The sequence below is a fragment of the Molossus molossus genome, unplaced genomic scaffold (genome assembly GCF_014108415.1).
Source record: "Molossus molossus isolate mMolMol1 unplaced genomic scaffold, mMolMol1.p scaffold_m16_p_13, whole genome shotgun sequence".
Lineage (NCBI taxonomy): Eukaryota > Metazoa > Chordata > Mammalia > Chiroptera > Molossidae > Molossus > Molossus molossus.
In genome coordinates this window covers 55,184,101-55,429,635 of record NW_023425348.1, presented here as the reverse complement: position 1 = coordinate 55,429,635, position 245,535 = coordinate 55,184,101, and the positions used below count along the sequence as shown (strand labels likewise).

General features: G+C 50.1%; 1 protein-coding gene across 5 annotated transcripts; it reads right to left on the bottom strand.

Moving 5' to 3' along the window:
- Nucleotides 1-13,363: 13,363 nt before the first annotated feature.
- On the bottom strand, nt 13,364-212,433 carry MICAL2 (microtubule associated monooxygenase, calponin and LIM domain containing 2). Of its 5 annotated transcripts, XM_036258877.1 has the most exons (36): nt 212,300-212,433; nt 190,081-190,151; nt 168,827-169,158; nt 128,998-129,205; nt 125,633-125,749; nt 124,204-124,305; nt 120,958-121,113; nt 118,406-118,506; nt 113,977-114,234; nt 112,734-112,849; nt 111,860-111,986; nt 111,213-111,303; nt 110,014-110,161; nt 108,821-109,020; nt 108,365-108,471; nt 100,367-100,438; nt 96,755-96,904; nt 94,986-95,108; nt 93,330-93,542; nt 93,009-93,110; nt 91,704-91,829; nt 82,930-83,037; nt 81,758-81,944; nt 79,843-79,931; nt 78,426-78,528; nt 67,487-67,667; nt 65,894-66,075; nt 61,063-61,137; nt 56,433-56,587; nt 53,968-55,219; nt 41,164-41,270; nt 36,615-36,707; nt 33,386-33,479; nt 21,093-21,192; nt 17,540-17,613; nt 13,364-13,854 (listed from the first exon to the last, which is right to left on the bottom strand). In XM_036258877.1, the coding sequence occupies exons 3-36, from the start codon at nt 169,088-169,090 to the stop codon at nt 13,670-13,672; spliced, it is 5,766 nt and encodes a 1,921-aa protein (XP_036114770.1). In that variant the 5' UTR covers nt 169,091-169,158; nt 190,081-190,151; nt 212,300-212,433; the 3' UTR covers nt 13,364-13,669. The 5 variants fall into 5 exon arrangements, with proteins under 5 accessions (XP_036114770.1, XP_036114766.1, XP_036114767.1 ...); XM_036258873.1 differs by lacking the exons at nt 13,364-13,854; nt 17,540-17,613; nt 21,093-21,192; ... (9 more) ...; nt 93,009-93,110; nt 93,330-93,542 and having other exon boundaries at nt 77,372-78,528; nt 212,300-212,426; XM_036258874.1 differs by lacking the exons at nt 13,364-13,854; nt 17,540-17,613; nt 21,093-21,192; ... (10 more) ...; nt 93,009-93,110; nt 93,330-93,542 and having other exon boundaries at nt 77,373-78,528; nt 212,300-212,426.
- Between the last annotated feature and the right edge of the window lie 33,102 nt (nt 212,434-245,535).

The window sequence follows — 245,535 nt, the reverse complement described above, 5'->3', positions numbered from 1 at the left end:
TACCTGTACAGTTAATAGGCCCGTGTCATGTGCCCCAAAGGGAGTGTGCAAAGAAATAGAGGGAACCAAAATGTGTTCAGGCCCTACCAACTGGGCACCTCCGACTGTTTCCACATTTATCCAAAGCTGTGGCGTAAGTGGGCACATCAAACCTCCTCTTCATTTCCATACCCAAAACCGAGAGGTTTGACGTTCATGAGCACAGGGCCCAGGCTTCTTATTCTTAGAGACATCTCTGCTTCTAGCAGTTCAGTGGCTTGTGCAAAGGAAGATCCCAAATGTTGGTGTGGACATGAATGAAGGTACGACCATGGGATCCTGTGAAACTGCCCCCTCCCTCAACTTATCCCACCTAAGTAAAAGCAACAGAGTGACAACCAAACTCATTTGGGTTAACAGGTGTCCTGGACACAATGTTTCAAGGACTGAGGCTGGAAATGATTAAAAGGCACGTTTCAATGTGCTTACCCATTGTAAGTTCTCACTTGAATTCTTCTGTCTGTCGCTCCGACACACACACTCACACAGCCCCTTAGCAAGTGTGTTTCCTCCAAGTAGCTACAGCTGATTGACCTCACCCAAAGAACTGCTAATGCTTGACTGGAGAGCAGCCAATAAGATAGTCTCAATCAAGAATTAAGCTCAGCTAGAGAGACTTGTCAGAAGTTGAGAACTTAGTGATGATCATGCAGACTTAAGACTGAGTGTCCATTTTTAGCCATACTATGTTGATGAGCAAAGAACCAAAAGAATGGAGCCAAGTAGTGGTCTCAAGGAGCCATGTGGTCTGATTAAAGAAAAACCACAGGGAATAGCTGCCTGGACCTTGAATGGCTTCCCAGTGCCTACTTGCCCTCAGAAGGCAGCTGTGTGTCCCTCTGAGGGTATGTTCCCAGAGCTTTTTAATAACCCATCCACCTTTACTACAACTAATGAGAAAACTAACAAGCAGCAATTTCTGAAAACAAAAATGTAACAAACAAGATGATCAATAGATTCAGCAGAGTATGTGTTCATTTTATCTTTGCTGAAAAGTCCTAATTTTACCTGTTTTGAAAATTATACTTTAGCTGCTGCCTCTTACCTAATAGAAGCAGAGAAGTCATGATGACTGCTAGAACTTTTCACCCGGGAGCAGGGGGACATTATGACAAACACTACCCAACCCCCTATTACCACCCTGATAAATCTTAAAGAGATGGGAAGCAAAATAGAATTGTGTTTTGATTGCATCACTAACATAATTATTCAGGATATTGAATGCATAAGGGACATCTCCAAAATCTGATCTCCTGGGAATCATGAGAAACAGCTCAATAGCTATGTCATCTTGGGCACGTTTACTCTTGTTTCTGAGTCTCTAGTTCTTCATCTACAAAATTAAGCGGTGGGAAGGAATAGTGGATCATAAACCTGACTGTGCATCACAATCCCCGAGGGAGTTTGTTATACCCATTCACAGGTCCCATCTCTAGAAATTCTGGTTGAGCACATCTGAGATAAAACCAAGAGTTATTTTCTAGCGGAAATGACATCAGGTGATTTTGATCCACGCACTGATGTTTGGGCACCTAAAACTACTTCCAGCTCTAACACTCCGTGATTCTCAATTCTTTACCAATTGCTGATATCTATGTGCAGGGCTTAGGTTCTAAATACAGCATGCTCAAAATTATACATGGAGATTTCGTAAATCGCTCATGCATGGTTTTGCATATACAACCCTCTTCGGTAATTTCTATGCATACTAAAGTTTGGAAGCAACTGGGGCAAGATTAAAAGGAGGAATAAACAAAGGAAAGTCCTGATTGTTGAATGCTGGCTCCCAGAAAATACCAGCAAAATGAGCTATGGAGAAGGCAAAGCTGAGGTTATTGTTCCCCATGGTAAGGAGATCCCTGCCTTCACAGTGTTAGTATCATCTTGGACTAGGGAAGAGCAGGGGCAAAGCAGGGATATTTGTAAGGTTTTGGAATGTGGTTTAAGGCAGGTCTTTCATGAGGCTGTGCTAGATCATTTTGGCTAAGGATTGTGATAACATAGTTTAGGATTAGTGGACACAAGCCAAGGCTTTCAAAGAGTCTTAGAGATTAAATAGTCTTTTTAAAGCTGCCTATTGAAAAGTTTAAGGGTTTTCTGTTCATTTCCATGACATTGAAAGGGAAGTTCTTGAAAAGAACAATAAAGTTATTTGTAACTTTTATCTTTTATCTATTCTGTCGAATAAAGTCCCGTTAATGTAGACAGTGAACGGTTTCCAGGATCTCAATATTATGCAGATGTCTTTTTATTCAAAACTTTCTGCCTCAAAGATAATTATTAATCTCTTGAAAGGCCAAGGGGGAATGGGTAATAAATTATGAATCAGTGCTACTCAAAGTGTAGTCTGAAAACCAGTATTGATCTGCGAACTATGATTGGTCCTCAATGATATAAATGTAGAAACGGAGAGTGTTTAGGAACTTTTGTTGCAATTTAACAATGCAATTTTATATCGGTTTAATTTAATAATAAAAATGGGAAGCTTATATTTTGCATGCTATATTTTATTTTCTTAATAATTCATTTTTTAAATTATATTTTACAAAAAGAGTGGTCTATGATGGATTGGTCCTTCACCACAGATTGTTTGAAAAGCATTGTTCTAAATCGCTCTGGTTTGCTTACGGAGTTTATATACACTCTTTTAATATTATGCTTTTAGAGTTCTTATGGATATGAAATGATCTGGTTTTTATTCAGAAGATTAAATGAGATAATATATGGTGAAGCGCCTTGCACAAGGCCTGGCCCTGTGTAGACTGAATTGAAATCTGGTGTAATCAGGGACACACTGCACACTGTTCTGTGATAAGATGCAGAGAGGAACCTTCACCGGCTTCTCTGATCGAAATTGGTGGTGACCAAGCCCCTCTCGTGCTTGGTCATTGGTCTCATCTAACCCAAGGTTTAAATGACAAGAACAGCTCATAAGTTAAATGTGTATTGTGTGAGACTCTGCCGAATGTCTAGGTCATTCTGTCCTTGAAATCTAGGCCCAGACAAACTGCACCAGGAGAGCATAACCCCCTGTTCCAGTCCTGGCTCAGGAGCTGGGTGACCTTGGACAAATCTCTGCCCTTGCTGTGCTTTCATTTCCATCATCAGTAAAGCGAGCCCAGGCAGTACCATACGATCAACAATTACAACCTAGGTTACGCCCAACAAAAATGAGTACATTTGTGTACCCAGATATGCAGTCTAGAAAGTTCCTAGCAGCACCATTCAGATGCCTATTTATAGTTCATTCAACAATTAAATGTGATAGTCACACAGTGGAATATTACACGGTGATGAGAATGAACAGTTGGCAACTACACGCACCAATAGGAATGTATCTCTCAAAATAATGTTGAATGAAAAAAAAGCAGACACAAAGAACATATACTCTAGCATTCTATTCGCAGAAAATTCAGACAGGCAAAACTCATCTCTGATGCTAGAAGTCAGGATAATGATTAGCCCTGGGCGCGGTAAGGACGAGAATGGGCGGACAGTGGGAGGCAGGAGGGAGGCTACTGGAGCTGCTCATGTTCTGTTTCTTGGTCTGGGTACTGGGTCCCTGGGTGTATTCACTTTGAAAATCCATGGAGTGTGCACATAATAATTTGAGCCATTTTCTGTATGTATATTGTACTTCAATAAAAATGTATAAATATATCACAAAACAGATTAATTTGGAAAAATAAAGCCATGAGACTACATGCTCTGTAGAGTCCCCTTTACCTCCACATTCTCCTTCTCTAACTCCCTGGGTGACCCGCATCACTCAAAAATTGATAGGTCCCGAACTAGGCCAATTCTGTCCCCAGACCTTCCCTTAAGCGACCATTTTTCTTCTTTTTCCATTGTCCTATCAATAAAACATGTGCTGCCCTCAGCCCCCCGGCATTGTTCCTGCCCCTTGCACCTCCCTCAGCCATTCCAACAGGCGGGGCATTGTGATTACCAGTCAGCAGCATGCAGCGGTGAAGGTTTGGGGTTCAAATCACCATCCTGCAGCCAGATAGCTGTATAATCTTGTGCCAGTTAACCCCTCTGTGCTGTTTTCTCATCATCACGAGAACACAGGAGTACTTACCACACAATATTGTTGGGAGAACCAAGAGAGTTGGTGTGAATAAACTATTCAGCCCAGTGCCCAGCAGATAACAAGCCTTAGCTCAATGAATGTTCATTATTAGTTTCTCATTTGAGATGCATAAGTGATATTATCTCCATTCTATAGATGAGTAACTGGAAACTCAGAGTTTAACTTGCTTTAGATCATGTGACTAGCCAATAACTGAGAGACGAATACTAGAGCCCCTAGCCTCTGTTCTCCCAAATAGCCATAGGACCCGCACTGGTCAGCTAGGATTACGGTCCTCAGAACAAAGACAATGTTTTCCAGGTAGGTGCAGTCACCTGATTAAGCTTTGACCAATAGGATGCAAACAAAGTGTAATGTGACAGCTTCCAGGGTCTTCCTAACAAAGAGATGGAAAGTGGCTGTTTGGTTTCTTGTACCACCAGACTATGGAATGCAGGCCAGCCCTTCCACTGAAAACATTTAGGAAAGCTGGACACAGTGCAAAATAAATCTGCTTGAGAGCACAGGAAAGCTAATGAACTTGGAGAAGGAGGAACCCCAGAGTGGTGAGCCTGTCACTTGGGGCTACTTTCCCCGTAGGGCATCTACCACTTTCAGAAGAGGCAGTTGCAAAGCTGAGAGACTGAGCAGAGCAATTGCCAACCCCACAAGGATAAGCAGACAAAAGTTGAGGTGCCTGCAAACTGGGGGTATCTGGTAAAGACCCCCTTGCTTTGGTTTGGGACTCCACTCTAGTAGACCAAGAGATAATAAAGGTAAGGCATTTTCGGTAAATAAAATAAAACAAAACACAACTGATAAAAATAGTCAATAGCAGACTCAAACTAAAGAAAATACTAAAGTGCATTGCAGAAAGAAAATCCTTCCAGATGGAAGACTGGGGACACAGGGAGGCATACAACACAAATAAAAGGGCACATAGATGGGTGCATCTAAAAAAATATATAAACTGCATAAAATAACTATAATAAAAAATGTTGTATAAGGTTTAAAAATATATAAATCAAACTAAAGTACACAAAAGCAAAGGCATTCAAATTGGGAAGTAAGTGGAGGTAAGTGTCTATGGCATTGTCTAGGAAGAAGTAAAAGCAACAGTTGCTATTGGACTTGGATAAATCAGGGAATCGTGCTGTAACTCTAGGGTAACCATTAAAACAATAGTGAAAGAGTAACTGTAACTACTAAGGTAGTGGAGAAAAATTGGAGGCTGTGTGCTCCATTGAGAGAGATTTTATAAATTGTATCTAATTCCTATCTGTCCTATTTATTCATTTGTATTCAGCTTTCTTTTTATTTTGCTGTGTTACTTTTTTCTTTAGAACCGAGGATGGAGGGAAATGAAGCATTTCAAATCAAATTAAGGTACAACTCCAACTGGAGGAGGAATTCACTGGGGAAAGTCACATTTCCCAAATGTGAATACAACTGTTAGGAGTTGAACTGTGCCCCCTAAAAAGAGATACGTTGAAGGCCTAACCCCCAGAACCTCCGGACGTGACCTTATTTAGAAATGGGGTCATTGCAGATATAATGAGTTATGTTAAAATAGCACGTTAGGTCGCACTGGAGTAGGATGGGCGCCGAATCCAGTAAGACCAGTGTCTTTAGGAGAGGAGGGAAATTTGCCCTCAGACTTGCACAGAGAAAGCTGGTGGCAGGAACGCCTGGGCTACCAGCAGCTGGAGGAGGTGAGCCACCACCCTCCCCTAGAGGCCGGGAAAGCAGCAGCACCTGGCACACACCTTTGTTTTGGACTCCTAGCCTCCCAAACTGTGAGATAATAAAGTTCTGTTGTTTTAAGCCACTTTGCTTGTGATACTATGTGGCAGCGTCCCTGGACCTGAATTCACCATCTAAGAAACAAAACAGGAGCTCCTGCAGATCATGAAGAGGGTTTTACAGAGGGTCTGGATCCCAATCAATAATCGGAGGTTGTTAAACCACATCAAAGCAGTGGGGGGTGGGGGGGAGTGGAGAGAAGCCAGCCAGAGCCTCTTGGGGACCTCTTTGATCACCGAGAGCAAGGTGTGTTTCTCGGGATGAAAAGAATGTGAGCGATGAAATGGCTCTGAGTGAGTCTTAAGTGAGAATTCTCCCTGCACGTCCCCCTTGGGAACTCTGCGATACTAGCGGTGGTTTTTGAACGCCAAGCTGCCAGGGAGCGTGTCCTTCAGGGGTCTTACTTGCCTGGGCCCAGAAGGCAGGGGTGGGTGGGGGAGCAAAGGCTTCTCTCGGTGGGCAGAGAAGGCTTCAGGGCAGGGGAAGTTGAACAACCTCAGCCTCTGACGTGGTGGATTGAGGATGAGGGTGATTTTGAAGATCAAACAGGATCATGCCATTCAAATGGTCTCTGAATCAGCCACGTGTCTCAAGTTCTTTGAGACCGGTGACCTGCTTACTTGTCCTCAGAAGTCCAGTAATGAGCTGCAGACATTAACAGGAGGGTTTCCTTCCCTGTGCATGAGAGCGGAGTGCCTGCTACACGCAGAGGTGACAGTAGTTTCTACTCGAGTGGCCCAGCGGAGGAATGAAGACTACGCCAGGGAAGGGGCAAAGCTTTGAAGGACAGAAAGGAGTTGTCGGCCCCTTCAGGCCCAGCCTGGCAAGAGTACCTGGGGTCCCACTGATTCTTTTGGTGTGCGGGCCGTGTCTCAGGCCGCTGAGATTACTTCCAAGCTCCCCCTTCCCCCTTTCTATGGGCTGTGGTTGTGGTCCACCTTCCACCCACACCCGCCTCCACACATGGGTGCCCTGGAGAGGCAAGAGTCTCGCTTCCATCTTTGCTGGGGAAGGTATTAAGGTGATTCCTACCTCCAATGTTTTCTTTTAGGGAGGAAGGTCAGAAGTACTACATCTAAATGAGATGCAACCAGATCACCAGGGCCAGATGGTGTCTCCAAGGAGAACCCGAAGAATCACTGGCCAAAGGGGTCTGCAAAAGACTGGGCATTTGGTTGGCTGAGGCTGGTTCGGAGAGAGTCCCAAAAGGGAGGTGACAATGCTCTGAGAAGTGTGTCTCCTGGCTCACTTTACTGCTTATATCTCCTCTCATGGAAACCGCCCATTCTCACCCATTCTGCTGAGATTTGAAAGTTTTGTGTGTGTTTTTTTTTCCTGTTTCTGCTGTTGGAATTTGAACAGTATGAGATTCACCATAGTCATCCCAATTACAAAGTTATGTCCTAGCATTTCCATTGTAAAACTGCGACCTATGTACAGCAGACTGACTCCTTCAAGACCCCGGTGAGGGAGGAAGGGCGGAGGGAAGATGAACCCGCTTCGCAGACGAAGACACCGGGCACAGCCAGGTTGTTCGGTATCACCAGCGAGTGCAGGCAGAGCTGGAGTTAAACCCTGAGCCAGCGACTCAGCCCAGTGTACTGTGTTTAGAATGATGAACTAGTTGATTTTTTTCCTTGAGCTATTGATTTGTTTTCAGATCACGTACTTACACATTTGGGACTACTCCACACACATGCACATTTCCCCCAAATTCTTGTGGAAACACTCCATCGTCCCGGGGGTGGGGCGGGAGCGGAGCTCAGGCGCCCTGGTGCATCTGGAGCTGGGCCCTGGATCGGGGTGTCTGTGACAGTTCACATAGGACCAGTGATCGCTGTTCTGCTCCTCACCCTCCCTGCTCCTCCTCCCCCACCTCTAAGGGTCTGCAGAAGCTACCCCACTCCCAGCTGGTCCTACACACTCCCTCGGTCCGTCCTCTCCCATCCCCTTGGCCCTGTGCTCTGGGGACTTGATTATGTAATGCTATGCTTCTCAATTTGGGGAAAAAGAGTGCCCTGGGGGAGAGGGGTCCACAGCAGTGTGTCAGGGGTACCTGGTCTTTCTGGATAAACAGGATGCACCTTCCTAAAGGATCATTTTTTTGTTTGTGTTTTAATTTTTCTTTATTGATTTTAGAGAGAGAGGAAGGGAGAGGGAGAGAGATAGAAACATCAATGAGAGAGAACATCGATTGGCCGCCTCCTGCATGTCCCCCACTGGGGATCAGGCCCACAACATGGGCATGTGCCCTGACTGGGAATCGAACCAGTGTCCTCTTGGTGCCTGGGTCGACTCTCAACCACTGAGCCACACCGGCTGGGCAGGATCATGTTTACTGAAAGATCTGTGTGAAGGGAGGTGGAGGTAGGCCATTTGCCTGTTCTGAACCATCATTCTCGTGTTAGCATATGTAAGAAGCAGTACAGAGGGTAACACAAAGACTGCAAAGCAGCAGCTTTGGCTTCTACTCTCGGGTTCCTCTGAGTAGGGCTTTGCATGGGGTGCTGGGGAGGGTGGCCAGGGGACCGGGTCTAGGGTAGGAGGAGAAGAAGCAGGTCAGCACGAGGCACAAGTCCAGGTGGGGACCCAGAGCAAGGCCGTGCAGCCTGATGTCTAGAAGCCAACATCTGCGTCCTACCTCCATTTCACCTCTGTGTACCTGGATGACCAGGTAAGCTCCTAAGCCTCTGTGACTCAGTCCTGTCATCTCAAAATGGGGTCATGTTGATCTTCAGGATTTCGCTCTCAGGATTGAAAGGAATAATGCACGTCCAGAGTTTAGGCCAGCGCCTGGCAGAGGGGGAGCTGAATTCCCAGGCTCATCACCATTGCCGGGGCAGAGGGCTCCTGAGAGCCAAGACAGCCTTGGTTTTCGTTTTAGCATTTCTGGAGATGAGCTGGGAGAGGGAGTGAGCATGGAATTACCAAGCGCGCCCCGCAGGCTGAGGGATGGGGAGTTGCAGCGCATGGGTCAGCTAAAGGCCAGGGCCTGTGGCTCGCCGGCAGGAGGAGGGCACACCAGCCCAGCAGGGGCGGGAGGAAGACTCACCAGGCGCCATCCAAGGGGGCAGGCCGTTCCTTGGCGCTCTTCCCTCGGCATGTTAGCGCTTGCAAAACAGGCACTGTCATCTGCAGTTCTGTTTACTTTCGGTGGGTGATCAGCAGACCAAAGCTTTCACACAATGGGAAAACAGTGTGTGAAATGACGGGGACCGACCGCCTCATGACGCTGGTGTGGCCATTCAGGTGTGCTACCCACTCACAGTTCATGAATTTGCAGGCACGGGGGTTACAAACAGCAACAAACACTCGGCCCTGAAAGAGTGAGTGGAAGGTAGAGGCCCTTCTGTGCAGGAGGGGGCGTTCCTGCTGAGCGACTGAAATACAAAACCACGCCACCCCGGTGCGAAGGTAAGAGAAACGGGAGGTGGACCGAGACTAGGCCCCCCTCCAGCTCTGAGAATAGCCTTCTTTGTTGAGAGAACACCCGAGGTGAGCCTTCTCGGCTCCTCCTCCATTCGAATCCAGTCTGCTGGGCAGGTAAGTCCTTCCAGGTGCCCCAGTGGGAATCAGGCGTCCATCGCTGACTCAGACTCCTACACGAAATCAACACTCTGTCCGGGTCCTTTCACTGAGAAGAAAGAAATGAAACGCACACCGCCCTCGGAGGTGCCAGACCAAGCCCGCGTGGAAATGTTTCGATGCCTTGGACACAAAACCATTTATTTTTGGTTCATTTCAGGATTTACAGCAGAGCACATGTAACACATTTGAATCCACATGAGCAGTTCCCAATTGTGGGAACAAATTAATCTTTTACAAGCTACTCGGCAGTGAGGTTAGAAGGTAAACAGTAGGTGAAATAGTACACGCTCCCCTGTACGTGACCCTTCTTATTACAATCAACTCCTACACTGGAGCTCACCACATCCAATCGCTGCCACTCCCTGGGTTCATGCGGCAGCCCGAGCGGCCACCTGGGCCATATGCTGAGGGAGTTCTCTGATCGGCTTCCTGGGTGGGACAGGCTGCCATTTCCAGTTTGGAAGGAAAAGCTTGTAAATCTGCTTCCTGGGAAGACAGAGATTGCGGAATTGTCATCCAGAACGCAGAAAACATCAATTTCAATGCAGCTCATCAGGGCTGGAAACACCTGCCACTTCCTGTCTCCCTTGCAATTAACATGCTGCATCTCAGCATCGATTGCTTCCAGGCGGCCTAACAGCCAAATCAAGGTTTCAATGGAACAGTACTACCTGATATTATTTCTCACAGTTTTTAGAAACACGAATTTGTGTTTTGAGTGCCAAGGGAGCCCTACAATAGTTGGGGCTGTACATTGTTATGCTTAAGATAAATGTGAGTAAAATAGGTTGATGCATATAACAAAAACAGTTCTTTATCTTTGCACTTATTGGGGAGTGGTGCTTGTTTATGTTTTTGTTTCTTTGGTGGGCAGAGTGGAGGAATACTATTCTTTCTGTATCCCAGCACCTCACCCAAGGCTACAGAACTCCGTGGGTATTTGGAGAATGTTTCTTAAACAAATAAATAAATGAATGGTTTGGGAGAGCAAGCTTAAGAACTGTCCTCTTGGTCCAACTTACGTAAGATCCTGAACTTAAGACTATCATGAGTCCGTTGGTTTAACTTAGCTGTGTGAGACTCTGAAATACGACCTGAGGCTGGGGCTTCATGTCTCGTTCAGAGTCCTGAATGGTTCAGCCTGGATCGCAAGTGTTTTTTTAGGGGACCGTGAAAGCTGTGTCTGTTTTTATCATACTCTTACTCAGATTGCATACAGAGAAGCTGTCTTCAAAATGTGCAATGTTATACATCGCGAGGGTCTAAGAACATTCTCTATTGTGAATAAGGAATGGAATCCTGTTACAAACTTTAACAGCCACAGTATTTGTGTCTTTTGGAAATGGTCACTGAAACAGTTTTTATGTACTGGTAAAGCTGAAAGCCAGTGTACGTAGAAGGCTGCTAAGCATGAGATTTATGTTTTAACTCGGCCAGATAAGACAGTCTTAAACTACAGAACATAGTCTTTGGAAGAAAAAGGGAACAAATTGCTTCTCTCATCTATTAACAGAATGCTAGGGCCAACCACCACCGTCTTTCTTGGCCTTCTTAAGAGAATCTTTCTTTTAGATGAAAATAGAACAAATGAAAATAAGTGGCAATTAATTCTTTTGCACAATAACAAATCAGATACTACACATTTGAGCATCATCTGTTAAATGTATGCAAGCATCCAATAATGAACTTTTATATAACTGAGAGGAAAGACTGGGCCTGAATATTTCTACATATTCTAGAATGAAAACTGAAGCTATATCGCCTTCTTAAAATAATTAATATCCGTGCACATCCATAATCTTACCTCCAAATGCCTGGTGGCTGAAAATATTAGTTTGACTATCTCAGTAAATCTTTAATACTATATAACTCTCTGCCCCAAACATCTGAGTTATTTGTATATTAATATACCAATATTATATACCAACATCTTAGTAATAATAGGTCTTCTCCAAATTATAACACAGAAAAAGCAGAATTCTGAAAAAATCACATTAGCAGTTTCCACCAAATAAATAAAGTAGGTAAATAGCCACAAGAGATACAGTCTTCATAGATAGATAGATAGATAGATAGATAGATAGATAGATATACATATTTCTTAATAATAGAATCCAGGCACTAATATTTGATTCTTTAGAGAAAGAAATTTGATTCTTTAAAGAAAGAGAGGGAAGGAAGGAAGGAAGGAAGGAAGGAGGGAGGGAGGGAGGGAGGGAGGGAGGGAGGGAGGGAGGGAGGGAGGGAGGAAGGAAGGAAGGAAGGAAGGAAGGAAGGAAGGAAGGAAGGAAGGAAGGAGAGGGAAGGAAAGGAAAGGAAAAGGAAGTGAAAAACCCTGCAACCTCAGGAACTTGCTGTACCGTGGAAGGGTTGCAGCTGCCTTTTCATATGACCCGAGGCATTGGCCGATCAGGGAAAACCAGTTACACTTCTTATTTCTGGCTTGTCAGCTGGCCAGGTCAGTGTACACAGACAGCATCTCAGACAGAAGTGGTCCACGGGTCAAGTCATATTGAGGAAAGTTAGGTCTTCATTCAGAGCCAACTGTTGCAAAGCACCTTTTGTCCAATGACACATTTAAACACTTGCAGAAAGGAGAGAGGCCAAACATACAACAAAGGGTCCTTCAGTCTGTCTTTTGTCAAAGATAGACTGAATCTTCAAAGAATCCCATTGAAGGAAAACACTAAAATACTTTATGACAACAGATCACCATTTGAAATCTTTCTTTGGTTCCACATGAACCATCAAAACATCCCAGGAATTCCACATCAGTGCACAAAATCCACCTCCCAGGTTTCCTTGTACATTGAAAATGTCATAAAAAAAAAATCCATGACCCAATTTGGGATTTGGTAAATGGGGTCACCGTACTCAGCTTCAGCTTGAAGTCAGAAGTGGTTTTGACCTCGTCCCGTGGGGTTCCTGGGCAATCCCTGCAATGTCTCAGCCTCACTTATCTGCTTTGGACCTAAGAAGACCACCGCTGGGACGTGTTCCCTGCCTTGGATCACTAGTGTTTGTTTTTATAGCAGCACCAACCTCACCCATATTTTTAACAACAAATGGAAGAGTTTCTCTGTTTGCCATTTCCAATAGTTTTTTTTTAAAGACATTAATTTTCTGCTCTGGCTGGTTTGGCTCAGCAGTTAGAGCATCTGCCCACAGACCAAAGAGCTGTGGGTTCAGTTCCAGTCAAGGGCCTGTAACTCAGTTGTGGTTCAATCCCCAGCCCTGGCCTTGGGCAGGGTCATGTGGGAAACGGTCAGCCGATGTCTTTCTCTCACATCGATATTTTTCTCTCTCTCTCTCTCCCCAAAAATCAATGAAAAAATATTCCCTCAGGTGAGGATTAAAATATATAAAATATATAAAAACACTTTCCAGTATATTACAGGGGCCATAAGGACAGTACTCTGAGAATAAAAAGCTTTTCTAAGCCAACAGTACTTGGTGAAAACTAATGATCCTGCTGGTAGAAAGTTTTATTTCCTTTCTTTCTTTTTTAATAAAATTAAGGCTCAAATGTTCCATTAAACTCTCATTGCTTATGTATATTATATTAAGGCTTATAAATACACCTGGTAAATTAAATTCACCCTGGATTGAATTAACACCTGCTATGTGAGTTATTTGCTTTATGTAATCAGTAATCTCAAGGTTTCTCCTCGTTCTCTGGAAATACAATTTAAATATTAACCTAATCTTTAAACTGCTGCAGCTTCCTTCTGACATTTGGAAAGCAGTCATCCATGCAAAAAAGGGCAAATATGGATATATTAATGAAAAAGCAGCGTCTTAAAAATCTTAAGATGTGTAACTCAATGCACGGGGCAGATAAATGATAAAAAGCAGAAGGAAAGTCCATCTCGGGGTCACCTTCTAGGGAAAACAATGGCTGGACATCTGCCAAGGTCACCTCCAATCGGAGAGACCTGTGAGGTTGACTGCCAATTCCAAACACGTCTTTGTGTTTTCTTCATGATCATCTCTGGGAGGATCTGGGGCAGCTGCAGCACATATGAGAGAATCTGAATTTTTACAAACATACTGCAATCTGGTATAACTTAAGCTGCAGGGATGACAAAGACTGCAAAAGGAAGCAGGAGCGTGTGAGGTGTGCGTGGCGGGCTCCGTCCTTGGTGGGCTCCGGAGGAGAGGCCCCGCTCACGTCCTGCTCAGCTGACAGCCCCTGGAGAATATGAAGCTTTCAAAGCGCTGGTCTTCAGCTTTTTCTCGTATGCGCTGCTCCTCTAAGGAATCCACGAGCCTGTTCCTCTGCTCAATCACTTGCATCATCTCGGTGAATATTTCTCGCTCCTCACTGAGGTCGTTCTCATCTTTCTGGCTCTCTACAGAAAGAGAAAAAGAAAAACATCGAACCTCAGCTAAGATGTGGCCCCAGGAGAGCTCTGGGCCTGTTCATTCTTGATTGTTCTGGACTTGTTCTGCCCTTTGATTTCCGGGGAGAGAACAAGGAAATGAATCGAACACCGGGGAACTGGCCCCAAAGCCACAGAGCGGAACGGTGGGTGCTTTGTGCTGCAGTCGGACTGAGAATATACACACAGTGACGGGGGAGGGCCTCTCTCTGAGAAGACGAAGTTAATACCAGCCAAGCCCCACCAAGGTCTCCACACTCCCCTTTTCTGCAAAAAGAGAAACCTACGAACAGCAAAAGGCTGTTCTCCCTGAACATGTCTGAGCTACAGCAAAACGAGTTTCTAAGCAAACTGTCTGCACCCGTGGCTGGTATTTCAGTGACGAGAACCCTTTTCAGTTTGTAGTTAATGGCGAATCCTAGCCCTTTGGGTAGAGGCCAAGGGAAGCAGAGGACCACAGCCGGCCAATAGGAGGGTGTTTCCAGACTGACTGCTCTTCCCTTTAGCTTTCCGGAGTACGTGACCTTCTTCCTAAATGGCCCGAGACAGCCAATTGCCTAGGGGAGACAAGATTGTTACGAAAGCAAGGGTAAGAGGAAGAAACGTACCGCAGGGATGACTTTCTGACGCTCAACACAGGATCTTAGAGCCAAATTAAGTCTTGTCAGGACTTGATAAGCCCCCTTAGCCCCTTCCGTTAACACATGGGGACGAGGCGGTGAGCCCCCTCCCAGGGCAGAAAAGTGCCACTGTCCCTCACATCAGTGGGCAGGGTCAGGATGACATATGTCACAACAGGGAAATAAAGAGGCCCACTCCCTTAGCAGCTCATGTTTTTTATCCTCACCTGAGGATATTTTTCCATTGACTTTTAGATAGAGTGGAAGGGAGGGGGAGAGAGAGAGAGAGGGAAACATCGATGTGAGAGAAAACACATTGATTGGTTGCCTCCCTTACGATCCCAAGCAGGCCAAGGGATTGAATCTGCAACCAGGTACATGCCTCTGACTGGAATCGAACCCGAGGCCCTTTGGTGTGCTGGCCGCTGCTCTCGCTGCTGAGCCAAACTGGCCAGTGCAGCAGCTCATGTTTTATGGGATGGTGAGAGTCCTGTCTGTGTTCCAGTCTCTCCATTCTGGACCTTCGAACCCCCCAGGGGGCAGGAAAGGTCACACCATTCGGTGGGAACACTGGGGAACCAAGGACTCTCACCTTGCCTCTTGTTGGAAACTCTGGGCAGAAGCCAGCCGGAATGGCGCCCTGCTATAAACCAGGCTGGGCAGGGAAGGAGGGAGTGACTCCCTGATCTTATCTTCTGTGTGTGGCAAGGGTGGAGCCCAGAAGTGTTCACTTGCCCCAGAGCTGCTAAGGGAGCTGGCCGGGGGCCCCTGGGGCTCCTGCATGGCGAGGAGTGAAGGAGCCCCACAGGGGAGGCTGGAGAGTGGACTGTCTGGCCACGCTGAACGGAGGATGCGCTGAGCTGGTGAGCCGGGGACGCCACGAGCTCCCGTGGGAGGATGGCGGGCTGGACTGCGCTAGCCGCAGCTACTAACGCCCGCAGAGTGGCAGCCCAAGGACAGGAGACAGCTGTGAGGGGACTTAACGACTCAGCACCGCCCAGGCAGATTCCTAATGCCCCAAACTCACACACACCTGCCTCTCCCGTTACCTGGCAGTCACCTTAGGGAGAAGAGCAGAAGGAAGGGGTGGCCGTGTGCAACATCAAACATTTCCGTCCCAAAGAGATTGAGCATTTCCTGCAGGGACTGTTTAAAATGTTGCATCAGACTGAGTTTACCAGAGAAGGGTATGTAAAGTTCTTTTTTTTTTTTTTTTTCTTGCTAATTAATGGGATGAAGCTTTTGTGGAAGCTCAGGTACAGACAAAATAAAGCAGCTTTTTTTTTTTTTGTACACCTGAGAGGAGAGAGAAAATGTATGCCCATTACACCTAGTAAGAATTGAAAAAAAAATTTGAGGTTGGCTAATAGAGTTTTTGGTGGTATTTATTTTATCACCCTGAAACAGCGAATTAAACTTTGTATCAGATTTATAAATCAGATCTTAGTTATGTATGATGATTTGTTAATTAAGTATATTCCAGTTTTGATGCTCCTTATTTGATAATTAACTCAGAAAACATTTTTAAATTCCTCTCTTAATTTGGCTTGTCATCGATGGACCCAATTGAGCCCCTTGCAACAAATAGAAGATGCTGTGCACCACTTTCTTTTTTTTTATCCTCACCTGAGGACATTTTTCGATTTTTTGTTCAGATAGAGTGAGAGGGAGAGAGAGGAAGAGAGAGAGAGAGAGAAACATCGACGTGAAAGGGACACATCTAGTGGCTGCCACCCGCACAACCAATCAGGGCCGGGGACAAACTGCAACCGAGGTACATGCCCTTAGCAGGAACCGAACCCGGGTCTCTCTGGACCGCAGGCCGACGCTCTAACCGCTGAGCCACACTGGCCAGGGCTGAGCCCCACTTCCATCCATCCTGTACAGCGCAGCTCTGTAAGGGTTTTGTCAGAAACAGAACTCTGTTGCTATAAAGAAACAGTCTACAAGTCATACTAACAGGAGACCCTGAGTCTGTGGTGATCTGTTCTTTAATCTTAGCCCTATCATTTACCTCAAGCTTGCTTATTAAATTCTCAGACTCAGTTTTCTAATCTGTAAAATGGGGATGAAAGACTGAAATAAAAATATTAATGATGATGATGTCTAATAGTTACTGAGTGCTTGCCCTGTACCAGGCAACCCCATCGGTAGGTGCAGTGTTCTGTCCTTAAGGTGTAAAGAAATTACTTGACTTGTTCTTTAAGACCTAGGTCTTTTTTTTTAGCTTTATTGATTTGAGAGAGAGAGAGAGAGAAACATTGGTAAGAGAGGACATGCCCCCCACTGGGGATCAGGCCCATAACCTGGGCATGTGCCATGACTGGGAATTGAACCAGCGACCTCTTGGTGCATGGGTTGACGCTCAAACACTGAGCCACACCAGCCAGACAAGACTTCGGTCTTACTGTAAGAAAGTCATGTATGGATCTGGCCCCACAAACACACTGGTGCAAAATAGAGTGAATGTGCCCAGCTGGCCAGAGCCATTGGATGTATATGCCAGTATATGGCGTCAATTGAGTTTACAACAATTCTCTGTGTGGTGAAAATAGTTTTCTCACATGCAAAGCCCTGGAAGGATGCTGGGAAGGGTGTTTTTTTGACCAGCTCCTCTGTGGTCCCGAAGCACCTGCGTGTGCCCCTCATCTCACTGCACCATAATTATGGTCCCGGGTGTTGGTCCCCACAGTGATACCACAGGGCACAGTGGGTCTTCTCCATATGCCAGGCACACGCTGGATTCTCCACAGATACGTGTTAAGGGAATGCACAGGTGAGCGCACGAATGCATGGATAAAGGACTGTGTTCCCATTCGCACTTGGGATGGAGCCGCGTTAGTGCTGCTCTCACGGGCCCCGTGAGCAGCCACCCGGGGTGTGCTGTGCTGCGGGGGTGAGCAGGGAAGGCTGGCTTTGCCTGCCGACTCCGGGCGGGCAGGCGCTCCGCTCCGCGCTTCGCAGCGTGTTCTGCTCACATGTCTTTCTGGGGGAAATGTCTTCGACAAGGACCCAAAACATATCACCGTACTCACCCTCCTTGAGCATTTTCTCTCTTAATTTCTGCTCCAGTCTGCTTTGATGATCTTCTAATTCTAGCTCTTGGGCCCTAGGGAGGAGAAAGCATGCACACCTTATAAATACTAGAAATTTGTGTAGACACAGTGGCAAATAAGCCCACTGACAACAGCTACGGCATTCTTTTTTTCTTATTAAAACTGGAATATCTCCAGCCTGGCTGGTGTGGCTCGGTGGATCAAGCGTCGTCCCATGGACTGAGAGGTCCTGGTTCGATTCCTGGTCAGGGCACATGCTCGGGTTGTGGGCTCGATCCCCAGTAGGGGGCGTGCAGGGGGCAGCAATGGATGTATCTCCCTCACATTGATGTTTCTATTTCTCTCTGGAATACAGTCGTCCCTCGCCACTTCCCGCTTCGACTTTCGCGGCTTCACTCTATCACTGTTTTCTCAAATATATTCATTAAAAAGTTGATCGAGACAGTGAAAATGATACAGCACGCGCTCGGTTGTCTGAGTCAATTATACACCCCTGTATTACAATTACAATTAAAATTACTATACATATGGACTGTAGGCCTATGTATTCGAGCACCCCAGGAATCCTTCAACGCCAGCTGCAACCGCTAGAGTCTGGAACGGATTAACCGCGATAAACAAGGGACAACTGTGTCTCTAAACTGAAAGTTTTGCCTTGAAGGTGCCGAGAAGGATTGCTAAGATGTGCTGAACTCAAGAAGCCGTGGGGAGCAGCTGAAGGTGGAGGTGTGACCTCGGTAGGCTTTTGGAAGGCCGTTCAAGCCACCTGCTACTGAAGGACCTTGAAGAAGTAACTAGAGTAGTCTGGGGGAAGCCACGACAATCCAAAACTCTTCTCTCTTTTGGGGGGCGCCATGGCTTCAAGTATCACCTCTAACCACTCCCAAATCTCTGACTGTGGTGGACAAGAAAGTGAGAAAGCAGAAGCATGAGTGAGACATTTTGTCCAGGTGGAGGCAATAAAACTCGGACAACATCTGCTTGTAGGAGCGGGGGAAAGAAGAGTCAGTTGGTTAGAGCTTGTCCTGATATGCCGAGTTTGTGGGGGCAATTCCTGTTCAGGACACACATAAGAATCAACCAATGAATGCATAAATAAGTGGAACAACCAATTGATTTCTCTCTCTCTTTCAAAGAGTGCCCCCTGCAGAGTGCTAACGGGAAGCCACCAGCACCGACTCTCCCAGGTAGACCCTGTGCAGACTGAGCCTCCTACACACCTCCGTGAATTCTTGCCATGTCTTACTACTGCTGTGCTGTGTGTTTGCATGTCGGCCTCCCCCGAAACCATGAAAGCCTAGAAGATAGGGACTGCGCCCTCTTTCATTTTTATTTCCACGTACCCAGCACAGTTCCTGGCACCTAGAATATAATATGCTTGATATGTTTTTGTTGAATGAATTTCATAATTCAACCTGACCCAAAAGCAGACGGTATGATTATGTTAAAAAGACTTTGTAGCCCTGGCCGGTTTGGCTCAGCGGTTGGAGCGTCAGCCTGCGGTACAGAGAGACCCGGGTTCGGTTCCCGCTAAGGGCGCGTACCTCAGTTGCAGTTTGTCCCCGGCCCTGGTTGGTCGTGCGGGTGGCAGCCACTCAATGTGTCCCTTCACATCGATGTTTCTCTCTCTCTCTCTCTCTTCCTCTCTCTCCCTCCCGCTCTATCTGAACAAAAAATGGAAAAATGTCCTCGGGTGAGGATAAAAAAAATAAAAAAAAAGACTTTGTAGCCAGGTGGACATGAACAAATTACTCAGTAGGTGAGTAGCAGTGCATGCATCAACTTAAAAATAGTGATGGAAATAACAATGACTGCAAATGACCCCTTCTCCATTCCCAGAATTTCCATCCGTGGAGCTTGATGAGCGTAATTCTTGGCCTCCTCCCCTAGCCCCCATTCGCCCCCCTCACCCCAGGGGAGGTAAATCTGGGAAGAAGAGACGATGAACTCAGCGCACATCCTTTCCCCTGAGGTTAGCCTGCCTGCAGCAGATATGTGTTCTTGATTACACTGAGCCTTGCTGTAGGGACAAGATTCCTCCATCTTGATACCATTGACATTTTAGGCTGGATAATTCTTAGCTGCTGGGGGAGAGGGGTGTCCTGTGCATTGTCGAATGTTTAGTAGCACCCTTGGCCCCTCGTCACCAAGTACCAGTAGCACCTCCTAGTTGTGACGACCAAAAATGTCTCCGGACATTGCCAAATATTCTCTGGGGAGGCAAGATAATAGTCCGTTGAGTCCCACTGGTGGAGTGTAAAAGCTTTGCCCTTAAAAAGTAAGTGGGTCCGTTACATTTTGTGACTATGTCGATAAGTATGTCTTGTTCAGGAGTTCGGTTAGTGGCATGGGTTGAATGATGGCCCCAAAGCTATGTGCACATCCTGACCCCTGGAACCTGTGAATGTGACCTATGTGAACAAAGGTCTTTGCAGGTGTAATGGGTGTAGAGAAGGACCTAGAGATGACACTCTAGATGATCCCAGTGGACCGTAAGTCCAGTGACAAGTCTCCTTATAGAGGAAGAGGAGAAGACAGACACGGAGAAGGCCGTGTGAAGACAGAGGCAGAGACTGGAGTGAAGCAGCCACCAGGCCAAGGGATGCTTGGAGCCACCAGAGGCGGGAGAGGCGGGGGGAGCATGGCCCTCCTGCCCTCGTGATTCGGACTTCCCTCTTCCAGAACAGCGAGAGAATCCTCTTCTGCTGTTGTAAGGCACGCGGTTTGTGGTAGTTTGTTACTCCAGCCCTGGCACAGTGACACAGATAACAAGCTTACCCGGGCTCTCTTATTTAGCCCAGACATCTATTGCCTCGGTAGTTTTATTTCTCACCGGGTTCAGAACCTAGCCAAGGGAAAGGAATAGACTTTATAAGACCTCCCGGGATTGGGGTGAAAGTGAGGTAAGACGGCATACGTAAAAGCACCCAGTACAACTTGTGGCACTTAATTGCTTTGCATTAAATGTTACGTTCTTTCTCTCCAGAGTGGTGACAGGTGACCTTCAACTTTGTCAGAGTGTGTGGAGATCCATCTCACTTTCTGATCCCCAAGCCAGGCTGGTACCCCTCATTCAGGGAGGACGGCCAGACAGATCTCAGTCCCTCGCTCCACTAAAGCCACAAGGAAGTGCCCAGGCAGCTCTCGCCAACATTTCCTGTGGTTCATGCTAAGGCCCGGGACATGCTTCCCCATGGCAGGTGTGTGACTGCAGGCGGGTGACTGCAGGCGGGTCCCGTTGGTCTGGGAGACAGGGATGAGTTGAAAGTACTTTTCCCAAATGCCCTCCAGCTCCAGCCCCATTACCTGAAATCTATTTTAGCTATAGGACTTCACGGGAAGAGTAGACAACAGAAGATCCTCTGCACTAATGCCAGCATGATATGCAAGACACCAAATATCAATCTGCCTCAATCACAATTCTGTATGCACAAGAAGAGCAGACCCTGGGGCTGCACCGTGGAGGGCGAGCCACCCCACGCCCGCCTGCTTTGCGTTTAGGGCTCACCATTATCTGTGTTGCCTTACTTACATGATCAGTAGCTCCGACTCATATCGCATTAATTTATTCTTCTCCAGAACCAGCTTAAACCACTCCTGCAAAAGCTGTGCTTCGTCCTGTGTGCCTGAATCTGCTTAAGAAATCAACGACAAATGGGTTAGATTGGCGCTTTTTTCCACATGATCAAACTGCTTTGGAGCTACTTTATCGGACCATGTTTGTAGCAAAAAGGGCTCAGCAGGCTGCAGCCCCCTGATGGCCTGTTGATGCCTCCAGGTCAGGGACTTGACAAATAAAACCCACCCGTGCATGCGCCAGGGGCAGCCCTCTTCCGCCTTTAGGGCATGAATACTTACGTGTAAGGTCTATACCTTTGATAATGTTCTGCTTACTTGTATGTTCTCGGTAAAACTTCTAAGTCTGTGCATCACATCCTTCTCCAAAGGAAACCCTAATAACCCTGCTGATTACTATCTCCTCCTCCTCCTCCTTTTCTCCTTCCAAATCAAATGCCTACTGAGTGCCCTGGTGGGGTGTGGCTTCCTTCACGGGGCAGAGACGCTCATACCACATTTGGTCATAAAGGAGTAGTGATTGGCATTTAGATCTTTTTGCAAAAAGAAAAGGCAAATAATAGGGGGAAGTGTTATTAGCTTCAAGACTCATAGGGAGAAAGTTATATCCATATACTCTTATAACTCAGATTATGACCTTTATTAAACAGAAGAATAACCATGAGAAAATAGACACTACTTTTAGACACTCAATATTAAATGTTAAATGTCCAGATATGAAAATGTTAAAATCTGGGCATATTTGAGAAGTAGCAACGTGGAGATGACTTCCTAGAATTTCACAGTGAAATGAGAACACAGGCTCATGGCCATTCCAGAAGGATTTGTGCTGGAGGGTCCAGTGGGCAGAGGGAGACGCAATGCCTGCAGAAAATACGTGTGACTTTGGGCAAGGTGTTTAACCTTTTGGAGTCTCTTCACTGGTTAAACTGAACAATAAGACACACAGGTGATAGAACAATAATAATAATCATGAGCTACTGTTTATTATGCAACTATTAGATGCCAGTCAATGGCCATGTGCCTTATATGCAGCATCTCATTTAGTCCTCTCAACAAACTCACTAGTAGGTTCCCTTATTATCACCACTTAACAGCTGACGAAATAGAGGTTTAAGAGATTAATTTGCCCAACCTCACAGCTAGCAGTGGCAGAGCCAGGGCTTGAACTCAAGTGAGCCTTATCCTAAACCCATGCTTTTCACTGCTTGTACAGTACCCCGCCCCCCATCGTTGGCATGTAAGGTAAATAACGCCTCTAGCACATCGTCTTACACACAGCATGGCAAGTCATTCATAAAATGAGTTCCCTTTTCTTCCTTCTCCTTGACCACCTTTTTTTTGATAAAGAAAATGGGGTCTGGAGAGATTTAGATTTAATACCCCAAATCACATATTTAGTTAAAGTGCAAACTGGTGATGCAATGCAGCTCTTCTGGTGAATTCATTCATTCATTCATTCATTCATTCATTCATTCATTCCACATCACTTATTTATGAAATAGGTGTTGAGTAGTGCCTTGGGAACTTGGGCTACAGTGACAGACAACGCTATATATCACAAGAAATTTGGAGATAATAAGGTAGAGTACCTGTTAGACAATCTTTTGGATCAGATGGACCCAAAGACTAGAATGAAACAGAACATTAGAAAATTGTCGCCAAAACAAAGCCGTAGAAAAGACTCAGGGAATATAGAGAAGGGAGGATTTTCCTGGTCAGGGAATGAGTTTGGGCTTCCCAAGGAAGGTAGTGTTTGAACTGGGATGTTAAAAAATGAGTAGTATTTTGAGAGAAAATAATGAGGATGGGAGAGAAGTTTTTCAAGAAAAGAGAGTAATATGAGCAAAGATGAGGGGATTGCAGAAGGCAGTGAAGACAGAGATTGGGAAGGGCTAAGAAGGCATGGGGGGGTGGATGACAAGCCTGGGGGGTGTGTGACGATCGTATTGTGGAGGCCCCTGAACATCATGCTAAGGCTCGTGTACTTTGTTCTGTAGAATACAAAGGGACACTAAAGGTGGTTGAGTAGGAGAATGATATGTGAAGTTTTATGCAGGAAGAACTAAAGAATTAAAGGGGGAAGAGAGAAGAGGGAGAAAAATAAGTAAGATGTTATTCTTTTTTGTTTCTTGACTGAGTAAATGAATGGAGTGAAAAAACATAAACGCGCTGAGTACCAACATCTCCGAAGTGTCGTTTGTGGTGCTGAGGGACAGGGATGAATACACAGTGGTTCCGGCTCGTTGGGAAACTGGGGCTTGCAGTCCAAAGAGTGAAACCAACACTTCAGGGCCAGGTAGAATACGACATGCATCCCTTGCTATGCAACACAGAAGAGAAGCAACCAGTCTTGTGTGGAGGAAGTTGGGAACAACCTCAGAGAGGAGACAGAAGGTGAACTCAGTCTAAACGGATGAATAAGAGTTTTCCAGGGAGAGAAGATGTAAAGAACAAGATATTCCAGGACATCAGTTAATGAGCGAAGGAATGAAGTATATAGACTAGGGATCATATATAACATAGATGTTAAGAGCATATCCTTTAAACTCAGACCTGGGATCAACTTCCGTTCTTCTACCTACCACTGTGCGGGCTTGAGCACCTATTGTAGCCTCCCTGAACCTCGGTCTCCTCATCTGGTATGAAGATGCAATGGGACTGTCTACACAAAGACCTTAACCCCGCTCTGGCACATAGTATCAGCTCAATAAACAACAATGGTCGTAATTAAAATCCTATAACATATGTGATGAAAGAACCCATAGGAGTCACCTGTTCCAGCTGAGATGTGCAGGAGTCCCCTGCACCTTCCTCCCTTCCAGCTCCCACTCTTTCCCCTGATGGTGGAATTCCCTGTTTCGCAGAAGCTCACTGCAGGGCCCTGTGCTCTAGGTATTGAAAACTTCTTTCTGTTAGAATTTGATGGGTGGGCTGCTAGCCACTGAATTCAGTTTTGCCCTCTCGAGGGAAACAGAGGATACATACTGTATACTTTACATGAAAGACATTCGGACATTTGAAGACAGGTCTCATGATCCACTGAAGTGTTCTTTTTTCAGCCAGCACCTCCACATCATTTATCATTTTGTCATAAAAGGGCTGCCCGCCTCTGCTCGCCCTCGAATTTCCCAGGAGACGTCTCAAGGAAAATGCAGATTCAAAAGATATAGACCAGAGTGGAGAGACGCCCTCACACCTTCTCCTGTGCCCTGGGATTGCAGGTGTCTTTTCAGCAGGCTTGTCTTCACTGGCTTCCAACTGACTTGCAAACGAACGTGGTCTTTCCACGCCAGTGGTGGCGAAGCGTGACGAACGGCCGCGTGTTCTGTGGACGCAACCGGCCTTTTCCGTAACCTAGGACTTTCTATGCATCTTGTTCAATATCCTGTTTATTTTGTTCCATCAAGGAGAAATCTTTTGAATATTTTATCTATCGGACAGGTTTGGGGTTTCTGAGGAATGGGTCAATGGCCAGCCTGTACCTTTATGTGATGTTGAAAAGCAAAATGTCAGATGGGACTGGGCCAAGGACAGAGCCATGGACCCGTGGAGGGTGAAACTGTTCCACAGACTCCAAAAGCATCTAACTGGTACCACCCAGCCCACATTCCTGTAACTTGTCTGTTAGGTTGTTACAGGAAACTTTGGTAATGAAATAATTTTCTGAAATCACAGTGTCTGCCATGTCCGTGGGCGCTACAAGCCTTGTAACTCCACTCAGAAACGGACATGACATTTGTTTTCCACGGCTTCTCAGTAAACACCAGTGGTTCCTTAGTAATCTCGAAATGTCCTGAATATTCACATTTTTGAAAATAATCCCATCTAGAATTTTGACAAGGATCAGAATTCATGTGTTGTTTTTTTTTTCCCCACGTGAAGAGTAGAAAACGGACTCATCACTAGCCTTTTGGCTCTGCGATGCTTCATGAGTTTCAAAGACTGAGGTCACACCTGCAAGTCTGTTCAACACCAGGGGGTTCATTCGGTCCAGTCAACAAATTCTGATGGAATGATGCCACGTCCCAGACTCCACTCTGTGCATGCGTCATCTTTCACCGGTGCTTAGAAACCTGAATTCATGGCTCCCGTTTTTCTCACCTACCCAGATTCAGTTTCCTCTTCGAAGTGGCTTTTGAACATTTCTAACCAAGGACCATTTGCCTCAATAAAGAAAACAGAAAAGCTGAGAGCCGAGAATCCTGCTTTTCCCCATCGTGTGACATGATACCATCTGCCTCAGCACGGGGCCTCTCTGCTCCTTGTTTCCGATCCAAAAGAAACAGCACTGTTTTGCCATCCTTAGAGTGTTTTTTGTTGTTGTTTTTCAGATTCAGCCTCTTTGCTGCATCATAGCCTCAGGCTCTCGGCAGACTTCTGCCCTGGATCACATGTCCCTCTTCCAATTTTTCTTCTGTGTCCTTCTAATACCTGGTCCATTCGAGAGTTCCCTGTGCAGCCACACTGATTTATTTCCGCTGATGCTGTTCTTACCAAGCACAGGGTGGATTGAATCGATCAATTTAATTTTTCTTTTTTCAATGCAGTAAGGTGTAATTTTATAGCCTACAGTTCCTCTTTTTAGAGTCATCCTCCCCTCGGTCGTCAAAGTCCCTTTTGGGGATCTTTGAACGTGGACTCGCGTGCGGGTTCCTAGGAAATCTGCCCACCTGGGCACAGGTGACGTGTGGAGCCCAGACGAGCCTTGCTCTCAGCCCAACAAGGCACTGAGCTGCTCCACCCATCACACGGCCCCGTGCAGGTGCTGCTGGGGCCTGGACCAGGTTGCCCTCACTGCCGTGCAGGGCGTGGGGTGGCAGAGGGCCTGGGCTTTGAGGTCAGCAGGCCTGGCTCAGCCACTTGTGAGTGTGTGACCTTGGGCAAGTAACCTCACCTCTCTCCACCTCGGTCCCTTCCTGTGGAACACAGGGAGGATGACGGTATCCGCCTCATGGTTGGTTATGGGGATTAAATGAGACGGTGCATGTAAAATGCTTGCCATAGTGGTCGGCACATAGTGAACCTTCCGTAAACTGTACCATTGCTATTAGTCCCTCATGTTTTTTCCAGCGTCTACTTCCATCTAGTTCCATGCGGGTTCCTTTTCTGTTCACCTTTAAAACTCAGCTAGAGTGTAATCCCTGATTCGATTATACATGCCTCAATTTGACCGTGTAACTGCATTTGAGGTTAATAAAAACTCTTAATTCCTTTTTGGCCCCATGCAAATGAAAAGGTCCCGTGGCTGCCTGGAACGCCAGCACCTGCTTGGGAAGACGGGAGCACTCTGCCTACCCAATTGTTGGCTCCACCACATCTCCATCTGGTCCTGCGGCTGCTGCTGAGCTGAAAGGCTTCCCAGGGCAGGGATGTGGTCCTACATCTGGGAACCGGGTCGCAGCTAGAACGGCGCTCCCAGCGGGCGGACCGCCCTGGTGATGACCAGAAGAGCCAGCTCAGTTGCCTAACCTGCGGCCATCCTGCTGGGTTCACCATCGGCTGGTGCTTCCTTAGCTCCTGGGCGCCCACATCACGCTTCTCCCAGACAGAATGCCAGGTTTCCACTTGCTCGGGTGAAGCGAAGTCATCAAAACTCAATGCAAGCCATGTTTTTATTGATGGAGTTATTTAAATTGACCCACTTTTCCCCAAGTGAATTCTCACAAATACTAAGCAAAATTTGGTTACTCCCTGCTGAAATTCTCTGATGACACTCCGCAGTCAAGTTCAAACCACCCGACAACACCCAGTCCCGGCTTACGTTACAGGGACTGGCACTTAGCGGTCGGTAACTTGTTTGAATAATAACAATACATGAACAATCTGCTCTTTAAAGTCATGGCTCTTTAAGCACTTTCTTTTGTTGGGAATGCTGAATACTTCTCTGGCCGTGTATTGGTGTGCGGTTTTTCCAAGCTGGGTCTTGTTTAAATGTTGTCTGGTTTTCAACTAGTTCTTTAGTTGTGAGTTCCTGCCTCCGTGGCATCCGTGAGAAGCCCTAATCTGGCGTTCGCTGCAGTTCTGTCAACGTCTTCCACAACCTCACCGATGATCTGGGGCATAAAAGGGCATTAGAGAAACTGCCGCCAGAGCTCGGGGCACTGTGCAGGGCATCTCCCCGGGAGGGCTGGGCTCCAGCCTCTGTCCCCTATTCTCTGGCCTCTGGTCAGCTCTTAGCTCCTGTGCTCACCCACAGGCCTATTTCATTTACATCTCCAGCCAGGCCTTCTGCACCCAGCGCTCTGGGGACACTCACCTCCCACAGGTGCCTTACATATGCTGGGGATAAACCAGAAAGCTGCCCGGGATTATCACAAAGCCAGAATGCTGTAAGATAAAATGTTCTCTTCTGCCGCTGTCGTGGTCAATCTGCGTGTGTAAAGCAATGCTCTAAAGCGAATGGCTCTGAGGCCTCAGTGACACCGGAATCCACGCAGTGAAAAGAACCCAAGTCTCCTTCAGGAAGAGAATCCGAGTTTTGTCTGCACTGGGTCCATCTGCTATAAGGCCACTGAGTTTCTAGCCAGTGGACGCTGAAGCTAGAAACACAGAGGTGAATATCTCATAAACAGATTAGCGATATTTAGGTAAGAAAAGCTGCCATAAACGTCAAGCATCCCTGTGTGTTTGCTGAATGTGCCAAATGGAAAGACCTAAGAGCCATTCTCTGACCCTGAGCCATTCCTACACCAGGATGGCAGGCAATTCCAAGAACAGGTCAGGATGCTGCAGCAGGACTGCTGTGAGACATCTGCTTCCTGAGGGAGGGGGACCGGCTCGTCTGCTGCTTGCTCTCAAAGCTGCGGAGATCTTCGTCGAGTTCCTCCGTTGTGGCACAATCCACTGTGTGCACCAGCTGAGCCTACTCGGTCACACCACAGGACGTGGGCACAGGGCAGCGTGCACCACACGGCACACCTGCCGTGTGCTGTGCTGTGTGTAACAAACCCCCTGCTGTGATGTGCTGCCCCTCAGCCTCCACTCAGCACCCCAAGGAGGGCAAACCATCCAAACACCTTGCCTGCTGCACCATCAGCACTGAAGTCTTGTATTCCTGGCTATTCTCTATGAGGTTGGAGTCCTGTCCTGACCCTATCCCATTGTATTATGTGATGAAATAATGTTACCTGAGCTTCCAACGCGATGGCCTCCTTGTATCCATACAATCAGGACCACGGAAGGATCTCAGCCCTCCCTCTGCTCTGCTGACCTTTGAGGGCACAGCAGCCAGCCACTTGTGATGGCTGACAAACCAGGTAGGGAACACATCACTGTGGAAGGTCACCTAAAGGATGTTCGTCCCCCGAAATCTAGCCCCAAATTATGGCATGCTGTCAGAGAGGCATGCCTCAGGACCACAGTGTTTGCTTCTCTGTGTTAACCTGCTCTTATTGCATTGTTTTGGCGGTAACAGCATGAGTCTACATTGAGACCCTAATGGGGACCAGGCAGGTGAAATTCATGTCTTATATACATTTATAGAAACTAGTTTAAATGTCTTCTAGGGAGTGTAGTTTTGAAGGAATGTGAACTATTGAACAAATAAATAAATAAATATAATGTGAAAAATTGTTGACCCTCTAATGATAGGAATATGAAAGAAAAGAGGTATGTTCATTGCAATGTTACTGACAACAGCCAAGATCTGGAAGCAGGCTGAGTGTCTATCAGTAGACGAGTGGGTAAACAAGCCATGGTACATTCACACAATGGAATCCTACTCAGCCATGAAAAAGGACATCTTACTATTTGCAACAGCATGGAGGGACCTGGAGAGTATTATGTTTCGTGAAATAAGCCAGTCAGGGAAAGACAAGTATTACATGACCTCACTTACATGTGGAATCTAATGAACAACAAAATAGAAACAGACTCATAGATACAGAGAACAGACTGTTAGAGGGGAAGAGGGTTGGATGAAAAAGGTGAAGGAATTAAGCAACAACAACAACAACAACAACAAAAAAAAAAAAAAGGAGGAGGAGGAGGAAAGAAAGAAAAGAGGAGAAATTAATATTTTTGAACACCTCTTATATGCCAGGCAGGTTTTTTAGTTGCTTTACTAACATCATTGCATTTAGTATTTCCTTCAAACCATGCCTATAAGGTTGGTATCAGTCTGTTTTACAATAAGAAAGTTTTGAAAAGAGGTAATTGTTATACAATGACCACCTTGGGATTCGAATGCAGGCATGCCCAACTTTAATTGCGTCAGAGTTGTGGCAAACCAACCCGAATTCCTTACCTGCAGAGCCATCTCTTTGGGGGTCTCTTTACTCCTTGCCATTCTCTATGAAGGGCATCGAGATTCAAACTCAGGAGTGTCTGACTCTAATATCTCTGTTCTTTTTTAGGACACCTCACCATTACATTATCCAGGAAATTATTATTCCTTCTGTTCCTCAGTCAAAATAAAAACCACAGAGTATAAGCCAAACTACTTCCCTCTTCCTGGCTAGGATTTCACGGCAGTTTCTCATCATAATATGTGCCCCTACCGCCACCTGCTGGCAGCCTCGTGTATCCTGCTATTCCTTTGTAAACCCCTCTATATGATGGAAAAGCCATCTGGCTTAAAAAAAAAAAAAATGTCAAGAAGCTCAATGCAGACAGCTAGCTGGTAAACCTTCCCAGGAGCTGGTAAATTTATAAGACAGGGATAATTCCCATACACCTCTCTTGGGGATAATTTCTTTCTCCTTCAAAGTCACAGTTTTCATCAGATTTCACCTTTCTCTAGGTATTGACAGAACAAATTCTGTCATCCAGGCCATCTAAATTTGAACGATGGTCTCTTGTTAAAATGGAGTATTCCATGACCCCAGCACATCACACTGACCACTGCATTGACAACCAACAAACCAGCAGGGAACAGGGCCTTAATTAAGAAGAATCTAAGTGGCTGGCAAAGCTCCGATTGGCCTCCTTACAGAAGGTGGAGCCCAGGGTGACAGGACACTGCGTGTCCTGGTCCTTTACTCTGGGCAGCCAGGACCACCAGGGGACTGCATTCCCTTTGTCAAGGACATCTATCTATAACACACACACACACACACACCCCTACAGAACATAATGACTTGTCTTCTGGGGGGAGTCTTGGATTTTTGTTTTCCTTTCCTTGACAAAATGGGGGGAAGCCCTTCCTGGGGGTGGGGAAGCTTATTTCTGACTGTTGGAAAAAAAAAAAAAAAAAAAAAGAAAGCAGGAATTGTTGTCACAACAATTAGGAGGCTCATCAAAGCCTCATTTTGCTCATCAGCCATCACTGCCCTGCGTCCTGCACCCCCGCATGTTCCTCTAATTCAATGCCCGCCTAATGAATAACTCCTAGGAACAAAAGACCCTTTCAGGCTGGCGCACATCATTATTAGAGGAGACTTGCATAACTGTCGCAGACTACTCGTGTTTTCAGGCCTGTCTCTAAATTTGGTTATTCACAACCTTTATAGCTCAATATTATTGCCTAACTGTGATCATTTTCTAATTATCCTAATAATACCTATTAAATAATTCCCATTAAATGACTTGAACCAGAGCAGCACAGGCCGGCTCAAATACAGCTTAACCTAATAAGCATTGGTCATTCATTAAGCACCAGGGCAATCTCTTAAAGGGGCTGAATAGAATATCAAACTGCAAAGGAACATTATTATTGCACAAATGTTATTACAAGTTACAGTGTATTAATTTTGACGCCTGGTTCGCAAATCTTCTATAAGGTCTCCTTTGGGGCTGCTCTCCAGGACCTGACTCATAGTCCTTAGCCCCTGGTCAATTCGCATCTGCCACCCACACAAGGACAATCGAGGGGGAAAAGGCCCATAAACTCAACAGGAGGATTAAATTACCAAGGATGTAAGGAGAATGAGTGGCATCCATCTTCCGACCAGGTTAGCACACCTTTAAAAACACCGCAAGCTGTGTTTCCTTAGCTAATAATTCAAAATAGCCTTTCTTTACATTGGGGTGAGGGAGGTTTTCAGAAGTGTTAAAAACTTGGTTTCTAGGATTTCAGTCTCAAACAGTGAAGATTAGAGAGTCAGTTCTCTGAAGTGTATGTATGTGGATGTCAGTGTTCCGAGAAATACTAGCAGGTAGCATTCATTGCCTATACTCTGGGAGACACTCTGCCCACCGACACCCTTCATTCTCAAAATGGCCTGGTAATGTGGAGAGTATGAGCTCCATTCTCCAGATAAGGAACGTGGGACCAGAGAGGTTAAGAGGTTTTCCTGGGAGCATGCACCCTAAATGCAAAGGAACGGAGTTTGCACGCAGGACTCCTACAGTCTGCTGGCCCCGTGATGCCACACTGCCTGCCCCCTTAGCAAACTGAAACAGCTTTGCTGGTTTCTCCTTTTTATTGCTAGTGCTCTCGCTGAAGTCAATGGATGCCCGGAGAAAAGTTCCAGAGCTTTCTTGATGGGCTGGTATGCCCAAACATCAAACAAGAGCAGCTGTAAAGACAGGCAGCAACGCTCACTCCGAGCAGCAAGAAACCGTTGTCGTTTTTGTAATGAAACCTACCTCTGGTGAGTGCATTTGGGTTTTCTTTGCAAGGAAATGCATAGTGTATTTTAGTAAGAAAAGGAACAAATATTTATTATCCATCCCATAATCAGGCACCATGCTAGGGCTTCAACATAAATTGTTTAAGCCAATCCTCACTATGAATCCAAGAAACATATAATTATCACTCTTACTTTACAAACAAGGAAACTGAGGCACAGAGGGGTAAAGTCAGGCTCCAACATTTCCCTGTTGTCCAGACAGCTGCTAAAGCTGAACCCACGGGGCCCCTCACTTGGACGGCCCCTTGCAAGGCTGGGAGCGGCTCTCTCAAGTTCGCAGGCGTGACTCTGTAGGACCGTCTGGCCTCACAAAATGTGCATCTGCCCCTGCTGGTACCATCAGTCTTGGATAACTGAACTTTTCAGGGAGTTGAAACCCTAAGCTTTCGCCATGTCGTTTAACCAGTAACACATTTTCATGGTTGCGCAGTGAGAGGTGTGTTTTCAGTGTGTGTGTTTTTCACACTTGATATCCAAAATAGAAAAGACTGAAGACATCCTGTCACAAAGCTAAAGGGACAATGCTTCCCACAAACTCTAAGGGCCCCTCCAATTCACGAGCCACACAGATGCTGGATGGTTTCCAAAACGGGGTGGAGTTCTTGGTCACCCCTCATCCCAGAGCCCTTGGCTGGCTCCTCGTTTGCGAGGGCATTTCCCGTCTTTCCACATCTGGCCTTTGCAGGTGCGGCTCCCTCTGCAGAGCAGCCCCCGCGCCGCACGGTCAACTCCTGTGCCCTCTGGTTCTCATCTGGATAGGTCACCCCATCCGGGACCCTGCCTGACCGCCCCTCTCCCGGGCTCAGTGAGGAGCCTCTGGATCCTGTTCCCCTGCACCCAGTGCGTGTCCCTATCACAGCACTTGTCCTCCTGTACTGTGGTTCATCTCTCTACATGTCTGTGTCCTTCGATGGACTATAACGTTCTCAAAGGCAGAAACTATCATAGTCATCATCCTGGACTCACTGCCTTCACGTCCAACACATGGTTGGTCTTCACCAGATGAATTTTCTTTGGATATGAGAATCTGAAGCTACCGGTAGAATAGTTACCATTTAGTGCATTACCTGTGCCAGGCAATGTGCTGACTTATATATGTGCATCTTTATGTGTATATGTATGTATGTATGTGTGTGTGTGTGTATGTGTGCATATACAGAGAAATGTCTATATAGATATATCCATATAAAATTTCTTCTTAATTATTACATCAGCTCTATAAGCTAGAAAACCACTATTATCTCCATTTTAGGGGAACAAACTTAGTCCATAAAGATTTAAAATGTGACTGGCCCAAGATCACACAGTGAGTAAAGTGAGAAACCAGGATTTTTACTTTAAATCTGGGCTTTGAATCACTATGAACATTGCCTGAATGCCCAAATATTCCTCCTGAATTGATCCTAACCCTGACTCGCAAAGAGCAGTTGCACTAGCAGATACCTGGGAGACCAGAAGCCCAGTGGCCGGGCCCACAGCCTCCCAGTGGCCCTGGGAATTCCAGATGGGACTGCGGGGTTGATGGTGGACGCGCGAAGCACTGCAGACTGCACACTGTCGACGCCGAGCGATCACGGCGCGGACGGGGTCTCTCCGCTTTGCCCAGCCGGTCAGAGCAGCACGGTTCTCCGACCACAGCCACGGCCGGGCGGCTGCGGACCTTCGGGAAGCCTACCTGCTTCTCCTCTCAGCGCCTTCTCCAGCCTCACGCCCTGGATCTCGGAAGCCCTCTGCCGCTCCTCCACCTCCTCCAGCTGCCTCTGGATGGCCTGCAATGCCAGGGTCTTCGGTCACATGGGGACGCTCGGTGAGCAGAGTCACATGAGGGGCCAGTTCTGAGACTTATTTCCAAGAGGAAGCAGCCCTTTCCCATGTGACATAACCTCCCTTATGAACTGGGTCAGGACCTCCGAATACCCAAACAGAACTTCACATTTCCCTTCTTTAGCACGAAGACATAAAGTAAGGAGTCCGTGGGTCAGCTCAGTTTGCCCCCAGTGGACGTTAAAATAGTCCCCTTTGACCGGGCCAGTCCCACAGGCGTGTCTCAGGCAGAGGCTGCCAGGCCCCTGGACTCCTCAGCCTCTGACCATGGTCATGGCCGGACTGGGGCTGCAGCCACTGCTCAGAAAAGGACAGGGGTTCGGGGGTGCACACAGAGCACGCTCACATTCTGTTTCCCCAGGAGAACACGCAGATCCCTCCCAGAAGCTGGTCTGGAGTAGACCTGGGCCGACTTGGAGCTGGGTGCTCCTTTCCTGGTTGTCTGGCTCCCGTCCTCGGCTACAGGTTGCACCTATTCCTTCACGGCACCACGGGGCTAATGCCCGGGGGCGGGGGCTTTACTACGGAACTGTATGTTAGCTTTGATACTAGCAGGTTATTAAGACACAAGATGTTTATCCTACTAAGTGATAACCTCTCATCCTCCTTAGACTCACCACGGGCACCTATTAAGGTTTGGAGTCATGAGTGGGTTTGCATTTTCATTTTACTTTCCCTACCAGCTATTTCTATCTAAGGAAGAAAAATGGGGGGGGGGGGGGGGGCTTTCCTGTGCAGATTCTGCTCATCCCGTCAATGTTCTCTGTTTTCAGACACCACGCTGCCAAAAGGCATTTCTCTGGGCAGAACAGGCTTTGCACCTGGCAGGCCAGGTATATGAAGGAGCGGGCAGCTGGGGCTGGTAGTATGTGTGCATTCTTCCTCCTCTACATCACTCCAGCTTCATCTCACTCCCCTTCCTCCTCACCTGCACACCTTTCTAAGTCTCCCCTGGATTCAGGGGCACAATAGCCAAAGCTTCTCCAGCCCCGTGAAGGGGCCCAAGCAGGGGTGCGGCCTGACCACCTGGCTGCTTTTGTGCCAACTAAGAGTGTTTAAGCCCAAACACAAAATCTAAAATAGATGGGAATTATATCTAAAACAACTTGTAATTTCATGCCCCCTTCCTCTCTTTCTTTTAAAGATAATTATATCTTTATAAATCGGTCTCTTGCTGGCATGGCGTAGAATTGCAAAAGGAAAGAAAACATTTAAATAACTTTATTACTGATTACTTTGTAATTATGGCTGTGGGGTTGTTATGGAGTAAGTAGAGTCCCTCCACCCCCATTCATATGCTGAAGTCCAAACTCCCAAAGTGACTGTATTTAGAGCCTTAAAGGAGGTTAAAAGGTTAAATGAGGTCATGAGGGTGGGACCTTAATCTGATAGGACTGACATCCTTAAAAGAGGACGAAGAGACACCAGAGATGGATCTCTCTTTCTCTGCATGTGCACAGAAAACAGGCCATGTGAGGACACAGCGGGTCTGCTGTCTATAAGCCAGGAAGAGAGTCCTCACCAGAAACCCACCCTGAAGGCACCTTGACCTTGGGCTTTGAGCCTCCAGAACTAGGAGGGGATTTTTGTTGTTTAAACCACCCACTCTGTGGTATGTTGTTATGGCAGCCCAAGCTAGCTAATATAGTGGTCATTCTTTAGAAACGAAGGCTGAAAGTCTCAGAGATTAAAAAGGAATGCAAATTAAGACTCAAAAGGCCATTGTAATTCTTCTCTTATTGCCACCTATGGTCTAGAGCGAAAATATAAGCAGGGGAAATTGCTGAGCTCCCCAACCCATATCATAAAGACTTTTCTCATTCTTTGGTCCTGGCCAAGTAGTTCAGTTGGTTAGTGTGTCGTCCTGCTACACCAAGGCTGTGGGTTCGATCCCCAGTCAGGGCACAGTGAATGCATGAATAAGTGCAATAACAAATCTCTCTCTCTCTCTCCTGTCCTGACCTCTCGCTCTCTAAAATCAAGTAAAAACAACAAAAAAGAGACTTATCTTGTTCTCAGAAGGGAAAGTTGAAATGTTTCAAAGAAACCTGTTTTAGAAGTTGAGAGCAGACAGAGGACGCTGATGGGAATTTTCCCTGTTCACCAGGTGAAAGGTCAGCTCCCAGGACAGTCACTGTGAAAGGTAAAGGAGGTTGGATAAAACGACCTCCTCCTTCTCAGAAACAACTCAGAGGACCGATGGCTGGATGAAGTGAATCACCAAAGGACGGAAGGGTACACTGGAATAATATGGTCATTCTAAGTCCTTCTGTCCTAAAACCTAACTGTTTTCCAAGGCCAGGATGGGGGTCCTCAGGGAGCGAGAGGATGCGCTCCATTCTGCCTCATGGTGCCCATCTGTGACGGAGGTGGCAGATCAACGTGGGCAGGAATGCCAGGAGCAGGCGGGAAATCTATATTGCGATGCTGGTCGCATGATTCTGAGACCGAGACAGCCCCTAAGAGTTGTCAGTCCGGAAAGACACTGGCAGGAAGCTGAGGGAAGGTGTGTCCTCAGACTGCTCTGTGGCAGTCCAGGCCGCTTCGAAGCCATGTGCTGGCTGTCATTTCAGCTCACTTTGCTGGAAACACATCTGCAGACGGAACGGTGTTTGGGAGTCGGCCTGGTCAACACCTGGGCTCTCCAGGCCCCAGAGACCCACCAGGGATTGAGCCAGCACCTTTATTATTTATTTTCTTAAATATGATGTTATTGATTTTTTTTTTTTTTTTTTGGAGAGAGGGCAAGGGAGAAAGAGATAGAAACATCAATGTGAAAGAGATACATCAATCGGCTGCCTCCTACACGCCCCCTCCTGGGAATGGAGCCGGCAACCTGGGCATGTGCCCTGACTGGGAATCGAACCGGGACCTCTCCGTCCATGGGACATGCTCAGTCCACTGAGCCACACCGGCAGGGCTGAGCCGGCACCTTTACAATGGCCACAAACCTGGTCACTCAGAGAAGATGACCTTTCTCCAGCCCACCTCCCCAGTGCAGTGCAGACTTCCAAAGGGCTTTCAGATCCAGCTTCCCAGAATCCCAGACCCACTCACTCATATCAGGTTTGTTTTCTGACCTGAGCTTTATGAAGTCTTTTTAACTCTTCTTGCTTAACCAATTGCTTTGTTGCTTTTTCCAGCTTCTTCCTTCTTCTAAGTGTCTTCCTCTCCTATAAAAACCCAACAGAGAAGAAAAAAATACATCTGAGAAAACAGGCTTGAAACTTACAAAATGCTGTCATAGGCTTCTGCCCTCTGCAACCAAACCACTGCTTAGCTTCTGGAACAATGACATCCAATAGAACCGTCTACAGTGACAGGAATGTTCCACGTGCTGTTGAAATATGGGAGCCCACATGGGGCTATTGGACACTGGCAATGATGCTAATGTGATTAAGAAATTTAATTTTAAATTTTGTTTCATTTTAATGAGTTTAAATGTAAATTTAAGTAGCCACATGTGGCTAGTAGGTGCTAGATTGGGAAACTGGTATTATGTATGTCATGTGTGTGTGTGTGTGTAGGTATGTGGTTGGGAGTGGTTTTTGGTTCATTTGAAGGAAGGAATAATATAAGAACTATGCTCTCTACAGGTGCTACCATAAGGCCCAGAGATAATGAGCCTGGGACACACACACACGTATACTACCTAAAAAGCAGTTAGCAACTTTAAATAGTACTTAGGTTAGGTCTACATTGCCTAATTAAACCTGGGAATAGAGGAGCAAATCTAATTCAAATAAAAAGGTTTCTTGGCTAGAGAGAGGTGTGAGATCATTTCTCTTCCCTACTTGACGTTGCTCTACAGATGGATCGGTAGTACCACCGGGCTCCCTGTGCCTGGCCTCATGAACACAGCACTTCTGAATGAATGCACTTAAAATACACGTCTGCATCTTGAGGGTGCTGTTTCCAGGCTTTAGACACCAGAGAAAGGGGCAGCAGCGGTGTGACCAGCTCCATGTCTTGGAAGGTTCAAGAGACACTTCTGATTAGAGAGACCGCAGAGGATAACGGTGGACATGGGCAGGAGGCCGTGTGAAGCTACATCGATGCCCCGCTGAGCTACGTGCGCTTCACACGTCACACACTTTCTGAACTTCAGCGTCCTCTTCAGGGTGATGAATGATTTAATGCCTACCCTGTAGGGCTGTGATAAGGATGAAATGAGATAAGGTGGGTCAAGCCCTTTGCAGAATACTTGATAAAGATGTAGGATAGAAATTCAGTACGTACTATGATTTTTATTATTATTAGCATCATTATCATATTATAAATTAGCATGATTATAATTCTTTACTAAAATCTATTATTATTTTATCTATTATGTGTGTATGTATGCAGGAGTACATATATTATATGTATGTATACATCCTGCATACACAAAATAAATGTTTAAACTGGGCTAGTTTTATTATGAGTTAGTTTATTAATTTTTTTATTATGGGCTAGTTTTATTAATCTGTATCTGAGCATACAGATTAATTTCCTATAGTAGCACGAAGATTAGAGCATGCTAGAGATTCCTTTTTAATGCTGGCAGGAATGAATACGGAATTAAAAAGTTATTAGGGCTCGGCTGGCGCCGGGGTATTCAACAACTGTGACTGAACTGAAAGTTTGTCCGTTAAAGTTAGTACATCCACAAGTGGGGAGAAGACCTAACAGGCCTGGCCCCAGATACTGCCGGAGGAATCCGGTCCATAACAGAGGTTAGCGGTTGAGCCTCAAAAGCACGACTCTTTCCAGGGCTTCAGGGATCCTTGTCCTTCTGACGCCCATTCTACCGAGAGACCATCACTCTCCTTGGGAAGGCACCCAGCTTCAGCGTTCTGGATGTCCACAGACCGTCAGTGAAAACATTTATCTCAATGATGAAACCTGGTTTTTACAGAATTCCCTTTAGGATCTAGAATCCTTAAGGTCTCATGCTCTCCCTCATTCTTGGAAGGAAATTTTGGCTCTCGGAACTGAAACCGATTCCCTATCATATCATTGCTATTTCTAGGGGAGGAATTCCAGACTGACTGGCCATCACTCTGAGCAGAGGTTCTGGGACGTTAGGGTGGGGGAACCTCTCTAGTAGGCAGCCAGGGCCTTTCTGGAAAGGCTAGGGTGGGGCGGGGTGGAGATCACTAGTAATTGTTATCCAGAGACTGTCTAACTCAATCTATAGAGAGTCAGTTCATTTATTTAACAACTACCTCTTGAGTTTACAGTCTACTAACCTACATAATAAATCCCAGCGTTTATTGAGTGTTATGTGCTAGACACTGTACTGATTCGTTCAGATGTATCATCTTAATTACCCCTCAAATTAGACTTTATTTTATAGATAAAGGAAATGAAAACTCAGAGATGTTACATAACTGGCCCAAGACGACACACAGTTAGTAACTAGTAGAGCCGGGAGGTAAGCCTGGGTCACCTGAGTCCAGCCTCCATGTTTTCGTCTAGTCCGTCCTACCTTTCCTGTGCCAGGTACTGTGTAGGCACAACAAGGACTCCTGCTTTATAGAAATGGCAACGTTTCCCCCTGAATTAAGACCATTGACTACAATTTTAAGGGAGGATGCATCAACAGCATCGCGCCGTCTCAGCCCACCCCAGCAGCAGGGCCGCCTGGCCCATGGCTTTACCAATCAGCAGAGCAGCACCTGCAGGAGGAAGAAAGTCCTTCACCTTTTTATGAAAAGATGCCGACACAGAAATGGAGGGTGCTTCCTGAACACGCGGGGAGCCTTACGGCGTGCCAGGCACCGTTCTTACACCCTCCGTGATGGTGATGACGGCACACAGAGGAAAAGAAAGAGGCTAAGGGCTCAAGAAGAAAAAGTCAAGGCCAGAGAGAGAAAGGAGGGCCCTGGCAGGACCAGGACCAGCTGCCGGCCCCAGTCTCTGGGATCCAGGCACCGTTTGGGAGCAGAGACATTGGGGAGGCGCAGAGCAAAGGGAAGAGGTAGAGTGTGCATATCCTGTCTCCTGTTTCTTACACAAAAACTTATTTGAGCTGACCTGGTCTCTGGGCACATGTCTGGGGACACACCTGTATGGGAAAGAAGAGATTAAAAAACAGAGGGGGGAAACTCCCCTGGTTCCTGCACTGTGAGCCCTTGGGAAGTCCTCAGGCGGCTCTGTTCCCTGTAGGAGCGGACACGTGGGGGCCTGGGGAGGCGGGCAGGCTTCCCTTGCTGCCCCTGGCGGAGGGCTGGTGCTCTCTGCAAGGACGAGGTGCTGCCTGCGGGGCTCACCCTACATCTCAGGGTCTTGCTATTTCGGTGTTTTGGGCCACTCCATTCTCTTTTCCATAAGTGTCAGGGTGGCTGGTGCTGGGGCCTCTGCCTCCTTTGAAGACAGAGGTAACTCAGGGTCACTCAAAAAGATGAAAGGGGCAGGAAGGAAATCCCAGAGATCAACACACACATAGAATTCATTTGTGTTGAGTAACAAACTAACCAGAGACGCCCACAGTTACGACGTTAGAAGTCCATACATGTTCTCTCATTCTCATTCTCTCTCGCTCCCTCCCTCCCTCACACACACACTCAGCCAGGCCCCAGCCCCCTCCTGACTTGCTCCAGGCTGGGTCACGGGGAGCTGGATCCCCTGAGTGACTGGAGATGATGCCAAAGCGCCGAGTGCCAGATATGGAAAAGTTGAGTCTAAATAAATTAATCTACTTCTCTCTGTTTCTTCTCATATCCTTACTGCCCGCCCCCCCAGTAAACACCGCCGGAGCAGGGAGCTGCGTCTCTATCCCCTGGGTCGCATTTTAAATCCATCCATTCAGCACCCCAGCCCCAGTGAAACCGCACTGGCCCCGGTGGATAAAAAACAACAAAACAATAGTGAGCTTTGGTCCAGAATGTGTGTCTCTGTGTCTGTGACATACAGGTACGTTTAAAGCATATAACACTGTTTGTGGGTTTTAGTCTGTGTGTATGGGAGTTGTTCCAAGTGTTCTCCAGAAATATTAACCTGTTACCCGGGGAATAACCAGGGAATTCCCTTTTTACGGTATGCAACGTTTGACGTATTTATACGTCCCGCTCGGTTAACAGGTTAATGTTCCTTCAGCCAGGAGAGGACTCTGCTGCGGCCCCAGCCGGGCGCAGCGGGTCCCCTCCACGGCAGGGCCCTCAGAGCATCCACACCTACAAGCAACTGCGTGGCTTCTTCCGCATTTCTGATTAGAATAAACGTAGCATTTCCTATGCAGTCTGCTTCCAGTGCTTCCTAAATGAAGCTGTGCTCCCCCCAGGGAACGATGCATCCGCTTGTCGTAATTTTTTCAATAGTTTGCTTGTTGGACCACAAATTAAACCCACTTTTAAGAGCTGTAGTCACCAAATGGTTTCAAGTAAATACGTCTATTTTTTTTCCCTCCCCAGTTTTACATCTCCGAGAAAGGCAAGCTCATAAAAGCTAATAACAACAATAAAAATAAAAAAAAAGATAATTCTTGGGGTATCCCAGGTAAGAAAAAAAAAAGCAGTTGCTGTCAGATGCACTGAAACGTGATCCTGCTAATGAAGCCACTGCAGCTGGAGTCCACACTGGTCTCGGGTCTGGAGGGTAAACAGCCCCACAAGCCAAGGCCCCCTTGGGTTTGCCAAGTGTCGTTACCTTTGACCGCAGGGAAAGCTGGGGATCAAACTCTTCATCTGCGGAGGAGGAGGTGGTGGAAGAGGCAGCCCCTGTCACCTGCGCCCTGATGGGGGTGTGCTTGAGACCTGCAAGGGGAACACAAGGACTCACTGAACTTCTAGCTTCTTTTCTTACTTAGTGACCCAAAGCTGCCCCCCTCCCCGTTCTCCTCCTCCCTGCCCCCCCTCACTGCACCTGCCATGAGCAGGAGGAGGCAGTACCTAAGGGCAACTAATTTGGCCCTCCACGTTAATTACATTTCTGGGTTCCTGCCAAGAGCTTTGCAGCTCTCTCTTCACATTAAAAATAAAGGTATTATGTAGAAATCAATTAATTCCTTAAACACCATTTATATGCTGTGTTGTTTGAATGCGTTCAGAGATGAAATCTATTATTAAAATGCTTGTCTGAAGTTAGCTGAGTTACCTAAATGCTTGTGTAAGGTTTGTTCTGCAGAGTAATTGAATGCAAAAAAGTCGGAGCCAGCTCTTAAACAAATCGCCTTTCTGCGGCTCACAGCATCTGGTACCCATTTTTACTACATGACATCTGCTCAGTGTAAAAGAGCTGGCGTCAGAATGTCTGGTCATAGAAAAAAAATCCCAAATGTAATCAGAAGCAAAAGGACTCTAAGCCTAAGGTTTTATCACATAGTCTCATGCAACATAAATATTTCATTAATTATGGCTAAACAAATGCCACTTTTATTTTCCCAACTTGCAGATATTATCACATCATCGAAGTGATGATTCAAATGCCAGGAAAGGCAGTTTGAGACAGGGAGGGCTCAACAATGCAGGGCCCACGGGAAAGCCAGCGTCCAGGGCATATGGCGACCTCTGAGCAAGAGGTACGTGGTTCGAGGCCGCAAAGGGCCCGTGTCCACGAGAATCTCTTGGGGACCTGGCTGGGGACCACGTGTGGTAAAGTCTTCCAGGGGCCGCAGGAGGCGTTTACTCTTTTCAGCAAGAACATCTGTCCCTGCACATCAACCTGATGCAGAGTTAATGATTAATATCTAGATGAACACATTCTGGACACTGAGTACCAGAGCCAGCCAGAACTCCGCGATAGAAATTTTCTAATTTTTACTCTGCCGTGGCAGCTTATATCTGAATAGAAATATAAGGTGGGTGGGGAGGAAAGGGGAGAAGCAATTCCAAGCCAGCTAACATTCCCTCCAATCGGCCTCTCCCTCCCCATAATTTTCAAATATTTACCCCAATGGGAGAGGCCAAGTTTTAAAAAATAAGAATAATCTTAACCTCCAGGAGCACACTGACATATGCTGTCATTCAAAGCAAAATAATGCAAAACATCTATATAATAACAGCCTCTCTGGGGAGGGAGTTGACTGTTTTCCACTTTAATTTGCCAGATGGGAAAGCTCAGGTGAAGATAGGATCAGGGAGCCGCGTAATAATGGAAGGAGGCGTTGTTAGTGCTGAGCTGAGATTGTTCCCCAGTTGCCGCCATAAATTACCACTGGGTAATTGAGTGCGAGTGAGGGGCCTTGAGGAATTAACTTTTACCTCCCTGAGGGTCCGGGGATCATGACTTTCTAACTTGCAGATTTGTATTATGAGGTTAAAAATGATCACTGTGAAGAGTCTAACACAGTGCCTGGCTCACTGGAGGTGCTTAAATATGCGTTGTTATCAGCATGGGCAACAGCCACTGTTTCACCATGGTCACTGATTGAAGTGACCCATCTGTACTACTAGGAACACCGCCTGATTCACCTTCAGGTATTGGAAAAAGTACAGAAACCTTAGGATAAAACTTTTTCTAACTCTCAGAAGCAAATTTTATATTCCCATTAAAGTCATTTTGAGATCAAGGAGACCATGTTTCCAAATATAATGCATTTCTTAAACTTCTGGCAAAGTTACAGACATTCTGCAGGTGCCTCTGGATCTCGTCCCCTGGACCCTCTTCCATCACAGAACCATCCATTCTAGGCATTCACTTTTCATTTACAGATTACAAAAACAACTTGGCAGCATTGTTTCACTCTGGCTACAATGGAGAGACTGATTCTGGGACTGATCTCCCACCATGAAGCCCTGGAAGTCAGGACAAAATATATGAAGCAGCTGTTGCCAGGCATTGGACAATGGGAAGTATAGAACTATGATAAAGGTGAGAACAGAAGCAAATGAGGTAAGTCCTACAATCACCATAGCTTCCTCTGCCTAGAGGCACTTTCTTCCAGAGCACAGTGCTGTTAGGAAGAACCTTAACAGAACATAGGCGATTAACTGGGTGAAAAGACAGAGATCAGAGTTTGAGAGGGCTGGGGCAGCTGGAAGGTGTGAGGGAGAACACTGGAGAGGACGGAGCTATGCAGAAAAACAACTTCAACAATAAGCATAGGGCCCCTTGAGTCGGCTGCTTAACAGTTAACTACAGAAGCAGAGAGAGACTGCATACGGCTGGGCAGAACACTGCTAGGGAGTTATAGGCTAGATAGTATCTAAAACTAGCAGGACAGGGAGAGGTTCACATGTCCCCCAAACCCCCAGCCAGGTTAGAACAACACAGGGGGCATTAGTAGAGGCCACAGAAGAGTCCCACCTTAGTAACAGGGATACATGAGCCCTACAGTAAAGGTTATTACATTCACCTGAATACATTTAAGAACAAGCCTTGGAAGGAATAAATTATCTGCAAGTATTTGACTGCCTTTCCATACATTCTTTACTGCCTACTTAATATTCTTTAAATAAAGAAACAACACCTAGACACTATGTAATAGACACAACATCCAGCAGCCTAATCCGAACCCGAACCCATCCTCAGGCTCGGAGGGTGTGGCACTTCAGCTCCATGGGGACAAAAGCTCTCGTACGTGGGACCCTTCCTGACTTCACCAGCTGTAACTCTTCATCAGGCTGTTCATCTGTAGCCTTTATTATGTACTTTGTAATAAACTGGTAAGTGAAAGTGTTTTTGAGTTCTATGCTATCCCAGCAAATTACTGAACCAAAGGAGGGGGTTGTGGGAAGCCCTATTTATAGCTGGTTGGTCAGAAATACAGATGACACCCTGTAAGGATACAGAAGATTTGAGCAAACACTACTAATACATTTGTACAAGACCCCCAAGGACTAGAGAATATACATTTTTCTTCTCTGAGCCCATGGGACATTGACTAAGTTGGTGCTATGCCAAGCAAGCCATAGAGTAAGTATCAACAAAATTCAAAGGACTGAAATCATACATATGTGTTCTGACAATAGTGAGATTAAGCTAAAAATCTGCAATAGAAAGTAACAGGAGATGGGAAAGCTCAGGTGAAGCAACACTTTCTAATAACCTATAGATTAAAGAACTAAAAATAAATTTAAACTGATGATTTAAAAAGGCATAACAAAATGACCAGGATGCAGCCAACATAGTGATTAGAGGGAAATTTAGAGCTTTAAGTATACACATTATACAAAAGAAAAGTTGAGAATTAATGCTCCAAGTTCTAATTCAAGAAGCTAGAAAAAGAACCACCAACTGAGTCTAAAGAAACTAAAAGGAAAAAATAAAAGGAAAAAATAATCAAGGAGAGATTATGAAAGACAATAAAGACAAAGCAGAAATAAAATAGAAAATTAACAAAGCAGAATTTTGGTTCTTTAAATAGACAAATACAATTAATAACCTCCTATGAAGAATGTCCAAGAAAAAAAATAAAAATAAAATAAATTGCTAATATTTGAAATAAAATAGTCCTGTAGTAAACTATTATATAAACTATTTTGTGACAATAAATTTGAAAATTAGGTTAAATGGACAAGTTTATTGAAAAACATGATTTATCAAAACTGTCATAAGAAAGACAATCTGAATAATGATATCTATTCAAGAAAGTGAGTCCATAATTAGAAACCACCCTTCAAAAAATTCTAGGCTAGATGACTTCACTTATGTCCAAATGTTTAAAAAAGAAATAACACGCCCTGGCCAGTTTGGCTCAGCAATTGGAGCATTGGCCTGAGGACCGGAGAGTCCCGGGTTCGGTTCCCGCTAGGGGTACGTACCATAAAAAAAAAAAAAAAAAAAGAAATAACACCAATGTTAAAAAAGAAAAAAAAGAAAGAAAAGAAAAACTCTTCCAGAGAATAGAGAAAAATGGAACACTTCGCAACCTGTGTTATGAAGCTAGCATACGTTTGATAATAGAACTTGACAAGGATATTGCAAGAAGGAAAAATTTCAGACCAATATCTCTCATGAACATACGTGTAAAACTACTAAAAACAATGAGCAAATCTGATACATGAAAAGATTATACATTATGACAAGGTTGGGTTTACACCAAGAACTCAGTAATGAAGTAACATTTCCAAATCTATATAAAAATGCAATCAACGTAATTCAGCACGTTATTGATTAAAGTAAAATAATACTATCTCAATAGAGGTAGAAAAAGCATTTGATTAAATTTATCATTATTCATAATAAAAGCTCATTGTAAGCTAGGTTAATGTGAAACATAATTCTATCAAAAGCAAAAAGTTGTGTTTAATACATTTAATAGAAAACATTTTACACTGCTTCAGTTTTAAAATTTAAATTCATTAGCCCTCACCGGATGGCTCAGTTGGTTGGAGCGTTGTCCCTGTACACCAAAAAAAGGTTGTGGGTTCGATTCCCTATCAGGGCACATACATAGGTTGTTGGTTCAATCCGTGGTCGATGTGCAAATGCAAGGCAACCAATCGATGTTTCTCTCTAACATCAATGTTTCTCTCTCTCTCTCAAATCAATAAATATATCCTTGTCCGGCCGGTGTGGCTCAGTGGCTGAGCGTTGACCCATGCACCAAAAGGTCACCGGTTCGATTCCTGGTCAGGGCACATGCCCAGGTTGTGGGCCTGATCCCCAGCGGGGGGCATGCAGGAGGCGGCCAATCAATGTTCTCTCTCATTGATGTTTCCATCTCTCTCTCCCTCTCACTTCCTCTTTCTCTAAAATCAATAAAGGCAAAAAAATTTTTTTAAATAAAATAAATATATCCTTGGGTGAGGATAAAAAAAAATCATTAACAGTAAATAAAATAAAAAATTCAGTTCCTCACTCATGCTAGCCATCTCTCAATTGTGAGATAGTGGCTGCCATTGTGTACAGCACAGTTCTAGAAGGTACTATAGAACAACACCTTTATAATTTCAGAGTTGGAAAAGATTTCATACCCAGGATACAAAATCAATAACAATGAAGAAAAATATTGATAAATTTGGCTTCATTAAAATGAGTACTTCTTTTTATCAAAAGATATTTTAGAGAACTGTGAGGGGTTGGGGGACGGGATCCAGAGGAGGTTGTCAATGGGGAAAGAAGGAGAAACATCTGTAACAAAAATTAATTTAAATTTTAAAAACCAAAAAAAAAGATACTTTAGACTTTAGAGAGTGAAAAAGTGAGCTGAAGACTGGGAGAAGATATTTACAGATTATTTATATCCAGAATCTACACAGATTACAAATTAATAAGGAAAGGGCTGTCTACACAATAAAAGTGTGGACAAAACACTTGGATAAAGACTTAATGCAAGAGAATATAAACAAGCATGTGAAAAGTAGTGCAACATCATTATCAGGTAAATGCAGGTTCAAACCAATAATGAGATACCACCACACCTCCATAAAAAGAGTCACATTGAAAAAAAGCAAAACAAGGCTCTGGCCGCGTGGCTCAGTTGGTTGGGTGTTGTCCTGTACACCAAATGGTTGTGGGTTCAATTCTGAATCAGAGCACATATCTGGGTTGTGGGTGCAATCCCCAGTCAGGGTGTGTGCAGGAGGCAACTAATCTGTTTCTCTCTCTCTCTCTCTCTCTCTCTCTCTCAAATCAATGAACATATCCTCTAGTGAGGATAAAAACAAACAGACAAAAAACAAAACAGACTTTCCAGTGACAAAGATGTGGGTCACTTGGAGCTCTGATGTCCTGTTGGAAAGTATATACACAGGTACGATCACTTTGGAAAGCGGTTTGACAGTCTCTCCTAAAGCAAACCATACCTGCCTACCCCATGACCTGTTAATTCACTCCCAGGTATACAAGGGGCGGGCAAGTAGGCTTACAGTTGTGAGTATGCGAAACACAGAGTTTATTCTTATTATTATTTTCCATGAGAACAACCGTAAACCTATTCTGTACTGACAAGCTTCTCTCTTTGAACAAACTTTAGCCAAGCTCCTCTGAGCCCTTCTCTTGACTAGGCCTTAACCTTGGCTTATAAAAATTATAGACCCTCCATATAAATGATTTAGCCCACTCACTCCTTCCTACATTCAAAGACTTAAACACTAATACAGTTTCTAACAGCTCAAGGCCACATCCCTGGGATGAGCTCAGCCCTGCTTCAAGTACTTGAGAAAACTCAAGGCTGGCAAAAGAATGTGCTGTTTTAGCCAACACCTCCAGACAGGCCCCTGGCGAGCCACCCTTCCTGAGAGTTTACTAAAAAGGGCTTACCACTGAGAATCCTTCCTCTGTCCCTTTGAGATATATATGTGTCTCCTACAACTCAGGAGTGTCTTTCTCGAGAACCCGAAAGCCATTCCTGTGGAATGCAGTCATCAGGAAGCACAGAGCCTCTGTCTCCCAGGCTCCGTGGGAGGATGGAATCCTAACTTCAACAGTAACCAGCTAACAGACACAGCTGGCACAGTCAGCATGTATCCGGACCAACCTCGAACTTTTTTCACTTCCCTGACTCTGCTGGGCCCCTACTTGGCCCCTCTCCCTACTCCCTCATCCTCCCTGTAAAACACCATGCCTCCTCTGTAAACATTAAAGCTGAGCTCGGTTCATGCTAGACTCTCTGCTACATTGCGATAATTACTAATTAAAATCGGTCTGTACGACTTTAACTAGTATCTGGCTCTGTATATTTTTGACAGTACTCCAAGGAAAGGGTATGTATGAGCGCTCGAAGCTGCATTCCTCAAAATAAAAAGAACCAAAAACAGCCTAAGTACCCACCGACAGAATGCACAAATAAATGTGGCATATTCGTACACGGAGATAAAAACGTGGCAATGGGGAAGAATGAACCACTGCTGCGTCTAACTATATGGATAAGTCACATCCCCACACGCATAATGTTTAATGAAAGGAGTCATGCACAAAAGAGTAGATACTTGTATTAGTTTCTAGTGTTGTGGAAGCAATGAGCACAAATTTAGCAGCTTGCAATAGCACCCATTTATTATCTCACAGTTGTGTAGGTCACAAGTGCACAGCTCAACTGGATCATTTGTTCACCGTCTCTGCCATCAAGGTGTCTGCTGTGCTGGATTCTGTCTGCAGCTTCGGGGTCTCCTCCAGCTCATTCAGGTTGTGGCAGAGCTCAGCTCCTGTGGGTGCAGTCCACAGGGCCCTGCTTTCTAGCTGGCTGTCAGCTGGAGGTCAGTCTTAGGTCCTAGCGGCCTCCAGGTCCTCTCACAATATGACAGCTTCCTTCTTTGAGGCCAACAGGATCATGTCTTTCTCACACTTTGAATATCTGACTTCAGGAGTGGTCCAGTCCTTGTTAACGGTTCGCTAGATTGGGTTAGGCCCGCCCAGGATAAGCTCCCTTTTGATAAACTCAAAGTCAATTGGTTTGAAACTCAATTACATGTGCAAAATCCCATAACCTACTCATGGGAATGAAATCCATCATATTTACATTCCCACCATACTCAAGAGGACAAGATTATACTGGGCAAGCACACCAGGGGTGGGGAGAAGTCAGCCTACCACAATACTGAAGGATTCCATTTTTGTCGAGTCAAAAAATGACAAAAGTGGTCTGTGATGATAAGTCAGATGGTAAGTATTTTTGTTTGGTGGCACCTGTATTTGGGAAGAGGCATGAGCTAAGCTGAGTGCTGGCAATATTCCATACCTTGATCTTCGAAGTGATTACACAAATGTGCACTTTGTAAGAATTCATCATTTGTGTACTTAATATTTGTGTTCTTAATTGTATGTATGTTATACTGCAATAAAAAAGTATATGCAAAAATAAAAAGAGGTTCTCAGGGTACCTTCTTTAATTACACACAAGAATAGTAATTAGCATTAACATTGTTCGTATAAAATAGGCCCTGGTAAGTACTTAATTTATATCCCTAAGTAATTTAAACACTGATGCTATATATAATACGAATAGAAAAGTTGTGTTGTAAAAAATAAGAAAAATTAAATTAAATTTCAGCTGGCTCTTATTCAAGTGATCATAATTCAAGGTACTTCAATTTGAATGATTTTTGAAAGTTTCTCACTTTCCATCTGAGTAGTATTTTTTCTCTCCATTGCATGGAAGTATACAAGTTAAGTGTGGAGAGAGCAGGGTCTGTGTGTTTGGTGGGTTGGTCAGGGGTAGAGAGATGGAAGGAAACTAAAGGGTTCAATCTGATAGGTTAGATAAAATCTTAACATTGTTATAATATCGACCTAAACGCATCTGAGAGAAACACAAAGATTTTTTATGAGATGGACCCAGGCACAATTTTCAGAGCTGGTCAGCCTTAATCCTAATTCTATTCTTTATATTCCCATTTTGTTCGAAGCCAAAGAACTCACACAATTTCCTAATGAATATAAACATATGCAGCTGTCCATACTAAATCAGGAAAACACATTTACCCCAACTTATTGTAATCAGCATATACAGAAGTCATATAGGTATGGTATAAACGAACTAAAGGCTAATCTGACCTATAAATTTGATGCAAAATCTTAAAATATTAGGAAACAGAACAAAAAAGTATATTAAGATAATAAAACACTGTGACCAAGTGGTATTTATTTCAGCAATTGAAGGATGGTTCAACATTAGTAAAATGTATTACATAATTCACATTAATCAAACCAAGAAGAACATATTTACACAATCATCTCAAAAGTTATTAAATTAATATTTGATAAAATTTAATATACATTTGTGATGAAAAATAGAGTTGAAACTGTTAGCCCCCACCACCACCACCTACCTACACAGTGAAAATTTGGCTTGTAACTTAAGTAGACCCTTCAAATACTCAGATTCCCATTCACCAGGTGACCCTTGAACAACATGGATTTGAACTGCTTGGGTCAATTGGTCCAAAATCTGCATATAAGTGAACCTGTGCAGTTCAAACCCATGATGTTCAAAGGTCAACTGCACTTTTAATAAAATATGACTAGATGGCTATTTCCTTAAAATGATTAAATATGTCTGGCTCAACCCAGGAGCCAGAATCATGCTTAAATGGAGAAACATTATTTTCATTAATGAGGTGCATCCTCATTAAAGTTAGGAATGTAATAAGAATAACATTATGACTATTTTTATTTAATATTGTTCCTGGAGATTCTGGAAACCAAAGAAACCAAGGAAAGGAAACAAAATAAATTAGAGGTACAGAACTTCAAAACAAGAGGTAAAATTATCATTATTTTCACATTATGATTGTAGATTTTGGGGAGAATACACTGAAACATTTTTGCAAGCAAAGCAAATTCAGTAAAATGGATGGGTACAAAATGACTACACAGAAATCAATAACTTTCATGTACACAACTAATAGTAGTAAGATAAAATAAAAATATCTTATTTACAATAGCAACAAAAAATAAACATATCTAATAATAAATTTAACAATAAGTATACAAAAACTATTTGATATAAAGTTTAGACTATTCCCGAGGATCACAATAACAGATATGAACAAATAAAAAGTCAGTTCATAGCATAAGGTTGTAAATTCTTTCAAGTTAGTTTGTAAAAAAACACTTGTAGGATTTTTAAAAATATAGACAAAGCTGATGCTAAATTCATACAGACTATCAAACAAGCAAGAAGAGTCAGGGAATTTTTAAAAGAAAAGATCAGTAATAGAATACTTTTTCTTCCTGATAGTATAATACACAAATTTAAAAAATATATATATGAAAATAATTAAAACAGTGTGGTACTGATATATAACAGATAACTCAATAGAATATAATAAATGGTGTGGAAATCAGTCCAAGTATAGGAATTTGTTATATGATAAAGATGTCATCTCACAGAAGAGAGGAAAAAGATGAATTATTCACTGAATTATTTTAAGATAACCAGGGTGACGTCTAAAAAAAATAAGTTTGGATCCATATCTCAACTTTTATACTAGGAAAAAAAAGTTAATATTTAAATGTACAATAATTAAAAACAAACAAAAGACTAAAAGAAACTGCAAGAAAATTCTTCTATAAACTTGGATGAAGCACTTTCTGAACTATATCTAAAGCCCAGAAGCCATAAAATGAGAAATTGCTTATGACTACTATATAAAAATAAAAATTTTATATGACAAAACAACCATAAACAAAGTTAAACACTAACAAGAAACTGAGGAAAGTATTTGTAGTTCAAAGGGCTAAATTTTCCCTTTAACAGAGTCCCCACATATCCTTGATAAAAATACCAACAACCCAACGGGAAACTAAAGAACAGAAACAATAGTTCACAGAGAAAAGAAATATAAATGACTAATGAAAGATGCCCAATCACTTATCAGAAAGGTAAAGACTAAAAAAAAAAAAAAAGGTTGGGTAACAACCCAGTTAGCACCGTCTAGAAACCGCACCCTCGTGCTCTGCTGGGAGTGTGAGCCGGCACCCCTTTGATGGAGGACAATTTGGCAATATCTATCAATATTCTCAATTCACATGTCCTTTGTTCCAGCACTTCCATTTCTAGGAATTTATCCTGCAGATCAATTCACCCATATGCCTTGTGGCCCAGGTTCTTAATTATTGTGCACGTCTACAATAGCAAAAGATTTGAAATGACTTAAACTTTCCATCATAGAGGACTGGCTACATACATAATGGCACATGTGCACAATGGAATACCATGTAGCTGTAAAACAAAGGAGAAAGCTCTTTATGTACTAATACAGAATGATCTCCGAAATAAAAGTACAAAAAAGTCTGTACAAGGTGCTAGCATGCTACCATTTGTAAAAAAAAAAAAAAAAAAAAGAATATAACACATAAATTTGCTTGTGTATTCATAAATTCTGTCTGAAAGAAAGCCCAAGAACCTGATAATAACATCTGTCACTGGGGTAGGACCTGGAAGGCTCAAGGACAAGGAAGGGAGACAGGACATTCTGTGCCTTTTGTACCCCTTTATTTTGAACCACGAGAATGTATTATCAAAAAATGCGCAACACAGAAAGTGTACAATGTGATATAAAGGGTGTAGTTACATTTCAGCCTGTCCATGCTTATCCTGAACTTGGCTGAAAGTAAGCTCTCTTGTTAAATCTGTACAGCTTTTTGACTAAGGCACCAAACAAGAGAAGTAATTTTTTTGCTTGAAAACCTATGTTCCAAAATAAAAGTTAAATAATAAAATAAAACATCAAAAAAGTAAAGAAAAACAAAGTTGCTCAACAATAAGAATAGTAGAATCAGTTTGTTTAAAAGCAGCCAAACAAATATCAACAACAAAAAATTAATTGTGTGAGTGTCTCTCTTAAGATACACACCAAAATTTTGGCGAGGAGGAAGAAGTGAGAGAACACGATTCTCTCTTTTTTTAGATATTTCCATATTGTTGAGTTATTCAGATTTTTTAATGTATTAATTTTATAATTTGAAAAATTAGAAACAGATTTATTTTTAATCCTCACCCAAAGATATTTTTCCATTTATCGTCAAACAGAGTGGGAGGGAGAGAGAGAGAGAAACACTGATGTGAGAGAGACATGCTGGGGGCCAAACCACAACTGAGGTACGTGTCTTTGCCTGGCATCGAACTCATGACTCTTTGGTCCACAGGCCAATGCTCCAACCGCTGAGCCAAACCGGCCAGGGCTAGAAGCAGATTTAAATATAAAAGCCTAAAGTTCAATAGGTAACTAAATATACATAAACATGTTTAAGTTAGTAATAAAAAAATATAAGTTTAAAAGAGACACCATTAAGAGAATTTTTTTCAATTACATTTTACATTCAATAGTATTTCGAGGCTCCATTTTTTCACTAGTAAAATAACAATATTTAAAAAAATATAATATTCAGTGCAGAGTGTGGTGAAAAAGGTACTTTCATACATTAGTGGTAGAATATAAATTGGTACTTTTCCCATGTTTTAATTGAAATTTACAACCTAGTTATACGAAATAGCACAGAGAAATCCCATGTATCCTTTACCCATAGTGTTCTCTTTTAAAGAGTAATTTGTCAGTGTAAGTTGAAAATCTTAAAAGTATTCACATTTTCATCCAGAAATCCCATTTCTTGGAACCTATCCTAAAAAAATAATTCAAAGGAGAGAAAAAGCTACACGCATAAAAATGTCCACCCAAGACCATATGTAAAATATAAATATATTCATATATATAATTTATATATATATATCTCTATATATGTGAAGCCATAAAAATCAGTTCATTAAATAACATAGCCACTAGATAGTATATTAAATCACATTTATGTAGGCTATGAGGTAATAGGCTTAATACCTATAATATAATGTTGATTTTAAAAGATACAGAATTCTGTGTACAACCTAGTAAAAAATATTCATATGTGGACAATGAGGGGAAAGTGGTGAAATTATGTTTACTTGTCTGTTCCCAAGCTTTCTATAATATAATCTCAAATTTAACTTTTTCATATTTTTCAAGTTTTCCTACTTCTGTCAGAATTTAATTTGAGAAGGAAAACAGAGGAAAAGATGCCTGTTTATGAACAGCGACGGCAACTAACTGCCCAGCACGAACGGCGGACTTGGGTTCGGAAAGGGCCACTTACCTGCGTCCCGCTGCGGAGAAGGCGGAGGGGCCCTCTGTCCCGGGGCACCGACAGGCGGCGCCCGCTTCTCCAGGGGCGTGCTGTCCACCGGCTGCACCTTCCCCTTGGGGATGCTAAAGAGGTCCCGGAGGTCCTTTCTTTGTCTGGATTCTTGGAGGGAACTCTCAAAAGATTTGTCTTTCAGTCTGAGGGAGGAAAAGAGTGAAGTTTTTCTCTTTGGACTCCTAGAAGCATCTGGCAAGGTCTCTTGCAAACTCACTTTCTCAAGGAGCGTGGGGACATCTTCCATCTTGTTGCAGGGCGGGGACGCGAACCCGGGAAGCATCTTGGACGGGCGGTTGGGCAGACTGTGGGCGCGGAGGGCAGGGCCAGGGAGGCCAGGGGTGGAGGGCAGGGCGGCCCTGCCGGGCGGGGTGCCCAGGGAGAAGAAGGCGGAGGCCCTGCTCGCCATGTCTCTCCCCGCGGGCTGCTGGCTCCAGTCTCTACTGGAGCTGGGTTTCCGAAGGCTGAAGGAGCGCGCGCAAGCTTGGGGCTGGCTGGTGGGCAGAGGCGCTGACTCTGGCTTGATGCAGGCCTTCCTCCCACCTTCGGAGCTGGGGAGGAGGGGCTCCAGCGACCTCCGGATGGCATTGGCAATGAGCCTCAGCGGGGACTTGGGTGGAGCCCTTTCAGCTGGGGGCCCCCTCTTCTCCTGAGCGTCTGCCTGGGCCCTGGGGAGCAGCAAGGGGCAGACTGGTTTCAGCACTCGGCCTCCTCTGCCATTCTCGCCGCTCCTCTGGGCAAGTTGTGGCCCGGCCTCTGGGGGCAAACTCTTGGTGTTGAAGTCGTTCCAATCCAGCAGCCGGGTCTTCTGCTCCGGACTGAGGGCCAGCTTCTTCAGGCCCGACTTCTTCCCCTCCGCCAGCTCCGAGCCACCCTCCCCTCCCCTCCGGGAATCAGGGCTCCCTTCTCCGGAGTCTTCTCTAGCCCCAGGAGACAACTCTTGGTCTGGCAAGTGCCTGTCCTTCTCCCCGATGGGGGGTGGGCCTCTGTGGGGGCCTCCAGAGCCCTGACAGTCATCAGAAGCCATGTGTGCAGGGCTGGGTGGCCTGGGGCTTTGGAGGCCGTCTCCACCAGGCCTCACCAGGCAGTACCCCGCGCGCTCCAGCACCTGGCCATGAGGCAGATAGAGAGGGATTTCTTTGGGTGCTCCTTGGGCTCTGGCTCGCCTCAGAAAGATTGGGGTGGAAGGACTGAAATGACCTCTTGAGACCTGCAGGGCAAAAGAGAGCAGTGACTTAGAAATGTCCAGCATTTGTTTATACGAGAGAGGCACATCTCTCCAGAGCTCATTCCCAAAGTCAAAAGGAAGCCTGCCTCGGGTGATTTCAGGGGCAGCTCTGTTCAAATGGCTACCTTGGGACCTGCCGGGACCTGCCTGGAGCCCCTGGATCAGCACCGATCAAAGGCTTTTCTGGGTCTTGGTTTAGGTGGGTAGGAAGCCACAGGTAAGGCAAAGACATGGACAAGCTCCCAGCGATGGTGGGGCTGGCCTGGCCCCTTTGGGTGATCAGGCACACAGGGGAGGACAGGTCCCTCATGGCTCGCTCAGCCGTGGTCCCTACTATCAGACACGTTCCACCCACAGGTATGTTCCTTCGACTACCAAGAAACCAAGCTTGTTCCTCAGAGCCTACTGAAGTAAGGAGAGTGCTACTCTTCTGGGCTGGGCTGTGGTGGCCACGGGGACCTTCCAACGACTTTGCTAACCTGACTCATGCCTGGTACCACCAAGAGAGTTGTCGTTTCTAGCATGCAGGGACTTGGCCTTTGGGAAAGGAAGACCACAGGTGGACTCTAGAAGGAGGGCTGTGCCTGCGAGAGCTCTGGCCAAGGGCAGGTCACGGGACAGCAGCTCTATAAGTACACGTGCTTGTCCGTCGTGTGCCCTGTCCTTCCAGAGCGCAGAGCAGGGCCTGGCAGGCCACAGAGACCTGATGAACTCAAGTTGCAGGAAAGAGTCCAGCCCTGCATTTCCCAGTGATACCATTTTCTATTCAAGGAAAATGTTGCTTTCAAGGTTCTCAGCGTCTTCCAGAGGCACCCTTGGGTCTGTGCCTGCCCTCCTGCAGCTGCCAATTGCTCAACGCCCTCAGGGAGGACCTCCAGGTCACAGCCATGTCCTCGGGGAGGACCTCCAGGTCACAGCCAGGTCCACCCCTCAGCATCCCGCAGCCCCGTCCAGACCCAGGCCCCGCCCAGTGTGCTGAGTGAGTGAGCCAGAGGCTGCGCCCTGGGGGTGGCTGAGAAGGAGCAGGTGAGCTGTGAAGGAGGAGCTGGGTAGATCCTTGACAGACCTTCTCTCCGGCCCTGGCTTTGCACATGGGGCGGCCTGTCAGTGCTAAGAAACCAGAGTTGAGTGTTGAAGTGGGGGCAGGAGAGGCAGCTTACTTTCCACCGCTGTGCAGGTGCTGAGACGGACTTACCTGCGGTGGGGAGGACCTGCCCGGAACACTGCCTGGGATGCTCCCTGGAGAAGGTGCTGGGGAAGGCGAAGCAGAAGACAAGGAGGAAGCAGAATCAGAAGGGGAAGCTGCCTTGGGAGATGACACGGTTATTTCGTTGTTCACTGGCGTCACACCTACCAAGGAAAGGACACTCTACATTACGGAGAGGTTCCTACCTTATTTCATCATGGAAAAAGGAGGTTTTAAGTGAAGCATCAACTCGATAAATGCAGAGGGAGGAAGATGTCAGAGATGGGTCTGTGGCCCCTGTGCCCAGGACTGGGACTTGGAGGGACAGGGGGAAGAGTGGCAGCTCCTATAGGGGAAGGGGTCCCAGGAAGAGAGGTCTAAGAGCCGTTGCGCCTCTCCCTCCTGCGAGAAGACTCCGGAGCTACCACGAAACAGGAAGCCCCGGGTGTTTCTTAGAAATGGACATCTACCGCTGCAGCTCCCTGAAGCCACGTGGCGGGAGGCTGGGGCCCCCCAAGGCCACTTCTCACAGCTACAGGACCATTAGCTGTGGGCACGGACAGGCAGCCACTGCTGGTGCAACAGCCCTTCTTTCCCACGTGTGTGCTCAGGAGCTCTAGCTGAGATGGTTAGCTCGAAATTTTAAGAGAACACAAAGGAGGGAGGTTATCATGAGCATCAGATCATCTGAAGCATATGGAGCGAGGTCCGTGCCAAGCTCCTGTTGGTCAGGACAGAAACAAGATGCAGTGGATGTGCTCAGAGCAACATGAGAAAGGAGTGTGCAACCAGGCTGAGAGGACGAGCCTGATCACGACTCTGGGAGCTGAAATCAATTAGAATAGTGACAGCAGAATCCTGACAGTTGTAGCCGATGAGATCAATCTTGTCGTCTCTCTCTCACCATCTCCCATGAGTGCACACACTCACACACATGCATGCACGTGCACACATATGCACACACCCCCTCCCAGGAACCTTAAACCTAACATTGCAAGCATTTTGTTTCCATATTGAACCATTTCAGTAATCTGCCCTCAAAGGGATTCAGAAAATGCCATGCTCCGCCTCCATGTGCCTGCTCCGTGTCTGTCAGCCGAGCCAGCTCTTCCGAGAACCTCCCAGCACAGAAAGGCTGCCCAGCACCACTGTCTCCAACTACCCACTCCCGTCAGACTCCCTGCTGACCCGTTCCAATTTTCCCCCAAGGTGTTCAGCCTTCTGATTTCGGCTCACTTCCCAACTCAACACAATCCCCTGGCCTCAGTTTCCCTAAAGCTGTGGGGAAGAAGCTATTCCTCTGAGACCCACCAGGCCAGGCTAAACCCAAGCATTGACCCAAGAAGCATTCCTTTAAGTTCATTTCCCAGCAGACCACACGGGATGATCACTATTCCCTCCCGCTTTCCCCACACACGCAAGCCCGTCAGAGCAGGGGTCCCGGGCCTGGCTGAAGAGATGGCCGCCACACACATACAGTCGCAAGGGAAGCCCTCCAGCATGCTTCGGGGGGAGAGATAACTCAGGGGAACAGATCCGAGGGGCCAGGAAGGACCTGCTGGGGAGCATGACCACCAGCTGCCAGGAGCTAGCACGGGGGAGGCAGCTGGCCTGCCACCCAGAGCCCCAGCTCAGCCATGGACCTCCATCTCAGCCCACAGTTAGACGGTTCGAACCTAAAAAGGCAAAAGTTGTGAGTCATTTGTTGCCTTGTTTCCTGGGCTCAGCTTGCCAAATTCCTGCCGAATTCCTTCTCCTCCTCTTCCTCGCCCCCTCATTCTCCTCTCTGCCACCTCCCAACTCCGACTCCTGAGCTTGTCTGCGTCCCTTCAGCTCAACATACTGTGTTTTTGTTCCCTCAACTCTCCAGGGACCTTCTGACAGAGCCAGGGACACCTTGGCAATCCTGCCGGGAAAGTTTGGGGTTCACAAGGTCATGACCTAGGAGCTGCTCCATCTCTTCTCCTTCCCAGTCCCCACCTCAGCCCAGCCAGTGGGGTGTCTGGCCACACGCGTTCCTGCCGCACTGTCTCCAGGAGAGCGTGGGAGGGCTCGAGGAGTTGGGGCTAACGGGACACCTGCCATTTGAGCCGCTGCTTGGGAGGGGTGCTGCCCGGGAGAGGAGGGTGAGGCCAGAGCAGAGCGGAAGGTGACAGGGAATCTCACCTGCCGGGGGGGCTAATGTCTTTGGGCTCCCTCAGAAAATGGTAAAGGGAAGCCTGGAACCCCATCTCCTTTACATCCACATCAGCTGCCTGACACTGAGCAAATTTCTTCACCCCCCCATTTCCCCGACCAGAAAACCAGTCTGCTGCTGCTTCAGAGGAGTTAAAGAAGTAACATGAGATAAAGAGACTGCCCAGTGTAGGAGGCAAAAGCTACATGCAGGCCAAATAGTCATTCTGTCTCCTCTCCCCTCCCCATGCGCACAAATGGTGTCGAATACAGACATCGCTGAACTGCTGACCCGTTCCAGAGGGGGCTGCACACCCGTGTGGACTCGGTGAGTCTCCATTCACCAACTCAGACCCTTCTCTGCTGGCCCTTCCTTTTCATTAAAACCTGGCATGGCCCAGCAGGGCTGCCCTGCCCTGTGCTGCTGGCCCTTCAGCTTCCTTTGTGCAAAGGGGGCGATGAGCCTGGATTACAGCCCCACATCCCGTCTGGACCCTCTGGCAACGGTGACCTTTCCCCTTGATCCTAGAGATCATTCTGGTGAACATGGCCAGCTGTGGGAGGGTGCCGAGGGCAACCACACAGAACCAGCTCTTTGGGGGCAGGGAATGGACAGGGGAGAAAGCACAGGACCAGTCTTGCTCATTGGGGTTTCCTTTTGGGTAAAATGAAAGTGACCAAGAAGATGACTCTAGTGGTTTTCAGCTCTGAGGAATTTTAAAAAGACTGGGACTGCAGGGCGCAGCTTCCCAGAATTTTGAGCTCAGGCAATGACTCAAATCCTCCCAAAGTCTTGGAGCGCCCTCTAGGGGTCATAGCCTAAATAGTCCTGAACCCTTGTGTTTCATTTGTTTCTGCTCTCAGTCCAGTCGCTTTCTTCCCTGGTGTGTCCATTCATTTGTACACTCTTCATTTATAAGTTCATTCATTTATTCAGCAAGGAAGGACTTCATGCCTCTTTTGGGATAGGCCCATGCTAAGCACTAGCCCCAAAGAAATAGTATGAACTCAAGGCCTGCCCTCAAATCAGCTTTTACCAATACCAGATACTCCTGGGATCACTAAAGGCAGGGCTGAGATCTCAGGCTCATCACAGAACCATGCTGCTGGGTACCAGTTCCCCTGTCTGTGCCTCCGTCAGCAGCCTGGCCCCGCGGTGACGGCCCCCACCAGACTCCCTGCTCTCAGGCCAGAGGGGAACTTCGTGAGGGCGAGGACAGGCTCCCCAGCACTGGTGGCCTCAGTACAGTTGACTACAAGCCCTGGGGTAGAATCTGCACCCAAACGGACCCACCCATGGAAGCAGAGGTCCCATGGTGGGGGAGGGGCTGCGGTGAGTTGGCTGGTGCAAAGTAAACATTGATGTTGAGTAAACATTAATTGGCTCCTTCTCCTCACCCTCATCGCCTGGGGCTGTAAGTTGATTCAAGACTTATTTTAGGTTGTCTCAGGTGAAGTGCCCTGCCCAGATGGGCAGCCCTGATCCAGCTCCGGAGGCACCCATGTCCCAGCCTGACCCGGGTGAGAGAGGCTGCGGTCCAGGGGTTGCCGGGAGAATGACTCACGGGCCAGGAGTCATCGCTGACTCAGAAGGAAGGAGTCAACCAGATTAGCGCTATGTTCCAACTACAACAACACTTCTTTTTTAGAAACCCGTGTCTAACCCAGAGCTTTCCAGGCTTCATCTCTCCTAGAGCAAGGCCTGGAGAGGCTGTGTAGGGGCAGGAAGCGGTGGAAGGCAGCGATGGATTGAGACTTGGAAGAGTCGCTGCCCCTCTGTCAGGCTCAGAGAGGGACTCCCTGCTCTGTAATAGCTGCACCTGGAATGTGGGCAGACCTGGGATGCGGGGCAACTGTGTGTGGTCACTGCGCCCCCTGGTGGGAGCATGCTGCCTTGGTATCCACAGAAGGACCTGGTCCTCACCTACCCCCGCTTTTCCATGGGATTCAAGGATCACAGCCTGCTCAGAAAAAGGAGCAGGGCAGTGTGTATTTGTGTATTTGTGCATCTGTGCACACTTGCTTGCAAACATGCATGTGTGTATGTGTGTGGCTCCCTTCATTGCTTTGCCCATAACCGCATTAAGTTAAGCTGATGCTCCCAGCCCAACCCCAGGGTACGGAATCAAAACGTACAGTGACCCTGGGCCTCAGTTTCCTCATTGGTATTTCAAAGAGCTTGGAGCTGATGCGATAAGTCCCCCTCCAAATGTAACTGAGTCCTAAGGCGCTATGATTCTGGAGTGGGGAGCTGAGGGGGGAGGGAAGGTCCCAAATCCCCCAGGAAATGCTTCCTCTCGTCAGCAGCGGAAATAAGGTCAACCTAATATTTCTTTCCCTGCCCCTCACGTCCAGAAGGCAGGTCGGGAGGCCATGTCAGGAATGAGAACAGCTGCCCTGAGAATTAACCAGGGAAGCGTGCCGCCCGAAAGCCCACCCCCGCCCCCCGGAGTTCATGACTCACTCGGCTGGAATTTTCTTCTCCAGCTCTGGTATTTGCTGGGAGTCGGGGACTGGAAGCTGTTGGCCCGTTGCAGAGCTGTAGTGAGAAACAGAAAGGGGCAGGGAAGGTGGGGAGGGAGAAAGAGTCTGTTAAACATGTAGAAAAAACAGGGAGTTTTCTCCTATGGTCCATCTACCAAAAGTTAGTTGGCTAATGATCATAACTGACTGAACCCCTTCCTTCCCTCGGACGGCACCTTCCTGTCCCACAGCACACACCCCCAGTTCCCACTCAGTCATTCATCAAACACTCACTGAGACCCTGCTATGGGACAGGACTGCCACCTTTCAGAAAGTGCCTCAAATTATGAGCCAGCATTCTAAACTGTCCATCACTAATAAGTATATTTAATATGTGTACACGGTTATATGCCTACATGTATACACATATACATACACGCCCCCCCCCCACACACACACACACTGGTTTTTAGCAGAGCAGTTCTTCAAAGCTGAAGTCTCACATCAGTGTCCATATCGGTACTAAAGACGGAGCCGCTGTCATTGAAACCTGGGAGCTGCAGGAAGCTCTAGTCTCTCCCCCCTCCCCTCAGAGCCCCGAAATCCGTGGGGACCAGTTTTAACCGAACCTCTGGACAGTCCATTGCCATGAACATCCTCTTGGCCTTGGCTGCAATGGAGACGTTTGCAGGAGGCTGTGAGTGGGCACGGGGGACCTTCTGCCCAGCAGGGCCTTGAGGAATAGCCGAGAAAAGGAACATCACAGGCAGAAGAAGATTCCCACACTGGGCACAGATGTGGCCTCAGGCTTCAGGTCCCTGTGGCGGTTCCATCACAGTCTTGACAGAAAGAATGGGGGTGATTCATGTCTGAATGCTCACCCAGGTGGGACCAGCGGCGTGGAAGGAAGAAAGGCCACGGGAGTGACTGGGTGTGGGGAGAGTGCAGGGACGGCCTGAAGCAGGCCTCTCGGAATCCGAGGCCCAGCTGGCACTGCCCTCTCTCTCTGTCGCGAGTCCTGGATTCCACCCAGCTCCCTGCCGGCTCAGAGCTGGGTGTCAGCTTGCCAGCCAGGATGTGCAGCACAGGTGTCAGCCACAGCCCGGGGGCTTCCTTCCCTCGGGACAAGATCCTTCGGCCCTTCAGCTTCTCGGCACCCCTCCCTCCCTTACTGCATCTGGAGAGGACTTGAGCCTGCTCTGGACGGCGGGTCACCACCCCACAGGCCTGTTTTCATAGTCACACCCATGGGTTTGAGGGGAGCCTGTGTGGACAGGCGCAGGGTGCAGTCTGCCCGTCTCCCCAACACAGGATGCACAGTCTGCCTTCGATCTTGGTCTACTTCCTCCCACCAAGTGCAGGTCAGGGCTTTCCAGACTGGCTTCCCCGCACAAGGAGCAAGGCAGCCTCAGGGCCGCCAGCCTGCCGGCCCAAGTCAACTCATCATAGCTCATGGAGAAACTACTCAGCATGGAAGAGGGCTTAAGGCTCTTGCTGCTTCTCCTTAGCTTCAACTCTGTGGAATGGAGCTTATGAGAAATGGCTCAAGTTCACGAGAGATTTTCCCACCGCCTGTGTGTACAGGGCACACACGTACACATTTTACCACAGTAGAGTGGGTCATGTTGAGCAGAGTACAGCAGGGCTGTTCCCTTCTTTTTACCTTATGTGTTATTCCTATTTATTTAACGTATTCATATATATTTTAAGGGAGTGCTTTTGTAGATCTTAGACCGTAGGCATTGTGCCATAGGACTGATGATGCCATTTTATTGATACAAACTAGCAGTGTCCTCCATGGGCCACTGGGCCATCCTATTATCAAATTACAGGATGAACGACAACAACAAAAAAAGGGTTAAGACCAAATTTTCTAAATCAGAGTGATTTGGGGGCAGAGTGTCCTCCTTACTGTAGGAGGGTTATGTCCAGGAGCTCAGTGTACAGCTCGATCATGGCATGGCTTAGACGGGCATCTGTGCAACTTCTCCAGCCCGCAGGCCTGGGGAAGCCGCTCTTCTGCGCTTCCCACAGGGCTGGACTCGCCCACCCCCCGGCACAGAGGCATCTGGGGGCTGCGTGAAATGCAAAGCATTGGCCCCACCCTAGACCCACCAATTCCCAACCTCTGGGGGTGGGAGGGCAGAAATGTGCCTTTCAAACAAGGTCGGTGAGGATCACGAAACTAGGTGTTTCAGGGGAGCAGTACTGAGCGTTTTCTGTGGCCGCGATAACGCAGGGCTTGAGGTCTGTTTCACACCTTCATCTCGGGTGTGGTCTATGCTAAAGACCTTTGAGGAGGTGATAGGTTCCTTGATGAGCTGAGGTGGTCCCAGATTGTGGTGAAATGCACAAAACGTAAAAATGGCCATTGTTGTCATGGTAAGTGTCCCGTTCAGTAGTGCTGTGCAATCATCCCCACCACCCACCTCCAGAACGTTTCCCTCATCCCAAACTGAAGCTCTACCCCTTGAACAGCTCCCCACCCACCTCTTCCCCTGGCCTCTGGTAAGCGACATTCTACTTTCTGTCTCCATGAACTTGACTATTCTTGACACCTCACAGAGGTGGAAATCACACAATACTTGTCTTTTTGTGCCTGGCTTATTTCACTTAGCATAATGACTTCAAGACTCATTCACACTGTAGCATGTTCTTCGGGCTGAATGACATTTCACTGTGTGGCTACAGCACAGTTTGCTTATCCGATCACCTGCTGATGGACAGTCGGGTCGGCTCTCCCTTTTGGCGGCTGTGAATGCTGCTGCTATGAGCAGCACTGCACACACACCAGGATTCTTTTGAAAGCAATAGCTCGGTCTTGTCCAGCATTTTCTTGGCTTGTCTCTGAACCGCCCATCCAGGTGATTCACAAAGCTTCCAACACCCACAGCATGATGTCAACCCTACATTATCTGCTAACGTGACGGACACCAACCAGCCACAGTGTGTGGACCATGCCAGAGACTATCCGTATGGAGTGGTTTGCCTTCCAACGATCCCAACCAGGGTGGGTGAAGTTAAAAGGGACAGATGATTGCTCGAAAGTCATGCGGTCTGTCCACTTCGGTCTACTCTGTGTGGTGTTCTGGAATGAAACTGGACCGTCAGAAGCAAAATGCGTTGGCCACAGTGCCTTGTTCTCTCAACCCAACTCTGGGAGAACGGCTCCTGTCAGGTCCTGTTTTGGGGTCACGCCCTCGCCTGCTGGCAAGGGACGCCGCCGAGGGCTACAGCCTCGGGAGAGCCGCGGCTGCGTACTTCCCAGAGCCCCTGCTCGAGACGCGATCGGATGCCTCTCTCAGCATCGTCCATTTGTCAGGAGCTGAAACATTTCTCACGAGTGAAGCGTTGGAGGCAGAGGGTCCTGCCACTGCAAACCAACACACATTTCCCCTCACGGACAAGGAGGATAAAAACGGTCTGTTTCCCTTTTAATTCAGGCTGCCAGGAAATTCAGAATTGAATTTAGGATTCCCTGAGAGCACCTGTCCAGGCTACGACCATCCTCTCCGGGGGCTCTACCTCCTCAGCTGGTTTGTTGACCCTGATCATGAGGCTGTCTTCCACGTATGCAGACAGACAGCTTTGTTTTACGTCTTTCTCATAAATTGCCCCAACCCCCTAGCAACTGAGGAGGGAGGAGAAAAGGAGGCAAAGAAGGAAAGGCAGGCCAGCTTCGTGTTCTGAGTGAGGAGGCTGGAGCCGCCAGTCCCTTTGCTCACCTGTAAACCGAGACGGAGGGCCCACCTAGGCCTGGCAGCCCCTGGAGAGAGGCAGGCTGCGCCCAGCACCGCACTGTCCCTCCGCAGGTGCTAACCCTTCCTGGATAGCACCACACATGGCACTTAGCAAAGGTGTCCTTTGTAGAAGCAGGCTCACAGGGGAGGGTCAATTTAGAACTCCCAAGATTTTGGCCTCAGCCTTGGTCTTCCTGGTCCACCACTTTCATGGTGGTTCCTGGGAAACCACCCCCCAGGAGAACTTTCTAGGTTCCAGTGTCAATTCCGCTCTGGCCCACCAGAGGGCAGTGCAGGACAAGCTGAGCTTCCGCTCTCAGGGACGGCCTGGCCATTGGTCCTGCTGGAGGCATTTCTATTCACCTGTTCCTCCCACGCTCATTGCTGCTGACAAGTCAAAACACCCGTTCAAGGCCACCTGTATTAAACAAGCTGCTTCTAAGGGCAGCTTCCTCTGGTAGAGAGGCACCCAGCATCGGGCCAGGTACTAACTGGGAGACCTCAGAAAAACAGTCCGTTTGCTCACCTGTAAATTGGGCTTCACAGGACTTACCTTGAGGGTCCTGGGAGGATGAATGGGCATGTGTGGGAAAAGCCCGGCCCATTCCAGGTACTCCGTGAAAGTGTGTTTTTATTAGATCAGTGGTTTTACTGCATCCCACAAGCCCTGAGCCCTGGCAATGGCCCCGGGCGCTGTCTGGGGCACATGAGGTCCAGTAGCAGCTGAGCCCACCTCTCCCGTGTGGTGGGCTATGGAATGCCAGAGGGGCCCCAAGGAGATACAAAGGAGCAGACTACTCCAGGCAGGAGGGTCCTGGGCCACCTTATCTCTGCCTGCCTGTGACACACAATGACAGGCAGGCCCCTGCCAGCTTCCTATTTGAGATTCCAATGCTTCCCATGAAGGCAGTGGTGGGCCTGGGTCACCCCCAATTGCACCCCAGCCACCTAGTCCCAGCCTCACTGCCTCTGAGCCTGCAGGTCATATCTCCTGTCACCTGGTCCTCCATGAGTCAAAACTGGGGCTCTGTGCTCCTTCCCCACACCCCAGGACCAAGCAAGCCTGTCCCTGCAGGCAGGCTCTCTGCTCACCATGCAGAGCTCGGGGCCCCTCAGGGCACTGTCCGGAGGCTGCCCTGGTCAGGGGCTCCCTCAGGGAGCTGTGGCGGGTGAGGGGCTTCGGTAGGGGTGCGGGTTCCGGCCGCTGGGGTCTCTCCTCACAGGGCTCCGCACCGGAGGCCTCGCTGCTGCCGCAGTTCAGCTCAGCTTCAGAGCTGGAAGGAGGAAGAGAATGTGGGTGACCAAGGAGCCCTGCCAGTCACCCCCAAACCCACACTGTCCTACCTACCACTGCCTCCAGAAGACTGGGTTCTCGGCTGCATAACTGTGACCCCCCAAATTCATATGAAGTCCTAACCCCTAGTACCTCAGATTGTGACTGCATTTAGAGATAGGGTCTTTAAAAGGGTAATTACATTAGAATGAGGTCATTAGGGTGGGTCTTAGTTCAATATGACTGGTGTCCTTGTAAGAGGAGGAAACTAGGACAGACAGCCATTGTAGGAAAATGTCACGTGGCCACGAAGCTCACCTTCGACATACAACCTAAGGACAGGAGCCTGGAACAGATCCCCTTACACCCGCAGAGCCGCCCTGCCAGCACCCTGACCTCGGACCCAGCCTCCGGACCGAGGCAGCTCATCTCTGCCCGTTAAGCCTCCAGTGGTGCTCCCAGCAGCCTTAGCGAGCGCGCCCCGGCGTGGATCAGCGCAGGAGGCAGACGCCCAGCCCTGGGCAGTGGAGCACTGGTGTGGAGGCTGGTCCTCTGCCTGCACCCACCCCTGCGCATGACCTGTGAGCTCTCTGGGCAATGAGCTCCTCACAGGAGCCTGGTCCTAAACCTTCAAGCATTAATTCTGCTTGCCCCGCTTGCGGGCGGTGGGGGAGTGGCAGTATTTACGCGGGTCTGAAATGACCAGCAGGAATGCAAAAGGCAGAGACGGGGAAGCAGGTGTCCTGAGGCTCCAGGACAGGCGAGAAAGCGCAAAGCCGGCCAGACCGTGCGTCTCAGTCAGTGTGTGCACTCTCTCTGCATACATACCTCCAGTGTGCTGCTGTTTGGTCCCTGCCCCGTGTCCATTTGGTGGACTGTCCATCAGACTGGCCAAGCCCATCAACCCTGGCACCCCAGTCCTGTTCACCAGTTAGCCCCAGAGGGGGGCATGTGACATTGGAGGCCTACCTCGAAGTCTTGGCACAGGGGACGTGCATTTATGCGTATGGGCTGTGGCCCTCAGTGGCCGCGCATGGAGACCCCTCTCTGAGCACTGCTGTGACCCAGCGTGCAGGCAGCAGGAGCCCGCGCGTGGGGACCCCTCTCTGAGCACTGCTATGACCCAGCGCGCAGGCAGGCAGGAGGGCAGCTGTTTGAGTCTCTGCTCCAACCTCGCCCATCAGAGGAACCAGTCTGTTACTTAAGCCAGTCTGAGTTCTACACAGTTTACACGTGAATTCTTTGATCTTCCAACTCCCTAGGACACGGGAGCTACGATGGCCCCGTTTCACAGATGAGGAAATGGAGGCACAGAGAGGTCATACTGCAAGTAAGCAGAGAGAAGACCAGCTTCTGAATACTGTCCCCCTTCCCAACCCACGCTGTCCCCCCCTACAGTGGCCTGGGCATACCTGCTGTCGTCGCTGGTGACCAGCACACACACAGCCAGCACGTCCTGCCCAGCTGCGTCCTCCCCGGGGCTGATCCTCACGGAGGTCCACTCAGAGGGCAGGGGAGAGGTGGCTCTACCTTCCACAGCACCAGGCTCTGGCTCCGGGACACTCTTGGGCTTCTTGGGGGAGGTCGGCTCATCTGCTGAGAAGAGAAGAGGGTCTAGAGAGACGGTGGGCACGGGCAGCCCTGCAGGCACCTGCTCTGCCCACAGAGGCCTGGGCAGGCTGCTGGCAGGGGCTGGAGTGCGCCCTGGTTCCTCACTCCCTCCCTGGCAGCCCACAGCACTGGAGTAGGTGGGGTCTGCCGCCCTGCCCAGCTGACATGAGACTCAACCAGGAGGCCTGCTTTGACCAGGGGAAACCAGTGGATGCAGTGTGACAGGTGGCTGTTGGAATGCTGCTCGCCTCCACTCAGGCCTGCTGGTTTTCCGTAAGAGCTTGTCCCAGGTAACCACTGCCTCTTCCGCCTTGGTCCCTGGTTGCAGGCACACGGAACAGATCTGGAGCCAACCTACAGCCCGGAGCCTGGCCAATTCCATGAGAGCCCAGGCCACCCTTGTACCTGCACCCTGAGCAGGGCCACCCAGCCAACCCACAGACCTACGGACAAGAAAAAGATGCTACAAGCCACTCAGGGTTTGGAGGCTTGTTGCACAGAATGACTGTAGCAGAGACCTGACTCTTTGCTAGGCTTATAGCTGAGTACAGGTACGTGTACTTGTGAGCTGCATGTACAAATACGTATTTAGTCAGCAGATGCTACTGATTCAGGCCAGTGTTGGAGGGCCGGAGAGGAGTCAGCCACGGTCTCTGCATTCAAGGCTCTCTTCACGGGGGAGAAGAGGCATATTCACGAATATCTACGTTATAAGGTAGACCATCTAACAGTGAAGCCGACACAAGGAGGAAGGGGAGGGAGATCTGACTTCCAGGAAGTTAGTGCTTTGTTGAAGGCACCATTTGAGCCAGGCTGGAGGACAGTAGGAGCTGAACCCGGAGGAGAGGTGGGTGCTGCAGGGGGCGGACTTCTGTGAGCAGAAGCAAGGGGAAGCACTTCCTGCAGGGAACAGGTGTGGCTGGAGGGCAGGGAGTAAAAGGAACCGGTGGGAAGGGATGGCACTGACGTCCACCCCGAGGGCCTCAGAGGGCAAGGCAGAGCCCCCTTGACTGTGAGCAGCCCCTGCAGGCCTGGAAGAGAGGGACGCACCGAGCCAGCTCTGCATCACAGACAGACTGCCCTGGCTGCAGGACCCAGGAGAGGGGACCAGTGAGCAGCCCTACAGGTCGAGAACGTGCAGCTGGAGAAGAGGAGAGTGTGTGTGTGGGGTGGGGTCCGCGAGCAGCCTGGCAGGACAGGGCAGCTGCAGGCAGAGGTGACCTGCACCAGGCGGCGGTGGCACCAGGCCTTCGGCCCCCACACCCCAGGAGCCAGCCAACCGTGCACGGGACATCCCACGGGTCTGCTTCTCCCCTCCTCCTCCCGGACAGTTCTGACTTTGCCAGCAGGGCTGAGGCGTGGGACAGGGTGAGGGCTCAGGGTGGCATCCTGGGCCTTTGGAGGGGTGGGGACAGGCCTGACTGATGATCCCTCAGCACCACAGGGTCGGCCGGCCCGCATCTGTCACAGTGGAGCCCAGACATCAGTGGAGGGGTGGGAGAAGGTGGCACTAGAAGACTGAGGGGAAGAAGCTGATGCTCCCTCTGATCACCACGTTTCCCAGGCAAAAGGCCCCCAAGGGGGGCATGCTCTTCCTCTCCTGCCCCAAGGCCCAGCCCACAGCGTGTCTCTGGGGTTCAGTGCCGCTCCTCAAGCGTGCACTTCTAGGCACCCCTTTTGTTCCCGGTGGACCCGTCCACATGCACACCCCGGGAGTGCAGGGCACTAGTGCCGGGGACGGAGGTCATCAGATGGCAATGGGCAGCCACACTGGCGCACTGTCCGGTGCCCACGGGCCTCCCGCATCCTGGCAGCCTGAAGGGACAGGGTGCTCATCTCCATCTCGTGAGTGGAGGAACACAGGAGTGGGAGTCCAGAGAGTAACCTAGCCAGGGCCACCCAGGGAGCCAGCTGGACCGCCCCTGCGGGGACGCGGAGCAGCCCCAGGTGAGGGACCAGGGTGTGCGCCTCTGTGCCGCCGCCCCAGGCCCGGCTGCTCTTTGTCACGGACTGTGCCTTAAGTTGTCTGTGGTCATAGGGGAATCGGTGCTCCCGTGGGGCTGGGAGCGGCCCGGGTAGGGGTACCTGGGGGTGGGCTAGAACAGTCCCACACCTCTGGGCCAGCTGCCCCGGCCCCCCAGAGGGAAGCGAGGCTCAGGGCTGAGCACCGCCCCTCTCGGAGCTCGCCAGCCGCCTGCTCCCTGGGGAAAGGTGAGACCCAGAGGCAGAGCCAGGCAGTGTCCGATGTCTGTCCTGGCTCTCCACTCCCAGCTGCCATGTCCTGAGTCCCTTCCCCGCACGGCCGCTGCTGCAGAGTCAGGGTGACGACCCTTGTCCTGGTTCTGCTGGTGAAATTGTTTCTACCCAGCTCAGGGACCCTCCCACTCTCCCCCAGAGCCCAAGGAGACAACCTGTTCTCCTGTGTAGTAACCCCATTTTACAGATTAGGAAACTGAAGATCATGCCCCTTGGAAGGCAAAATAGAAGCAAAATCCAAGCTCCTTTCTCCCAATCAGCCAGAGGGCTCTGCGGAGGTAGCAGACAGACAGTGTCATCGTTCTGTTCAGGTTCCCCCTCCTGAGCCACGAGCCAACGCCAGCAGGACCTCCCCCAGCCCAAGTCGACTGCAGGTGCCTCGGTCTGAGGTCCAGGCCAGAAGGCAGAGCCGGCCATTCCTTTATGAATTCTACAAATATGTACTGAGGGCCTACTGTGTGCCAAGCACTGTACCACCTGTTGGGGTGATGAGTGGTCAAAAGAACCAAAGACCCCTGCCCTGGGGGAGTGTATGTTCTAGCAAGGGGAAACTATGAGCACACAATACACACAATCCGTACGTGAATTACGTAATAGGCTGGAGGGGATAAATGCTATGAAAAAAATCATCTCGTCAGGAAAAGGGGATCAGGAGAGCTGGGGCTGCAGGCTGCAGTGTTGAAGGAGCTCCCGCTGGGAGGGAGAGGTGGGAACAGGGGTTTGACTGAAGGGCAGGGTCAGCCGTCTGGATGCTGGGGAAGGGCATTCCGGGCACAGGGAACAGGCTGTGCAAAGGCCGTCAGATAGAGAGGAGCCCGGTGTGGCGGGGACGCAGAGACAGGAGGAGAGCAGGTCCGAGTCCCAGGAGCCAGACCATATTGGGCTAAGGCCATCGCAAAACGAAGTCCTGCTGGCAGGTGTCAGGAGGGACGGGGGCTCCAGTGCTGAGGCTGGGTGTCTGAAGGGAGGTTGGGAGATCAGAAAACTAGAGACAAATAGATGTTGTCTCCCAGACTGTACTGAGACCCCCATTTAGCTCCCAACCTGAAGACGCCCTGTCCGGTGCTCTGAGCCCCTGCTGACCTAGAAAGCCTGCCTCAGGACACTGCCCACTGCACGGAGCCAGGAAAGCACTGCCCAGATCTCCGAGAGCCCCCGCTGCCCCGCGTGCCCCTCAGGCATGCTCACCCACGCTGCCGGCACAGAGCCTGGATTGCTGAGTCAGCACGAAGGGCTGCAGTCAAAGTCCAGGGCTCTTCCCAAGCGCCAAGCCCGTCCCAGGAGCACCTGCCTCCTGGCCTGGGCCCACGGGACGCTCTGTTCCCTTACAGTTGAAAATCCGGCTCTAGACCAGCTCCCTGCTCTCAGTGAGCTTCTTCAACGTCAGCACCAGCTTCAAGGTTGCCATGAAGAGGCGAAGAGTTTACGAGATGCCCCACAGGAAGTGCTCGCCCCGTGCCTGGTGCGAGGAAGCGCTCGTCAACCACAGCTGTCCCCAGGGCCGGAGGAGCAGCAGTTGCTTCTTTTACTTATTTCAGGGATTAAAGAAAAAGCTGTGTGCCCTGGCCAGTTTGGCTCAGTGGTTAGAGCGTCGGCCTGTGGTCCGGAGAGACCCGGGTTCGGTTCCCGCTAAGGGCATGTACTTCGGTTGCAGTTTGTCCCCGGCCCTGGTTGGTCGTGCGGGTGGCAGCCACTCGATGTGTCCCTTTCACATCGATGTTTCTCACTCTCTCTCCCTTCCTCTCTCTCCCTCCCACTCTATCTGTACAAAAAATGGAAAAATATCCTCGGGTGAGGATAAAAAAAAAAAAAAGAAAAAGCTGTGAACATGAGTGAGTTCGCAGCAATAAAGGAGAACAGCCCACCCACTCTGCTCGACCCCCTCACGCCACTTACTATTCTGGCTGCACGGAGATCTGCTTCTTCTGCGGATTCTTTCCTGAGGCCCAGTCCCCTGGGCGGGGTTCCGGGCCAAGGTCAGAGGCCTCTGATGGATCGCATAATTGTTGCCATATTGCTTTCCAGAAGGGACTGTCCTCATGTACTTGTCCTCAATCTAGTTGCTAAGTTCATACATTTTTTTTCTTTTAAAATCTATTTTTTTTCTTTACCAGTTCAACGGGTAAAGCATAATCTGTTCACATTCTTCTTGTAAATACTTGCTTTTTCTTTTTAGCATTTACTTTTTAATTTGCTTGAGCATGAGCTGTCAATGCATGGTCTTTGCCCATTTATCACTGTTTTTTGTTTTTTTTTAATCCTTACCTGAGGACATTTTTCCACTTTTTGTTCAGACAGAGTGGGAGGGGGAGAGAGAGAGAGAAACATCGAAGTGAAAGGGACACATCAAATGGCTGCCACCCGCATGATCCAACCAGGGCCGGGGACAAACTGCAACAGAGGTGCGTGCCCTTAGTGGGAACCGAACCCGGGTCTCTCCGGACCACAGGCCGACACTCTAACCGCTGAGCCAAACCGGCCAGGGCTATCACTGGGTTTTTAATCAGCAAATATTAACTGATCAATGACAACTGTGCCAGGTGCTTTGCACGAACGTTTTAAATGCTGTGCCAGTGCACTTCTGTAATCACATCTAATTCAGACTCTCTTCTCCTTCTGACGGCCCTATTAAACATTTTTATTTTTATTGTTATATCCTGAGTTTTAAAAATGGACATTCCGATTTATGTCATGTTTTTCCTATGTCACTTTTTCTGCCCGAGGTTTCAAAGTTTAGAGAGTTACCACCCCGAGATCTAATCAACATTCAGATCTATTATTTTACAGTTTTAATTTTAAGTCTTTAATGTTTCAGGGATAAAGAATACTCTACTAAGCACTTATGTAAAATGTAACATGCAAAACAAAAACTCCCCCAAGCAAAAACACTACTTAGATAGGTGTGCCCACCTGAACTACGCTACATAAGCTGCTCTCCTGGGGAACCCTCGGAGACTTGGACGTGCTAATAAATCTGCGGGTGAGGGAGGACTGGCGTGACCAATCAACATTTCTCTAACTTTGTGCCCATGGAGCCCTTTATTCACAAAGCACTTCTTGGAGCTAGTGTTGCACTGCCCACTTTGGAAAATGGTGCTTTAACCCAACATCAAATAACAATATCAAAGCCAAGCCCTGGATGGTTTGGCTCAGCAATTTGAGTGTCAGCCCATGGACCAAAGTGTTGTGGGTTTGATTCCCGGTCAGGGGCATGTACCTCGGTTGCAGGTTAGATCCGCAGCCCAGGTCAGGGTCATTGGGGAGGCAACCAATTGATGTGTGTATCTCTCTCTCCCTCTCTTCCTCCCTCTCTTGCACTCTATCTAAAAATCAACAGAAAAATATCCTCAGGTGAAGATTAATAATAATATATATATATATATGCCAAACTATGTGCTCCGAGAGTGAGGACCTGGTCAGCTGCATTTCCTGCTACATTCCCAGCTCACCGCAGATGCTCAGTATTAGCTGAGTAAACGAAGGAGTGCATGTAAAAATGCACGAAACAAACCAAGTCTAGTATACAGTACCAGACACATACGTTCCGAGATGCGGGGGAGGTTGGGACTCTGTGTGGTTCGCTGCTACGTTGCTAGGGCCTAGAGGACGCCTGGAGCATGCTAGGCAGTCAACAAATACTTGACCAGATAAATGAATAAAGGACTGAGTGACTTGCCCAACCCAGCTCCTGACTTCAGTCCCTAACACCTTTCTTTCATGGGAGGAAAGGGGATCTCACGTTGGTCATAACCCCAGGCAGCTCTGAAGGCAGGTGTCTGCAGCTGGGCTGAGAGGCCCAGGGCCCCCAGAAACCCCCCTTTGGAGGTCAAAGGGCCCTCGTGAAGTTCACAGATGAGTTTTTAACGCCAGTGTCAGCAGCTCAGCTACACTCAGCCTGGCAAGGGAGGCATCCCCGCCCAGGGGGCGCTGAGGACCAGACTTCCAAAGGCAAGTGGGACTCCAAACCCTCCCTTTAAGGACAGCCTAGATGGTACCAGGGCCTGTCACGGAGCTGTCCTCGGAATTTCCCTGTGAGCAGAGCCTCGCAGCCTAAGACCCCGAGTCACTGAGTCTTTGGGGGCAGGACAGGTCTCCTAGGGTCACAGAAGGCTCTTCGTCTGGATGAGCACACCTGCCTTGTTCACTGCTGTCCGGAAACCGATGCCCGGTGCTTCCTCCTGGCCTTTCACCCATCACTCCGCTGAACCAGCATAACACTTCCAAGAGCAACCTCTGCTATGTAGGAACCTAGATGAGTATACAGCTCCTCAGTAAAGCGCTCCTGCAGGTCCATGGCCTGGCGTCTGCGGCAATGTGCCAGCAGCTGTGAAGACAGCCTGCCCCTCCTGGCTGAGGGGACACGGACCCTACCGGCTACGCCCAGCATTGAGAGCAGAAAGTACCATGAGTTTTCAAGAGAGAGATCCCAAAGCCTGGCCCAGGAGCATTGGGGACTTTTTCCAAATATTACCCTCGGGTAATATTTACGTTCAGAGTGCCCAGCGCAGCCCCAGAGAATCCCACGTCACCACGAGTGCAGGTCCCGCCAGCAGTTTAGGGAAGACTGGCCCCTAAACTAACGCCTGGGTTTCAGGTCTGAGCAGCTTCCAATGCAAAGAAGAGAGGAAACAATGAGCTTTATAAAGAACCATATTTATTTTCATTTACAGCATCAAATACCATAAATAAAGCTAAACATTGTTTGCTGTGTGCAAAATACAGGGTTCCATGTGGCACTGTAAATGATTGCTAAAGGTCACAAACATGCATTGCGATGAGATGGGGGGGGGGCTAGCTAAAGAGGAGACTGAGGGGGAGGAGGGCACTCTTTGGTTGACATTCTATAAAGGAAGGGAGACTCTGTAAGAGAAGATAAGACAAGAGCAATGACTTCGCCCTGGCTAGGATCTGCACCGATGCGGTGAGTGATGCAGCATGCGGGGCCGTGCAGCCAGGCCCAGAGGTCAGCGGGGCTCTGGGCCGCATGCAGGACAGACCCACTGCAGCCTGAACTGTGAGGCCTGGCCTACGGTAGTGCCGCTGTTCTTGGCGAGGTGTTTCTCTTTAAAAGCCCTTTGAATATCCTGCTGCTCCAGGTAATGAGTCAGCAGGGAAGGTGTGCTTGGAGCAGAGCCATGGGGGTATTGAAATTGGCCGCTCCAGGAGTGGGGATGAACTGACTCATTCCCAAAGCCATTGCTGGCCTGTGACATGACTGCTCTAGTTGAGGCTGCTGCCTCACCCGAGGCTTCGTGAGCCAAGAGAACACTAAGAAGAGCCTCGGCGAAACCTGTGGGTCTATGGCATAGGCTGCAGCAGGGGAAGGAGTTGCTAGGAAAATTGTGATGACATGTTCACAGTTCAGAGCATGGACCGAGCTGGTGATGCAGCCTGGGGGGTATTTTTTTTAATCCCTCCAAAGAGTCGCCTCTGGTTTTGATCAATGACATTAATAATCTTTATAGTAGAGCCAATGTACGAAGACACTCGTATGCATAGGCTTTTTCAGAGGCTCCTAGAAAAAGGCTTTCTTTTCAAAGGGGACAGAGCCCCCTGTGGTACTGCCTCACAGTCCGGTAACCCTCCCAGAAGGTAAGCGGCTTCAAGTGCAACTGGAAAAGCATGCGCGCAGGCCACGGGAGCGGGGGCAGGGGGCATGCACCTGCTGTGGGCTGGCTGCCGGCCCAGAGGTACGTGGAATCGGAAACAGCTTTCCGGCTGAGCACCACCCCACGCTGGTCCCCCACCCCGCCACCAAAGGAGTCTGTTAGTACGCAAGACACTCACAGTTAGCACAACCAATACCACGGCGGGGAGGGGGGTGCGGAAAGCGGCTCGGGGGTTAGTCCCATCTCTGAAAATCGGCAAGAAAACCAGTCACCTCAGAGCAGAGTGTGTCAGCCAAGAAGTGGGTGTAGCACTGGAAGGCTGAAATGAACTGATGGCCACAGTGTAAGGTTGGAAAGAGAGAGACAGAAAAGAGAATTTAGTTTGGGGGAGGAAAAAGGACCTCGGCCAACAACAAGAGAAGACATGGGAATTGAAAACAAGGCAATCATTAAAAGGGGGTAAACGTCCCCAAACAAGTCACTGCTTGCTTAAGACCGATGAACCTTTCTGGTCGTGAGCAGCCCCTTAGCTACCAGAGTGGGCGTGTGTGGTTTGCATCTGCCACACTCCACGGCCCTCCACTCAGCTCCATGCGCCCTCGGGACCCCGCCCCCAGTGTCCGCTCGACTCGAGTGTCTCACAGTCACTCTTGAATCCAACGTGGAGGCTGAGCAGTGCCCCACCCCTGCTCCCCGGGATCCTCTGTGTGTTTGGTGCTGCCCACCAGGAAGGTTCAAAGTCTCAGAACATACAAACATCTCAGGCTTCTGACAGGCACACCCTGTCTCCCCAGAGTAATTCACACCAATCTCTTTATGTCCATAAACGACATTGTCCGAGATGCTAACTGTGGCTCCGTGGAACATTCCACAGAGCATCTCAGCCTGCCCTGAGCGGAGGATAACAGGGACACGGCCTGTGTTCACATCATGACCTGGGGCATTTACTTTCTGGGATCAAACATGAAATGAATCAAGGGCTCCTCCCACCAGGCCGAACATGGAAACCCCAACACAATTTTGAGAAAACACAATGCAAGTTATCAGACTGAGGCCAGTTCCCACAAGGACAGAGGTACCCATCCCTCTGTTTTGCCCGAGGACTTCAGGGAAGTGTCTGCAGAAATGCCTTCCCCTTCTTCTCACCCTATAGAAACTTGTCATCTCAAGAGCTCTGGCTCCAAACCCACGCCAGACTGCAGCCTTGCTGGGGCAGAGGAGATCTCTATCTAGGGCAGTAAGTGCGTAGTGCCGTCTCCGGCCAAGCAACTCTAGGTACACTGACCTTTCTGTCAGCCTCTCATTGTTCAGCCAGCGCAGCAGCTGTGCGTGTCTGGGCAGAGTGGAGTGGGGGGAACTCAGGCCTCCTCCAGATTCCCAGAAGGAAGGATGCAGGTAGGCCAATGCTTGTTTTTGCCCCTAACAGGACATATTTCTTTGTATTGGTCAATAAATAGCTTCCACTCCCAGCCTTCCCTGCCAATCAAGACACAGGTGACCTTCCCCCTGGAGGTCTTGAACATTTGTTTGCTAGGACAGTGTGAAAATAAATGATTTCTGACTGTCCTGACCAAATATGCACAGCGACTGAGTGGCTAAGCGGCCAGCATGTCCGCAAGTAGTGCTCACCGGTAGGCCTTGCTTCCCCAAAATAACACCCTGAGGTGCTAACAAATGCCCTCAGTCTCAAAGGACATGATATGAGGGAGCACAGACTTCCCTCAGCCTGACTGTTAAGGACCCTGAGTGGCCTTGGCCCTGACTGCAGCCTGGGCTGGGGACCCGAGCCCCTGGCCCTTGCCGCTGGCTGACACAGCTCCCCCTCAGCAGCGGCATCAGCCCGACGGAGCTCTGCATGGCTGGGTGCCAACGGGCTCCGGCCGCGGTGCTCGTCAGCGGGGCGGAAAAATGCTTGTTTGTAGCAATCTGCTCGAATGCCCCCCGTTCTGTGTCATTTGCCTATCATTTGGTATGGGGAGTGGGGAAACTTGAAGTCACTACTTTACATCAAAACAAGGGAGCAAAACAGTCCCCGAGAGAGGACATTTAATAGCTAACTACACACTGCCATGTGCTTTGAATGCTTAATTCTACTCTGTTCTTCTAAAATGATTATGCTCCCACATTGCCAACAATCGCCCCCTCGACAAGTGGCACCCAGGCATGTAAAGAAAGGCACTGGCCAGGAGATGGCGCACTCACTTCTGTCACGTGAGCGCCCGTCCTCAACGTGGAAGGCAGGGACGCAGACAAGGGGTTTGTCATGCGGGGTATAAACGGCAAACCCGTGTTTAGGAAACTCGACACACATGGTAAAAAAAATGCTTTCTTAGATTATTAAAAGTTAAATATTGAAATGTAAACCTAGAAATACAGCTCGCTTTGGCATAAAAGAAATACAAACTATAAAAAACATCCTTCATGTCGTGCTGGCGCCAGCACTAGGAGCAGACGGCCACCCTGACAAGGCAGGTGCAGGGGGCCAACTCTTTGGTTTGAGCTAATGAGTTAAAGACCGCTGGGCCGCTGCCAACGCGTGCCATCTACACTGAACGTGCGGAGGCCCTGGGCAGCACCCGTCAGTAGAGCTTGCCTGGGAAGTACCTGAGCACCCAGTCTCGGATGCTCTCCAGGGACTCCTCGGACTCCCGGTACATGGAAGCCAGGACCTCGGAGAGCACCCACAGGAGGGGCAGCCCGAGGCTCAGGAGCTCATACGTGTAGCAGTAGTTGTAAGCATTGTCCCTGAGATGCAGGCCGAGGGCGCGCAGGAGTCCCCGAATCCAGTTAAGCAGGCTCCGGGGAATGTGAAGCAGGCCCCAGGGCAGCCTGAGAGGCCAGCTTAGCGCCGTCCTAAAGGAGGAAGTGGGGATACCTGGGGGGCTGCCTGCCGGAGAGCCGAGGGCGGCGGCTGCACAGGAGCTTTCCGCGGGAGGGTCTCGCCGAGGGGCTTCCTGCGCCTTCCACATCCCCTCCTCCTGAGAAAGATCGCAGGGAGGGGAGTTAGTCCACGATTCTCACAGAGGACCCCTCCGACAAAGCAGACGCACAGAGCCAGTGAAAACTGAACTTGGCAGAACCAGCCCCCAAGTATCTCAGTGCCCGTGCAGGCTGAACGGGGGCTGAGCGCGGGCATGGCTGTCCCGGCGGCAGGTTGAACACAGGGCTCCCAATCCTTTAGAACACACGTCCTGTGACTTCAATCCCATCTCTAATGATCTACCCTAAGTGGAGAACGTGAAATATGGATACATTTGCACACACAAAAATGTTCACTGTAAAACTATTTATAAGGTAAAGATAGTAAACAACATCAACGTTCAGCAATATGGGACTTGTTAAATAACTTACTGTACCGACCCTTTTTGGACACTAGGAGGTGGGGTGAGAGCAGGAAGAGGGGGTCAATGGGGGGAAAAAGGGGGACATCTGTAATATTTTCAACAACAAATAAACAAATAAATGACCATTTTTTACAGGCACCAAAAATTACACTCCTAAAGAATTTTTAATGTCGTGGGAAACTGTTCTTGATAGAGTGTTGTAAAAATAGAAAGATAAAACTAGCACTAGGCGTCTGGCTAGGTGAAAACACATTCACACAGGAAGAAGTCTGGAAGAAAATGTTTGCTACAAAATTATGGTTTTCTCGGGATAGAGTGATGACAGGTAATTTAACTTTCCTTCTTTATATATTTAATCTATTTATCCATATCTCTACATTGAGCCTATATTAACTGTGTAATCAGAAAAAAGCTGTAAGTTGTGGGTCTTGGCTGGCGGTGGTGATTGATCAAGCCATGGAGGTATTTGCTAAGGGCTGCCAGAGGGGGCGCTATGACAAGCCCGCTGCTCATCACTGCTGACATCCAAGGGCCTGGGGAAAGGACTTGGAAATCTCAGCAAAGGTTGGCCCCACACCAGGCATCCTTACAAATAGCGCCCTGTGGTCATTTGGGGGAGTCGGGTGCAGCAGACAGGACACAGGGGACCACAGGGAGACAACCGGTAACTTTTGCATGGCTGAGCATCTCGGCCCATCCCTGGCACCTGGGAAAGCTCTTCTGAGCTTCTCATGAGGGGCCAGCCCGGCCTCGCCCCTGGGAGTTGGCCCCTGCTGGGACACCACAGAGGCCGGCCGAACAGACTGAGGCAGAAGGACCCCGGGCAGGGAGTTGAGTCCGCTTCTGCATCTGTGACCCTCAGTCCTTCCAGGGCCAGACGTGCTGTCCTAATGTGGAGGCCTGCCCAGAGCCCTTCCCCGCTTCCCCAGACTTTCCCGCTCGACGCACCTCTCTCTGTTGTTTCAAGTCTGCCCGTCGCTTTCGCTGCTGGCTGTTGCTTTTACAGTGAATGAAATGAGGCTTGCAGAAAAACTTGCCTGTAAAAAGACACACACACACACACACACAGGTTTTTCTCCTGGAAGCCAGAGCCACAGGAGACCTGAGACAAGCTCCCGCCACTATCTAGGTCAGAAAACACCAGTAGTGAAACCAAACCCAGGTCAGCTCGCACTCGGGACAGGGTTTCGGTCACCTGTCTTCCAGCGGCACCGAGATGAGCCAAGGACCCTGAGCTGCCTCCGAGGCTGCAGAAGGGGGCTCCTGGGGAGGGGCTGAGACCCCAGCAAATCCCCAAACTAAACGGAGGCCAAGTCTCTTCCCAAGACCAGTTGTCAAGCAGCAAAATGAGCAGCAACACCCTTTCTAGCTGCTCCTCCTTTCTGGGACCCCTGCGGGGGGAAGGCCAGAAACAGAGGGGAACAGAGATCGGGAGGAAAAGCCCAGGCCAAACACACATGGGGCCACTGGCCACTGCCCAGGGCCTTGGGCGCTTTGCAGAAAAGCCTATTTGCTCACTGTTACTTCACTGACAATAGTGACAGGAATAACGATAACATAGGAAAAACTCTTGCAGGACTCACAATATACCAGACACTGACTCTTCTAACCGCTCTGGTGAACTAACTCATCAGCCCTCACAACAGCCTCACGCTAAGTACTGTTATCACCCTGATTTTACAGGTGAGGAGACGGAGGGGCCAGGAGGTTACGGCACAAGCCCAAGGTTACACACCCAGTAAGGGCGACAGCCTAGATTTGAACCTGGCACCGGAGTTTGAAGGCCCGGAACCTCGGGCACTGTGCTTATTGCCTCTCGCTATATCTGACAGGGCCAGTACCAAGGGCTGAACATCAGAAAATAATCCCTCGTTCCGCCCTGGCCGGTTTGGCTCAGTGGTTAGAGCGTCGGCCTGCGGTCCAGAGAGACCCGGGTTCGGTTCCCTCTAAGGGCACGTACCTCGGTTGCAGTTTGTCCCCGGCCCTGGTCGGTCGTGCGGGTGGCAGTCACTCGATGTGTCCCTTTCACGTCGATGTTTCTCTCTCTCTCTGTTCCTCTCTCTCCCTCCCACTCTACCTGAACAAAAAATGGAAAAATGTCCTCGGGTGAGGATAAAAAAAAAAAAAAAAAATAATCCCTCGTTCCAATGAGTGCAATTCCTTCATCAATGACCTTGGATGAGCCACGTATCAGAATGGATGCTGCTATTCCGGTTATTTTTCTAATACGTACTTTATAAATAACAACATTCAGGTGCCGCCACCTACAGAATCCTTACTGCACAAGTAGTGTGGTGCTGAGCACATGTTTCTTTTTTTTTTTATCCTCACCCGAGGACATTTTTCCATTTTTCACTCAGATAGAGCGGGAAGGAGAGAGAAGAAGAGAGAGAAACATCGATGTGAAAGGAACACATCGAGTGGCCGCCACCCACATGACCCAACCAGGGCCGGGGACAAAGTGCAGCCAAGGTACATGCCCTTAGCGGGAACCGAACCTGGGTCTCTGTGGACCGCAGGCTGATGCTCTAACCGCTGAGCCAAACCAGCCAGGGCGAGCACATGTTTCTTGACCACACAGGGAGATGGCAGGTGGTGAGACTGACCGAGAAAACACACACAAAGCATGTGGCACTCAGTAGGTGCCCCTCAGGGCCAGTGCCCACCAGGGGCTGGCAGCTTCCTCTTCCCTCAGGAGCCCCTGCCCACCACAGGGTCCTCCCTCTGTCCAGAGGAGCGCCAGGCTCCCTGACCGGCTTCCCTGATGACACTGTACTGCCTGGAATTGTTGGGTGTTCCAGAGCCTCCAGAGGGACAGGAGCCAGGGCAGAGACCTGTGCTATCCCCGGGGGAAGGCAGTCACCTTCGTCGCCATCGAAGGCGTAGGCGGCCAGGCGCAGGGTGGTGGCACAGACGCTGCAGCGGAAACACTCCCGATGGAAGAAGTGGCCCTCGGCGCTCAGCCGCTCCATCACGTACACACGCTTCCTGCAGAAGTAGCAGGTGTCGCTGCCGCCGAGGCTCAGGGGGTACACCTTTCGCATCGTCTCCTGGAGGCACAGGCATCGGGAGAGAAGAGCAGGCGGTGAGGACTTACACTGAGTCTTTGGGTGAGAGGCCCGGGCTTTCAGAAACTCCCGCCTGACCGTGGGGACGTCATGGCTCCTGACACCACAGGTGCTGCAGCCGAGTGGGAGTGGGAAGAGATGCTCCCAACACAGCCCCCAAACTGCCCAGGCAGGTGGCCACCGGGCGGGCCTGGAGGGGCTGGCTGTCCCCGAGCCTGGCTGCCCTGGTTCGGGGTGGGGTGATGTCTCCTGGCCTAACGGAGTGGGCATCTCTCACGGACATGCCGGTCCAGTGACACCATCTCCAGGAACCGGTCCAGGGGTTAAGTGCTGTCAGGTGTACACATCCTGTGTACATCCTGCTCCCCTGCAGTCATTATGTCAGGCAGGGAAGCCTACGGCATCGGAACTATTCAAGAGAACTTGAAAGGGGAGCGGTGTGTCCCACAGCCCACCTGTCAGGCAAACTCCTGCATGGAAGGGGGAGGTGGGCGAGGGCAGGGGTGCACCTGGGCGACTCTCGGGGAATGTGCCAAAAGGAAACCACAGGAATTGTCCACTCAAATCGCTGGTGATGGCAGTGAGTATCCGCGACTGGAGAAATGGAGAATCCAAAGAAAAGGGGTGTTTCTCCATTACTGAATTCTCAGTCTAATGCAAAAGGACTACTTAGTTTGGACACTAAACATTGACGGTAAGGGAGGGCCTGGCCTCTCACCGAGTTCCCAGACTCAGGGACGATGCTCTCCCTTGTGAAACAACCCCCAAGGTCATTGGTGAGGTCGGTCTCCAAGGAAATGCAGCTTCCTTCTAACTCGGCTCCGATCCAGCCCATTCTTGGCCCCTCTTGTCCAGGAGAAGGGGCACCATGGGAGAGGGCCAGGCCACTCCCTCTGCGTCCTGTGTGCTCTCCCGGGAAGGCTGGGGCCGGAGTCTGAGGGGCAAAGCTCAGGGGGTGCATTCTTACCAGGTCTGGAGAGGAAGCCTGGGCCTTGGGTCTGTGATCATTCATGTACAGATTGACCAGGACTTCGGCTGCAGCCCCTATTCCGCTGGACACTTTCCCTACCGTCAGCTACCCAAGAGCAGAGGTAGAGAAGACAGACAAAGATAAGGCCAGTTAGAGCGAGAAGGACAACGAGGACAGGCTGGATGTGGGAGAGGGCTCCACACCCCATGCAAACAGCACCCGACATCCTGCGACAGGCAAAACCAGCCAGGAGCAGGCAGCAGGCACTCTAGAGATGGGGAGAAGGACAGAAATGGATCCCTGTGACCCTTGTTGAGCCTGGTGACTCACATAACTAACCCACCGGGGGTGCAGAGCCTTCAGAAGTCATGGAGTTCCTCAGTGCTCGGATGGGGTGAATGAAGCCAGAGAGAGGACGGATCCATTCAAGGCCACTTAGCAATACACGTGAGATCCAGGACTCTACTCCGGTCTCTTTACCCCACCCCCACCCAGGGGCTCCCCACGACCTCTCATCATCATCGGCTGGGACTACTTGGGCTGCTTGGCCTGGTCACCACCAAAAGGCATGTTTGCACCTGTGTTACCAGAGCCTCCAAAAGCCGGTGAGGCACAGAAGCCCAGCCAGGGAGACACAGAGCTGAGGAACAAAACCTCACAGACAAGCTGGACTGCAGCCACCTCCCTTCAGAGACCCTCCCCCTTGGAGGGCTGTCAGCTGCTGCTTAGTGGGCGAGGTGAAGACCCCGCATCTCTGCTGCTGAGCTGTTTTCAAGTTTAATAAAATGGGGATAACTGTGCCTGCCTCCCGGACGTGTGGTGGGAACTGTGGTTCCAGGAATAGAGAATGTGGCTGCGGGCGCTTGATCCCATGTCTCAGACAGATGGGACCTCCTCGGACTTTTTTACACAGCCTGCCTCTCCCCAGGGGCGGCAGCTGTCCGGCCGGTACTCCCCCTCCCTCAGCTCCCTGCACCCTAGCTGGCCCAGCCTGGGAGAGACTAGGACTCTGCTTTCAAGCACACCGTCTGTAATTTTCAAGATTTCACAAATGCCAAGAAACTTGGCTCCTGCTTCAAGAAGTGCTCAGGTGCACTAGCTGAGACAGCGTGCCGCTGTTCGCCCAGGCTCCGTCCCCCAGTGGCCCTCAGACGGGCTGTAACATTCTAAGAACTTTCTGGGTTTACATCAACATAGAGAGGAGAGGTCAGGTTGACCTCCCTGGCCACATGGCTCGCGTGGCCACCTCCACTGGCCCCGTGTGTGGATGGCTCCGTGGTGCTTCTCCAGACGCACGACAGTGATGCTGTGATGCCCATGTACACCGATGGCCTCCCCGAGTTAGCAGACACTGAGACTGTACTTTCCGGAGCTTTAGCTACAAGTCCCTAATGAGATCCCATCAATCACTTAGCTAATCAGCACTTTGAATGGCCAAGCTTCCACACAACCATGACTTAGGGAGCGAACGTGGAAGCAGGCGGAGGGCTGTGAGGTTGCTGGGGTGTCGCCAACACAGGTCTGTGCAGCCATGAGCCTGCTCGGCTGTTCTACCCGCACTGTCCAGTCACCTGGCCGGGGGTGCAGACCACACCTGGCCTGTGGTACAGGCCCCAAAGGCTCCATTCTCCCAGGTGCATGCACAGCCCACTCCGTGACAGCGGCTTTCTCAAGAAGGATGCATTGAAAGCATCCTAAGGAAAACGGCAGTGGGTCTCTGCATGCCCTTCCCAGCCTCATGGAAACCATCCCAGAATCTCTGCCAGTCCATACCAAGAGGTGGGCGGGGACTTCCTGGCGAGGTCCCAAGGAGGCCAGGTGATGGAGAACTTGTCTGACAGGGTGAGAGGGGGCCCATGAAGCCCACCCCCAAGACCAGTGTGAAAGAGGATGCTCCCGTTACTGTTTCCTGACAGCAGGACACCTTCCTGACTCCACGAGAGGACGGACGTGACCAGCCGGACCTGTGCTAGCCGAGGCTCCTCCAACTTTCGGTGTGAAGGGCCAGGTTTTGCTTTTCCTTTTAAATCTCTAATCCCTTGTGGCCTGATACATTTGGATACAATAAAAATGAATTAGGAGGAATAGGGATCACACACTTGGATGTGTGGCGATGTCACACTGCTGTGCGGGTGACGAGTGCTCCCTGGGTCCCCCACCAGGACCTGCCCGCCGGCCAGTTCAGCAGCACTGGTCTAGTGACTGGGAAGTCACCGGGCTCTCGGGGTCCAGAGAGAGAAAGAGATGCTCCACTCATGGGGAAGCTTCCAGAAAACTCAGCCTGGTACTGACCTCAGAGTCAGAGCTGGAGGTTCTCAGAAAGGAGGTTCACACATAGAAGAGCGAGTCACGCGTGTACCTCGGGAGGGCTCACGGTTTGGCTGGGAAAGTCTGTCAGGTACAAACTCGGGCAGTCTGATGATCTGACCAAAAAGGATCATGTCCCTGTCACCAGTTTTTTAAGAACTGGTAATTTTGGAGGACATGGGACTGGCTTCCATTACCCTTCATGTATCTTTCCTTTTTTTTCCTTTTTTATTTTTAAATTTTCACCAGAGGACATTTTTGCATTTATCTTCAGATAGAGCGGGAGGGAGAGAGGGAGGAAGAGAGAGAAACATCGATGTGAGAGAGACACATCGACCAGTTGCCACCCACACAAACCCCAACCAGGGCTGGGGACAAACTGCAACCGAGGTACGTGCCCTTAGCGGGAACTGAACCCAGGACTCTCTGGTCCACAGGCTGACGCTCTAACCGCTGAGCCAAACTGGCCAGGGCACAGCATGTATCTTTCAATATTCTTGTAAAATTAAGGAACTGGGCTATTTCTCATCCTTTATTCCATTGTAAATTCTAATGAGTTTTTCAGCGGATGAGAGCATGCTGGCATGGTTAAACAAGTCCGGTCCATCACCTCACGTTCTATTAGATGACCCTCACACGCCAGTTCCCTCCGGGCCTCAGCCTCCTCCTCTATACACCGGGCGACCGCCACCTCCTGCAGGGCTGCAAGAGGGTAACAACGAATGTGGGCTGTGCCGCGCGGCTCGGGCTCCCGGGAGCGCGTGGCGCAGAGCTAAGGAGTCCGGGGCACCGCGCTGAGGCAGCTTCACGGGTCCACGTTCTGGGACGTTTCCCTCCTTGGACGGCCTTCGCCGGGAGAAGGCCTGGTTGCTTGGGTTTCCTCCTCTGCACAGGTAAGAACAGGGGGGCCCACCGAGGGTGAGGTGCTGGCTTTTCTCGACCCACCTTCTAACTCGGTGATATAACTCCTGTCCCGAGCACCGCCGCCAGAGGCGGTAGAAGGTGGCTGGACCCCCACAGAAAGACTTTCCCACGGCAACCCTATCACTGCCAGCTCGGAATGTGACGGTCTCTGTCGGAGCCTTTCTTCCCCTGCTCTGAGCCAGCCCCTCTCCCCTCTGGTTTGTGTTTCCTGATGTCACGACCCTGTCTTATTCACCTCTACCCCCGGCACAGGGCAGATGCTCACCTCTACCCCCGGCGCAGGGCAGATGCTCACCTCTACCCCCGGCACAGGGCAGATGCTCTGAGGAAGGAGGACGCAGGATCCTGGGCCCTTTGGGGTCTAGTCAATGCCAACATCCCCCCTTGAACCTGGAACTCAGCCAAGAGTACGAGGTGGCCAGGCTGTGCTTCTCTGCAGAGCTGGGCTACCTGGGGCCACCTGGGGCCACCCGGCCTGCGGTGAGCATCATAAAGCCCACACGGTCAGGCGGCGTGAGAGTTAAGCATCTGGGCCTCAGAGCTGGGGGCTCACAAGAAGGGGGTTTCCACAGGCAGGGCCAGAGGCCATCTCCTGAGCCTGCTGGGGCAAGGACACTCGTCACCAAGGGGTCCTGCCTGAGAAACATCAGAGAACAGGCTGGTAGACCTGAGTCCTCAGCCAAATGCCCAGGCTCAGGGAAAGGGAGGGTGAGGATTGAAGCCCCCTTGTTTGAAGGGGTCTGGACATTACTGCTCAGAGCTGGGGCACGGGCAGGCCTTTGGGGCTGTGGCACCGCCCCCTCCGTGGGAGCCCGTATCTGTGCCTGTGTCCCCTGCTGCAGGCACCGTGCTGTTCCTCATCTGCATCCCACCCTCTGGCCTGTGAGGCGGGTCTCATAACCTCCCTTCACAGCGGGCGTGGCTGGGGTTCCTGGAGTCCCTAGCTCCCCGTGGCCACACTGTTCCCAGGTGACTAGGACAGGAATGGAGAGTTGAAGGTGACTTCTTTGCCCTGAGAAAGAGAGACTCAAGCTAGGTAAACAAGCTTTCTTCTAGAAGTCTCCTCCACTGGGGAAAGAGCACATTTACTGGGCACATCAGGCATTTTCGACACAGGCTCGGTCACTGGGTTATTCCAGTCACACTCAGGAGCAGCCGCTGTCGTCTCCACACTACAGGTTAGGCAACGAAGGTGCTGAGAGGACCACCCACTCGCCCAAGGTCACACGGTAACTGGTGCTCTGACTCCAAGTGTGAGTCCAGCTCCCTGCCTCCCTGAGACACACCGGCACTCAGCACACGAGCATCCGCGGGCTAGAATGCTCAGAGGACTCGTCCAAAGAGCCGCTGACCTTCCTCCCTGGGCAGAGAGGACGATAAGGTTGGAGGCAGCCAGCCTGTATCAGATGGAACAAAGGCAGACGCCCACTAAGACTGCCCACTTCCCGCTAACATGCAAATCCCTACAGCAAACCCTGCGAATCTAGTTTTAAAACAAACACCGGCAAGGACAGAGCAAGCTCCTTCTGCAGTGCACACTGCTCCCTGACCGGGAGGGCTGAGCCGGCCCCAGGCCCCAGCCATGAGGCCATCCTCCCGCTCAGCTGTGCAGACCCCCAGCCAGCATCTTGCTCCCACAGAGCTCACCAGCCCTGGCGCAGCTCACAGCCATGGCAGAGGCCACGTGACAGCGGCCTCCCTTCTTCCTTGTAAGAACAGTTTATAGATGTTTAGGAAGAGAGAAAGGGAGAGAGTGAAACATCAATGTGAGAGTTCAACGTTGATCAGCTGCCTCCTGCATGCCCCCCTACGGGGACGGAGCCCGCAACCCGGGCACATGCCCTGACCGGGGATCGCGCTGGCCCGGGACGACGCCCCACCAACTGGGTCACACTGGCCTGGACAGTGGCCTTCCTTCTTAAATAAGGAAGTTACCTAATGGATGAGAGGGGGCTGATACCACTGCAGGTGGCTGGTTTGATGGGATAAATGAGTCCAGTGGTGCTGAGGACATAAGACTGGACATGATCCCATAGTCTAAGGTCTTGAAAGACGACTCTGGGGTAAGAATCTGGGCCCTCAATGAGAAGACCTCAAGATTCTCTGTAACTGTTCAGGCCAAAAACAAAAACAAACAAACAAACAAACAACATCAGGATCACCCTGAAATTTAAGGCAGAGCTTCAGTCTGAGAGGAGGCAAGTGTAGTCTGAAGGTAGAGTCGGTGGCCCAGGTTTTTGTCCCCATAAGTAACATGTGCTCCTCCTGGCAGGTCTGCTAAGCCTGTTCCCACGAGGAGGTGATTGTCCCTGGGTCCTCAGAATAGCAGCGTGGGTCTCTAGCGCAGAAGCAGCGACACGCTACCTGCCAAGGACGTAGCCTCAGTTCAAGTGCACCCTCTCAGGCTCCCGAGTGGAGGCAAACGTGGGTCACGGGCAATGGGAGCAGCCCCTAATCTGCTGGAAGAAGCATCAGGCCCCCGGCTCCCTCCAGGAAGGAGGCTTCCTGAGCTCCACCAACTGAATGAGGTTGTTTGTCCCCAGGTTGTCACCTACTTCAAGGGGCAGCCGATTCTCCTCTCGAGGAGACCACTCTGCCAGATTCTGCAGGTGCACAGCCCAGGCTGAGTGAAAGCTGAGGGGTGGTCAGGGAGGGGGGAGGGGTGGCAGTGCTGTTGGCGATATCCCCTCAGAAACTCGCTACTCCGTCCCTGAGCGCCTGCAGTGGCTTCCCGGGGGGCTCTGGAGGGGCCTGTGGGTGTCAGGCCCGACCTGGGCCCTCTTCACAAATGGGGGAACTAAAGCACAGAGAGGGTAAGTGACTTGCCCAGGGTCCCAGGCGGCCCTTTCTAAGAGCCCCCGGATCATTCCCAGCCGCACGGTGAAAGGCACAGCAGGTGGAAGCTATTGAAGTGGTCCTATCACACCATCGTTTGATGGCCAAGGTTGGCTTAGGAGATGGGATAAGAAAAAACAGGGGCCACTGTTCAAGCGCACCTGGGAGAAATAAGAAACAAAGCTGTAGAGGAGGTGGCCAGGGCACCTGGGGTTGGCCATCCCGAAGTCCACCCTCGGTGCAGCCTTCCCTGCGGGGCTCCGTGGACACAGCCTCTGGCTGCTCCTTCGGAGGAGGCCTCCATCCACGCCTGGCCTCCGTGGCCCAGAGGAGAGAACAGCGGGCTAGGGTCGGAGCCCCGCCCCCAGTCTCCTGCCTGGGTCTTCGCTTCCTCCTTGGAGGCTCCTGCTCACTTAGCACTTTCCCAGGAAGAACCTCCCGTCACCCACTGAAACGGCTTCCGGCTCACTTTCCACAGGAAGTATCATCGTGTCTTCTGACATACCACATAACTGGCTTCTATATCATATTATTGTTGGCTATTTCCCCCTGCGAGGAGGCCTCATCAGGGCAGAACATAACTCCTGCTCACTGATGCCCAAAATGCCTGACACCAAGCTGTCATTCAACTGATGTGCCAAATGAATGAACCTTCACTCGTTGGCTTACTGCGTGCCAGTGGTTTAGAGCTGCTGGAAGAGCCCATTGGAGAAGCAGCAGCCTGGACCTCCTGGGGTGACGCCACGAGGCTGTGACAAGAGGTACGCCACTCACAGGAAGTGTGCCCCCCCCCACCCCCCCCGCCGGGGCCCACGTGCACGTAGGCAGGCTGCCTTTGGCTGCCTCCTAGAGGAAGAACACCTACTGGAAACCACGTCAGGGAGTGTTGGGAAGTGTGGCTGGTAGACGTGTGTGACGGCTCTGCCCTCGACCCTGACAGGGCCCTGACCAGGGCATCCTGAGGTCAGAAGAAAAGCAGGTGCAAGAGGGGCTGGGCCAGAGACAAGCAAGGTGTGGGCAGACTGCCCAGCTAGGGCATGAGCCACTGCCTGTCTGTACCCAAGTGCCCTCACCTTTATCACTCTGTCCAGGGTGACAATAGCCTTTTTCCTCAGCAGGAAGTCCTCCCCAGGGAAGGGCAAGAAGGCTACTCGGAAGCCTTCCAGTGAAGGTGACGGCAGAAACGCCAGTCTCCACCTGTACAGCTCACGATCATGTGGGCCAGGGATCCTTCTCGTGTTGAGGACAGAATGGAGGCCCAGACAGGTCAGGGGGCTGAGGTCAAACCGCTGACTGAAGGCTGTTCTCCACGCTAGCTCCTGCTGCCCTTCCAGGATGCGTCACACCACATTGAAGAACTTGGAGGAGGCAGGGCTGATAGGAGTCCTTGCTCCTTTCTTGGAGACCCTACCTTCACCCCTCTTCCCAGAGTGGTGGGGGTCAAAGGGGTTGGAACCCTCAATTCCACACAAGGTAGCAACTCCCCCTTTCCCACGAGTGCGGCAGCAGGGAGCTGGTTTGTGCACCAGCTTAGCAGCTTGGAAGCCGATGAGCAGTAACTCTGCCGGGGAGCCCTCAGCACTGCCCACCGAGCTGCCCAGCTGGCAGCTAGACAGACTGCGAGGAGCACAGTCTGTGGGGAGGAGACTCCCCTGTGCCACAGCTGGAGAAGTGGGCTTCACGTCCATTTCCAGGCTCCTCCACTCCAGGGGCCAAGCTTCTTCAGAGGCTGCCCCTCCCTCCCAGCCTGGCAGTGTTCTCCAAATATCAGGTAACAGGAGGGCAAGAAAAAACATGAAAAGTGCCCCAGAACGCAAATGGAATCGTTGCTCATGGTGCATTTCATTATCAACATAAACAGAGTTAGGTGCCCACCTCTTCCCTGCCTCCCTCCAAGCCAACCTCCGCACTGCTACCGAAGTCATCCTTCTAGAACACAGAGAAGAGCCTTCCGTGACTCTCCGTGAGAGGATACGATGACAATCCTTGACATGAAAGGAATGGGCTCACTTCTTTGCACCCCCAAGAATACTTCTATCCCCAAGTCCCAGTCACACCAGAATTCTGACCTTCCGTGCATGCACGTCCTGTGTGCCTTCCTGTGCACACGCCGGGTGCTTTCTAAAGTACCTTCACCCTCCACCTGTCTCCCGTAAATCCTCCCGCATGACCTTCCTCTCTCAGCCCCCACGTTCCCGCCTCTGTGACTCCTTCCAGGCTTCTCCCCTCTGGGTTCCTACAGCCTTGCCTTTTACACCTCTCATAGAATGAATGGACAGTATTGCATTAGGTTCACCATGTGAAACTGCTGGGGTTTTTTTAGGTCAAAAACAGCCCAGTATCGGAGATGTCACATGGTAGAAAGTTATTTCTATTCTAATGTTCCATTTGCCATCTACACGGTAGTAAGAGAACCCTACCACCCTCCTCCTTCGTTCCTCAGCACCTGGCACAGTGGTTGGCATATGGTGGGTGTCCAGCTAATGCTTGCTGGACGGATAAGTGTCAGATGATGTCTTTGCTGCCTGTTCTGCTACATTGCTGGGTCCACACAGAACCAAAACCTGATCTGGGACTGTTGTGACGTATCTTAGGGTTTTCATCTCGGCCCACCCGGCTCCAGCTGTCCGCCTGTGCAGTCAGGCGGGGCAGGGGGACGTCTCGGAGCATAAAGGGTGTCGGGGGCTAACGTTCAGGACAACTACCTTTCTGGCAGGAGAAACAGAGTCAGCAGTCGATGGAGAGGAAGCAGCAGCTGGATCAGGAGATGGAAGGCAGGAGGAAGAGGACGGAGGATGAGTAGGAGACAGGCCTTTAGAGAGTAGTTTGTTCTGCACAGAACAGAAACAGAGAACACTGTGAGTACCCCGGGAAAGGCACAGTGGTGCTCGCCTGGGTGCAGCCCACGCCTACATAGCCGAGGAGGGGGAAAGGCTTCCAGGCCTGCAGCTCAGGACAAAGCAGAGGCCTCTGTCTTTGCAGCAGGACTGCCTGGCTCCTGGCTCCATGTTCTGCTACTATTCCAACTCCCTTGCCACACTGTAACAGTTGGAGCAGGTCTATCCTGTTTCTGCCTATGTCTGCCACAGACACCAGTGCCCAATCCTGAAGCCCTCACGCTGGAGCTTGGTATAAAGTGGCAGGTGCAAGCTTAGGAAAGGAGAATCCTGGGTGACTGTGGGGTCTCTGCAGCTGCAGACAACTGTGCTAGCCTCCCTGCACCTACAAATGATCTAAATAAATGCAAAGCTTCCTTCCCATGTCAGTGACTCTGCTGAGTAGCAGAGGACTCAGGTCTGGAGGAGACTGAGTGAAAGCATCAGGGGAGGAATGTTCTAGAGATCAGGTTTGCTGCAAGAGACCACCTTACACATACACACACTGTGGGACCTCATATCAGTTCTTTCATCTCCTTGCCAGCACACGCTCTTCTTTTCAGCAAGTTTCTAAATAAGCACCTGGCTAGCAGGGGGCTGTGCTTTGTATTCTAAGGCAAAGCCATGCTTCTTGGCTCCATGAAGCCTTTTGGGAAAGCATCACATGGTTGACATTGTCAGTGTCTCCCTGATCAAGGCCATGAGGAGATTTCTCCATACTGCCCCAAAACATCATGAGCACCTGGTTTGCTTTCACCTTAAAGGCACTGTGATGTAATTCTTGCAACCTGCCAGCTTTCCCTCATTGTGTTGGCCCTTAGGAAGCTCAGAGCCTATTCAGCAGCTGTCTGGGATCTAACAGCCCACGTTTCTGTTCAGTCAAGTCTGCCTCTGATCTGAGCTCACTTTTCTGCCTTGGTTTTCCCTTTGTCCTGACTTATCTACTTATTTTGAATAGTCTCATTTGCATCTTTTTTGGATAGCACCTTGAATTCTTTAGCAGCTTGAACAATGAACCGTGCCTCATGCTATAAAAGCAGGAGGAGGGAGGAAATGGAGCTCCAGAGACGGACTCACAGCCACCTCCCTGGATGTTCAATGCCTGGGCTCCTGGGGCTCTGAAAGCCCGTTTACCTGCGGGAAATCCCCGTGTCCAAACATGGAGGCAAGGTGAGCCGCCTTCTCCTTAATGTTCTTTTTGTGAAATTCCCTGTTGGCCAAGTTCTGAGCCCTCTTCTGCAGCAGAGGCGAGAAAGGAGACAGAAAGGAGACAGTGAGCGAGGCCGGGATGGTGGGTGTGGACGGCCGTCAGCCAGGCTCGCCTCACTCACCACACACAGGACAGGGCACCAGGCAGGAACAGCGAGAGAAGAAACCCGCCCTGGGCAGGTGGGGGAAGAGGGGACGGAAGGCACCCAGACCCGGGCAGAGGCAGGGCAGAGGGCAGGCTTTCACCTGGAGAATCTTCTCCTCCACTAGCTGCAGCCGCCGCAGCACCCCGGACAGGGCCAGCGCCCCCTGGCAGGCGGGAGGCAGGGCAGCACGGTTCTCGGGCCTGCCCAGGTCGGACTTGGCCCTGGCTCTCCAGGGCCGGCTCGGGCCCTCTCCACCAGCAGACACTTGGTTTATCTCTCGGAGCACATGCCCCGTCACAACGACCGAGGAGAACTGGAGAGAAGGGAAATCAAGCTTCCTTCCCTACTGTGGCCCTTTCATAGCCCCCAACAACGAGGACTCCCCACACGCCCAGGGACCAAGGACACACCAGGTGCACCTTGAGAGATTCCAAACTAACCTCAGGTGTTGATATTCTACCACCTGCATCAGAATCTCCTGGTATCTCCTTTTATTGAATTATTTTTACATTTTCTTTTTTTGTTAAGTCTATTACAGTCACATTGGTTAATAACATTATATAAATCTCACACCCTCCTTAACATCGGTGTTGGGCTTCCCTCCACACCCACTGAATCAAAACCTGTACAACCTTGGTTCTCAATCCTGGACACACACACACTGAAATCACCTAGGGCACTTGAATATGCAACCCAAGACTGGGCCTCACTTCCAGAGACACTCACTTAAGTGGTCTTGAGATGGGCTCTAGATATTGGTGTATTTTTTTTTTTTTAATGTACCCATTTTTTTAAATCCTCCCCTGAGGACATATTTACATTCCAGATAGAGCCGGAGGGAGGGAGGGGGGGAGAGAGAAAGAAACATCGATGTGAGAGAGACACATCGATTGGTTGCCACCCACATGACCCCAACCAGGGCCGGGGACAAATTGCAACCGAGGTACGTGCCCTTAGCGGGAACTGAACCCGGGTCTCTCTGGTCTGTGGGCTGACGCTCTAACTGCTGAGCCAAACCAGCCAGGGCTGTACCCATTTTTTAATGGAAAAAATAAATTGCCCTTCAGGTAACTCATATACACTCAGACAAAATCCCTGCTTTATGCCCACATTGACCCCTCAGCCTCCACTGCCCGGAAGCGACAGCACATTTCTCACGCTGCCCAGACATCTTTGAAGGCTGTGGTCAGCAGCAGTGATTCCGTTCAAATCCCGAACCCAGAGACGCCAGCAGGAGAGGCCACAGTCCACGGCTGCCTGCCGCCGCCCTGGGCTCCCAGCAGGTCCCTGTCTGCTCCGGCACTGGGGAGCCTGCACCCAGCCCAGCCCAGTCCCTTCAATGTGCGCCGCCAGCCGGCCACCTAAGCCCATTGCACCTCACTGCCACCTTTTCACCAACTTCCAGATCAGACCATGTAAGTGGACTGCAGCTACAGCTGCGTGTGCCGGGCATCCGACAAGACAGCCCTCAGACCATGGGGTGGGTCAGCTTTCCCCGAGCAAACAGAGCACCAAGAGCACAACGTCAGTCAGCTGAGGCCTCTGGCTGGCTGAAGGCCCAGTGACATGTATTTCAAGAGGCTGCATATTAGGTTATTCTTACCTATTAGGGTGGGGACCGCATGTTGTATCTGCCTTCCCAAAGAACCTAAAATCAGCCCCACTTGGGGGGTGCAGAGGGCCAACTGAGCCCACCCCTCTAAATCAAAGTGCCCTCTGGCTTCACCGAGACCCCATCCACTGGAAGGAGCCCTACCTGCCTTTTCAGAGGAGGCGATGGGCTGGCTGTGGGCTCTTCCGGCTTGAGAGAGCGAGAGTTAACAGGAGGGTCAGAGGACGAGCGCAGGACAGGCTCACCTATGCCTGAGACACGGTGTTCCTGGGAGGAGGAAGGTGAGTCGCAGGAAACATGAAGGAAAAGGTTGAGTCAGACTGAGACACTTGGAGGAGGAGAGGCAGGGAGGGAGAGTTTTCAGGAAGAGAGAGAGCACTGGGCTGAGCTCAGGCTGGGCTCCACCAAGAAGCCTGGACCCTGGCTCTCTGCCTAGGTGAACAGCAAGTCCAGGAGTCCCCTCCTTGGGGACAGCGTGTGAGTTCAGGGAGGCCTTGCTGTTGGCTCAGACCCGGGCACTGAACAGGCACTGCCGGAGCCCCTGCCAGGCCAGGTGGCTGGCCCGGAGTCCTCCTGGACAGGGAAAAGCTTCCTGCCTACCAGAGGACGGGGTGCTCCTGTCCTGATGGAAGACCGTTTCAGCAACACTTGGGGGCCGCAAGGACCAAGCCTCCAGAAGGGGCAATTGAGAATAACATTCAGAGTAACAAGTCTCAGGAAAACGGCCCCCTTGGAATAAAACCTGGCTTCCTGGGAAAGGTCAAGTTCATCCGGAAGGGGCGTGGTTCACATGCAGACCAGGGAGACTTCTATGATCACCTGTAAAAACCTAATCAACCTGGAGTCTGCCACCCCCTGAGAGGAGCCTAACTCCTTTTTTAAAATATATATATATTTTTTTGTTGATTTTTTAGAGAGAGAGGGGAAGGGAGAGAGAGATAGAAATGTTGACGTGAGAAAGAAACATCGATTGGCTGCCTCCTGCACGCTCCCTACTGGGGATCGAGACCGCAACCCAGGCACATGCCCTGACCTGGAATCAAACCGGGACCTCTCAGTCCATCTGACAATGCTCGATACACTGAGCCACACTGTCCGGGCAAGGGGAGCCTAATTCTGTCATGTGAAAAGCACTCTCCAAAAAACCCAAGCCCCTTACCCCAAGCTTTGGTAGTGTGGCAGTGGCATCCCAGAGGAATTTGGGGAGCAGACTGAACCAAGCAGCTCAGACCTTACGCTACAGTCCAAGCTTTGACTGCCTTCAGCCACACTCTGACCCTGGTCAGACACACAGCCCTGCCAACCTGACCTGGGGGAATAGGGAGAGGAGGCACTACAACACTAGGGAGGTTGGTCCCCATTCCCGTAGGCCCACATGGAGCTAAGACCTGTGACTCAGTTTCCCCTTGTTTGGATGGGTCTTCTCACCATGGACTTGGTGCTCTCCCAGGAGCCAGCACCTCTAAAGCTTCTTCCAGCTGCACCATCTTACTGAGGACCGCAAACCAAGTCATGGTTGCAAAGTAAAACCAAATTAGGTAAAGGATTTCTTCTCTAATGCAGAATAGGCATGGCACACTACGGTCCTCGGGCCAAATCTGGCCTGCTGCCTGTTTTTGTAAATAAAGTTTTATTGAAACACAGCCATGCACATTTATTTAGGTCTACGCTGCTTTCAGGCTACAATGGCAGAGTTGAGTGGTTGCAAAAGAGATCAGGTGGCCCCCAGAGCCTAAAGTACTGGCTATCCGGTCCCTTTTAGAGGATTCTGCTGACTCCTGGTTGAGAAGAAGGCTCACTTGAGCCTGGCCTGGCTGACATACCTGAAATCCATCACTAGCCTGAACATCTGTGCTGCATTCTCAGTTCTGGTCACCAAGAAAGCAGGTCCAGCGAGCAGGTCCAGGACTCACCTGCTTCAGGAGTGAAGGGTTCCGAGAGTTCTCCTCAAACTTGGCCAGCAGCTGACTTGCCATGGACTTGACTTTGTTCTGATTTCCACCTTCCTTACTGCCGCTGCCCTCTTGACTGGAGCCCAAACTTCGGCTGGAAAAGGTTGGAGGCTGCAAAGTCCAAGCCGGTGCATTAATTGTTGGGTCCCGGAACCGAGGTATCAGGGAGAGGGTCTGGGCGCTGAGGACAGGGGACTAATTTCCCAAAGAAGGGGACCCTCCATGGTGTCAGGAAGTGAGGCCCAAGCAGCAGTTGATGCCCAAATGGAGACAATGCTCCTGGGGGGGAGGTGTCTTCCCCAAGACGGGCACACCCAGGCTCAGGAGCCAGGACTTAGGGTTTGAATCCTGAGTCTTTTACATCCCAGCCCAGTGACCTCGGCAATTAACTTCCCTGAAGTTTCCTCATCCGTAAAATGGGAGCATAACCCATTTCACATGGTTGTTGCAAAAAAATCAGATATAATAATGAAGCAGTAAGTAAAATCATTTTCAAAATACTTCCGTTGGTTTCCAAGAGATGAACAGTTGGGGGAATAAAAGGAGCAAGAGGGTGTCAATCAGGGACAAGCTTTGGGCTTCTTTCTCCTTCCTCCTCTGCAACCCACTCCCATCTTCTACCTGCCCCGCTCTGCTGTTGCTATCTTTTAAATTTCTTCTTTTTTATCCTCGCCCGAGGACATTTATGCATTCATATTTAGGTAGAGAGGGAGGGAGAGAGAGAGAGAAACATCAATGTGAGAGAGACACATCGACTGGCTGTCACCCACACAACCCCAACCAGGGCTGGGGACAAACCGCAACCGAGGTCCGTGCCCTTAGCGGGAACCGAACCTGGGACTCTCTGGTCTGCAGGCCGATGCTCTAACCGCTGAGCAAAACTGCCCAGGGCTGTTGTTGCTATCTTTTAAAAACAACCTTTAATTGTGAAATAATTTCAGATATACAGAAACGTTACAAAGATAGCACAGACGATTCCTGCATACCTTTCACCCAGCTGCACATAAAGTTAATGTCTGGAATAATATGCTACTGTTATCACAACTAAGAAATTAACACTGCCACGACACGATAAACCTTAGACTTGGTTTGGATCATGCCGGTTTTTCCACACTTGTCCTTGTTGGGTTCCAGGACACAATCCAGGATCCTACATCCTACATGGAATTAAGCCATTACTTCTCCTTAGTCTCCTTCCATCTGTAACAGTTCCTCCATCTTTCGTTGTCTTCTATGACTTTGACAGTTTTGGAGCGGGCTGGTCAGCCATTGTGTACAAAGTCCCTTGACTTGGGCTGCTCTGACGTTTCTCATGAGTAGGCGGGGTTAGGGGTTTGGAAGAAGGGTGCCACAAAGTGGGGTGCTCTTCTCCTTGCTTCATACCAGGGCACATGACACCAGCGTGACTAATGCCTGGTGAGATGTTGGCTGTGACCACTTGATTATGCTCTTTTCTAAGATGGAGTTCCACATAAGGTTTCTTTAGCTCATCTGCTAAAAATAAACCTTGGAAAATTACCAGAGTTCACGGAATGTCTGTTCCCTTTCCCATAGGACCTGCTCCCACAGGCCTCGAAGGGTCAACGGCACTGTCAGGTCAAGTGGTCAGTCTGCTTTCCCAAGGAGACCATGAGTCTCCCTCACAGAAACAGCTGTTCTGAAGACAACAAGGAAACTCATGGAAGCAGCAGGCCACCAGCCATGTTTTACGAAGATCCCTAAGAGCAGCGGCCCCCTGGGACGCCGTGTATGCAGGGCCACTCTGAAGTGTTGGGCAAACACGAACTGGAGACACTCCCCATTTCAAAGTGGGAAATGTAACTCTGCATAGCAATGCAGCCTGGAGTCAGAGAGGGCGAGGGCACTGGGTGGTCACTGCTTGTACAAGGCCAAAGCCAGCCGGGACAGTGGGTCATGCAGAGACAGCACTGCCCAGACACGAATCACCAGGGGCTCCTTCGAAAACAGATTCATGTTCGGTGGCCTGGAGTGGGCCCTGAGACTCAGCATTTTTAACCAGCTGCCTGGTGACGATGATGCTTCTGTTCCTTGGCACACGCTTTGAACAGCGAGAATTGAGAAAAAATTATTGCTTGGTTCAATCTGACTTGGAAGCAAAAAAGCTGGCGCAGAAAACTGCCCAGAGCCATCGCAGAAGGGGCAGGTGCAGGCAGATGTCTCCCCACACTCACTCCCGTGCTGTCAACAGAAAGAGCACAAACGCCCCTCAGAGAGGCCCGGGATGAAAGGCAGGAGAAGACATCCACCCGAGACAAAGTGCACCCAGGGAAGCTGCCTAGGCGGAGGCCAGAGCAAGTCACCAGCATGTGAAGTGAGAGCCAGCACCCATCACGGGGAAATGAACATCTCTCCTGCCCCGCCAATAAGCCTCTGCTTCCTCCTCTCAATTATCGCCCTATGCCCTGGTTTCTGGCTCACACCAGGGCCAAGAGACAGAAGCAGCAGTTCTTGAAGTGATCAGCCAAAGTAGTTCGAGAAAAGGTTTGAACAAGGGTGATCTGAACTCACTGAATAAAATGAGTCCATGCACATTTTAAGACATAAACTGAACTCCAGGCTTTCTTTGCCAGCGTTTCCCTCTGAGCATCCCAGAACACAGGCTGGCCCACAGGCAGCTTCCCTCTCTCCCACGGCAGCCCTCATGGCTCTAATTGTTACAAAGTTCAGCTGTGAGAACCAGGGTCCTGATCCCGGTCAGAGCTTCCCCATGAAGCAAATCCCAGACATGAACAACGTCATGACAAGATACAGCAACAAAACCTCTTCAGCCATAGAAGACGAAGTCTTTTCTAAGTCCTGTAACTCAGGTAGCAGTGCATTATACAAACTATCCACGTGCCTCTATGTCATAATCGTGACATCAGCTGTTAGGCTCCCTGGAGCTGGCATCCTGGGGTTCATTGACAACATCTGGGCTTGCTTTTGTGGGACTGACGGCCTTTTCAAATGAAGGGATATCTCAGGCCTCTTTAAAGAGCCGCCTGGGGAAGTGGAACTGATACTTTCTTTTTCTGCTGATCAATTTTTCAGTAGTAGAGAGATTCGTGCCTGGTTTTGACAAAGTAGCTTGTCATTTTCTTGTATCACCAGAAGGTGGCACTTGTGGGCACTGGGACATTGGCCTTAAAGTTCAGAAAACATGAAAGGTGGAAACAATGGCTGGGAGAAGGGACAGCTGGTGCCCCTTTACTGCCCACTATTAATAGTGATTATATATTGATTAACATAGGTGCCATATATCATGCCCAGCATGTTACATCAATAACATCTCCTTACATAATCTTCAAAAATCCTGCCAAGTTTCATACATTTCAAACGTATCATTTGTATTTTACAGACATGAGCCCCCCCCTGGGAGGTTCTTCTCCCCAAGGTCACCTAGCCAGTAAGCAGTGGAGCGAGGACCAGAACCCGACTGTTTTCCACCAAGTCAAGCTTGGAACCGAGTGGTTCCCGAGAGCAGAGAGCAAGGAGGACAGGGCACTGGGGCTGCCTGTGGCCACTGGCGTCGGGCAACGGGCCCTTGTGTAAACCGACACTGTGCTCACGAACCTCACGCAGGCTGTTGAAGCCTTTCCGCCGCCGCTTGTTCATGTCGTTATTCTCCTCGGTTTGGCTGTCCACCTGCAATGGCCAAGAAAGCACGGTGATCTCAGGGCCACACGAGCCCACAGTTCCGCCAGCAGCCCTCCCCACCCCGAGACAGACAGACAAACTGCCCTGGCCATGACTACAGCCGCACAGAGCTCTGTGTGGGTGCAGCGGTCGGATCCTCACCCCACCTGTCAGAAGGGGTGGGAATCACATCCCCACATCGTGTTGAGACACCCCAAAGCACAGACTCCCTGTGACGTGACGGGGAGTTTCCCCGCTGTGAACGCGACCTTGGGCTCAGGCAGTAACAGCCAGCCTGCTGGAGCCCCTCAGGGACTGCTATGGGGACCTCCTACGACAAGGTGACGGGCTCACTGCGCAGGCGGGATTCTAGGGACTCAGAGAGCTGCCCAGGGATTTGATGGTAAATTACATCCGCATTCAGTCACCACCCCAGCCACCAGTGCTCGGTATTTTCATTTCAAAGGAGCACCAGATTTTGTCCGAGCACTGTGATGAGTATGCAGCCCCATTTGTCCAGGGCACGTTTGACTCACTGCTTTTTGTCCCTGGCATAATTAGTGATAATGCTTCTCTCCACTCCCCAAAGCGGGCTGGTTTGGACAATACATTACATGGTGGCCCTACCAATACCCTTTACCGCCTGCTCCCTGCTGCCCGGATCTGGACATGTAAACGCAGAGAAACTCGCACTTCCCAAGCCTATCACATCACCCCTGCAAGGACCACCAGAGGCCACCCGTCGTCGGGCTTGGTTGCCAAAGGAACGAGTGCAATGTCCAGGTTGCGCTGGGCTGGGTCCGAGGGATGACTTAGCACCTCCTCTGCACACTGCGGGTGAGTCCATTCTTGACACTGAGGTTAGGCCTCTCTACCACCAGTCTCCAGCTGGGGCCTTCTCCAAATGGCCAGCCCCCTGAGGACCATGAAATCATCCCCACGACTGTGTATCCCTCCAGCTGGGGCCTTCTCCCCCGCAGAGGGCCCTCCGCGGCAGGCCCAGATGAACTCCTGGCCGGGCCACTTTGGAGGCAGTCGCAAGGGCTGCTGGTTGCTCTCTCCCTCAGCCCAGGGTGCCACCCCCAGCCTCACACACCCCAAACCTGCCCAGGGTGCCACCCCCAGCCCCACACGTCCCAAACCTGCCCAGGGTACCACCCCCAGCCCCACACCCCCCAAACCTGCCCAGGGTACCACCCCCAGCCCCACACGTCCCAAACCTGCCTAGGGTGCCACCCCCAGCCCCACACACCCCAAACCTGTCCAGGGTGCCACCCCCAGCCCCACACGTCCCAAACCTGCCCAGCCACAAGCGGATTCTTTTACCTCCCAGTTGTTCCGGAACAACACTAATAATTTCAGATACTATGATAAGGGATGATCATGTACTATATAACAGTGACAGCACTAACAATAGCACAGAGTCCCTAGCACGGTCTGTTACGGACTCACCGGCTTCCACCAGAAAGCACCTGCTCCCCAGTCCTTACACTTCCCCTCACCCCATACTTACCAGAACCTTTAATGTTTTCAAAGTCAAGATCAACCAGAGTTTAGTCATTGATATTTGTTTAAAAAGTTGATCCTTCCCTTGCTCAGGCATCAAAAAAATAAAACCGGATTAAAGGGCCCTGTCTTCCCTCCCACATTTCCTCAGCTCCCAATAAATCATTATTCTGTGAATGGAAATTATTTCAGGCCCAACGGCTTGGGCAAACACCAAGAGAAACAGATGACCTTGTTTTCAACAATGCTGGGCCTTAGAGGCACAGGCCGTCTGGGCCCCCGCTCCAGAGCCGGAGACCCGGCCTGTGGAAGAACAGGCTGTCCTACCAGCGGGGGCACTTGGCGCCCATCGCAGGGTTTTCTGTTGTTCTTTTTGTTTGTTTGTTTCCACCTCAAGGGAGGCCTTGGCTTTTTCCTTAAAGAGCAACATGTCTTTATTCTCTCTTCTGCATTCAACAACCCCAGGTGTGACTATTCCAACAACCGGAGTCTGTCGAGATCCAAGCCCAGTGTTAGCCACAGGCGCACACAAAGCTCCTGGGGGAGCGTGTCCAGTAGCGGCACCTAAGACGACCCCAAATCCTTCGGGGGAATCCAGGAAGTGTGGGGGCAGCCACAGCGCCTTTGCTCCGGCCTGACCCGTGGGACAGTGCAATGTGGTCTATGCGGAGAGGTTAGCAGTCAGCTTGCCGAGACGAGACGGTCTCTGCTCTTCCCATGGGTTTAGCATGGAGCACTGATTCTCAGTGAAGAGTTTGGTTAAAACAAAAAGGTGGAGAAAATGCAAATCTAGAAATCTATCTATTTTTTTTCTTATCTGTCTGTATATCTCTATTTGGGAACTAAAGTTGCTCAGCACCCCCCTTTCCTGGCTCTATTTTGTTCTACAAAGAATTTAGGTGCAGGGAGAAAGAAAATATTTATGGTACCCTGTCAAACAGAGCGTGAGAATAAGCCAATACCTCACTTTCTTTTCCTATTAATTTTTTCCATCCTTTTCACCTGAAGTTTTTATCATGATTTCCTAATGATTTGTAAGATTCTACATATCAGAAATCATTTATTAAAGTAACCGGTATCTCCATTAAAAAAAAAAATAGATGGCCCAGCCGGTATGGCTCAGTGGATTGAGCTTCATCCTATGGACTGAGAGGTCCTGGTTCGATTCCAGGTCAGGGCATATGCCCTGGTTGGGGACACGCAGGAGGCAGCCGCTTGATGTATTTCTCTCACATTGATGTTTTTATCTCTCCCTTCCTCTCTCTCTCAAAGAATCAATAAAACCATATTTAAGAAGAATAGATGTATATCTACCAATCTGATAATTTATTTGATCAGCACACAATAACCATGTTCCCATACTGTCTGACTTAATGTGATGTCAGCCCAAAGCAAACAAAGTTGTCATTTAGTTAGCTACTATAACCTAATCCTGGAGAAATTCAGGTCTCGGTCACAGGGAGAGACTGGCCATTGCAGGCAACAACTTGGTTGAGTAGGGTGGCTGCCGTGAGATCTAGAAAGGTGGCCAGTGACACTAGCAAGAGAGCACTGTTCTTCTTCAAGGGCAAAGCAGTGGGAGCCATGGGTTCAAATCCTGACACTGATTACTTCCTGGCTGTATGACCTTAGGGAAATCACCGAACTCTGACTTCAGTTTCCTCACCTATAAGATGCTATACTCTCTAGCTCATAAAATGTTGTAAGGATTAATAAAATCGTGTGTGAAACATTTCTTACAATATATGGTGCTATATACATGTTAGACACCATCACTCAAGTTAATGCTCCTTAGCAGAAATGAGAACATCTGAGTTCTAGGTCTGACTTTGAGAGTCACCCCCTACATAACATTGCAATTTACTCTCCCCACTTCCAGGTTTCCCCCTCTCTAAAACTGGGATGAGAATGCATTCCCTGCCTTCCTCAGAAGGGGACACCAGGGGCAGGTAAGATCTATAGAGAAGTGTTTCATATGCTGTCAAGTGCTACATCGATCCAAGTGCAGTACTGATCCAAGTGTTCAGGCCAACTAGTTTCACTCATCTTTTCAGACAATGAGCATCTCTATGTAGTATTTATAAAGCAACTATCATTTATGGAGCCCCTTCCACATGCCAAAGAATGTGCTCAGACCTGCAGCACACATTTATTTATGGTGTCTTCACAGCAATGCAATATTTGTTATTGTAGTCATTTTGCAAACAACCAAAGGAACTCCCTGAGAGGTTTAAATACATGAGTCCCCGGCAGACCTAAATACGTATGCGTCTGCCATTCTGTAAATCAGCTCAGACCTCAGGCTGTGTTTGTATAGAGTACAGGAGAGATCAGCCTGCAAACCGCAGGTGCTGGAGGGCTGCCCATGGGTCCTGCACTCGCTGAGTGGGGCAGCATCAGGGCCAGGTCCTCTTGACTCTCCTAAACCTTCTTAAATCTCTGAGTTGAGAAGTACTAGAATGCCAGAAGGAGCTTTGGCTGCTGGCGGGTGGTTCTGTGAGAGTAGTGGGGGAAGGGAGTGAGAGGAACTTAAGGAGTCTCTCCAGAAGGTCAGCTGCCCTGGGCGGCGTCCTTGCTTGTCTGGTTCACTGCTCCACCTCTGGCTTCAAGAGGAGAACTCCCCATCAAACAGGCACTCAGTGAATGAGCCGCATGGATGGATGGAGGAAGCACTTCCATGCCTAGCAACCGCTGGCTCTTTGCGGAGTATTTGTGCAGAAGGGTCAAGGAGCAGAGAGCTGGGAGGGAGACCCAGATCACCCAGACCAGACACTGACATGAGTCATGGGCACTCCACTCTTCCGGGACCAGTGCTGGCGAAGGACCTGGGTCAGAATCGGTCAGCTGAGCAGGATAAATATCCTGGGATCACTAACCCGGCTTCTGGGATGGGCATTTCATGAACAAGTGATGACTTCTGTGCTGTGTTGTCCTGCAAACCATGGGCTCAGAATGCAGAAAAGATCAGGTACCCTGAGTACATATGTAACACAATGTGTGTAATGGCTGAAGTGGCCACAAATGCAGGCATTACCCACGCACGGCAGGCCTAGGAGAGCGAGGACAGAGCCATGTCCAGGTGTCACCTATGGTACATGGTGCCAAGAGCCCAGGAGTCCCCAGGAATCGTCACTTTTGATGCTGACCAGGACCAGAGGCCAATCTGCAGAAGCAGACTAAGGGCTTATTATTATTTTTTAAAATCCTCATCTGAGGATATTTTTTTCCCAATTATCTTCAGATAGAGTGGGAAGGAGGGGGAGAGGGAGAGAGAGAGAAAGAGAGGGAGAGAAACATCGATGTGTCTACCTGGTTGCCTCCTGCATGACTCCGACCAGGGCCGGGGACGAACTGCAACCGAGGTACGTGCCCTTGGCCCGTGTCTGTGGGCCGCCACTCTAACCACTGAGCCAAACCAGCCAGGGCAGAGCAAGGACTTAATAAGAGGGGAACAGAACCTCAAGCTCTTCTTTTCACAGGCCTGGACTATCCAGTCTTCAGAGCTAATCAACCTACTGTAACCACTCACTAGAGGGACAACCTTCTTGGCAGGTGGATGAGAGTTACTCTCTCTAAATGTAAGCAAAGCTCTTGGTGGAGGAAATGTCTCATTTTGCCTAATGTTGGTCAGTAGGGATTCTGACATTATCAGGATCAGGGACGAGAGAAAAATTTAACACCAACAGTGAAAATGAGGAGGGAGAGAGACTTTTAAGCCTGGCTCAGCAGAGAAACAAGGAACCCTCTTCAGATGAAGATGCCACCTCGTGAACAAACACGGGCTGGTCCATTCCCACATCATCACTCCTCTGGCAGTGGGTGGGGGGCTGGGAGGGGCAGGGTGGAGTGGAGAAGGGGCAGGGTTGAACAGAGAGGCACCTGTGTGGACAGACCGTGTGTGCACCTGTTGTGTAGAACATGCAGGTGCGGCCGGGCCTGCCTCCGGTCCACAGGGGCACACGAGCCGGGCAGCAAGGCTGTGTCTCTAATTGCACTGATGTGGTCTGGGTGTAACTAGTGGAGCCTCCGTGTGTGTGGTTTTCTGTGTCCCCAAGCAGACATCCTCCATGTCCATCCCAGGGCAAATGGGAGTGGACTGGGCACTCTTTGCTTGTGAGAAATGTTAAGACCAAAGAGCGTTGCAAAGCGGTTCTCCAAACCAAAAAAACATCCAGTTACAAATGGGGAGAAGGAACTGTCCACGTGGTCCGGTCACTGCACTGGCATTGAGCATGGACAATACGCTGGTATGTCAGTGACGACCAAGGGAGCAGGTGACCCACTGGCCTTGCTAACTTCCATCCCACCCAGAGGAGACATGCAGTCAGTTTTAAGAGAGGACCAGTAAGACACTTCAGCGACCTAACAATCTCTCTAGCTATCTGAAGAGCAGGGCAGGTTTGGGGCACTACATGGGGCCGTGGGAGGGTCAGATCTGCAGCTTTCTACTTCTCTCAAGGGGGACAGCCCACAGGCACGCCCTGGAGGAGAATGGACATGGTCAGGCAGGGCTGGCCAGACACACGCCGGCTCCCTAGCAGAGCCAGGGGAAGGTGGAGCGAGGCCCAGCAGCCGTCAGGACCTGGCTGGCCTGCGGACTGTGGACTTTCGACCCTTCCCACCTCCTGGCCAGGCCGTTTCCACTCCGTCACTGTAATTAGAGGTGTGGTAGTGAGAGGGTTAAACATTCCCTCCAGCTTCTCCTGCTGTTCCCAGCTGTGAGCCCTGTGGTGGGGGCCACCAGGGGGACTGCTCTGCCCAGGGGGCTTTTGGAAAGGCCATGGTGGCTGCCTGGATGGGGGTCCTTGGGCTTCAAGGGAACATGCTGGCCTGGGGAGGAACAAGCCTACGGCTGTTGTCCAGAGCACAGCTTCACTCGGGTCGTGTGGTGGGCGACCCAGCCCTTACACAGAGCCTCTGAATGGGACAGCCAGGGGCACAGAGGGGGACCGAACGGCCGGGTGCGGCTCAGCCATTTGGCTCTGCTGAAATCCGGAGCAGGCCTGCACAGCTTCCTTCCCGCCCTGGCGTGGTCGCCCACGCCTCCCTGCGGACAGGGTGGAGCACCAAGCACCCTCTCCCGCTGCTGGAGTTAGCATGACGCTTGCGGCTTGTGACATTATCGGGAGCGCAGGCCTCGGCGGAGAAAGTGACCACAGCTTACATAGCTGAGAGAAATGAGGGAGGCCCCACGGCCCTGGCCCCACCTGGGCAGAAGGATGGCAGGACATGGCAAGGCTGGCCAGGGATTGAGACACCCAGCAGCTCGGGGAGACGGAGACATGCAGGGGCCTGCGGCCCTCTGCCCAGCGAGCGAGGGGAGGGCTGCCCGCGCCGGAGACAAAGGCGAGCCCCGTGCGTACTTGCCCCCTAACGTTTCTGGTCTCCTTTTGTAGATCCGGACAATGAGCACCATAAGCAGGACAACGCGTATTATCCCTTCCACAGAGATGCCATGATTCAAATAAAATGATTTCTCCTTCAGTCCCTAGTTCCCAAATTGTGCCCCAAAGGAACCCATGGCACCACAGTAAAAGAGGAGCTGTAGGTTGTTTTAAATTTTCTAGGGAAACATGGTGAATGAAGTCTGTCGTATACTGTGTACAATACCCCTACTAAGTTATTTGAACTTAACTATTTAATAAGTGGAATTTCTAGGTATTTCTTTTTATCTTGGGCACTGAGCCAAAAAGTACTGGAACACGAAGGTTGCCAAAGGTAAGGGACGTTTGGGAGCCTCTTCATTAGTCTCTAAGCTCTTCAAAGTCAAGGACCACATATTATTCATCTCTGCATATTTTCTTCCCTCATCAAAACAAGCAAAAAGTTCAGCCCTAATTGTTGGCATACAGTAGGGCCCAATAAACAGTTGATGAGTGAATAAAACAGAATTAATAAACTTATATGCATGTGTGCATAACCATGGACGTGGACAACAATGCTAGGGACGGGTGCGGGGGTGGGATCGGGAGCAGGGGTCAATGGGGGATAAAAGGAGAAACGTTTGTAACAAAAATAAATTAATAAAAAAATAAATAAAAAAAAATCAGAAGGAAAAAAAAAGTTAATAGAACAGAATGTGCAAAGGTAGCGTCACCACACACCCCTGCCCCTCGATGGCCACTGTGCTCCTGATCTGAACGAACTGCTCAACAAAGTGAGAACCGGTCTCCTCCTCCCCACTCAGGGGGCCAAGCTGAGCTACCGTGACCTTCCTGCAACCGCTTTTCCGTCCCTGAGGCTAGCCTAGCTGCAAGGTGCCAGGGGGCCTTCCCATCACTCGGACTGAACAGAATTTCACGCACGTCTCTGCGAGTGCTTCATCTGTGAGAACAGCAGCAGAAACAGGTCAAGGGCAGGACGTTCTCCAATCCCCTCCCCCCATCCACGTGCAAAACTAAGTTAAATAAAGCCCAAGTCTGCACTCACTCGTGGAGTCCTCTTCCTTGGAAACGTGAGGTTGAGATAGTTATGAGCAAGGGATGATCTGGCCACGCCGAAGTCAGCATTTTCTCCGTAGTTTTTGCCCCAGGAGTCTGTTAGGAAGTGAAAGTAAGACGGATTTGAATCCTGTCACAGCTACCCAAGGGCTCAGGGTGTCAGTGCCACACGTTCCCTCCAAAATAACTCTCTCCCTCCAACTAAAGATGGACACGGCCCCGAAGCCGGGGGCAGACCCAGCGTCACCTGGCATCTGCAGTACACGGACCCACTTACGTGCACAGGTCTGGGTGGGTGGGGCTCACCCATCTGGAAGCAAAGTCGAAGGGAAGGCATGGGTCAGCCCCAGGACAGCAAACACCAGTGTGAAGGTCAGCCAGACACGGGCACGGGGCAAAATGGCCCAAGGGCAGAGAGAAGCCTGGTCCCAAAGCAGGTCCTTACCCACAGGCCTCAGCGGGGTACCCCGGAAGAGCTCGTAGAACTTGGAGAGGTACATGACCATGCTGAGCTTGTCGGGCTCCTGGGCTGACGCCATCTCTTTGCCCGTGGTCACTGGGGGGATGCCAAACTCACGCTCAGCCACGTCAAACGCTAGCTGGTTGTTCTCCACAGCGTCATCTTCATTCAAAGAGTCAAAGTTGCTAGAGAATCAAGACAAGGTGAAATTCAGGGAGAGGATGCAGAGGTGGGGGGTGAAGGAGCAGCAACCCCTGCCCGTGTCCCATCCGCCTCCCCCATCATTCCCCAGGAGGCTGAGTCACAAGAAGCTAACACTGTCCTTGTCACCCAGGGTGGGACCGAATCAGACTTGGGCCATGACAGTGCCATTGCTGTCTGGGGTGAAAACAATCAGAACATGACTTACGCCACTTTGGAAAATGTATGAGCTCCTTTACCTTTAAACGGTTCCCTTATGTTCTGTTTCTTTTAATTATGAAACTAACATGGTCTTCTTGTCAAAAGAGAATCAAGTTGTCTATAACACGTAAAGTGACAAGTGAGAGCCCCGCCCCTCCTCACGGCAACCTCACTTTCTAAAGGTACGAATTAATGATCCTTAGGGAGGTTTCCTTTCAGCCCCTTGGATGCATTTGCCCCTGGGTGTGTGGTCACACTGCACACATTGATCTACATACAGTTCAGTCTTCCTAATGAACCTGACATTATCCCCAGTAAACGAAGGAGCAAACTCAGAGAAGACAAGTGGCTTGCCCAGTGCACAGAGCTGGTCAGTCTGGGTCTCAACTCTAGTTATTTGGCCTGTAAACGGTCACATCTCCCCCCAGAATTAGGTCTTGCCCATGTTCCCCTCTCAGGGCAGAGCCCCAGGGTGCAAAGCTCGAGGCTCCCAGGAGTGGCAGTGGAGGGGCAGCAGGACGAGTATAACACCGAGCCCAGTCACTTTTGCTCCCACATATTAGGGACCTCCGTTCAGAATGAGCTGTGGGCAGATTAATTGGTGCAAAAGGAAAAAAAACAAACTTAAGAAAAAACCCAAATTGAAAATATGCACAGAGAAATTTTGAACCAAGTTCTGGAGATTCTGCATCTAGCAGAACAACCCTGGTTCCTCTTGCCTCCAGGGCCCCGTGGGCTATGAGGAACTTGGCAGGTCCAGCCGGGGCCCGACTCACATCAGCTCAGGCCGGAAGCGGTGGATGATGGCACACAGGGCCAGGCCACTCCGCCAGGATGTGGTCAGGTCGGTGACGTTGACGTGCTGGTAGCCCTCGGTCTGCTGCTGGCACCAGTTTAACAGTTTGCTGGGCCGGATGTCTGACTCTGCAGTAAGGGGAGAGATAGTGAGATGCTCTGGGGAAATCTCAGGGTCCCCTGGGGACCCTTCTCTACCTGCCACCAAGGCTGGGGACCAGGAGGAACAGCGCCAAGGCAAGGGGCCCTGTCAAGAGTATGGTAGGAGGGCAGGATGCTGGGATAGGAAGCATGGTCTCCTACAGCAGAGTCCCTAACATCCTCTGGAACACACAGGTGAGGACAGTGTGGACTCTGCCACATCCCATCCCATGGGGAAGACAGACACGGACGCGGGTGACGATGACACGACGCTGCAATGATGCAGAAGCAGGGTGCCAGGGGAGCATGGGAGCGAGTTTGCCCCGAGTCTGCCAGGGCCCGGGAACTTGCCAAAGAGAGTCACAAAAAAAGTACATTTGAGCTGCATCTTGAAACGCGTCTAGCAATTCATCAGACAGAAGAAGGCATCGCAAGAAAACAGAAAGGACCATGCCGTGGCAAAGACGCTAGGAAAACCTGCCACGTTTGTGCAGAACGGTTGATTACGGGGCGGCGGCAGCGGGGCATGGCTGTGGGAAGGGCTGGGAGGGTGGCTGCCAAGGCCGAGCCGGCCCAAAGGCAGGGAGGACGCGAGGTCTGGGCAGGTGGCGGAGGTCAGAGAGGTCTTTAAGCAGGACGGTGACCTAAGCAAAGCCTGGTGGATATGGGGAGTTATTGATTTAGTAATCCCTTCCCTCTACTACTGTGCCAGGCCCTGGAAGGTCAGGAAGAGTGGAGTGCATGGGGCTTGGAACCCAGCTGGGAGACACACCCTCACACTGGAAATCAAAGGAAAGAAAAGCGAGTCCCAGCCACCGTGGTTCTGCCGTTCACTCTAATGTGCCAAGTGCTCAACACATTAACTCCTTGGTGATGATTATACCGCCGGGGTGCCCTGTCCTGGTTTTACAGAACAGGAAACTGAAGCACAGAAGAGAGGAGCCTGGCCGAGGTCAACCAAGTCATTTGGGCCCCCATGGCCCCCAGCAGGCTTCCTCCCTGAAAAGCCTTCCCAGTGGGGTGCCAGAGGGTTGCTCACCCTGCCTGGAGAGGCCAACGGATCTTCTCACTGAGCCCTGCCTCTTGAGAGGGAATTGGTGCAGCTCCTTCGTGATGTACAGATGCTTCACCTACAAGCAAGGAACACCATGCAGCGCTCACCAGTTGGCCCCCAAATTCTCATCGCAGGGCCTCTGAACCTGACCTACTCTCTGCTTGGTGCCAGCCACCCTTCCCCTCTACCGCTGGGCGTGACACAGAGCAACGGGTCTCAATCATCCACCCGAGGCGGAGGCACTCAAGTGTGACTATGTCACTGGCTCACTTTAAAATTCACACCACTCGTGCTATGGGCCCAGGAGGTTGTACGGTCTGAGTCAATGGGAGAAAAAAGTGGACTCGAGGACGGTGGTGGAAAGGACTTAATATTCGGCCATGTAGACGCTTTGAGCGAGGCATGCTTAGCAACACACATGCTTGGTGACAAATAAACCTATGTAAATATATGTACAGAGGTGGACATACACTTACATAGGTTCTAGTTCTCTCCTGTGACTCTCCCAGAGAGAGGAGCTGGTTCCACTTTGGGCCAAGAGGCAGGGGTGGCCTTGGTCCCAGGGACATGCCAAGATTTCAGGTGACCCCTCCTTCCCTCCGCTCAGTGCAGGGTCCCAGGGAAGGCCTTACCTGGTGGGGCCGAACACAGTGGGAGTTGAGGTTTGGGTACCGTGTCCCCGGGTCCAGAGTATACTGCTCAAAGTTCTTGTTGATGTTCTCCGGGGTCGTCTGAGGTAACAGCCGGTAAAGACTCTCCCTGGGGGAGGCAGGGCACGGGGTCAGGGAATGCTCTTGAAGCCCGAGGCCTCTGTCCCCACCCCCACTCCTCTCCTGCTCTCAAGGGCTCCTTAGATGTGTTTGTATAACCCTTCCCTGCAGTGCCGGCCAGCCCCGTGGTTCTTGAGATCTGCAAAGTGGGGGAGGTTCAAAGGGTGCAGAAGAGGCAGGAAGGAGTCTGGGAGGTGGAGATGCTGGCCACCTGCCCCAGGCAGAGCCGGCAGCCCTGTGACCTGTGGTTTTGTTATAACCACCACCCAGCCACGTGGCCTCCTGTGGCCTGTCCCCCATGACTACAGGCCTCCACACCCAAGACCAGCAAAGGCCTGTGCCCACCCTGTCCACCAGCTGTCACAGCCACATGGCCAACGGCAGGGTCCGGGAGGAAGCCCAGATCTCAGCAGCAGAAGAGCGGGGCACTCAGCGCTCCGATGGAAGCTTCCCCTAAACCACTCCCAGCTCCCAGGCAACTGAGCAGTGCCGAACCCCAATTTCATGGCCGCCCCAGAGGATAATTTCACTTTGGCATCTAGGACCTAGGGCCTGGCCCCTAGAGAAAGTGACTGAAGGAGGTGGGTCATGATGGAGAAAGTTTCCTTGGGACCCAATGAACAAATCGAGCCACGTGTGGGAAGGCAGGCGAAGGGGACAGAGCTTCATCCAGGTGCCTCCTAGCAGCCAGCCATGCCCTTCCCCGCCTCGGTCGGGCGCCCGCTGCCACACTCACCTTTCAGCCAGCAGCTCCAGGGGAGGGGTGCCCTGGTCCCAGCTCTTCACCATCCATGCTGTGTCGAAGGCGGCCAGGAAGCCGCGGGCGCAGCCTGTGCCCATGGGCCAAAAGGGCTGCAAAAGAAAACATACAAGATGTGGGTCATTCTAATGGCTCCCAGCCTGCTGTCCACCCCGTCCAGCACTCTCCGACCGCCAGGCCCACGCGAGGCACCGCGGGGTAGACAGGCGACAGGCAGCCACTTGGATTCTCCGCAAACACCAATATCTGCAGCATAGCCACGTATGTGTAACGGGGCCTGTGACCCAGAAACAGCGAGACGGGGGCTCAAAGAAGGCAGCGACACACTCCTCCTGGGAGGGAAACGGGCCTGTTTCATCAAGGAGTTGCACTGTAAAGAAAGCGTAGGATTCTGATTTTAATCCAGTCAGGAATCGCGTAGGGGGAGGGGGAGCAGCGGGCAAAGTCTTGGTGGCTGGTAAAGGATGGAGCCTGATGGAAGAAGGGTTGGTCTGGTTGGCTAAGGGGAGATCATGGGGCCAAGTAGTGAGACGGAGCTGAGAAGTGGGGTGTGCGGTGAGGTGCTGAGTACTTAAGCAAGGAGCTTAGGTTACAGCTCACACACTGATGAGCAGGGACTGCTCACTTCTCACTAAACTGTCCCATGCGCGTCCCAAGCGTACGTTGGAATTCGATGCTCAACTTGGGATAAAAACATGCACACATTTTGGTTAGTGCTTACATTACAGATGAAAATGGATCCCTTCTGAAAGCATTGATTAAACCTAAGGATCCGAGCATTTGCCGATTTTCTGGGAAGACTTTTGAGCAGGGACGGAGACTGGACTTAGCCCACGTGCCTTTCTGCAGCCCACAGGATCTCAGGGCTGCAAGGCCACAGAGACCCCCCCACATGAGCAAGGGGTCCTGGCCCAGCTGAAGGTCCACGTGCTGTGAGAAGGATGGCCATGAAGTCCAGACCAGGCCACCTAAGTGTGTCCTTCAACAGAGGTCAGCCCACGACAACCCCGAGGTGGACGAGGAAGCTCTGTGACAGACCAACGGCTCCTCTGCTTCAGAGGAAGGGCACGCCCCGAGGCCGGCATGGGCCTGGCACAGTCCTGCCAACAGACTGAAGGCCCGGCCTTCCCCGGCTGCAGGACAGCGGTGCTGCCAGCCCGACAGAACCCCGGGGACCTGCCTTCTAGCAGGAGTGCGGGTCTCTCCGTGCAGCCCGTACCTCTAGCAGGCTGTCGCCCACCAGGGCCACGAGCAGCGGGTGTGACTGACGCTCCCGCACCAGGGCGGCGTTCTCCGAGGCATACATGGAGGTGAAGTCAAACATGGCCACGTCGGGCTGCCCGTAGTGGTTCATGGCAAAGTCTAACGAGGGCAGCTGGTAATTGGTGGCGAAGTCAGCAGCTTCGCGGGCGTAGGAGAGCAGGTTGTCCTGGTTCACGTTCTCCGCACACAGCAGCATCTCAGTGTCGATGTAGTCCTGCGGGGGAACAGGAGCGCAGTGTGGCAACCCGTCCCTCTGAGGGCAAGGGTCCACCCCCACCCCCTTGCAGAAGGACTTGGAGTGGCGTTGGTACAGGGCGGCTAATCAAACAGAAAGAGAACATCAGGGCCAAGGGAAGAAAGAACCAAACCAGCCAGCTGTGAGCGTTGGAATTGGCTTCGAGCTTCCTGGCCCTCAAGGCAAAAGGGAAATGGGATCACAGTTCTGTCACAGTTCTGTCCTTATCAGAAAGAAAGAAAGAAGCACAGAAATTCCTCGGGGGAGGAAACTTTTTCCTGGCGCTAAGTTCTAAAACAACCATCTCACTGAGGGGTTTCAACAGAGAACAGTGTACACAGCCAAGGTCTTGGGGCAGATGCAGAGGGATGCTTCACACGGCTGGTTCTCGCCGGGACTTCGGTGAAATTAACAGAGAAAAGAGTGCATGAAAGAGTGATTTCATAATGAACTAGGCTAAGCTGACGTGGTCCAGATACACTGTATTTAGTGATCAAAGAAGAACAGAAAAGAAAGGGGTGCTTCCCATAACTCAAACTTTCTCTCCAAAATCAGTTACTCCTTTTGTTGACAGGCTGAGGGCTACTCGGGGCCCTGCTTTGCTCTCATGGTATTATGTGCTGTACTTCCTGCTGTGGGGGGTGGGGGAGAACCTGAGCCCAGAGGACGGGGATGCCGGGCTGGGGGGGCCCTGGCAGCGAACTGTAGGACACCTGTCTCCCAGAGCCTAGTCTGCTCATCGTGTGGCCAAAGAAACTAAAAGATTATCTTTCCCAAAAGGTGACACAGAAGGTGCACATCTCGGGGACAGAGGTGGGGGGGAGGGTGACAGGGACCAACACAGGCCTTGGGGTTATTGGGGAAGACAAGTCGAATCCCACTTCTGCTATGTACTGACTGCATAAATTTGGGCACGTTATTAAACTCATCCGACTTCCCCTTTTCCTACTTGTAAATGAGAATAACAAGTTCACAGAGCCATGTGAGGAGCAAATGAGACCATGTCAACGCCCAGCCTGACACCTGGGCAATGAACGGGAATTCCTGTGCTCAACAACGATGACCCAAACGATGACCCCGAGGCCGCGCCAAGAGCAGTTACAAAGCCCTTGGAAGGCAGGTTCCATCTACAAACAGAGCAACGTACTGGGTCCATCTTCTCTGTAGCCATGACTCCAAATACCTTGTTCCGGGAATTCTAATCTCTCCGCACCCAAACCATGTCACCCACATTGCGTCAGCACTGGCCCAAGCGCCCCCTGTCAGGTCATGGTGCCTAGGCCGGAGCTCCTGCTCTTTGATTTCCTTTCTCGTACCTGTTCCTACAGTCATATGATCACTCCCTTCCCCTGAAGGTGTGGAGACGAGATAGGGAAACAGGAATAGAAAGATGTCAGAAAGCCTCCTCTTCAAAACACGCTGTGAGCAGCCCGGAGGTGGGCCGGAAATGGGTGAGTGTGGACACGGTATACTGTCTGGTGCTGGTGCCCCGAGCAGAAGTGTGGGGACCAGGCAGGGGGACAGACCCCCAGGGTGCACGGGGGCGACAGTCCACCTGGCCCAGGCTGCTGGGAGGAGCCATGGGGCCTGGCAGGGCGCGAGGTCCCAGGTGAGTGGGCGGGTGGCAGAAGCGGGTCCTCAGGGTGGGGGTGAAAACAAGGACCAGGAAGAAAAGAGTGGGACTGAGGCTCTCAGTGAAGTGGGCAGGCCTGGGACGTAGTTCAAATTCAGATAAAGGCCGGGGGATGGATTTTGACCCCTTTCCACAGGCCCAGAGCACTGACGAGAGCTGGATGCCAGGCAGGCAGGTGGGCAGCAGAGGGAGGCAGCAAGAATGCGCAAAGGTAGGCAACACAACAGATAGCGTGGTCTCCCTCGTGTTGGGCTGGAAAGAGGCTGTAGGCCGGAGGCGAAGGTCAGGCAGTGTCTGTCCGGTGCTTCAAACGAGGGTGCACTCAGGCTCGGGAGACCCGCTGTGACATGCGTCTACCTCACACGCCTGGAGACCAAGCTCCCGTCACGGCGAGACCGAGCCTGCTGCACCCGGATCCCAGCCTGCGTGTGCGTGGGCCGGATCCCAGCCTGCGTGTGCGTGGGCCGGATCCCAGCCTGCGTGTGTGTGGGCCGGATCCCAGCCTGCGTGTGCGTGGGCCGGCAGAGGCAGGTCCCGGGGAGCGGCCCGCCCCCTGTGGGGAGAGCGAGGCGGAGCAGCTGGGAGCGCAGGGGCTGGTGTCTTGAGGAGAAACGGTCCTCTCCTTCCAGTAGCCATAGGGAGAAGCCCAGAAATCAGCAGGATAGATGGGGAAGCTGGTCACTCGGTTATCCAGCAAACACCCTCTCAGCACCTCTGTGTGCCTCCAGGCAGATGCTGACGCGTGTAGGGAGAGGAAAGCAGAGAGGACTTGCCATTCTTGCAGGAGCGAGAGAGGAAGGCTAATTCGAGTGGCTTGGGACAGACGGTCGACTCCCAGCTTTTGCAACTACTATAGAGCTGGACACCTGGAGACAGGCCAGAGCTCCGGAACCAAACGGTGTCCAGTTCCGCCATGTCCAGCCAGTTTCTAGATAAGAGTTCATGTCTTGTACCTACAGGCCCCTCAGCACCAGCTCGAAGATGCTCGCAGAGTCTCCGAGGGGGAAGAAGGGCCCCGGTGAGGACAAGCACAGGGATCTGCTCCCAGCCCCCCCATAGTTGTGATATGTGGGACCAGAGTGAGTCCTTGTCACCCCCCTGTGCCACGAGGCAGAGCCTGAGATGGGAGTCGGAGGGGCTTTGACAGAGCCAAGGAATCGAGTCACACAAACAGCATGCTGTGGCCTGGACAAGTGCCCTGGGTGACCTCAGGGAAACCAGAAGGCTGCAGTGCTCAGCCAGTGAGACCGGAAACCCAAGTCACACTGTGCCCTGTGCCCCAGAGGAGGGCTGACAGAAGCACCCCCCCGGAAAGGTCCCCCTACACCCGTGGATCCCAAAGAGTCCTTCACTATCTGATACAGGCATCCTGACAGAGGCCACAACTTTGGGAGCAGTACTGTGGAGCAGAGGGAAGAAGGGGACACTGCCCTGCCTCCCCCAGACCGGGCAGCAGTGGGTACCAGAGGCCGAGCCCACGCTCGCACGTCTGCTGGTGGTGCTGTCGGCTTCATCCGGTGCCCCACCCCTACAACTCCCATCCAGCAACTTCGGTTCTCAACCAAGACCTGGCCAAGGTGCAGGAGGCCCAGGGGAGGGCTGGGTTACCAGTGCCATCCGGCCGCTGCCAGCACGAACTGGCGAGCAGATAGGCACATTCTTCTCTGACAAGCAGCAGTGAATGGTCACCATGCTGCTGGGGCTGTAGGCCGACACCGGAGAGCAGGCAGACCCTGGACTGCATGATCCTTATCTCGAGGCTGAATCATCAGCAGTGGCAGGATCAGGGGCTCTGGGAAGGCCCAGGGCCCGCCGCTCTGTGCTCCTTCCTGCAACCCTGCTCCCTGTCTCAGCAGGAAGATGCAGAGGCAGGAAGCAGAGCCAGGAAGCCGGCAGGACAAACAAGCAGGTGGAGAAGTTGCGGAGGGAATCCGCGGTCCACTGCGAGCTAGGCGCGTGCGAGGGGCTCTGCGTGCATTTTCAAAGGCACGCTTCCAAACCGCCCTTTCAGACAGAAGCTGTTATTCCTGCTCTGCAGACGAGAATTCTGAGGTTCGGAAAGGTTAAGCAGCTGAGTCTCGGTCCTGGGTTAATAGGTGGCAAAGTCAAGATTCAATGCAAGTCAACAAGGGTGACAGCGTGAATTTCACAAGTGAAAGTGTCTGAGTCCCAGTAGGACAAGAAGCCCCAATCTGCCTCCAAATGTCTGTGACAGAGGAGAGGGCAGGGCTGAAGGACATGTGGGGAAGAGAAAGACTGAGGTGATCTCTCGGGGCAAAGGCCCACACTAACACTCAGGTTAGCCGCCCCCTTTCCCCCGTCCTCTGCAGAGATGCCTCTGCCTGTATTATTGTGGGCTCAGGCACACAACACCAAGAAGGAAAGTGGCAGGTGGCGGCCCCTTCCGCTCCTCCCCTCGTTCAGGCTCTGGCAGGATGGCGTCGGCCCTGCACTTGCTGATGCTGCCAGCCCGCGTCCCACAGGGAAGCCAGGACATAACCGCCAAGCGGGACGTACGTTAATGATGACACCTTTGTCGAGCAGGCTCTGCTTCTTGGCGGTCATGACGAAGTAGTGGGTGCAGTCCTTGTAGTACACGATGTTCTCGAGATCGATCCCTGAAAGAGAAGGTGTTCGAGTACTCAGACGGCTTCCCCCGCGCCTGGTGTGCCTTAGCCTCTTTATTTACCTGCAGGGCATCTGTGCTGGATACAGTTTTGAGACATACAAGGCTGGGACAGATAAAACCGAGTGCCAGAATGTACCCAAGCGAACACAGCTAAGCGATGTGTCTACCTTGTCCTGGCCGTGTGTGAACACCCAGGAGCCCTGGGAGGAGCAACTCAGGTGAGAGGGCTGGGGGTATCTTTTCACTTCCCACCGATGGCAGGCGCTGTATCGACTAGGTTTCTGCATGTAAACAATGTCGTGAGATGACAGCTTAGTTCAGTGGTTCTCAAAGCAGGGACCCCAGCCAAAACTTACTGGAAATGTAAATGATCAGGCACAACCCAGACCTACTGAGTCAGAAGCTCAGGGGTGATTTGGAGTCACACTGGAGTTTGAGAAGCATTGGCCCAGCTTTTTCCAAGGCAGAGAGAGGAGCAGATGCATGGCAACTTATCAGCAGTGGGCACAGAGGCGTGCTGGGTAACCATAGGAACCCCTTTATTACTACTGAATAGGAAACAGCCCTCGATGCAGAGGGCCCCCCAGAGAATCAGAGGATATCCACTGTTGTCACAGTGTGAGGGGCGGTGCTGCGAAACAATGGCCAGAGGTGACAGCCACCGCAAAGTCTGCAGGAAGCTCATTCAAACGTGTGGAAAAACACACTCAATGTCCGGCCATAATTTATAGTTGGTGGTTTATTTAAGCATTTATTTTCTTGGCTTTTGAAGGGAAGGAAGGGTTGGAGAATTCTTAAATCCTTCCAAGGGCCTAATATGCTGGAAGGAAATACTTAAAAAAAATAATAATAATGTAACCGTGCTGAATTTCAGAGGGTCACTCAACGGGCACATGTCACGGGAATAGTGAGGGGCAGAGTCTGGCTCAGTAACGAGCCCCATTCCTAGAAAACTATCTTAACAAAATAATCCTCCACAGAAGCTGTAACAGTAAATAACCGAAAGGTCTAAATCAGAGGTCAGCCAGCTTTTCCTGTGAAGGGCCGCCATGGCCGCGAAGACTCCGGGCTCCGTGAGCCCACCGGCCAGTGTCGCGGCCGCTGCTGCTGGAGCGGCCACGGGCCACACCGTCCACACGTCAGCCCGGCTGTGCTCCCGCAGACCTGTGGCTTCAGACACCGAAACCTGGATTTCGTATAACTTCCAGTTTGCCACAAAATTTTCTTCTTTTGATATTTCTTCAGCCATTTGAAGAATTAAAATGACTCCTGGCTCAAAGGCAATACAAAACCATGTGGCCGGCCAGCTTGCGCTCCATGGTTTAAATGCTTCAGCAGTGATAACATATCCCCGTAGTGAGCTATCCTCCAAAGCTGGCCACCAGGAGGACTAGGCAGCAGTAGGGACAATATTTAAAAGGTGACGCTGACTGAGGAAAGCACTAACGAAGAGCCTTGGCGCTACCCCGAGAGCAGGGTCCCGGTAAAAAGTAGGAAGGCAGGTGAGACATTACTGAAAAGTGTGTGGAAATGAGGACTGTCTTGGGCCAGCCGGTGGTAGGTGTGGATGATATGTGTTTGTGTAAAGATTTAACACTGTTGTCACACTGTCCTTTCAAGAAGAAATATGTATTTTTACATTAGGTTAAACAGGAAAACAATCTGGAACTATCTTAACTGGGAGCGGGTGCTCCATGCCTCACTTCCCCCTCACCCTGCAGGTCTTCCCCCGCCGTCCTTGCCGACGACCGGCTGTTGTGAGCTGGTCTCCCTCTAGAGGGCACCGCTCCGACAGGGGGCTTGCTGGGCCAGGTGCTCCCTCTCACGCCCTTGAACAGCACCTGGCTCCTAGTAGGCATTCGGTACATATCGGTCAAGGAAGTAAAACGCATCCTTTCCTTGAGGCCCTGGCCTGGAGGACGATGATGCCCCTGGGTGAGTGTCAAGTGCCCTGGGCCTCCCTGGACATCCCTAGGAGGAAGGGTACCAGGCATACTACACAGAAGCACCTAGGTTTCTTCAGGGACCACCCACAGGTTCCTGGCTCCCCACTCAGAGCGCCCCCTGAATCACACGCCGATCTCGGTACAGCTCCACCAACCCACATTAGGATGGTTAATATGGGCGCCCCTCTCTGGACAGGGAGCCCTTTGGGTGGGGTCCAGGTCAGCCTCCACTTTATATCCCATGATATTCAGCACCAGCACGGAATGGGCATTCAGTAAATGCTTCCTGAGTCAACAAATGTGTACCTCTAGTCACGTACAACATCTAGAACTTTCCCTCAAGAATCCCTCTGTCCTCGAAGGATCCTGCCCATTATCATCTTAAAGAGAAATCTCTGCTTCTACTCAGAGTGAGGACCCCAGTCCAAAAGCTGCTCCTCGGGGCGCTTTAGGAAGTGACAATGGCCTGGTTTGGAGAAAGGCGACAGTCTCACCTGTTTCTTCTTTAAGGTCCTGGAAAAATTTCTGATTGAAGATGAAAGCCACGCCACTAATCTCTTCCACCTTGGCCTCGGCTGTGCTGTTTCTGTTTATGAAGTTGGCGGTGATGGCAATAGCCAGCTTCCCGCGGAATTCCTTCCTCCTGAACCCTGCGAAGGAAGGGGAACGAGTGGGTCTTTCTGCTGGACTTGGTACGGAAACCAGAAAAGATTCCTGAGAAAGCTGTTCCCCGACGGCCCACCGGTCAGCGGAGGCAGAGTTCCGATCCCTGGAGAACCCGGCAGGCAGTGACGCTGAGCTCTGCCCGGGGAGACACGCCAGAGGCCTCTCTAAGGCAGTGAGACTTTCTCCTTTTCTAAACCTTTCAGGACGCATTATCCTGGTTCGGCTTCGGCACACATAGGCTGATCTCCGCAGGCACTCACTGCCCACTCTGTTCAAGATGTATTAGACCTGCACGCGCTGTGAACTTTCCGATTAAAACCACTTTGTTAGCATGTTCATGGTGTGGTGTGTCCCCCCCACTTTTGAAAACAGGATTACGAAACTGAATTCTTGTGAATCAGGAATATTAACAAATGTTCCTTCTCAAGTCTGGTGGCTGGCACTTAGTACACACTCAATAAATGTATAATAAATAGGTGGCATTCTAAGTCACAATTAATGTAGAACAGTGATTCCTCAGGGTTTTCAATGATTTACACTGAAATTTCTCTTTAATGGCGGTAAGAAGTTAATGTGCGGTGTTTTTGTTTTGTTTTTCTCCCACACCAGCAAGCAATTCTGGGACACCAGCTGCAGGTTCCACGATTCACCTCAATTCTGACACTGGCTGCCCAGACAGAGCGTCAGACTGCCCCGGTGAAGGGCTCAGTCCCACGAGGCTGGCCTCCCCTTCAGGTGCCAGTTGCGAGCCCATGTTTCCGACCCACCAGCTATGGTTTGGAGGTTCCAAGGACCCCTTGCTTGGGTTAAATTCTCTAGAGCTCACAGAACTTAGAGAAACACTGTCCTTACTAGATAACGCAGGGACAGCCAGACGGAGAGAGGCACAGGGCGAGGTATGGGGGAAGGGTGGGGCTCTCCCACACTGCTCAGAGCACCCCCTCCCTGAATACCCACCTGTTCCCCAACCCCAGAGCCCTCCGCACCCTCTTCCTTTTGGGTTTTTTGAAGACTTCATTACTTAGGCATGACTGAGTGAATACTGGGCCCTGGGCACTCAATCTCCATCCCCTTACCCTTCCCAGGTCAGGGGGTGGGGCTGAAGGTTCCAGCCCTCTAATCATGTGACTGGCTCCCCTGGCAACCAGCCCCCCCCATCTTTAGGTGATGTCCAAAAGTCACCTCATTAACATAAACTCAGGTGTGGCTGAAAGGGGCCTGTTATGAATAAGAAGGCACCCACTTCACCTTTATGGCTCCAAAGGTATTTCAGGAACGAAGGACAAGAGACTAAATATTACGACAGAAGATGTTCCCCTTGCTCTTATCATCCCAAGGGTTTGGGGGGCTCTGTGCAAGAAAGGGATGAAGACCAGATGCACATTCCCTGTTACAGACCACAGTCCCACAGGTGGTCACACAGAAAACCGCAAGTGGATGGTCACATCTCAGACCACTTTCTAATCCCCTTTCTTTTTAGTATCTGACTATCCCTCCAATCCCGAGTGTCCCCTCTGCCCCAGGCACTGCTGGTGACTTTAACTCAGGCCCTCCCTGTCCTGGCCGACTCGCCGGACATGACCTTTGTCATCAGCCACCTTCGGGAATTGCCCTCACATTCCCTCACCGTATCATCAAGCCTCATGCTGATGCCCAGAGTTCTTTGTCAAAAATCCCTTTGACTGAAAATCATGGGTTTCTACTCTGTAACCACTCCTTTGAGTTCTTCTTCATTGGACCTTTGTCAAAAATGGTCAGAAGTGGCCATTATTCTCTAGTCTAGTGTTTCTTAACCGGGGGTGATTTTGCACCCCAGGGGGGATTTGGCAAAGTGTTGAGACATCTGTGGTTACTACAACTGGGGTTACTACTGCTGTCTAGTGGGTAGAGGCCAGGGATGTCACTAAGCATCCTACAAAGTCTTGGGGACAGCACCCATGACAAAGAACCATTTGGCCCCGAATGTCAGTCGTGCAGATTGAGACCCTGCTCTGTTCTGCCTTCTTGCTCTCAAGTTGCTCAAATGGTTCCTCCTTCCTACCCTGTCCCCGTGTTCCCCAAACACCAAACTACATTCGAGCTGAGCGTGGATCCTGAATTTTCAACTACTCAGACTCACAACTTCCTCACACCACCAGAATGGCCCACAGCCTCGAACAGCACTCCATCCAGGTTGGCAGCTTACAAATTCCTCGTCAGACATGGCCACTGATAGCAGGGGTAGGGAACAGGCATGAGGCCAGGAGAGAGGAAGAGCAGTCTGCGCAGCGGGTGGGAAGCCTCGGCGGGCCAGCCCTGTTCCAGGGGGTGTGCCCACCCCCAGAGGAGGTGCCTTCCCAACCAGGTACCTGCTCTGCAGCCCTCGAGCAGGGCAAGCTCGGAAAGCAGACCTGTGCCTCCTCAAAGAGATGCCACGTGGGACTACTTCGTCACAACCCCTGGTCTCAGACGACACAGCAGAGTTAGTGCAAGTGACTACCACCTGTGCGCAGTTCATGTCGGGGCTGGGGTGGACGTGCCTGAAGGCATTTCCTGGCAGCAAGGTTCCTCTCGCAACCGAACTAGATCCTAACCCAGGAAAATCGGTGCAACTTCCCAATGTACAACTCAGAGAGCGGTTTTGCACCCTGACAGCCTGGGCAGACCCATCTCACTGCCCAGGAGGGGATGTGCTCCACGGTTATGAAAGCCGATGGGCTCCTCCTTCCGGAGCACTGTGCTCAACAGTGAACTGATACCCTGGGAGCACCCCGGCTGGAATGTGTGTTGATTTTTTCTTTTAATTTCCATGGCACTTAACTTTCATAAAGCATGTTTACATAGAAACCCTTTCCCAGTCTTCAAAATGATTCTCTAACAAGGTTCTATTTTCCACCTTTCACGAAGTTCAGAGAGAATTAAACGGCTGCTCTCTAAACACTCACCGGAGGCACAGCAGGGCGGCCTGCCCTTCTATCAAGACCCCTCCAGCTTTGGCACCTGTCACCGTGCTCCCTCTTCCTCTCCCCCTTCCAGGCACACCCCTCCCACCCGTCTCCCAGCCGCAGCCCTGAGAAGAGAAGAGGAGTCTTCACCTTCCAGTGTGTTCCTGCGGCCATCAGCGCCGATGATGACATCGAACTCAAACTCCGACAGAGAGTGGTCTGCAGGGAGAAATTCTGCCCGCCAGCCGATTTCTGCCAGGACAGGAACATGAGATGGTTTGGCACAGAGGGTGGTGGGAGGAGAGCGTGATTATCCCCCCCCCCCCGTGTTGGCCATGAGCAAAGGGCACTGCCACGGGGTACAGGCACCCCAGACAGAGTCTCCAGAGGAAAGACCGGAGCCGTCTAGATTCACACTGGAATCTGGAGTCCTTCTGGCTTTCGCTGTAGTTCAATCCAAGACAGAGTAAACCAGCAGCACCAACCCCATGCCTGGTTTTACTGGTTTCTATAAAGGCTGGAAGTCTACCCTCAATGATTCTCACACCGGTCTCACTTGCACCTTATTTTTCTCAGCTGATTCTACCATGTTCTCTTCATATTCCCCATATTCCTCGGTGCCCTCTGGTGCTGATCAGACCACAAAGGATGTGCAGGGTGTAATAAAACCAGTTGGAATTCCCACTTCATTATGTTCCGTTGTGCAGCACAGTCTTTATGAAAGCTTGATGGTTCTCATAATTAGAATTTAACATGCACTGGAGGGCTGGGGAACACTTCGAGCACACAGGTCTCTGAGGGTTGAATGGATGCCCAGCTACAAAAGCCAGCTAACGCCTCCCCTAAATTCTCAATATTCTGGACTAAGACAGGGGGAACCAGAGTTGTAGCCTGAGTGTGAAACCACGAGGTCTCCAACACTCTCTGGCTCAAAACTGAAAGCCAGGCAGGGGAAGACTTCGATAGTAAGTAGGATGCAGAGGCGTCGTGAACAAACTCTCTGACCGTGGTGTGCATGCAATATCAGAATTTACATAAACATACTTAAGGGGGGTGGGTACGTAAGGCATAACTACAATGGGTGCATTTTATAATTTGGAAATTATACTTTAATCAAGCTTAAAAATATTATATACCAAATACTATTTTGAATACATTTATTTCATATTTGCTCTGGAAATGTCTTTACTAGACTTTAAAAATGCCATGCGGGTACAAGTGTGTCTGCATATCTGTGTGTGTACACAAACATCTTGAAGAGCATGTACATGAACTTTGTCCGACAGCCAAATCTGTCTTCCAGCCTACTTCCTGATTTGACTTCATTTGTCAAAGCCCCACCTCCTACTGGCAGGGTAATCCAATTACAGGGTTAATGGCTTAATCATATAACCCCTGGGAGCTGAAGAGCAAACCGAACTGACAGCAGTGGTCAAGAAAGGTGAATTATCCATGGATGGAATCATGCCACACAGCTCCAGATAAGAATAACCATCACCGAAACATCCCGAGAGCGGCTAATGTAATTTCCATTTTGCAATATCTGACTTCTAGACGGAAGAGGAAAGTTATACTGTACTGTGGTTTTCTTGATCTTCAGGAGGCTCTAGAACCTTCACAAACTCCACATTCACATGGATTTCAACTCCCAGTATCAGGGCCACCTTGAACAGGATGAGCTGTAACTGACGAATACCTGTTACAAAGGAAGGGGAGAGATGAGCGGTCAGCAGCCATGCCTGGGGGCCTCCTGGACATAGAATGTTGTATAATCGCTGCTCAGGGACCTCTGGGCATGGCGATCCATCAATAATGATCAATACTGGGCACTAATTATGTGTCAAGTACTCTGTCTTCTCACTTAACCCTCACAGTGCCCCTTTGGGATAATAATTATTCTCATTTTATAAATGAGAAACTGAGGGCTAATGAGGCTAAGTGACTTGCGCGGGGCCACCCGGCGGCAGAGCTAGAATGTGGACCCAGCGCAGTGTGATTCTAAGGCTGCGCCCTAGCTGTCAGACAGCGCTGTAACGATGGGGCTGTCTCCTGCCTCCGTCCTCAGCTGGGCTGCGGGTTTGGGAAGACAAAGATGGAACAAAGAGTAAAGAGAGAGAGAGAGAATAAAAGACCATAAGTAAAGACATTCATCAGTTGGCTTACTCTGTGGGGACCTAGACCTAAGCTCCCAGCCATGCAGGGTTAAGGGGTGATGTAGGAAACTCTCCCCACAGAGCTGGGCTTATGGTTCCCGACCTCCGACCCACTCTCTGAAACTCCCCCAATGTGTGGCCCTTCGTTTCTCTATTTTGTCCCCTGCTACTCAGCACCAACAGGGTTGCCTCCAAATAGATTTCTGTAGAATGCAGTTTCAGACTTTCTGTGGGTCCCTCTGTGTTCTGTGGGCTGTGCTCATTTAACATTTACTGAACGTCTACGATGTCCCGTCCTAGGTCCAGGAGATATGGAATACCCCCTCTACCGGAGGAAACACAGTACACAGAATGGGGTGGGGCAGGGCATGGTGTGGGGGGCAGAGGAGTAGCAGGGCAGGCCTGAGCTGCAGTCCTGAAGCAGAGAGGAAGGAGCAAGAATACCACATCCCACGGACAGATGAAGGGGTGTGAAGACTACAGGAGGCCAGGGCACTGGGGAGTTAGGAAGCTTCTGGAGACGTTGGTGAAATCTTGGAAGCTCAGTGGTCGTGGAGAAATCAGACTGCACTGGGAGGAAGCATGAGTGGAAAGTGAAGACAATGTCTACATCTCTTCTTTCTAGAATAAACACCCGGAAGTCAAGAACAGTCACGGGCAAAGGCAGAGGACTGGAGCGGCGGTGGGAGGTGAGAAGCAGGAAGACTGAGTGAAGGGGCAGGTGAAAAGGAGGGAGGAATCCTAGGGGCCTAGACGGGGGAGGACGTGGTCAGCTCTTGGGTGGAAAGGAAGGAATGCGTACTTGGGTGGAGGCGGAGGAGGGAAGGCGGGAGCGGGGAGCGCCTGCCAGTGGCTTCTGTTCCCCAGAGCACAGGAGGGAGGCCAGCTGCTAAGAATGAGGAGGCTTGGAACAGCCACGGTGGGAACTGGAGGAAGACGCTGACGCAGGACAAGCCGAGAACTGCTGAGCAATACTGAGGACCAGGACGCAGCTGGGGCTGGGGACCATGGTCAGTCTGAAAGGAAGCCGATCAGCTGGGGTCTAAAGACTCCAATCCACCTCCTACCTAGAAACAGACATTGGGGGAGGCCTGGCCTCTCCTTATAGTTTCAAAGGTCCTAGGCTGTATGTTTCCAGCACCCAGTAGGTGGTCAACAAATTCTCCCTGCCGCCCTTCTCACAGGGACTGGGCTGCCCTGGACAACGATCACTCAGAAAGCTGGAATCTCAGTGCCCCGGTCCTGCCCGAGTTTCTGCACTCCTGGGACCCAGGAGCAACCTGGGAGCGGAGAGAGGCTGCTGGCTGAGAAGGCAGCCCAGCAGCCTGGGGCCCTCGCGGGCCTCCCGGTGCCCAGCTCTGCCTCTCGGGAGGGTCTGGTGAGAAAGTCGTGCTCAATGTTGATGTTCTAAATTGGTAACCAACATACATTCTTCCGTAGGGTGGTAGGGAATATCCTGAAGCTGACAGCGCAACTTTCTGGGCAAATCCAAATTACTTTCCGATGGTCTCACGGAATGTTCTCATCTCAGAGCGGGACCAACTGGCGCTGCTTAGGGCTCGTTCTCCTGCGTCTAAGTTACACCCTATGTGGCTAATTGTCTCCAGTCATCCCCACTTGAATCCCATACCCATTTCCATCCGTTCTTGTCCTCATAGAAACGTAATCTCCAGGGTTCTCCTCCCTCCCGTGTTCCGAACTCTGGAGCTTGGGGCCTGGCTGCTCTGCTCACTGCAGGGCGCCAGGTGTCAAGCTTCTGACCACCTGCAGCGCACCAGGCACAGAGACAAGCACATCACAGGCTTGGCTTTGTTTAATCTTCTCAGCAATCCTGGTGGGCAGGCGTTAATCACATTTATGGGAGACAAAACTGAAAAATGGACAAGACAGATTTTGGACCTGACTCTGTTCAGACTTTGAACTCTGCCCATAGTATTAACCGCCTCAACTTTTATGAGTCACGGTTGTTACATCAAAATGGCTCAAGACCTCCTTCCTTGACGGGCAGAGGGAGGCTGCTCACTAACGCCCATCTGCACAGCTCTGGCCTCCGGGGACCCAGGTGTGAGTAACATCTGAGCGGAAGGGCCGCAGCCCTCACGGCATCCTACCTAAGCATTCAGGGGTGGCCCAGGAGCTGAAGTCCATGTCCTCTACTTCCCCTCCTTCTCTGCATGAACCCCCATTGTGATGTCCCCTCTCTTTTCAAAGCTCATGACAACTTGGTATGGGACCCGTCCGCTGGGTCACTCCTCTGTCCTAAAGCGGTCGTGCTTCCACGGAACCGGTAACCCTCCTTTGCCTGAGGCCCTCGATGTCCTGGCCCACTTAGTGGCCTCGTGTGGCTCCCTCTTCCGAACTCCTCTAGCAAGTCTGACTGCTCTATGAAAGACCCTTTCATTACTGACAAGACCTTGGGAATTCTCCAAGAGTTCAGACTCTGCCCCGGTTTTCCATATGTCACTCATTCACCCAACAGGAGTTTACTGAGCATCTACTCTGTGTCAAGCTCTCTTTTATGCTCTACAGAGACTCTGGTGAACAAGACATGCCACTGACCTTGACCTCACGGTGCTTACAGCCTACTAGGGCCTAGCACAGGGCACTGCACAGGGCACGGCACAGGCCTGGCGCAAGGCACACAGCAGCCTCTTCACTAATATCTGCCACTTGGATGTGTGGAGCCCTCAGGGACTTTCAAGATGGAACATTCCAGGGACTCCTCAAGGTAGGGAGATGAGTCCCAAGGTCAGCCCCTCCCCTCAGGGCTGCCACCATTGGCTCCACTCACTGATGTGGTCGATGGAGCCGGCACAGAACTTCCCGTAGAACTTCTTGGCTCCCAGGCCCCGCAGGTCGTGGATGGTGAAAGGCCACAGGTGCAGCACGTTGTTCCGGGAGAAGGTGTCCCTCTTCTCCACCACGACCACTTTGGCCCCTAGGTAGGCAAGTTCAATGGCAGTACGCAAACCACATGGTCCTCCTCCAACGATGAGACACTGCAGAGGTGAGGGAGGGAGACAGAGAGAGAGAGAGAGAGAGAGAGAGAGAGAGAGAGAGAGAGAGAGAGAGAGATTCAGTGATTCTAGCACTGTAGACAGAAACCCACATTAAGCAGCAAACTCCCATCCACCCAAATCAACCAGCAGGTGCAAATCGAGCACCTGTTAGGACGTGCCATTCATCCAGCCAGTGTTCATCACCTGTGGCATATTGTGCACCAGGCACTGTGCCAAGCCCTGTGAGGAATGCAGAGGGAAAGGGACTTGGGGGAGGCACAGACAGACAGATATACTTGAGGTTCAGAGCAGACTAAACCGGGCTTACATCCCAGCTCTGGCGTTTGATCTCTTAGTTTCCTCATCTGTGAAATGGGTCTGCTACCCTTTCCTTATAGGGTTATTAAAAATAAGATTGCTTTTAAAAAGCTTATGGTGCATCTTTGTGACCTCGATTAGGCAATCATTTCTTAGCTGTGATACCAAAAGCACAAGCAAAAAGAAGAAAGAGGTAAATAGGACTTAATCAAAATTAGAAACTTTTATGCTTTAAAGGGTACCATCAAGAAAGTGAAAAGACAACCCACAGATGGGAAAAAATATCTGCAAATCATATATCTGATATGAAATTATTATTATAAAGAATTTTACAACTCAACCATAAAGAGATAAATAACCCAATGAATGAATGGGAGGATGATCTGAATAGATACTTTTTTTTTTATCTCTCACCCGAGGACATTTTTTCATTTTTTGTTCAGATAGAGTGGGAGGGAGAGAGAGAGAGAGAAACATCGACGTGAAAGGTACACATCACCACCCACACGACCCAACCAGGGCTGGGGACAAACTGCAACCAAGGTACATGCCCTTAGCGGGAACCAAACCCGGGTTTCTCAGGACCACAGGCCAACACTCTAACCACTGAGCCAAACCAGTCAGAGCTGAATAGACATTCTTTAAAGAAGATATATAAATGGCTGGTAAGTACATGAAAAGATGCTCAACATCATCAGTTATCAAGGAAATGCAAATCAAAGCCCCAGTGAGATATCCCTTTATACCCACGAGGATGGCTTAATCAAGAAGACAGGAAAGCTCTGGCTGGTATGGCCCAGCGGTTAGGGTGTTGGCCCTTGGACCAGAGTCATGGGTTCAATTCTGGTCAAGGGCACGTACTTTGGTTGTGGTTTGTCCCTGGCCCTGGTGGAGGTTGTGCAGGAGGCAACCAATCAATGTGTCTCTCTCACATCAATGTTTCTCTCTCTCTCCTTCCCTCCTGCTCTGTCTGAAGACAAATAGAAAAAATATCCTCAAGTGAGGATTAAAGAAAAAAAAAGAACTTATATGCATGTATGCATGAACAATGGACATGGACAACAAAGCTGGGGACAGGGCGGGGAGGGGGGCGGAGAAGGGAATCAGTGGGGGAAAAGGGAGAAACATCTGTAACAAAAATAAATTAATTAGTTAAAAATAAAATAAAATTTAATTTAATTTAATTTTTTTTAAAAAGGAAGACAATAGGAAAACCTGTGTTGGTGCGGATGTGGAGAAACTGGAACCCTCACTCACTGCTGGTGGGGACAAAAAGGGTGCAGAGGCTCTGAAACAGTGGCCATTGCTCAGAAAGTTAAACACAGAGCTGCTATAGGACCCCCAGCTCTGCTTCTAGGTTATACCAAAGAGAAATGAAAACTTGTGTCCACACAAAAACTTATACACCAATGTTCATAGCAACATTAGTCACAACCGCCCAAAACCACCCAAGTGTCCATTAACTGATGCATAAACGAAATGAGGGATATCCTCACAACAGAATATTATTCATCTATAAAAAGGAATGAAGTGCTGATCTATAGATGAACCTTGAAAACATTACGTGAAGAGAAAAACCAGACTCGCAAGGACACCTACTGTAAGACTGTATTTATATAAAATGTCCAGAAGAGCCAAATCAGTGGGAACAGAAAGTAGATGGGTTGTTGCAAGGGAATGCTGGGGCAGGGGGTGGGGGGGGGGGGGGGGACGACAGCTGCTGGTGGGTTTCTTTTCATGGGGATAAAACATTCTAGAATTAGATAGTGGTGGTGGTTTCACATTTGTGAATATACTGAAACCACTGAATGGTATACTTTAAAAGGTGTTACAGCATGTGAATTATATCTTAGTACAATAATTATATGATAAAAAAGCATATGGTATCAAGTTTAACACACTCTAGTACAGATGTTGCTATTCCCATTGCTGAGACCCAGCCCTAGGAACTCTCAGTCTAGGTGAATTCAGACTTGTGAAACCACCAACCACCCCGAGTGGCTAGCTATTTGGAGCCAGAGGGGAAAACGAATCCAACTTGGTGAGCTGGAGAAGACTTCACAGAGAAGGTCTTTAAAAATGATCATCACTACCACTATCATCTCCTCCTCTCCTTCCTCTTCCTCCTCCATTATCATCATCATCACCACCACCACAGTCTACATTTGTTGAGCATTTACTGTGTGCCCGACGCTGGTTTAAGTGCTTCATGTGTTTTCATTCTCAATCCTTACAACAGATCTACGGGATCTATTATTATTATTTTATTGTTGTTAATCCTCACCCAAGGATATTTTCCCATTGATTTTTATTTTAGATAGAATAGAAGGGGGAGGGGGTGTGAGAGAGAGAAAGAGAGAGAGAAACATCGCAGTGAGAGAGACACATTGATTGGTTGTCTCCTGCCCAACCCCAAAGGGGGCTAGGGATTGAACCTTCAACCGAGATACATGCCCTTGACAAGGAATCAAACCCATGACCCTTTGGTCCACAGGCCAATGCTCTAACCACTGAAAACGCCAGCCAGGGCTAAGAGAAACTATTATTATCTCCATTTCACAGATAGAAGAACTGAGGCACAAAGCAACTAAGTATTTGGCCCATGGTTTCACAGGTTAAAAGGGGCAGTGGCTGGATCCAAACCCAGGTGGTCTCAATCCAGAGCCCACCGTGCTGTACTGAGTCCGGTTTGCCAGGAATACAAAGAAGAAAGAACATTTCAGGAGAGGGGTGGCCCATCAAAGGATGGAGAGAAAGATACTTGGGGGAAAGGAGGAGACGGAGAAAAAGAGATGAGTTTGTCTGACTGGCGTGGGAGCGTGGCCTTGGTTCACAGTGGGCAGAGGTAACACGCAGCATTCTGTGCCTACTACGTCCCAGGCAAGGTCTTAATGGACACCGGGATGTTGAAGAAGACTTCCCCAAGGAAGATACAGCCATTTGGAGAGAAGGGAAGACACATAATGACCTGGCTAGACATAAGGGGCAAAAGCCCTTTATTCAAACCAAATCTTAGCAGCAGCTGCAATACTGTTAAAAACGAAACAAAACAAAACAGCAGAGAAGGGCAGCATTCTGGCAGAGCGACTCAGACACCCCCACACAGCACCCTGCCCTACTCCCAGGCAGCCCTGAGACAACTTCCCCAGAGTTCACCCGGGGCGTCTCAGTAACTAAGGGCACCCCAGCAAGGCAAGGAGGTCTGCACCCGCTCCCCGCTGCTCCTCACTGCAGAGGCATCCGGAAACTTCCCTCCTGCCCGAGATCAAACCTTATCTTACAAAAATACATTCCCCTTCCCTGAGCAAATATTCCATCATCCAGTTATCACTCATCTGGGGCCTGCGTGGTCCCAAAGGGGAAGCGCAAACAAGCCTATCAAAGCTCCCACACCACAATCAGTGTGGCTCACTGGCTGGAACCTTCAGAGCGTTTGTGGAAGCCCCATCTGGGGAAATGAAGTCACCGCTGAGATACAACTCACTCCAGAGACGTCAGGAGTGGGTGTGCAAATGAGTCCCTGGCTCCCTCCTGGTGGGAGCCATCTGGGGAGAACGCGCTCCCGCCAGCCCAGCTCCAGGTGGCATCTCCGGCTCGGCGTGGACATAGCCAGACCATGACAGGCATTTCAGAGCAAGACTCCAAACCCCAAGGCCTGTGACGTTGGCTTTGAGGTTACGTTTGAATGCACTGCATTTCTTTGCAGTTAGTGCATCTTTCCTGCTTGCCGAGTTCTGTCACTCCGGGGCCAGAGAAGGAGACGGGGCGGGAGGATGTGGGGTGAGGAAGGGCAGGAGAGAAGGGGGGAGCCCTCCTGCATCCTCTGTCCAGCAGGCCTGACCTAGAACTGCTCCGAGGACAGGGCAGGACGTCCCCTCCCACCCACTGGAGGGCTGCTGTGTGTGTTTTGTGCAAACGGTAGCTGGTGTTGTGTTGCTGACCCCACCCTCCACCACTGGACCTGAAATAGCATCCGGTAGGGCTCAGCCTTCCCACCACCCTGGGCCCCAGCCTCTACTCCAGGCCTGAAATTTCAGAGACGCCACTCATACCATCAGCTAAAGTCAAAGTAAATACCGATGGGCCTGATTGTATAAAGGGAGAAAATTTGGTGCAGATGTTATCAAGACAGGAGAGAAGGCTTGTTGGCAGGGGTCAGACCAGCTCCTCTCAGAACATGCTGGCGATGATTCACATGGGAACTCGGAGCTCTGACACGAGGCCAAATACCATGGCTGCTGCACGCCTGGGCAGAGGAGCCGGGGAGACGAGGGCATCCCCGGTGTGCCTGGTGTGCCCCGACGTTGGGCACGGCGTAAACACCGTGGATGCCAAGTTGTGATAACTCAATTCCAAGGAGCTGTCCACCTTTCCCAGGCCCAGCCGGGCTATGCCTGCTGAGGATTACTGTCTGGAAAGAAAACTCTTCATTAAAACTCAACCCCAGGGCCTTTTTCCTCGAGCCCCAAACTAGGCTGTCCCTTCCTCCCACCAGCTCTGTCCCTAGTGCTACCGCAGAAGTAAGCTGCCCATATTATAATTTTCTGCATCTGATTCCCAGGTCAGTGTGAGTGTCCTCTGTCTGCTCAGAGCCCAGCACAGAGCCTGGGACACCGGAGCCTCAATAAACACTTGATGGATGAATGACCTTCCCACACCCTCGCCACCCACCAGTCCTGGCTCTCCGTCCCTAACCGGGATGCTCGGTTCACCAGCCAGGGTTTAGATCTGCAGCTCCCCACCCAGGCTGGGGGAGTGGGGTCTGCCAAGGCCACCAGCATCACAGACGTCAGCAGATCTATGTGCTCAGATGACATAAATTTATTGGCCAACAGGGAACGAGCAGATCCAACACCAGCAGGAAGTCCATTGTATAGATAAGCTTGGCAGTGCTCGGGCCTCCACGTTCCCAGAGACAGACAAACACCACATGGAAAAATCCACTTTCTATTATCAAGGGGCGGGAAGAGGGGACGAGGGGACTGGCCCGCAGTCAAGGCCCAGGGCTGGGGTGGCCCCAGCTCACACAGAGGCCTGTGCCACCCCAGAGGAGCCCCGCAAGCCCTGCCCACTTCTTGGTAGCACTGCACGTCTCTCGGCCATCAGTGGGTGCGTGCGCTGGGACCGCGCCAGGAATGCAAGCAGGGTCCAGTCCCCGAGGGAGTCACCGGGAACCAGGGCTAAGCCAGGAGTTCGCTAACTACCTGTCTGGAGACTTGATTTCTGTCTCTGAATTCCACCTCTGGTTTCCTTGGGGGCTCTGTGTGCGGGCACCCAGGAAGACGAGGGCTGCAGGCACTAGCTGGCGTCCCCGGCTCTGCACCTCACTGAGGAGGAGGACTACAGTGTCTGAGCTGTACTGCACCTGCCCAGCTCTTTCCACGTGCAGGTACAGTCGTAATCCCTTTATGCACTTCGCCTTCCCAGCTCCCTGTGAAATGGCACAGTCATCTTCACTTCGAAAATGAGAAAACCAGGCATGGACAAGTCAGGCAACTTGCTCCAGGTACCCTATTCATCCCCACTTTTGAGCTAAGAAGCAGAGACAAAAGAGGGTCAGAAACTTCTCCAAGATCATATAAGCAGTGAGTGGTCAAGTTTGGATTCCCACCCAGGCAGGGTGGGTCCAAGGCCTGTGCTCGAAACTGCTTGTCTGATAGCAAAGCCTGACCTCGGGCATGTGGTGAATGAAGTGAGGCCATTTTTTTATTCCTCTTCCGTCCGCCCCGAGTGCAGAGCAGTCTCCCAGATGGGGCAGGGCCCAGGCTGCGTGCAGGGGCCTCACATGAAAGTCTAAGCTCGCACCTGCATCCGGGCTGAGCTTTGTCCGCTTCCCTGGGGTGGAAGTTCACGGGCCGGATGGCGCTGGAGCCCATGTAAGTCCTGGGACTCCACTCCAGCAGGTGCCACAGCAGTAGTGACTCTGGGCAGGGACAGTGCAAGCCCTCTCCAGCGCCCGGGCGGCCAGGCAAGCCAAGCAACACAAGGTCATGCATGGTGCCGTCTCCCTGGGAGCAGGGGCCCTCACAGCGTGCTGACCCACAGGCCATCTCCCTGGGCATCGCTCTGGTCCCAGGGACGTGCCACCACACTTCCTGGTGTGGTTTCCAGCCTCGCTGGCTTTCAGGATCAGCCGCTTATCTAAACCCAGGCCGGAAAGCCCTGACTTTCACTGGGCTACCATGAGGAAAAACAGTTCACCGCAGAATCACAGGACTGAGAGTTTTCAAGTCCAAGGGTCCACCCACATGCTATCATGGGGGACTTGCACCGGGGACCTGGCCTCACAGCCCTGCCCTGCAGGATGGTGCAAAGGGGCGTTCGAGAAAGAGGCAGTCACCTAAGTTTCTAGCCATGGAGGAGTCTCTGCAAGGGCTGGCCAGGCTAGGACTCTTCGTGGTGACTTCAAGGGCCATTCTGGGCAGAAAGTGACATCTCATCTGATTTGACATGTTTGCCCCAGTCCAACCCCCCGTATCTCAGTCACACCCAGTTATTCCTGAGTGACAATTACACACCACTTACTAACCTCAGAAATTCACAGAAAGGAAATGGAAAAAGATAATCCTGTTCTCCCTGCCTGCTCTCAAATACTCCTTCTCTGAGAAACATTCTCCTCTGATCTGAGCTGGTTCCCTTCGCTCATGAGCAACTGTCACCAGTGACCACAGGATCTGCGTTTTCAAGGACAGTCTTATTTGCAAATACGCTACCCCTTGGCCTTAAGTAAACCCATATTAGCCCCCTCGTTTGGAACTTACAAAGACAACCATCAAGGCTCTGCAACTGCCTTTGGGTGCTGCTCATACCTCTCAGCATCTCCCCACCTATGGCACGGGTTCCCAGAAGCCAGTGTGGGTGCTGCCCCCAGACCAGCCCCGAGCCAGGGGAGAGACGATGAGTCCTTTCACTTCAGATGTTAGAGTGCGCCCTCGACAGTGCCAATGCCATCCCTCCTTTGGCGGTGCCTGTGCCTCCCTCCCGGGAAGAGCAATAGTAGTAACAGTATGCATAGTAGAAATCAGACCACCCGACTGCCTCCTTGTGATGTGCAAAGCACTGGATAAGAAATGCATCTTGTTTCATTCCTAAAACAACCCTGACTTAGGCAGACTCGTCACCATTTGGGAGATGAGAAACCTGGAGTTTGGGAGGTGAAATGACTCCGACCATGGTCACAGATCTAGGGTGAGACCCTAACCTCTGATCCCAGAGTCCATGCTGGAGATCCCAATCCTATATCCATTCCTCCAGGTTTCCGTGAGACAGACACACACACACACACACACACACACACACACACATTTTTTTCTTTATTGATTTTAGAGAGAGAGGAAGGAAGAGGAAGAGAGATAGAAACATCGATGAGAGAGAACATTGATTAGCCGCCTCTTGCATGCCCCCCACTGGGGATTTGGCCCACAACCTGGGCATGTGTCCTGACCAGGAATTGAACCAGCGACCTCTTGGTGCATGGGTCGATGCTCAACCACTGAGCCACACCGGCTGGGCAGGGACATTATATATTAACATGCTCCCGTCTCGATTAAGATGTTAAGGACCGCGAGACCACGTTGTGGGATTGTAGTGGACACAGGAGAAGCCTTGTGTTCCCAAAGCTCGGGACACCATCCCTCTGGGACTAAGGAAGAAAAACAGAGACAATGAACGCTGTATTGTTTGGAACTACCTAGGACTACTGCAGGAATCTACTGGAGGAACAGGTTGGTGACTTTGGTCAAGAAAGTGTCCCTCCAGGAGACGGGCCATGAGTGGAGGATTGAAGCTGGGGATTTGGAGAGGCAGAGGAAATGCATGCTGCGGCCCAGGCGGAGGAGGGGGGTGGCGTGGAGGGAGTGGGGAGCCCTGCTGAGCTGAGGGGAGCATGGTGCTGAGCACTGGTGGGGAGGGCGAAACCAGGCAACAGAGGGAGAGGAGCTGGATCATGGAGGGGCGGGGATGTCAGAATGAAGAGTCTGGACTTCTTCCCCCTTTTGGCTGCTGTGGGTTTGGAGAATGAAGCTGTTAGTTTAGGACAGCTGGTTCCGGAGCAATAACAAAGATGACAGGAGAGAGAAGAGACACTAGAGGTGACGAAACCAGTCCCCGAAGCACCTGGAACAGTCATCTACTCTCTTGCATCCCCTCCTCTGCATGACCACAGATATCAGGTGCCTTTCTAGTCCCCCCCTTCTTGACCTCTACCCTGGAAGTGCCTGGGGCTCCCTCTCAGTCTCTTCCCCTCTTGACCTTTATTTTACCTCATTTACTCCCATGGCTTTGAAGGTCATCTGCACGCTGATAATCCCAGCCCCCAAACTCCCAGACTTACAACAGCAGCTCACTGATGGTCCCAGCAGCTCTAACACGCACTCACATGTAAGCGCCACAACCACACTTCGATCACCCCACCCCCAACACCCTGCCCCTCTCCCCGTCATGGCCATCTTGTAACCGTACATCTACTTTCCACTTTCCCCGCCCCTTGGGCCGAGAATCTGGAATCAACGTTGATTCCTTTCCTCCCACATCGTAACCAACCCACCAACAAATTCTGTGGGATCCTGAATCCAACCAGCTTCATGTCCTCCATGCTGACCCTCTATCCAAGGTATGCCATGCATCTCCTGCCCTGATATGAGGCTCCTACCTGGTCTCTCTGCTTCCACCCTTGTCCCCTTGCAGTCCCCACGACAACCAGAGGGTCTAAAGACAGATCATGTCACTCCCATGGCACATGGAACTCAAAACTCAGACCTTATCTGGCCTTGAGACCCTCCATGACCTTGCCCTCAATTTCCCTCTGTTTTCAGCTCCTACCACGCCCCACCCTCTCTGCACTCCAGCCCAGTGTCCTCACCAAGAACACGCAGGGCCTTCCACTTGCTTTTCCCTCTGTCTGAAACATTCTTCCCCTAAATATATATATTCAAACACAAAATAAATCTATTGCAAAACAATATACAGGCTCAGTTCTATATTTCTTCATATTAACAACCAGTGACAATAACATTTTAAAGGTTTATAAATATTTCTAGCATCTACTTGCATATTTTTTCATTGTGGCCTTCTTCTCCACCCCCTCCCCCCCCTTTTCAATCTAGTAGTTTTACAATATTTCCCCCAATATTTTATTATGAAATTTTTCAAATATTATACAGAAAACTTAAAAGAATCATAGTGAACACCCAAACATACCCGCCACCTAGATTCTATAACTAGACTTTACTCTTCTTGCTTTGTCGTATATTTGTTCATCCACCCAGCCCTCCACCCATTCCTCGGTTTATCTAATTTTTTGGTGCATTTCAAGTAAATTGTAAAATCAGTACATTTCTTCTGAAACACTTCAGGATGAACCCGAGTTCCATCTTGGTTCAAGTTATTTTTAAGGTAAAATGGGTGTACGATGAATGCACGTATCTTAAACATACCCTTTGGTGTGACAATCTACAATATATTTTGCTTCTTAAAGCATTCGTTTTCCTCCCTGTTGGTGCTCCTTCTCCCAGTCGACCTGCGGGTTCTCGCCCTCTGGACTCTGGCTGGCATCTTGGTGCACTGTTGTCAGTGCGGAGCTTCAGGTCAAGGGGACGGGAGGGGCTGGGGCCGACCAGCCAGCCGCCCCACCTCTCTCCCTCCCTTTGGGAGAGCAGAAGCCGCATGCCTCTCCAGGACCCCAAAGAAGGGTGTGGAGAACTCACATTCCTGTAGGGGGAACAGGGGAAAGTGCCTCCTGAGAGGGGCTGAGTCCAGACAGACTCAGAGTTCAAAGCTCTGGGGCCAGTTATAATCCGTATGTGGGGAAAAGTAGAGCTAAGATGCACAGACAATCTCGCATCTAGAAATACACACACTAGTTCATTTGTATCACATCCTCTTTTCCTCTTTGGTCACTTAGCAAGCTTTCGCTTTTATAAACTGAGTGCAGTCATGTAGGGGGCCCCACACTACAGTGACAATGGCCAGCTCTCCGTCCTTTGTCCGCAGAAACCCACAGCCATCATGCCGTGTTCACAGCTCCGTTAGAGACAGCGGCAGGAATCAAACCCTGGCGCCTGGCTCCAGAGACCATGCTATAATCGCTGAGCCAGAGAGACCCCTGCAGGTACTCATGCAGAGGGAGATGGTCGACCGAGACCCCACCCAGCTCTCCACTGATCAGTGAATTTAAATTATTTTTCAAGTCTGTCTAGCTGACTTCCTGTGACCTCCTCAAAAGTAAAGGCATGTTTGGCTCGCCGCTGCATCCCACACAACTAGCCTGGCATGGGTTCGTACTCAGGGATAATTAGAAAGAAGAGGCAAGAGTACTTGGTAGGCCCTGGGTGGGCCAGCACCTTTGGGGCCAACCTGTTGCAGTGGTTGTGAGAGCAGCAGGTAGTGACAGGATCCAGGAGGAAAACTACAGCAATGGCAAGAGGCCCCTCCCCCGCCAGGACCTAATGACTTCTGGAAGGGGCCAACATCATGGGTGAGCTAATCCAAGGATAAAGGCAGAATGCATGCTGAGCATTCTGTCCCAACCCAGAGAGCCCAACCAGGGCCGCCACCAGCAGCCGTGGATCTACCCAACGACAAACTTTCCCATTCAACAGGTGCCATGAGTGAGGTCAGGAGAAGCCTCCGCTGAGCATCGCACACATGCCCACCCTGCAGCAGACACTCTGAGGACATGGACTCGGGTCCACGGTGCAAGGGGCGTGGCCGTTCCCCGTTCACAGTTGAGACACAGACTGGAGGAGACATGACTTAACAGAGCTGGTACTTGTCAAGCTCCGACTCTGTGTCAGGCACTGAGCTAAGTGTTTCAACTGTACTGATTCATTCAAGCCTCACAGCACCCCAGGATCAGGAACCAAGGCACAGAATGGTTAGGCAGAGGAGGAGGAAAGGGCGTTTGGATCCAGGCACCTAGCACCAAAGCACAGGCTCCGATCGGCCACGTTCCACTTGCCTGAGATGACACGGCTAATAAAGGGCCGGGCCAGCAGTCGCTCCCAGGTTCTGTGACTCCGGCAGCCAGCTCTTCTGTTGCCCTCTGTGCCACCTTTCTCCCGACTGTTAGGGCCTAGCTGGACCCTTTTCTCTCCCTCGTGGGGACTGTGACTCCTGTCCTGGCGCCACCTCATCCCATAACCACCCACGGCCACAGGCAAGGCTGCCCTCGTCCTGGGCTGGCCTTCACAGAAAGGCCGCTGCGGGCCTAGTGACGGATCTGGATGAGAAAAGGCCAGACATTCCTTCCACGTTCACTGACTCCTATTGCTCTGAGGTCAGCAAAGGGGAGACTATTTACCTGAGCCCAGCAGCTGTTCCTGTGGCCAGCCCAGAGCTGGACCGAGGGCCCAAGGAGCAGAGACATGCTGCCACTCCTCAGCTGTGTCTGGACCACCTTGCCAAGAGCCCTGGAGTGCTCCCCAAGGAGGAGGTGGCAGATAAGAACGCACTCTAAGAATGCATTGTGGGAACATGCTGGCCTCCTTCATCTTCTCCTTGCATAGGGTCTCTGGCCCCACAGGGAGCTGCTGACTGACTACGGCGTAGGACCCTAAGCATGGCTGACCTCAGGCGTGCAGACAGGTAAGGTACAGCAGCCCTCGGCGGAACAGCACTGAGGACGGTACACGTGGCGGTGAGGTGAGGGGTCGGAAGCCGGCGGGCCACTCACCAGCTGCGGGACTGGGCACAGACGCCCAGTGCACTCAAGTTACTTGACCTCACTTTCCCCAACCATAAAAGAGGAATATGTGTGGTTCTTACCAACTAGGGTTGCTATGGAGATGGCATCAATAAACTGCAGAACTGTTCACCAAAGAGCCTAGAATAACACATGGCGAGCACTCAGTAAGTGGTAGCAATGATCGGCACCACCGCCGCCTCCTCCCTGCTTCCTGAGGAGTCCTGGAGGTGAATCCAGCATTTGACACCTGAGAGCTCATGGTCCAACCCATCCAGGCACACGGGTGCTGTGATCCCACCAGTTCAAAGGCTGTGGTTTGCGTTCCTTGGGGTAGATGTACTACTTTTATCAGGGCAGCTTCAGTCATGGTGGAGGCTCAACAGGAGCCTGGGCCCCAGGAGGCTGTGGGCTGCTGTCCCCTGCACTAGCCCTGTGCCCCTGAGCTCACAGGGACATGTGCTGTCTGACCTAGAAGGGACGTTAGAACAGGGCCTAGCACGCTTTTTTCTGTAAAAAGTCAGTAAATATTTCAGACTTTTTGCCAACTACTGTCTTAGATCATCCTGTCTGACACTTCCTTCCTTGTAACTTCTGCCCTTAATGGTCCAGGAAGGTACTCCTGGGAGCAGAGATGCCATTTTCAATATCTCCCAGTCGGATGATCTCCGTTCTTGCTGCCTGGGACATACTTTCCGCGGACCTCTGCACTGGACCCTTCACCACTCAGGTCTCAGCTCAAACATCACATTACTCAGGGGCACTTCCCAACCCCCCATTTGCTCTTTCACATCCCCCGTTCATTTTCTACACAGCGCTTATTGCAACCGTAAATCTGTTTTATCCGTTCACTGGTTCACTGTGTGTCTCTCCCCTTGGAACGTGAGTTCCACCAAGGAGGGACCTTGCCTCCCTTATCCATGCTGTATCCCCAGGGGCCAGCATAGTCCCTGACCCACAGGAGGTGTGCTGCCAAATAAATAAATGAATTCAATCAAGTCCTACCTCTAAACCCAAATCAGGATGCATTCAGAGGCGAACTGAAATAGCACAGCCAGTATTTACTGGGATGCGCTACCTTGGGGTTTTACACGTAGTATCGTATTAAATGAGACAAAAAGTAACTTATGAGATAGGGACTCTTTTATCTCCCTATTTCTGACAAGGACACTGAAGTGAAGGTCCCACTGTCCAACGACTGTTGTCTGGTGAGAAGCAGAGCTAAATTTCCCACCCAGATCTGCCCAACTCTGGGCCCCAAGCTATTAACCACTACTCTTACTTGGCATTATATCAATTTAGCGTGAACACAGATTATCTGTGGCAGATCAGCCACGCTGAAGGGCAGTGAAGCGCCTATGTATTTGTGAAAAGTGGGGGGAAGACATTATCTAATATACAGGGGTGGGCGAAAATTACCAGCCAACATTACCTAAAAGATAAATCATAAGTAAGGAATATGAAATAGTAACAATAATAATAAGACAAATAATACAACTCAATAACCTAATAAATAACACAAGAATAAACTGTGTTTTGTGTTCTCACATCTACAAACCTACTTTTGCCCACCCCTGTAGCCAAGCTAGTTTGGTAAACAACTTGTTTTGAAGCCTAGATTTTGGGGGGGAGGAAGGGAATCAAAGTTGCATAAAGGCTGGGGTCTCCTCCTCTTTTACCAGTGACACAGCGAGGCTCAGGTAGAGGACACAACTTCAGACGTCACAAAGCCAGGTAGAGGGGACAGCAAAGCCTCAAGTTTCCCAAGGGCAAGTCCATTTAATCACAGCCCTTGATGCATCTCCTGGGGACGGGATACACATCTGGTACCCAAGCCACGGAAGACAGCTGTATAGGAAAGTGCCAAACCCAGATGTGGACCGCCGCGTGGCTAGTCCCCAGCAGGGGAGCTCTGGGCCTCGAGGAGAGAGGAGGGCAGGAGAAAGTGAGTCCTCTCCAGCCTCTCACATGCCTTCCGGGCCGCGGACCATCTTCCCAGTGCAGTCTCGTTTTGACTCCATTTCAGCTGCTACAAAAGAAGTGAGCCAACTTGCCCACAAGCCCTTGATAACTCCCAAGTGGGTCACCTACTCCATAAAGTGGCTTGTAATTAAAATATTTCTAAACGGGGCCTAGATCACACTTGTCTAGACATCGGGAGACTCCAATCCCACACCACCCTGCCCAGCCGTGATTACAATCTGCCGAAGGACAGGCTGTTTTCTTTATCGGGATCTTCAAGGGCATGTTTCTGGAAAGCCTCTCCTCACGACCTGCTGGGAGCTGCTTGGGAATTCTTTCTGCCTGGGCGGCGTGGGGACCTGCTCTCCCAGGCAGGCCTGGGCCTGCGGCTCACCCCTCAGGCTGCTAGGGGAAGCCCATATATGGAAGGTGGGACTTCCGGGGAGCCAGGTGCTTGCATCAGGCTGTCCCCCTCCAGGCAGAACAAACAAACTGCCGCCCCAGCTCAAGCAAGGGGTGGTGGTGGTGGTAAGGGGGTGAGGGGGGGAAGAGGTAGATGAGGACACGGCTTAAGCCCTGCTGAACTACTAAAAGGAAAAGAAAGCGCCTGGAAACCACTGTCCTACCTCCCTGTAGTACCCAACCCTACCCATGAGCCAAGGAGAAAAGGATATCTATCATTCATTTATCCGTAAAGCACTCAATAAACACCTTTTTTTAAGCGTCATGTTGGGTGCTAGGGAAATAGAAGTCATGTCACGTTTCCTGCCACAGGTACTCCCACTTCAGTAAAAAAAAAAAGACACGGAGGGTTCCTGAGCAAGCGGGAGTTCACCAACCGCACACACAGGGATGGGGGGAGGGGGGCTGGGAGGAAGCCACTCAGGCCGGGTGAAGAGGTCCCACGAGGTGGGAACGGGAAGGACGACGGGACGAGACCCACTTACCCCATACATGGGAAGGGATTGCACATTTGAGTGAGTGGGTAGAAGCAGGAAGTGGAACTGACTCAGATTCTCAGAGCGGTAGGGTGTTGCCACTGTGTATTAAGATCGAAAGTCAGAAAGAAGAATACATTTAGGGAGTGGAAGAGTGAAATTATAAATTTAGTTTTCAACTTCTTGAGTGGCAGATATCAGAGAAAATCCAGAAAGGCATGTAGGAATCCTAATAGTTGATCCAGAGAGCCAGCAGAGTAAAAGATACAGATTTTTAAACAATAATAGTAACTTCTATTTAGCAGAGGTCTACTATATACCAGGTCTACATGTCAATCTCATTTAATCCTAACTAGACACCTAACAGAGTAGGGACTATTATGTCCATTTTACAGATGAGGAAAAAGAGGCTCTGACATGTTAAGTAACCTGCCCATGGTCACAGGTATCTGACTGTGGGCATTCACGATCTTCCCACTGTGCCCGAGGGCCTCCGATTTTGGAGTCATCGCCTATCAGAGAAGACAACCGCGTGCGAAGTGAGAGTGTGCAGCAGAACCCGGCTTCTCGGCTTTGGCACTGTGGACATTTTGGGCCCAGTCACTTTTTGCTGCAGGGGGTCGTCTTGAGAATTGCAGGATGTTTAGCAGCATCTCTGGCCTCCCCTAAATAGTTAATAATACGCCCCCTGTCCTGAGCATAACAATTCAAAAACTCTCTCTAAATATTGCCCCATGTCCCAGAAGGAGAGGGAGGCAAAATTGTCACCGGTTAAGAACCACTACCACAGCCCTGGCCGGTTTGGCTCAGTGGTTAGAGCGTCCACCTGCAGTCCGGAGAGGCCCGGGTTCGGTTCCCGCTAAGGGCGTGTTACTCGGTTGCAGTTTGTCCCTGGCCCTGGTTGGTCGTGCGGGTGGCAGCCACTCGATGTGTCCCTTTCACATCGATGTTTCCCTCTCTCTCTCTTCCTCTCTCTCCCTCCCACTCTGTCTGTACAAAAAATGGAAAAATGTCCTCGTATGAGGATTAAAAAAAAAAAAAAAAAAAGAACCACTACCACAGAAATATAATGGGAGCCACACGTCATTTTAAATTTTCTGGTAACAACATTTTTTTTTTTGAGAAAGTAAAAATAAAACAAACAAAAATAACAACAGGTAAAATTAATTTTAGTAATATATTTAATTCAATATATTCAAATTATTATCATTTTGACATATAATCAATATAAAAAGTATTAATGGGCCATTTTGCAATTGATTGTTCATACTGAGCCTGCAAATTCAGGCACGTATCTTACACTTACAGCACCACTCGGCTTGAACTTGCCACACGTCAAGTGCCCGAGCCGTGTGGCTAGCAGCGCCCATGCTGGACAGCGCGGACGGGGAGGACGGGAGGAGGGCTCACCCACATTGATAAATGGCGGAGCCGAAGGAGCAAAAGGCAACACTGAACAATGGTCAGAGGTGTAACGGACAACTTCTGGGGATGCTGGCAGTTCAAGCTTTTCCTTCGCCTCTGAGGAACGCCCCTCCCCACCAGTAAAGAATGGTATCTGGTACGGAGAGGGGAAACCAGAGAGAGAGAGAGAGAAAGCCCAGGCAGGGCCCCGGGAAGCCCACCCACACAGACAACGGGGAGTTACTGACGCTTTCCCGAAACCAGCCACCAGACTCCAGCAAGGGAGGCAGAGAGGCGAGGAGTTTACAGCTACAGACAACTTATCCACAGTCAGGAAACACCCAGTCACCTCTTCCAGCAGCTGCTGATGCACGGCTGATTCCAGCCCCAGTAACCGCTGCACAAAACCCTCAAAACCACAGCGTCTGAGTCAATCTCAAGTCAGAGGCAGAAAAATCTGGGACCACTCAGCAACAATCAACACACCTTTGGATCGTTGAAATGGAAGGCCCGGGGTCTAGCCACTGTCTGGGCTTCATTTATTCACTCATTCGACCACTGCTACCCTTCGAGGAGCAGTACTCTCCTCAGATGGAGACACAGGACCCCATCTCCAGACAGGGTTAGGGCCAGGATGCATTGCTAAAAAAATTTTTTTAACTTAACTGAAGCATTCAATGCAAAAATAAACCTTAGAGATGGTTCCCCCTGCCCTTGCTTATAAAATTATTTAACTAATCAATGTTTATGTAAGGAACAAGGAACAGAAAACCCTCTAAATGAAAAGCAAACAGCTCCATGGAATGAAAAGGAGGGAGGATGAAGGAAGGCCATGGGCAGAGGCGGCGGCGATGGAGGCGGAAGGAGCAGGGCTCCGGCCTCGGGTGGATTGCAGGAAAGTGCTGTCCGCCTCTGCTCCGCACGCCTGGCCCCCGGCCCCCTCGGGTTCTCTGAGAGGAAACCGCTCGCCACTCAGAGGCTCCCCCGACGAGAGCCAGCACGTGGTAAACCAGGGGCCCCGCCAGGTCGCCTTGAGGGCCACGCTGAGAGGCCCCATGGCCTCGGGGCCTCAGCCTCTCCTGCCAGGTCCCGAAAGAGGCAAATCTCACCCTCTGAAATCGCAGCTTCAGGAGGGAACCTCCCCTTAGTTAATGTCAGGGTTCCCATCACCTGTGTTGGGCACCCCTGAACTGCCCAGCGCCCTGGGGGAGGTGTCAGCTTCCACTCACCACACTCCCACTGAGCACCTGAGTGGAGCAGAGGCACATCCTCTTGCAGCATTTCCCCCAAAGGGATCTGTTATCCTCCAGATGGGTAAACTGAGGCCCAGAGACCAAAAGCCAACCTGTGTTCTTTCTGCTCTGTAACAGGCAAAATGAAGAGGGGTGTGTATGTGCACGTGTGCACGTGTGGTGTGTTCATAACCCGAGAGGGGAAGGTTACCACTATTTATCCACACACACAATGCATGTGAAAGGGCTTTGTAAATTATAAAGCCCTTTTACAAAGGATAGTTGTTATTATTAAATTCCCTCTTACTGCAGAGCGGACATTGTCCTCCTAGACAAGCTCAGGGACCTACGTTCAGGGACTAAGGCTCATTTACACAGTTTCTTGTCGTCTGCTACTCAACTCCTTCCCCCGACCCCCCAAAAGCCATGTCTAATCTCTGCTTCATCCCTGCCGAGGCAAGGTCTTGTTTGTTTTCCGAAACCCACTTTTTAAGCACTGGAGAGCTCTCCGCCCCTTTGCTCGGTTTCCAGTAAACGAGCCCCAGTCACTCCCATACAGAAGGCCTCCGCACAGCGGGCTCGAGGGCCTCCACCTCCCGCACGAAGTGGGAGGACAGGAAACCCCCGCCAGCGCCGGACACCGGCCTGTCGCAGCCAGGACCCACTGCGGGTCCAGCGCTCCTCTGCTGCGCACCTGCTAGGTGCCTGAGACGCGTGTGGTATACGCTGAAGAAGGTACCAAATGTCCAAGTCTCTGGCAGGATTTTGGAAATGTAATTGCAGACAGTGGGTGGGTTCAGTTGGAAGCAGTTTAGAGGAAGCTCAGCAGGGTGTAGGGGTGTCACCAGTTTTCTCTGGGCCTCCGAGGTCCCAGAGCTTCTCCTTTTTCATACCCTGTAGATAGGCCTGGGCAACAGCGCAGTCCGACCCTGCCTCCTCCGGCCTGTGTGCTCCTCCATGGAACGGCTGGTAATGTCTACACACAGCAGACTGCGGCCAGGAGGCTCGGTTCCAGCCCCCGCACACAGCAGGGGAGCCAGAGCGGTCCTCTGGAGGGAAACCGGAGAGGCTTAGGGCCAGAGGAAAGGAAGCAGCAAGGGTGTGGGGAAGCCCTGGGAACTGGTCGAGGGTGACTGTGTCTTCCTTCGTCCTTCAGCACTAAACAATAGCAATGGTATTGTTCCAGCAGCCACCGATTATGGGCGGTGAGAGACGAAAGCTAAGCAATGCTCAACCCTTTACAAGAACACCTCACCTGGGCCGGAGGACTCCTGAGGGGCAGGCGAGGAGCCCTGCCTTTGGCCATCAGCCTTTGTATCACTTTCTAGGCCTTCCTCCCTCTCCTCCCGCCAGGGACTCGCCACCCACCTGGGAGGCTGAGCGATGGAAATAACTGCACCCACCCCTGAGGCTTGACAGGGAATGAAAGACTACAGAGCCCCGTGCGGGTTAGTTACCAGTGTTACCAACACCCACATTAAACTCCACCCAACCCCTGTCTCCTGGCAGACTGAAGTGAGGGATCCCTAAAACCATCCCCTACCAAGCTCATTCCCGTGTCAGTACAGATACGCAGGGCCCAGGCGTGGGCTTGGTTTAATACAATGTCTGGAATGCATTTGTGGAACCTCTCAGGGAGCCCAGACAATTTCATCACAAAATCCAAATGTCAGACATTCTCTGGGACAGAAGACAGGGCGGACACCAGGAGCCAGGTATCCCGAAGACAGAGTGGAGACTGGCCCTTACCCCGGGCAACCTCTCCTGGGCTGGAACTCCAGAGAAGCAGCTGAGCACCAGCTCTGCGGCCTCGTGGGCAGCTGTGTCCGGTGGCTCGGGCCTGGAGGGACACCCTCCTCTGGGATGCAGACACCGTACTTAACCACTAGGGAGAAGGTCAACCAGGAGCAGCTCATGGGGCAGGGGGCCGACAGGAAGGATAAAGGGCCACATTGTTCAGATCCCTTTCTCCCGACAAACGGTGAGAAGGACCAGCACGCGCCAGGCACTGTTCTAAGTGCTTTACAACATGCATTTATGCAGGTCTCACAATCACCCAATTAGTTGGGCATCATTATCTTCTTCATTTTACAATTGAAGATATTGAGGCACAGAAAGGTTAGGCAACATGCCAAAGGTCACACAGTGTGAGAGGCAAACCCAGGTTGGTCTGACCTCAGGGACCACACTCTCAAGCACAGCCCCACCCCCACACCCACACCACCATCCCACGTCCGGGCATGAAGCGAGAGCCCCAGGGCCGTGTATGTCGGTGGAGTCCTTGGAGGACCTAACTCTCCTGTGTTCTGGGGCAAGCAGCCCCTCTCACCTCAACAGTGCCCGGCCAGCAATCTACCAGTAGCGCTGACGACACAGACACACCACCCACCCCTTGTGGCTCCTCGCAGTCTGAGAAGCACTTGCTTCCTCCCACTCCATGCTTCCGCAGGCCTGTGCAGACCAGAGGGGGTTCAGTCCGGACCCGGAGCTGAAGCGGAGGCTCTGTGTCTGGGCTGGGACAGGAGGAGGACGTGCAGAGTAGGGACAATGGTCCTCTCTGGCTCTGCTCCAAATGGATGTCCATTGGGCTGAGACTCTCGCTACCATCGCAACAAACAGCGCAGTGATCAGCCGGGCATACCACATATGTTCACCTGAAAACTGAGTTGGGATGGAATATGGTTCCAAGGGCCTGGACAAACCACCAAAAAAACAAAGCTACAATATATGTCGTCTGAACCCAGTGACCACAAAGCCTTTTTTGATTCACAGCTTAATTAAGAACAACAGCAAAGGAGCAGGACATGGTTTCACGATGGCAGGGAGCCACGTCCCCCGCTCCTGACTTCCTGCACAGAGAAGCATGCCGTCACTTCAGCACCTTCTCACCGAGACAACAATGGGCCCCACTTTTCCATCCAAGAACAGTCAGCTTGAAACAACAGACGGAGGAGCAGCGAGCACGGCTGTGGGTCTGCAGGGCCCTGCGGACAAGGAGTAATGGGTTTCCCAGGTCCGCTATCAGCTGCTCCAGACGCTGAGTGTAGGACTGTTCTTAGAACACGTTCACCACAGACCCTGACGGGCACTCCGGGGAGCGGAGCTCGGCCTCCCATTCCTAACCCGTGAGCTCAGCCTGGAGGGGAGCCAGGGGAAGCCTCGGTGGACAGCGAAGGGCCAGGAGGTCCGAGAGCCCCTGGCTCTCACTGCTGCTCCAGGAAAGGCGACTGGCAGTCCTGTAGGCGTTAAGGCACTGGTTGGGACTGGACAGTCTGATTTGGCCTTAGTTGAAAGAAAGACACAGGACACAGCACAGAAGACAGTCCTTAGAGAGGCCATCTACTAAAACCTCATATCACACCAGAGCAGGAGGTGGGAGAGTGGAGTTGATGCTCCTGAGGACCTCCTATGAGACAGAAGGGGGTCTCTGTGTGCTACAGCCCATGAGGTATGCTTCAACAGTTCCGCTTTACAGATGAGGAAATGGGACTCAAGCCACTACAGTGATTGGCTGAGAGTTACACACTAGTAAGTGGAGGAATAGAGGTTTGACCCAGGTCCGTCTCAGGCTCTTCCCAGCATGCACTACGGCCACACACAGGCAGACCCCTCACAGCTCCTGACCCCTAGTTCCCCCCCTTTGTCCGACCAGGGGTCCTTGACCATTTCTATGCCATGGTCACTTTGGGTGAAGTGACCATGGAAACTGAGTGAAGCCTATGGACACCTTCTCAGAATAATATCCATAAAATAAAATTATAAAACATTTAACATATCTAATAATACATTATATAATAAGGTCTAGTTGCAGGTCTAATACTTCATGTAATTTCCAAACAATAATAAGTGTAAATCAGAGTTATATCTCAAACTATAATGATAAATGAAAATATAGGTGATTTCACTGGTGACAAACCACAGGCACCACAGGTTTCCTGCTTATATTCATGATTGGGGGCAACGCTACATGTCAATTAGAGGCTAGTGAGTGTAGGCATGTTTGCCCCCAACCAAGTTCACAGACTCCTGAAAAATAAAACAAATAAAAAAAACCCCTATAACAATGAGATACCACTGACACACCTATTAGAATGGCCAAAATCCAGAACACTGACACCACCAAATGTTGGCAAGGATGTGGAACAACAGGACTGCTTGTTCATGGCTGGAAGACACGCACACTGGTAAAGCCACTTTGGAAGACAATTTGGTGGTTTCTTACAAAACTAACATACTCTTACTACATGATCCAGCAATCAGGTGCTTTGGCATTTGTTCCCAAAAGTTGAAAACGTATGTACACACACACACACACACACACACACACACACAAGGATGTTTATAGTTGCCTTATTCATAATGGCCAAAACTTGGAATAAACCAAAATGTCCTTCAGTAGGTGAATGGATAAATTGTGGTACATTCAGGCAATGGAATGCTATTCAGCTCTAAGAAGAAATGAGCTACCAAGCCATGAAAAGACATGGAGGAAACTTAAATGCATATCCCTAAGTGAAAGAAGCCAGTCTGAAAAGGCTATTTACTATATGATATCAACTATATGACATTCTAGAAAAGAATGTAAATAAAACTATGGAGAGAATAAAAAGATCAGTGGTTGCCAGGGGTGGGGAGGGAGAAGAGGGACGAACAGGCAGAGCACAGAGGACTTTTAGGGCAGTGAAAATACTCTGTATGGTATTATAATGATGGATACACATTACACATTTGTCCAAAACCACGGAATGTAGACCACCAAGAGTGAATCCTAAGGCGAACTACAGACTTGGGATGATTGTGATGTCAGTGTAGGTTCATCCGTTGTAATAAAGGTACTACTCTGGTGTGTATGTTGATAATGGGGGAGGCTATACATGCATGGGGGCAATAGCATACAGGAGGTCTCTGTACCTGCCCCTCAGTTTTGCTGTGAATCTAAAACTGCTCTTAAAAAATAAAATAAAAAGACATAAAGAAAGAAAAGAAATGAGGCAATCACCAAAAAGAACAAAACCATCTGAGACCAGCATTGCCATAAGCCCCCAGCATGGAGGAACAGCTGTCAACCCTCTCCTTAAACCTTAGTGTGAAATACCAGTCACCATCTACTGAATGCTCATAATGGTGTAGGCTCCCCACTGAGCTAACTTACAACTCTGTGAAGTGGGCACCCTCAATCCATAGATCTGAAAATCTTGGTTTCAAGGTTGACTCTTAAAGCCAGTTAGACACATCCACCTCTTGCATGTTTGAGTTTCTGAAGTATTGTAATCGGAAAGATTGCAAAACAAGCTGTTAGCTCTTTTACTTGAAACTCATTTTAAATTTGTGTAAATAAAATAAATGAGATGCTGAAGCTGATCTAAGGCTGCAAAAGCCATACTGAACCCAAATGTTCAAACTGCTACATTCATCAAGAGCTTCATGACACAGGACATTAACTGAGAAACTCTGATAGGCAAATACTCAAATGTGAACTTCTAAAATCATAAACAGGAAGTGACGCTGTTATCCACCTTACATATTTCAGGCAGCAGTTCTTTTGAAAATAAAGGTAAGAATAATGTCTGAGCCCCCCCGCTCCCCCCCCCTCGCCCCGTATCCTTAACACCCAATACTAAGTGTTGAAAACATCACGTGGTTGGAGGTACCATGGAGTTAGATCTTTCTGAGGCTCACTGCCAACACTGAAGTCCTCACACAAATGTCAATCACCTGGATACTAAAACCTCGGACCCCTGGTTTTAAACATTCTTGCATTCTTCCCTTTATCTCCTGAAATTCCTAAATGTATTGCCTGACGTTCCAGGAAAGTCCTGGCATTTATTGAAATTCCTGAAATTATTGCTTGAAATTCCAGGCAAGCCCTTTATCCCAGTGAAGCCTCAGTTTCCTCATCTGTAAAGTGGGGATGATAATGGCAACACTTCCATCCCACAGAGTTATGGTGAGAAGCAAATGAGATACTGAATGTAAAATTGCTCTGTCAGCAAAAAAGCTTTATACCACTGTGATGCAGGCTCTAGCGAACCATGGCGTCATTCAGTATGAGCTGGAGCCCCGGCGTAAATCTGAAGGGAAAAATACCCCAGGCTCCTGCAGCACTAGAAGGGCTCATAAATCCACGCCACTCACACCTGTCGCGAGCTCAGCAGCCTCAGCAGAGAGCCCATGACCTGCTCCTCACGGAAAACTTTCCTGCCAAGAAAATGTGAAAACACTGGGAGAGGTCAAACCTGTTAAGCCTCAGGTTTACAAGTCCTTGCAAAGGAGCATAACTCACATTCTCCCCTCCCGCAAGGACCAGGGGGAAATGACTTCAAGGAGATGGTGACTTTCTACGTGCTGTGTCTGAAAGCGACCATGCAGACGAGGATGCAATTGTAGTCATGGTCTGGGCTCACTCCAAGGCCCCCGGAGACCCCAAAAAAGCATTTCTGCTGGCACAGAGGGAATGAAGCCAGGTTACAGTGAGTTGGGAACGAGAGGCAGATGCAGCCGTGGGAGCAAAGAGCCACAGATGATCTTCCCCAGGAATTCGGCTGAGAGGGAATGAAGAAAGGGGCTGATGATACTGGTTTTCATGAGAACGAAGGTGGCTATTTAGAGGGCTGGGCTGAAGGGCAGAGAGGCAGATGGAGGCTGGCAACAACCTAGAAAATGGGTGGACTTTCTTAAAAGGCTGTCCTGGCAGCACGAAGATGCTCCGCCATGAGTCACCAGAACTTGGTGCTAAGGCCGCCCTGCTGAATTCTGCTACTTGCAGCCCTCGAGGACAGCACAGGGTTCGAGTCAGACCTGCCAAGGACGTCGGGACACTGAGGCGCTCTGACGACGACTGCACAGACAGGCTTCAGGCTGGGTAAGCAAATGGGGAGAAAAGGGAGGAGCTGCTGAGGATGAAAAGCTGGCTGGGCAGCAGGTTTGGTGAGTGTCCCGGTGACGGAGGCAGCAGCTCAGAGTGTGGTTAGAGGAGCATGCCAACTGAGCATTTAGGCGGAGCAGTTCTGGGTGGGGGCGCACTCCGAGGTGCGGCCCTGGGAAGGGCTGCTGGGGTGGAGGTGGCAGGTGGAAGCCGCTGGAGCTGCAGGACGGAGGGCCTCCCAGGAGAGCGTGCTCAGCAGGCCGGGCATGGGAAGTGCGGGGCGATGGCCAGAGGCAGGGAGGAGAGGAGGCTGAGATCCAGGAGGGGAGTGTGCTAGTGGAGGGCATGTGGGCAGGGGCCTGGCTGGGAGGTGGGAGGCAAGCGGTCAGACAGGGCATCAGGCCAGGCTGAAGGTGCACCTGTAGCTTAGCACAGGTTCTGGGGAGCCAGGAGTTTGAGGAAAGAGCCACATTTGGTTCTGTGCTTGGAAGGGTGACTCTGCAGGGGTTGGCAGCTGGGCTGAGGGGAGGAAAAGCAGAAGGAAAGCTCAGAGTCTGGCGACGGGGGTCACTTGGGTAAGAAACCACTGCCTCCACCAAAATGGGGGCAGAGGGAATGGAGAGAAGGGGATGGGTATGGATACAATGGCGAAGGAAGGTGCAGCAGGACCTGGCAGCTGATCAGACATAGGGGTGGAGAGCAGATGGGAGACCAAGATGACTGCAGAGTTTTGAGCCTTTAGGACTTGAAAAAACAGAGGAAGAGAATCAGGTTTCCGAAAGAAGATGGTGACTATGGTTTAAAGGTGCCCCAGGGACATTCTGAAGTTATCCATAAGATACCTAACAGGTCAGGGGTGCGAGAGGGAGGTAAGAGCCAGAGATACAATGTCGAGTCATCATGGGGGTGACGGCTGAGTGCAGCTGAGACTGCCCTGAGAAAGCAGAAACAGGGACCAGAGACAAGCCCTGGAGGACACCAAGTGCGGCCTATGGAAAAGGAGAGAGAGCACGCAGACTGCTTTTAAAAACAGGTCAAAAACGTTGTGTCACAGATCTAATAGAATAGTTTCAAGAAGGAGGAAGAGGTCATTAACAGCTACAAGGACTTCAGATGTTTTATGGATATTTCATATATAACTTTCACCCCAGCCCGAGGAGATAATAACTGTTACTATTATTAATTATTATTCCCATTTCAGAGATGAAGAAGCAGAGGCTCCAGGAGGCAAGGGCACACTACTTAGTAAGCAGTGGAGCTGCTATTCAAAGAGAGTTCTTAAAATAAAGCCTAACCTTATTACCAGGGACCATATGAAAGGCCCTTCAATGATCTGCCTCCTGTCAACACCCCCACCTCATCTTTTACCACTGTCCCCTTCGCTCACTTCACTCCAGCTCTCTCTTAGCCTCCTAGCTGCTTCTGCCAACTAGCCAAGAGTTTTCCCACCGCAGGGCCTTTGCACTTGCTGTCCTCTTTGAACAACCAGCTGTTTGCTGGCTGGCTGCTTCTCATCTATAGATACCAGTGTAAATGTCAGCTCTGTGGCACCCTGTCTAGAATCAACTCCCCTCTCCCAGGTCTCTCTAATCACATCATCTACAACACAATGTCTTTCTTGGGATGTCATGACAAAATTATCTTTGTGTGTTTCTGTTCTCTCCCAACTAGATGGAAAGAAAGCTCCATGAGTATGGAGACCATCTCTGCTGTCTTCACCCTTCTTTCTGGTGCCCACAGAGCACTGGCACGTAGCAGTCACTAAATGAGTGAATGAGCAAATTAATTAAAAAAAAAATACCCCTTCTTGGGTAGTGTTAAGAGCTATGGACATTCTTGAGGACTTTTCCTTCCAAGAAGACTTTGAATCAGAATGCCCCGTCTGCCCTGACCTGGGCAGCAAGGCTGTTTCAGCCCGTCCTCAGTCTGCTGGTCTATGGGGAAAGAGCAAGCAGCCCCTAAGCCATGACAAGCACAGGATGCAATAAATTCCTTGGGCCTGAGACGGCTGTTATTCACCGATGGGAGAGACTCCAGTCTACCTTGCCTTTTTTCACTTCTGGGATTTCACAATTCTTTCCATGAGGAAGTCCGATCATGTGACTCTTGGCTCAAAAGCATCTCATTCAGAGTAAAAGTCCTTCCAATGGCTTCCGGGCCCACACACCTCCCTTCCTAAGTCCATCTCTTCTCACCCCAGCCTGGCTCCTTCCAGTCACATGGGGCTCCTTGCGGCTGGGAGAGTACACTGAGCACTCTAGCTGGTCAGCCTCTCTGAGCCGGCTGCCATGTCCTTTGCTTGGGTCTGTCTTCCCTCTAAGAGCCACCCCTCATGTCCTCACTTCCTTTGGGTCTCTCAAAGGTCACCATCTCACGGAAGCCTTTCCAGCACGTACAGTTTGAACAGCAACCCACCTCTGCTCGAGTACCCACGTCCCCCTCGCCTTGCTTTATGGTCTCCATAGCACTTCCCACACACACGTGCGCACACACTCACATGCACACTCACACACTCAGGCCACGCCTCTGTTCATGGTCTGTCTCTCACTGAGAACATGAACTCCAAAAGAACAGACATTGTGTCAGTTTGTTTCTTTTTAATGCTATATCCCTGGTGCCTGGCTTTTAGTAAACACTCAAAATGAATTTCTGAATGAGTTAATAACTGAAAATTTTAACTTAGAGATGGCAATTTAAAGAGTAAGTGGATCCAGCGATTCCACTTCTGGGAATATATCTGAAGAAACCTGAAACACTAATTCAAAAGAATATATGTACCCTTATGTTCATTGCAGCGTTGTTTACAACAGCCAAGGTTTGGAAGCAGCCCAATCAGTAGATTAGTAGATAAAAAAAAGCTGTGGTAGCCCTGGCCAGTGTTTTTCAGTGGTTAGAGTGTTGGCCTTTACAACAAACAGTAATGGGTTCGATTTCCGGTCAATGGCACATACCTGGGTTGTAGGTTTGATCCCCAACCCTGGTTAGGGTGATTGTAGGAGGCAACCAATTGATGTGTCTCTCTCACATCGATGTTTCTCTCTCTTTCTCTCTCCTCCTTCCCTCCCTCCCTTTCATTCTCTCTAAAAAAATCAATGGAAAAAATATCCTCAGGTGAGGATTAAACAAAAGCTGTGTGCCTTGGCAGGTTTGGCTCAGCGGTTAGAGCTTTGGCCCATGAACCAATGAGTTGCAGGTTTGATTCTGGTCAAGGGCACGTACCTTGGTTGCGGTTTGTCCCAACCCTGGTCAGGTTGTGCAGGAGGCACATCGATGTTACTCTCTGACTCTCTCTCTCCCTCCCTCCCACACTATCTGATAATAAGTAGAAAAATATCCTCAGGAATAAAAGGAATAAAAAAAAGAAGAAGAAGAAAATCTTACTTTTGGTGATAGCATAGACAGACCTGGACAGTATTGTGCTAAATGAAATAAGCCAGTCAGAGAGAGAGACAAATACCATATGATTTCATTTATATGTAGAATCTAATGAACAAAATAAGCTAACAAACAAAATAGAAACAGACTCATAGATAGAGAACAGACTGACATCTATCACAGAGGAGGGGATAAGGGGTGGAAAAGGTGAAAGGATTAAGTTAAAATAAAAAACCACAACAAACTCATAGACATAGTATGGTGATTACCAGAGGGAAAGCAGGGTAGGGAGGGGTATGAGAGGATAAAGGGGAGATAAATGAAGATGGAAGGAGACTTAACTAGGGTTGATAAACACACAATACAATATAGATGAGGCATTATAGAATTTGTACACCTGAAACCTACAGAATTTTATTAACCAATGTCACCCCAATAAATGAAATAAAAATGAAATAAAAAATAAAGGTACGTGGAAACAGCATGGTGGTTTCTTAGAAAGTTAGACACAGAATTACCATGTGACTCAGCAATTCTCCTCCTAGGTGTATGCCCCCAAAGAACTGGAAACAGGGACCCACAGTGATACTTGTTCGACTGTGCTCATTGCAGCATTACTGACAATAGTCAAAAGGTGGAAACAATCCAAGTGTCCACCAACAGATGCATGGATAAACAATACTTGGTACATACTTGCATTATTATTCAGCCTTAAAGAGGAAGGAAATTGTGACACATGCTACAATGTGGATGAACCTTGAGAACATTAAACTAAGTGATTTAAGCCTATCACAAAAGGACATAGACGTCTGATTCCACTTACATAAGGCACATCGAGTAGTCAAATTCCACAGAAGGCAGCACAGGATGGCCAGGGCTGGGGCAAGGGGAGAGTGGGGAATTAGTGTGCACTGGGTACAGTTTGGGACGTTTCAGTTTGGGAAGATGAAAAAGTCTGAGAGACGGATGGTGAGAATGTTGCACAACAATGAGAAGGTACTTAATGCCGCTGAACTGTGCACTTAAAAATTGCTACAATGGTAAATTTTATGTTATATATATTTTACCATAATTTTTAAAAACCCATATTCAATTTGGTTATTGGAAAACTTTTAAGTATGTTTGGAATAAATTGGATAGGTGAATCTACTTTTTAAACTGTAAATTTTATGAAATCTAAATACCGATTAAGTATTTCTGATTAAAATTCAGCATCCAAATTAAGGTGTGTTAATAGAGTAAAATATATACCAAGTTTTGAAGGCCTAGTACAGAAATGTAAAACATCCTATTAATAACTTTTATAGTGATTATACATTGAGATGATATTTTGATATATATATATATATATATATTTTTTTTTATAGAGTGGGAGGGAGAGAGAGGAAGAGAGAGAGAGAGAGAGAAACATCGACGTGAAGGGACACATCGAGTGGCTGCCACCCGCACGACCAACCAGGGCCGGGGACAAACTGCAACCGAGGTACATGCCCTTAGCGGGAACCGGACCCGGGTCTCTCCGGACCGCAGGCCAACGCTCTAACCGCTGAGCCAAACTGGCCAGGGCTTGATATATATTTTTAATAATAAAGTATATTACTAAAATTTTTAAAAGAATGAGGTTCTTCTACATACTTCTACATGGATGAATCTTGAAAACATCTTACTAAGTGATTCCACATACATGAAATGTCTATAATAGGAAAATTTATAAAGACAGAGAGTAGATTAAAGATTACAGGTGCTGGGGAGAGGAAAGAATGGAAAAGTATTGCTATGGGCATAGAGGATTTGTTTGAGGCAATGAAAAATTCTGGAAATGGAAATGGTGATGGTTGTACTACACTGTGAATGTAATTCATGTCGCTCGGTTATACACCAAAAATGGCAAAGTTTTTACCTTGAGTGGTGAACACACAATGCAATACACAGAGGATATATTATAGAATTGTACACTTGAAACTTATATAATCTTATTAGCCAATATCACCCCAATAAATTTAATAAAAAAATTTTAAGTGGCAAACTTTGTTATATATATTTTACAACAATATAAAAAACATATCAGGAATGCATTGAAAAAAAAAGATATTTGGGAGAGGTCACTTTCTTGTTGTTTTTTTTTTAATCCTCACTTGAGGATATTTTTCCATTTATTTTCAGACGGAGTGGGAGGGAGAGAGAGAGAGAGAGAAACATCGATGTGAGAGAGACACATCGATTGGTTGCCTCCTGAATGACCCTGACCAGGGCCGGGGACGGAATTATAACCGAGGTACATGCCCTTGACTGGAATCAAACCCGCGTCTCTTTGGTACAAGGGCCGACGCTCTAACCACTGAGCCAAACTGGCCAGGGGGAGAGGTCACTCTCTTAAAGAGAGATCAATCAACTGCTGTAGTAAACATCAGTGTGCCCTCTCCTCGGGTACTTTCTCCAGGAAACTTCCCTGGCTTGTTCTTCAGATCTGAGCATAAAAGAATTATCCCAGGTATGTTCCTAAGAGTTGGCCAGTGTCCCAGATAAAAAACTTCCCACTGCAGAATTCCCATGGGCAAACCTTTGGTGAGAGCGTGCTCCCCTGTATTTATAGCTCTCCTCTCTCATAAGCCGTGAGAGGAGGTGTGGGGTATGGCCAGTGGCAGTGGGGCGTGTTACCTACAGGAGACGTTCAGAGCAGGCTCTGAAGTGAGAACATACTTGGGTTTTCTTTCCAAGAAGCTGCATAGAAGGTCAAGGTAAAAAGATTTTTATGTAATATAATTTCATATGTAACACATCAAATACATGTAAATACTATATTTACAGCTTACTCCCCTTAAGCGTACACGTCTATAACCATATATGTTATGTAGTGTGGTGTATTTATTGACGTAGATTATTGACGAAGATGTTCAATACGTTCTATGGAGAACTCGGAGCTGACCATCCTGTAGTACCCAAAGTTTGTGAGGCCTCCCACCCTTGTCTCTTACAAAAACTAATTTGCTAAAAGGCCAAGTAGAAAAACACCCAACTGCTTGAACCTGCAGGCATTTGGCTCTTTTGTACAGGGTTTGACTTCTTCTGTCCATCCCTGCTTCTCCCCACCCTTATTCCCTTCACAGGCGTTGATTGCTAATGAATATCTTACACTACAAACACTTCTAAGCACCTGCTTTTGAAGAACTCAGCCTGCAACGATGAATACCTAGTATGCATCAGGCATTATGCTAGGTGCTGGGGAATCAGCAAAGAATATATAGACAAAAAGTCCTGCCCCGTGGAGCTTATTTTTCCGTGGGGTTCCAGGGAACACTCCTGCCTGCGTGGTAAGGCAATGCACGCATCCCCGCCCCTCTCCTTCCTGCCTCCAAAGCAGATGCGATGGTGGCTCTCACAGCAGGAAGAAAGATGTCATCCTGTGGCAACAAAGTGACAAGCAGGAGGGAAAGCCTAGAGCTGCACTATGCAATTCGCAAGCCCCAGTCACGGGTGGCTCTTTCAGCCTTTGAAATGCGGCTAGTCTGAAGTGAGATGAGGTATACCACACAGAATGTCAGAGACTTAATACAAAAAGTAAAATAAAAACGTAAAATATCTCAATCATTTTTAGATTGACTACATGTTGAAATGATAGTATTGTGACTGTATTAGGTCAAATAAAATATATTGCGAAAATAAAGTTTATCATCTCTTCGTACTTTTTTAATGTGACTGCTATAAATTACATATGTGGCTGGCATGGAATTTTTACCGGAGAGCACTGGTCTAGAGAATGGCGAGGCATGTGGCCACTGAGCCTCCAGCCACCACCTCTGTCCTGACGTCTGGTTTAGAAACAAGCCCCTGTTGATTGAAGTGTCTGCAGTCAGGTTTCAGTTACTTGCAGCAGAGTGCAGTCCTCACTGACACCGAGAACAAACCAGTGACTAGCCCTGGACCTGCCCTGTGGAAGGAGGCGGAACTCAGCCTGGTGCCCCGCCCAGCTGAGTAGGAGGTAGACAGATAGATTAACACTAAGTGGAAAAATTCCCTGCCATGGAATACGCTGATCACCAAGATATTTTTTATCATTAAAAAAAAGCCAAGCAGAGCAAGACTCTCTGATGAGCAGGAAAGAGGGCAGCCAAGGGATTCCTTCCCGTCTGGGAAGCAGAGCATGAAGCGGCTTCATGGTTTCCTTTTGCCCTGCCCCGTGGTACACATTTATTTGGATAATTTTAGCCAGAGATTCCCTAAGGCCTTGTGCAACCCTGGGTGGGCCAGGAACTACAAGAGGGTTTTCTTTTTTTCTCTCCAACAAAAAGAAGGCCCAGCCCTTCAGCCTCCCAGGCCTATTGGCTGATTTCCCTGTCCCCCTTGTAAACACCACAATAGCCAGAAGCTAGTCAAGGCCCAGACGAGGCTGTGGTCATTATCCCCACACCACAGGAAAAGGACACTCAAGGAGCAAAGCTCTGATACAAACTTGGACAGATGCTTAAGTAAGGAAATAAAGGGGTTGGCTGGTACTAACTTCTGCAAACCCACGATCAAGGCTTGGAAACACGGGCCTCACCCCGTACAGCTCTGGAAAGAAGAACTATAGATGTTACATAGTACACTATTTGTACAGCCTCTGGAGCTGCCGAGTTCATTCACCCAGTCCCTGAGCAGCTTCCCTGTGCCAACCCTTGTGCTGTGTGCTCCGGACCCAGGGATGAACCAGACATGGTCCCTGTCCTCAGGTTGCTATGGTGAGTGTAAAAGAGACCCCCTTCCCACACATAAAAAGCAATCAGCGAAGGACACTGATCAGTGACATCTGGTAGGACCAGAGTCTGGGAGCCTACATGGGGCACCAAACCCAGACTAGGGATGGCATAAAGAAGGGGGAAGCAGAGAAGAGGTCAGGAAGGGCTCCCTGGAGGAGGTGGTGAAGTTTACAAACCTCAGTCATAAAGAGAACAAGTTAGTTAAGCCAGAAAGGGGCCCCTGTTCAGCACAAACAGCATAGATTCTCCTTGGGCCAGGGCTCTAAAAGCTCCTACTCTTTGATAAAGTTTTTGTTTGTTTGATAAAGTTTTGAAGAGCAAATATATACTTGTATTTGTTCTTCCTTTAAAGAATATTCACCTTCACCGATGAAGCAAACTTCTTTTTTTTTTTTTTTATCCTCACCCGAGGACATCTTTCCATTTTTGCACAGATAGAGTGGGAGGGAGAGAGAGGAAGAGAGAGAGAGAGAGAGAAACATTGACGCGAAAGGGACACATCGAGCGGCCGCCACCCGCACGACCAACCAGGGCCGGGGACAAACTGCAACCGAGGTACACGCCCTTAGCGGGAAACGAACCCGGGTCTCTCTGGACCGCAGGCCGATGCTCCAACCACCGAGCCAAACCGGCCAGGGCTGAAGCAAACTTCTTAATGAAACCATGTATACGCAACTATTTTTTCAACTGTAAAGTACTACGCAAATGTTGGGTGGTAACCAATGAAATCGCTGTGACTGAGATTGCCATGCAGGGGGCGGCAGCGACCCCCACATGATCCTGCTGGACTGCTCTGTTCAAGGCCCCCAGCCCAGACTCCAGGGTTCAGAGGGTGCCTCCTCAGCACGGCCAAGGAAATCCAAGCAGCCAACATCCCGCATGGTAACTCCCTTTTAAGAACTCAGCATTCTCTGGCACTGTGGGGGTGGGGAGTGGGGGGGTGTCCACAGGAAGAACCTCGGGGGCGGAATTTGACCATGCCTCTAACATTGTTAGTGCAATGCACATACCTTTGACTCCGAAATTCTCAGTCTATCTCATAGCGATGGTTTCACGTCCATACAAAGCAGTATGAGGAAGTCTGCCGCAGCTCTGGTTAGAAGGGCAATAAACTGGAAACAATCTAAGCAGTTAAATAAATTGGGATCTAGCCATAAAATGGGAAGCCATAAAAAGCTGGGAAAATAATAAAGGGATCAGTGCCCCATGATATAAAGCAATCTCTAATGTTTATCTTTGAGTGACAAAAAGCAAGATACACAACAAATATGTGTAAAATATCCGTTAAAAACAAGGGGCGCGCACACCTCGCGCGCGCATGTGGAGACTTCCAGGAAGGCACCCAGGGAGGGCTGCCTCTAGGGAGAGGACCTGGGCGCTGCAGTAAGGTTTCTTTTCACAGTATATTTTCTTGTCCTGCTTGAACTATTTTTTTATCACGAGCATGCATTTTTCATTTTAATTAAAGAAAACTAATTATTTTTTTTCTTTAAAAGACAAGGAAGCCCTGGCTGGTGTGGCCCAGCTGGTTGATCATTGTCCTGGGCACCAAAAGTTTGCTGGTTTGGTCCCCGGTCAGGGCACATGCCCAGATTTCAGGCTCAATCCCTGGTTGAGGGCCAGCAGGAGGCAGCCACTCTATGTTTCTCTCTCTCCCTCCCCCTTCCTCTCTCTCTAAAAATCAATAAAAATATTTTTTAAAGACAAAGAAGTCTTTACTTACACATATATTTATAAAACAAGCCACAGTAAATCCAGATTAACCACTTCCTATGAAGACAGCCAAAAAAAAAAAGAAGGCTTTTCAATTCACTTTAATATTGTTGAGAGTCGAATTTACTCAAGTTCAAGTAAAATATCCAATGCACACATCCATGCAAACCCACATACTCCATGTGGAGCGTGGTGACTAGTGTAACCCTTAGCACAGCCCGACTGGTAACCGGCCTGACCGCGTCCAACGTGGCAGTGCCGGAGTCCACTATTGGGTAAGTGGACGAATGCAGAGTCCATCTAAGCTTTTCGTTCAGACTGGAACAGAAATTCACACCCTGGAGACCATCCTCTGCTCTATTTGCAAGTGTCCATATTAGGCAAAGGGGTACTTGATATGGCCCAGTGGGTGCAGCAGAGCCTGGCTCTGGGGGCTGTGGTGGGTGATTTCAGAGGTCTGGAATGTCAGATAGGCTTATCTGGGCCAGGCGATAGCGGCCTTCAGCTCCGGGCTTCACCCCTCCCAATCTCCCACCCTAGCTCCCTCGTCCCTCCCTCGTCCCTCCCTCTTCCCTCGTAGCTCAAGAACCACATAATGAGCGGGCCGCATGCATTACCCAGCCTGGGCTACCCCTCACTGAGGGGCCACTGCAGAGGCCAAAACGGGCCAGGGTCAGGTTCAGGAGCCAAAGGTGTGGGGTGACCCTGCTGGATGCTCACAAAATACAGACATTCCCTTTTCACACGTTAACGAAAGAGTCTTCGTTGTACAGGCTAGCCCCGTTTCAGCTGGTGACAAAAGAGTCCATGACTCATTTCCTGAACCCATGTTTTTATGGCAATAATGTACAAATGCCTTCTGTCCTGAATTGGTTACCTGTAATTAATGAGCCACCCCAGGGAGGGTTGTGGAAAGAACCCCGGACTGGGAATCACGGCTCATCCTCCCTCAGTGGTCCTCCGTGTCCTCTGTTTGACAGCAGGACCCTGTCTTCCCAGCCTGGCCCCAGGAGGCCCTTCTCTCTGGGCTCCTCCTGCCACCCCCCATGCTGCTCTCACCGGCTCTCCCCCTCACCTCTCCCCACAAGCTCTTTCATGCTCATGTCATGAGCAGCACTCTCTGCCTAGATTATATCTCTGCCTGGCGTTCCCTCCAGCCCTTCCCTCAGCAATGCAAGGCGAACTCCTACGCCTCTGTCAAGGCCCAAAGCACACGTCCTCTTCTAGGAAGCACTTCCAGCCTACCCCAGTCACACATGCTCCTGCAGAATAGGGTATGTGCCTCTCTCACAGCACTGAGGCTATAAATGGTAATAGTGGCTGAACATTTACTGACCACTTATGTACCAGACAGCATTTTAAACACTTCACAAAAATAACCTTCTTTAATTTTCAGTCACTTCATGAAGAAAGTACTTCATTTACAAAGAATACTACTGAGAATCAGAGATTTAAGTAACCTGCCCAGGGCCACAGAGATATTAAGTGGCTGATGGGTACCTAGACAAGTGCCTGGCACATAGCAGCTGCTCAACAATTATTCACCTCATAAATGATTAAGTAAATAAATAAAGAAATAATCACATTTCTGTCTCCTCTATAGAACGTTCAAGTAAGAACTACTTCTTATTTACCTTTCAAACCATCTCCCCTGTCAAATACCAACTAATGTATAGGGCAAGGGAAATATATAATCATTAAATGAACAAAAGAATAAATGAGTAAGCCCATGAACAGAGCCCAAGTCCTGTCAATGCCACTCACTAGCTTCAGACAAATAGCTTTGGCTTGCTGGGCCCCGTTTGTTACCTGTCAACTGTAGAGACTGCACACAGCATTCTCTCAAGCTCTTTCTAGAATTAAAGGTACATATGAAATAAACAACCAGACTCCATGACTTTGTGGTTATGGCAATTCCCATGCTATAACACACTGCATTTCCTCCTGAGCTGTACAGGAACATTATACATGGGACGTGGCATTGGATCCTGGTACTACCCTAACACAGAGCCAACAGCGGTCCTGAAAGAGTGAATTTGGCCTGACCCTTGGTTCATATCCAAATAGATCCCACCCAGGGAAAGAATTATTAAGTGAAGGACAAAACCCTCACAAGTAATAATCAGTAATAAATAATGAACCCAAGTTAGATTACGCAACCGGCATCTAAGCCACTGTGACTTTGCAGGTCCTTTTCCCTGTCCCCTAGCACGTGCACCAGAGACCTTTTTCTTCAAACTGTTCCTGGTAACCAATCTCCCCCCATCATCACCACCAACACATGCACACATACACACACACACACACACACACACACACACTCACTGCGGGCATGAAGGGAGTAGCATAGTTCTTAGCACATAGTAGGAGCCAATACATGCTTATGAAATGCTGAAGCCCAGATCCACTCCAGAGGGTGCTGAAATGCGTCTACATCTGCACAGGGTGGGGATTCGGGCAGAATTTCATACATTCCCACTCTCCCTATGGCTAACCGGGAGCTTGGCTATAGGCCTGGGACCTGACACACCTGGCCCCACGCTCAGCATTCATGATCAGCCACATGCATGCTAATGCCTAGCATTTCTTGTTTGGCTAATGCTCAGCATACATGACTACACCAAAGGATACCTAAATGAGGGGTGTGAGCAAGACCCTATCGGTTCATGTCGAAAGAGCAGGAGGACCATGCTCTGCGATTTGCTCAGCTCACAGCAAGGAGTGCATGTGTCCGGCTCTCAGAGCCGAGCACTAACCATCCACATGAATCTAGTATGGACGGGGCCACTCTCATAACCGGGCTGCAAATAAACAGTCACTGTGAAGGACACCTGTTGTTTATCTGTCTCTCACCTCATGTCCTTGGGAACCTGCTCCTCCCTTACGTCAACCGTGTGATGCTTCAAAGGGCTGCCAAAGGTGGTAGCCAGCTCCCCTGTTTTGGCCACCATAACTGGCCCAGAGATTTTTTTTTTTTTTTTCAATATCGAGCAGGAAGAAAAAGATTCTAGCCTTTTGTGTCACAGCGTTATAAAGACATGAACTAGAGGCTACCAACATGGGGGGAAATCTGCTCGCAAGATGGAGGGATGGAGCCAGAGCAGAGCAAAACCTTCAAGGGAGAGACGGAAGGAGAGGGAATGGAACAGACTGTGAGTGTCTGGACCTTCCTGTTTATACAAAGTACTGATTTCCCTGTTTTCTTTAGGGTGGTTTGAGTTGGGTTTCTGAAATATGCAGCTAAAGTGGCCTCACACAGTCACCACCGTGCTTAGAGTGCATTTTCAAACGTATTTTCTGCTCTTGGGGTGGTTTTTATGAGACAGGCTACCACGCATTTGAAACATCTTTGTTCCTCCTCCTAAGAAAAGCGTACAAATTACTGGGCAGGAATCACTCTTACTCAGCATCACTCGCTGAACACGTTAGTTCTCCCCCTTTGTATCTCTGCCCCCAGTGGTGACCTGCCGACCACAGGATGTGAGGAGTCTTCTATTTCAAGCCCTCAAAGCTTGTAAAATAGGGGCTGGCCAGACAGGCGAGGCGACTGGCTAGTGATTTCTGAAAGGACATTTCCGTAGTGGTCAGCTCTCCATCTCGTCCCTGCTGGTGATTCCCTCTGAAGGTCTGTCTTCAGATCGCCAACAGAGTGCCCCCAACAGCTAGAAGGGGCGATGCATTTTCTGATCAAATAAGACCCCTGAAAACCTTCCCCAAGAAAACATTGTAGTGCAGCCACTGACTTCTGGTACCTTCTTTTTAATCCTCACCTGAGGATATGTTTTTATTTGTTTTTAGAGAGAGGAAGAGAGGGAGGGGGGATGGGAGGGGAGAGAGAGAGAGAGAGAGAGAGAGAGAGAGAGAGAGAGATATCCCTGTACGTACCCTGACCAGGGATAGAACCCACAACCTAGTTGTACACCCTGACCAGGAATTGAACCCACAACCTTTGGTGTACGGGACAATGCTCCAACCACCTGAGCCACCTGGCTAGGGCTATGGCACCTGTTTAAAAGAAAGCCACCACATGCAATTACCGAGATCAGTAATGCTCTTAAAGCTAAAGCTTCCCCCGCCTCTAAGTCTGAAGAACTGCCCAGTGAACTATGAACCCTGGAGTTACAACAACAAGGAAGGGAGGTGCTGGGTGGGGCTGGCACCTAGGACACCGGCCCCACTCCTTTCTCCCCCTCTCTTTCTGTAACACTTTCATCTCCTCTGTGTGAGGCTGAAGCTTGGCAGCTTGTGGGCAGGCACTGCTCGGCAGGCTCAAGTGCTCTGGTCTGCTTCACCCCGATGCAGTGCCCTTCCCATGCCCCATACAGCTGTGCACCCCAGCCTCAGAGGAGCTTGGCAGCTGTCTCCCCAGGGGCAGGGGAAAGCAGCCATATCCCACGGTGGACTCAATGACTCCTCATCACCAAAACAAATACACAACAGTCCTGATCGCCATGGAGAGTTCAATCCTCTTGTCTGGGATTGGCACTGACTAGAATTCCAAGGGCTCTGGCTCAGCTATCTCCTGTGAGGTCTAAATACAGCATGCTCACTTTCAACCTAAACATCCAGTCTGGCCCGGTGCCCGGGGCAGACAGCCCCCGAAGCCCAGCCACGAAGTCTGGACTCCCGGCTGTCCAGGCAGCGCCGAGCACTGCCGAGCGGCTGGGATGTGCTGATCGGCCCCCGGGCCCAGATACTGCCGATGGCCGAGCAAGGGGGGCAGTGATCGGCTTGTGAAGGGTTAACCACAGGCGGGGTCCGGAGCAAAGAAATGCTTCCTGGGGAAGGAGGTGGGGAGGTGAAGAATGTGGAGGTTGAGGAGGAAAAGGCAGTAAGGACCAAAGACCTATTTCTTAGCCAGTTAAAGTCAGGGCATCTTTCTCAAATGTGGGCTCCCACGGGAACACAACTCTCTAATTAAGCCGCTCCACAGAATTCAGGGCTTAAGCTCCGGAATCAGACCAAGGTTGCCTTCTGATTGTGTGACCTTGGGCAAGATCATCGACTTTTCAGTTTCCCTGTCTCTAAAATGGCCCAAAAGACCACTGTGCGTGTTCAGTGAGCCACGTACGTAAGTGCCCGGCACACGGAATCCGCTCAGCGAGTAGGAGCCACCGGCGGAGGTGACAGAGTGGATGATGTCCAGCATGCCTTTACTTCCTCCGCCGGGGAGAGGGCACGGGAAGAGCTGCGAAAACCACCACGATGAGACGGAAACTCCCAGTCGGGATAAGCAGTGCGCACTTGCAGACCAAGGAAACCTTCAACCGAGCAAGGCACCGCCACACACCCACACCTGCTGAAAATCTCATGACGGCAGAACGGGGCCAGCTCCCTGCCCTGGCCGCCCGTCACCCCCATGCCCAGGGGAAGAAAGGCCCCCACGTGGCCCCCTTACCTTGGTGTTCGTACACAGCTTCCCTCGCTTATACTCTTTGTGAGACCCACGCTTGTCCAGTTTGTACCACAGGGCTTTGGCCTTCCAGGTGGTCACTTTGGACTTGAGCTTGGAGTAAAAGTTTCTGTGGTCCAGAGGGTCTAGGTCCAGGTGGCGGGTGAGGATGTTGAAGGCCTGGAGGGTGCCTTTGCACGTGGAAGCCTGGACAAAGTTCTCAAACACCTGTCCGGCCTGGGTCTGCTTCTCGTCCTCGTTTTCCCCCATGTTTCAGGAGCCGGGTGGAGCAGTGGTGGGCAGGCGGCCACCATGAAGTACCTGCAGAAACGTCACACCTGCAAAGGGAGGTGGAGGAAGAGGTGAGCTTCGAGGTGGGAAGGACTAAGCGCTGGGAGATCAAATAAAGTTCCTTTAAGCTGCTATACAGAATACTTAATACCAAACAAAAATAATCTACAGAGAATGCACAATCACGCTGTCTAAGCTGGCGACGCTGCCCACGCGTGATCTCTTCTCCCCAGTCCTCCCACTGGCTGGCGAGACCCACAGGCAGCTCCGCTGTGCCCTGGCTGATGTCAACATTACCTGGTCCACTGTCTGTGAGCCAGATGGTTCTAGAAATAGGAACTCGTAAAAGGAAAAGCATAGAAAAAGCGCTCTAGCTTTATCACCATTAAAATCTTATGATTCTTGCTGCAAATTGGTTGACTAACACAAAGCAACCCGGCCACGTGGCATTAGTACACAGGCCAAAAAAGTCCAAGCACAGGCCTTCCTAGGTTCCATGACCATCTCGTCTATCATTAGACATCAATCTTTAAGTCGTCGTCGTTACCAGAGGGCAGGCCTTTCTCCGGCGCAGACAATAGCAAAGTCTCAAAACCTCTCTACCCCGGAATCTGCCGGAACCACAGCATCTACCTCCGTCAGAGAAAGACAGAGCCATGTGGGTCTCCTGACACACGAGAGGAGCCTGTGCTCTGTGAGCCCAACGGTGAGCTCTTCCCAACAAGTGCTTAGGCTGACAGCAGGGAAATGCGACGGGGGTTCGTTCCCGTCACAAACATAGCTTGGCTGGGTTTGGGCCCTCGCCCTTTCTCTCTGCACCACTCTCGCCTCAGGCATTTCTTGGGAAAGTCATTTAAGTTTCAAAGGAACAAAAATAAATTAGAGCTGATTTTCCAAAGGGCTAGCTCTTTTTCCAGAATCCAAAGCTAGTGCAAGAAGACAAGCAGGGAGGAGCTGGGGCTGGACCAGCTGTCAGGAGAGCTGGAGGGGTCTGTCAATGAGAGGATACAGCACACTGAGCCCCCCGCCCCCCGTGCGGAGGCCTGGCAGGAGGAGGTCAGCAAACACAGCAACAAGGCACTCAGACTGGGCGACTTCCCGCTCTCCAGATGGGAACGCCATCATGGGTGCATTTGGATTGCGGGCTGGCTTTGTAACACTAAAAGCAGAGAGAGCACGATGTTTATCCTCTCCCTTAATCCTTTACTCATTCATTCAGCGACAATTACTTAGCAAGAGCCAGGCATCAGCCTAGGCGCTGGGGTCCGGGGCCTAGCGAGGGAGGCAGGCACACGAAGAGTGGATTACAAGACAATGGGCAAGCCCTTGTAGATATGAACACAGTGCGTGCAGGCCCAGAGCAGGGGGTGGCCCACAGGGCCAGAGGAGCCCCAAGAGGAAAATGCCAAAATACTGCACTTTTCGGAATGGGGTGGATTTTACTAGAACACTGGAATGGATGTTTCAGTCAATGGAATCACCATACAAAGGTGTGAGTCTGGACAGAGCCAGTACAGCGGTGGAACGACCGCGGGTTCAACGCTCTGGGAGTCCAGGACTCGTGACGAGGTGTGGCGGGGACACTCACGGCAGACCGTGGAGGGACTGGTTTCTCCAGTGGGCTCTGGGGTGCAGGAGATAAAGCAGCAGCTGGGACACGTCTTCGGGAAGATGGGCGGCGACGGTGGACTGGAGAAGGAGGCAGCTGGGGGCTGCCCGGTGACAGTGAGGAAGGCAGTAGGGAGAGCAAGGGGAGAGCTCCCCGTGAGCCTGCACGGCAGCCTGCTGGGGACAGACAGGCTGTCCAGACCAGACACCCAGGTGCTGACAGGTGAGGGGGCACCGGCAGCAGAACAGGACCCCGCACTCCCTCCCCCCTTTCTCCCAAGAGCCCCAGCGTGCTGGCACCATGCTCTGCTGAAGGGAGACGGCACAGTCCCTGTTCCAGGCCTAGCCAATGTCCACTCCTCAGCCAGGCCTCCTCCTCCAGAACTAACCAGGCTGCTCCAGCCCCGCAACTCAACAAACTCCACGGACTTGGAAAGCTGGCTCGGAGCTCGCCTGGCACTGGACACGGAGCCGCTCACAGATGCTCTCCCGACTTCATCAGTGTCCACAATGCTCACTTTGGCATCACTCACGTAAACACTGCTTCCTTCTGTGTTTCAACTCCCCCCCCTCCAACACTTGCCACCCAGAGAGCATAAACAGGGAGCAGGACTTATTTGCTTTTCAGGAGTATGATTCCTCAGTCTTTATCTCTGGAACCATTCCTCTGCCCAGACTGAACAAAGGATGTCACTGCTGACTGACCGATACAAAAGGACTTGAACTGGACTGGTATCCTGCAGTCCTTTCCGAGGGTGGGCAGGTGGTGAAGAAAAATCCCTGGGCTCTGGGTGGCTTAGCGCCCGAGCCCCAAGCTCAGCCTGGCCCCTCACTGCCCACCTGGCCGCACACAAGCCACAGAACTCCTGAGCCTGTTTCTTTTGTATGAGACAGGTGACAGCCTGCACTCTAGGGTGGCTGTGAGGGGCAGGACGCACAGGCGACAGCAGAGCCTGGCTCTGGGAAGCACTCGGCAGACATGCAAATGTGTGCGGCACCCATTACACGGGCCGGGCTTGTATCTGGGAAATGCACCAGTTTGAGAAATCGTTCTGTAAATCAGTCTCCAAGTTGCCAGCTCCTCCTCGTCTAAAATGTTGAAGCTTTCAGAGGCATCGAGCCAGCCCTGGTTGCCAGAGAATCATTGACAAACTGGAAGAACCTGTCTCCTCCCAACCCCTGCTGCCCCTTCTCCTCCCCACAAAAGAATAATGAACAGCTTAATCGTAGGCCTGGGTAGAAAGAGCCAAAGGTGGTGCTGAGGGCGCTGGGTGGGCGTGGGAGCTCCAGGAACTGGCTCTTATCTGGAGTGAGATAAGGGAGGTGGAGGGAGACAGCCAGACAGCAGAAGATAAACGCTGCCTTGGACTGTACCCCACGGCCCGTACCAGGCTCGGACCTGCCTCCCTGGATTGCAGCTATAGGGTCTAGGCTCAACTTCTAAAATCGGTTTTCCAATTTAAGGCAAAGGTCTTAAAAATGGCTCTCAGAAAAGAACATCAGAATATGTAGAATCTGGCAAATGTGGCGTAGATCTGGTCACAGGTACTTGTCAGCTGGGTGACCTCAGGCAAAGTTATCTAATCTATCTCAGCCTGTTTTCTCATCTGTGAAGTGGGGATAATAATACTCACTTCACAGGGTTGCAAGGATTAAATTAGACCATGTCGGTGATGTATTCGGCACCTGATGGCTACCTGATAAACAGCGCTCATTTCCAGTCTTCAAATGGCCCAAACCATATCAAAGCAAAAGAAAGAGAAAAAGGAACACAATGGATCCCCACTGGGACTAGCTTCCCACGCCAAGGAACTATGTACTTTAAAACCAGAAGTTGTGGGCTTCTAATTCAGTTCAAATCTACTTCCTATCTGCATTTCCTTGGACACCTCACTTAATTCTGAGTTTTAAGTTCCCCATATATACAGTGGGGAGCCTCAAATGAGGAAGGCTGGGTAATGAACTGAAAACACACATGGCGCAAGGTGGTTTTATTGCCATGGAAAGGCTGAATCTGAGTCCGAGCTTCAAGCCTTTTCTTCCAGAAACTGGAGTATGAACTTTTGGTAACTACCTCTCTCCTTCCCCAAAAGGAAAAGGTCCAGGATGAGTTAAATCAGGGGACCTTGGGTAATAACTCTTGTTAAAGTCTTCCTTGTCAACCACCACCCAGCTGTTGCCTTTTGGAGTTTGATAGGAAATATAAATAAAGCCAGCTACCCAAAAATATGAAAGGTTTCTGCATTTTCTGGGAAGAAACAAGATGTGATGCTTTAGTGTCCAAGAATAGCCTGGAAGCAATTTGGTTTCTGCCAACTGAAGTCCCTTATTTGTGGTTCTGCCTATGTGACTTCATGAGTCACAGAGCAATTCCCTTTCCCTGCCTCCAGCTGCTACAAACTAAAACTCAGGGCCTCAAATTACGGGCCGCAGCGTCGGTAATGGGCTTGGCCCATGGCATCTGGGAGATGAGTTCAAGGTTTGTGCAGAATCCCTGAGTGCCTCTCAAATTAGAGAGGGAGCCTCCCGGCCGAAGGGTTACCAGTGCGCTCACATTTAGGACTGGCATACCTTCTGTCCTCCCTGGGCCCTGTCCCCTGTCAAATGGCACCCAACGGTGTGACCAGGTGGTGGATAAATGGCAGCGTCCATAAATCTTAAGGTGGGATGGAGGGACGCTGGGCAGAACCTTCCCATAAAGCAGCAATCGGGCTCAGGAGGACAGCTCAGTGTCAATGCTTTCCATCCACAAGGGCACATGGCAACCGGCTTGGACCAAAAAGGGTAGCTCCCAGGGTTGGCAATGGACTGCAAGGACCCCCTTCTCCCTGTAATCTCCTTCCAGCCAGGGGGCCCCAGCCTTCCCTCAGCCCCCTTAGTCACCTACCCACAGGGGGAGCACACTGCCTCTTGGGGAAGCCTGCCCCACCCTTGCCTCCTGTACTGGAAGAGGCCTCAGTGAGATCAGGCTCCCTCTAACAGTTCCTCCCTGTTCCTGGTGCAGCCTTGAGATCACCCGCAGGAAGGCAAAGCCCTTCCATGTAGGCTGGACGCAGACGTGCAGTCTTCTTACAGGACACGCTGCTTGGGGCCCGCACTAGGAAAGGCTGACGAAAACATTCCAGAGGTGAACTGTGAAGCCCAAACAGTTCCCAGTGTGCAGCCGAGGCCTACGCACTGCCCTCGGTCTGCACTGCCCCAGGGTAGGAGCCTCGGGAGAGGCTCCGGGCCCCCTGCAGGTCCTGGCCTTTCCGGCTGCTCCTCCACTGAGAGCACCAGGTTATCTGGCTCTTGCCCTTCCAGCCCCAGCCCTCTGCTCCCTCTTTCTCCGCAGTGAGTTGACCCCACTGGTCTGGCTTAAAGTGACCTCATACATTCTCACTCCCCCAACTCCACCCGTTTCCTCATGGAATCACTCACATAACAGATTCCAAGATGACCCCCACCTGCACCCCCGCAGTGAGGCAGAGACCTGCATGCCGAGCAGTCAGAGTGCCGGGGGGAGGCCAACCCAGGAGAGGCCCAGGAGAGGCCAGGCCTTTCTCCTGCATCATCCGGAGGAGTCCTCACAACAAATCGGTGAGGTGGGTGGGGAGAGTCTATTTTTATTTCTCTCTTTCTCTCTGGCTCTAGTCTGTAAGAAAGGCATTGGGATAAAATAAAAAAAAAAAAGTCATTCCAGAACTTGCCCATCTTGCTTTTCTTAAATGCAAATATAAGTTTCCCATATGTGGTTTCTATTGTGTGTGTGCACATATGTGTATATATGTATGTGTGTTATGCGGTATATATCTATACGTATGCATGTATCTAGGTGTGTATGTTTGAATACATGCATATATGTGCATATATGCAGGTGTGCATGTGTGTAGATGCATGTGCACATGTGTTTGCCTATGTGTATACACATATTTTTAAACATTTTCCATAAGGATTTCTAGCCAGTGCTCCACATTTCCACTTGTACCTCTAAGCCTCTCTAGAAACTTCTAGGAGAACCACAGCCTCTGAGGTGGCAGAACTCTGGTCTGGGCACGAGGAGGCGCTCGCCTCTCTCCACCCTCACGAGGACACTGACAGCCGCACCACTCAGCTGCTCGCCGCGTGCCGGACCCTTACACCCACGGCGCATTCCTCCACCCTTGTGTGACGGAAGAAAACAGACTTGTAGAGGTTAGCAACCTCTCGATATTCCACAGGTAGCAAGCGGGATGCTGTGAAACCAACCCAGTTCCATCTCACTTCAAAATCCACACTCGGAGTCACCGGTCAAGGTGAACCGCGTGGGCGGACACGCCGCAGCCTGCCTGCGCTGCGGCCGCGGGTAAACGAGAGGGACTCGGTTCTGCAGCCTCTGAAGTTCTTTCCGCCTCCGGGAGTCCTAAGTGTCAACGACAGGGCGGAGACTCATGACTGATGGTGCAACTAAACAACCACGTCTTAGGCACTCCATTAAAAATAACATTTATAAGGACATTTGATCCCGGGAAATGCTCATGCCCGAACGCAGAGTGAAAACCAGGCGCGCTGTCAGGGTCTCGGTGTGGGCCCACTCCGCACAGTAATATCTCCGGGAGAACGAAACAAGCCGGACGTGGGCAGTGGCTCTGTGCGCGAGGGTATGCAGATGATTCCTACTTTTAGCTTTATGCTTTTCTGTCGTTCCCAAATGTTCTACCCGAAGCATGCGTACCTTTTATAACCCTCTCCTATACATACATTCCAAGTCCACAGGTCTTCTCTCCCTGACGACTGTGAGGGTCCTGGCAACAGGAGGTGGGCTTCTGTGTCCTTTCCTCAGACCGCAAGTGCTCAGCCCATGTGACCCCACCACATGAGCAGTGCTACTTTTCTGCAGAAAAGAAAGGGCCACCCTGCAAGAAGCCCCGCTGTGCTAACTTCATAATCACCTTACGTTCCTGGAGGTCAGGGACCAGGCCCCAGAGGCTGCTCTGCTCTCCGGGCCACAGACCCTCAAGTCCAGTGTGACAGACCCCTTTCCAGGGAGCCATGCTGGTGAACGGGAAGACAACACCTTTGACCCAACTTCAGCTGTATGCCAAGACCCTCTGCTGGTAAACCCACAAGAGCGAAATCTGCATACCTGGTGATGGGCCAGGGGGTGACAAAATAACACACCTTGACACACACACTGAGCCCATCCTATCAACAGAAACCTACTCTACTCTGCATGTGCACCAAATTGTCTTGGTCACACAGTGGGTTCCCAGGAAAACTGTGAACATGAAACTCACATTTCCAGGAGGCCCGCCTCTCTCAAACCCAATGGCAGGAGGTACCAGAATAAGCAAATCCATGCACACAGGAAGTATCCTGTACTTACCTCTGTTATAAGTTCTGTGCTGAATTAATGTTTTACTTCCCTAGTCCCAGTTCCTAGCACAAGCCCTCTGTGTATAGTATGTGCTGAATGAATGAATGAATGTTCCATCCTGGGGAACCTAATCATCATTGACATTTAATGAGCATCAATGAAGTCTCAAGCAATGTTTAAAAGCCTTATAAGTATTAAATAAGTTAACCATTGTAACAAGCCAAGGCATTGCTATATACCATTATTATGCCCCTTTTTTCAAAGAACTAGAAAAGTTGGCAACTTGCCCAAGGTCACATGGCCAGAAGTGGCGAACCGGAAGCCCATCCCCAGAGTTCAGACACCACATCCTAACCCACCACATCCTACTGCTGCCTGTCAAGTGGACGGAGGTTCCAAGTGCCCCCTCACCCACCACGTCAGGAGCTTAGTCTCTAGTCGGGCCCTTTAATTCATTATACTCCCCTACCTTTCCTTCATCAAACTCAAAATGCGCGGATCGGAAGTAATGAGATCTCAATGCAGTATCACGAAGACTGTGAAATAGGCCGACATGCTCAGCTGAGAGGTGACTTCCAAGCCTTGGTGGGTATGGCAGAGACAGGCTAGCTGATTCCCCATCACACTGCTCCTTCCTCCTGGGCCCTTCTTTGCGGCTGTGCGATCGCACATGACCAGGTTCTAGGAACCGGAATGCGAACGGGAGCTGCCTACCCCACTTCTAGGGCCAGCCCAGAAGAACCTCCCCTGGCGATCCTGTGCACTTCCCACTTCTTCCAGAGCACAGCAGCCTTGAAACCACACCCTGAAGATGGCAATGCCATGAGCAGAAAGGAGCCAGACCCCCGGGGTGCCCACCTGGAGGAGAGTCCTCTATGACGAGGAACATCTGAACTTTACGTATGTGAGAAATACACTTAAATGTGTGTGGAGTCACTGAGAATGGAGGGTTTATCGGTCAGGCAGAAACATCACATCAACTAACACAGTAGGCAAACCACAGCATGGCGGGCATGTCAGATGTGGCCGGTGTTAGAAAGCCCCCCCTCCGAGAAGTTTGACCACAGGGCTTAGCATCTCCGGCAACCAGTTCTAGCTTCCCATCTCTGAGGGACTCAATATCCTGGAAAAGTTGCTTGATCCCCCAAAACAAATTTGTCTATCCCTCTACTTAAGCACCTCTCACACACACCCCCTATATTGAAAAAGCACATCCCTTCCCTACTTGAAAATGGAACAAGACAGGAGATAGGAGAAACAGGCGAGGGCATTTCCCGGGTTTCAGTAACTCCCTGCGTCCTCAGCCGAGTCCTGGGAAGCTCGTGTGGTGTGATGGAAAGAACGTGGGCTTCTGAGTCACCGAGAACTCCCTGAGCAAGTCATAAACAACAAAGAGTCCTGTGAGGGTGCAGTGAAGGCGCCGCTTATGTCAGGCTGACAGATGCGTCATTAAGTGTCATTCCGGAACACTGCCCTGGGGACAAGTCCCACCGCCCCAAGATACCCCAAGCTAGACCGAGACAGAAATCGGTGCGTTTTCACAGAGACAGCAAGGGTGGCTCATCCGCTCCTTCATCCACCTTATGCTGACCGGACAGCTCGGAGCTCATTTCCGTCAAGTCTCTGCCAGGCGCACATTTAAAGTCACTCCCCCGGTGAACCTTTGTATCAGGACGGTGCTACGTCTCCGGACTTGCTGAAATCGGGCCTCAGGGACTTGAATCCTAGTAATTAGTCTGGAGGATAGAGAGGGATGCTGGGGAGGAGGTAGAGAAGTCACTGCAAAATGAGTCTGAAAAGGATTTCTCAGTGACGCCTGCTGTCTGCACACGGCCCTGCCCCCAGGAGCCGGGGACGGCCGCAGAGCTATGAACCCGGGAAGCTCACAGCCCGGCTCGTGGACTGTCTTCCACAAGCCCCCCATTTTGAAGAATTCTGCCAAGTAACCACCTTTATCAAATTTTAAAAAATGGGGGGACCCTGGCTGGATGCCAGGTGGCTCAGTAGGTTGGAGCATTGTCCCGAACACCAAAAGGCTGCAGTTTGATCCCTGGTCGGGGCATGTCCGGGAGGCAACCGATAGATGTTTCTCTCTCACATTGGTGTTTCTCTCTCTCTCTCCCTTCCTCTTTCTCTAAAAATCAATAAACATGTCATCAGGTATAGATAAAAAAGGGCAGGGGGGACTTACTGACTGACAAACGTTTGTTTTTTTTATGATCTGTGAATTTGCCAGTGTGAATCATTCTTTAAAATGTGTACAGACCCAACCACAGTTAGAGCCACATTAGCTTGTGCTGGAGAAACAACAGGGCACTCCCCCTCCTTCCCTCCACAGCCTAGGCTCCCAACAGAGGGTCCAGTCTGCCACGTCCATTTTCTCACCTCCACTTACCCTTCAATCCACCGCAGTCTCGCCCACTCACACACACAGCCCACCCCAGGCATCCTGCCCGAGGTCACCACCAACTCTCTCTGTTGCTAAATCCAGGCATCTCTTATAAGGGCCTTATCTTGCTCTGGTCTCTGCCTACTGTCAGCCTTTGCAAACGTCTCTCTCTACCTGCCCCTGAACTTTTGCTGTGTCCCAAGGTTCTGATCTTTACCTTCCTCTTGCTCGCAAGGACATAAACACTCCTATAGTTGAACCAGCATCTATGTCCGGATGACCCCTCCCCGCCCCACGCTCTCTCTCCATGTATGTATGTCTGTCTCCCTGCTGCATTCCAGTCCCTATGTCAATGCCAGTTACATATTTCCTTGACTCTCCGGTAGACCTCACAGGCAGTCAGTTTACCTCCCTCCCCACCTGTTCCTCCCCTGCTCCCCAACCTGTGTGAACAGCAACTCTGCACCCCAACTCTCAAGCCAAACCCTTGGAGTCACTGTCTCTGGCCCCCTCCCCTCATCTCACGGAGCCAGCCAGCCACCAGTGTGGCGCCCTCAGTAGCCCCATCCATGACCTCCCGCCCTGTCCTGCCTTCTGGCTCTCACTGGAACTCTCAAAATCTCATAGACGCTGTTCCTGCTTCCCGATCACCTCCCTCCAATCCACCAGCCTACTCCTCAAGCTGCTGCCAGAGAGATCTTCATATCAAAAATGCACACTTGGACAGGTTCCATTCCTGTTTCAAATCCTTCAACAGCTCCCTGACAATCCTCAGGGTGGAGTCCAAACATCTCAGTAAAGCAAACATAAGCCACCACGATAACCCTCTTCCCTGCTCTCCAACCTGCCCTCTCCCCACTCCATGGCCCCTCCTACTCTAGACTCACTGAGCCAGCCGCAGTTCCCTGATGAGCCGCCTCCTTCACGCCTCCCTCCCTGTGCCTCCACGGTCCTGCTGGCCCTGCTGTCTAGAATGCCCGGCCAGACTCTGTTCACTTGTTGCAATCCCAGTCAGCTTGAGAGCTGAAACACCAAAGGCAGCAGGGTGTCAGGGGTCCCGGTGTGGCCTCGAGTCAGGCAGACTGTCTGTAAACGTGACCTGCCACTTACTAGGTTTGTGGCCTGGATGAGTTACCTAACTTCTTTGAACCTCAGTTTCCTCATCCATAAAATGGGGGTAATAATAGCTCTGACCCTGTTGGGTTATATGAGGATGAAGCACAATGATGCCTGGCTGGGCACTATTCTGGCTGCACTGCTCTTTGAAGCCCACCTTGGCCTCCGCCCACCCCCTTTTCCCACACTGTACCTACTCTGTGGAGCTCCTAGTGATGGCTTCATACATACCATGGCACCAATCTGCGTGTGGTCTGCTGCCTGACCAGTGAGCCTTCTGATGCCACAGGCTGCATGTCCCAGGGCCTGGTACCTGTGCCTCTGGCAACGATAGATGCTCACTAACTGTGGCTTGTGGGTAAACTCTAACCAAGAACAGCAAAAACTTCGGGCTAGGTGGTGGGTGGGAGTGTGTCTGCCCTTTGTCTCTAACCACCAGCAGAAGTGCCAAAGGAGCCTCCTAACTCGCCTCCACTTCCCGTTTCCCAGGCACCACCTTCGTCCCGCTCACAAGGCCTTGGGACTGCCTGCATCTCAGCCCAAGTCCAGACTCCCTAACTGGGCTCATCAGTGCCTCCCATGCAGCCCCTATTTCCCTGGAGGTCCAATTCTCCGAGATATTCGGGATCCCCAGGGCTGCCCATTCTGTGCTGCACATCCAGGCTCTGCCCTCCTCCTCCCACCCCACTCAAATCCTACCCATCCTCGGAAGCAAAGTCAGCCCCATGTACCAACTGAAGACCTACCGACTATGTGCTGTCTCCCATAGAGGCACCACAGTCTATTCAAGGGATCAAATTCAAACCAACAATCTTTGGTAAGAGCTGCAGTTGGGGTGGACCCCAAGACGCGTGGGCACAAAACAGGAGATGGCGTGACTGACAGCCTGGACAGCCACTCACAGGAGAAGTGGCACCAGATCTGGATCTTAGGGAACAAGCTGGAGTTTTCAGGCACACATTCCCCATCCCTTCCCAAGCTTCTCTCCCCATACCTCTGCCTCCCTCCTGGAGTCTATGCCAGAGGTCACCAAATCTGGCTTTACAGCAGGTTGACCAGGAAGTGTCCAAAAAGGCCGCTTCCTAAGCCCACTCCCAAACAGAATTTCTGCAGCCTAACTCCCCAGGGAATTCTGTGGGCCAGTGAGGTCTGGAAATTACTAACCACATCCACTCATTGCTTTTACCAGGCTACATTGAACCCAGTACCCTGCACGGCAGGTACCAGGTGAACAAGCTCCGTCTCCCCAGCTTCTGAGAAATTACTGTCTGGTGGGGAGGCAAAGAGTTATAACGTGGGGGTCATACACATAGGTCAGACTATTTGGCACTTCGTTTAGCCTTGAACCCAACCCATTTTTTGTGCATCAGTCTTGTTTGGACAGCTGATATATAAACTTAAGGAAAAGTCCAACGTTTTGTCTTTCTGCTTCCCAGAGTACTCAGCTCATTCTGGGTGAGCAGTTGGTACTCACTCAGTATTTAAGATACAAATAATTCAACTTTTTGACTAATTCATCCATTAACAAGTTGCCTACTGATTTTTATCTTTATAATTTCAGTATTGGTGTAGCGTGTGCTCCTAGTAGGGAGTTAGTACCAGTTGGTTGAATGAATGACTATGGGTAAAAATCTGTTTCAGGAGGAATGGAACAGCTTACACGAAACCACCTTAGAGTGTACTTATGAGACTTTCAAATGTCTCCTTTGAATTATAAACCTTTAATTTCAGGATTAATTTCCTGATATGAAATTATACAGGCTTTGTTGTTTATATTGTCATTAACGTTATTAGCAACGTAAATAATACCTCCCTGGATCTCAGCAGTCCATGGGCCTCTGTGTGGGGGTGGCCCTGGCAGAAGGGGAGATGCTTACCCATTCCTTCCATTAAGCCATCCGCCCACCCAGCCAGCAGTCCAGCCTGCCACGCCCTCCACCCCAGCCTCTACCCAGGGCCTGTAAACGGCATTCAGTCTTTAGGAGCAGGTGTGTGCACCTGCGTGGGCAGGTAAGCCCTGCTTGAGTCAGAAAAGCCTCGTGTTCAAAGCCCATTGGAGTGGAAACATACTTGGGGAGCCTGGATCTATGATTTCAATATAAAATCCCCTCTTCTGTAGAGAAGAACACGGCAAAGCAAGAACATCCCTCGGGAGACATGTCCAAGCACGGGACCTTCAGCCAAGCGGGGGCGAGCAGGGCCAGCCGGGGTAGCCAGCAGCAGGGATCCCACCCTGCTTTCACTGGGGCTACAGCCCAGCGGTTTGCTGATGTTGTTGTTTGTGTATTCAGGCCCCAAAACAGGACTCAGTGTTGAGGAGCAGTTTCTGGATATGGATTGAAGATTGTCTGGCCCTCCCTTCAGGCCCCAGCCTAGAAGATGGGAGCTCTGTAACTGCCTTTGCACCAAGGACCGCAGGAGAACATGCCGGATCCTGGACCGCACGCAGGCAGCTCAGCCTGAGTCCTGCTCACTCCCGGTTTGCTTCTGCTGGAACACAGGAGGATTTACTTGCTGGTTATGTATTTGTTCATTTACTCATCCCACCGACACGGATCCCCTGTGCCAGGTGATGTGCTACATGCACAAAGCTTAACAGTTCTCAGCTCCCACTCAGGAGTGAGAACGCTGCCCTCAGCTCTCCAGGACCCGCGAGGGTGTCTGCCGGTGCCGTCTGCTGCTATTGGAGGCAGTTCCGCAGGCGGAGCAGCCGCGGGCGAGCAGGACCGTGGGAGCCACCTCCTCACTGTGCAGAGGAGTTGAAGTCTCCTGGAACTATTTTCCCAAAAGCTCCATGAAACCAGTTAAGATTCCAGACAGTAAATACAGAAAGGTCTCTCTGATAAGACACGGGAGAACCGGTCCTGAAAACACACTCCACTGCTGAACCCACTCCTGGGGAGACTGTTGGCCTGACAGGTTGGACTTCACATTTCAGGCGTACAAGCCTGCGGCTGGACAGTCCTGCGACGCCGGCCTATCGGCAGAGGCCACGAGGCCAGCACTGAGGGCGGGGGGCCCGTGTGGGAGGGCAGCAGAGGTCTAAGGAAAAGGGTGCCCAGCTCTCCAGGTGACACTCAAAGGCCATGTTCCTGAGAGCACACAGATGCTTGGACAAGCGCCCCAGGACCAGTGATTGCCCTGACCACTGCCCCATTCAAGGGATCAAAATGCCCCTCAGTGACCCAAACCTCCAGAAAAAATCAGCCCCAGGGAGAGGACCACAGAAGGTGTGGCTGAGCTGGGTAATTTTCTCCCACTATCCCTATGCAATAAATTTGTGTTGGCTGAATGAAGATGTTGGACTCTCCTCTCGATGTTTGGACTCACGTTCTGAAAAAGTGCATTCACTAAAATAAGCAGCGGCGGTCCCGCATAGAAAAACGAGATGCAGGGGCTACCGGAGATGGCCTGTGGCACGGGACCAGGAAGCCTCTAACTCTGAACCGGGCTCCGGTCCTTTGTTCTTTCGTCTCCACGAAGGACAGGTCAGGCTCCACGCCCAGGTTCCAAAACTCCCTTCCTGGGGCAGATCTCGGCCAAGGAGTTTGTTAAAGAGGGGAGAGACAGCTTGGCAGGTGCTCAGTTGGTTGGAGTGTTGTCCTGTACACCAAAAAGGTTGTGGGTTCAACTCCCGGTCAGGGCGTGTCCCGGAGGCAAGTACGTGCTCTCTCTCTCTCTCCCCACCCACCCTCCCTCTCTCTCAAAATAATGAAAACATATCCTTGGGTGAGGATTAAAAAAAAAACAAATAGAGGAGCGAGACAGGCGTTTCTGGAAGGCTCTCTCTCTTCACCATTATTACTCCTCCCCACTCTAAAGAGTTGATATTTTTAAAGATTCTGGCTCACCCTTATGGAAAATAATCTACTTCCCAGATACTTTTGCCTTGCAAATATCATCCTTAAAAACAGCTATATCTTTTCATTGGTCTTTATTTTTAAGTAGCCTTCTCACCCCACACCCCCAGCTCCCACAGAATGATTGTGTGACCCTGTCTGGAACGCAAACCCTCCCTGGAGAGACAGTCTGCACACGAACTCACAAGGGTGTTTGCTATCAGCTTATTTGGTGAGAGGAATCCGAGACATTTTAAATATGAACTGGCAGCGTGGTCGGTCCCGCGCCGATGCCTTTGCCCCGTCAGTGAACACGTCCACTGGCACGGGAGAAACACGAAGTAGAAAAGGCACACAACCGTCTGAAAACGAGCCCCACCCACATTTCTATGGGGAAAGGGACTTGAGGCGCCTGGAGAATTCTATCTGGAGAATCTTTGCTGGTCTCCACTGATGTTTCTTTCAACGGCTGGCACTTAATTAGCATTTTAGAAGGACTCTGTCAGGTTCCAAACCCCCTCCTCCTACTGCAGCTTATCTCTCAACTGAATGTTCCACTCCTACCCTCTGCGGAGGGGAAACACACATAATACCATGTCCAGATACAGAATCGAGCCTTTTCATACCCCCACACCTCCCACGTGGGCACCTTCTGCCTCCTTCTCTGCATAGCAATCTCCTATCCATCCTTCCCTACCCGAGACCCACAGCTCCCGCTTGATACGTGCGGCATCCTCTTCTCGTGCATCCCAAACCCCCGGCGTGCCTCTCTGTGCGGACTAGGCCTTTGCAGCCCCACAACCAAGCCCAGGGCCTGGCACTTGAAAGTCCCGTAATGAGTCCTCCCTCCTCTGCAGAAGGAGAATGGGCTTTGGAGGCAGACACCCTGCATGCTGTGGGACATGCGCAAGTTGTTTAATGTGTCTCTGCCTCTAGTTTCTCTTTGATTCGATAAACAGCCATGCCCACCTCTCAGACTACTGTGAGGAACTAACAGGTGAAATATGTAAACCCAGTGCCTGTCCAGTAGAAGGAGTTCAAGATACAGTTCCCTGAGCGCAGTAGGAAATGCTGAGCCAGACGGAGTCCTACAGAAAAAAGTGACTGGCTTCCGTCTGGCTCACATGCCACCAACACAGCGACGGGGCGGCCAGCCTCTCTCAGAGCACGGACAGTGCCGGCTGTACACAGTGCATGCCCTTAGCTTCAGAGTCTCAGAAAGAGGCCTGCTTAGCAACAAAGGTGCTTTTTATCTGAAAAGCAAACCCACAAGAGGCCACTACTGCTGAGGCTGGGCCATCACAGCCTTTATTTCCTGTCTTGAGTTAATCTTTCACCCCCAAGACATGCCATAAAACAGAATAATGCTGACTCCACAGTGTTAAGTCACTAAGTACAAATCAAACAGCCGGCCCACAAGACGACTCAGCCTCTCTATGATGTTGCACCCAACTTTTATTAGGCCTCAAAAATCAGTGAGGTGGGAGCAGTTGGGGCCCTGCTAACACCTAAGACAATCAAGCTCAGGGTCACAGAGGGAATGGAAAGCGTGGTGCTGCACCCATGGGAGGAGGCAGCTTGGCGAAGGGGCCAGAGCCACTCCACAGGATGCTTATGATCCCCTGGTTGGGACCCCGGAGGCTGGATTGCCATCTCAGTTCCAGCACTAGCTTGCTTTAGGTTTGGTTAAGTTACGACGCTGGGCCTCAGTTTCTTCACCCATAAAATAGAAGAGTTCGGTTAGATGATCTGTAAGTTCTTTCCAGCTCCAATGCTCCAAGGTCATAATTCTTGGAGATGGATATACCTTCCCCAGCTCTTCCCCTTTCTGTTAGCCGTCTATGTGAGATACTTTCAGCCCCCCTGGGCAGCCTTCTACCAACACTATGACCTTTATTGCTCCAGTGTCTGGTCATCCCTGAGCACACAGCCTGGCCAGGGAAGAAGAGGATAAACTTGGGGCCATATTCCTAAGAACATATCTAGTACTCTCTGGTCAAGCGACTCAGCAGAGTCTGGGTACCTGGGGGCATCGAGCTTGGATACCCTAATGTGGACAAGAAAGGGTTCTGCAGAAAGTAACCTCAGAGGGGTGACCAGATCACAAATTCCTCACTGGGCAGTCATGGTGGGTAGTCACTCCCCAGGTATCACTTCTTTAGTAAAGAAGTTTCTCTTTGCCTTAAACAAGCCCTGACCATTGTTTCTGTGCATCTAGAGGAACACCTTTGAAATGCCTCTTTTCAAACCCCTCCTTCTGAAGCATGACCACCCTCAAGAGAGCACGTAATCTTTCTTTCTTTTTCTTTTTTTTTTTTTTTTAATAATTGCTACTCCTTTTTAAAAAAATTGATATTTAGAGAGAGAGAAAGGGAAAGGGAGAGATAGTTAGAAACATTGATGGGAGAGAACATTGACTGGCCGCCTCCTGCATGCCCCTCACTGGGTATCGGGCCCACAACCTGGGCATGTGCCCTGACTAGGAATCGAACTGGCAGCCTCTTAGTGCATGGGTCAGTGCTCAACCACTGAGCCACACTGGCTGGGTACATGTAATCTTGCTTAAATATCCTGTAACCCAACTCCCTCCCCCTCCTTGCTTTCTCCCACCCCTATATAATCTTGCTTAGGTTCCCTCCTTGATTTCAAACCATAAAAGAAACTGCAGACTGTCGTTTCCTGGAAGTATTATATCAGTCTATCGAGCTCTTGCTTCCAGACATGTCCTCTGTTTGGCTCCAATATATTTTTATAATCATTCTCTACAGATTTGGACACTCACACGTCAATACCAATGATCCCTAATCACCTGGGCTGGCTTCTTTCCACTCCAGGACTTGTCCCACTCCCCTCCCACCCCCACCCACCCTCACAGGCCCCCAGATCTTTCCCCAGGCTGCTTGGCGGAGAGAGGGTGGCAAAGGCAGTTCTTATCTGTGTGCTGGCCTCTCTGAGGGTGGGGCGGGCAGAGTGGCAGAGCCACACAGCAGGAGGAAAGTGCTCACAGAAGCAAGCTCAGGCCCCAGGAGGAGGAGGAGACTAGGAGGAGAAGAGCGAACTCATCATGAGGACACACAGAATGGGCTCAGACAAGCACAAAAGTCTAAGAGGCTCCTTGAAGATGCCATAACCCTCTACACACCCCACTCCATTATTTCCTTACTAAGAAATCTGAGGGCAGGTAAAATTCTTGTGACTGGCCCAAAGCCATGCAGCCGAGCTGTGAACAACCAACACAAGAACATGGGCCTCTGGTCTCAGCCGACTTTTTTCCACTCTACTCCTGTTGACCTCAAGAATCTAATTAGGTTGCTCTAATGAGGCCAGCTGGATCCCCTGCAGACTAAGCAACATGACCCAAGTGTCACTCAGGGAAAGAGCAGGCCCAGCTGACACTTTGATAACTGCCTCCCCGACCCCATGCATTTCTTCCCCACCTGGCATGGTCCCCTCGTTCTTTCTCCAGCCCTCACCACAAAATCTTGGGGAGTTCAGAGATCAGTGAGAAGGAAGAGGCAGGTCTTCTTGTCGCTACAAAACCCTAAGCGTCTGGGATAACCCACAGGAGCCTCTTCCTGCAGCTGGAAGGGGCTGGTGGGGAAGAGTGGCCGGAGGGGATCAAGTTAACCCACTGGACGTCTGACCTGATTAGGCCGAGAGTATCCACCGTGGGCAGTTAGCTGGGTTGTCTGAAGGTTTATGACAACAAGCAATAGGATCTGCCTCTGCCAGGGACCTTTCAAAGATCAATGCTGGAGGTTCATCTCAGCATCAGCAACACAAAGCTCTGAGTAAAAGATTCAAGGAATTAATTATTTAGTGTGCATGACCCAGTTCCGGGAGGTGAGGCTGGGTGAGCAGAGAACTCACCCATTCCTTATCGTGGCAAGAAACTCAAATACTTCACAGAGTAGTGTTCCCTTGCCGCCAAAGAGGATCCATCTATGGTTAAGTGTGTCAAAACAAAGGAAAATAAAATAGCCAAGGTTCACTCATTCAACAAATATTTATTGAGCTCGTCTTATATTCTACACCCTCCAGGGATTTGCATACGGTTGGAGCATCGTCAAGAAGAAAGAACACTGAGTTTATAAACAGGAGGCCTGAGCTATGTCCCATCTCAGCCCTGAGGCAGCGACCTTACCCTGGCAGGTTACAGACTAAGTCGAATTTCTCATCTGTGAAATGGGAGTAAATCTACGTGCCTCATTATAAGATGCAATGATCTTTATATATGTAAATTGTAAACAATAATGATATAACACCGCACACTTTCCCTGCCCTAGAAGTTTAGACGTTTACAACCTCATCATGTTTTGGAAAATAATCCAAGGTACCTATTAGGGAAACATCAGATTCTCTGTAATTTGGGCAAATTGTATGTTTCACCCTGCCTGTGGGGATGAAGCCTGTGTCAGTCCCAGCCCCTCAGTCTGTGCGCCCGAGAAGGGGAAGAATAAAAATGGAAAGGGTAGCCAGCACCTACCTGGCCCTGGATCAAGCCTGGACTGAGTAAATGACCCAGGAGAGCCCCAAGATTCAAAGGGGGGGCGGAAGACCAACTGGAAGTGTGGTCAATCAGAAACAACAAAACAAAAATTCACTTAGGCACAACAGGGATAAGCCAGCTAGAAACTGACCATTTCCCTCCCCATGCACATTTCCGACCAGGATGGGATTCATGTCCACTGCCAGACCCTCCTCTGTGGACAGACTGACTCTACATTGTTTCTCCAGGAGACAGGAGGGATTCTCAGGCCATAGCAGACTGGCTAAGCAGGGCCTTTTTGCTCAGACACTGAAAACCAGTTACTAAAGCAGCTTTGGTCCAGTCAACCCTTCTCATTCTGCTGATCAGGATTCTCAGCATGGACTCCTCAGCCCCATGGATCCTCAGTGCCCACCAGGCCAGCCTCTGCCTGCCCAGACATGCCCACCTGCTGCCCTCCCCGGGGCCCCCACCAGGCTCCAGCCTCTTGGGTTGGGCCCTAAGGATTTCCCCTCACACTCTCCTGTCCTCCCCCCTCCACGGAGATCCGTCCTTGTCTCACAGCTCCAAGGAAGCTCCTGGGGTGGGGCCAGTGCCGTGCATTTCTACATTCCCACGAACTCGGACACTCATTAAGTTCTCCCCCTCCTGTCAATGCAGAATGATGGTCCCCAAATGTTCTCTGATGGCTGTCCACAGCAGGAGGCAGAAGTGGACAGAACGCTGGACTAGAAGTCCAGAGCCTGTGTTCCGATTCTCCATGCGGCACTGGCTGGTTATGTAATCTTGAGAAAGTCTCTTCAGGCCAGGTCTCAGTTTCCCTATCCAGTAATGAAGGGTTTGCTCTAAATTATCTCTTGGGTTCTCTCTAATTAAAATGTGGCATTACAGAAACCAGACCAGCCTGGACCACAGGAGAAGTGGGTCCTGGTCCTTATTAGGGGACAGCCTGGGGAAGTTAGCTGACTGCCCAGATCTCAGTCTCCGTGTCTATAAAATAAATGAGGATGATGGGACTACCCCTCCCAGGGTGCGGGGCTCCCATGAGACACTGAGCTAGAACTTGGTCAGCCATAAGCCCTGAAGAAACCTCGGGCTTTGAACTCTGTGAGTCAACCAACAGCTGTCACCCCCCTCACGTGCCCAGGACTGTACCACGGGGATGGGGCTGCTCAGCGGAGACAGGAAGGTTGGAGGACAGGTGTCTGTCCTCAAGGCGCTCACAGCTGGGGGTGCGATGGACACGTGAACACACCCTACCTCGGCCAGTGATGTGCCTGAATCTGAACCCAGAGCTGAGCGCGCAGAGGCGGCAGGGCACCAGCTTTGCCCAAGGGGGTGAGGGGCGCTTCTCAGAGGGAACAGCATGTCCCAGAAGCAGACGTCTGCCCCAGGAGGCAGACAAAGAGGGGAGGCACACAGCACGGCTGGAAAATGAGGCTGGGGTCTGATAGGAGGAGCTTTGAAGGCCAACCGCAGAGTGTTGGTCAGACAGGTCTTCGGAGAAGGACAGAGCAGAGGACAGAGTGGAGCGGGAGAGAACAGAGAGCGGCTCTTCCGATAACAGCCCGTGAGGGTGACTGCGAAACATGTCATTATTGATTTCTGCCTACACCTTAGCCTTCTAGACCGGAAGCCTCCAAGGACCTGCTGAACCTTCATGAGGATGTAAACAGGTGTGTTCTCCTTAGAATGAAACCCAAGCCGAGGACGATGCTGCAATCCCATTTTCAAATCTTAGACAAATGGTCGACAGTGCTCGGAAGGCACTCCCGACAGAAGCTGCCCAGTCAGATTCCTGCCTCGGCACCAGCGGGGCCAGCAGGAGACGGCGGCACTTTCAGAGCTGGGCCAGGGCCAGGGCCAGGAACGCTGGGTTGCTGCTCTTACTTTGGGAGAGAGGGGCAGAGATCCCACCCACCCAAAGACCACTGAGTTACACAGGTCTTTCATGTCCCCAAACACAGCCCAGTCTCTGCCCCCACCTCCCCGCCCCCCACAAGGCTGGAGGGCTGTGCACAGGCTGTAGGCAAAGACAGCTTTCACTAGCCATTGTTTCTCCAAACGGGCTCACATTGACTTGGGCTTGGAGGAGGAGTGCAAGCACCCCCACGCTGTCCAAAGCCTGGAGCCAGCCCCCCAAGAGCTGCTCAGTGCCTCAGGAACAGAGATCCAGCACTGTGACTTACTCACTTGAGTCTCAGGCATCGCAGTGACCAAAGTTGCCTCCTTCCAGGACGAGCCCCGCACAGATTGCCATGTTCCTTTAAAACAAGAGCCCAGTAATGAAGGTTACTTATCCTGCCTTACAGCCTCCTATCTTCTCCCCGCCAGGAAGGCCCACATCCATGTGCACTTGGCCCCTTAGTGTCACTTCACCCCACAGGAGGAACCGCAGACAATTGCTCTGAGTGCTCCCAGCATTGCAGGCGAAGACAGGAACTGTGAGCCGGTCACATTTTGTTGTCTGCCACCGTCTGGGCACCTAAGGGCTGTCACGTCTACACAAGGCTTGCCGAGAAGGTAAGATGGGTCCGGAAAAAACTCTTTATTGGGCACTTTAGTGGAAACAGAGAATGCAAGAATTTCTAAGCTTAGGACATACATAAAAGTAGATCAAGCCGATGTAAACACCTCCTAACAAGTCACCAATGAGAAATGTGTCACCTGCCTAAGGTGGACAGGTCCAAAACGCTAAATGAACTAGGAAGTTATATAAGTGGGCCATCTGATCGTGGCTGTTTCCTAAACAAATTATTACTTTGGCTTCCGAAGACCACCCAAACGATTTGGTTACAGCTGCTGCTTCTGTAGAAGATGCCTCTGCACCTGCTTGGAAAATGAAGCCCAGAGTTCCAGGCATTTCTCAAGATTTACTGTCATAATTTTAAAATTGTGAAAAGAGGCAGCTGCCGGAAGACAAGCGCGAACGCGGACGCGCAATTTGAGACGCGCAGGAGCCGGTACCCACGCTCCCCCGGCGCGCTCCTGTTCAGCAAGGCAGCAGGCCTGCGAGCCCACGGAAAACACCGAGTGTTCTCTCTGATACACAGAGATCTGCCTCTAGAGCCCGGGGTTGGGACTCGCTGTTCAGAATTCTCGGGCTGTTCACGGGAGAGGGGCTGCTATTTCCTGAGCGCCGGCCAAGCATGGAGCGAGCACTGGCAGAGACTAGACTTGCTGTGTCCGGTGGCTCCTCACAGACGGGAGCAGGGGCTTGGCGAGCAGAAGGCCCCTTGGCCTGGCTGACCGCTGCTCATGGCTCATGGTCTGCCCTACCACCGGGGGACAGGTGTGCTAGTGCAGCTGTAATGGGCCCACACCCTCGAGAGGCCTGGCAGGCTTCGAGGGCAGCCACCCGGGCAGAAGCTGCCATCGTCTCTGTCATCGTCATCATTACCAAGCCACACCCCCTCAGCCCGTGGCAGCCTACAAACAGGCTGGCCCGCCTCGGCCACATTCTATCGCCTGAGCTGCAGGCTCCGGGTAGTCATCTGGAACCAGCAGTCAGAGAAGCTCCACATATCTGGCCCCTGCTTCTCAAGGGAAGTTTCTGGGCGCAGGGGGTGGGGGAGCTGGACATCCTGGCAAAGATTTCTACCACTGGTCTTCCCAGGTGTGGGAACCAGGGACCTCCCCACGCCCCCCATCTCCCCGGGGTGGAACAGATGCCCCTGCCCACCCAGGGACGATGCTGAGACCAGCGGCAGGGAAGGGGGCTCTCTGAGGTTCTGCTTGGGTTGTCTGCATGGTGGATGCAGTAGGCCCGTCTGGACCATCCTACAAGGGCTGACCACCAGTCAGATTCCCACACCACCCAGGCCTAGGCAGCCTGTGATGTAGCCACTCCAAGTACCCACTCGTACCCTCTGTCTGACCAACAGCCGAACATGCTTTGAGCTCCCTTTAATTCCAGTAAACCAGAAGGTCCTAGGGCCCAGCACCATCCCTCCCCTAGAGGAGCCTGTTTCCTCATCTGTAAAATGAGAGGCTTGACCTAATTGGTGATTTCCTCACCAAGGAGGCCTTCGAGCCGAGCCCTCTGTGGGCCCTGACTTTGAGAGACATCTATAAAACGAGTCAGTCCTTGAAAGGAAGGAGAGGGATTAATCCTTGTGCAGGCATCACGCTGGGTAGCTAGCATTTGCTATCTCAGAAGATCCTCCCAGCAACCCAATGAGTCAGGTAGTACAGGCATGTCACAGAGGGGGAAACTGAGGCATGGTACAGCCAAGTGCCTCCTTATCTGCACTGACCATAGCAACCTGGGACTCACAGCTGAGCTGGTCTGAGTCCATGCCCATACTCACTCCCTGACACATGTTTCCCTTTGTAACCAATCAGAGTGAAGAAACAAGTCTCCTGTTGGACTTGCCACCATGCCACTCCCAAGCAAAGGAGCATGAGGTCTCCAGGCCCTGTGGCCTGACTTGGGTAGTGTAGGGAAGGCTTCCTGTGAGCTTGAAAGGCCTCCTGGATCTCGAGGAACATAAGAGCAATTCAGGGACCTTCCTCTCTGCTGCTCCCCAAGCCTACCTCCATAGAGGAGAGGTCTTCACTAAGGGACCCCAAGCACTTAGAGGAGGGCCTGGCACCTGCTGGGCACCCTTCAATGTTTGGTGAATGGAGAAATGAAGAAATCCAGAGCTTAGATGCACTGAAGGCTTATACAGGACCCTTTGGTGTGAGTTAGTGTGAAACACCAAGACCAGCTCAGAGCCACATGCCCAGGCATGTGCACCCAGCAGGGTCTTCACATTCCAGACCCCCAGACAGAAGATGAAGGCTCAGATGTGGATCCTGGTCTGCTCTTCGTCCCAGTCACCAGGGAAGCTTCTGATAGAGCAAGAGAAGTGTCTGAATGCAAAAGCTACCCACTGAAGTGGCCCTGAGCTCAGGCCCTGGGATCAGGCAAATCTGGCTTCCTATCCCAGCTCGTCGCTTTGAATGAGTCAGGTGACTCCTGGGCAAGTCACATAACCTACCTGAGCCTCAATGTCTTATTAAAAAGTAGGGGTAGCCCAGCTGGTGTGGCTCAGCGGTTGAGCGTCGACCCATGCACCAAAAGGTTGCCGGTTTGATTCCCCATCAGGACACATGCCCATGTGGTGGGCCCGATTCCCAGTGGGGGGCATGCAGGAGGCAGCCAATCAATGTTCTCTCTCATCAACGTTTCTATCTCTCTCTCCCTCTCCCTTCCTCTCTAAAATCAATAAAGAAAAAAAATGTTTTAAATTTAAAAAGTAGGGATAATGTTAGTGCCTACTCCATAGTCAGTTCTGAACATGAAAGGAGATTCTGCTGTAAAGGACACAGCCCAGCGTGGAGTTCAGATAAGTGCTTGCAGCTGACATCTGCTATTATTGTCAGCAGCATAGTGGGTGGTTAAGAACACATCTGGAGTCCTCTACTTGGGTTCAATTCCAGCTCTCCCATGAGCCAGTTACGTGGCCTTGGGCAAGTTGCTTAACCTCTCTGGGCCTCCTCTTCCTGATATGTCAAATGGGGTTGATTGTGCAGATAAAATGAATTATATAGGTAAGCAGTCAATAAAAGAGGGTTATTCTTACTTATTAATAGTACTAGTATCCTTCTCCCTATGTTCTGATAACAGATTTCCCCCCTTCTACTACTTCTGACAGAAAGGTGGGCATGGGGCTCGTCAGTGTATCTTTCCTCTTTGGCCACATTCCCGGGGATGAAGGCTGTGCCCATGCTCCAAGCTGGGAGAAACTCCAACACGAAACGTCCTAGGGAGGGCCTAGCCCTCTTGGGAAGGGTGGGGCTGAGCGGGTCCGCTGGAAGCTGTCTGCAGCCAGGGGCCACTGAGCAGGGGGCGCTGTCCAGGGAGGCTGAGGTCACCTGTCCTCTTCTTGGGACGCCTCCTTTGAGTCTCTGAGCCGCCCTTAGAACATCCCATGTGTCCCATTTTTGCTTAAGCTCATTCAAGTTGGGTTCCTGTCACTGGAAACCAAGAGTCCCAACCAGCAGCAGCACTTGGTGATCGGATGCTTTATCATCGCTGAACCCCCCAGGAAAGGGTGCCCGCCGCACCTCAGTGAGACCAGGCAGCCGGGGAGGAGCAAACACGTCGGCGAGGAGCTCCACCAGCCGAAGCGAAGGGAGGTCGCTGCAAGCCCCTGGACCAGTGCCCTTTCTAGGGGAAGAAGGTGCTGGAACCAAAAAAGTGAACAGCCCAGTCCCGTGGGCCGCAGCTAGGAACCCGGCCTCATATGCGGATCCCCTGCCATGAGAATCGGGGAAGGGGAAGAAGAAAAAAGGAAACTGGAGCTGATTTTCACTGAGTTCACAGTGGCACAGGGAAAAAACCCAATGGAAGGACGGTGGGGAAGAGAAATCACCTTGTCTGAGCCCTTAACAGTGGGTCAGAGTCTTGCGCTGGGACAATCTCATCTGACCGTCAGCACAGCCCTAGGGGCTAGATGCTCATCCAACCCGTTTTCTAGCTGAGGAAACGGAGGCTCAGAGAGCTCAGTGACTCAGTCGCCAAGGTCACACCGCTAGAGCCCAGCGGTCTGCTCATCATGCTGCCTCCTCAGCACACGCTGATCCCTGAGCCTGCGGCCTCCTCCTCACACAGGCATGTCTGCTGCCACTCACACCTGTGCTCAGACCCGCCCACGGGACAGGGCTGTGCTGGGCCCTCATCCACACCGGCCCTCCACCCCTGCAGACAGCCTTCAGAGGGTGGGCAGCCTGAGTGAGGCATGACGGACGGCAGCCTCTGGCACCTACAGTACAGCCTTGGGCACGTTTCCTTCTCTGGACACTGGCTATTCTAAGCTCCAAGAGCATCGGTGAAATGTTACTGAGGTGGCATTTATCCGTGGGTTTTAACTGGATATGCCTGTCAGAGGCCATGGGGAGATGGGGGAGGGGGGTGTTTGTTTCCTGTTTTTGTTTATTTCTCAGCAGCTTTACCAAACGATTCCGACATAAAGGTACAACTGCAATGCTGGACATATAGCATGGTCTAGCTAACAGCTAAACAGTGTTATTTTTGCTTTGTCTCATTTTCTTCCTACCTTCTGGGCCCCTCCCAGAGATGGTCTATTCCTGTATCTCCAGGCCTCCTAATAGCACCCTCATTCCCTCCAGGAAAAGGAGCTCTACCTTCAGATGTGCTTTAAAGTGTTTCCGAAAAACAAACAAAAGCAAAGCCCTGGCCTGGTAACAAAGAGAGAGGCAAACCACACTGACTGCCTCCCTTCCCGTGCAGCCCTAGCCATGGGGTGGACACGCAAGTGAGCTCACACAGCTGCCTTCTTGCACGGCCCGGGAGCCCGCACGCAGGTGTGCAAGGCGTTCCTCCATGACCAGTGAGGGGAGGATGCTGCAGACACAAACCTCAGCTGGTACAAACGAAGACTCAGCCGGGAAAGAAAGCGGCAGCTTCCAACATTTGCTAGAGAAAAACTAGAAACCACGACCAAGATGATGTGAAAATCATCCTGACCACAACAATGCCAAGAACAGCCACCCTTGGCAGGGCGTGGGCTGTACCTGTGGGATGTGGGGCAGCTCAGTGAGCCATTCCAAAGAGGCCTCACCCACAGACCCCCCGCAGGACACACACAATGCCACACATGCCCGGAACCAGCCTGCCAGCTAGTGGCTTTTCTCTGTTTCCCAGCAACCGGGTTCAGGTCGAGGCTGCCAGTCACGGGGGATTATCCAGACAGGTATTTCCCTTCCTCTTCTTTTTATAACTTTATGCTCTGCTATTAAAAAGAAAGAAATAAAAAGGAACTGGCTGGTTTCCCCTCAGGGCACGATTTGGTTTCCCACCCCCTGCCTGGTGTGATGCTGGTGCCATGCTGTCCGGCACTGCCTGGTGTGCAGTGGAGTGCAGTACCCTGGCAGGGGTTCGTGGGCACGCTGGGTCAGCTGAAATCTGAAAGAGGATGGAATGCTCAAGGGGTCCCGTTTCCTGCCACTGCCCCCACCCCCCACCCCCGGTTCTCATTAAACCAGCCAGAAAAGATCATTCACTAAGCATTTGCTGAGTGTCCTGACTAGGTGTGTGAAGAATACCAAAAAGCATGGGGAACAGAGGCCTGGGCTTGGGAAGCAGAGGCAGTAGAAACAGAGTGCAGCCAGCCCCGGGTCCGGAGGCCGGCCTCACTACCTCCCCTGTCCCGGGGCCGGCCTCGCTGCCTCCCCTGTCCCGACGCCGGCCTCGCTGCCCCCCCTGTCCCGACGCCGGCCTCGCTGCCTCCCCTGTCCCGGGGCCGGCCTCGCTGCCTCCCCTGTCCCGACGCCGGCCTCGCTGCCTCCCCTGTCCCGTGGCCGGCCTCGCTGCCTCCCCTGTCCCGGGGCCGGCCTCGCTGCCTCCCCTGTCCCGACGCCGGCCTCGCTGCCTCCCCTGTCCCGTGGCCGGCCTCGCTGCCTCCCCTGTCCCGACGCCGGCCTCGCTGCCTCCCCTGTCCCGACGCCGGCCTCGCTGCCTCCCCTGTCCCGACGCCGGCCTCGCTGCCTCCCCTGTCCCGACGCCGGCCTCGCTGCCTCCCCTGTCCCGTGGCCGGCCTCGCTGCCCTCCCCTGTCCCGTGGCCGGCCTCGCTGCCTCCCCTGTCCCGTGACTGTCCGGGCCGGCCTCGCTGCCTCCCCGTTCCCGACGCCGGCCTCGCTGCCTCCCCGTCCCGTGGCCGCTCGCTGCCCCCCCTGTCCCGGGGCCGGCCTCGCTGCCTCCCCTGTCCCGACGCCGGCCTCGCTGCCTCCCCTGTCCCGGGGCCGGCCTCGCTGCCTCCACTCTGCCTCCCCTGTCCCAGGGCCGGCCTCGCTGCCTCCCTGTCCCGAGGCCTTGGACAAGTCAACTCAGCACTGAGGGTCACTTGCTCCCCTTTGGGGGATAGTACCACCTTATAAAGCCAGGGTATGGGCTGACAATGCAAAAGACAGTTGCAGCTGACATAGTGTCTCTATGGGCCAGGAACTGCGTGCTAAGTGCATCATGTGGATTGTTTCACCAGATCCTTACAGCTTCCCTGAGAGGTAGGGAAGGGTAGTGGTCTGAACGTGCAAATGAGGACACTGAGACTCAGAGAAATCAAAGCACGTTCCCAAAGTCATACAGCGCATAAGAATCAGAGCGGAAAAGTGCACCCAGGACAGTCGACACCAAGTCCTAGACTGCTCGACTGCCCGCTGTCTGGCAGGCACTCAAAACACATTACATAACGTGTAAATGCTGGACTGGGGGCGGCTGGCTCCCCATCCAGGAGGCATGTGGGGAAAAGAGGGGGAGCTCTGGCGGAGAACGTTAGGAAGCCTTTCTGAAGCGGAAGGGCTGAGTCTCCGTCTTGCAGGGCGAGGATGGATAAAGGCGAAAGACAAGAAGGACAGCACTGTGTACTGGGAAAGAAAACAAAGAGGAACTGGAGGCGGGGTGGTCCGGGCAGGCGAGCAGGAATGCCAGCAGACGGCCAGCCTGGCGCAGGAGAGGGGCATGGCGCCCTGAGCCATTATCACAGGGACCGTTCCCCCGGATCCTCCTCGCCCACACCTACTGTCATACAATAACCACGGGGGATTGAGAACCATGACTCAAAGGCCCAACGCTCTTTTCTCCCCACAGCAGGCTCAGCACCCAACTCACGGAGGGGTTCTGCCGGCTCCCAGCCTGCACGCTGTGCTGCCAGCCCCAGCCCCAGCTCCAGGACGGCAGGAATGTCCGTCTGCCCTCTGCACACAGTATCACCACCATCTCCCTGGCATGCAAGGTTCCCAGGAGGGGGAAATGTGGAACTGAGGCCTTAGGGCATGACCCCTGTGGCTAGGTCCCTATCTCCCCTGAGACATCTCACCTTCCTCACACCTGCTGGTACTTCCTCCGTGACCTCTTGTTGAGCTGAACTACACAGACGATTCTTTGGCTTAAGGAACTAAAGTTTGATGAAGTCCTGGAGCCTGTGGATTAATCCCACCTTACCTGGAAGGACCATTTGCCTGTTTGCCTCCCAGAGAGAAGTGCCTCCCACCCCCACCCCGCAATCTCTTCTTCGGTCCCCCAGCTGCCCTCTGCACCCTGGACATGGTTCTGGGCCCTACATCCAGCACCTGCCCCTCCTTCTGGGCGAAGGTGTGGATGCCAGCCTCCTCCACCTCCAACTGCGGGTTCCCCAGGGCACGGCCCTAGAAGCTAAAGCTGCACCGTCTCTGCTCACCAAGCCCAGAGCGCTGAGCCCGTCTCGGCCTCAGACCCACAGAGAAGGAAATGTGAGTGGAGCTGTCTGTGAGCAGAACCTCGGTCTCCTTACCTATCAAATGGGGATAGTGACCCACGACCACACAGGACAGTTGTGAAGACTGAGTGAGATCTGAACATGATGTGCTTTGCAAACTGTAAAGCACCCTTAGTAATATCAGACATTTTCCATAATCCCGCGAAGTGGGGGACGCAGGTCGGAACATGTGGCTCGAAGGGAAAAGGAGAACTAGAATCCAGACCATTACTAAACTTCTCTCAGCACCTTCTAGGACAAGGCACAAGTAAGTCTCCAAGGACTTAAAAAGCACCGAGTGAGACCTACATATGCCCTCCTCTCAGGCTCTCAGTCTGGAGAGGGGAGAGCTCCACCACATTTTCATAGTAAGGCCAAACAAAATGTGTTACTGGAGGAATTGTGCAAGGGGGGGTGGGTGCATTTTATTCTGGTCTCACAGGTCAGGAGAGGCTTTTATACTGATTCTTAGTATAATAGTAACTGAGTGCCTGCCATGGGCCAGGAAGTTCTACATATTTACATGGTCCATCTCATTTAATCCTCATGAAGCTCTGAATGGATCACAGATGACGAAACTGAGGCACAAAGGATTTCACTCCTGTGTTGGCCTTACACATCTGGGAGGTGGTGTTGCTGGTATTTGAACTCATCAGGCTCTGCTCCTCCAGCACTTTAGGGGCTGGGCCAACCAAGACAGGTCTCAGACAGACTGTGTGGCTGAAAGGCTCTGATAAGGCCTTCAGGGATGAGTCACAGGGAAGGCACTGACCCACCCAGAGCCTCTTGGCCCGTGCGCTGGTGACTCCTGGCCCTGCCACTCTCTGACACTGCCCCTGGTCTATCCTGAAAGTTAGCCATGCCTCTACACTCCCAAGGCTCCATGTGGGCACTAAATGCCAAAGGAGACTGATGTAAGAACCTATATGTGGGTGTACATTTACATAACAGATCATTCATGGAATAATTGTTCTTACTATAAAAGGTAGATTGTTCAATGTGAAGAAAAACACTCTCAAATCCCCGCTCTGTGACCTCGGGCAAATCTTAGCCTCTCTGAGCCTCAGCTTCCTCTCTGTGAGATGTACTTATCAGTACTTATCTCGGGCAGCTGTTGTGAAGATAAAAGGAAAGTAGCATGTCTCGTGCAGCACCCAGCACACCATGGGATCAATAAATAATGGTTGAATCTGATGACTTTACAAGGATTTCCATTGGAAAATCATTTTCTTCATGAGAATATTTGGTGCTAATAGCAGTACTTTTAACTAGTATTCATCTGCCACTAAGCTAAATCCATTATGCATTGCCTCATCTAGTCCTTAGCAGTATCATTTTCTCCGTTTGACTTAGCTTCAGGACAACAGAAAGGATATCAACGTGCTAATTTTATTCACACACACACACTTACGTATGGAGAGAGAGAGACACTCAAACAAGCTATACGCCAGCTACTAAGTATTCTACATTCAGTAACCTATCTCATCCTCTCAAAAACATGCCCGTAAGGTAAATATTATTTTGTCACCCATTTTACAGATATAGAGCGAGGCACAGAGAGAGGTTAAGAACTTGCCCAAGGTCACTCAGGCAGGATTCAAACCCAGAGCCCACATTCTTAAGCACTATACCATACTAAAATAATGAAAAAGTCACAGTCACAATGTTTAACTGACCCCAAGCCCCAAATTCAAAGAACTCCAGTGTGTTGCTTGTCAAGCCCCTTCCAGCCTAAGCCCTGTCATCATTCCCTTTCCGCCGAGTCTGCTCTCGCCTGTACCTGCTGCCTTTGCTCCCAGCTCTGCCCCACCATGCCTAGGCAAGAAGTGTCAAACTCGTGGACTTTTTAAAGCCCTGGTCATCTCCTCTTGGGACCTGAGCCTCACCCCCTACATTGTATCCTCTACAAAGCTACTGGGGACATCTTCCCATACATGGTGCTCCTCTGCTCAAGAACACTCAAAGGCTCCCTGTTGCCGAGAGCTGAAGACCCAATGGATCAAAGAAGATCACCTGGGGACTCAAGATCCCTGCACTACCTGGCCTGGCCTCCTTTCCTGTGGCCCCAGACTTGCTGGCTGACAAGTCCCAGTCAGTGAGCCCTTTCCTGGCCACCCTATTTGACATTACAACCCTCCCCCACCTGCTTCCCTCTCCCCTGCCCAGCACAGTCTATCTTCGTCTTTGCTGTAGGGCCCTTCACCTACCTCTCATCCCTGGCCTCGTACATTTGACTGACTTGTTTACTGTCTCCCCCTCTGTGTGACAGGGACTGTACCCTGGTTTTCCACGTCCCTGTGGTTACACAGCACCGAGAACAGGTTCTGGCACACAGTAAGAATCGTAAATACCTGCTGAATGAATGAATGAGTAGGTGTTTAAAGTGCCTATGCAGCAAACGTCCAAACAAAACAGCGATGAGAGAAGGACTAGCGTGTCTTTGGGCCCCTCTCTGGACCTGAGGACCTTTCCGGAGGACAGGCTGGAGATGCCCAGATTAAAATGTCTAGAGGTCAAGCTATTTCTTCCCAACCTTGCTGAGTTACAAGAGTTCCCTGTGACACCCTGGGCCCTTATCCTCCCACCACTGTTCTGAACTTACACACACACCATCCCTGGCTCTCTGCTGAAGGCTGTCTGCCTCAGCCCTAAACTCATCTGCCCAGCTTCAGCTCCCTCTAACCACCCTCCCACCAGGCCATTTCCCATTTCTCCTGACCTTGACGCCCACTAGAGATGCTCTCTTCTTCGTCCTCCTCATCCATCAGCCCTTCATCTTCCCTTCAAGATCCAGATCAAATGTACCCTCCTCCCCCTCCTCCTCCAGGAAGCTCGCCAGGCCCTCTCCAGCTCCTAGAAAACACCCCCACACCCAATGCAGTCTCCGCCAGTCATATGGAAATTAGTCATGAACTACCTTGTGACTTGCCTTCTATGACTGAGCTGAATTGTTAACAAAATCTCCTGTTACTTAATTATTTTAAACATGTGTGTCTTGCCCAGCCGGTGTGGCTCAGTGGTTGAGTATCGACCCTTGCACCAAGAGCTCACACGTTTGAGTCCCGGTCAGGGCACATGCCCAGGTTGTGGGCTAAATCCCCTGTGGGGGGCATGCAGGAGGCGACCAATTAATGTTCTGTCTCATTAATGTATCTCTCCCTCTCCCTTCCTTTCTCTCTAAAATCAATGAAGAAAAAAAATATATTTTTAAATAAAATAAACATGTGTGTCTTGTTCTGCCAGGTATCTTGTGAACACTTTGGTAGGAAAGACTGGGCCTTAGCCATATTGTCATCCCCATAGCATAGGGCCTAGGCCACACAGTAGGTGCTCAGGGTATGCTTCTCAATTAACTGCCCAAGGTAAACAGGTCACCTTCCTAATCAGGTCACTTCCTCAATTACACATACCTGGACCGGCTTCTCCCAATGCCCTGAATTTTCCCTTCAGGGCCTGCTCTGACCTCGGTTATCTACAAAGCCAGTCATAGGCCTGTGTTTTCAAAGGGTGTTAGACGCATTCTAATGGCCCCCTCCAAAGAAATGATCTGTCAAGTTCCACAGCTCTGGAAAAGAATAGTACACAGTTGTTCCGGGTAAACCCAGGCATTCAGAGCATTTCAATTTCCTTAAATACTGGAGTTCAGCAGAGAGGGGGAAATAACCAGCGTGTAAATTGTAGGTGCACCAGCTCCGAGTAAACGGAGATTACCACAAAAGGCAGCAAAATCCAGAGTTACCTCTGCGCCTCGGAGAGCTGAGTCAGGGAGTGGGGAGGAGGCCCAGTTCAGTTCACTGCAGACCCTCTGAGTACGGGCTCTGGAGAGGGTCTCCAAGCATCCCCACTGCAAGGTGCACAGGCTGCCACTAGCCCTGTTCAGACCTGAGATCTGAGGTCCATGTAGCAGCAGGCGGCAGAACAATGACCCAATGAGGTGAGTCATACCCTTTCCACCGACTGCCAATCAGGACTCCTAGATTATCTATGCTTTTTAAGAATTTGAATAGAAAACACATTCACTGAGTTCAAAAGTCAAGAAGAACAGCCCTGGCCGGGTGGCTCAGTTAGTTGGACTGTTGTCCCATGCACCAAAAGGTTGCGGGTTCGATTCCTGGCCAGGGCACATACCTAAGTTGCAGGTTTGATCCCTGGTCAGGGCGCATACAGGAGGCAGACAATTGATGCTTCTCTCTCTCTCTAAAAAGCCATGAGCATTTCCTGGGGTAAGAATTAAAACATAAATAAAAAAGCACAGAAGTACATAGGAAATGTGTCCGCCTACTTGGCCCCGGCTCCCCGGTTCGTTCCCACCCTGAAACACTGATATTAGCTGCTGTGTCCTGTTCCTGACAATGTTTACATATGTGCACACAAATACAAACATGTGTTCTTTTCTTTACATACACACATTTCTCTGTGACCCACTTGCAGGGGTAGGGAACCTTTTTTCTGCCAAGGACCATTTGGATATTTATAACATAATCTGCGGGACATACTAAAGTATCAACTTAAAAATTAGCCTGTTATATTTGGTCAGGCTACTTTGGGGAGGCGTGTGATGTTAGCTGGTATTGACTTCACCGGCCTTATCCAGCGCAAGGGCTGGATGTTCCCCACCCCTGGGGGAAATGGACTTGGCCTTGGACTAGAGAGGGAGATGGAGTGTCTACATAAGAGACCTGTCTGTGTGACAAGCCCATGAAGAGAGAGGGGAATGATTCTGGAGAACGCGTGTGGAGAGAGAACTGGGGCATAAAGGTGAAGTCGCCATGGTCTGCGGCTGAGCCACATCGCAGGCCAACCAGAGAGGCGCTCGGGGGCGGGGGCAGGGGGACCGACCACCCTGACCGCCGAGGAAGCCCACTGGCTGAAAGCTCTGACTGGCCTCGCTGAGCATTTCACCTTCCAGAAGACACAGGAAGCTCCGTAGAAACGGAACAGCTAACCTAATTCCCACAGCTCTGGCCGAAGGGTAGTGAGGAACACAAGGGAGCTGCAGAGGAAAAGCAATCATTTCCTCTGAAATTTCTGAGACCAGGAAAGCTGGTGCCTGAGGCTCTACGAGAACGGACTGAAATGGCTGGGGGAATAGAAGGGCTCTGGGACCTGAGACCGAGGAAGTAAATGATTCAGACTCTGAAATGCAATTCTGGTTATGCAATTGGGAGGGGGGAGGAGCAGTGAGGAGGAGGAGGGAGAAGGAGAGGGGGGAGGAGGGAAGTTTAGGAAGGGGGCAACTCACTCTAATGTGGTTGGACTCAGGGGCAAACTGACTAGATTCTAATTCACTTTTCCCCTTCCCAGCTATGACATTTTGAGCAAGTCAGTTAAAGCCTCTGAGCCCTAATTCCCGCGTCAGTAAGTAGGAATAATGACAAGATCTACCTCATGGGATTGGCCTGAGATTAAATGAGTTAATATTTACAAAGCCCTCACCCCAGTTTGGCTCGCGGTAACAGCCCTAAGTGGTAGAGAACAAGAGCCATGTGGCTGCACAGGGAAGCCTTGCTAGAAATCCCAGTCTCATCTCCAGGAGAAGGATGCAGGGCCCGTGCTGGAGTGCAGCCAGAGGAGGCAAGCCCAGGACGCCGAAGCTGCGCAGCCTGCCTCGGGGGGCGGAAGGTTGGGGGGGGGGGCTGTCTTGAGCCAAGTGCTCTAGAGGCATAAAGGGTCCTGGGAAATTGGGCCTTGGTTCCCACTCGGGGCTCATCATGGCCTCTGTCAAAAACAACTTTTTTTTTTTTAGTTTCTTATTAAATTTATTGGGGTGACATTGGTTATAAAAGAGCTATTCTTTGATGAGTAAAAGATCCAACACTGAGATGAAACTAGAAGCTGATATGGGGGAGGAGCCTGATTTTTTATAAAGGACATTTAGATGATTTCAGTGGCTTCAGGTCCCCTGGCACAAGAGGACTTTTGCACGGGAGACTTTTGCAGACGAGACTGAACTGCCTCCTGTGCCTCCGGGAACTGAGAACACGGATGTCCAGGGAGAGCTCACTTCTTTCTGTGATAGGACATGTGATGGTCGATGGAGAATTGAAATAGACTTGGCATATCGAGACTCAAGAAGGTATCTGGCCACAGGTCAGACAAGCAAAAGGGCAGAGACTTAAACAAGGGGACTGCCTTCCCCAAAGTAGGCCACTGAAGATCATGTCGCCTGAGGGGAGGCCGAGCAGCCCCTCTCCTGACAAGCATGTCATCGGTGACGTGGGTGATGCTGTGGAGGGCACACTTAAACAGGATCCCGAAAGAGCTCAACAGAACACGGCTGCACTGAATTGCACACGTTGCAATTTAACACGAATGGTTGTTGTGACTCAGATGGGAATAAAATAGAGGCTCTGCCTTTCCATTCTAAGGCCGCACACATTCTAGGCCAGGGGAGAAGCAGCTTACCAACACCACATGCTAAAAAGATCTGGTCAGCAACAATGTCAGCAAACGTGGTGTGATGTAGCTGCCAGGAAAGCTGACGCAATCTTGGCTGCATCAGGGGGAGTAGAATGACCTGAACGAGGGAGGTGATAGCGCCCTTCCTTGGCTGGGGTCGCACCACAAATACCACACGTGGTCTGGGCAAGGCCCTCGCTGTATTAGAATATGGACAAACTGGAGTTTGTTCAGAAGAGAACCAAGGGAAGGTAAAAAGACCTGAGCCTACACCATGGATTGTTAACCTGGAAGAAGACTCAGGAGAGAACGAAAGGCCTGTCTTTAAATATCATATTTCATGTGCCAGACCAATGGACAGAGACAACAATACTGTGATGGCGAGGGGGCGGGATCTGGAGGAGGGTGTCAATGGGGGGAAAGGAGAAACATCTGTAACAAAAATAAATCAATTTAAAAAAAAAGAAAAATGTATCATATTTCACTAATTAGAAGATGCAACTCTTTTCAATGATAATGTGTCTGGAAGCAGAATGTATCTCCTAACCCTCTAGCATCTCACAATCCTCGGGGCCGGAGGCAGCTGCGGCACAGTTGCCATCGCCTCGTTGCCACGGTCAGATGGAAATCTGACTGCTGATGTATCCAGACAACTGCCACCTTCAACACTGCAGGGCTCGAAACATTTAAGGACCATTTGAGGGAGGAATGTGAATCCTGGTTGTTAACGGAAAACCCTCCACTGATCCCTTCTGATAAAAGTCAAGAAAGCAACATCATCAAAACTTACAGAATGAGTATCAGAAAAAAAGACCCAGAGACATTAGAAATTAAGAAAGATATGACTACTTTACCAGAATATGATAATGTGTAAAAAAATAAAAAACACACTGGTGACTGAGTCAAAAAGTGATTTGGAAGACTTAGATTCTGAAAGCGAAAGAGTTTTAGAAATACCATAACAGATTTATTTTTCTTTTTATGTATGAGCAAGAGTGATATGGAATGAAAACGTTGGTCTAAATTCTAAAAGAATTCCTTCAGTAAATACGAAATAAAAATTTAAGTGATAGGGCATGATTCCACAGTTGAATTGGAAGCACTTTTTCAAATAAAATAATGGTACATCTTCTAATTGATGGTATCATAGCTCTGTATCTGAAGAGTTGTCATGTAGAGGAAGGATTAGACTCAGTCTGTGTGGGTTCGGAGAGGAAAACTGGAGCCAAATGCCAGCAGCCACGAGGAGCCACCAGGAGGAGGTGACAGGAGGAGCGGCCCTAAGATGGGCTGGATCACCTGCAGTGCGCAAGCCCAGGCTGGAACAGCCCTGCAGCTCCCCGGTCTGATGGAGAAGACCTCTCCACGAAGAGGAAGGCATCACTTTTCCTGGTTGCACACAGAAGTGCTTTGAGCTATTCTCTTAAAAGTCACTAGTTAAGGGTAAAAGCCACTTAGGGGACAGTGCTGAATGGGAGCCTGAGGCAAAGAGGAACCCAGCCCACATCTGTCTAAGCCTCCTGTGTGTCAGTTCGGGAAAGGGCCAGAGGAAGAGGCTGCCTATGTGCCAAGTACCACGTCCGGTGTGCTGTGCACATCGCCCCATGTAATCCTCACAGCCACCCTGCGAGGTAAGTATCACCACTCCCATCGCACAGAAGAGAAACTTGAGGCTTAGAAAAAGTAAGGGGCTGGCCCAAGCTTCTGTAGTGACTGAGAACCATAATCGGTCTGTGACATGCTTCAAATGGAAGAAACTCCAGACGTCTCGACTGGCAGAGTGCTCAGAGCTGATCAATCAATGAGCCAGCTTGGTCTCATTTTGGCAGAACTGATGCTAGGAGAAGGAAGAAAGACGAAAGCTATTTCAGTACCCCACCCCCACCCCATCAATAGCTCCCACAGGCACTGAGCTCATGACATTTGCTGCTTGCAGGAACAGTGTATTCCATCACAGAAAGCAAGGGTGTTTCGGAGACACCTACAGCAGAGAACAGGTGCCAGCAGCCCTGCTCAAATGTCAAAGCCGCAAGCGCACCAGGTTGCTATGCCTCCCATCTACTAGGTTAACATTGGTGCAAGAAGAAGCTGAGCTCAGCTTTTGTCCCCTCTCTGTGGCCAGGATGTCCACAGGGCTGGGAAAAAGGCTGGGTGACAGCCAACCCCCACAGTGTGCTCCAGCTGCCTGGTGACAACAAGTTCACCAGCATGCTCAAGCCTCCTCCTACTGGGGAAGTAAACTCAAAGCGTGCACCAGAAACCCAGGGCAGAGCCTACCTGCAGGAGATATTCAGGGACTTATGAGACCACAGAAGGGAGAATCAGTCATTTCAGATCACGGCCCACAGTGCTTGGGGCATCTGATGCCTGCAGAACCGACTCCACCAGAGGAGGATGGGGTCACCTGGGTTCCTGTCCTATCCCAGCTTTGGTCGTGTCTCATCCACATGCAGGCGGGAAACTCCTGCTCTTGATCCATGGGTACCCACCCCCACAGGGGCTCAGCACCTGACTCCCTCCCTCTTCACTCCCTCAAACTGACCTTGAGGAAGGGAATGATCAGCACGAAGGGCTTAGCCTGTAGCAAGAGAATGAAAAGTGGGGCAGTAACCATTTTCTACAGAGGACGGAGATGCCAGAACTCAGAGCAGGCACACTTGGTGGCACAGAGAGTGACAGATGTCCCATATTGTAAGACCCTAACTGAGGAGTTCAAAACTGGTCTGTTTTCCTTCTACACTGAAAGACAGGACTGCCTACACTGTCTCCCTTCACCCAGAAGGCTGCAGGGCAAGACCAGGACACAGACGAGGCCTTATTTGGGCCCAGCCTTAGCCGCCTCCCCCACACCTCCTATTCCCCACCCCACACACTGCCTGGTCCTGATAAACAGCTGCTGTCTGGTCAGTGTACACATCCAAAGCATGGAGGGCAGCGCAGACCTCCCGACACATCCCTCACCCTGAATCCCCCACAAGCTGATCTGCCTAAAGGAGAGCTCTGACCATCCCTCTCCAATGTCCCCGCCCAGCACTCAGGGCTGACCTGATTCCAGCCTTGGCTTCCACAAATTCCCTAGGCAGCCCCATGTTTCCACCATGTGGCACTCCAAATGTACACTCACTTTCCCACATCTCATTGTATATCTCTGCCCATCTCTGCCTATGGAAATCCTTCCTATCTTCTAAGGCCCATCTCAATGACCAAGTGCCACCTCCTCCAGGAAGGCTCCCCTGCTTCCCCACACTGTGCAACTCTCCTACTGCATACTGTCTTGATGTGCAGGCATCAGTGAACTTGTCTAAAGCACCTCCCTCCACAAGTCAGGTGAACTCTTGTCCTGTCATTCATCACAGTGCCCCAAGCATGGAAACCACGCATCGTGAGCTAAGGCCTAGACTATGGCGCTCCATGACTGTCCTGAGAACACCCTACTTACAATCCTTCCCGATGCCCTCCATCTATTCCCAGCTGACTCATCCCCCATTCTCTCAAGGTTCAACTCTCAGCTGACAGTTATTCAAAGATAAACTAATCTCTGTTGTCCTTCCCAGTGAAAGTATATACATTTACAAAGGCCCTCTGGAGACAAGGGCTGAAAACAAAGGTAGGAATTTTAGGCCCCAAAGCTCTGGGGAAGGTATTTTTGATAAAGAATGATCTTGCACCCAAGTGGTTGTTCAAACCAGCGCAATAAGTGCATGCATCCTAAATTCAGAGATGGGAGAACGGTTGGAAAAGGGCTGAGGGGTGAGGCTCTGTCCTTCAAAAGGCAGGCCCACCGCAAGCAGAGCAGCTGGAGGCCGATCACAGGGTCACAGCCTGACAGAGATGGTGGATGGAGAACAGACTTGACTGGGACCTGGCTGGGTGACCTTGAGCAAGTAACTGCACCTTCCAGGCCTCTGGTCAGTATCAAGAACCCCCTGAACCTCAGTTTCCCCATAGGTAAAAAACAAGGTGCAAGAGTGAGGGCCCTTCCAATCTGACATCCCAAGATTCTGTGACTCATTGTCTCCACCTCTTCCTCCCTCCCAGTAGGTATCATCTGAAAGTACCTTAGTCCCACTCCCTCCTTACCTGGAGCCTCCCTGAGTCCAAAGGGAAAGGAACCACTAAGGTCTCCCAGCCAATCAGCAGGCAGCATGCAGCATGCATGGGGTGGCCTCTCCCACGGTGGAAGGAAGGAGCAGAAATGAGGAAGGTGTTGGTTTCTATGGACACAGAAATGCTACTCTCATTCACACCATCTGTCCCAGCCCAGAAAAGACAGTCAGCCGGTTGCCTTTGCTTCTCTGACCTACCTTTCTAAGCGATTACAACTGCCTGCCAAATTTAAGTGCTGTCCTAAAATCAGGACATATAAGGTCTCTCTGCCTGGATCTGAAAGATTTCAAAATGGGTAGAGAGTGATGAAGAATGAAAGGTGGGGAGGCAATCTAGGCTGCATTGTGTGGCGATGCCAATTAAAGGTTTCTAAAAATAGCCCCTCTCTTCTTTCATGCTGAAGATAAAAATGAAGTTTCAGCAATAAATAGACACCTGCTAGGAGCTTCTGAAGAGTACAACATAAACACCCCAGAGACAGCCATAAACAGCCCAGAGTCCTCTCCAGGTGGCCAGTGGCATCCTGCTTGCCAGTAGGGTTTGGGGGGTGGGGAGGGCAGAGGGACAGAGAAGGAGGTGGTATTGAGAGGCTGGGGAGGATGGAGGCTGGGCTTCCCATAAGCAGGAGGAGGTGGCGGGGGAGGGGGCAGAGTTCAACTTGGTAGAAAATAGAGAACTGGCTGCCTTTCTGCAAGGGAATAAAAGCTCAGGGTCCCACTGGGAGGACTTCCAGCAAGTCATCCAGAGGATTCCATGCCAATGCCATTCATTCTGAAAGAGGGTCACTCTTTAGAAGTGGGGGAGGGGGGACTGACATTTTGGAGTGCCTTAGAAGTAGGAAAAAAACAAACTTCACAAATATTTTAATTTCATCTCTACACTTCGAGTGAGGTGTAAATACCTCCTGTTTAAGACTAAAATACTAAGGTTCATTGACTTGCCCAAGGCAACATTGCTAGGAATTGAACCTAGGTCTCTCTCAGCATGTTTATTTGCTCCTGCTTCTGTCACATGCATCCAGAACATTCCTCTGCAATTTATCTCAGCGCAAGACTCTATCCCCACAAATCTAACACAAAGATGTCTCTAACGGGGAGAGGTGACAAAGCGGGGTGATAGCTGAGCTTTGGCTAATTCAAGTAACTAGTGAGTCTCAGCCGCCCTGTGGGCCCTGCTGTTTCACATCCTGGTTGCACAACAGGAGGCCTGAAGAGGAGCAAGGGGGGCACAGGCACACAGCTCTGCCTAGACTCCACCTAGAAGGATCCACAGGAGACTGGGGACACCAGATGCCACTGAGAAAGAGGACTGAGGGCTGGAGGACAGGGGAAGAAGGACTTACTTTTCATTGGATTCCCTTTGTACTTAGTGGCTATTTTACACGCATCATATATTGTGTGTGGGAATGAGTACCATGCATCTATGCATGTGTATGTGGGTGAGTACCATGCATCTGTATGTGTGTTGTGGGGTGAGTGCCATGCATCTATGCTTGTGTGTGTGGGTGAGTACCATGCATCTATGCTTGTGTGTGTGGGTGAGTACATGCATCTATGCATGTGTGGGGGGTGAGTACCATGCATCTATGCTTGTGTGTGTGGGTGAGTACATGCATCTATGCATGTGTGGGGGGTGAGTACCATACATCTATGCATGTGTATGTGGGTGAGTACCATGCATCTGTATATGTGTTGTGGGGTGAGTGCCATGCATCTATGCTTGTGTGTGTGGGTGAGTACATGCATCTATGCATGTGTGGGGGGTGAGTACCATGCATCTATGCTTGTGTGTGTGGGTGAGTACATGCATCTATGCATGTGTGGGGGGTGAGTGCCATGCATCTATGTTTGTGTGTGTGGGTGAGTACATGCATCTATGCATGTGTGTGGGGTAAGTGCCATGCATCTATGCGTGTAGGGGGATGCGTACCATGCATCTATGCTTGTGTGTGGGGGTGAGTACATGCATCTATGCATGTGTGTGGGGTGAGTACCATGTATTTGTATGTATGTGTGTGTGGCGGGGGAGTCATTTTTAAGAGAGTCCAAAATGTCAGATACAAGGTAAACAGACCCACTCAAGCTAGAGGTGAAAACCTGGACCAAGCAGGAACTTTTGGATTAAGCAGGAACTTTTGGGTCCCCTGGTTGCAGCCAGCCTGGAATCGAGAGGAAGCCTGAAACTGCATCCAGAGCCTCTTCCTTCCTTCACAAGAGGAACATGCTGCAACTCCAGGAGGTTGGCTGAGGAGCTCTCCCAGCCTGGACCCCATAGTCCCCTAGGCCTCATCTGGTTGCAGGAGCCCCACAGGACATTCTGAGAAAAGAGAACGACTGAATCCTCTCCCTGAGGGTCTGGAAAGGGCCTTCCTGACCCCCTGCTTATTCCTCTATTCTGTTTTCCCTTTCATCTGGCTATCAGATTCCTCCCTCCTCCAAGCAGGAAGCTCCTGACTTTTATCACCTTTGCATCAAGTTGTGCAAAAACCCAGCTGTCCTAATACTAGAGTGTCAGCAACCTGACTTCACAGCAACCATGAACTCTGCGTGGCACACCTCAGTCCCCCACCTGCTTCTCTGGGATCAACAGCGGTCCAGCAGTGGGCTCCCAGAGACCCAGGGCCCACTCTCTCTAGGGAGCAACTCTCTTCGGTGACCAGAAATCCAACTAACTTCTTTCCCAGCATTTCTTCATCTTTCCCTACACTTCATCTTCCTGGCCCCAGGCACAGGCTAAACCCCGAAATCCTACAAATCTTTACCAGATATAGTCACTAGTCAAATAAGTAGCCACGGCCAGACATTCAGAGTCATGAGAGCAAAGAAGTAGTTTGCATATCTTAACACATTGACACCACGGTGGCAAGGCCAGAACAGGATGTCCCTAGATTCCCACTCCTGTCTCTGGAATGACTGGACTTCTGGACTGGGTGTGTCAGGAGCTCAGGCCTGCAAATGCCTCATATACCCCGCTGTTGTGGCAGCTCAGGCACCAGGGGCTGTCGTCCAACTCCTTGCTGCCTTCCTCGTGCAGCCAGTAGAACGGGCATCTGCACTGGACATCCCCTGCTGCCCAGGAAGGAGAAAAACCTGAGCCCCAAACCAGCAGGACACAAGGCCCTGTCCTTGGGCCTGCCTTTATTTCTGGGTTCCCCAAGGAGAAATGTGACCAAGCTTTGGAAGAAATGCAAGTGCTGGACAGCCCCTGGGAGGAGGGGATTTAGGGTGGGAAATTACCCCGATTCTCAGGGTAGAGAAACACAAGAGCAAATCAAGAACACACTAAAAGCCCTGACCGGGTAGCTCAGTTCATCAGAGAGTTGTCCTGATATGCCAAGGTTGCAGGCTTGATCTCTGGTGAGGGCACATATAAGAATCAACTAATGAAAAGGAAAAAAAAGAATCAACTAATAAATGCATACATAAGTGGAAAACAAATCAATGTCCCTCTCCCCCTCCCCTCCAAGTCGATAAAAAAAGAACTTTTCAAAAGGAACATGCTAAAAATCCCAACCCTAAGAACATTAGCGGCATCCACACACACCACTCCCTGCCAGCTGCCATGGAGATAGGCAGTTTTTTCTGTGATGAACTAAAACGTTTCTCCCAACATTCAGATGCATGGATGGGTACAAAGCAATCGCATTTAAGAAATGATACCATACCTGATATCTACAAAAGGCTCTTCAATTGGGGCACAGGGACAGATGCTTCCTTAGCAGCTGACAGAGAAAGGAAACCTCTCAAAACCCAGACTTTATGGTGATGCAACCCTGCAGTGAGGCTTGTTTATGACCAGAGAGCCCACGTCCCCTATCGCCCCCACCAGCTCTGAGTTTCTGAGACCAGATGATCCATGCTTCAGAAAGGAGGGGCCTTATCAGCACAGCCAGCCATGTTTTCTACCTCTGGGGAGGACGCAGGGGAGAAAATGGAAAATGGTGGAGTGAGGGATCAGGGCCCCCAAAGTGAGGGGACCAGGGTGGTTGGCTCTCAGGCACTTTCCCAAGAGGACAAGAGGGACCATTGGAGCCTGAGGCTCCGCCCAGCCAGCCTTGTCTTGACACAGCATGTCATACTGTCCTCTGACATCTCAACCTCCCTCAATAAAAAATAAAAATAAAAAAATCCAAACCAGGAGCCTAAAATTAGAACAACTTCATGTTGGGGAAATAAAATGAACTTCTCGGGAAGAAAGGGGAGGAGGCAGAATGGGAGACAGGGTGAGGCTACATGGGTATCATAGTTTCCCATCTCCTGAGCCCCAGGTTTCCTTATTTTCTAACTTTCAGGAAGTCCAGGCATGTTCTTTAAGATAATATCATAAAATGAGTACATATCAAAATTCCAATGGCTCTGTGACCTCCTCCACATGTATAAATTGTTCCAAATGCACGCATAATTTTGTCTACCCATCCAAATTGGTTTAAGGAAGTTCCAATTTTTAAGAGGAAAAAACAAACACACACACACACATATTTGGGTTTTCCGTTAGAAAAATAAAACATTTTTATTATAAAAATTTTGGAAAAGTACTGAGCCGTAAAAGATAAAGGGGGGAAAAATCAACTCTAGCCTTGCCATCCAGAAAGACATCACATTTTGTTATATTTCTGCCTAGTGGAGAGACTGTCTATGGTTAAAAAAAATGATGAAGAGGAGGATATGGAGGAGGAATAAGAGAAAAAGAAAAACAACCTCCTCATTTGAGGGCTGTCTGCAGAGACGGGTCCTTGCTGGGTGGGTCAGAAGAGGTTTATCGGAGTGCCCGGCACCTTGAGGAGACTGGACAGGGAATCAGGGGTGAAGCTCACTGCCAAGGGGAGAAAGCACCTTTTGCTCTCGTCTGAGCCTCTGGCCTCCTTCATTAGGACTCCCGCAAAGGTGCCAGTGGTGGTGTTATTTTTCACCACAAATTCAGACAAGCCACTGAAAGGTCAAGCGCTCATTTTCTGTCACCATCTGCCATACTTACTTGAGAAGGCTCCACAACTCACCCAGGTGTGAGGCAGGTTCGAGGAGGCTCCTGAAGGCACAAAGGAAGGAGCACTGTCCAGAGAGAGGACAGAGAGGGCGGTGGACAACCTTCCCCTCGCAGCCCGAATCTCAAGAGTGTGGGTCATATCACAGTAATCCCTGTGGCTAAGTCAGTTTTCAAAGCTCGGGCACAAATGACCTCAGTCCCTGTCAGCCCCACACGTGATCCAGAGAGGCCAGTTGCTGATCAAGGCACAAATGTGGCTGTCTGGGCTCCCCACCACAAACCAGAGCACTCTGGGTGAGCACAGCAAATAGTTCTATTATTTCAGGATGTTTACAGACTGACGTTTGCTGAGGAAAGTCCACACGCGAGCAAGTCATCTTTTTTCAAAACCTCTATCTAAACACAGACACAGGCAGTTGCACAAAGCCACGGCAGGGTTCATTCATTCCAAACGCATTTCCCAAGTGGCTAGGACACAGCTGGACAGACGCTGAGAGAGCCTCCTCCTCATCCCAGGCAGGGTGCGGGGGATCCACATGACAGAGAAGCCAACTCCACTCTCAAGGGGTTCGCTGTCCAGTGGGGCAGATGGGCACTTAAAAGCTGGCTAAAAGAGGGGTAGGGTGGGTGCTGCTCCAGGTTACAATAGGCATAAAGGGACTAACAACCAAATGCAGGGTAGACTTTGTCTGGATCCTGACTCAAACAATCAAGGAAATCTAAATATGGACAGGTGAGACCAAACAATTACTGTTGATTCTGTTACATGCAATAATGGTAATGTTGTATGAAAGACATTGTTCTTTCTAAAATAGATATATACTAGATTATTTAGGGGGGGAATGATAGCAGAGATTTACTGTAAAATACCCCAGGAAGAAAGAACAGAGAAGAAAAAAAGAGGAGAATGGGAGAGGGAGAAGAAAGAGGAGAAAACGACAATTGTTGAAGCTGGATAATGAGTATCTGAGGGCTCGTTATACTATTCCCTCTATTTTTCTGTTTGAAAATATTCATGACATTTTAAAATATCTTTTTATTAGAGAGAGAGGAAAGGAGAAAGAGATAGAAACATCCATGAGAGAAACATCCATCAACTGCCTCCTGCACGCCCCCTGCTGGGGATCAAGCCCACAACTTGGTCACGTGTTCTGACAGGAAATTGAACCAGCGACCTCTTGGTGCACGGGACAATGCTCAATCACCTGAGCTGGCTGGGCATGACATTTTAAAATAGAGGACTGCAATACATCATGGTGAATATCCTAATAAAGACAGGCATAAAAAATCAGGGACTACAGAGCAAAGAGGATTTGTGAAAAGCAGAAAATAAACCTGCAAAGTTTATGAGTATCTTAAATGACACTTCCTAGAGGGATGCGAAGACACATTCACAAATAATTATAGCATGTCCTTGAATATTGTCGTTTCATTCAACGTTGGTTCATTACAACGTTGACGAGAAACTTAACTGGCGCTTATATCAATCAGCCCATGGTAAATTGGTTTCATTATATACTGTTTCACTTAAAGTCGCAGAACCTATCAACAGCGATGTTAAATGAGGTGCAATATAAGGTGGGAATAGCAAGCACATTAGGGGAGCTGTACCGATCAAACCTCCAAGTTCAGAGGATGGCCACAAGGTTTTCCTGCCTCCCTTAGTATTTAATTCACCACACAGACCTCTCTCAAACAGACAAAGCCAGAATCCTAGCTTGGTTGTTCACTAGCTGTGTGATAGGAGCAAATTTTAACCTTTCTGAGTCTGTTTCCTCATCTGTTCAATGAGAATAACTCTACCAACGTATTCAGACAACTAATGTGGAAATTTAATGATATAAAGAAAAAAAAGTCCCAGCATGATGAACAGTATTCCAGTTCTTGGCTCTTTCAACACCAGAGACCCTTAGTCCAGGGAGGGCTTCCAAGATTAGCAGTGATCAATCCAAATCTTCTTGCACCCATATTCCACCACTCCCTCCAGGGTCAAGGCTCTCCACCAAGACAACAGGAGCTCTACCCTTCAGTAGTGGGTAGTAAAAGGGGCAGGCCCATGACTGGGAGGCACACCCAGATGGGCGTGTAGTTGTAGGTGGAAAGAATAGAGACACAGACCGATCTTAGGCAGAGAGAGATTACCGGTACCTGTTCCTCTGCCCCTTACAGCTACAGGGAATGGGCTTCCACTGATCATAGCTACAACCAGCTTGAGTTCTTAAGCTGATTTATGCTAAAGTGTAGCTGGTTGGGTTATTAAAATAGTCACAGGAATACAAAGTACACCAAAGGAAATATAGTCAATAATATTGTAATGACTATGTATGGTATCAGGTGGGTACTAGACTTATTGGGGCAATTGCTTTTTAAGGTATATAAATGTCTAATCACTATGTTGTACACCTGAAACTAAATAATATTGTATGTCAACTATAATTAAAAAATAAATAAAGCCTTTCAAAAGGTTGCCACTCCTAACACACACACACACACACACACACACACACACAAACATTCACACACACTCTTAGTCTCAGGCCTCTCGGAGATATAAATAAATAAATAAAGTGTAACTGGTAAGCTAGTCATGACTTTCTTTTAGAAGAGAGAGACAAGCAGAAAGCCAGAGCTCTGGCCCTGAAGAAGGAAGGAAGTAGGGATAAAAGTGATGTCATTTTTTATCAAGGCATGCTCAAACTCTAACTTTCAATCACCTTATAACTATAACTGGTATACTCCAACACCTGCACCACTCCTCCTGCCCCCCAAAATAACAAAACTAGAATCAGTCCTAAGGTAGAGATTATTTCAGCTAACATAGTTCTCTTATGCCATCCCAGAAGCCAACTCTCAGAGGGAGACCAAGTCCATGGCACAGGCAAGCTTCACCCCAAGCAGCGCCAGACACCAGCAGTCAATCTGTTCCCATCATAGCATGACAAACACCAGCCATCGCCCTTGATTGGAGGACAGGGTGGACAAGGGGTCTGCAGGTTGAACAATCTGGGCTAATCTGGGTCAGTTAAGTGGTTTACCAGACAGACATCTCCAGAATCTTTGGACAGAATCTTTTCAGAGGTCAGGAGCCTCCAGGCTGCACACAATAGGGCCATGATCCTAGAGCAGGACACACCCCTTTCCACAGCCAGGAGGCAACAAGAAGAGCACTGGTCTTAGCTCTGGCGAAGCTAAACCAGGTTTAAATCCTGGCTCAGCCACTTTCTGTGTGACCATAGGCTTTCACCCTACCTAAGTCTGTTTTCCCATCTCTAAACCAAAGAGGGCACAACTCTGAGTTTTGGGAGAGTAACCATTAATTCCACTGCAAAAGTACCACAGGGCAGGACTTGTCCCCCAGCAGGCACTGCATAAATCTGTCTTCTCTCTGCCTAAAGGCCAGTTCTTACTGCAATTAGAGTCTCCAGAGCATCAGGTGAGCTGCCCTGGAGAATTGAGGCCCACTTGTTGGGTCCACTTCCCCTGGGAAGGGGAGAGGAACAGAGTTGGTGTAGGTGCCAGGGCACCCTGGCATGCAAACATTCGTGGGCCAACCCGCCCCTGGCTTTATTCCCGCTTTAAGAACTCAGGCTTCAGAATAAACAATGTGGAAGGAGGCACACGTTTACTCTGGTTTCAACACGCCTCTTCCCCATCGAGCAAAAGCCTTTCCCAGCTCGACCGAGGCCAGGAGGCTAGCCTAGCACAAAGTTAACCCCACCTGCTCCAGCCTGGAAGCCAGGTCAGTGGCGGCAAAGGCTGCGGGCAAAACCCTACATCTCCCCAAGCCAGTCAGGCAGTGGCAAGGTGGGCGCCGCAGACGCCCTGGTAGGGGTGCTCCCAGGCCCGGGGTGAGCGCGGGCTGCTGGGGGACGCGCCGAGCCAAGAGGATAGCGTTGGGGCCTCTCCGGTCACCGCCACGGCCCCAGACCTGGTCCTAGCCCTCAGGCGGCCAGGCCACTGACATCTGGCCCAACTTAACTTCCTGTTGTTAAAGGAGGGAGGGAAATGGAGGGGGACACCGAAAAGCCAGGAGAGAACGTGAAAGGCACGGAGCCCATATCATGTGAAGCAAAGTTGGGCGATAATCTTCCACCCAGTGGCAGGCGGTACCGCTGGCGCATTGCTCCCTCTCCGTGTTGACGTTTGGCGTTTTCCTAGGTTTAGAATTGCCAGGTTTGGGTGTTGGCGGGCAGAGTAAGAGGTAGTTCCGAGCACGGATGGGAGCCTTTTATTTCGGTCTAAGCAGTTCAGAGAGCGACCGGGCAGCCCCGGCCTCCCGGGCAGCGCCACCTGTTCCCGGGTGTCCGGTGGGTTTGAAGCAGGAGATGCTGCGGCCGCACCTGACCCACCCGGGCGCCGGCTAGGGCTCAGAGTCCAGGCTCGGCTGGCACGGTCTCCACCGGCGCCTGCCGCCCGCCCACCCAGGAGCCATCCCGCCTTACCGAGAGCCGCGCTGGCCACTGAGCCTCGGGCCAGCTCCTGCCTTCGCCTCGGGCGCGGCGTTCCGGACACGCAGGCCGCCTGCGGAGCTGGGAGCGAGCAAGACAGCCCCGCGCAGGGCGAGCGCCCGCAGTTCAGCGCCGCGCGGCCAACCGGGCTGGGAGCCGCCCCCTTCGGCAGCGCGGCCAATGACAGGGAAGCCGGGGGCGCGGCCCCGCCCGCGGCCCGAGGGCTGCGACCAATGGCGGCGCGGCGCGGAGCCCACCCCCGCTCCCGGCCCGCTCCGCCCCTGTGGGGCCAGCTGTCACCGCGGCAGCTGCGGGCGCACGTGGGCTGCAGCTGGGCCGGAGCTCAGGGAGCGGCCCTCGCTCCCACCCTGACCTGTACAGGTTTGAAACCCGTGAGGAGGGCCGATGTAGGCGGGGCGTAGTGATGCTGCCAGATAAAAACCCAGGTGTTGGTATTCTAATGTCAAGGGAGAGGCAAGGGTTGGGCCTCTTGCTCCTTGGCCTAGGCAGCTGGAAAGCAAGCAACATCGTCCCCTTTTGGACTTGAGGAAGCAGCATAGCACTTCCAGTAATGGCGGTGGGCCTTCTTCTGGCTTTACTTCTTGACCACTCCGGGCTTCAGGGAACGCCCTGCTAGCTAACAGGCTCTTCCCCTCACCTGGGTTGCCTTTGCTCAGAATAAAGCTGGTAGGAAGAGGGGGAGTGGTGCAGAACACCTGTGTTACCTAAGAACCCTCTTCTCGTGGCCTATTAAGAATGGCTATCTTAATCTCTGCTGTGGCCCTTCCCAGTTGCCCATACTCTCACAGCTCCAGGAGCACCACTCATAGAAAATACAGTGTGAATGGTGTGGAGCCTAGTGAGGAGTGTGGAGCAGCTTTGCAAACTGTAAATACAGCAAACACCTCGCAGTGGTCATGGGAAAAGGATCCCATGGGCAGGAGTCATGTCCGGCTCACTGCTGTGATGGGCTCCCAGGGCCCATCCCGGGCCTGACCCAATGTAGGCATCAATAAATGTTCTTGGAACTGAGCTGACTGCAGTGCGGAGAAGAACAGGCCGACTTGGGCCGTGAGAAGACAGTATTGTGACTCCAGGCTGCTGGAATTTCCACAGCACCAGACCACCCTCTGGAAAGACTGTGTTCCCTTGCCAGGCAAGTACAAACAGAGCAGTTTGCCCACATCAAACCTACGGCTTATATTTTTTTTCTACCCCTTACCAAGTGATTCTACTCCAGGCCTTTTGGGCTCATTTAATCCTAACAATGACTCTGTAAGGCATGCATTCTTACCATCCCCTTTTACTGATGTGAAAACTGAGACTCTGTGAAGTAAAGTAAGTTGTCAAGGTCGCATGCTTAATAAGTATCAGAGTCTGGATTTGAGCCCAGAGCTATTTGCTTTCAGAATTTGCATGTCTAACCACTGTGCAATGGGGCCTCTACAGCCCTGCCCATACCTCCAGAGTGCTGGACAGGTCAGGTCTATTTCTGCAGGAACCATTCTGGGGCCTGACCTGCCCAAACATTTCTGCTGAGCCCAGGCCTGGACACTGTCAGGGACAGGAGATGAGATCGGCATGGCCCTGCCTTATTTACAGTGATATGGGAAAGCTGAGACAGAGAGGAGCTTCAGGAAACTGTTACCTCTGCCCCCAGCACAAGGCCTCACTGGATACAAAGCCTCTTGCTTCTGGCCTGGACCTGAGATAACCATGTTGGCGACAGAGGTGGAGACGGGACATTCATTCATTGCTCAAACGCTACTGTGGGCTGAATGTGGACCCTGTGTTCACATAACTTATAACGCAGCTGGTAAATAATCAGAAGTACACAGTGCTATGGGAGCTGTATTTTTTACTTTAATTTTTTATAATCGCCATCACCTTTTCTATAGCACAGTGTTCTCCAAATTAAACAAATTAAAGCCTACTTTAGGAACACTGTGGGCCAACCAAGTTTTATAGAGATAGCATTACTCAGAACACGTTCTAATAGCTCAAAAAGTAAAATGTATCAATGGGTTCCTAGGGCCTCTGACTCCTCCTCCATTCTACTCCTAACATTTTTAACTCAGGAGTCTCAGGTAAGAAAGACCCTTGATAGATGATCAGGGCTGAGGAGTGTTTTTCCTTGGCTATAGGGCAAGCTGGGAAGTGCTAGGGAATAACTGCAGAGAGGGAGATAAGCCTTGGGACCTCTTGAGCCAGCACTCAGAGCCTCTCACCACCATACACAAGCCACGTCTGCTGGCTATTTCCCCGGTGGGTGGAGAGGAATGGAGACAGGAGGTCTGAACAAAGCAGTAACCATGGGATATCCTGCTGGACTCTGACTGTGTCCGGGAGTTTATACATCTAAAATCTTCAAAGAAAAGATCATGCAGACCTTAGAGAAAATACCTAGGCCCCTCACTTAACAGAATAATAAGTAAATAAATGGAGCCCCAGAAACAGGAAGGCACTTTTGAGCATCACAGAGTACGGGCACGGGTTCCAGGTCTCCGTGGCTCTGCCCCACTCTTAGCATGCCAGGCAAACTCAACCCCCTTATGCCACGACTCAGTATTCTATATTTAATAGCAATCTCTTCCCCGGCCCACTCTTCTAGGATGGTTAACGTGTGCTTGTGAAGGTTGTCTGGGAGATGCAGATGGCCACATTAGCATCAGAGGGCGGGAGAGAAGGAAGGCCTAGCTTCATCCCTAGACATATCTTAATCTCAGACGGAAAGCAATGGGGCTCAACACCACTGCGCGTTCCTACTTTTGAAAGAACTCCAGGTGGTGATCTTCATCATCACTGGTTATCCACATGACGGTGTCCCACGAGGGCTGTGGGGCCTGGCTTCTTTTTATTTCCAGCCCAGCAGTTTGCTTGAAGAAAGGTGAAAGTTGGACTAAGTGGATTCTCAATGCAAAGATGTTCTGTAGAGAAGCCAGGGCGCTTCTCACAGTGTTTGGATGGCAGGGAAAAGAGTTACCACCTATGCCTGCCTCCCTCCAAATGAAAAAGGGTCCATGCCCTTGGACCTCTTCCTCATGTGCAAATGTTCCAGGAAGGGGTAAAATAGTGAGCATGGTTCTCACCGGCTTCCTTCTCAAGCTGCTATCAAAGGGCTTTGGGCTTTCAGAAGGAAGAGAAAGGCTGGTATCTACAGAGTCCAGAAAAGGCTGAGTGGCCCCAGGCTACCTTGGGAACTATCTTTGGAGAAGGACTTTCTAAACCAGGAAGTAGAAGCAGTTGTACCTCCCGAAAACACTCAGGACTGTGTGAGAAGCAGATCCCTGATATCATCCTGATAGGCCTCAGAATGTACTGTTTTTCATGGAAAGGACAGAAAACAAGGTCACTAGGAACTTTTCAGCCTACCACACTTATAGGGGATTTTCCAGAGACAGTTTGGGGAAGAAATGGCACCTGTTAAAATCAGCGATACCCTCAGAGGCACCACAGCACTTCAGGGAATGTGTGCATGTTGGCAGCAGTGATGGGAAAGTCAGTGCTGGAGAGCTGAGGTTACAGGCAGGAGGTGATGCGCCAACCAGAGCACAGAGAGAGACACACAGTGGATGTGCAGAAGGAGAGAGGAAGAGACACGGGGTCATGAAAGTGCTCTAGCTCCAGCCCCAAAGGCCTGGTGAGATGCATACACACACAGCCAACTGTGAAATTCAAGGACATAATTCCAGAGATACAAGAGACTAAACAACGCCACAAAAACCGCTGCGCCCTCACAGTAGACTGGGCCACACCTGCCGCAGAGGCAGACTCGGGTTCATGCAAACCTGAAGCCCATTCTGGAACACACAGCTGTAACTGAATGGAACTAGGGAGTCAGCTCCCAAACACTTCACGTAGCAGCTGGCTAGGGGCAAGGACACGGATACTCTTCTCTGTTGTAGCCCATGGAGGGGACTCACTCAAGCTCATCCATCATATATCTACCCCACAAATATGGACAGTGCAGTTTTTCTAAGAGACATTATAACCGAGTAATTAGCACAGACTCTGAAGCCAAGATGCCTGAGTTTGAATCCCAGCTCTGCCACTTACTGGGTAACCTTGGGTAAGTGACTTAACCTCTCTGTGCAGCAGGTTCCTCACTGTGACAGGGACATAGTAAGAGGGAGATATGTGCATAGAACAGTGCCTGGTACACAGCAAATGATATGTAAGAGTTTTTTAATTTTAAAATTGGGGGCTGATACTAATAAGGGTATAGAGAACTGGACTCAATAAGAGGCACTGGTTGAGCAGCTCCACGTCAGGGACATGACCACTTCCACCACTAACTGTGTGTATATCTCTCAGCCACATTTTGAGGTGAATACTATTATCACCCACACTTTAGCAATGAGAAAATGGAAACTAAGAGAAGTGAAGTCACTCACCCCAGGTCTCCCAGGAGACAGCATATGGTGGGGTGACTAACTGGCTGGCTCCCGAACCTGTGATCTTTACACCCTCCTTGCTCAAGACTGGGCACTGCTCCCAGGGCTGGCCAACCACACAGGCCCAGTGGTGATCGGTCCAACAGACATGCATATGGTCCAAGCAGATTTCTTCAGGATCAGTGTATAGATGCACCTGTGAGAGAAGCTCTCCTTTCCACCGAAGTCAGGGCTTCCTGTAAGTGTGTCCCACATGCAATGGAGGAGAACTGAGTATAACAGAAGAGAAGGAGACTCTTGTGGCGAGAGTCCAGAAGTAAAAGCTCCAGTTCTCTTGCTTTGCAATTCTCTTGGCTCTGCCTTCCGTGTTGGCTTTGTCTTTGGGCTGGTTTTCTTCCTTGTAGCCAGTGCTGAGAGCTCTTGTTGCCACAAGCTACCTTACCCAGAAGAGAACATATCTGATCCAGCATTCCAAGCAGGAGTTCTGAGATCCACTCTGAATGCATTGGCTCAGTGCCCACTTGAACCCCTGCCACAGCCGGAGGACTGGAATGTGCTGATTGGCCGTGTCTGTCAGGGCCCCTGCCTAGACCTGGGTGGGCTCAGCTTCCCCTGAGACGTACAGGCTGCATGGCAGAGAAGTGGACACAGAACAAAAGTTGAGAGCGGTTAGGAAGGGAGGAGGAGGGAGAGATGACCATGTGTTGGGTAGGAATAGCAGAGGTTGCTGGTTTCCTTACGTGCCGCTGACTCTACTGCAGGCACCTGTGACTCTGCCTGTGCGGTTGCTCTAGCTTTGGCAGCAAGCTCAGACAATGCACAGGGCTGGCCCGAGTGTCCAAGATACTGGATTGACCTTCAAACAACGGCAGGCAAGAGTTGGTGGATACGTACCCGGAATGTCTTGCCACACAGATGAGGTATCTTGGAGGTGCCTGTCCCAGAGATCCATCCCCAGCAGGACTGAGCCGCAGGTGCCCACAGCATGTAACCTGCTTATTCACATAACTCTATATTGGTGTCTCTCCGGTCACCTCCCTGTCACACTTCCACCGTCCCATGCTGCTTTTCGTGATATTATTTCCCAAATAAACTGCTTGCACTCAAATTCTTATCTCAGATCTGCTTGGGGGGGACCCATCCTAAGACAGTAGGATCAGCTCACCTGAGCTCCCTTGAACTCAATCACCTAGAAGTAAGCAACAGTGTGGTATTCGATATGCGTTGCTTAAATAGCACATGGGTGATGTCAGTAAGTGTATGTTGGAGGAAAAAGAGAGGAACCTAATTAAACCATCTGCTAAGCAAGGTGTTTGTACCACTGTCAAGGTAAGGAACATTCAAACCTGTAGAGAATTTTTATGAGTTTATTTGAGTCACACTGGTAACAATTGCCAGGAAGCAAAACCTCAACGGATTGAGAAAATGCTCCAGAAAATGGCAGTGTCGCATCTTATTTTATACATTAGAATCAAAAGAGGAGGTGTAGTTGGGTTGCATGAAATCCATTAGTGATAGATTGGGGAGACCGAAGAAAGCAAAGTAGGGAAAACTTTGGGATAAAAAGCAAAATGATAGACATACATATTTTACGTAGGTGGGTGCAGGAGAGTTAACAGTGAGCAATTAACATGATAACAGGAACGACAAGGGGATTTGTGGTCTCCGCTCTGGTGCCTGGCTGTGTTTTGAGGGATCCAGAAAAAAGAAATTACTTCGTTATTGCGAGGGCATGCGTATCAGATATGTTATCCTAGATGCAAACAGACAGGCTGTTAAAGTGACGCTTGATCTTTGTTAGGGAAAAATACTGCCCTAGGACAGGCTACCCGCAGAGAACTGCTTTTAGTTGAAAAGTTTTAATGTTAGACCATCCTAAGTGGTTACTTTAGTCTCTGAGCTTGTCAGGGTTAGTATGCGGCCCCTTTTCATCCCCACCGCCCACCCACTGTTTCTCCCAGGAGCCTGGACCACAGCTGCAAACGTGGGCCCTGAGGAACTCACAGAAGGAATGTATGCTTTTCCCTCTCCAGAGTTATGTTATCCTGACCTCCTCTCCTGGTATTGAGTTCCCACTCCCACCCAACATACCCCCCACCCCATTAAGCTTTTCTCTAAGTTCCAGGCATTTTGTAGCGGATAAAACCATTTTAATTAAAATTAAATTCCTGCCCAACCAATTTCCTCTTCAAATCTTTCCGCTGGATGCAACTTAGATGGCAAGAGACTACCCCATGCCCAGCCTCTCATCTCTTCCGGAGGGGTCCTTCCCCCTTGTCAGGTGAGTGGGGTCTGCAGGACACTTAGACTGTCACCATGATGGGGCTGGGGCCCACCTTGCCTTCACAGGTCAGGGCCTTGGGGACAGCACTCAGACTCCAACACCCGAGTGTCCACCTCTGCTCTCCCTAACGGGGTGACGGGGTGACGTTGAGCAAGCCAGGTGAGGGAGATGATAACCTTTACTTTGTGAGAAGAGTATAAAATTAGATGAGATAACATACATAAAGGCCTATTATTGGCCCAGATTAAATGTTACTTGCTTTGCCCTCTCTCTACGGGTACAGTGGTTTTGTATTGTAGCAACTGACTAAGCTAGAACTGGGTTTCCCAGAACTCCCTTTCCTAGATGCTTCCAAGTGAGGACTGGCCACAGGGACATCTGCATAAGATGAGAAAGGTGGAGGTGACGGCAGGCTGTGCACTTGAAAGGTCAGTGCAGGGCCCGGGCAGCACTGTGGGGCATGCATGTTGTTGGCGGGGGGCAAATGCCAGGCGCTGGACAGCCTCCTCCAGCTCCCGCAGGTAGTCCTCCTTCCACGCCCGAGCCCAGGGCCCTTGTGTGTGCACCAGTTTGGGAAACGTAAAAGTTGCTTCTAGGGCTCACTAATCGTCAGGGGTAGAGGTAGTAAGAAATAGACACCAGTTCCAGCTTCTCCTCAGGGGTTCCACGGTGTCTGAGTTCCGGTTTGCTCTTGATTTCTACCACTTAGCATCCAGGTCCTGTCCTCGCCTGCCAACCCTGCTGACTGACCCAGCTTCAGACCCACCGGAGAACAGAGAGACAGCTTTCCATAAACCTCTTCACCTGCTCCCACACTTGTGTGAACTCTAATTCCTATCCTAATCTCTCATTCCGTATTACATGCAAGGTTCTGCTTCCCTGATCAAACGCTAACTGATGGGTAAATGAACCAGCCACTTCTCATGTGCCTATGAGGGGCTCATATATTACCTTATCAATCTTTACAACAGCCACACAAGATTGCTTCTGAGGAATACTCATTGAGATCATTAACCCCATTGGACACTTGGTATATTAGTTAGGGATCTCCAGAGAAGCAGAATCAATAGGAGATAGATGATCGATCGATAGATAGATAGATATTCATTATGAGGAATTTGCTCATGTGATTATAGAGGCTGAGAAGTTCTATAATCTACCATCTGCAAGCTGGAGACTCAGGATAGCTGGTGATGTAGTTCCAGTCTGAGTCCGAAGGCCTGAGAACTGGGGTAGCCAATGGTGAGAGCCCCAGTCCTAGGGAAGGACAAGCCTCGTATTCACTGAAGCACTCGGCGGAGAGAGGGACTTCTGCCTTCTGCTGCCTTTTTGTCCTGTTTAAGCACTCAGAAGATTGGGTGATTTCCAACCTCCCTGGGGAGGGCCATCTGCTTCACTCCATCTGCAGATCCAAACGCTAATCTCATCATGAAACACCATCACAGACACACCCAGAAATCATGTTTAACCCAATATTCGGGCACCCTGTGGCCTGGTCAAGTTGACACATAAAATTAACCACCACACTGGAAGAAACCAAAGATCAGGGAGCTTAAACACCGTGTCTTAGTAACTGGCAGAACTAAAATTCAAAGCCTGCTCTTTCTCCTTCTTGTGCCTGAGCTCTTGTCACTTAGTCGCTCTGAAACTTACCAGAAGCACATTTCATTAATTATAAAAGTACTGAAAATGTGATAAATACTTATTAGAAATAGGAAAGACTCTGAGACAAACCGATTTAATATGTTTAAGATGCCAAGGGCGTGGCAAAATAAAATGAGATGGATGTAGCTCAAAAGATGTAAAAACACTGTCAAGAGGGAATAAATTGTAGGTCATGGGGCAAGTCGCACATTAGGCAAAACTGGTTTAGGCCACGTCTCAGCTGAATGGGACTGGTCCCGCTCTGTACAGGCATGTCTGAAAAGAACTGACTTCTAGCAGAAAGAGATGCAATCGTTGTTTCTCTGCACAGTTCAGCACTCAGCACCCTCCCACTGGCCAACAATCCCTGACAGTCCAACGGGGAGAAAATCAAAGAAGCGATTGAGTGAGGGCTGCCTTGGGTTTGTGCCTGAGAGTCACAGGATCCCAGGACAAAGCGGGAAGGCATGGCCGCCGCGGCCTTCTAAGAATGCCTGCGAGGCCAGCCCTCGAGGTTTTCTGTTTCCCTGAGGACCAAGGGAAGTGTCTTAGAACAAGGCTGTGGCTGCCCTGTGGACAGCATGGAGCAAAGCAAATTTATGTTGCATGGTTCACTCAGGGCAGAGGAGGAGGAGAGGAACCAGGGAGGGGGGCACGGAGGCCCAGGAAAGAGGTGCCATGAAGCATCACCCCACTGGATCCAACCAGTCTCTCCCCATCCCCACCCCCACCCCCGCCCGCTTCCTCGCTTCAGGGCATCAGGCCTGCTGTGCCCTCCTAAGGACCCCCTCTTCTTTCCCCGCGATGAAGACTGGCACTCCCTTTTAGACTGTTCTAAGTCACCACCTTAAGAAGTCTTCCTACTGCCTTGGTTCCTGCCTCTTCCACATTCTGCACTCACCTGTGAAGGTTCAAGCCTCTCTCGTGGTTTCTTACACACCTATGACATCTCCTTCGGAGAGGGCTGTATCTCTAAAATTCTTTCTTTTGTATACTAAGGCTCTATCCTATTTTAGTCAAAGCTATGCCCAATCAAAAAGAAGGATATAAAAATATAGATAATCTTGTCACCCTAAGATTTGGAGGGTCAATTCCTTAGTGGGCATGGGCCCTCTCACGTGATCAGTGCATGTTCCTGTGGACTCATGCAGCCGTGGAGGCAGGAAGAGAGGGTTATGAGCATGGGCTTCGCAGTTAAGTCAGCGTGGGTTGGAATCTCAAATCTAGCTGTGTGAGCTTGGATACATTACTTAGTCTCTCTGAACCTAAAATACACATTAAAAAGTTCATCATTTCAACCATTTCAAGATGTAAAACGAGTTGGCATTTAGTAAATTCATAATGTTATGCAACCATCACTACTACCCAGTTCCGGAATATTTCTATTACTTCAAAAGGAAACCCATACTCACTGTGTCCTCACTCTCCAGTCCCCTTTCCCAGCTCCTGCAGCCACTAATCTGCCCTTAATCTCTATGGAAAATCACTTTATTTCTTCTAGTTTTTTCCTGACAGCTTGGTCAATGTTTCTCATCAAACAAACCAGATCAAACTTTACAAAGGAAACAAATAGAAACCAAAAAAAACCTACAAAACAAACATATAAAAATGACTTGGCATGGGTTATGCAAAGTGCTGAGATGCAAGAAAACCTCAGCATGGATTCCAAAGAAATAACCCAGAGGACGGCCTGTAAAACATGTGGGCTTATTAGGACTTGTGTGTGCACTAGAGGTACCACTGCATTGAACCGGCTACCACCGGTGAAGTTGTCCTGCCAAGTGCCATTCAGCCTGTGGACAGGCCACACCGGGTGGTGCTATTGTTTTGCCACCACCCAGACTTCTTCAACCCTAGGTTTTATAGAGTACAGAAAACAGAGGAAAACAGGGCATGCAGAGGGAGGAGGACATGCCGTGCACAAGCTAAGATCAATACACTAGCTGTTTACAATTCGGGCTCACATCTAGAAGCAGCTTCACTTTGGCCTTTCTTAGATGGAGTTGCTGGCCAGGTTCCCAAGGTCTCACAGACTGCTTACAGATGACCTTCACTATATTCCCACGGCAGGGGGTGGTGGTGGTGGAGCTTGGGAAGGGACCCATGTTCCCACTTACCAAATAGAACATCTTGAGCCACTGCCCTAACCTCTCGTCATCAAACTTGCTGAAGAGTGATGGGTCCATGCTCGGTCTATTTGCATCCTCCAGGTTCACTCCCCCTAAACCCTATTACCTGGCTCCTGGTTGTCAAATCCATGTTCTATTTCCAGCCTTCATCCTCCTTAATTATTATGTACCGCGTGATGCTGTGGCCCACTCCCCCTTCTTGAAATCCTCTTGCTTTCGGTTCCAAAGCCATCTGGCCGATCTCGCTGGATGCTCCACCTCAGTGTCTGGTACTGGTAAGTGTTCCTCCATGCTCGTCCCCCTCCACATCTCCTTGTGTGATCCCATCCAATGCCGCTGCTTCAGCTGCCACAGGGACGTCGGTGACTTGCAGCGCTCTCTTGAATTCCAGATTCAAATGTTCAGCTGCCCACTGGACTCCTAGATGTCCTCAAGGCGTCTCACAGTCAACATGTCCAAACCAAACTGCCCAAACCCACTTAACGATCTGCATTCCTAAGCTCACTAGTGGTATACCAACAACCAAAGTTCCCAAACTAGAAATTTCCGAGTCATCTGAAGTTCCTCTCTTTTTCTAAGTTTTCTTTTCCAACTGGATAACAAATCCTGCCACTGTAATTCAGAAACATCTCAAGTCCTCTCCCTCCTGCCCACCTTACTGGCACTCTCTTAGTTCAGGTTCCAACATCTCTTCTCTCAAGAGCTGCAATAACCTTTTCTTTTTAGCCACATGTGTCCTTTCCATAACTGCCAGAGTTACATTCCTTATTTTTAATTTTGTTCTCTATTGATTTTAGAGAGAAGAAGAGAGAGAGATAGAAACATCGATGAGAGAGAACATCGATTGGCCACCTCCTGCATGCCCCCCACTGGGGATTTGGCCCACAACCTGGGCATGTACCCTGACCGGGAATTGAACCAGTGACCTCTTGGTGCACAGGTCAATGCTCCACCACTGAGCCACACCAGCCGGGCCAGAGTTACCGTCTTAAAATGCAAAAGTGGTCATGTCATTCTCCTATTTAAATATCTCCATCTCCTAGAAAATAGGTAAACTCCTCACCTTCACCCCATCTGGCCCTGACTAAGCCCTCACCCTCAGCTCCCAGGACCTGTCACAAATCCTCCACTCTCCACCATGGGCTTTCAGGCAAAGCTGCCTCTGCTTCCTGGTCCCAGGGGTGGGACACATGACCCAGCTGAGCCAATCAGCTAAGCCAGTCTCCAGCCCTCTGGCCTCAGTATTTGGTTCAGGCCCAAGTCAGAATCAAAGAAACACAATTCTGAGCTTTTATTTGAGCTGTGCACTGGACATGAGGAAAACCTCACCCTGGTGACATCTTTTGAGACGTGGATCAAACCCTATCCAAAAATACATTCTCTCCCCGTGCCTACGCACTTAAGAGAGTTTGAGTTGAGTTTTGTGTTAGCTGTGAACTAAACTCCCTGCTCATTACCATGTAAGCCAGTGTTCCCAAAATTTAGCCAAGGAGAATTAAAACTCCCAGTACCAATTAAATCGCATTATCTGGGGGTGGGAGCTCGGCATCAGCAGTACTTGAAGATCTCAATGCATAGTGAAGACTGGGAACCACTGTATTAAGCAAAACAAGCTGCTTTTTCTGTGCTGCCCCAGCTCCTTGGCTTCCCAGACCTCTTTTCACACCATGTGACTGCCCTGCCTCCCTCTTGGGACTCTGAGCATCTTAATGGAAGATTCATGTCTTTATCCCTCTGTCATCAGTGTTAAATAGTGAATGAATGAATGAGTGAATGAATGAATAAATGAATGAGACAAGGCCATGCCATCTTCTTGTGTATTTTTTCCTTCAAGGCACCTTGTACTGAGTACAAAGTGTAAGGATATTCAGGCTCTGGAGACAATGCCTTTGCCCAAATCCTGGGTCAGTGTGACCCAGGCGAAACTTGGCTGCTCAGTGCCTCCTTTCCTCATCGATAAAATGCAAATAACAATAGCACTTACATCACAGTGCTGTCTGGATTTCATAAGTTAACACGTGTAAAATCCTCAAAACATTGCTTGGTACATAATAAGCACATAAAAAATATTAGCCTCTTCCTTTCTCCCTTCTTCCTTCCCTCCCTCTCGTATGACTGGGAGGGCACACACGTGGAAAGAAACAGAATAGGTGCTTTCTGGTGTCATTTTTAAACTGAAAGCGTTATTTAGATGTTGAAAGACGGCCAGGTGAGAGGCTGCCACTGAAGTGTCCAGAGGGGCAGATTCAACACCTGACAGTCAGAGGCAGAAGATGGAGCCATAGACCAGAGGGGACAGTCTCTCTGAGACCAGAGGAATCCCAGAGAGGATGGGTTCCGAGACATTCACACCTGCCTGCAATTTGGAGGTTGTTTTGCTTTATGTGCAGTCTGTTAATTCAGGTGAATTTTGTTCAGGTGGCTGGGAGTTTACCATGCTGGGGTGGAGAGCCCATTATTGCCTGGTGGCGGAACAAAAGACCTGTGACGTTCTCGGCTCTGCTGGGCTGGCCCTGCCCGCAATGCCAACAGCACACAAGCAGGTGTTTTCAGAGCCACCTGAATGGAGCCTGTTATTTGGGCTGAAGCCAGGTGAAGGGCTATTGTTTTGTATTATTCATCTCAAAGAATTCGATCTGTGGTAAAGGAACTCTTTCTGCCTAAGGGGAAGAGAAAGTACCTCCTTATGAAGAAGGCAGCTTTACGATTCGTTGTAGCGGAACTTGACCTGTCCAGGCTTGGTCTTTAAAAACCTATGTGCTGTTTGTCTCTCTGTCCCCCCATGTTCACCTCTTCTGAGATTTGAAGTCTGTACCCCACTTCCATGTCTCTGGGTCTATTTTGTTCCTCAGCTTGTTTTGTTCATTATATTCCACAAATAAGTGAGATCGTGTGATATTTATCTTTCTCTGATAGGCTTGTTTCACTTAGGATAATACTCTCCAGGTCCCTCCATGTCGTCTCAAAGAATAAGAGATCTTTTTTTCTTACAGCTGCATAGTACTCCATTGTGTATATGTACCACAGCTTTTTTTTATCCATTCGTCTATTGATGGACATTTGGGCTGTTTCCAGATCTTAGCTATTATAAATAGTGCTGCTATGAACATAGGGGTGCATATATTCTTTCTAATTGATGTTTCAGGCTTCATAGGGTTTATTCCTGAAAATGGGATCACTGGGTCAAATGGCAGTCCAATTCTTAATTTTTTGAGGAAACACCATACTGTTTTCCATCGTGGCTGCACCAGTCTGCATTCCCACCAGCAGTGTACTAGAACTCATATGCATGTATGTGTAAACGAGGACATAGACAATAATGCTAGGGGGAGGGGTGATTGGGAGGAGGGTGTCAACGAAGGAAAAAGGAGAAACACCTGTAACAAAAATAAATAAATAAACGTTATAAATTTGTTAGCAGAGGGCTTGCAGGACTCTTTGCTATTTGAGAGACAGAAAGCATCCAGCTAAGGACTTCCTTGAAAACACCATTCCCCTTCTGCAGCTCTGGGCTCTTATCGGTAAAAGGAGGCAGTGGGCCTGGGGCCTGCCTGCTTCCTCCCTCCCATCACCACGCATGCGTGGAGCTCCTAGCCGACCCAGGGTAGGCGTGTGGGTACACAGAGCTAAAACCCCATTAAACCATTGTCCCTGTGCGCAGTTACTTTGCTGTTTTGCAGGGACACTACAACCCAAATCACTGTTTCATCACTTGCAATGCCTTTCCAACCAGTTTCCCTGCTGTAGTTTGTTCTTTTCCAACCCTCCCAGGAGGATCTTTCTGAAGCGCGCGTCCAAACAGGATGCTGCTCTTCTGCCCCACAACACAACAGCACTCCCGTGCCGTTTGCTTTACGCATGCGCTTCTCTCCTCATACTCCGTGTCTTCCACGTGTCTTCCACACTCTTAGTCACCGTGCAAGGGCCACTCCTTGCTTTTTCTGTACCCTGCCCCTTGCCAGAATAAACTGCTCCTTCCCACTGTGCTATTCCACGTTATTAAACACACCTTAGTTTTAGCGTTTATCAGAGTATGATCACTTACCTGTGTGTCTCCTCTAATAGCCTACAAGCTCCTATATGGGGGAAGGACAGACATTAATTATTTGGTTTCCTGGGTGCATGGCCTTTTCTGGTGCTGCAGCAATGATTGTAAAGTCATTGAATGTCATAGGTGAGAAGTGTGTTAAGAGAGGTACAATCTCTAGAAAATTGCTGGTTGTAAATATAAGGGCAATAACAGTTCTGCCCTTTGCTCTCCAGAGCCACAGCACTGCATTTGGAGGAATCCCAGAGACTAGGGACCTGGGTTGTTTTTTGTTTTTGTTTTTAATTTCAAACATAAGGAAACAAAGTATTCAACACCAGACACTCATGTACCCACCATGCAGTTGGATGCATCTTGTAATTTTGCCATAATTCCTCAGAACTTTTTCTTTTATATGTTTTTATGTATTCTTTTTTTTTTCTTTTAGAGAGAGAAGAAGGGAGAGGGACAGAGATAGAAACCTCCATGTAAGAGAGAAACATCGATCGGCTGCCTCCTGCACACCCCCCACTAGAGATTGAGCCAGAAACCCAGGCATGTGCCCTGACCAGGAATCAAAACTGGACCTCTCAGTCCACGGAGCAATGCTCAGTCCACTGAGCCACACTGGCCGGGCAACATAGGCATATAATTCTGAATAATGTTTTGTACTGTTTTTAATATTTTAAAACATTAATTTGATATAGACTCATACTAAATGTATGAAATCACAATTTGTTTTTCCCCTTAACATGTTTTTGAGATTTATCCACGTTGATATTTGAGATTTACTCATGAGAGTATACTCATTTTTTTTGACTATTGAATAGCATTTTGTTAAGTGACTATACCACATTTTATTTGCTCATTCCCCTATTGATAGATCTTTAAACATCCTTGTGTATCTTTCTTTGTATACATGTAAGAGAGTTTTACCTATATATTTAGAATTGGTATTTCTGAGTCTTAGGGAATATTCATTTTCAACTTTAGCTAGTGACACATTGCTCTCCAAAGTGATGGTACCAGTTTACTCTCATCAGGGCTATTTACCCAGAATGCAGCACTACCATCCACAGTTGGCATTGTTAGACTTTAAAAGTCTTGCCAATCTGATGGACATAAAATAATCTTCCACTGTGATTTTAATTTGCATTTCCCCAGTTACTGTGGAGGTGAAGCTTCTTATGTTTATTGGACATTTGAGTGTCATTTATTTGTGAATTTCCGATCACACCTGTTGTTCTGTATTCTACTGGGTGGCCTTTTCCTTATTGATTACAGGAGTTCTTTATGTATTCTGGGTATACTCTGTCAAGCGTCTTCTTATTTGGTGTATTGTGTCTTGTTTTGAACAAAAGTTTTGATCTTAACTTCAGCAAATTGTTGTTTCCTTTATGACCTGTAGGTTTGCTGCTGTTGTTATTCTCTTTAAAAAATATTTCTCTAACCCAATATCATAAAAATAGTCTCTTACATTTACATTCTCTTCCAAAAAGTCTTAACATTCAACTTTCATGTGTGCTCCATCTTGAATTTTAACTTTTCTACATGGACAATTAATACCCAGCACTGCTTATTGAATGGTCTATTTGTTTCTTATTAATGTCACCTCTGTCCTTTACCAGGTGTTTGGATACATGTTGGTCTCTTTCTGTCCTTCTGTTCTATCCCATTGGTCTATTTGCCTGACCCTGCACAAATTCCTTCACATCAATGAATCTATAATAAGTCTTAATAGCTGGTAGGGTCACTCCCCACTTCTTGTTCTTCCAAATCATCTAAGCCATTCTTTGGCCTCCTCTTTTCCATATAAATTTTAGAATCAGCTTGTCAGGGGCTAGGAAAATTTTTATTAAGGTTTTGATCGGCATTTTATTGAATTATATATTAATTTGAGAGAAATTTTCATCTGTATGGTACTGCATCTTCCAATCCCTGAGCCAGGTAAAGCTCTCTTCATCTGGTCAGTTTCCTTTTGTGTAGGATGTGACCATGAACCCCAGAGCATCACTCCCAAAGGAATCAATCCTCAGTGGAAGAGTAAAGAGCATCTGAAAAAGCTATCACCGGGTGTGAGCGGAGCCAGCAGGAAATGAAAGCAGGCTGTTTAAACTGATTGCTAATCTAGGGACGGCAAACAAACTCCCGCTTCCTAACCCCACTGAGGCAAGTACTGCTAGTCCCTGTGACAGGTCCTCCAAGCCTGGGGCTCTCAGCTTCCTTCCCAACCTGTGGCTTGCAGAGTGAAACCAAACCATACCTCTCTAAGCAGACAGGGCTTTGAAGGGACCTGTGACAACCCAACATTGGCGGCTCTGAAGGAATTCACAGGCCTGTGCAGGGCTCTGAGCTTGCTGTCTTCCAGAAATAGAAATACAAGCACATCAGACATGTAATCTCCCTCTGTTTTAGAGATTGCTTCCCCCTGAAGAAATGGTAGATTATAGGCAAATCAATTAGCTGAGTAGACTGGAGACAAACTTGGCTGCAGGATCTGGTTTTGACTTTTCATTCCAGCCACCAAGCTACTCTGTTTCTACGTGTACAGGAGCCCCTGAAATCTGGTCCCCGAATGTCTGGCCGTGGAAACTCAGCACGATTCCTTACACCTTTTGTGGAAACAAATCATCACAATATATTATAAAAAGCCTACAAGAGAGGCTTAAAGATCTCCGCCTTGTTCCCTTCTGGACCTTTGCTTCTGGCCACAGTAGGTGCTTACCTGATGCGGATTGGAGTCAGTTAGTATCCATTAAGTATCCATCATGTGTTTAAATGCTATAAACCCATTACGGTGGCATTATCATCTGCATTTTGAGATTAGAAACAAAGGTTCAGGAAGCTAAGGTGGACTCATCCAATCAAAGTCACACAGCCAGTCAGTGATCAAACTGTGAGCAGAGGTCTATCTACCTGTGACTGTGGAATTCAGGTCCAGTGCCAGTGCCCACTCTGCCAGTTATGGAAGGGAGGAGAGTTGGGAGGAAGGGAAGAAAGGGGAGAGGAGAAAGAGGGGCAGGGAGGAACAATAGAAGACAGAGATGGGAAGGAGGAGGCTGAGGGGGAGGAGAGAGGGCTGGTGGAGCTGGAGGCCAGGGCTCCTCTTCCCTTTCCCAGGGTCACGTCCTGGGGTCCTGTGAGTCTAGAAATCCCATGGCAGCAGTCTTGCCAGAATGCTGTTGTTTGTCCCTTGGAAGAAGGAAAGAAGCAGGTCAGACTTTCAGAAGGGGGAGGGTCAATTCTTTGAGTTCTGGTGGATGTAGGGGAGAATCCTGAGCCTAATGACTGAGATAGCTCAGCCCTTTATAATGGGGACAGAAGAGCCATAGCAAACTCATGACCCCTGTAGCCTGGTAAAGGGGCTCCCCTACAGACTATAGGGAGCACCAGAGAGATGATCCGAAGAGTATAATTTGGTTAAACATTTTTTAAATCTCAAGAATATAAAAACTGTTTATCTCTAGGGGTGGAACTCTGGATGCATTTTTCTGTTCAAATATTCTATTATATGCATGTATTGCAGCGAAAACAATTTCCTTTTGCTTGATTTGCAGGATGTTCAAAGGTCATCCCCGACTCTCGGTGGCTGGATGAGATGGGTGTGTCTGTGCAGAGTGCTTAGCTGTGGGGCTGGGGAGGCCACTACAGGGCAGGGCTGGCACTCCTGTGAGCAAGACGCGCAGGTAAGCTACCCATCACATGTCACGTTGCTAGGGCATTACCTCAGCCGGGAAGGAACCACTAGAGACCTCTGACTTCACTTTCACCTCCGTCTTTCTTGCTCCTCCCTTCTCTGATGGCAGCTGAAGGAGCTCTCTGCAGCTGTCTCTTCCTCCAGGCTCTCTGGTATATGGGCCTAATTAAACACTAGCCCAGTCTCCCCTCAATAGGAAATAGGGCAGACAGGATGTTGGTGCCAGAGCAAACCAAAACCCAAGTTGGCGTGGGAGGCATCCACACGCTTCCTGCCATGGCCCGCTGGGCTCAGCTACCAGGCCTGCAGGGACGGGGGCAGCTGGCGCCAAGGTTCTCAGGGGAGTTGACTGGCTTTCGACCCCACAGGGGCTCCTGGGCACGTGGGTGGGGCTCCGACAGGAAGAGTCTCTGGCATTTGCCAAGGAAACTTGTCCTCAGGTGGGCAGCAGCATCTTGCTTCTGAAGGGACTTCCTTGGAAACCGGAAGTCGTTTTAGATGCAGGAACAGGATCTAGCTCACAAGAGGAAAGCTGGGCGAAGTTAGCAATACCTTAGGATCCTAGCCAAATGGGGTCCGGGACTCCTCGCTCACTGGGAGACCTGTGAGGACTGGGGCAGAAGCTCGGTCACTCAGATCGGGCTGGGGAAAGGCTAGAGCTGAGACGGTAGCCAGGAGCCCAAGGAGCTCCAGGTCCTCCCCTCCCCCTCGCACAGTGGTGCCCGCTCTGGGTCAGGCCTGGTTCCCCACTGCTGGGTCATGGGCCTGGGCAGAGCTAAACAGGACAGTGTAAGATCTGACCTGCAGGCAGGTCTGGCTGGGGTGGCAGACTCTGACACCTTCACCATCACTGTATGCATAATAAAGTGAGAATCTCAACCTGAACCTGTTAATCATCTGAGTTTACCCTCCACAGCCGCGGGTATTGACAGAGCACTTGACTGGAGTTGACTCTGTCTGTTTACTTCTGAAATTAGACCATTGCATTTCCTCATTCCCATACTGAAGAACCCTTAGAAAAATGAAAAGGAGGAATCTAAGGCCCGGAGGGTTAAGAGCACTAGCTAATCCATGCCAGGTGGGCCAACTTCCTCCCTTGCTGGCCCTAGGCAGGCAGTGATCACTCCTGGGAGGAGCTGACAGGGCTCAGCAGGGCCCTGCCCTTCTCCCTCCCCAACCGCTCGCTCGGCTTCTACCAACCCCTGTGTGATGACATGAGGAGCCAGAGAGGACAAACAGAAAGCAGGGCTGCGGGGAAGACGGGATCATGGAAAACAAAAATGTTTGTCTCTGTTATCCTTTGCCACAATAACATTGTGCTATTGTGGTAGATTTTATTTCTCAAAGATGGTCCCAACAACATTTCCCATCTGCATTCTCTTTTGAAACGTGATCTGGCCATTTCTCCATCAAAAGTTGGTATCTGTTTCTTTACCCTCTTGAATCTGGGAGGATGCTGTGACTATTCTGTGCAATAAAATATGGAGGAGGGGGTGCCTGCTAGAGCTAGCATAACCCTCAGCAGGCTCTGCAGCTTTCTCTTCCTGCCTCTTGGAACCCAGAGGCTATGTTGCAAAAAGCCATGCCCCACGGAAAGGTCATGTGCAGTCAATAGCCCCAGCTGAGCCCCAAGGTGACAATCTGCAGCAAGTCCTAGCCCTCTGCATGAGCCATCTCAGATGTCTAGTCTAGTTGAACCTTCAGATGGCTGCTGCCCCAGCTGATATCTGACTATAATCATATGAAAGACTCCAAAATGGGAGTTGCCCAGCTAAGGCTAATCAATGCACAAAACTATGGGCAATAATAATGAATTAGGATATAATAACTTGTTATAAGCCACTAATTTGGGGGTGGTTGTTGCAATAGCTGGAACAGAATTAGGCTACCACAGAACATACGCCATGAACAACTGCCATATATTATTTCTCATGAGTCTAGTTGCTCATGTGTCTTCAGTCAGTTGGCAGGTTGGCTAGGGTCTGGCTGGTCTAGGCTGGCCTCTGCTGGGACAGGTCGGTCCTTTCTATGTGACCGCTGATTCCCCAGCAGGCTGACCCAGGCTGTTCTCATGCAGTAGCAGGGGTAAACAGAGGAGAAGGCTTCTTAAGACCTAAATTTGGAAATGGCACACTACCACTTCCGCTAAGTATTGCGCAAAGCAAATCTGAAAGCCAGTATATATTCAAAGGGTAGGGAAATAGATTCTATCTCTTGGTGGGAGGAGCTACAAAGTCAATTATAGATGGTGTAGATGCTGGGAAGGGTGGAGATGCGTGGCTGTTTTTGCAATCAGTCTATCCCAATAACTAATGAGGATATTAAGAAGTCATCTGGGGCCCTAGCCAGTTTGGCTCAGCAGTTAGAGCATCAGCCTTTGGACCAAAGAGTCGGAGGTTCAATTCCGGTCAAGGGTACGTACCTTGGTTGTGGTTCAGTCGTGCAGGAGGCAACTGGTCAGTGTGTCTCTCTCACATCTATTTCCCACTCTCTCTCCCTTCCACTCTGTCTGAAAATAAATGGGAAAATATTCTCGGGTGAGGATTAAAAAAGAAGTCAGCTGGGGCTTGTGAGATTGAAATTCCTCTTCTCTTCCGACGGACATCTTTAGTTAACTCTCCATCGCTCAGTGTTACTTTTCATTATTTTAGCTTTCCAGTCTGTATGTGGAGTAAGGAGAAAAGGGACCACGAGGAGGAGCTTTTGAATGGCCAGCCTGTTCCAGTCCAGTGGTTTAAAGTGGTGCTCTGTGAAGTCTGCCCTTCTGTGGTGGCTTCTCAGCAGCCAGGAAGGGAGTGGTAAGTGAGGTCCCCACCTTCGCCAGGCAGATCTGCTCTCTGTTGTAATTTCCTTTGGAGCAATGTCATACAGCTTTGAAAAAATAAAAGAAAGAGTTAAACTCCACTGAACTAGACCAACCTCTCCATCTTACAGAAAGGGAAAGAGTCTCAGTGAGGTTGAGTGTCTGCTCCAAGTTACTCAGCAAAGGAGTTCTTGGCTGGTAGAAGAACCCCAATCTGCTGACCTGCCATTCAAACCAAGGCCAATGCTCCTACTTTACTTTCCCTCCCCTTTGCTGGGTTCAACATGGGAGAGGATTGATGTAACCTGGTGGATAGGGGGAAACGGAGGCAAGCAGAGGGATATGCTAACACTTTTTCAATTCTCTACTTCCCCCAACAAGAAGACCACCAGTAGTCCTTGCGCCCTGAGCCTCAGTGACTCTCTCTCTCTCTCTCTCTCTCTCTCTTTTACATGATTCCTACAAGACTGGATCCCCAAACCCACAGATAATTTAGGGCATGAGGTTGGCAAGTAGGCTGACCTGGCTGGTCAGCCCCAGGGTAGAGCAGGTCACATGTGGTCAAGTTGACTCCTGCAAGGGCAGACGGAGCTCCCTCTGGAAGAAAAGCTCATTTCCAAGGAGAAGTGGCTGGTTTTCCTTAGAGCCTGTGATCTTCTTGTTCTCCTTCCAGTGTGTTAATTCCATTTCTTTCCAAGTTAGTTTTTTTAGGACATGGGTTATTTATAGCTCCTCCTAAGCCCTTTTCAGTCTGTTTCCTGTTCAAGTCCTGCATTAGTCACCAGAAAGTGTCTCCAGCAATCTCCGAGTCCCTGCCTTATCTCAGCAACAGGGAACAGGGATGCTGGTCAGACTCCGGGTGGATGGCACTGGGAAGGGGGCAAGCAGGAGGCAGGAGGCTAGGCAGGGGGACAGAGGGAGCATCTCTTGTCCTCTGCCCTCTGTGGCATGAAGCCCTGGACCAATGGCTTCCTGGAGTTTACTTAGCCCTTGGAGACACAGAAACTGCACAGGCACCTCCATTTGGCTGCATATTTTTGCCATTACTTGATGACCTACTTGCATGTGGCTCCTTGCAGAGAGTTTCCTCCCAAGCCATATACGGTGATTTCATTGCACCACAAACAGGCTTCTATTTGAAGTCAGTGATAGATGCTCCTTCTGACTTTTCCTCCTGCCTGTCCCCACAGCCCTCCCTTTTACTGTAGGCCGCCTCGGCTGCTCTGAGCCTTCTCTGAGCTCAGGTGTCACCAAGAGTAGTTGGTCCCAGGAACTTACCAGCTTCATCTGAAGGGAAGGCCCCCTGATCTGAGCTGAGCTTTTGTCTCCACAAGTGCAGGGAGCAGTGACCTCTGAGGCCAAGGGGAGAAAACGGAGACTTCAGGCCGGTGAGTTGCAGAGGAGGCAGTTACCAAGCCCTCCATCCCTTTCACCTTTCTGTGCCTTTGTTCATGGAGCTCCCTCACCTGAAATGCATGCTCTGGACTGGGGTGAATGTATCAGGGGGTCCCTTGCTGGAAATCTTCAGCAGGCTACAGACATCTCCTGGCAGCCCCTGGCCACCTTCACTGCTTTGAACACCTTCTACGATTCCCTGGTGAAGGAGTCAAATGCGAGGTTTCTGACTCTGCCTTGCTGGGGACAGAGGAAGAACAGCTAGAGGGAAGCCTGAGCTATTTGCAGAGCAAGTTTTCAGGTGGCCAGCATCACAGGGAATACGGTCTTTCCCCCCGTAGCCCCATCACTCTCCAAGCCCCAAACACAGGGGTTTATGTGCCCTACACAAAGCTCCCGAGGGCTTCAGAGACAGCTCACTCTGGCTTCTCCTCAGGGACAGTGGCCTTCTTAGTCCCAATGTCAGACGAAGGACCACCTAATACTAGCCGGCCACTGAGCACCTGCTTTATGCCAGGCTGCCTGCCAAGTGCCGTGGAGACAAACACTCCAAATGCTCAGAAACGGTCGTGGTGAGAGGGTGCCTGATCTCAGCACAGCCCTCCTGCCTAACAGAGCTGGCATGCACACTTGTGCCCTGAGCAGAAGAAGAGGAGGAGGAAGCAGCTGGACATGGGCTGTGCCTGCCAGGCACCAGCCCGGGCCCACGCATATCAGAGCAAACCTGAGCTATGATGCACACGGGCAATCTGGCACGACTCTTTTCATTTCCGCTCTGTTTCCATCCTAGGAAATGTATTACAGACTGTCTCCCCACAGAACATGCTCAGCTACATCTTTGGGAGTCCAGGAGTCCAGGGATGCAATCAGGGACAGCTGAATCAGGCTTAGTCAAGGATAAGGTTGCTTCTGCCAGTAGTGCCTAAGGCCTTGGGACTGATTCCCAAAAGATGGGTGATCCAGGAACAGAGCAGGGACACGAGGACCCAGCAGGGATGTCTCTCCTCTGGGACCATATGGTGGATTCTGAAACAGAGAACATTAGACAGTGAGATTCTCATCCAAGTTCCTATTAAAATGAGGCCCTCTTGCCCGGCCGGTGTGCTTTAGTAGTTGAGCGTCAACACGTGCACCAAGAGGTTGCCGGTTCGATTCCCAGTGAGGGCACATCCCCAGTGGGGGGCATGCAGGAGGCAGCCCATCAGTGTTCTCTCTCATCGATGTTTCTATCTCTCTCTACCTCTCACTTCCTCTCCTCTAAAATCAATAAAGAAAAAAATTAAAACGAGGCCCTCTCCCTCTTGCATTGTTTAAATGATGAAAATTAATCTACCTACTGAAAAGTATGTAGAACGTTATACCTTCTAATAAATAAATATAAAGCAAACACCCATGTACTCACCACTTATATCAAGAAATGAAATGTTGTCAACACTCTGAAGTCCCTGCATGTCCCTATCTAAGCATATTCTCCTTCTCCTTTAGACTTTCATAGTATCTGCTTCCTTTTCTTTTACCACCTCAGTTTGCATCCCTCAAGAAAATAGTTTTATATTGCCTCCTTTGAGCTTTATACGAATAAAGTGTTTGGGGGGGGGTTGTGTGTCTGGTTTCTTTTGCTCACTTACGTTTGTGAGATTCATCTATGTTGTCATGTACAGCTGCAGTGTGTTCTTTTTTTATAGCTGTACAGTGTTCTACTACATGGATATGTCATCTGTATTTATCCACGCTTCTACTGATAAACTTTTGGTTGTTTCCAGGCCTTAACTATTATGAGCAATACTGCAGTGAACATTCTTGGTATGTATGTATCAGTGCAAATATGCACGTATTTCTCCAGGGTTTACTCCTGGAAGTGGCGTTGCTGTGTCATAGGATGTGCATGTCTTCACCTTTATGAAATCATAACAAATGGCCTCCAACTGGTTGCGCCGCCTCTTGCTCTCTTTCTCCCTGTTGCACAACTGTAGGAAAGGAGACCACAGGTGCAGAACTGCTGGTCCCATGGGGATAGCCCAGGAGGAAGAACTTCTGTTGAGAAATCAATCCATGTGTACCTTTGTTTCTTCCTCAGTCTCACTCACAGGGCCTCCCAGCCACGGCCTCACCCCGCACACTGAGCCCATCATTCCCCAGCCTCAGGCTCACTTCACTGGGCTCCCAGACTAATCTAGTCACGGACATGGTAGGCAATTGTCATCTGGAGGTTAGTTGATATCAGAAGGGTAGTGGGACCCCACCCATTAGACAAGGACCTGGAGGAGATTACACAGGGCAGGGTCTCAAGCAGGGCTGGTGGCAGGATAGAACTGTCATGCCTGGGATCTGAGGCATGATGGCTCCTCATGGAATCCTGGAACAAGCAGGGAGGAGAAGATATAAAGAACCTCACTAAGCCCAGAGACGAGGGGCAGACTCAAGGTTGCCTTCAGCATAGCCTATTACTTATGAAACGATATATTGCAGCAAAAAACAACAAAATCCAGCTTGACTACTCTTAAACCAAAAGGAGAATGTATTGGCTTATAACAAAATATAAAGATAGGCCTGCCTTCAGGAGAAGCTTGATCCAGAAGCTCCAACAAAGTCAACAATGGAATACGTGCCTCTGCTTTAGAAGGCAGTAGTTGCAAAGAAGTGGTAAGATGAAGGATCCATAGAAAAGTAAAATTCTGGAATAGAAATGGAAATCAGTGGCCCTGGCTGTGGCCAGACCTCAGTAGGATCTATGACTGAGGACAACCCAGGAAGTGGCCGCCTGTGTCTGGATACAGTGGGTACCCCAGAGTGTTCCTGTGCCTAGTAAACCACTTTCTTACGTGTGTGGATTGGCAGGCCTGCGCAACACCACAAAGGCATGTTTGCACCCTCAGATTCCTGAAAAAAAATGTGTGTTACTATTCCGAGCATCTGGAAGGGTACTCTCAGAGAGGAAAGGGAAAAGAGGAATGTTCTTACTGGACATAAAAATTTGGAATATATTTTCTTTACTAGAAACTGGGAACTGGGGTCTGATTTGAGATTTTGCACTATTTCCAGGTAGATAAGGACATTTAGGTTCCAACCCACTGTCAGAATTTCTGGGACATTTCTATGGTGTTTGAGACCAAAGGAACAGAACATTTGAATTCAGAGCTGTCTGGGAAATCTTTGAGGTATAGTAGCTACACTGATTTTTAATAACATTTATTCATTTTTTTAATAAAGAAAAGAAAAAGTAAAAACCAATTGGCCTAAAATCACACTGATGAGATAACTTCTTTGGCATTTTTTCTAAAATAACACCTCCTCCGTGTGTAACTCGTTACAGATAGTTATAAAGTGAAAAAGCTAAATCCTCTTCCTTAGCACCCCCCCCCCTTTGTTCCCACAGGGACCTACAAGTCAGAATTTTTATGCACATTCCACAGGATTATTTCTTCAGCAGCCAGACCCAGAGGAAAGGAGGATTGGAGAATTGCTCTGTTTGCAGTCCTACCAAAACGAGGGGAGACCCCAGCATTCCAGGTTCTCTGGCCTCCTCCCCCCGCCCTGGCTCCAGCTGAGATGAACTCAGCTCCCTGGCTCCAGGTAGCCTCCCCAGTAGGCTAGCTACACCGACCCTGCCTGCCCCCCAGCCCTAACCTCACTGATTACCTAGGCATCCCCGTCTGAGGGAGCTCACAGCTGGGGAATATTTACTGAATGGGAATGCCCTAACGCGAAGGGTTTCCCTCCGGAGTACATGTCTGTGCTCTAGAACATCTCTCTGTTTTCTTCCGTGGTAATTCATCCAGGGACCATCAGAGACAGCTGCTGGAGAAGATGCCCTCAGCCTCCCCAAGCTTTGATGAGGGTTATGCACCCTGTGCTGATTTGTACTTAGAAGTCTCTTCACTTTCTCCTTGCCACCTGTCCCCAAAACTTAGAGAAGAAGACTGAATAGTGCCTGGGGTTTACATTAGTATGAAATCCTTTTCCTTGAGCATTAAGTCGTGTGTATCCACATTACTGCCTTTGCAGCACACTGGGCCTGGAGGAAAGGTGCAAGCTTCTCAAAATTGTTCGTTATTAATCCATGATATAATCACTGAGAGTTTATCACGTACTAGGCACTGTGGTCGACCTTTGGTACCTTTGCATTAGGCCTTAAGAGATAGCCAAGTTCTCCTGAGGCTGAGAAAGAGAGAGGCAACTCCAGCATAAGAACAGTGGGCTCTCAGGGGAAATGACTCCTTACCCTTTGATTCTATAGTAAGTGAAGGCAGTGGCAGGAGACCGGCTGGAAAGGTAAATGTTGCTAAATAATGAAGGACCTTGAGTTCCAAGATCATCGATTTGGACTTTAGTTTAAAGCTGTGGAAACTTTGGAGGGTTCTGAGCAGGAGAACTGAATCATTCAGGGACCCAGCAGGAAGAGATGGCACACTTAAAGGAGAATAATTTGAGAAGTGTTAAATGAAGGAGCTATTCACTAAGGTTTGAGTAGTGGGTAGTAAAACTACAAGGGATAATGTTATACCTGGAACAAGCAAGGCTGTTAGGCAGCAGGGGTGAGGGAAAGGAGCAGTTGCTAGGAGTCAGGCAAAGGTCACCTTGCAAAGAGCTGAGGCCTTTGGTTGGGATGACTCCACAGTGAGGGAGCCAGGGTGTGAAGACCCCAACCTCACTGTCCTCCTCTTTTGACCTCCTGCCAGTGCTCCCCATTGGCTAAAACCAACCAGGGACCAGAATCCAAGGGAGGCCATTGTGTGGTCCAGAGAGGTCAGCCCTCAGGGCCAAGAGCAGGCTAGAAGGAGATTTGCAGGAGCAAGTGGAAGATGTCCTCAAAGAGTAGTATGAGCAGAGAGCACTTCAACAAGAGCATCTCGGGCAGACTGGAGGATGAGTTAGAGGCAGAGGGATGGGGACAGGAAGAGGTATGAGGTCTGAACTTTTATGAGTCACAGAGATTGGGAGGAAGAGAAAGATTCAAGCAATATTGAGGAAGTAGAATAGTCATGCCCTGCTGGCAGGAATTAAGGACAAGAGAGGTGTCTAGGGTGGCCTGGGTACCTGGGTAGATGGTGAAACCATTACCTAGGAGAGGGCTCACGGCCAAGGGCAAGTAGTGC

Bases quoted from the DNA above. Each gene is read 5' to 3' on its own strand.
- MICAL2 (XM_036258877.1), bottom strand. From the start codon at position 169,090: ATGGGGGAAAACGAGGACGAGAAGCAGACCCAGGCCGGACAGGTGTTT. The intron at 79,932-81,757 runs GTGACTGCCTTC...GTCTTTTTACAG, and splicing joins CGCCTTCGATGGCGACGAAG to GCAAGTTTTTCTGCAAGCCT. The intron at 17,614-21,092 runs GTAAGTAAGGCA...TCTCCTCCCTAG, and splicing joins GAGTCGGAGCTACTGATCAT to GGCCCAAGAGCTAGAATTAG.